The sequence below is a fragment of the Lagenorhynchus albirostris genome, chromosome 4, assembly GCF_949774975.1.
Source record: "Lagenorhynchus albirostris chromosome 4, mLagAlb1.1, whole genome shotgun sequence".
NCBI classification, from domain to species: Eukaryota; Metazoa; Chordata; class Mammalia; order Artiodactyla; family Delphinidae; genus Lagenorhynchus; species Lagenorhynchus albirostris.
Genome location: NC_083098.1, coordinates 95,293,071 through 95,564,445, shown reverse-complemented (window position 1 = coordinate 95,564,445; position 271,375 = coordinate 95,293,071). Strand labels below are relative to the sequence as shown.

Here is a 271,375-nt window from a genome sequence, read left to right as displayed (position 1 = left end):
TGGAGGAAGGGACCATGAGCCAAGGAATGCAGGAATGCGTAAGGCAAGGAAATGGAGTCTCACCTAGGGCTTCTGGGAGGAACTTGGCCCTGCTGACACCTTGATTTTCAGACTTCTGATCTTAGAACTGTAACATAATCAATTTGTGTTATTTAAAGCCACTAAATATGTGGTAATTTATTACAGCAACAGCAGGAAACTAACCTACCTCCTCTCAGATAAATTGTGTTTACCATATCGACTGTAACCTATGACAATAAATACGCATTGCTTCAATTCTCTTACCTAAAAAATAGGTGATTCTGCCTGTCGAGTTCCTCTCATGTGGTTTTTATAATATTCAAATAGGATAAAATTTGTGAAAGTATTTTGAAGACAACCTTCTATTGCTCTGGTGGTGACAGGGAAAAGACCCCAAAAAGCTGGGCTTTTATAAGGCAAGTGTGACGGAGGAAGAGACGTGTTGGGGGAAATGCATTGCCAAGTCGTAATGTTTCTCTCGTCGTAATGTGGAGGGAGTTCACTGGTGTAATGCTTCTCACTCTCTCCTCCCATAGAGAGGAGTGAATTATATTATTGTTGAGGTTGGGATCAATGAGTGGGCATGTAAATAAAGCCAGCCCCTTTCTCTTACCTTTCTTTTAGGGTCTAGCAGCCCAGAGCAAACGTATGTTCTGTAGTGTTCCTCTACGCCCTAGCTTTAGAAGTCTGGATCCCGTGGTATGGGGAGAAAGTGGGGTGAGGAGGTGGCTGCAGTTGTTCAGGTCATCCCTGAGTGCATAAGCCCAAGACACACTTTTGAAAAGCCTGTCCTTGCTGCAAAATTAAGTCACATTCCCGAGATTAACTTTATCAGTAGGAAAGAAGATACATCATCTTCATCTGCTTTTATTTACCTAGATTTTCATTTTACCTCTCAAGTACTCAGAACTCAGGCAGGAAGAAGGGTGCTGTTTATTGGGCCTCCAAACTTCATTCAGTAGGGCAAAGAGGCCACTTCTTTGGCGGTCCAGTGATTAAGACTCCACCCTCCCAATGCAGGGGGGCACTGGTTTGATCCCTGGTCGGAGAAATAAGATCCTGCATGCTGCAAGGCATGTTGCCAAAAAAAGAAGGGCAAGGAAGTTAAGGGTTTGAAGGAAAAAACTATAACAATGGGTCATGGAATATAAACTAGAAAAGAAGAAATGAGGGATAAGGAGGGGTTGGTGATTGAGGGCTTTCATTCTCTTATATGAATAAAGAGAAGTGGTTGGATTAAAGGTCACAACAAAAAAGTGAAAGCACTTTTGAAGAAAGGGTACTTTAGCAAGTAGCTTGGAAGAATAATATTTGTAGCCAGGATGAGATATCTGCATTTGAAATTTTGGAGATTATGCCATTTTTGTTGATGCCGAGATCTAAGGCATGGTGGATACCTATGGTAGGGTAGAAGAAACACATCATCGAAAATATGAGGAAGTCAAGAAACCAGGAGTCTAGTATTGGATGAATCAATCATCAGCCTACATGTTGAAATCAGCAAGAAGGATGACAGGGATAGAGATAAGAAGAAAATTGAATTGCAAGTTAGTTTTACTGAGAATGAGGAAGAAAGACCCAGAGGCTACTAATTAGGGACTATAACATGGAGGAAGAAGAGTGGTACAGTTGGATGCTGTGAGCCTCAAAGGAGCAGAAGGGATTTGTAAGAGGGAAGGGGGGATAAAACTCCAACTGGCATTGAGGAGTAAGGCTGATGCTGAAGCACTTTGGGTCTGAGAGAAAAGAAATAATCCATTTGAGAGGGCTGCATAGAAACCATGTCCCCGGGATACAGCCACTTTTAGTTAAGAGGTGAATACAGTCTTCAGAGAAAGGGTTGAAAAATACAAGGGTTCATTGATTTCACGTTGGGAATTAGGAATTTTAAGAGACAAAGGGGGAGGAATTTACTAGGGAGAGGAATGAAGGATGGGTGGGAATTAGGTCAGAATAAGGGAGGAAAGTTTAGGTAAGTAACTGATGACTGGGAAGCTTAGAATTCTGATGGAGAGAGGAATAAATGGAATCCTCTCAGAGATGATTGCTGTGCTCCAGACCGTTTTCTGTGGTGGAGCAGCTGCTCCCTGAGGGAGCCTGGGGTTGGTATGGTCTAATTATAGTCAGCTGCTTCTTCAGTCAGCAGGAGTTGTGGTTGTCTCTGCGCCAGCACTGCACTAGTTTGGTGACTTAGCTATTTTTTTCCCCATCCAGTGAATTTGGTTCTCCTCTCCCTCTTTGGGCTTTTGCCTATTCATGTTTCAACTTATTCATGGCTTGGGGAGAGATTATTTTAATTACTCAGACAAAAGGATCCTTCCTTTATAAATGGAATCACTGCAAATTTTCATGAAATAGAAAGCAACAAATTGTCTCTAATTACAATTTAATTTGCACCCATTGAACAAGCGATGGATTGACTCATGGAGAGACAATGTGTGTATGTGAGAGAGAGAAAAAATGAATGAATGAATGAACGAATAAAAGGATGAGAATGTCAATGTTAAGACTGTATAGGAAGAAACTCTCTCACCTTTCAAAGGACTGTGTGCCTTACCCTCAAAGAAGGGCATACTATTTTTTGTGTTGATGGGCTTCCTCCCCTTATTGTAGGAGAAAAGTGGCTGAATAATTAAACATCTCATGTGTGAGAACCTAAAGAAAATGGAAAGACCAGAATAAATGTATGGGAAGAAAGATCTAGATCTGCGGACAGGCCTCTAGGACCCCAAGTCTGACAGGGCTCTGACATTGCCAGGCTGGTGGCCAAGTTCACAAATGTTGTAAGGGGACACCGTATGAGGGACAAGAACTCCCCTGGACAGAAGGCCAATCCAGGACTTCAGCCCTAGGACAAGGTCAGTGGCCTCATCCAGAGAGTAGGAACAACACCCTTCCTGACCTTCAGGACTTCTCTTACCAATATAATCAATGACTGTGTGAGGACACCTCCCAGCATTAACCTTAGGACCCTCTTTACTCTAAGGGACCACCAGATACCTATTCTATGTGAGGGAGATTGTTGGAAGGGAGGGGGAGAGTTCCTACTGTGCTTTGTAGGGAACCATGCATATTAGTAACTCCTGTGCTGAAGATAGAGGGAATGGTCACACCTCTTGAAAACAAATATTTTCACAATATCCCTTTCTTTTTTTAATAAATTTATTTATTTATTTATTTATTTATTTATTTATGGCTGCATTGGGTCTTCGTTGCTGTGCTCAGGCTTTCTCTAGTTGTGACGAGCGGGGGCTACTCTTCATTGTGGTACACAGGCTTCTCATTGCGGTGGCTTCTCTTGTTCCGGAGCACAGGCTCTAGGTGCGCAGGCTTCAGTAGTTGTGTCACGTGGGCTCAGCAGTTGTGGCTCATGGGCTCTAGAGCGCAGGCTCAGTGGTTGTGGCGCACGGGCTTAGTTGCTCTGCAGCATGTGGGATCTTCCCGGACCAGGGCTCGAACCCATGTCCCCAGCATTGACAGGTGGATTCTTAACCACTGTGCCACCAGGAAGCCCTCCATATTTTTTATGCTCTATTAGACATAAACTTGAAGCCCAGCTCCACCATTTGCTAGCTGTGTGACCTTGGTAAAATTACCTAAACTTTATAAGCCTTCATTTCTTCATCTATAAAATGTTAATTAGAACCAAATAGGACTGATTACTCTGAAAATTAAATGAGATAATGCATATAAAACATTTCACATGATACTTTACTTACAAAGAAGAAAGGAAACTGTTCTTTTCCTCAAGAGGTATAGAATTAATATGTACATAGTTACACCAAAAATAACAAGTCCTGAATAGTAGGGCCCATCAAAATCTCTGCCATTTTTAGGATTTCATGATCAGTACATTTGGGAAATGTGTAGTACAATATCTTCCTTTTGGAGATTTACACTGCCATTAGAGACTCTCAGAACTCTTGCAATATACAACCTGATTAACTACTTAGCCCTTGGGTTTTCAACCTTGTATGTACACAAACTATTAACATCTTGCAGATTTAGTCTTCCCCAAAACACAGTTTGGGGAAACTTCCACTTCTGTCCTAGGTGGTTGTTATTGACTGAGTGTTTGTGTTGCCCCCAAATTCATATGTTGAAGCCCTAACACAGAATGGGATGGTATTAGGAGGTAGGACCTGTGGGAGGTAATTAGGTTTAGATGAGGTCATGAGGGTGGAGCCTCCTGATGGGATTAGTGTCTTTATAAGAGGAGGAAGAGACCAGACCCCTCTCTCCAGCACAAGGAAGAAAAGGTCCTGTGGGCACACCAAGATATATTAGCCACCACAAGCCAAGGAAAGAGGCCTTAGAATGAAATCTACCTTGCTAGAAACTTGATCTTGGACTTTCCAGACTCTAGAACTGTGAGAAATAAATTTCTGTTGTTTAAGCCTCCCAGTCTATGGTATTTTGTTATAGCAGCCAGTTAATGAAATAATTGCAATCATATTTACTCTCTCCCTAAAGCAACTAAAAAACAAACTAAAACAACAAGTCTCAAGACATGTGGGACATCAAACACTAAGGACGGTGAACCTTACATTGCCCCAACTTACTGCCTATAGAAAGGTCCCATGATGCAACACAGGAAGGGGAAACCCAGCAAGAATTTGATGGTCTCCCTGAGTTGAAGAAATGGAACTAGGAGGCCAAGGAGGCCAAGGCAACAGGAGTTTGCAGGACAGAGTACTGGAGAGGAGAGCGATGCACAGAGAAGTGAAACTAAGGACCTGCAAAAAAATCCTTTTCAACTATCCAGCTGGGAGCTTTCCTCAGAGCATGCATGTGAGGAAACTACCCAAGGCCAAGAAAAAAAAAACTACCCAAAAGTATTAGAACAATCCCTTGAGCTCACACAGGGCCAGGATGGTTCCTGTTCCCACCAGCCAAAGTGGAAAACCTCATAATTCATGGGGCATTAGGCAGAGTATTCAAAAGCGTTTTGCCTCATTAGTGGAGAATATTAATCCTCAAACCAATGGCGCTCTGGTCCCACCTAACAAACCTTAACGGCAAAACTGAAGATCAAATGGTTTCCAAGTAACTTAACCCTAACCCAAAAGAGAGCTCAAGAATATCTATAGGAATACAAATATACCCAGCACTCAACAAGGTAAAATTTACAATATTTGGCATTTAATTTAAAAATTACCAGGCATGCAAAGAAGGAGGAAAATTCACTTCATAAGAGGCAAGAAACCAGTAAATCAAAACTGATTGAAAAGACACAGATGATAGAATGTGTGAAAAAGGACATTAAAACAGTTTTTTATAACTGTCCCATATGTTCAAAAAGCTAAAGGAAAAACTAACCATGTTAAGTAGAGACATGGAAGATATTTAAAAGTTCCAAATCAATCTTCTGGAGAAAAACAAAAATACAGTGAGATGAAAAATAGCTGGATGTTTTAACATAAAATTAGACATTTCAGAAGAAAAGATTAGTGAAACATGAAGAAATTGCAATAGAAAGTATTCAAAATGAAATACAAAGAGAAAAAAAAGACTGGAAAAAAAAAGGAAAAGATAAATGAGACATATGTCAGCTTCAGACAACCTAATATACTTGTAATTAGAATCCCTAAGGTGGGGGGTAGAGAGGGTGATATTTGCAAAAATAAAGATATAAAATTTTCTAAATTTGATGAAAAATAACCTCATGTGCAAGAAGAGCAACAAACCCCAAGCACAAGAAACATAAACAAACTGCAACAAGACAAATCATAAATTTGGTTAAAAGCAGTGATAAAGAGAAAATCTTAAAAGCAGCTGAAGAACTCCCATTCTATGCAGAGAAATGAGGTTAAGGATGACAGCATGTTACTTGCCAGAAACATGCCACCTAGAAGACAGTAGAGTAATGTCTTTAAAGTACTGAAAGAAAAAATATTGTCAATCTAGAATTTTTTACCCAGTAAAATTATCTTTCAAGAATGAATGGGGAGGGACTTCCCTGGTGGCACACTGGTTGAGAATCCACCTGCCAATGCAGGGTACACGGGTTCAATCCTTGGTGCAGGAAGATCCCACATGCCGCAGAGAAACTAAGCTGGTGCACCACAACTACTGAGCCCACACACCAGAACTATTGAAGCCCATGTCCCTAGAGTCCATGCTCCACAACAGGAAAAGTCACCACAATGAGAAGCCCACACACCGTAACAAAGAGTAGCCCCCGCTCACAGCAGCTAGAGAAAACCCTCGCACAGCAACGAAGACCCAATGCAGCCAAAAACAAAATTAAAATTAAAAAAATATCTTAACACTTAAAAAAAAACTGTTAAAAAAAAAGAATGAATGGGAAATAAAGATAATTTTTTCACACATTCAAAAGCTGAAAGAATTTATCACCAGCAGACATGCCTTAAAAGAAATGGTAGGAGGCGGAGTCAAGATGGTGGTGTGGGAAGATGTGGAGTTAGCATCTCCCCACAAGTAGGCCACCTGCTGGCTGCTGGTGGGGAACTCTGACGCCCAAGGAGACAGGAGGAACCCCAAAGTGAACCAGTAGGACATAGGGGGACAGAGGGGGGAGGAAAAGTGAAGCCAGACAGGATCAGCACCCCTGAGGCTGGGGACGTCATGAAAGGCAGGCGGGAGGGACTCTCCGGGAAGAGCGGGAGAGGAGTGGAGGGCAATCACCTGGCCCACTCGGGCCAGGAAGCCTGCTGAGCTCCCAAGCCAGTACCCACCCCCAAAGCCCCATCCAGGCCACGTGGGTACTGGGGGCATAGGAGGGAGGCGGGGGAGGTCAGCACAGGCAGGTGGGAGGGGACCTCCCAGACCAGAGGAGCAGGAGAGGAGAGGAGGGCATGTGCCCTGCCCAGTTGAGCCCAGGAAGCCTGCTGGGCTCCCAGGTGAGGTACCCCTCCCACTGATACAAGTGGTGGGGGGTACCCCTGGGCCCTTTCTGTTCCTTGAGCCTAAGCCCCACCCCTCACAGCCCCCACAGCCTTTTCCAGCCCTGTGGGTCCTAAACATAGGCCCCGCCCACCATCCAAAGCTCACCTTTGCTTAGGCCCTGCCCTCCACAGCCAAGGCCTTCCCCCCACTCTTTCTTTCTTTTCCCTCCTCCACTTTTTTACTAATGTGGTATTGATGTACCTTCCTGTTGTTGATTCATCTGTATTTTTATTTTTATATTCTTTCTAACATATCTGTTAGTTTCCTAGTCTAATTTTATTTTTTACTTTGTTATTGTTCTCTTTTTCTTTTTCTTTTTTGCCACCCCACATGGCTTGCGTGGTCTTGGTTCATGAGCTGGGGGTCGGGCCAAAGCTCCTGTGGTGGGAGCTCCAAGTCCGAACCACTGGACTAACAGACCCCAGGGAATATTCATCGGAGTGAGGTCTCACAAAGTTCCTCATCTCAGCACCAAGACCGAGCTCTACCCAATAGCTTACAAACTCCAGTGAAGGAAGCCTCAGGCCAAACAACCAGTAAGACAGGAACACAATCCTGCTCATTAAAAAAAGAAAAAAATGGGGGGCTTCCCTGGTGGCTCAGTGGTTGAGAGTCCGCCTGCCAATGCAGGGGACATGGGTTTGTGCCCTGGTCCAGGAAGATCCCACGTGCCGTGGAGCGGCTAGGCCTGTGAGCCATGGCCACTGAGCCTGCGTGTCCGGAGCCTGTGCTCTGCAACAGGAGAGGCCACAACAGTGAGAGGCCTGTGTACCACAAAAAATATATATATACATATGAGATGTCAGAAAAATATGTCACAGATGAAGGAGCAAGGTAAAAACCTACAAGACCACATAAATGAAGAGGAAATAGGCAATCTACCTGAAAAAGAATTCAGAGTAATGATAGTATACATGATCCACAATCTCGGAAGTAGAATGGAGGCATGGATTGAGAAAATACAAGAAAAGTTTAACAAAGATCTAGAAGAACTAAAGAACAAACAGAGAGATGAACAACACAATAACTGAAATGAAAAATACACTAGAAGGACTCAATAACAGAATAACTGAGGCAGAGGAATGAATAAGTGAGCTTGAAGACAAAATGGTGGTAATAACTGCTGAGGAGCAGAATAAAGAAAAAAGAATGAAAAGAATTGAAGATAATCTCAGAGACCTCTGGGACAACACTAAACGCATCAACATTCAAATTATAGGGGTCCCCGAAGAAGAAGAGAAAAAGAAAGGGACTGAGAAAATATTTGAAGAGATTATAGGCAAAAACTTCCCTAACGTGGGAAAGGAAATAGTCCAAGTCCAGGAAGCACAGAGAGTCCCATACAGGATAAACCCTAGGAAAAACACAATAAGACACATATTAATCAAACTAACAAAAATTAAATTCAAAGAAAAAATATTAAAAGCAGCAAGGGCAAAACAAAAAATAACATACAAAGGGATCCCCATAAGGTTATCAGCTGATTTTTCAGTGGAAACTCTGCAGACCAGAAGGGAGTGGCAGGATATACTTAAAATGATGAAAGAGAAAAACCTATAACCAAGATTACTCTACCCAGCAAAGATCTCATTCAGATTTGATGGAGAAGTCAAAAGCTTTTCAGACAAACAAAAGGTAAGAGAATTCAGCACCACCAAACTAGCTTTACAACAAATGCTGAAGAAACTTCTCTAGGTGGGAAACAAAAGAGAAGAAAAAGACCCACAGAAACAATCCCAAAACAATTAAGAAAATGGTAATAGGAACATATCAATAATAACCTTGAATGTAAATGGATTAAAGGCCGCAACCAAAAGACACAGACTGGCTGAATGGATACAAAAACAAGACCCATATATATGCTGTCTACAAGACACCCACTTCAGACCTAGGGACACATACAGACTGAAAGTGAAGGGATGGAAAAACATATTCCATGCAAATGGAAACCAAAAGAAAGCTGGAGTAGCAATACTCGTATCAGATAAAATAGACTTTAAAATAAAGACTGATACAAGAGATAAGGAGGAACACTACATAATGATCAAAGGATAAATCCAAGAAGATATAACAATTATAAATGTTTATGTGCCCATCATAGGAGCACCTCAATACATAAGGCAAATGCTAACAACCATGAAAGGAGAAATTGGCAGTAACACAATAATAGCAGGGGACTTTAACACCCTACTTACACCAATGGACAGATCATCCAAACAGAAAATAAATAAGGAAACACAAGCTTTAAATGACACAATAGATTTAATTGATATTTATAGACCATTCCACCCAAAAGTGGCAGAATACACTTTCTTCTCAAGTGCACATGGAACATTCTCCAGAATAGATCATATCTTGGGTCACAAATCAAGCCTCAGAAAATTTAAGAAAATTGAAATCATATCCAGCATCTTTTCTGACTACAATGCCATGAGATTGGAAATCAATTACAGGAAAAAAAAACTGTAAAAAACACAAATACAAGGAGGCTAAACAGTGCACTACTAAATAACCAAGAGATCACTGAAGAAATCAAAGAAGAAATTTAAAAATACATAGAAACAGATGACAATAAAAACATGACAACCCAAAACCTATGGGATGCAGCAATAGCAGTTCTAAGAGGGAAGTTTATAGCAATTCAATCTCACCTTAAGAAACAAGAAAAATCTCAAATAAACAATCTAACCCTACACATAAAACAACCAGAGAAAGAATAACAAAGAAAACCCAAAGTCAGTAGAAGGAAAGAAATCATAAAGATCAGAGCAGAAATAAATGAAATGAAAATGAAGAAAACAATAGCAAAGGTCAGTAAAACTAAAAGCTGTTTTTTGAGAAGATAAACAAAATTGATAAACCCTTAGTCAGACTCATCAAGAAAAGAAGGGAGAGGACACAAACCAATAAAATTAGAAATGGAAAAGGAGAAATCACAACTGACACTGCAGAAATACAAAGGATTATAAGAGACTACTACAAACAACTATATGCCTATAAAATGGACAACCACGAAGAAATGGACAAGTACAATTGGAAAAGTACAATTTTCCAAGACTGAACCAGGAAGAATTAGAAAATATAAACAGACCTATCACAAATAATGAAATTGAAACTGTAATTAAAAATCTTCCAACAAACAAGAGTCCAGGACCAGATGGCTTCAAAGGCGAATTCTATCAAACATTTAGAGAAGAGCTAACACCAATCCTTCTCAAACTCTTCCAAAACATTGCAGAGGGAAAAACACTCCCAAATTCATTCTACGAAGTCACCATCACCCTGATATCAAAACCAGAAAAAGATAACACCAAAAAAGAAAATTATAGACCAATATCACTGATGAAAATAGATGCAAAAATCCTCAACAAAATACTAGCAAACAGAATCCAACAGCGCATTACAAGGATCGTACACCATGATAAGTGGGATTTATCCCAGGGATGCAAGGATTCTTCAATATACACAAATCAATCGATGTGATACACCACATTAACAAGTTAAGGAATAAAGACCATATGATCATCTCAATAGATGCAGAAAAACTTTTGACAAAATTCAACACCCACTTATGATAAAAAGTCTCCAGAAAATGGGCCTAAAGGGAACCTACTTCAACATAATAAAGGCCATATATGACAAACCCACAGCAAATATCATACTCAATGGTGAAAAACTGAAAGCATTTCCACTAAGACCAGGAACAAGACAAGGATGTCCACTCTTGCCACTCTTATTCAACATAGTTTTGGAAGTCTTAACCACAGCAATCAGAGAAGAAAAAGAAATAAAAGGAATACAAATTGTGGAATGGCCATCATCAGAAAATCTACAAACAACAACTGCTGGAGAGAGTGTGGAGAAATGGGAACCCTCTTGCACTGTTGGTGGGAATGTAAATTGATACAGCCACTATGGAGAACAGTTTGGAGGTTTCTTAAAAAACTAAAAATAGAATTACCATATGACCCAGCAATCCCACTGCTGGGCATATACACTGAGAAAACCATAATTCAAAAAGAGGCATGTACCACAACGTTCATTGCAGCACTATTTACAATAGCTAGGACATGGAAGCAACCTAAGTGTCCATTGACAGATGAATGCATAAAGAAGACGTGGCACATGTATGCAATAGAATATTACTCAGCCATAAAAAGAAATGAAATTGAGTTATTTGTAGTGAGGTGGATGGACCTAGAGTCTGTCATACATAGTGAAGTAAGTCAGAAAGAGCAAAACAAATACCGTATGCTAACGCATATATATGGAATCCAAAAAAACAAAAATGGTACTGATGAACCTAGTTACAGGGCAGGAATAAAGACTTAGACATAGAGAATAGACTTGAGGACATGGAGTGGGAGGGGGAAGCTGGGCGAAGTGAGAGTAGCATCAACATATATACAGTACCGAATGTAAAAATAGTTGGCTGGTGGGAAGCAGCAGCATAGCACAGGGAGATCGGCTCAGTGCTTTGCGATGACCTGGAGGGGTAGGATAGGGAGGGTGGGAGGGAGGCTCAAGAGGGAGGGGATATGGGGACATGTGGCTGATTCACTTTGTTGTGCAACAGAAACTAACACAGTACTGTGAAGCAATTATACTCCAATAAAGATCTATTTAAAAAAAACCATAATGAAAAAGAATATTATATATGTATAATTGTGTCACTTTGCTGTACAGCAGAAATTAACACAACATTGTAAGTCAACTATACTTCAATAAAATTAATTTTAAAAAAATGGTAAAGGGAATCCTGCAAGCAGAAGGAAAATGACATTGGAAGGAAATCTGTATCTACACAATGTAATGGAGAGCACTGGAAATAATAATTATGTAGGTAAATATAAAAACTTTTTTCTTATTATTTAACTCTATTTTTAAAATAAACCGTGTCAAGCAAAAATAATACGAAATTATGAGGTTTATATAGAAGTAAAATGCATGGCAATAGCACAACAGCAAGTAGAGTAGAAATGTAGTATACATAGTTTAAGGTTGTCCACATGAGTGGTATGACTATCACTGGAAGGTATACTATGATAAGTTTAAGATGTATATAATAAATCTTAAGGCAACCACTAAAAGAAAACAACAGTTATTATAATAAGCCAAAGGAGATAAAGTGGAATCATAAAAACATGCAGTTCAGAAGAAGGCAGAAAAAGGAGTAAAAAAGATAAAAAATACACATGGAGAAAATAGAAAATAGCAAAATATTCAGCCAAATCAATAATCACATTAAAATGTAAGATTTAAATGTAAACATTTCAATTAAAAGGCAGAGATTGTCAGATTAGATAAAAAACAAGACCTAACTATATATTCCTTTTAATTAACCCACATTATTATGAAGGTATGTTTAGGTTAAAAGGATGAAAAAAGATATAGCATGCTAATGCTAATCAAAAGTAACCTGGAGTGGCTGTATAACTATCAGACAAATTAGATTTCAAAGTAAAGAAAGGAACGTTACCATAATGATAAAATGTGAAATCATCAAGAATATATAACAGCCCTAAATGTTTATACATACAACAGAGTTTCTAAAATTATGAAGCAAAACTGATAGAGGAGAAAGGAAAAAGAAACAAATCTAAAATCATAGAGATTTTAGCACCCCTCTATCAATTATTTACAGAAAAATTAGGCAGACAAATCAGGATGTTGGTGTTGGTAGTTTTGTGCTGATCTTCTGAGGTTCTTTCTGTGCTCTTTCAACACATAATTTCAAATCTTTTTTTTTTTTTAATTTCAAGAAAATTTTCTTGAAATATAGTGTTTAGTATTTGTTCTGTTTTCTTGTTTTTGGTTTTCTTCTACAGGAAACCCTGGGATAGTAGGTCCCCTGATATCTTTACATAGCTCTATTAGATAAGCCTTCTTCACTTTTCAGTGAATGAAACCGATGATCAGAAAGATTACGCAATTTGTTCAAGCTTCCACAGCTTGTAGGAAGAGAAGTACTCTGGCCTGCTCAACTCTGAATCCTGAGGTCTTTCTCCCACACTACCCTGCTGCCTGAATCCAGAAATCGACCTTTCACTGCATTTATTTCACTGCCTTTCTGTCCCATGGTCACTCTCATATGTCTTAAAACCTTGCTTCTCAAAGTAAGGTCCTTGGACCAGCAGCACTGGCATCACCTGGGAACTCATTAGAACTGCAGAATCTCCCTTGCTTTAGGACTTCTGAATGAGAATCCGAATTTTTACAAGGTGCCCTGGTGATTCCTGTGCCGTTAAAACTTGAGAAGCGCTGCTCTAGGAGAAATATCTGAAGGTGCTTCATGCGGCGGTTCTCAAACTTTTACTGCCCGTTAAACGAATCACCTTGGAATCATTTAAAAATCCTGATACCCAGGCCACAATTCCTACCAAGTAAGTCAGAATCTCTTGGGATGGAGCCCATGCATCAGTATATTTTAAAACTCCCCAAAAGTACAGCCAAGTTTTGACACCAGTGCTTAAGGAAGAGCTTTTCAGTCCTTAATGTTCCTAGGAATCACCCGGGAGCATCTTAAAGGACAGATACTGATTTAGTGGATCTGGGGCGGGTCCTGAGATTCTGCATTTCTAACAAGTTCCCAGATGACAGATGCTACTGGTCCGAGGAGTTTCTGGAGCAAAATGAAACTCCCTGGGGTTTCTTTCAACAATACCAATAAATGCAAATAGCCCAGAATCAAGGTAAGCTTATCTAAGGCACAGTCCTGGCCCGCTCATCTCTGAGTGAGATACAGTAAGGACCTCTGGGAGAAGGGATCGGGTGCTTCAGGCTCTTCCGTGGCCTTCCCGCTTGCTTCACACCTGGTGCTGGGCTGGGCAACCACACCAAGCCTGGGCTGGTGGGCCAGCCAGCATCGGGCTGCAGCACTGGGGCCCCAGGGCAGAGCTCTTGCAAGTACGCGCTTCTCCTTTCCGGCTGCCTGTGCCTTCATGGGCCGTCTACCTTTTCTTCCCCTAGTTATCCTCTCACATCTCCCTGGGGTCCTGCGTCTAGGCTTACCAGCAGGCCCTGGGGCACTTGCTCAGCCCCGCGTGTGCTTACTCGGGCTAAGTCAAAACTGCCAAAGTTCAGGCCATAACACTGAGGAACTCAAGCCAGGAGAATAAGGGCCACAGGATGAGCGACCAAGAGACCCGGCGTGACAGAACTCGATTTGTTGTTCATCCCGGCTCCATGCATGGCAGGCAAGATTCAGTCTGACGACTGGAGCTTGGCAGGACTTAACACACACTGTGCTCACTCCAGCTTCTAATTTACATATTTTTCTCCCTTGGCAAGACCCAAGCAACTGTCATCAGCAAGTTGCGTGGGACCTGCCGAGTGCGAGGTGGGCCTGTGTTGGGTCCAGAGTTTTGACTCAGATCCCCTGGCCTCCAGCAGGCAGGGCTGGGTTGGTTGTTTGTGACGTGAAGGCTGAGTAAGGGGTCCCTCTGGACACACTGAGGCTGAGGAAGCCCCCTGGCCCTGTTTCTAAGAAGGCAGGACACTTACCCAAAATTCCAGTGGGCCCAAAATTAACCTATACAACAGAGCAAACTAATTCACTTTTCTCTAGGGTTGGCAGAAAAAAAAAAGAAAAATGGGAAGGGAGGGGAAAACTGAGAACTTAAGACGTCTAGTGCACAGGCCACCAAGTAGGGGATTCTTTCTAACTGGGATTATCCCATGTTTTTTATTTGGGGCTTGTTCACTGATGTTTCTAAGCCCTACTTACAAGGCATTTTACCACGTGCCACATAAAACTGGCCATCAGAGCACAAACTGTTTACCCTCTGCAATAACACCTGCCCATCCCCCGCCCCTCCCGCCCTCCAGATTCTTGAGACTCTCTTTAATTTCCTGCCAAGGATTTAGAGAAAGCCACTCTGGGAGCTAAAAGAGTTAATGTAGTTCAAAGGCTGAGCAAGTTTCTCCTCTCTACTGATAGCATAATTAATCCTTATTGTTCCCCAAAGGATAGTCAAGGGAATGCTTCATTTCCCAGATGCGGGTGTTCAACAACCTCCCAGAGGCTCTGGTCCCAGCTACTAAGTGGCCACGTACCCGCAGCACAATCAGTGGGTTGGACCCAGCCTCTCAGAAGGGCCTCTGGTCTCCCATGACAGGTCTAAGTAGATTTAGTTTCCTGTCTTCACTTCCCCAAGCCTAATAACACCCCTTGGGGGCACTATTTAAATGTAGGCGTTTGAGGGTGGAAACAAAAGAAGAGATTACTTCCTGGCGAGTGAGTAATTGGCCTAGTGAAACTTCACCTGGCGGTAGCTAGTTAACCAGTAGAGAGCAGAGGTGGAAGCAAGTCTGGAGGGAAGTACCCGACAAGTGGAGAAACAGCCCAGTGTGTGGAGATTGTCTGTTTATGGGACTGGAAGTTTCAGCCTGGCCACTGGGGCCCTCTGACAGCCCTAAGCATCCAATAAATTAGAGGAACTTCTTAAGGGCTCTAAGACCCAGGCCTTGAACTGTCTGCCTTGGAAAGCCCCAGAGTTAAGGTCCTGCTCTCACCCACGTGTTCTCAGTGCGGTTGCTAAGAAGCAGCATCCCCATCACCTGGGAATTTGTTGGAAATGCACATTTTCAGGCACCGTACCAGACCCGCTGAGTTCAACTCTCCGGTGGGGGGATCCAGCAATCTGTGACTTAACAAGCCCTCCAGGTGATTCTGGCACAGGCTCAAGCGCGAGCACTACTGCTCGTCGTTTTTTCAGCCCCTTGAAATCAGGCTGCCTTGGGAGCATCCAGAGGTAATGGATGTGACTTTGGGTCACAAAGTGGGGCTTGCAAGTTAGATTGTCAGGTTCTGAATATTAGCTCTGCAACTTCCTAGTCATGTGACCTTGCAAATTGGTTCCCTCGGCTCTAAGATGGGGGAAATAACACCTCTTCCACAGGAGGTCATGAGCATATAATAGTTTCTGTCTCTTTCCCACTCCACTGTTTCTGATAGGAAATTTACAGAACAAGACCTACTGTCCTTAGAGTGAAAATCTGCAAGACAGGAAATGGCCACACATGTATAGGATGCTAATGTTAATATGTTTTAATTAACATTTTTTAATGGTTCTAGGTTTAAGAGTTCAGTTCAGCCTTTGAATCCTGACGATAAGGATTTTTTTCTTTTAGCAGAAATATATTTCCTCATGCTGACTTTCATCCAAATAGTTTCAAATATTAAATTAAAACTTTTCTAAAAAGTGGAACTTAACTTCATGCAATGATGCTTCCCTTTTTTTTTTAATTTTAAAGATATATTTATTGGAATGTAATCTTGGGCCAAAGAATATGAACTCTCTCAAGGATTTTCATATACATGTATCACCAAAGTACTTTCCATAATCTCTGTAACGCTGCAGTCATGCACCTCTCATTTAATAACTTTTCAGAATGATGGAGTTGATCAACTCTCAACTTCACTTCCTGATTGAATAGAACACAGGAGAGTGAAAGGTAAAAACACATAATAAATGTCCCATTTGGGGCTGAGATGTCAAGGAGCACAGGTGGGCAATGATGTCCCTGAAGCAAGACTGTGCCCATAACCGTGATACCTAGTCATTCACTGTATTGGTTTGCTAGGACTGCCATAACAAAATACCAGGTTGGGCGGCTTAGACAACAGAAGTTAATCTCACAGTTCTGGAGGCCAGAAGTCCAAGATCATGGTGTTGGCAGGCTCCTTCTGAAGTCTCTCTCCTTGGCTTGCAAACGGCTGCCCACTTGCTGCCTCGTTACATGGTCTTCCTTCTGTGTGTGCATCCCAGGTTTCTCTTTGTGTGTCCAAATATCCACTTCCTTTTTTTCCTCTTCTTCTTTTTTTCTTTATTTTTTTATACAGCAGGTTCTTATTAGTTATCCATTTTATACATATTAGTGTATACATGTCAATCCCAATCTCCCAATTCATCACACCACCAACCCCGCCACTTTCCCCGCTTGGTGTCCATACATTAGTCCTCTACATCTGTTTTTTTTTTTTTTCCTTTTTAAGAGAGAGAGGAAGCTTAATTTGGGCTTTTCGTATATATAATTCAGGATCAGGCAAGGTTAACACACTAATCAAAACAATGTGAGCGTTTTCCTTCTTAAGGCAAAACACTTTTGATTCTATATTGCATGCTACATTGTTTTTTGCTTATATATTAAAAAGTATATCTTTATAGCAAGAATTTTAGAAAATACAGAGAACTATGAAGAGAAAAGAAAACACCCATATCCTACTGCTTAGAGATTGTCACTCAGGTACTGTTAAGGTTTCAGTATATTTCTCTGTGGTTTGGTTTTCTGCTCACAGGTGTAACTATTAATATGTGTACATATAGAAAAGCTTTTTCATAGGAGCTCACTGTATTGTTGTGATCACCTCAACTCAAAATTTGGTTCAATGTCAAAACTGATGATGCCACACATGCACCAGCAGGATATGAAAAGGTTTATTACTCACATTATGAGGTATTCTGGGGAATGCAGGGCAGACTTCAAAGAAGGTCCAAAAATGGCTTGAAAGAGCAGAGAAAGGAGACTGGCTTGGGGGTTTTAGTGTGGTTAGAAGCGGGGGCTGGGTGAGGGCTCCTGCACGGGGACTGGAGCCTTGCATGGTTTGAACTTCTTGCTGGTGCCAAAGCAGGTTGCACCTGGGCGGGCTCCTCAGCTTGCCCAGCCGTGGGCCAGACAGGGAAAGGGAGAGGGGCTTGAAGGTTGTCGGCAGACAAACCTCAAAACTGGAGTTAGACTCCATTACTTGCACAGTTTTGCATCTTTGTCTTAAATTTAGCATTGCGTGCTGTACTACGGTTCATGGTGACCAAAAGCTTTATTGTCAAATTTAATTTCTTTTGACATTGGTGTCTTGTGGCAATGCCTGTTTTCCCTGTAACTGATCATTTATTTATTCATAGTATGGAAGGATGTGTAGGTTAAAAAACAACATTGATTTTTTTTCTTATAAAACAAATTTTTAAAAATCATGGAGCATACACACACTACTATATATAAAATAGATACACAACAAGGACCTACTGTATAGCACAGGGAACTATACTCAATATTGTGTAATAACCTATATGGGAAAAGAATCTGAAAAAGAATATATATACATATATGTATAACTGACTCACTTTGCTGTACACCTGAAACTAACACAAGATTGTAAATCAACTATACTTCAATTAAAAAATAAACTAATTAAAAATAAATAAAATAAAATGCAAATTGAAACAACAGCAAATCATGGCAGAATAAAACATAGCATATATTCTGAGAACAAGGCATTAATAAGTTTTCCTTGAAAATAAATACAGATTGCTCAGGGAAGAGAATACAAATAGTTTTCCTGTCTGTGAGTATATTTGCATTTTTTATGATCACACATTCTACATTCTACAGAATGTGTGAGTCACATATCTAATCTGCTTCTAAATATTGGTCCTAAAGAATGTAAGTATTTACAATCCTACAGTTGGAGTCCACACCTTGTGACAACAAAAGACAACTCAAGTCAGCTTCAAACAGGAATTATAACTAACCTCAGGGCTATTTTTTCCAACTGTAATAAAGAATGTTCCAACATCTTAAATGACTGAAGATAATCCTCTGTCATGTTGTGCATCTAGGTTATAAAAATATATGCACTGCTTTGAAGAAAGGTTCTGGTCCACTGATGTCAATTGAAGATCAGATTATGGAAAACTGGCATTGTTTCAACAAGAAATGAAGCCTGCTTATGTTTCTCTCGGTATTTTTGAATAAAGAATCTTACTACGTAGGTTCCAACTTGAAGATTTAATTAAGGGCATGAGGAGTGATTGATTCTAGATGTTGATCAGAGAAGATGACTCGCCGTGTGTTAGAGAAGCACCTTCCATTGAAATGTATGAGGGAAACAAAATCTGGTTTCTGATTGAAGGTCTACTGAAAGACATTTTGAATAGACCAGAAGAGCAGAACAAATTGGAATATCTTATTCCAAGATTAAAAATCACTTTTTAAAAAAAGAAGCTATTTGGGCTTCCCTGGTGGCGCAGTGGTTGAGAGTCCGCCTGCCGATGCAGGGGACGCGGGTTCGTGCCCCAGTCCGGGAGGATTCCATATGCCGCGGAGTGGCTGGGCCCGTGAGCCATGGCTGCTGAGCCTGCGTGTCCGGAGCCTGTACCCCGCAACGGGAGAGGCCACAACAGTGAGAGGCCCGCGTACCACAAAAAAAAAAAAAAAAAGAAGAAGCTATTTGGTAGAAACCTTAGCCAATCCTATTTTTTTCCCTTTAATGCAAAAGAACTTGTCATCCCGAGAAATAAGGTATGCCTTTTGAGCTAAAGTGTAAAGATTGACAATACAATGTCAAAATGATAGCTAGATGGGGGAGATATAAGATAGGAGGATGGAGGCGGGGTGAACAATTGAGAAGGAATGCTCTTCACGGTTTTTAATTTAGAGAAATGGGCGGTCCTCATAGTTCCCCTAATAGGTATGGTTCAGCCGTGGCAGAAATGTTCCTGGAGCACAACGTCTTCTGGTGATTGCCATCTCCAGGAAGCTTCCCCCCAGCTTCTATGCTGATCATCAATAACTCCAATAATGTATGCAGAGTGGTTAACACATGTCTGTCACACAGTTTGCACTGAAAGATGTTAATGTGATGATGATGGTGATGACGACATGGCTATTGCCCTCCAGGAGTTCACAGCCTAGGGGAGGGAGCATTCAAGTAAACAGGTGATCATAATACAGTGCTGTGAGAATATTGCATGACGTGTGATCAGGACTTTAGATAGGAGAACTCTACCGAGACTGGGGGCGGGGGAGAGGGTGGGGACCACATCATTCAGTCAACACACAGAAGTGCTGCGTGGATGTGCATGGGTGGCTGACAACCGCTTGTTTGTCCATCTGCTGTGTAAACAGGAACAGAGTTGGGTTCAGACAACTGCTGCTTTATTCATTTCCTTTTCCTTGTGCTACATAGGACCAGGATCTCCAGGAGCTTTTTAAAATACCACTTTGGTTGCTGTTGAAGAGTAGATTGGATTTGTATTCCAGTCAGCAGAGCTTTCATTGTAATATAAAGGGGCATGCAGGATGGAAAGAGAAAGAATTATGGTTGTTTAGGAAACGGAGCACTGTTTCCTGTGATTACAATCTCAAGGCTAAAGTTCAATGCTCACTGCAGAAGTTTCTTGACAGCATTGTATACCTGTCAAAAGGTTTTGAAAGAATATAAAACTCAGGTTCTTTGGGGCTCCAGGAGACGCTGGCTCAGGACTCTGGCAAGAGACCCTTTGTCTGTTGACCTGTCTTGAATGGCCTTCCCTGGCCCTGGTCGCCTAAAGACTTGGCCTCCTGCTTCCTGGTCATCTGGGACCATGGTTTTTATTGTCTCAGCCTGCCCATAAAAAGCAGGGTAAATATTCAGTCATTAACCAGTTGTCAATAAGTATCCAAAATGCCCAAAGTGCCGTGGTAGGCTTCATGAGGGACACCTGATCCCTGTCCTTGGTGATTCCGATCTGGCTAGAACGGTAATGTCTACACTAGGAAAGAATTAGTACCACACTGGGCTACCATAGGAGGCTTACAGATACTGAGTGTCACAGGACATTGGAAGTGGGAGAGAACTGCTTTGCTGTATGTAGGTATTTGGGGAAGGAACAAGAGGGTGGTAGATGGTCAGCTGAATGGATAGATGAGAGGGTAGAGGGGTGGGCTGCAGATGGGTGCCTGCACACATGCATGGGCGCTGTGGCGTAACTCAGTGGCTTTTTCTGTTTTTGGTTTTCGTTTTCGTGTTTTGGCTGCGCTGGGTCTTCGTTGCAGCGTGCGGGCTCTTCGTTGTGGGCTTTTCTCCAGTTGTGTCGTGCAGGTTTAGTTGCCCCGTGGCATGTGGGATCTTTGTTTCCACGTCCCCTGCATTGGAAGGCAATTCTTAACCACTGGACCACCAGGGAAGTCCCACAGTGGTTTTCAAGCCAACTGGGCAAGAGCTGCCGGTCTGTCATTTACTAGTGACATGACCTCAGGAGATTTACATAACTCCTTCAAACCCAGTTTCTTCACCTATAAAATAAGATGATAACACTTGCCTTGCAAGATTGCTGAGAGAATCAAGTGTGATAAGGTTTGTAAAACACCTCTTATATGGTAGGCACTCAATAAAGAGTGACTTATTTATATTCGTAATGGTCTAGAAAAGTTTCCAGGTGGACGTGAATTAAAGTCAGGCCTGGAGAAAGGATGGGATTGAGATGAATGGAAAGCAGGGAGAGGGTCCTCTGGCAGAAGAACAGCATGATGAGAGCGTGTGCCTAGAAAAGCTGGAAGCACATTCGGTGTCACTAAGGGGGGCTACCTGGAACCACAGTTTCCTGAGGTGGCAAAGGCGAATTGAGGCCTGAGCTTAGAGGACTTGAAATGCTAAGGAGTTCCGTCCGGCTTTTCCCTAGAGGTCAGCAGGGAATACCGAAGGTTCAGAGGAAGCAGAAAGGTTCCCTCTGGGCCCCCTTTCTTCCTCAGCCCGACCTTGACAACATCCGGACTTCCTTTGAACTTGGAGGCTCTCATTTTTTACAGTATTTCTAGTTCCCCTTACCTTTTACAAGTAGCCCCTGGACTTCCTGTGCCCAGGACAGCTGCAGGACTGTGGCAGCCAGCCTTTCCTCCATTACAGAAACCCTCCTCTGACGGTGAAGCAGCAAATGCTTTTTAAAGGTTAGCTGTCACGGGGCTTCCCTGGTAGCGCAGCGGTTGAGAGTCCGCCTGCCGATGCAGGGGACACGGGTTCGTGCCCCGGTCCGGGAGGATCCCACATGCCGCGGAACGGTTGGGCCCATGAGCCATGGCCGCTGAGCCTGCACGTCCGGAGCCTGTGCTCCGTCCGCAACGGGAGAGGCCACAACAGTGAGAGGCCCACATACAGCAAAAAAAAAAAAAAGATTAGCTGCCACAAAGGGAAACAAGGCCCCTTAAACCTCCTTTGTCAAACATATGCTCCCTGTGAATCAGAAGAGCTTCTGCCATGACTCACACTTTCACAAGGCTGGTGGAGAAGGCTGTCTGCCAGCAGATCTGGGGGCGCGGTGCCAAGCAACCAGAGGCCGTGGCTTGTGGGGTGCGGCTGTGCTTAGCACAGCCAAGCGGACCTCCTGGAGGCTGACCCCGGAACCCAGAAGGTGCCGGGAGGTTTCCTTCCATAGGAGGCAGCAAAAGCAGGGGGAGCGGCTCTTCACTGCTTTTGGAAAGCAAGAGCATTCAAGCTAAAAAGTAACCAGAGTCAGCTGATCTGAACGAGAGCTTCAGGGATAGCCTTCAGGAAGTCAGACAGTCCTGCAAAGTCAGCGGGCTATGTGCATTTTGTGGGGAGAGGACCCCTAGTTTTAGATACTTTTGGTTTTAAAACCCCCCTGGATGTCTTGATCACATCTCCTCACTTTGCCCAGAGAACATGAGTGAGTGACTTCCCAAAGCTACTCCACCAGTGGGCAGCAGAGAAGAGAGAGAAAGTGAGGTCTCTAGGGCCCTTTCCACTGCCCTGGCCCCATGAGAGAGCCTAAAATAAGACGACAGCCCATGATGTTCTGAACAGGGCCCCCTAGACAGAAATTAGACCTGTCAGATGGACTACTGTGGAAGTCTCGATCCCTCAGCCCCTCTATGCCTTCCGGTGAAGCCCTCCCCCACAGCCCGCCCACCTGCCAGGCTGGCTTCCTGTTAAGAGAATGACAGGCATTTGTGATGGGAGGATTGCTCAGGCTGGCTCCCTGATTATCAAGCACCTGGGGGCGGGGGATGGGCATGGGATTGTTGCTGAGTTTATGGCCCTCTCGGCTGTACCCTCAGGGGAAACAGCAGATTGAGAGTAAGCAAAAACATGGGAGCATTCTGGGGGTCTACGAGTCATTGTTGCTTTTTTTTTTTCATTTATTGGGGTGGCTGGTCATCACTTTGCCCTAACCTCCATGGGACATCATCACAGTTGTAGTGATAAAGAACCTGTACTCTGGGCACTGACAGCTTGGGTTTGCATCCTGGCTCCATCGCTTTTTACTGATAAAACCTTGGGAAATTTCTTAACCTTCTAGCCCTTGGTCTTCTCATATGTAAAACAATATACTAGTGCCCGCCTTTGGCAAAGACAGATATGTGCCCACTGTTCACACACAGCCAGACTGTTCTTCCCAGCCCAGCCTCCCTTGCTGGTAGGTCTGCTATGGGATTGAATTCTCCAGCGAATGGAATCCAGCGAATGGAATGAGAGGGGAGTGATGTGCACTGATTCCAGGCCTGGCTCATGGAAGCTCTCTGAGTGATCCTCACATTCTCACTTAACCCATCTGCTAGCCTAGGGTGCCTAAGAGAACTCTGAGGCCTTGCGGGTGAGGGAGCCACCAGATGGAAGGAGTCTGGGCCCCTGAGTCACCATGTAGAAGGCTGCCTGCCAAACACCTGCATGAACTATTACTTGAGTGAAAAACAAACTTTTTAAAAATTTTTATTATTTTTGGCTGCATTGGGTCTTCGTTGCTGCATGCGGCCTTTTTCTAGTTGCAGCGAGCGGGGGCTACTCTTCATTGCAGTGCACGAGCTTCTCACAGCAGTGGCTTCTCTTGTTGTAGAGCATGGGCTCTAGGCACACGGGCTTCAGTAGTTGTGGCTTGCGGGCTCTAGAGCTCAGGCTCAGTAGTTGCGGCACATGGGCTTAGTTGCTACGCGGCATACGGGATCTTCCCGGACAGGGCTCAAACCCATGTCCCCTGCATTGGCAGGCAGATTCTTAACCACTGCACCACCAGGGAAGCCCAAAACAAACTTTTATTGTGCTAAGAAGCTGAGAATCTAGAGTGGGTTTCTACAGCAGTTAGCCTACTTCATAAGGCAGTTGTAATAATTAAATGAAGTAACATATGCAAAGCTCAAAACAGTGCCTGGAATATATATATAAATGAACTACATACATGATTGCTATTATCATGATAGGAGGATGGATGGATGGATAACTAGGTACTGAGAGAGAGAAAGTGAGAGACCGAGAGAATTACCTTTAAGGATTGCAAAGGTATTGGCCCCAGAGTCTTTTCCCAGTTTTATGAGATATAATTGACACACAGCACTGTATAAGTTTAAGGTCTACAGCATAATGGTTTGACTTACATATATTGTGAAATGATTACTATGATAAGTTTAGTTAACATCCATCACCTCATCTCGATATAAAAAAAAGAAAAAGAAAAAAATTGTTTTTCCTTTTTAGGAGAACTCTTGGGACCTACTGTTAACAGTTTTAAAATATGCCATACATCAGTACTAAATATAGTCGTCATGTTGTACATTACATCCCTAGGGCTTATCTACCTTATAACTGGAAGTTTGTACCTTCTGACCACCTTCATCCAATTCCCCCTCCCCCTCCTTCCCCTCTGGTAACCACAAATCTGATTCTTTTTCTATAAGTTTGGTTCATTTTTGTTTTTTGTTTTGTTTTGTGGTAGATGCTACGTATAGGTGAGATCGTACAGTATTTGTCTTTCTCTATCTACCTTATCTCACTTAGGCCAGAGTCTTATTTCTTAGATTGTTGCCAAGATAATATTAAAAATATATTTTTACTGTACAGCTGTAGAGTTTGCATTTTGGGGGCAAAAGATGGCATTGCAGAAAAATACATTGAAGCATTTATTAGTACATTCCTATGTTTCTTGAATAAAAACAAAAGTCTGCCACTTTCCTCAGAGAGATATAGTATGGATGAGACAATTAAATTTTTTTCCAATCAAATATGGTGTTTATGAAAAAAAAATATTTCCACTCAAATAATCATTATAATCATTTGCTTATTGGGAAATAAGAAAAAGAAGGAAGGTCATAACTGAACGTGCCTCAGAGGAATCTCCCTCTCCAGATGTTGAGTTTTCCCTTGCAGTGCTGTCTTTCTGCCCCAGTCACAAAGGCTTGAACCCCAAAGTCATCATTAGTTCTTTTCTTGACTATAAAAATGGCCTCCTGCTGGCCAACCTGCCCCCAGTTTCCTCCCCATGCCCCCCCGCCCAACCCCACAGCCATCTATCACACTCTCCCCAAGACAGTTGCCCCCAGATTCTCCTTTGTCCCTTCTCTCTCTCCTGCTCTAAACCCTACATGGCTCTTGGCTGCTTCCCACAGAGAAGCTCAAACTGTTCTAGAGGAGAGCCGTAATGGAATAAGAGAACAAACTCTGTCACCGATTCTTTAATCATTGATTCAGTTCATTCCAATAACATTTTTGAGCACCTGTTATGAACCAGGGGTAGTGAAAAAACAGGCCAAAAAATCTCTGCCCTCGTGGAGCTTACACTAGAGTGCAGAAAGATAGAGGATAAATGAATAAATAAGTTAAATCACAGTACATTAAATGGTGATAAGCAGAAGGAAAATAGTTAATTAGGGGTGAGTAATAGTAGGTACCAGGTGTGGGTGTAGGAGGATGCTATTTTAAATAGCACCTATTTTAAATAGGTGATCAAGGAAGGACTCACTGAAAAGTGATATTGAAGTCAAGCCCTGAGAACATGAGGGAGCAAGGAATGTGCAGAGCTGAGGAAGAGCATTCCAGAAGAAAGAAATTTGAGCCAAGAGCAGTCCTGGTGTGTTTGAGGAGCAGCAAGGAATCCAGCAGGACTGGCATGGAATGAGTCAGGAGAAAAGGCGCTAGATCAAGTGAAGACTTGAAAACCATCAGGAGTTTGGCTTTTCCCCTGAGTGAACTGGGAAGCCATCGGAGGGTTCAACAGGAATGAATGGCATGGTCTGACTTCTGTACTAAAATGATAGCTCTGGTTGCTAGGTGAAAAATACCCTAACGTGGGCAAAGGCGGAAGCCAGGAGATGAGTAAGGAGCTGAAGAGAACATGAGCAAGAGACGATTGATCATTGCAGCTTAGACCAGGGTGGCACCGGTAGAACTTCTGGATATAGTTTGAACATAGAGCCAAGACAATTTTCTGATAGATTGGAAGTGGGGTATAAGAGAGGAATCAATCATGACTCCATTGTTTGAAGCCTAAAAGTATCAAAGATGGAGTTGTCATTTAATGAGATGTGAGAAGAACAGGTTTACTGTGGGAAGACCAAAAGTTTCCTTTTTGGGTGTGTTAAGTATGAGATGTATATTAGACACAAGTAGGGATGTCAACTATGCAGTTGGAATTCAGGGGAAAGGTCCAGGCTGGAGACAGCAGTTTGGAAGTTGTCAGCATGTAGACGGTATTTAAAGCTGTGAGACTGGCCGAGATCGCCACACCAGACATGTGAATAGAACAGGCAGCAAAGGGCTGAGACCCAGAATGCTCCACCCCCTTGCCTCCCCCCACCTCCATGCAAAGTGGTCTGGGAAATAAGAGCCAGCAAAGGAGATGGAAAAGGAGTAGCCACTGTGAGAAAAGAGACCCTAGGGGAATGTGGGGTCCTGGGAGCCAACTGCAGAGAGTGCTTCCGGGAAGAGAGGCTGGTAAACTACATCAGATTCTGCAGGGGTCACAGAAGCTGAGGGCAGATAATTGACCACTGGATTTAGCAACATGGAAGCTACTAGGGACTTGAAATATCAAAGTGGGAGCAAAGCACTGGTAGGGTAGGTTCAAGAGAGACCAAGATGAGGAGAAGGACAGACAGTAAATTTAGACATAGCCCTTTGAATGAGTTTTGCTATTAAGGAAGCCAATTAAAGGGGCTAGAGCTGGAGGAGAATATGGGGTCAGGAGAGGGCTTTCCTGAAGCTGGGAGAAATTGCATCATAATTGTATGTCACCAGAAAACTGGGGGTTCATTGGCTGAAGCAGCCTGTCATAAGCATAAAACTTCTTTGACATCTTAAAGATTCAGATCAATTTTCCCTTTTATTCTGAAGAATATGTATTAATTTACAAGCAACTTATCCTCCCAAAATCTTTGAGTAAAACTGACCCTCCCAAAAAAAAAAAAAAAAAAAAGCTATATTTGTCCTCTTTCCCTGCAAGTACTCAAAATATATACATGCCCCATTCTGAGAAGCTGAGTTCAGATCAAGGTCTGTCTGTTTAGCCTGGATTTCCACGCCCTCTATACCCTGAACACAGCTCCTTTCCTGGCCTCCCTATCTCTCTGCACCAACACACACACCCTGTCTGCAGCCTTCCTGCCTTTCCAGGCAAATGGGTCCCTTAAGGAGGTAGTTCTGTGACCAAAAAGTTAAACAATTCTGCCTTTCTCCCAAGTCAAAACATTCAAACTCCTAGCCAGCTTTGAAATAAAGGGTTTTTCTTTCCTGTTACCCTTAAAAAAACACCAACATTTAACAGACAACCATAAGACTTGGGGAACCAAATAATGTAGAAGTTGCATGCTGAAGAGACCTACGAAGTGGGCCAAGAGGGATGTGATGAAGAAAGCCTAAAGTATAGGGGGTGACTCTGTCAGTGGTGACTTGACCCCTCTCTACCAAGAGATGTGCAGTGACCACGCAATCTGTGTCTATTAGGATTCCTCGTATGGTGTGTGTCAGAAGTCCAATTCAAACTCACTAGACAAAAGTGATAATTTACTTGCTTTTATTACTAGAATGTTCAAAGGAGGTGAATCAGCTCAGGCATGACATGATGTCATTAAGAATCCATTGCTTTGTTTCTGTGTTGACTTCGGTCTCAGGCTCTTGCTAGTGGCAACAAAGACAGCCACCAGCAGCTCCAGACTGTTGCTTCATAGCATCTGAAATCTCAGAAGGACAGTCTCTCTCTTTCCCAACAGTTCTAGCAAGCCCTGGGAAGAGATCTGATTGGCTCTTCTTGGGTCCTGAGCACATTCCTGGACCAATCATGTGGCCAGGTAGATGCAGAGCTCTGAATAGCTAGGTCTGAGTCATTTGCCTCCATCCTCGAGCTTGGCAGTGAGATCTCATTGCCTAAGGATAAAGGAGACATTGTCCCTAAAGGAAAATTGATGTTCTGTTGCCAAAAAGAAGGGGGAAGCATATTACAGGAGCAAAAAGAAATATTGATGTTAATTCTACACTACTAATTTCAATTTATTTTTGAAGGAAAAAAATCCTAATTTAGTCAAGAATTATTGTCACTTAACTATTCACATTTTCCAGCCTACTTTGTTAATGCCTTGGAGCTTAAAAATTTTTCTAAATAAGAAAATAAGCCAAATGAACTAGGAAGATGAAATTAATGAGACAAAAATCTAACATTATTGAAACAGAAATCAACAAAATAATTAAAGGATAAATAAATCCAAAGCTGAATTACTTGCAAAGACTAATAAACAGATTTTATGAGCTTTATTAAGGATAAAAGAGAGAAAAATGTACATTTATAAGTAAAAAGGAAACACAACCACATATACAGAAGAGATTAAAAGTCACAAATGGATGTACAATGGAAAACATCAAGGAAATGTACGATTTTTAAAACAAAATACAAAGTATCAAAATTAATCATAAAAGAACTAGAAAAGTCAAATATTAATTACCACAGAGGAGATGGAAAATGTGACTTTAAAACCACCATTGAAACAGACATTAGTATCAGATGGCATCACAGTTGAATTTCAACTTTGAAAAATGGATAATTAAATGTTACTTAAATAATTCTAAGCCATAGAAAACTGTAAAAAGTTCTGTAATTCATTTAAAAGATAAAATAAACTAATCAATTAAACATAAATGTAAAACTTGAAAACAAATCAGTTAATACAATCCAGCAATGAATCAGAAGAATAATAGCTTCATGATTGAGTTTTTATTCCAATAATTCAAGGTTAGTTTAGTTTCAGAAAATCTGTCAACATAATTCATTACTACAACATTTTCCCAATTATCTATTAATACTTAACAAATGACCTCAAAACCTGTGGCTTCAATAAATGATCATGTAGTATTGCCTGTGATTCTGTAGTTTGGCTGGGCTCAGCAGGGCAGCTGTGTTCCACATGATGTTGTTGGGTCCCTCATGTGATTGTCTTTGACTGGGAGTTCAGCTGGGCCCGGAGCATCCAAGATGGACTCTCATCACTCAGTAGTTTAGCCTAAGCTTTGTTACAGCATAGCGCCTGGCTTCTAAGGGGGAGTGTTCCAAGAGGACCACTTCCATTGTGCAAGTGCTTATCAAGCTCTGATTGCAGCAATTGGCTGAAGTCACACAGGGGTGGGAATACTGGGAAGGGTATTCATCGGGGTCACCAATGTAACAGTCGACCACAATATTAAAAGAGAAAAATCATAGGACCCTACCAACGAGTACCAAAACAAATATGATAAAATTAGCAGCCATTTCTAATAAAAAACTAGGTAAAAGAGGTATGGAAACCAAGAACAAACATTTCTATTGAATCATGTGAAATCACCAATGTTCATCTCTTTCAGACCTATAAAACAATCGCATATGGTTCAACCTAATATTGACCTAAATGCAAAGTGCTGAAACTATTTCCATTAAAAAAAGGAACTTGGAAGGAAAACTATAATCATCATTATTTAACAATGTCTTGGGTTCTAAACAATGCATTCAGACAAGAATATGAAATAACTGGTATAAATGTTGAAAGAGTCTAAAAGATCTCTGCTTGCTGATGATATGGTTATATATCTAGAAAACCCAAGATGATCTTATAAAATGCTACAAGAATTAATAAAAAAGAAAACTACAATGAGGTATCACCTCACACCAGTTAGAATGGGCATCATCAGAAAATCTACAAACAACAAATGCTGCAGAGGGTGTGGAGAAAAGGGAACCCTCTTGCACTGCTGGTGGGAATGTAAATTGATACATCCACTATGGAGAACAGTGTGGAGGTTCCTTAAAAAACTAAAAATAGAATTACCATATGATCCAGCAATCCCACTACTAGGCATGTACCCAGAGAAAACCATAATTCAAAAAGACACATGCACCCCAATGTTCATTGCAGCACTATTTGCAATAGCCAGGTCATGGAAGCAACCTAAATGCCCATCGACAGACGAATGGATAAAGAAGATGTGGTACAGGGCTTCCCTGGTGGTGCAGCGGTTGAGATTCCACCTGCTGATGCAGGGGATGCGGGTTCGTGCCCCGGTCTGGGAAGATCCCACATGTCGCGGAGTGGCTGGGCCTGTGAGCCATGGCTGCTGAGCCTGCGCATCTGGAGCCTGTGCTCTGCAACGAGAGAGGCCACAACAGTGAGAGGCCCACGTACCGAAAAAAAAAAAGAAGATGTGGTACATATATTCAATGGAATATTACTGAGCCATAAAAAGGAACGAAATTGGGTCATTTGTTGAGACGTGGATGGATCTAGAGACTCTCAGTAAGAGAAGTAAGAAGTAAGTCAGAAAGAGAAAAACAAATATCATATATTAACGCATATATGTGGAACCTAGAAAAATGGTACAGATGAACCGGTTTGCAGGGCAGAAATTGAGACACAGATGTAGAGAACAAACGTATGGACACCAACAGGGGAAAACCATGGTGGGGGTGTGTGGGTGTGTGATGAATTGGGAGATTGGGATTGACATGTATACACAGATGTGTATAAAATTGATGACTGGGCTTCCCTGGTGGCGCAGTGGTTGAGAGTCCGCCTGCCGATGCAGGGGATGTGGGTTCGTGCCCCAGTCCGGGAAGATCCCACATGCCACGGAGTGGCTGGGCCCGTGAGCCATGGCCGATGAGCCTGCGCGTCCGGAGCCTGTACTCCGCAGTGGGAGAGGCCACAGCAGTGAGAGGCCCGTGTACTGAAAAAACAAAACAAAACAAAACAAAACAAAACAAAACAAAAATTGATGACTAACAGGAACCTGCTGTATAAAAAAACAAATAAAATTAAATTTAAACATTAAAAAAAAACTAATGTGTTCTTTCTTTGGGCAATAAGCACTTGAAAAACAAAATGGGGAAAACTGTTTCACTCACAATAAAGTCAAAACTTTTCTAGAAATAAATTTAATAACAAGGACACAACCGTAAATCAAAGTATCTAAGCCAAAACCTTAACAAATAGAAAAATATTTCATAGTCTTAGTTGAGAGGACAATGTAACTTAAAAATTCACTCTCCCACAGGAATAAAGATGCAGACGTAGAGAGTGGACTTGAGGACACGGGGAGGGGGAAGGATAAGCTGGGATGAAGTGAGAGAGTGGCATGGACATATACACACTACCAAATGTAAAACAGATAGCTAGTGGGAAGCAGCTGCATAGCACAGAGAGATCAGCTTGGCGCTTTGTGACCACCTAGAGGAGTGGGATAGGGAGGATGGGAGGGAGACGTAAGACGGAAGAGATATGGGAATATATGTATATGTATAGCTGATTCACTTTGTTATACAGCAGAAACTAACACACCATTGTAATGCAATTATACTCCAATAAAGATGTAAAATAAATAAATAAAATTCTTAAAAAAAAAAAAAAGAAGAAAGAAACATCTATATAAACCCAGCCCAGCCAGGCCCACAGCCATCAATCAGCAATGCAGGAATCAGCCTTAATCTAAGAGCACACATTTTTATCGCCCTAAATTTCTATTAGTAAAAATAGAAAAATCAGCCCTCCTTTTCTTCTAAAGGACTGATAAATTTGGAGGAAGGAATTATATGTCTGGTGAAACACTGTATTAAACATAAAAATCCAGTCTCCCAAAATTAAGATATAAGTCTAATGTGATTACAGTTGGAATGCCAGCAGTGTTAGGAAGGTGAGGAATGGCTAAAATTATCTTAAAATTTGTACGGAAGGATAAGTGGCTGAGAATAGCTAACAGAAAATTTTGAATAGGCAAAAATATTAATTAAAGTTAAGGGAAAAATTATACAGTGAAAATTTTTTTCCCATCCTTGTCCCACATCTGCCCAGGTCCCCCCCACCCCCCCATATCCTTCCAGAATTTCTTTGTATAGGTAAAAGCAGATACAAATACAGAATCTTGTTTTTTCCACACTTTTTACATAAAGCGTTGCATATTATTCATTCTGAATCTTGTTTTTCTGTTTACTAAGTCTCCAAGGTATTTGTAGTATAAAAAGAGCTTTTCTGTCCTTTACTATATAGCTCTTCATGTTCTGTTGCATAAATATACCTTAATTATGTAACTATCCTCTGCTATTGAAAGTTGATGTTGTTTCTAATATTTTGTTACTACAAACAATGTTGCAACTGTGTGTGTCACACCTTTTCGCCTTAATGAAAATGTATCTGTAGAATAATTTCCCAAAAGCACAGTTGCCGGGAAGATGCATTTGACATATCGCCCGATTGCCTTACCTAGGGGTTATGCTCTTATCAGAAATGAATAAGAATATGTTTGCCCATAGCCTCACCAACACAGCAAACTTTTGGATTATTGCCAATTTAAGGGGTAAAAATGGTATCTTGGCACAGTACATTAGGAGTGAGATTGAGCAACTTTTAAAAGATATTTGTATTTTCTTTACAAAAACTCTTCGTATCCTTTGCTCATATTTCTACTGGGTTGAATGAGAGACAAATAAATCAGTGGAAAAAAGCAGTGTCCTGAATGGATCTAACCACATACTTATAGTTTCTGGTAGGACCAAAGTGAGTTTTCACCTATAGGAAAGGCAAATTTATAAACACGGAAAGCAGATCTGTGGTTGCCTAGGCTGGAGGGTAAACAGGCATTAAGAAAACTTGTTGGGGTGATGGAAATATTCTGAAACTAGATTGTGATGATGGTTGCCAAACTCTCTAAACTTACTAAAAATCACTTAATGACGGGTTTGTTTTATATGGTGTGTAAATTATACCTCAGTAAAGCTGTTTTTAAAAGTCATTTTTCAATCCAGTAGGGAAGGATTAGATATTAAATAAGGTTGCTAAAACAACTGACTCTCCAGCCAGAAGAAAATAAAAATGAACCCCTCTGTTATCCCATATGCAAAAATAAATTCTGGGTGGATTAAAGCCCTAAATGTAAAAAATTAAATAGGATAAATAATACTAGAACATCACACATAAAATCAAGGATGGGTGAAAGCTTTTTAATCAAGACTGGAAACTCGGAAGCTATCAAAGGACATATATGCATATTTGATAAAATGAAAATCAGAAATATTTGGAAAAGATACCATGAACTAAGTCAACAGATGAACACTAGATTGGGGAGCAGGGGAGGACTGGCAACCCAGAGATCAGACAGAGGGTAAATGGCTATAATATACAAAGAACTCTTACAAAACAAATAAATAAGACAGGGATAAACATCACAACAGAAAATTGAGCCAAGAATATGAACAGGCAATTCACAAAAAAGCAATTCCAGGTAGCCAACAAATACGTGAAAAGAGGCTCAAACTCACATGCACTCAAGGAGATGTGAATAAAGCCACAATGAGACATCAGTTTGCATGGGTCAGATGGAAAAATTAGACAGAAACAATCCTTATTGCCAAAGGGGATATGGGGACTTTCGTAGTACATTTCTGGTTGGAAATATGTATTAATGCAGTCTTTTTGGAAAGCAATATGGCAACATCTGTTATGATTAAAAATACATTCATCTTTGACCAGAAATCCCACTCCCGGGAATCTGTCTCAGGAATGAAAGCTTCCAAACTGAAGGACATATTTACATGGAAGTGGACTGCATATGATAAAAACAAACAAACAAAAACCGAAAACTGGAAACAAAGTGAGTATCGTCCATATGGGAATGGTTGAATAAATTATAGTTCTGTCACCCCATAAAGTTATATGTGGTCATTAAAAAGAATAAGTTGGGGCTTCCCTGGTGGCGCAGTGGTTGAGAGTCTGCCTGCTGATGAAGGGGACGCGGGTTCGTGCCCCGGTCCGGGAAGATCCCGCATGCTGTGGAGTGGCTGGGCCCGTGGGCCGTGGCCGCTGGGCTTGAGCGTCCAGAGCCTGTGCTCTGTGACAGGAGAGGCCATAGCAGTGAGAGGCCCAATTACCGCAAAAAAAAAAAGAAGAAGTTGGAGCTAAACTGAGTGAATTAAGAGAGATTCCATGAGGTGTTAGAGATTTTTTTTAAAAAAGCAATGATTATGTGAACATGGAGAAAAAATAATGGAAGGATAAGGTCTTATTCAGCTAGGGCTGCTGTAACAAAATACCATAGCTTAATTATCAGACATTTACTTCTTAGAGTCCTAAAGGCTAAAGTCCAAGATCAAGGTATCAAGAAATTCAGTTCTTGGTAAGTGCCCTCATCTCACCCTAATTACCTCCCAAAGACTCCACCTCGTAATACCATCGCATTCGGAGTTAGGACTTCAACATATGGATTTGGAAGGACAGACACATCCAGTCCATAACAGATATGTCCTAAGTGGTCTATACAGGTTGCCTGGGGTACCAACAATGCACTGGGGGTGCTACAGTACAACTAAAAAAGAGAAGAATGGAAAAAGAAGAAAATAAATCACAAGGTTTATCTGTTAAAATAAAGATTTAAAAAAAATAAAATAAAAATAAAGATTTATCTTGTTCCAACAGATTTCAGGGCACCTGACTAATAGTTGCAGCCCATAAGGTTTCTCCCTGTTTTCAACATGGAGAAAGGCTGGCTCAGAGAGGATTATTTCCTGAGCCAGGGCCTCACAGCAAGGCGATTACTGAACCATAAATACCACCCAAGCCTCCTGACTTTCCCATGGCTTGAATCGGAACTATTCCCAGATAAATATAACCAAGTCATTAGCATGAAATCGATGAACACAAGCATATAAATGACAAAGGCTTGGCTTCACAGCCTGGGAGTTTGGAATTGGCCCCGCGACTTCAGAGAGTATCCAGTGTCGCTTCGCGGGGTGGAGGTGAAAGTGGCTTGCCTCTGTGTGTTTCCGAAAGAAACAGAACAAATGTGGTTGTGGCTGGAGCCGCACGAGTCAGCTCTGTGGCCCCGCTGCCAGTTGTCTCCAGCCCATTTGTGGCAAACGGTGCATCTGGAGGGATTAACAGGGAGTAGGAGTGGGTGAACAGATGCAACAGATCAGAGAGGAAATCTGTTCCTGGGTGGCTCTTGGCAAGCTGGAAGGGGTTCTGGCAGAACAGCGGGGAGTGAGAGAGGCTGGGGAAAGGAGGAGATGGAAATGTTTCTTTCATTTTTGATTTTGCAGGGCCCTCTGAACAAGAATTTTTACTGCTTGCATGCCCTCAATAAACTGCAGCTACATTATAAATAAAGGGGAAGAGGGGAATTGATTTAGGAAGGGTGAATTTTCCAGAATTCAATGGATTCAAATGAATTCAGATGGAATTCAATGGGCAGCCTCAATTTCTCTTTCAGTGGACTTGTCTCAGAGGGCCCAGGGATCTAACTCCCACAAAAAAACAAAACAAAAACAAGTAGCTAGCTGCCTTTTTCTGGGTTATTAAAAAGTTGACAACTGGTTATCTCTGCCAGCAGATCATGGGCATTTACCCTGGCATCTGAAAGTGTACCTGGGACGTGACTCCCTCCCCAGCCTTTCACCTGGGGCGGGGGACAGTTGGCGGACCTCAGCTAAACAAGAGCACCCTGAAAGAGCAGGGAAGCAACCTCATCCCAGTAAAAGGGGGGCTGGCTCTGATGGGCCAAGACGACCAGGCACGGCCGCAGGACTGAACCGGCTTTGCCTGAGCAGCTGCAGGAGAGGCCAGCCCAGGCTTGAGGGCCCCTCTCCCTTTCCGTGCGCGCAGCCATCCACTTCACTAGCACTTGCGCCATGTGCAATAAATGGAGCTCTTAAACGGGAAGCAGCAGACACAGTCCAGAGGGCAAGGTTTATTTTTATTTAGAAACGTTGAAGAGGAAAAATTTAAACCTGATTTATATATTTACTCAGGGAGGCGGACAGCTGAAACATTCTAACCTAGCCTCAGGAGGAGAAGCTGAAGACTGCCTTTCTGCAGTCAGCCACCGGCCACAGAGAAACCCCCTGGTTGAAAGAAAGAGGGTGTGAAGATTCAGGAGAGTCAGGAAATCAGTTTACAGTTTGAGGTCACGTGGCCCAGCCCCTCATCGCACAGATGCTTCATTGGACTTGCCATGAGACTCTGGGCGAATTACTTAGCTGCTCTCAGCCCTGGTGTTTGCGTCTGTTATAGTTGGAGGGGAAAATACCTAGCTCATAGAGCTCTTATGAGATGAAAAAAAAAGGGAATGTAAAGTGCTGGCATATAGGAAGTGCTTAATAAAAGTGAGCTATTATTCCCTAACTCTACGTTAGGCCTAGGAAACTACAGTTTCCTGGACCCTCTTATATGAAGACTCATGGGTCTGAGGAAAGGCCCAGGGATCTGTATTTTGAATATGCTCTCCAAGGGTTTCTACTGGGCAACCAGGTTTGGAGACCAGGGTCTCACGACCTCATGCAGAAGTGTCCCCAGCCCCTACAGTGGACGCCAGTAATATTCTCAACCCAGAGGTCCTCATTAGGAATCGGATGAGATGCCTAACAGACCAATGGATGCCTAACAGAAGTACAGAGCTGCGTACTTCCCCTCGAACTGCTCCTACCTCGCCCACACCTCCCAGATCGCAGCCTTAGCCACACAGTCGCTCAGGCCTCGAGCTTGTGCTCTCTCTCCCCTTCCCCGCCTCCTACCCCAACAAGTCCCATCACAGCCTCTCCTCCTGACCTCCCCCTTACCTGATCTGTCTCCCGTCTTCCCCTCGTGCTCCACTGCTGACGCCCATGCACAGGCAGAGAGAGCTCTATAAAGATTAACTCAGGCCCCCGGGCCCCCTGCTCCCAAGGCCTGCCTCTCTCCTCTCTCCTTGCTGCCCTGCTCTAGACTTCAGCCACAGCCACCCCTCTCTCCTGGGCACATGCTAAACTTGTGCCTCACTCCCGGCCTTGGCACTGGCTCTTGCCTGTGCCTGGAACCTGTGCTCCCCGCCACTCACCCCCCGGCCTTCCCGCAGCTGCTTTCTCCTCATCCAAGTCTCTGCTTGCAGGCCATCTCTTCAGAGAGGTTTGCTCTGACCGTCACAGCCAAAGGGACTAACTCTGTGAGGTTTGGCAGGTCACTCAGCTTTTCTGGAACTCAGTTTCCTCATCTGTAAAATGGGGATAATATTAGCACCTGCCCCTTAGGGTTGCTATGAAGATTCTATGAATTTAAATGTAAAATTAATTAATTTTTTTCCTGTTTTATTAAGATATAGTTGACATATAACATGGTATTGGTTTAAGGTGTACAACATAATGATTTGATATATGTATCTATTACAAAGCGTTTACCACAGTAAGTTTAGTTCACATCCGTCACCTCACATTGTTACAATTTTTTTCTTGTGATAAGAACTTTTACTCTCTCAGCAACTTTCAAATGTACAATACAGTGTGTTAACTATAGTCACCTTGCTGTATATTCCATCCCCAGAACTTATTTATCTTATAACTGGAATTTTGACCACCTTTACCCATTCCCTCCACTCCCGCACACCCCACTGCTGGCAACCACCAATCTGTTCTCTGTAGTTATTTATTTATTTATTTATATTGATGTATAGTTGATTTACAATATTGTGTTAGTTTCAGGTGTACAGCGGAATGATCCAGTTATACATATACATGTACATATCTATACTGTACATATCTATATTCTTTTAAAAAATTCTTTTCCATTATACTTTATTACAAGATATTGAATACAGTTCCCTGTGCTATACATAGTAGAGAAATCCTTGTTTATTTTATATATAGTGGTGTGCATCTGTTAATCCCATACTCCCAATTTATCCCTCCCCTACCCCTCCCCTGCTTCCCTTTTGGTAACCATAATTATTTTCTATGTCTGTGAACCTCTTTCTGTCTTGTAAATAAGTTCATTTGTACTATTTTTTAGATTCCGCATATAAGTGAGATCATACAGTATTTGTCTGTCACTGTCTGACATTTCATTCAGCATAATGCCTTCAAGTTCCATCCATGTTGTCACAAATGACAGGATTCTCCTCTTTTTTATGGCTCAATAATATTATATATAATAACATAATATTTTATAGAAATAAATAAAATAATATATAATATTTTATAGAAATATGTTATATAAATAAATAAATATTATATATCTTACATTTTCTTTATCTATTCATCCATCTAGGGAAAATGTACATTGTTTAAAACAGTGCCAGGCACTTAGTGCTCAAGGTGTTAGATCATATTTGTCTCATTGAATTACAATAATTTACTTATGTGCCTATTTCATCTGCAGATTGTGAGAATATGGGGGATCTTACTCATCTTAATATTCAGGCCAACTGGCAGGGTGTCTGGCATAAAGAAGACATCTCTACTGGGTTGAATAATAGACCCCAAAATTCATGTCCACACAGAACCTCAGAACATGACCTTATTTGGAAACAGTCTTTGCAGGTGCAATTAGGTGAGGTCATACTGGATTAGGGCAGGCCCTAAAGCCAATGACGTATAAGTTCACATGGTCCTTATAAGAGGCCATGTGAAGATACATACAGGCACAGACACAGACACAGAGGGAAGAAAGCCATGTGATGACAGAGTGAGAGGTTGGACTGATGCAACTTGAAGCCAAGGAACACCAGAGATTGCCAGCAAGTTCCGGAAACCAGGAAGAGGCAAGGAAGGATCGTCCCCCAGAGCCGTTGGAGAGAGCGTGGCCCTGCTGACACCTGGATTTCGGACTTCTATCTTCCGGAATTGTGAGAGAAATTTCTGTTGTTTTAAACCACCCAATTTGTACTTTGTTATGGCAAAGTACAAACGAATACAACAGCCAGTAGCTGCTGTCAGAGAGAGAGAATAATTCAAAGACACACTGTTCAGATTCTCCCAGCACACTGACTCCCAAGAGAAGGCAAACACTACTCTTCTCCTTTTCCCGCTAACATTACCAGGGAGCTCTTCGGGGTGCTGGCAGACAGGGTCCCCTCGGGATATACAGTTGGGGACCCAGAGTCCTTCCCACCTTCGATTTGGAGGTGGGGAGACCAGTAAGGTCAGCCCAACATAAACCAAGCCGCCATCTGTCATCAAGACAATGGCCTCTGTTCAAGGTGGGAGGAAGGTCTTCCACAGCAAAAGCAGCTAAAACCCATCCATTGGTTCGGTGACACCGAGTGAGTACCCACCCACCAACGCGTGCCAGGTACTGAGCCTGACTCTGGGCTCCCACAACCACTGCTCTGCCCTCTCTTGGGAAACCTCTCACTTCCTCTCTGAATCTTGACTATTTATATACACTGAGCTGCCTCATTTTCCCAAGGGGGTCATTTGGCAAAGATAAAAATGGCTCGGCAAAACCACAGACCAAAATACGTTTCTGATGAGAACCGCCCACCCATCAATGTGCCACTTGTGGGTTGAGTTCATTCTCTCCCATCCACGGGGGACATTATCAGTTTGCCCAGGACACAGCACGTAGCCCCGGTCGGTTTCTCTCTCTCTGGATCTTTGGCCTTTTAAGGTCAATCCCTATATTCTCTAGGCCAGGTCATAGGTTGAGACATAATTACAGACTATATCAGGCTGATAGGACAATGGAGACTAATTAAAATAATGACAGCTGGTCCTACTGAGGGCTTACTCTGTACCAGGCACCGTGAACTCTATTTAATGTTCATCACACCCCACAGGGGTAAGGACTACTATTAACCCTGCTTTGGTGATGGGGAAATTGAGGCATGAGGAGGTTGAATAACTTATCCAGAGTTACACAGTGAATAAGGGACAAGTGACAAGCCAGAGTGTGATGATGGTGGTCTGGCCCCAGAGCCCAGGCTCCCAGCCACTGCTGATAGCAGAGCTGAAGGACCCATTTTTGCACGAAGCATATTATGCTATCATTGAGGACCCAAAAATGATTTCTCTGAGGACGTACCTTGTTTGTGTTTCTAAAAATAACCAGTATCGACTTTCTTAGCAATAATCCACTAGAAACCTTTATTGAAGCATAGAAGAATATCGAATTTGGAGTCAGTGAGACATAGACTTCATTCCTGCCTCTGGCCTCACTAGATATGTAACCTTGAGCAAGTTACTCAGTCTCTCTGGATCCTGGTTTCTCCACCTGTAAAGTGATGGCATTTACAAGTTGCCTGGCACATGGTAGGTATTCAGCATTTTAGTTCTGTCAGCTCCCTCTGCCTAAATAGATTTTACATGAAATTCCACAGTTAAGGAGGTACGATATACCCACTGTCTTAGTCCTTTCCAGCCTCTATAACAGAATACCATAGACTGAGTGGCTTAATAACAGCAGAAAGATATTTCTCACAGGAGGCTGGGAAGTTCATGATCAAGGTGCCGGCAGACTGGGTGTCTAGTGTGAGGCTGCTTCCTGGCCCTGTATCCTCACACGGCAGAAGGGAGAACCCCAGTCTCTTCAGACCCTTATAAGGGCACTATTCCCATTCTTGAGGGCTCTGCCCTCATGACCTAATCACCTCCCAGAAGCCCCACCTCCTAACACCATCTCCTTAAGGGTTAGAATTTCAGCACATGAATTTTGTGGGGGGATGCAAACATCCCATCTATAGAACTACCTTAGGTCACATCTAATCTAAGCGAGATCATTATTAAACTAAGATATTTGAAGCTAAAAGGGACCTCCAGGAATCAAGAAGTTTGGTTACTGATTCTAAGCACCAACTAAACAATTATAGAAGTGTTTAGTAAACACTCAGAATATGGCCATTGCTGAGCACCAATAACCTTATTTTCTGGGAGGACATAGTGTACTGGGGTGAATGCTGGACTTTGAAGCAAAAGAGAAGATTTAGATTCCTGGCTCAATAGGGAATGAGTGTTGATACCTGCTCTGCCTCGCTGACCCAGTTATTTTGAGGCAAAAGGAATCTGGGGTCAATGTAAAGTAGCTGTAACTATAAAGAGCTCACAAATATAAGGCATTGTTGGGTAAAGCTGTGTTTGTCATGAAATGGTGAGTTTTCCAGCAGCATGGACGCTATTCTGAACAGTGCAGGTTACGTGCTACATCCTGGTGGGATACAGGTGTGCTGGATGTTCTCTATTTGCCCCGCACGCGGACTGTGCTCTCCACTCTTCTCCTTGCTCTGTGCCCCTGGAGACCCTTCCTCTGGGACCTACCACATCACTGGGGCTTCCTTGTCCTCTGGCTGGGGGACTGGGCGAGAGAGGGGACACGGAGCTTCGGTCTTCAGCTCCCTGCCTAGCAAGCAGGTCAGGGCTGCAATTCTCTACAGAAGACCACACTTCCCTTGGACAACCACCTTCCCTGGGCTCTAGCTCTCCATATCTCCCACCAAGAAGATTCTTGGGTTAAGAAGGACTGTTTAGGGGAGTAGGGAGATGCACCAGGAAAGGGAAGGCAGCGATACAGGGAGCACTGCTGAGCTGCTCGGCTCAGACCTCGGCGAAACAGTGTCTAGGCACCTCCACGTTGTCCCGCCTGAAGGGTGGGGAGGCAGGGTCCCCCTTCCGGTCCCGGAGCGCTAAGTGGCCGCGCACGGACGCCGGCCTCGCCTGCCCACACCTCCGCCCCCATCGTCCTTCCACGCAGTTCTCTTCGCTCACCCCCTGGGCGTGCCTTCTCTTCCCTGCCTGACTCCAAAACTCGCCATGTTTTTCCAACTCGTTCTATCTGCATAACCAGAGGGCGCGGATGCTCGGGTCCCGCCCCTAACCTATCCCTCAGGTTCCGAGGACAGCTTCTTCGCACGCCTGCGGCTCTGCCTGCGGGCTTCTCGGGCTGCAGGCTCCGCTGGCGCTCGCACCGGGAGCCACAGTGTCGGGAGCCAAAGCCCCTGGGAGCTGCCCTCCAGCAACGACGCGGGAGCCGATGGACAGTGCCCACCCCCCACCCCCGCCCCGGCGTCCTCGCCCCTCGAGTGGAATAACTCCGAAGCACGCTCTGCAGTTTTGCAGGGGTCTGAGCCGGGCTGATCAGGGCAGTAACTGCTCATCGGGGCCGCCTTCCCTTTCCCGGCCCACTTTCCCAACCTTTAACAGTCTTTCTTGGGATCGTCGCCCAGCGAAGCTGCTGGCACTTGAACCTTTGCCTCGGAGTCTGCTTCTGTGAGAACTCAACCTAGGACCCCAGGTAGTCAGGGGTCCTGATTAATCCTGACCTCTGGCATCCTCGAGAGCCTTCTCTACCCAGGTCACTTACCAGCCACTATGGACGGAACTGTCTAAATTCCATAGCGAGGTTGCTAAGATCCTCTCGATCAGACCCCAGCTTCACCTTTCCCCAATCCTTTCTCCACCCCACCCTCCTGCGTGACTCCCACATACCAGCTACCTGTCAGTTATGTGGGGCTCTTGGAATATATTCCAATCCTCAAGCCTCTGGCCCGGTGCCATGCTGGTCTCTCTGCCAGGCACGTCCTTTGCTACCGTTCATTTGTCTCCCTCCCACTTGGCTGCGAGGTTGCCGGCTTCCTTGGCCACCCCGACAAGCAAGCACCCAAGCTGGGTGACCTGTCCCTCTTCTGTGCTCCCAGACCACTCCGTCCTCATATTGCCTGTTTTCTTTCACTAGACTGTAAGCTCCAGCACGCAGGAACTCTATCTTATGTATCTCCAACTTCTCAAGCCTAGCACCATACCTAGGCAGAATAGGTTTTGAAAAACTGCTTGATGACTTAATGGGGGGGAAAAGTACTAAATGAACAAAGCTTTTAATTTTGAAAAGGGAATAAGACAATTCTTCCAATACAAGGTGGGATATGGTGAGAGTCATGAGGAAAGTCTAAACCACTTTGTGGGCAGCCAGTGTAGAGACAAGGCAGCCATGACTTCCTTGTAAAAGAGATGCACTTTGGCTTTGAAAGTCATCAAGGATGGTGATAGTTGGGCGCTGGAATTGAAGAGGAGGTGTTCTAGAGAGAGAGAACGGTGAGCACAAATGTCCTGAGGAATGATCCAGGCCAGCAGAGTGCAGAGCGCCCAGGAGAGCTTTTGGGGGGAGGCGGTGAGGAAGGGGCCGATGGCGGTGCTTCCTCTGACCATGTAGACACCATCACAAAACGTGTGATTTTACTTATTGTTTCACATACTGACCCTCCCCCGGCACTGCCATCTTTCCTTCCTTCCTTAGCTTCCTCTGTTAGTGGGTGAGGCTTCCTGTTAAGTTGTTCTGAGAACTGTGGTTTTCAGAGCTTCAGAGACCAGGAATGCCTGCCAGCAACATTACCACTGAAGATCCCCACTGAATTCCAAGAAATGATGCCTCACCCTGCTAACCTGGGCACTTCAGGGAGTGCCAGCCATCGAGGGGGATAAGCTGTTCTCCTCGCTGTGGGGTCCCCTCCTTGACAGAGTATTCAAGGGCACTCAGGAAGAGTCCTGCACCACTCCGCTTCTTGCCACAAAGCCAATTTGTAATGACCAGGATTCTTGCTATTTAAAGGAATCCTGCTGTGAATCATTTCCAGGACAGAGACTCTCTTGTGAAGTGGATCACCATTCTCTTCTATTTTTTAATTAATAATTTGAAAAACCTATATCAGGTAAATTTCCATTTTTCTAGAGTCCAGACGATATATGTATATATAAATAACTACACAGTAACAGAAAGACTATAAAGGACAGTCAATCAGCATTCATAATAATGACAAAATGCTACCAACTCCTAGGATGACTTCTGAAAATTTAACTACTGGTTAATAATTTCTTACCGACAGTTCCAAAAATCATTGGATAGCAAAAATTGACCCGAACTAATGAGAAGTTATTTATATTCATTTATCTCACTTAAAGTAAATATTCATGCCTTTTGCTTCAGATACGCGAATATATTTTATTACAGGGTGCTGCCCTAGACCCCGCTGGGGGCATTATATAATATATAGTTCATGAGAGTAAAAATATTCTCAATTCCGGAACACCTCTGGCCCAAAGGGTTCCAGATAAGGGATTATGAGCCTGAGCTCATGTAAATTGTATTCATCTTTATTTTAGTGTTAGTGAGAAATGGAATATTTCCTGCCATATCAGTAAACAAAGGATGTCACAGTCATCAGCAATTGCAGCCGGTGGTGAGCTGGTGAGCCCTGAGGGAACTCAGGAAGGAAAGAATACCTGCCATCTAGCAGCCATCAGATTGCAGCCACTCCCTACAGTGAGCCCTGAGGAAACTCAGGATGTGAAAACACAGGATACTGGCCCCAGATAGGTGAGGTGCATATCAAAGGACCGATTTCAGTGAGCCCAGACTCTTTCATCTTCCCATACATAGAAAAGCACTAAATTCCTTAACTTGGGATATCTGGTTTTCTTTAATTAACAATACTCCTTTGACATTCAGAATACCTGCCCTTTGTTGCAAAACTTCTATATAACCTGGCTTCCTCCCTCACCTCCTCCTAGCAGATGTCCTAGGGTTACTTGAGATGCTGCCTCCCGGGCTTGAAGTCCTAAAAACTCCTGCCAAATAAAACATAATTCTCAACTGTTAGGTTGTGAATATGTTTTTAGTTGACATTAGACATTTTTTAGGGTATTTCAACGTGGTGACGTTGAAGTGCTTGCTATTCCCTTTTCATTGCCTGCCGCGCTCCTGTCGCCTCCTGGATCCATACTTCACGCCCGGCTCTCTGTCCCAGGTGGTCACCCACATGGACGGCCTCATTCTGGCTGACCCTCTGGGTGGCCAGTGTCAGGCGCTGGCTGGAGAACCAGATGAGAGGGAAGTTGGGGTGTCTCCTCCCCACTGCACCCCGCTTCAGTGCCTGTTGCTGGCACTACCTGCCTCCCTCCCCATGTCAGCTCCTGCCAGGCAGCCCAATTCCCATTCACAGCTCCAACCACTAAATTCCTCCCTCCTTCAACTCTTAAGTTGTATCTGCTCCCCAATCTTGCAGGAGGTGGATGTACCCACCTCTGTGTTTGTTCTCTGTATCCTGCCCACACCTCGTAAGCGGCTCGTTTGTTAGAGTTTCTCCATTTGAACCATCTGGAGTGAACGCTGTTTCCTGCTGTACCCCAACCAATACGCTGACAAATCAGAGAGTCCCTGTAATGCCCTGTAAAATGCACTGAGCTTGAATCAAGAGGCTTGAGTTTCAGGATTGGCTGATTTGGGGCAAGTCACTTCACTCTTCTCCTCCTTAGTTTTCCTACCTTAAAAGGAGGCTGATATACCTATTTCAGAGTGTGCCTTGATAATAAAACAAATCAATGTATGTAGAAATGTCCAGAAAACTACAGAAATACTAAGAATTCGAGAACGCTTAGAAAACTAGAATATTCAATTATTCCGAATAGCCTATTCTCCCAAATCTTCTGGAGAAGAATGTTTGATTTGTGTCTTAGTCAGTTCAGGCTGCTATAACAAAAACGACATGGGTGGCTTAACCAGCAAACATCTTGGGACGTCCAATATCAAGTCTCAGGCAGACTTAGTGTCTGGTGAGGAGGCCCTTCCTGGTTTGCAGATGGAGATAGCCGTCTTCTCCTTGTATCCCCACCTGGTGGAAGAGAGATCCCATGTCTCCTCCTCTTTCCATAAAGGCATTAATCCCATCATGAGGGCCCCTCCCTCATGATCTCATCTTACTCCAACTATCCTCCAAGGCCCCACCACCTACTATCACCCCATTGGGGTTAGGGCTTCAAAATATAAATTTTGGGGGGACTCAAACATTTAGTTCATGACACTTTGTTAAAGCAAAGTATACCTATGCTGAGACCAGAGGTGACTAGAAAAAGGAAAGCCCCCAGCCTTCCCTCTCTCTTTCCTAGGTGTCCACCTTCTTTGCTGCCTGAACTTAATTTTTGTCATCCAACTTCAGTGAGTGTCTTAGCCAGAAGCTTGTGTGTTTTAACCTGACAGGGCTCAATCTACATTTTCTTTTCCATCTTCTGCCATTTTGTAATCGTTTGGGCTCCATTTTTATGATCTTCAATATTCTGTCCTGTTTTGAGGGCTTCTCTATCTGCTTTAAAGTCACATATTTCCGTAGAGTGTAAAGTAATAATTTTTAGTAAGGACTCTATCATTCACTGAAATTCTCTTCACTGCCTCAAGCCAACACTATCTCAGACAAGAATCTCCTGTGGATGGTTTTTATCAATAAGAAATTGTTGCTTTGGCTTTAGAAAAATCTAGATCAGTTTTCTTGTGTGGCCAAAATTCAACAGAAAGTTATTCTACTCTCTATTTTACTTTACTCATATAGACGTGGCCTAAAAATTTGATCTTTTCCAGTAGCTGGTCATTCCAACACTACATGGGTGTTCCCCATAAAAGGGAACAATCAACAAGATTAAGTTACTCTGAGTTCTTAATTGGTTTGCCAGAACTTCCTCTTCCTATCACGAAATGTAGCCTGAGCAGCACATTAAATTTTGCCTAATTCTGCCTGGAGCTTTAGCAAACAAGATGCGTTCTGGAAATAAAAGAGACTTCACATGTAAATGACCAGTTAATACTTTTAACCTCCCAATAACCCTTATTATTTATCTTTACCAAATCTACTGCCAAAACAGCTTTGAGAATTGTTCAAATTCGTTTGATCCCTGGAGTTTTGTTGTACCAAATATTTGCTAGAAATAAAGAGGACGTTCTTACAGGACTTGGCAATACTTTGAGATGCAAAGATTTTGATCATGCTAATTATGATAATTGTATTTAATTGCTGTGACTTGGTATAATTTTCCTTCTTGATAATTTATAATTATACTCAAAAAACAAACAAAAAACCAGAATTACTCTCTTTTAGGTAAGACATTGCATGACACCTCTGTAGTGTGTGTGGTAGCCCAAGTGGGGAAGCCCTACACATTCCTAGGTTCTGGGGCAGGAATGCATGTGACTTGCTGTACCCTGATCCCCCCATACCTGCTGTACCCCTCAGGGCCTACAGAGTAGATGAATGTTGCTATGTATGACTTAAACAGAAGTCCAGTTCAGCAGAGCTCTCCCCACGGGCCTTTTTTATCAAGGGTCAGCAAACTTTTTCTATAACGGCCAGGTAGTAAATATGGTAGGCTTTGAGGGCTATGCGGTCTCTGCTGCATCTTCTCAATTCTGCCGTTATAGTGTGAAAATAGTCAGAAATAATAGGCAAGCAAATGGGTATAGCTGTTTTCCAATAAAACTTTATTTACAAAAATAGATGTTCGGCTAGATTTGACCCAGGGGCTTGTAGCTTGCCATCCCCTGCTTTACTTTACCTCAGAGCATTTGCTATATTGTACTGTAATTTCCTGAAACTTGTCTGTCTCCTCCATAAACCCATGCACTTCTAATGCAGATTCTCCCCTGTTAAACATTTTCAAAAATAAAGACCAATTATTGGGCAACCCATCATAAAAATAATTGATTCAGGCAAGAGTTATCAGTGGATACTAAAACGAGTGAGAGAGTCTAATGAGAAACGATATTTACATAGTCTCTAAGTATCTCTCCACAACATAATTATTAATTACAAAGGAGAAAATAGTAGTTTTACAGCAGAGAAAGTGAGCAAAAACCCCCTCAATCAAGTGATCAAAGTTAAGATACCTTGTCATGGGGTAAATCAACACCATACGTCTCACTTCTGTGGGATTCCTGCCAAAAATAAATAATCCAAGTCCAGTTGTGAGAAAACATCAAAGAAACCCATACTGAGGGACATTCTGTACAATATTTGGACTATACTCTTCTAAATATCAGTGCCACGAAAGACAAAGACTGAGGACTGGTCCAGATTGAAGACTCGAAAAGAAACATGACAAGTGAAGGCAACATATGATCCAGGATTTTCTTTTTATAAAGAAAAATCGGGCATTATTGGGAAGAGTGACAAAATCTGAAAAAGGTCTGCAGATTGAATAGTACTTTGCATCAAAATTGATTTCCAGATTTTGATAATTGTACAGTGGTTATGTCTTTGATTTTTGTAACTACACACTGAAGTATTTACAGGTAAAAGGGCATCACAGCTGCATCTAGAGTGACCAGTTGTCCCAGTTTGCCTGGTACTGAAGGAGCTCTCAGATGTAGGACTTTTAATATTAAAATCAGCAAAGGCCCAGGCAAGCTGGGAGGATTTGGTCACCCCAGCTGCAATTGACCCTCAGAAGGTTCAGAACAAAAATGTGTATGTGTGTGTGTCTTGGTGTCTGGTTGTGTCTATGTGTATGTGTTTGTGTGTATGTACATATGTAAGACAAATGTGGTAAATGTTAACATTTGGGGGATGTGAGTGAAGAACCTTTGTACTATTCTTGCCACTTTTCTATGTCTGAAATTATAGCAAAATAAAAAAGTTGAAAGGAAATAAAGTCCAACTCAGTTTGAAGAAATGTCCTCCTCGGTAGATTCAAATGTGTCTTTCGTGTCATAGTAATAAGTACAGTGGCCCAACATAGAAACCACAGTGATCTGAGTCTCTGGGTTGTGGGGTGTTACTCAAAGAGTGGCCCCCTTGATTTCAGGGGAGGGGAAGCCCTGCAGCATCCCAGCTGGATCACTGGAAGCCCGTGTTAGATACCATGATTTTAGACCCAAGGGTTAGAGGTGAGTCGGAAAATAACTGAAAGTCAGTTATTGTTTCATCATCGATTCTATGCTGAGCACAATGTTACGGACTTTCTTTCAGGTACACTCTCTCAGTCTGCAGAACAGCCTTGGGGGAGACTGTTAGAAACCTCGTTCTACAGATGAAGGGAACTTGATTAATGGAACACAGCTACAAGTGGCCAAGGAGGGATCCAAAATCAGGTCCAAATAATGGAAGACAACACAAATGCCTAACAGTGGGGGTGGGAGAAGGGGGGTGGCAGTTAAACACTGTATGCTGATCCCTACTGGGGAATAGGAAGTGGCTGTTTAAAAATATGGGTTATTGCTGCATATACTGATACAGTGTTATTGAGTCAAACTAGCCCGGCCACATTCACTTTGTGTTACATGAATCCCTTTGTGCAGGCAGGTATGTGTTTAATCTGCATGTGTGTGTGTGTGTGTGTGTTTGTGTAAAACTATATGTACACACGCACATTTTGTGTTAATAGAAAGGTCAAGGACAATCGACTTCTCAAATTTTAGAGTCGGTAAGAACCGCCTGATGAACTTGTTAAAATGTATGTAGCAGCACGCTCTGCTTCTACTAAAGAGGTGGGGACCCACGAATCTGCATTTCCAACAAGCTCCTAGAATCTGGAAGGCCTCCAATCTAGCAGTTTCCAATGGTTTCACCTAGAGAGTAAGAATTTTTATTGTTTACTTTTAAAAATATTGTATTGTGTGACTATCTTTAAACAGGCATATACCACTTTTATACTTTTAAAATTTATTTTTCACCCCTGCCGGGATGCCAGTCCTCTTATCAAACCCCACGGCCACCTGACAGCTACTGGACTCAAGACCAGCCCGTTACTGGCAGCTGAGACCCAGGCCCCAGGAGAAGCAGAGAGCTGTGAGGCCATCCTGTAAAAGTGAGTCTTTCCAGATGCCACGCTTAAGGTAAGCCCAGAGGCTAGCTCATATGTAGAAAACTCATCTGAGCTTCTGGAAACAGCAGCTGTGGCATCTCCGAAGAAATGGATGCCAGGGAGGCCAACGCCCAACAAAGGCAGGCTGTGACCTCCCAGGGCAGCTGCTGGGAACGAGGATAAAAGAAATTCCCAGCGACTAACTGGTTCCTAGAAGAAAAGAGTAACTAGATTTTTTTTCTTTAGTGTTTGTGAGCAACTTGTTCTAAACTTGGGCATCTGTATTCTCTCCCAGTGTAGCCGCCCGCGAGGTTCTAGGAACCAGAGATGGTGCATGGAGATCGAGGTGCCTGGGATGGAATCTCTGTCACTGAGAATGACTGGGATGGAAGAGGTGTTGGGTCTTCTGGGTCACCTATTCCTGCTCTGTTTTGCTTCTATTTACCCTGAACAGAGTAGGGAATACTGGAGAGAGGAGGGAAGCACCCACACAGAGAAAAAGGACAAATATAAAGTCTAAATGGATCCAACGTCTTATCATTTCTCATAATTTCCATCACACACACACTGGTCCAAGCCGCCCACGTCTCTCATCTAGATGACTGTGAGAGCCATAGACTTGGCCATAGCAACAGCAAAACTCATGATCGCCCTGCTTCTGCTTTAGTCACTTTCAGTCTGTGCTCAACACTGCAGCCATGGTCATCTTGTCAATACTATGTAAATCAGATTGTGGCACACTGTTGCCTCCAGTGGCTTCCCATCTCACTCAGAATAAAGTCTAAACTCCTTACGATGACTCATGAGGCCCTTCCCAGTCTGGTACTCAGATGCCTCTCTGACCCTATCAACTACTAGTCCCTGCCTTAATTACTTCTCTGTAACTGTGCTGACCTTCTGCTCTTCCTCAAGCTACCCAAACATTTCATGCCTCTGGGCACCTGTGCTTGCCCCTCCCTCAGCCTGGAATGCTTTTCCTTCCTGCCTGACTTTCTTCTTCACCCATTTCAGCTCTTTGCTCAGATAACCCCTTCCCAATGAGGTCTTCTCTTGCCACTATGTCTATCTAGAACTGCAACCTTCAGTGCACTTCCTCTGCTTTACTTTCTCCTTAGCACTTACTGCCACCGAACATATTATACCTTTAACTTATGTGGTGATAGTCTTTGGCCCCATTAGACTGAAAGTTCCATCAGTACAGGGACTTGTTTTCATGGCTGTATTCTGAGAGCCCAGAACATCTCCTGGAATATAGTAGAATATAGCACATAAACGTCTGTTGACTGGTTACTGAACGGACAGGAATCACTCTACTCAGGCTTTCGTATGCCCTGACCCTCGGCTGAATTTGGTGTAGGGATGCATGGGTCCTAACGTGATGCATGGAAAGAGGACCTTTGGACTTAAGCATGCATGTGACTAAATACTCAGCAGCTTCAGACTGTCCGAAAGGTCTTCAAGTCCTAGCCACCCTTACTCTTGAAGATCCCACATCTTGGAAAATCCTTACATCTTAGAAAATCTATTTAAACACACCTACCTTTCACATTAAACATAATTTTAGCTTAACTTTTTTTAAAGGACTGTTATAATTTTGCTTTTGAAATCATTTGGCAATGAGTGACAAAGTTAATTTACAACCGGCTCTGACTTTCAGCAGTCATGCTCTTGGGATTTCTTTTGAAGTGAAACCAAATCTAACTTCCAAATAGTCTCCAAATGTAATGAAATTTTTCTGAATAATCAATTCAACAGTTAATAAAATGGGGATAATGCTGTGCTTTGTGGGCATTTATGTAAGCACCTGTGAATTCGGGTTTTGCAATGCTCCTTGTGTGTATGAGAACCGATCATTGTTTTCTTACTCAGGGACTCAGCCATGTTTATGGGCCCCTGGAATCTCATTGCACCAGATCTTGGACCTAGAAAATCCAATGGATAAAATAGTCATGGCAGAAGTCAGAGATTAGAAAATGGAAGTGTCCCTTTACTGCCTGATAATGTAAGTCCTTGGCAATGAGAGATGTTCCATGAGTGTGGTGCGGAGCCCGGAACTGTGGCGGGACTCGCTGTGGTTGGGCTATGAGTTTCTGTCCTAGGCTGCCGGCATGAATGAGCTGGGTACCCATTCTTGATGTGTGGTAGACCTCTGGTGGTCAGGCATACCACTCCCCTTCGTGACCTTCATCATCTCATAGGCCCTAGTGAAGGAAATGTTTTCACTGACATTTTATGACACTTTTGCAGAATTCCATTGACTCATGTGAGACAAGATGGGGGATTTTCCTGCAGCAGTTGCCACCTGGGAAAACAGATCCGTTAGTCATATCATACGCCAAGCCCCGCTGCTGTCTATGCAGAGCATTTTTAATCATGTAACTTTCAAAGCTGTCCCTCAGCTACAATGACATTAGCCTGGGTGAATTTCTTCCCCAACTTAAGCTGTCAGTGGCTGAGCTTTTCTTGCTGCTCTCTCTGGCAGAGGCACATATATTTATCACAGAAGAGCCTCGCTCTGAAAGGACCCATGCAAGCTTCCTTCTGGAGCTGAAAAGAAAACATCTCATTCCTAGCCTGTGCCATCCACTGAAAACCTTTCCAAACCCAAAGCTAGTGACTGTCCTAGGGGACAGATGTCATCCAAAGCAGGCATGGATCATTTTGCTTGTTTTTCTTGCTAACCCTGCACGACTTTGAACCCACTCTGTAAATAGAAGAGACAGGAGCACAAAACTCCTTACACTTCCTGCTTTCCTCCCAGTGTGCTGACATTTCAAAGCCCCATATGTTTCCCTAAACAAAGTTTCATGAAAATATGTATTCAATAATAATACAATGTTTTTTAGGTTATTACAACCCAAGAGGAGTGACACTGCCTGCCTGTGGCTGTGTAGGGCAGTTTACAGGGTGCTCTGATGGCCTCTACCTCTCTTGGTAAACAGGAGGCATGTTGGAAAGGCTTAAAATGGAGATATGGTTGAAGACCAGTGATATGCGTATGCTTCTTCATTTAGCCATGTAAGGTAGCAATATTCTGCAACTAAGCCGCAGGCAAGATATAGTTTTAATAAATATTTCCTGTTTAGAAATGGACATCTAGACAGTGTTTAAACACATCAGACTTCTCAAGAGTTGTTATAGACATTTGCTAGTCACCCCTCCAGCATGAATTCTTCCCTTTCCCATGTTGACATTCCTTGGGAATACACACCTCTTCCACCCTCACTGGTGGTCCAGATGGGATTGACCTTGGCCCCAGCTTCAGGAATGAACTATAATTGGCTCAAGCCAATCAATGTATCCCATTCCTCAGGCCATATGGATTGGTCGGGGATGAGTTCATGATTCAATTTAGGCCAATGATTCATAGCGATAAACACCTACATTAAGAAAAAAGAAAGAGCGCAAATAAACAACCAAACTTTACAACTCAAGGTACTAGAAAAAGGAGAACAAACTAAGTCCAAGTTAGTAGGAAAAGGGAAATAACAAAGATCAGAGCAGAAATTTTCAATGAAAAAGAGACTAAAAAGGCAATAGAAAAAAAGACAATAGAAAACATCAATGAAACTGAGCTGTTTTTTTGAAAAGATAAACAAAATAGACAAACCTTTAACTAGACTTACAAGAAAAAAAGAGGGAGGACTCAAATAAAATTCGACGTGAAGGAGGATTCCAATAAAAATTAAAAATTTTTAAATTAAAAAAAATGTGAAAGAGGATACATTACAAGTAATACCACAGAAATACAAAGGATTATAACAGACTACTGTGAATAATCATATGCCAACAAATTGGACAACCTAGAAGAAATGGATAAATTCCTTAAGCATAAAACCCACCAAAGGTGAATCATGAAGTAATAGAAAATCTGAACAGACTGATTACTAGTAAGGAGCTTGAATCAGTAATCAAAGACTCCACAACAAAAAAAGTCCAGGACCAAATGACTTCATTGGTGAATTCTACCAAACATTTAGAGAAGAATGAATACTAATCCTTCTCAAACTCTTTCCATTTGGGCCAGTGAGAGAGGTGACAATCACAGGACTTGCTTGAAAAATACTAAAAGAGATTCTTTGTCCCTAGATCACACCTGGTGGGTGGTGAGGATGAGCAATTTGCTACCCTGGAGAGAGAGCCCAGAGTTGCCAGGAGCCTTTGTGTAGAATCTGGAGCTGAAACTGTCACCACTGGAGACACTGGAAGAGCCAGATCCTTGGGTAGCTTAGCCTTACTGAAGCCAGCCCAGATTTTTCAGTTATGTAAACCAATAAATTCTCTTTGTTGTTTAATCCAAATCTAAGTGAATTCTCTGTCACTTGCAACCACAAGAAATCTAAATGATTCAAGGCTGCTAATGCTACTCCTAGCCATGTCTAGCCAACCTCTAAAGAAACTGCAATCTTGTGGTGAATGTGTCTTTGTTTTTGTGGCTTTTACCTCACCACGTATTCCACTCTTCTTTTTTCACATGGAACCAACCCCACTGTCTCTTAGGGAAAACACCTTCCCCAACTCTCACTCCAGCCATCCTAGCTAACCACACCTCCTGGCTCCAGCACTGGGCATGTGACCCAGGCATAACCAATCACGGCATTCCATTCACAGAGCTGATAGGATCACAGATGGGTACACTATCCTCAGACGGCCAATGAAAATAAGATTCAGGACTTTTAAGTCTTATTGAAAAGGCAATTGGTGGATTTGCTGAGAGAGGAGGATATAAATAGATTTGTGAACACGTGTACCACCACATGGAGAGAACATTCCTAAAAACGAAGCAATAGAAAGAAAAGAAAGACAAGAGATAAAGAGATGATGAGAGGTCTGAGACCTGGTCCAACCATGCCTGGGGCATGTTCAGGAATAACTTCCTTCTTGTTAAGACAATTTGAACTGGGTTTTCTGTCACTCAAAGTTTAGCATCTTGATTAATATAGACCTGAAATTTTTTCCACATTAAAATAAATATTTTTATTTATTATAATATGCTTATTTTCCCCTAGTACAAAAGTAATACATGATTAATGAAGAAAATCTGGAAAACACAAAGAAAATATAGCAAAATTTACTTTTAGTACTACAACTCTGATGTTATGACTGCTAACCTCTTAGTGTATGTTCTTTGAGTCTTTTTCATGTGCATATTTATGGACGTCTACAATATAATTTCCAAATTATGCAGGCGCATTGTAATTTCTTTAATTTCTCCTTTTTAACAAATGAAGTCATTTTCTTTCCTTCTTTCTTTTCTTTTTCTTTCTTTTTCCTATTATTTACTATTTACTAGCATGAACATCTGTTTTGGTAAATCTTTGCTCACATCCATGTCCATTTCCTTAGAAAAAAATTGAATTGCCATATGCATAATAAATTTCTCATGAGGTTGCTCCCAAGTTTTTATTATAAATAATGTTTAAATAAACACATTTATGCATTCTTTTGTATAGAATTAATTCCTAAAAGTGGAATGGCCAGGTAGAGGGCATGCTTGTTGAAGGTTTTTAAAAATTTTTTTTAATTTATTTTATTTATTTCTTTTTGGCTATGTTGGGTGTTTGTTACTGTGCGGGCTTTCTCTAGTTGTGGAGAGCTGGGGCTAATCTTTGTTGCAGTGTGTGTGCTTCTCATTGCAGTGGCTTCTCTTTCTGCAGAGCATGGGCTATAGGAGTGCGGGCTTCAGTAGTTGTGGCATGCGGGCTCAGTAGTTGTGGTGCATGGGCTTAGTTGCTCCGTAGCATGTGGGATCTTCCTGGACCAGGGATCAAACCCGTGTTCCCTGCATTGGCAGGCAGATTCTTAACGACTGCACCACCAGGGAAGTCACCTTGTTGAAGGTTTTTGATACTCTGTCAAACTGCCCTGTGGAAGGTCATTTGACCCTGAACCTCTGCTGCTCCTCCCCATGATCACACACACTGCGTGTTACTATTACCACATTACTATCAAGATGAACATTTTCTTCATACGTCGTTTGGCTATTTGTATTGATTTTTTTTAACTTTTTATTTTATATTGGAGTATAGTTGATTAACAATGTTGTGTTAGTTTTGGGTGTACAGCAAAGTGATTCATGTATAACTGAGCAGAGTTTCCTGTGCTATACAGTAGGTTCTTGTTGGTTATCCATTTTAAATATAGCAGTGTGTACATGTCAGTCCCAAACTCCTAATCTATTCCTCGCCACCAACCCTTCCCACCCTGGTAATTATAAGTTCGCTCTCTAAGTCTGAGAGTATGTTTGTTTTGTAAATAAGTTCATGTATTGATGTTCATGTATTGACTTGCCTCTTCAAAACCCAAAATTTGGAATTCTTTTACTTTTCTTTCAGGAGTGATGGGTAGATAAGGCAACACCTCATTTTCAGTTATTTTAGTTATTTTTCCAATGACATTTTCTGTAGGTGAGAGAAACAAAAACAAAAAAACAAAAAACAAAAAACCCTTTAGGCTCTAATGGATGTATTTTGGTTAGACACACTCATTGCCCATGGCTTCAAATTTTTGCTGACAATTTTCAGTATCACTGACCTGCCATGAGTTAAGTACAATGACTTGAGAATTACTATTTTCTAGTCACACTACTTACGTAAAAGAGATTTAGAGCCAGACTTTCTGGGTTCAAATCCTAGCCCTCTTACTTAGTGATTTTGTGACATTGCTCAAAATCTTTGTGCCACATTTTCCTTATCTATAAAACCAGGATAAAACTACCTACTTCATAAGATTGTTATATCATTAAGGTAAGATGAGTAAAGTACTTGTAACAAAGCTTCCTGGTACAAGTTCAGCCATCAATAGCATTAACTATTAGTAATGGAATATAAAATAGCTAAACCATATTGAATGTTCACTGAGATACAAAAGACAAAAACATCCCACTTGATCTTCATCAACTCTCTGAATCAACTTCTTTTGTTATGTTCATTTTATAAATGAACTAAGATACAGAGGGGTTAACTAACTTAGCCAAAATCTCCTTGTTAATATGTGGAACTGGGACTAAAGTCCATCTATATTGCCTCTGGAAGAATATAGAGGAGAGATTGTTCACATTTAAAAATTGTTTTTTTTTTATTTTAACATCTTTTTTGGACTATAACTGCTTTATGTTGTATTAGTTTCTGCTGTATAACAAATATCCCCTCCCTCTTGCATCTCCCTCCCACCCTCCCTATCCCACCCCTCTAGGTGGTCACAAAGCACTGAGCTGATCTCCCTGTGCTATGCAGCTGCTTCCCACTAGCTATCTATTTTACATTTGTTAGTGTATATATGTCAGTGCTACTCTCTCACTTTGTCCCAGCTTACCCTTCCCCCTTCCCATGTCCTCAAGTCCATTCTCTACGTCTGTGTCTTTATTCCTGTCCTGCCTCTAGGTTCATGAGAACCATTTTTGTTTTAGAATCCATATATATGTGTTAGCATACGGTATTTGTTTTCTCTTTCTAACTTACTTTATCTGCATGACAGACTCTAGGTCCATCCACCTCACTACAAATAACTCAGTTTCGTTTCTTTTTATGGCTGAGTAATATTCCATTGTACATATGTGCCACATCTTCTTTATCCATTCATCTGTCGATGGACACTTAGGTTGCTTCCATCTCCTGGCTATTGTAAATAGAGCTGTAATGAACATTGTGGTACATGACTCTTTTTGAATTATAGTTTTCTCTGGGTATATGCCCAGTAGTGGGATTGCTGGGTCATATGGTAGTTCTATTTTTAGTTTTTTAAGGAACCTCCATACTGTTCTCCATAGTGGCTATATTAATTTATATTCCCACCAACAGTGCAAGAGGGTTCCCTTTTCTCCACACCCTCTCCAGCATTTATTGTTTGTAGATCTTTTGATGATGGCCATTCTGACCAGCGTGAGGTGATACCTCATTGTGGTTTTGATTTGCATTTCTCTAGTGATTAGTGATGTTGAGCATCTTTTCATGTATTTGAAGGCCATAATTTTGTTTAAAAAGTTTAATTGAATTCCCACTGTAGGTAGAACTTCACATTCTGTCTCCTACCACAAATCTAGCATTAGAGCATTTTTACCCAGCAACCTAATACATATTTAATGATGACAAGTATCACAAAAGGCAGGATATGTATATATATTTTTTCGGTACGGGGGCCTCTCACTGTTGTGGCCTCTCCCGTTGCGGAGCACAGGCTCCGGATGCGCAGGCTCAGCGGCCATGGCTCACGGGCCCAGCCTCTCCGCGGCATGTGGGATCCTCCCGGACCGGCCGGCAGGAGGACTCTCAACCACTGCGCCACCAGGTAAGCCCAAGGCAAGATATATTTACTTATTTATTTATTTGCGGTATGCAGGCCTCTCACCATTGTGGCCTCTCCCGTTGCGGAGCACAGGCTCCGGACGCGCAGGCCCAGCAGCCACGGCTCACGGGCCCAGCCGCTCCCGGCATGTGGGATCCTCCCGGACTGGGGCACGAACCTGTGTCCCCTGCATCGGCAGGCGGACTCTAAACCACTGCGCCACCAGGGAAGCCCTCAAGGCAGGATATTTTTAAACAATTTAAAGTTGATATATATATCAGTTCCCTTACTGTCTGGTTATAGTAGATGAACATTTTTTAGAAAAAAATATATGAATGACATTACTACTAACCATGTATAAATGCTTAACAGACTCTCCTTATTAAGGTAGCAGGGCTGTTACAATCCTAAACACTTCTTGTGGCTCTTCAATATACCTTTGGGTGTCATTGTTTTAATTGATGTCCACATGTATTTTGTTAGTTTGGATTTAAATAGATATTCAAGCACCCTAACCACAAGTCCAATAAAGCTTGGCCCAATGACAGTTCAAGGATTATAACCCTGTTGGTAGGCAGAAAAGACGGTGCTGCTTTTCCTTAATAAAGATTAGTGCTCCGATGTTGGGTAGATGTTTATATTGGTTCAGGGTGTGGGTGGTGACGTAGATTGAGAGGACAGAGCAAAGAAAGTGGAGAGTAAAGTGTTATTAGCAATAAAAGATAAACACTTCCGGAGAAATAATAATACTTTTGAAATAGGAATGAACCTCCCAGTCAGGCAGTTCAACCCCCTACTGCGAGGTGGAATCAGGCAAGTCTCTCCCCTAAACTGGTTACATAATATTTCTTTTTCCCCTTAGGAGGTTTCACAACCTCTTTTATAAACTGTTAATGTGCTTATTCAATCGTATCATGGGGAAAGGTAACTAATTTTTAACTTTAACCAGGAATGGCTTGACCTTCCCATGCTAAGTCTGGTGAACAAATGCAGGCTGCTGTTCCATAACCTTTCTTTGACTCATCACAAATTCCATCACAATAAATGATAAATACAAAGATTGAAAACGCTTTGTTTTCCCTTTCACTTGATTGAAATACTCAGCTTTAAATGTATTGCTATTTAAATGATCTCTCATCTTAGTCACCAAATCCATCATTTGGATCAAAAACATTAGGCTGGCACCCACCTACCCAGCCCTAAATCCAAGCAAATGCTTTCGAGGAAGGGACCATTTCACTGGGCTTTGAGATGGATAGAGGCCATTCAACAAATCCATATCGAAGATTCTTAAAACAAAGAACTTTGAAATGGTTCATCCAAGAACGAGTTTGGCAGATGTTTTGATTCCTATATGTTTAAAGGGTGGGATGGAAATTGCCCAGCGCTGCAAGTCCGAATACCTCAGCTCTGGCTCTCATTGTGTGCTGTCCCAGGAGAAATGTCAAGTACTCTGAGCCTCAGTCTCCTCTTCTCTAAAATAAGCTTGTCAGAGGATCCATGGGCTACATGTGTGAACACAAGGGATGCCCGTTATGATTATTACTTCTGGGTAGACCTAATGTACGTCACCTGGGGAAATTAACGTCAGCCTCCAAGGCTGTAGCTTCAACTGCCTTAAATGGAAGGACCTGACCTGTGAACCCTAACTTGGTTTATTTCTTCTAATTAAAAATTTTTTTTTGTTTTTTATACCACTGTATCCCAACCTGAGTACCTCAATATAAAACTAAACCCTGGTGAAATGTTTTCCTTACTAATTTTGAATTTCTGTGAATGTACAAGTTCTGCTAGCAGTTCAACACTTAAATAGATTAAATCATCTCTGACACATGGTAGATTTCATATAATGAAAATACCTAAAACAATTAGTGCAAATATACTGACCTGATCAAAATAAAATGAACTTTGGAAAACAAGGCTGCAAGATTGTTACTAACATATCCAATACTTATGTTACAAATTACTGGTACATTGTTTATTATGGTTCTAGCCAGGTAGGAACAATTGAAGTCCCTTCCTTTCAAAGGAGGAGAGAAGGAAAAAAGTAGCTGTTTTAGTAACTGTACATTTGGTATACTTTTAAGCAACTCTTAAATATTATAGAAAAGTAATAAACATATATGGAGACTGCAATGCAGTACCCTATTTACAGTACAGCTGAAGATCGAATTTAAAATAATCAAGTTTGAATGTACATAATTGTTAGTGCGTTGACTATGTTTATGTCCAAAGGGCACAAAAGCCCCCTCCCTACTCCCAAACAACAAAAGCTATGTAATGGCCAGCAGTGATTAAACAGAAATCACAGACACCTGGTTTGTTTCACTTTTGTTGAAGAACTTACATGTTTGAAGGGAACACTATCCTTTAAGATGCATTTTATTAGTTTTCATGCTCCTAAAATAAGACGGGGTTACATTTGATTTTTTTTTTTACCCCATTTAAAAAATAACAGGACTAGCTATAATTTAGATGCCACTAATGTTCATTTTTTCCCCCTTGAGGATGTGGGACTGTTTCCTGGTGGCTAATTTGTTAAAATGTGGAATGTATACTTTAAATAAGGATACTAAGAGAAATTACAGGTTGCCTGAATATGGTAGCTAAGCATAAATATCTTTAGAACCTCCTTCCAAAGAAAGAATTTTTTTGGAAAAGTCCAAATGAGTAAGTTCCAAATCTTTTTCACAGAACTGGCTGGTTAACTGTGGGTTCAGAATCATTTGTTTATATCACTGGTGAAGAGAAATGAGTCCCGCTAACCTTCCAAGGAAACAAGGGTACACCCAGCTCTCATTTCCCCCTTCCACTGCTAAAACATTAGTCAGAGGGTCACATGTATGTTATTAAAAATTAAGTTCAAAACACTTAAAATAATTCTGTATTAGAAACTTGCCTATTGTAAGTCTCTTCTTTTTGGAAGTCATACTGGGCTGGTTAAATGCTCCAATTCCACTGTTATTAACAATTAGGAAGCAGAAGAACATTCCAGTTAGTTTAAACTGGAGGTTTAGTTACTACAGCACTGACTCCTGGTTGGCTGCGTGGGTTCAGTAAGGTCTACTCCTCTTCCTCTGGCAGAATGTGCTCCTGGATTCTGTGGTTCATTCTTTGGCAACTTTTTAGCTATTGCCATGAATATTTCATTTACAATCATTGATGTTTTAGCTGATTTCTCCAGAAATAATAAACTGTTGTCATCTGCATAGGACTGTGCTTCCTGGAAATTGACAGCTGTTTTATTGGCGAGGTCAGCCTTGTTTCCTGATAAAGCTATTACAATGTTAGGACTGGCTTGCCTCTGAAGTTCTGTAACCCAGTTTTTGGCTCTGACAAAGGACTCCTCGTTGGTGACATCATATACAAATATGGCTGCTTGCGCTCGTCTGTAGTACATGGGTGCTAGGCTATGGTATTTTTCTTCACCAGCTGTATCCCACCTTTCAAACTTTACTGTTGTGTCATCAAGACACACAGTGTGGGCTAGAAAAGCAGCCCCCGTGGTACTCTCTTGAAATTCATGAAAGTGGCCCTTCACAAAACAAAGCACTAGGCTCGATTTGACAAAAGCAGACTCTCCCAGAAGTACTAGTTTGAACTGACATGTTTTATTTCCAGTATTTGGCCTGTTAGGTCTTGTTGCTCCTCGATTAGCCATGTCCAAATTTGAAAGAAGTCTCTAATTTCAGTCTCTTAAATGAACTTCCAGGATGCAAGGTGTCAGTTGTTTTCTTTCCGGAGGTAAAGAAACCTGAGACCGCAGCGCCTGGGGCCGCGGCTCCGCAGCTTCGGGCTGCAGGTCCCGGGCGGAGCCTGAGAGGCTAAGGCTGAGGCTCCCTAACTTGGTTTAAAATAGACTCCTTCTGGCAGTTTTTTCAGAAATTCACTATGGGAGCAGAGATAAAAAGAAAGTACTGAAACATCTCTGGCTGGTCCATAAAATCTTGGAGCTGTTGCTTTTATGCTGATTATTATCAGCATAAAAGATTACTAGGGCTTACCTGGTGGCGCAGTGGTTGAGAGTCGGCCTGCCGATGCAGGGGACACGGGTTTGTGCCCCGGTCTGGGAAGATCCCAGATGCCGCGGAGCGGCTGGGCCCGTGAGCCATGGCTGCTGGGCCTGCGCGTCCGGAGCCTGTGCTCCGCAACGGGAGAGGCCACAACAGTGAGAGGCCCGCATACCGCAAATAAATAAATAAATAAATAAATAAAAAGATTACTAAATGGAAAGATTATTAGAGGGAAATCATTTTGTCATTCCAAATCATCTCTAGATTAGCCTTTGCTTGGATGATAAAATACTAGATGAAATGACATTTTAAAAACTTCTGTTATAAAACATTGCTTCCTGAATTCATGCATGCCGAGTATAATGCCCTATGGTAAAATGGTTGCGAGTCTGAGCTCTGGAGCCCTACCACCTTCAAATTTTGCTTTTGCCACTTTTTAGCTGTGTGACCTTGGACAAGTTACTTAAGCTGTCTGTGCTTTAGTTTCCTCGTTGTTAAATAGAGATAATAAAAGTACCTACCTTATAGGACTGCAGGGAGAACTTGCTAAATTAACAAATGTAAGACTTGGAATATTGTGAGCGCTATGCTTAGTGTTAGCCCTTAGAACAGTGTTTGGCAATTAGGCACTGGTAAATGTTACCTTTTATATTACTGTTTTAAATGATAGAGGCTGTAATGCAGGAGAGTGGGAAGAACTCAGAAAGGGAGATTAGGACAAATCCATTTGGTTTATATGCTTTAGTCATTGTATCAACAGTGTTTATCAAACCAATTATCTTTCTTGAGAGCTACAATTTCCTGGGCATCTGCAGATGCCCAGAACTCAAGATTGGAAGGAAACATGAAGCTCTAATAGTGTGTAATTAGAAGGAGCTCACTCTAAAAAATGTTTGTTTTTTAATAAATTTATTTATGTATTTATTTATTTTTGTATTTATTTATGGCTATGTTGGGTCTTCCTTGCTGCACGCAGGCTTTCTCTAGTTGCGGTGAGTGGAGGGCTACCCTTCCTTGCAGTGCGTGGGCTTCTCATTGTGGTGGTTTCTTGCGGAGCACGGGCTCTAGGCGCGCAGGCTTCAGTAGTTGTGGCACGCAGGCTCAGTAGTTGTGGCTCGCAGGCTCAGTAGTTGTGGCACGCAGGCTCAGTAGTTGTGGCTCACAGGCTTCAGTAGTTGTGGCTCGCAGGCTTCAGTAGTTGTGGCACGCAGGCTCAGTAGTTGTGGCGCACGGGCTTAGTTGCTCCGTGGCACGTGGGATCTTCCTGGACCAGGGCTCAAACCCACGTCCCCTGCATTGGCAGGTGGATTCTCAACCACTGGGCCACCAGGGAAGTCCCAAAATATGTTTGTTTTTTAATGGCGCTTTAAATGAGCTCATGGGAAGTTTATTATAAAATGCTTGCCTGCCTCAAATGCCTTAATGGGAGAAGCCTTATTGAAATTCCATTGTTTAAATAATATACAGGCCATGTCCCTCCTGGAACTCTGTTCCCTCTGTGGGAGTCAAAGATTCTTTGAATGTCCCAAGGTATTCCAAAGCAATCACAAAATCACATTTCAGAGCTAGAAGGGGATTTAGAAACCATCTGCTCCTAAGCTTTCTTTTTACAGCTGAAGAAACAAACCCAATAGGGTTAAAGGATTTGCCTGAGGCAACTCAGCAACCTTGAAGCTAAAGTTGACCCCCAGTTTCTTTAACTCTTAGTCCAGCCCCTTGCTACTAACCTGTCCCCAATCTTAGAGAGAGAGGGAGAGGGAAGGAAAGAGGGAGGGCCAGAGGGGAAAGGACACTGCTACTTGCAGATGGGGAGTGCCGCAGTTTTTTCCCTTTCACACTGAAAAAAGAATAAACTGATCACATACCTGTAGAAACAATTATAATTTAGCAGAGAAAATATCAAGGCTAAGCAATGAATCACCAAACATTCAAGGCGAAAGTTTATTACCTTTCTTGTTTAGTTTTACTTCATCAGGACTAAAACCTGTTGCTATGTTGGATCTGGGCAGCATTTTGTGATGCCTGCAGACAAACAGCGTGGCTAACTACCCAGGTGGTGAGGCTTTGCTCTCCCGGAATATTCTAGCAAACAATGTAACCTGACACGGGTGTGACAGGGCTCTCCGGGTGGTTATAGTTTATCTTTGGCAATTCCTTCTGCACCCCTTCCACACCCATAAAACCATACAGGAACCATCCAGGAGCTGGGCTTGGGGAACAGGTACTCTGTGATGTGGGCCACTCCATCCCAAGGAAGTTATGGCTCCCCAGTCTAGGGTGCCCACCGTCCACAAAATAGATTTCTGTAAGAAGTGGACCCTACCAGAGGAGCACCCAATCGCACATATTGAATTTGGAGGGAAGAACATATAACTGTTTACTCAACTTAGAAGGTACTTGCAAATCACCCGCTCTCTTCCGTTGGTGAATAAACAAAGCTTATATGCAAATGATGAACACCAGTGTTGGCGAGGACTCCTGAGCAGTGTGGGTTGGCATGCCAGTGGAGACTTCATCAGAGGGTTCCTGTCTCCCATCTTTAACTTGGTGGGTTATCATTTAGTTATTCCAGTTACTTTTTTTTAAATTTTTAACTTTTTTATTTTTGGCCGTGTTGGATCTTTGTTGCTGTGCGTGGGCTTTCTCTAGTTGCGGCGAGCGGGGGCTACTCTTGGTTGCGGTGCGTGGGCTTCTCATCGCGGTGGCTTCTCTCGTTGTGGAGCATGGGCTCTAGGCGCGTGGGCTTCAGTAGTTGCGGCACGAGGGCTCAGTAGTCGTGGCTCGAGGGCTCTAGAGCACAGGCTCCGTAGTTGTGGTGCACGGGCGTAGTTGCTCCGCTGCATGTGGGATCTTCCTGGACCAGGGCTCGAACCTGTGTCCCCTGAATTGGCAGGCGGATTCTTAACCAGTGCACCACCAGGGAAGCCCCTATTCCAGTTGCTTTAAATGTATGTGACATCCTACCTCTGCAGAGATATTTCTGCAAACCTGACTTGCACTGCACACTAATGGGTAGAAAAAACTGAAAGACTTAAGAGATAAGTCCTTGCAATTAAGTGTGGGGCCCATACGGAACTCTCAGAGCTGTGCAGTGTTTGCATATTTCTGGGACGTTTATCACCTGACCTCTGCAGTTGCCTTCTATTACTGGAGATTCCCTAACCACCAGATTGCAGCTTCTGCAATTCAGAGGCTCACAAAGGTTTTTTTTTTGGTACGCGGGCCTCTCCCTGTCGCGGCCTCTCCCGTTGCGGAGCACAGGCTCCGGACGCGCAGGCTCAGCGGCCATGGCTCACGGGTCCAGCCGCTCCGCGGCATGATGGGATCTTCCCGGACCGGGGCACGAACCCGCGTCCCCTGCATCGGCAGGCGGACTCTCAACCACTGCGCCACCAGGGAAGCCCTCACAAAGGTTTTTGTTTGTACCTCAGATCATGTAGAGCCAGCATCCAAACACTAGTGTCTGCAGCCTAAATACCGTTTAAGGCTTTACTTTTATAAAACAAAGAGGCTGCTTCTGAGGTGTGATTTTCTGTGCATGCTGGGACCCTCCGCATCCCCCTCCTCGGACCAGCTCGTGCCTGGAGTCCTGCCTGTAGAGACTCATCAGTCAGTAAAAGAGTAATTTACCTGGACTGTACAGGTAGGCTTCAGACCTCTGTGAACGCTTGAGGTTATGCACAGAGTTTGAGTGCATTTGCCCATTTTTAGCCCTAAGGGAGGCTCTTTAGGCCTTTGCTGGTAACCAAAAGAGTCGGTAACCACCAAAAGTTTAAGAATGATTGCTTTTTCTCATAAGATGTTTTAAGTTATTTACTATTGAATGTGCCTGAAAACACATAAACACATGACCATAAATTTTATGTCACAAAGAGGGCCAGCTGGAAACTTTGCCTAAGATATTTTCTAGGAAAACAAACAATAATTTTATTAGCTTTCTTCCTATTCTTTATTCAAAACAAAATATCTGTACTTTTTAATCTTTTTTCTTTTTTTTTTTTTTTTAAATATCTGTACTCTTGAGAGAGATATTCACAACACAGATGCTACCTTTTCATTCTTCACTTCAAAAGTAAGGCCCGAGTGCAGGACTAATGGGGATTCTGAAACTGACTATGGAAGATGTTACCTCTTAGAGGAGAGATGGTCAAACTTCTGTAAACAGTCGGTAGTAAATATTTTCAGCTTTTTGGGCCATGTGGTCTCTGCTGCAACTTCACAGTTCTGCTGTTGTGTGGAAAGCAGCCATAGACAATATGTAAACAAATGGAAGTGGTGATGTTTCAATAAAACTTTATTTACAAAAACAAGTGGCAGGCCAGATTGTCCCATAACAGCAGTTTGCACCCATCTTAAAGGTTTAAAGATGCTACTGAATGAAAATAACAAGGCTCACATATTTGCCAGGTTTATGATGCATACCAACTTCAACCTACCTTGCAAAATACGAAATGCCGGATTATATTATTCTATTGATTGTTGTGTTGGAATGAAAGCATTTAATAATTTCAGCAAGTTATTCTACAGGCTGGGCAAGCCATGGGTGACATTAAACACCTGACAATTAAAATCAATAACTCCACGTGCCACCATCAACAAAACGAAAAGAAAACCTACTGAATGGGAGAAAATATTTGCAAATGATATGACAAATAATGGGTTAATATCCAAAATATATAAACAATTCATACAGCTCAATATAAAAAAAAAACGATTAAAAAATGGGCAAAATGGGCTTCCCTGGTAGTACAGTGGTTAAGAATCCACTTGCCAGTGCAGGGGACACGGTTTCGAGCCCTGGTCCAGGAAGATCCCACATGCCATGGAGCAACTAAGCCTGTGTGCCACAACCACTGAGCCTGCGAACCACAGCTACTGAGCCCACATGCCACAACTACTGAAGCCCATGTGCCTAGAGCCCATACTCCGCAACAGAAGCCACTGCACCACAACCAAGAGTAGCCTCTGCTTGCCGCAACTAGAGAAAGCCCGCACGCAGCAATGAAGACCCAACACAGCCAAAAATTTAAATTAAAAAAATCAATAAATTTTTTAAAAAAGATCAAAAGACCTGAATAGACATTTTTCCAAAGAAGAAATGCAGATGGCACAGGCACATGAAAAGTTGCTCAACATCATTAATCATCAGAGAAATGCAAATCAAAACCACAGTGAGATATCACCTCACACCTGCCAGAATGGCTATCATCAAAAAAACCACGAATAACAAATGTTGGTGAGGATGTAGAGAAAAGAGAACCCTCATACACTGTTGGTGGGAATGTAAACTGGTGCAGCCACTGTGGAAAACAGTATGGAACTTCCTCAAAAAACTAAAAATAGAACTAGAATATGACCCAACAATCCCACTCCTAGGTATATATCCAAAGAAAACAAAAACACTGATTCAAAAAGATACATGCACCCCAATGTTCATAGCATTATTTACAATTGCCAAGATATGGAAGCAACCTAAGTGTCCATCAACAGGTGAAGGGATAAAGAGGATATACATACATACACACACAATGGAATATTACTCAGACAGAAAAAAGAATGAAATTTTGCCATTTGCAACAACACAGATGGACCTGGAGGGTACTATGCTAAGTGAAATAAGTCAGACAGAGAAAGACAAATACTGTATGATATCACCTATGTGTGGAATCTAACAAATAAAAGAAATGAATGAATATAACAAAACAGAAACAGACTTCCAGATATAGAAAACAAACTAATGGTTACCAGTGAGTGGGTAGTGGGAAGGGGGAAGGGGCAAGATAGGAGTAGGGGATTAAAAGGTACAAACTACTGTGTGTAAAATAAATAAGCTACAAGGATATATGTGTGGTACAGGGAATAGAGCCAATATTTTATTAAAACTTTAAATGGGACTTCCCTGGTGACGCAGTGGTTAAGAATCCACCTGCCAGCACAGGGCACACGAGTTCAAGCCCTGGTCTGGGAAGATCCCACGTGCCATGGATCAACTAAGCCCGTGTGCCACAGCTACTGAGCCTGCACTCTAGAGCCCACGTGCCACAACTACTGAGCCCATGTGCCTAGAGCCCGTGCTCCACATCAAAGACAAGGCACCAAAATGCCTTGACAAGGCCCGCACACCGCAACGAAGATCCAAAGCAGCCAAAAATAAATAAATACATTTATATTAAAAAAAAAACTTTAAATGGAGTAGAATCTATAAAACTATTGAATTACCATGTTGGACACCTGAAACTAATATAATATTGTACCTCAACTCTACTTCAGTAAAAAAATTAAATAAAATAAGTAAAAGACATAGCTTTAAAAAAGAACTCCACATGTCAGATTTTTCCAGGGCATAAGACAAAAACAAAACCAGATTCTTTAAACCGATTTGTCTCCATGCAACTCAAGGAAATCATATTTTTGGCAAATGACAATGATAAAATAATCCTTTTACCCTCAGGCCTCACTCCGGGTGGGAAATCCCTCCTGATCCTCCACAGGTAGACTTCTGTTTTTTCTAGAAACCTGATATGCTTTTGAATCACAGGCTTTTGGCAGTGCAAACACAAGCAGGCAGTACCTGCCAGGCTTCAGGCTGCTGCTTGTCCAACTGGGGAGAAAAAGTCATCTTTGTGATGCTTCCAAAGTCTGCAGTTTCCTTCATTTCCAAGGAAGAATAGAGAAACTCTGGTCTTCTTTTTACTTTCCGCATTCAGAATAAGAGTCATTTTATCTTCCTGTTTAATATTTAGCTTTGCATGCTGTCTGGTTAGAACCTTCATATCCGCACAGCATCAGATCGCAAGGTTTGAACAAATGAACTAAGAGGAAAAGGGAAAGGGCTGGAATCGGCACCCTATGAACCAGAGGCAAGTCAGTCGAAAGATGATCAAAGAGCCCATCAAAATTGAAATCACTCCTCTGGAAAACAGACACCCTCAGAATAAGTGAGTGCTAGGTGCTGACTTACCTAAAGGAAAAACAATCAAAATGTATGTAAGCTCTGCCCACTGTCCACAGGAGCAAACAGCAGTTGCAAAAACACAGAGAGACAAACCAGGAAAGATTTTACACTGCCGGTAACAGATTTAAGTCGACACGAGTAGCCAGACTTCATACGTGCCAAGGTAGGAGGTGGTACAAGAGAGAAATCAGGGGTGCAATGCAGGTGCAAGAGTCAGTAGGAAGGAAAGATTTTTTTTTTTTAAGTTATGCTTATTGAAGCATAATTTACAAGCAGTTAAATCACCCTCTTGAGTGTATAGTTCTATGAGTTTTGACAAACACATACAATCATGAAAAAATATTTCCATCACCACAAAAAAATTCCCTTGTCCCCCTTTGTAGTCAACCCCTCTGGCAAATCCCAGCCCCTCCCAACCACTGATTTGATTTGTGTCCCCACATGTATATTTCTGTCTTTGCCTTTTCCAGAATATCAGATAAATGAAATTATACAGTGGGTAGCAGAAAAAATGGGATTTTAATCTCAAGCAAAGAGGAGTGTTTTAGAGATCAAATGTCTCTAGAACATCTTAAGACAGATGAGGCAGTTGGTAAAGGTGGCCTGTGCTATAAAAACTGCCATGGAGAGTGGAACTTCTGCAGGTATGTTATTTCCACACAAACTTTCTAAAATGAATACCTGAGCATGCCACATCCTTACTGGAAACCTTCAATGGGTTCCCATTGTCTTTAGGATAAAATCCAAACTGTTTCATGTTGGCTCGCCAGGCCTTTCTTTTTTGTTTTTAAAGAAGATGTCGGGGGTAGGAGTTTATTAATTTATTTTTGGCTGTGTTGGGTCTTCATTTCTGTGCGAGGGCTTTCTCTAGTTGTGGCGAGCGGGGGCCACTCTTCATCGTGGTGCGCGGGCCTCTCACTATCGCGGCCTCTCTTGTTGCGGAGCACAAGCTCCAGACGAGCAGGCTCAGTAGTTGTGGCTCACGGGCCCAGTCGCTCCGCGGCATGTAGGATCCCCCCAGACCAGGGCTCGAACCCGTGTCCCCTGCCTTAGCAGGCAGACTCCCAACCACTGCACCACCAGGGAAGACCAGGCCTTTCTTGATATGATGTCTTTTGCCTCCTCCAGCCCCATCTCTCCTCATTCTCCTCTTCTCCATTCTCCACTTCAGAATTTCTGTGCCTGCCACTCCGCCCACACCTGGTTTATCTTCCTGAAGTGCATTCTCTTTCACCTCTGGGCCTTTGTACGTGGGTTTCTTTCTATCAAGTGCATTTTCCCATGACCCCTACCTCTTTGGTTTCAGACTTTGGCTTCCTCTAGAGGCACTTCCTGACCCTCCCAGTTTGCTTTAAACACCATTCTTGTGTGGGCTCCCACACATGTACTTCCCCTACCTTAGTGCTCGTCAAGCTACATTGTAATTGCAGGTTTAACGGTGTGTTTCCCCAATGAGACCTTGAATTCCATGAAGCTCCAGGGGAACAGAAGCCTAGCCTGTCGTACTCATAGTTGTATTTTCAGCACCTAGCACAGTGCCTGGTACCAAGTGGATTCTCAATAAATACATTTTAAATTGAGTCAAACGGACAAACAAAATTTAGACAAAATTCAGAAGAGGGAGCGTTTCTTTTAGCTAGGGGTGGTGGAGGGGCCGGGAGGTAAGGAATCAAGAACTCCTTTAGGAAATGCATGCTATTTGAATGGGGCTCTTGTCCAGTTAATGCCTGTTGTCTCACAGCCCCACCTGCCATTCTGTGCTATGTCTCGAAGAGGTAACGCTGAGTGTCTGAAAACTACATTACTAGACCCTCTTATGTGCTGGGCCCAGAAGGGAATCCAAAGGCAGCAGAGAGAGGAGTCTTGCTCTGGCTCCGAGAGTGAGGTGGCTGCTGGAGCTGCAGCAGGGGTGGGGATCCAGACTGTAGCAGCCCAGGCCATGGCAGCATCATTTCAGCAGTTCCAGCCTGGTCCAGGCAGCACCCCTTTGGCACATCCAGAACTGACAAGCAGCACAGTAGTAGGTGTGGACTGAGAGGCTTTAGACCGAGGGTGCTTAGCTGTGCCTTCTCTTTTACTCCTTCAGCTCCCCCCGCCTCACCTTTTGCTATTCCAACACTTCCAGCATCTTTGCAACCACTTCCCTGTATTAAATTCCCTGTGTTTGAAACGCCTAGAGTGGTTTCCATTCTCCTGCCTGGACCCAGACCAATACTGCCTTGAAATCAGGATGGGGGTAAAGAGAGAAAGGGAGAGACCGCCATGAGCAAAAGTCCAGAGTTGGAAGAGTTTGGAGGGACTTTTGGAGAGCAGAAAACAGTCCAGTTTGGCTGGGATGTAGTGATTGAATAGGAGAGTGGCAGAAAGAAAAGCCACAGAGGCATAATAGGCTAGCTTTCCCACTATACTGCTTGTGGACCTTGGTCTACAACTTGACAAAGATGTTGGGTTTATGTGACATGATTTGGTAGTCATCGGCACAGAAGTGAGAATCAAAAACATAATGCTGGATGACATCACTAAGGGCGAGAGTAGAGAAGCCAGTCCCACAAGGATGCACGTGGGAGGTGGGTGGGAGGATGAAGTGTTGGAGGTGAGAGAAAGGACATGGAGTAGTGGGAATGTAGGTGGCAGGAGGACCAAGACAGTTCTGTGCCACAGAAGTCAAGGAAGAAGAAGACTTGATGAAAAATGGGACTTGCCAAGACTGTCACTTCCTGCAAAGCGTTAAAAAGAATAAAAGTTGAAGAAAAATCCATGGGGTTTGCACATGTCAGTCTTAGTGATGTAGCAGGCACAGAATTGAGATTTCTAATGGCTAGAGTGGTTGGATAATGAGGAAGTAAGACAGTGAGAATGGCCTCTTGGCCCCTTCTGCACCCATTTTCTCTGCCTACCACAAAGCCCTTCCCTCCCCACACCCTTAGCCCCTTACCCACAGCTCCCCACACCGCCTTCATCCAAGTCTAGGATGGGTCAACTGTTGAAATTATGTATACAAAGCCAGCTCGCTGACTTGCAGCTTTGGACTTCAGGTAGAGAGTATCAGCTTATTGTAGAGGCCAAAGCTATTCAATAGCATCAAAGAATGGTGCTCAAAGTTGCAGACTAAATGCCCTTAACATTATGCTTTCAGTTTTCCTTAAAGATGTCTAGCAATTTATTAAATAAAGGCTGGTTGCTATCTACGACTTCATTAAAAACAAACATATAAAAATTATACAGTTCTCCCCCCCCTCCTTTTTTTAAATAAAGTGTAGCTTGTCTCATGTACTTGACATCCACTCAAAGTCACAAAATCTCATCGACACACATCATTGTGTTGAAAGCTGCATATCTTACAAGACCCTGGTGAACTCTGCAGACCACACTCTAAACAGTTGGTGAGGGGAGGCCACAGAGGGAGTGAGCAGGCTTCCTGTATTTTGATAGACTAGCGGAAGCCAAGGTTAAAATCTGATTACTTTGCAAGGATTCCAAAACTTGACCTAAATCACCTCGCAGAAGTCTGTTAATAAATCAGAGCATCTCCAGTAGCACCGAGCAAGAGGCATTCAATCCTCACAATTCTGGTAAGTTCCACTTTGGGGGTAGGGTATACTTGCCCAAGTCAGACCTTTCATAAAATGTAGAACCTACTAAATCCAGAGCTAACTAGTTCATGATCAACTATCAGCCTCTAAATCACATTCTGTGTGGAAAAACAAGCCTGCGAAACATCCAAACAATGGTGCAGTAGGTGGAAACAGATGTCACCATTTATTTTAAGATTAGTTTATTCAACAATTGAAAGGGAGAATGTTGCTTAGTCTACACAACAGCTTCGGATCTGAGTAGTTTACCTGTTATTTTTTAAAAATACAGGGCTATCAGATAGTTTTTGAGATTTTCAAAGCAGAGCCTAAATGTTTAACTCTGTGTTGTGCTGCTATATTAAAAGAAAAAAACAAAAAATAAACAGGTTAAATATTTTAAAGTAACTGTAAAAAAAACCAACTCTGAATTAGTCTCAAATGAATTAGTCTCTAATTTTATTTTTTCTAACTGCCAATAAGAAGCAATAAATACTCATGATTGGTATCTTTGAGGATGACACTTTAACACGGAGCAGGAAAATCTCAGTTAATTTCCACTTCTGGTCTTGAACTAATTTTTTTTTTCCCAAAGTGTAAAAATTTCAAGCAGAGATGTTGCTTTATGTCATCTTGCTTGCTTTCTTTATTTAGTTATAGAGAGTGTGTGGGAAGGAGAAAGAGGGAGGAATAGGGATAGCTGGGTGGGTTCAAACTACTTTTCCATCACCCTCCTTTATGACAAAAAAAAGAAAAATGCGTGAAAAATGAGTCTTTACCTTTGCTGCCTCAATTTCATCACCTCCCATTCACTTCACAGCCCACTGCCATCTGGCTCCCATCCCATTTGCTCCATTCAGACTGTTCTAACGAAGATGTCAACAGTGTTTTCCTACTTGCCGAATCCAATGACCTATTTTTAGGCCCCCTTCTACTTGACCTTCCTGCAGCCTTGGACAGGCTGTGGGACCCAAGTTTCTGATCTCGGCGCCCACGGTAATCGGCTTGGGGGAAGCGGGGCCCGGGTGGCTGCACAGGCAGAGCCCAGTGAGTCCTGGGAGGCTGGTCCAGCAGCAGCGATGCAGCCCTTGCAGGGGAGCAGCGGCTGCTCAACTTTGGTTGATTTTCGCCATGGCAGAGTGTAGACACGGTGTTGTTAAATCTCTTAATTTTTTAAAGAAAAGCTTTTTTTTTATGAGAATCCTTCTCATTTCTAAATATTGGCTCAAATTTTTAAAATGCTTGTGGAACAAGTAACCATATCTGTAGAGCTCCCAGGAGAAGCCTCGGCTGGAGGTGGTCCTCCCCTTCTCTTGGCTTCTGCACTTACCTCTCTCTCCCTGTTCATCTCTGCCTTATTTATTTTTAAATATCTTTATTGGAGTATAATTGCTTTACAATGGTGTGTTAGTTTCTGCTGTATAACAAAGTGAATCAGTTATACATATACATATGTTCCCATTTCTCCTCCCTCTTGCGTCTCCCTCCCTCCCACCCTCCCTATCCCACCCCTCTAGGTGGTCACAAAGCACCAAGCTGATCTCCCTGCGCTATGCAGCTGCTTCCCACTAGCTATCTATTTTATATTTGGTAGTATATATAAGTCCATGCCACTCTCTGACTTTGTCCCAGCTTACACTTCCCCCTCCCTGTGTCCTCAAATCTGCCTTATTATTTTTTTTTAAATTTATTAATTTATTATAGTTATTTTTGGCTGCACTGGGTCTTCATTGCTGCTCGCGGGCTTTCTCTAGTTGCAGTGAGCTGGGGGCTACTCTTTGTTGTGGAGCACGGGCTCTAGGCGCACGGGCTTCAGTAGTTGCGACACGTGGGCTCAGTAGTTGTGGCTCGAGGGCTCTAGAGCACAGGCTCAGTAGTTGCGGCGCACGGGCTTTCTTGCTCCATGGCATGTGGGATCTTCCTGGACCAGGGCTTGAACCCGTGTCCCCTGCATTGGCAGGCAGATTCTTAACCACTGCGCCACCAGGGAAGTCCCAAGTCTGCCTTATTTTTGTTCTTGCTTTTTTTTTTTCTTCCATCTACCTCTCTCATGTTGGAGCTCCCCAGTCTTCCTTCTTGGCCCTCATCTATTTTCTTATCCTCTTGGGCAATGTCACAGGCCTAGGGCTGGTTGCATGTGTTTGCGATTAGTACAGTCGCAAAGAGTCCCACGCTTGGGGTTTCATGCTGCTGTCCTGAGATTCTTATGCTGTCCTTGAATTTGTGTTCGGGAGTGAAGCTTGATGGCCAGCGGGAGCATGTGCTGAGGGCTTGGCATCTCAGTGTACGTGCTATCTTTCCTCCTGTGCCTCCCTGGGAAGTGCTCTTGGCCACCAGCTCTCTGACCCTTGCGCCCTGGGTCCTGCCTGCTCTCCCTTACTCCCCCTCTCCCCAAACGCTGCCACCCTCTGCCCTGGCAAGGATCTGAGTGCGGTGTGAGGAGGTTTGGGGTCACAACCAGTGGCATCTCAAGGGCAAGGCCTGGCAGTGGTGGCTGTCCCCACCCCAGGCTGGCAACACTGCAGCTCCTTCAGTGGGCGATTGGCTGGGGCCAGCCTCTCCTTGATCCAAATACCCGGCACATCCTGGCACAGAGGTTGTGGTACCCTTGGGGTCGCCTATCTGCTGTAGGTTGGGACAGATGGAAATGGGAGATGCCTGACTTGACTTCCCAGCTCCCTCTTGAGGCACGGCACATTGGTCTGGGGGCTGGTGGGAGGGGAACACAGCATCTGTCAGGTCCAAGTGCATGCAGATCTTGCCAGTCCCAAGGCGGAATCCCCAGCACCTTCAAGGCTCTGAACTTACCCTGCAAGTATCCCCAGATCCTTTGGGCCCATACCGTGCCTGGGGAAACCTTTTCTTCCTCCTAACTTCTCTGAATCTGGCTAGTATTCTTTTCGTCTGAGCAGCTTTGAGGCACCTTCCAGAGTCCATCCAGAAATATGAATTGCATAATTTGAGTGATTCCATGTACACAGAACAGTTGAACGTTCTGATATCTACATTTAGAACTGGCATTGCACAATATAAAGATGAATGGTAAAATTCATGCCAATAATTTAATATTTTTATTTACTTAGAAGAACATTAAATAGCAAATAAAAACCACCATGACACGCTGAGAGACTGTGGAAGGAAGGAAAATGCTTTGTATTTTAGTACAAGTTTATTTAATAACTTTAATGGCACCCTCTTCCTGCTTTGTGAACAAGGGGGACCACATTTTCTTCTTCGTCAGGCCCCACAAATTGTGTGTCTGGTCCTGTCCAGGCCATCATTTGCTGATGGCCCCCACCCTTTTTCTTCAGTCGGGACCTCCCTCCTCCTCTCAGACTCACATTTCTGCGGGCACACTGGACCAGTGCACCTGGAGGCTTTGCAGGCAGCTCAAATTCAACATCTGATCTCACCCCCCTAAACTGCTTCTGCCCTTATATTTCCTTTTTCTGTCATTGGAATGTCATCCACTCACTCTCTTGTAGCAGAGTAGGTAATAAAATTGTTAAATGAATGAGTAAAATCTTAGAAGCGTTTTCAATTCTCTCCTTTCTCTCAATTTCCAACATCCAATTGGTCATCAGGTTCTGTCAGTTCTACCAAATATTTCATACCCTCTCCTATCTCTATGCCTATATATGATGCATGCTGTCTACAATACCCCTTTAATGCCCACTCAAAACCCAGATCAGGGCTTCCCTGGTGGCGCAGTGGTTGGGAGTCCACCTGCTGATGTGGGGGACGCGGGTTCGTGCCCCGGTCCGGGAGGATCCCACATGCCTCGGAGCGGCTGGGCCCGTGGGGCGTGGCCACTGGGCCTGCGCGTCCGGAGCCTGTGCTCCGCAGCGGGAGAGGCCACGGCAGTGAGAGGCCTGCATACCACAGGAAAAAAAAACAAAAAAAAAACCCCAGATCACATACTACCTTGTCTAAGAAGCCTTTTCATAATTGCCCAGGAAGAATTAGTCATTCCTTTTTCTGTGATCCTATAGCCTGCTTTTACATTTATTATGCTTTACTGTGATTATTCGTTTATATGTCTGTCTCCCTTACTAGCCTGGGAGCAAATCAAAGGCAGGGTATATTTATTTATCTCTATATTTTTTATGTCTGGCATAGTATACTGGAGACTCTCAGTAAATGATTAGATGGTGCAGGGAAAATAAGACAGAATTTACGGGCACCAGAAAAAGCAGAATCTTATACAGAATAAACCTATTTTCTAGGAATACCTGGGCCCAGGGGGACCGAAAATGGAGGCAGACCCCACATCTGTGTAGCTAAAGGTTCATTTCAAGCACAGACATATCATGAAGAAGAAACATAGAAAGAGAAGCAGGAAAAAAATTTTTTTGCCACTTGCAAAAACATTATATAATGGAAATTAATGAGTAATGAAATAATTCCTCTATTATTTTTTTGGAAAGCTATTAACATGACACTTTTTATTTAAAGAAATGTTTTGACATACAAAAAGCTATACATAATTAATGTATACAACTTGATGGATTTGTAGATAAGTATATATCTGTGAAACCATCACTGTGACCTGTGCCATAAACTTGTCCATTACCTCCGAAAGTTTTCTCCCAACCTCGTATTTATTATTATTGTCGTTGTTATTATTGCTACTATTATGTGATAAGAACACTTCACATAAGATCTATCTCCTCAGCAAAGTTTTAAGTATTCAATATAGTACTGTTAACCACAGGCACTGTGCTGTACAGCAGATCTCTAGGACTTATTCATCTTGTATGACTAAACTTCATACCCTTTGGCTAATACCTCCCTGTTTCTCTGGCAACCTTCATTCTACTCTTTCTTTCCAAGAGTCTGACTATTTTATAATCATCTTGTAACTGGTGTCATGACACTTAAAGCTTCACACTTATTTAAAGTCCACCCAAGGAAAAACTATCAAGGCCATGTCCAAGTAAATTCTTGTCTCCCCAGACTTTTTAGTCATAACGTACATTTGATCAAGAATTCTCTATGTTCATTACATGTTTTCCCCCAGTGTCTTACAAATCCAGATACCAGATGTTAGGATTAAACATCTTAAGGAATCAGAGAAAGTTGATATGGTGCCAAAGCACTCTGGTGAAAACACTATGATAAAATGCTCTACTGACCCCAAAGACCATTAATAACATATATTACGTTTTTATCAACATTAACTAAGAACTTCAGGACAAGGTCTATTGTAACCCAAACTTTAAACTTTAGTAATAGCAGAGAGAGAGTTCTTTAAAGTTAAAAAGAGGGCTTCCCTCGTGGCGCAGTGGTTAAGAATCGCCTGCTAATGCAGGGGACACGGGTTCGAGCCCTGGTCTGGGAAGATCCCACATGCCGCGGAGCAACTAAGCCCGTGCACCACAACCGCTGAGCCTGCACTCTAGAGCCCGTGAGCCCCAACTACTGAGCCCGTGTGCCACAACCACTGAAGCCTGTGCACCTATAGCCCGTGCTCCACGAGAGAAGCCACCGCAATGAGAAGCCTGCACACTGCAACGAAGAGTAGCCCCTGCTCGCTGCAACTAGAGAAAGCCTGCGCATGGCAACAAAGACCCAATGATGCCAAAAATAAATAAATAAAATAAATAAGTTTATTTTAAAAATAAATAAATAAAGTTAAAAAGAAAATCATACGCTCAACATCCCTAATCATCAGGGAAATGCAAATCAAAACCACAATGAGATATTACCTCACACCTGTCAGAATGGCTATCACCAAAAAGAACACAAATAACGAATTTTGGCGAGGGTGTGGAGAAAAGGGAACCCTCTCACACTGTTGGTGGGAATGTAAATTGGTGCAGCCACCGTGGAAAGCAGTATGGAGGTTTCTCAAAAAACAAAAATAGAACTACCGTTTGACCCAGGAATTCCATTCCTGGGTATATATTTGAAAAAAAAAAACACTAATTCAAAAAGATACATGTACATTAATGTTCACAGCAGCATTATTTACAATGGTCAAGATAGGAAGCAACCTTAGTGTCCATCAATTGATGAATGGCTAAAGAAGATGTGGTATATATATATATATATATATATATATATATATATATATATATATAATGGAATACTACTTAGCCATAAAAAAGAAGGAAATTTGCAGCAACATGCATGAACTTGGAAGGTGTTATCCTAAGTGAAATAAGTCAGAGAAAGACAAATACTGTATGACATCACTTATATGTAGAATCTAAAAAATACAACAAACTAGAGAATAAAACAAAAAAAGAAGACTCACAGATATAGAGAACAAATTAGTAGTTCCCAGTGGGGAGAGGGGAGGGGGGAAGGGCAATATAGGGGTAGGGCAATATAGAGTAGGGGATTAAGAAGTACAAACTATCATGTATAAAATAAGCTACAAGAATATTTTGTACAACACAGGGAGTATAATTCCTAAATTACGTCTTCATAGCTTGCTCCCACTGTTTCAGAATGTCCAGAACACATCATCTGGGGTGTTTGTTAAAAATGCCAGTACTTAAGCGCCATCCCAGACCTACTAAATTAGGATCTTTTGAGGAAGGACTGAGGACACTGCATTTTTTTTTTTTTTTTGCGGTACGCGGGCCTCTCACTGTTGTGGCCTCCCCCGTTGCGGAGCACAGGCTCCGGAGGCACAGGCTCAGCGGCCATGGCTCACGGGCCCAGCCGCTCCATGGCATGTGGGATCTTCCCGGACCGGGGCACGAACACGTGCCCCTTGAATCGGCAGGCGGACTCTCAACCACTGCGCCACCAGGGAAGCCCGACACTGCATTTTTAATAAGCCCTCCACCCCATCCCAAGTGATCATTAGGCACTCCAGATTTTAGGAAAACCCAATTTCCAATATAAACACAAGAATTTTAGATTGTCAAATAAAATAACTTTTAATTTCTCTTTAACAATATTGGGAAAATGAGGAGTTCCAGCTAAGTGAGTTTCCCAGAAGAATTTAATTTCAGTTTACCCCTGGAAGTCCTGGAACTTCTCAGTGTTTTAAACATTTTAATGAAAATCCTTCTAAAGTGTGTTATATAATGCACCACCTTCTCAAACAGAATATATTACACTCATTGGGCATCGTTATGGGTGACTCAGGATCATTATTACAAATATCCATTATTATAGGAACAGCTTAAAAAGTTATGAAGTCTATAAAACTGTCTGATCCTACCCTAAATTCTACTGCCAGCTGTGTTTTTATGGTACTATAGCTGCTTTTTTGTGTTTTGTTTAGATTATTTTCCTTTCTCCCTTGCTGGTAGGTAACTTTTATTAATGTCACCATTACTTTTTCTACTTTCCACATTTCTCTTTAATAAGCTCTGGGAAAGCATGAGGAATTCTAGATGAGAAAGTTCTTGTGTGGGTGTAAGGATCTGTTGGAATGCTTTCAGGTGTCATAAAGAGCCCCAAGTCAGACTGGCTTAAATAATAAAGGATTTCATTATCTCACATAACAAGAATCCTTGTTTTTGCATAGGAGTCGAAATCAAATTGTATATACAAGTTTTATTCTGCTTTTTTCACTTATTATATCAAACCATTTTCTATTTCATTAAAATCCTTAATAAATATTCTTATACATAACATTTCATCATACTAATTAATTCAGTGGAACTGTGTTGGGTAGCTTCTAGGTGCCAAGCACAGGAAGGAGGGTGGAGATGAAGATCAATAACAGACATGGTTCCCACTGTTCTGCACTTCCACTTTACTAGGAATGTGCCATTATTTACTTTACCATTATTTTGTTTCCAAAGAATTGTTTTACAATTATAAATAACATTCTGATAAACATTTTGCTTAAATTTGAGCTTATTTCCACATGAATAATTTCTAAAAGTGAAATCACTGGGTCATTTTAAGGCTCTTAACATATATACACACATATATATATATATACATATAAATGTATATATATATATTTTAAGTTTGTGGTAAAATACATATAAGTAAAACTTACCATTTTAACTATTTTTTTAAATAAATAAATTTATTTATTTAATTTTGCCTGAGTTGGGTCTTCATTGCTGTGCACGGGCTTTCTCAAGTTGTGGCAAGCGGGGGCTACTCTTTGCTGCAGTGCGCAGGCTTCTCATTGTGGTGGCTTCTCTCATTGCGGAGCCCGGGCTCTAGGTACGCAGGCTTTAGTAGTTGTGGCTCACGGGCTCAGTAGTTGTGGCTCACGGGCTCAGCTGCTCCGTGGCATGTGGCATCTTCCTGGACCAGGGCTCGAACCCATGTTTCCTGCATTGACAGGCGGATTCTTAACCACTGTGCCACCAGGGAAGCCCCCATTTTAACTTTTTTTTTTTTTTTTTTGTGGTATGCGGGCCTGTCACTGTTATGGCCTCTCCCGTTGCGGAGCACAGGCTCCGGACGCGCAGGCTCAGCGGCCATGGCCCACGGGCCCAGCCGCTCCGCGGCACGTGGGATCCTCCCGGACCAGGGCACGAACCTGCATCCCCTGCACCGGCAGGCGGACTCCGAACCACTGTGCCACCAGGGAAGCCCTTAACTATTTTTATATGTGCAATTCAGTGGCATTAGATATACTCACAATGTTGTACAACCATCATCAATAACCATCTCCAGAGCTTTTCAACATCCCAAATTGAAACTCCACCCATGAAACGATAACCTTCCACTCCTCCCTCTCCAGACCCTGGTAACCTCCATTCTGCTTTCTTTTTCTATGGATCTGAGTATTCTAGGTACCTCATACAAGTGGAATCACACAATATTTACCCTTTCGTGTCTAGCTTATTTCACTTCGCATAATGTTTTCAAAGTTCATTCACAATGTAGCATGTATCAAATTTCATTCCTTTCTAAGGCTAAATAATATTTTATTGTGTGTATATACCATATTTTGTTTATTCCTCCATCTGTTGATGGACATTTGGATTGTTTCCACCTTTTGGCTATTGTGAATATCTCATTCTATTTTTAAATTTCTTTCTGAAATAAATTGTACCCGCTTAGGTCTCCTGACAGTATATAAGTACTTTTTTTCATAGTTTATTTCCCATAAAATTTTTAAACTTTGTTAATTAATAGGAGAAAAAATCTTAGCATTGTTTTAATTGATATTTCTCCACTTTTTAGTCAAGTAGATCATTTTTAACTTTATATTTCCACTTTTGTGAAATGTCTGTTCATGTTTCTCATCCCTATATATATTAGTCTTAAGATTTTTCTTATTGTAAGAGTTTTTTCAATTTAAAAATATTTCCCCATTGTCAAATTTACTGCACATGTATTCCCAGTTTATTTTAGCCTTTAGTTTTGATTAGGCTTCTTTTTGATGCAGAGAATATTTTTCATTTTAATGGAGTCAAATTTATCATTTAGTGCATTTGTAAATTATATAATTTATTTTAAGCTTAGAAAAGTCTTTCCCATCAAGAGCATATTTCTTCACTGATTCTTTTCACTCAACACTTTATCCATCTGGAATTGGATATGTTGGTGCAAGATGATCTAAGCAATTTTTAGGGACACTTTTTATTGCCAGTCTTAATCTTTCTGCTGCATTGGCTCCTAACCACTCTTTCTGGAAGTATGTCTACAATTTTGTTGCTCACTCTTTCCTGGTTCTTCCATATTCTTGCTATTGGTTTTCAGTCTCTTTTCTTGCCCCTATTTTTCTACTTGTTCCTAAAATTGATTTCAATCATTTATTCTTCTCATGTTGTACATACTCTCTGACTAATCAGCCCCTTGGACCTATATGTGACTGACACCCTCCCCCCTTCTTTTAATCTTTGGCAGAAAATCCTACCTGGATCTATATGTTCAGTCATTAATTCATTTAATATTCACCAAATATTACTTGAACATTTACTCTACCAGGCATTTTTTTAGGCTCAGGATATAAAATGCCTACTCTCATGGAACTTACATGAGGGAGACTGACAATATTCTAAGTACATACAATATATAGTATTTAAGGGCTATAGAGAAGTAATGCAGGCAAGGAAGTTAAAAAGTATCTATGGATGGATAAGAGGGTGCAATTTTAAATTGAGTGGTCCAGGAAGGCCTGCTGAGAAGGGGACATTTATGCAAAGAGCTGAAGGAGATAGATAGATGAGGGAACAACCATTGTGGACATCTGTTAGAAGAACATACCAGGAGAAGGAAAACCAAAAGCAAAAGCCTGAGGCAATGTTGTACCCAGTTTCTTCCAGAAGGAGTGAGGGAACTGAAAGGCTTATGCAGATTGAATCAGGAGGAGAGCAATAGGAAATGTGGTCAGAGATGCAACTGGGGCCAGATCAGCCATTTATTACTTTTACCTCAAGCAAAATGGGCTGTTCGAGAGTTTTAAGGAGGGAAATAAAATGATCTCTGGCAGATGTGCCGAGAATAGCCTTTGGGAGAGCATGGGCAAAACAGGGAAACCAGTTAAGAGGTGCTTGCAATAATCCAGGCAAGAGGTGATTGTTGCTTGGACCAAAGTGCTAGCTGTAGAGGCTATGAGAAATGGGTAGAGTCAACAGGATTTGCTGAGCGATTACATGCGGGAGTGTGAGGAAGGATCTCAGTCACTGACTGAGCTGGGGAGTAGAGAGAAGCAGGTTTGGGGAGAATATCAGGAATATGGGTTTTGAACATGTGAACTGGAGATGCTAATTAGATATCCAAGTGGAGATGTCAGTGTGAGTCTGGAGTTCACAAGACAGCTCAGAGCTGGAGAAGTTAATTTGGGGGTCATTAAACTATGATGGCATTTAAAGCTATGAGATTGGCTGAAATTATCAGAGAATGAGTGTAGCTAGAGAAGAGTTCTACACACTGAGTTCTGGGCACTCTGTATATGTATAAAACCACCATTTTGATAGAACAGAGGAATAAAAACTGAGAGGAAAGAGTAAGCTCTTATATAGGTTTAAGCTCTTATATGATTATTGAAATCTCAGAGCAAATTTAGCTTTGAGCTTTCTGGAAGCTAAAGAATGAATATTGCTCATCAAATTCTCAGAAGGCTTATTACCATTATTACATCTTTCTTTTACTTTGCAATGATAAACCACTAGCTTTTCTAAAGATCTTCTCCCACCCATTTCTGCTCCAGTGGGTGTACATGACTGTGGTTTTCTTCCATCTGTCCCACCATATTGTTTATTAGGTAGAAATAAGCTTTTAGGTTTAGATCTTTCAACTCATAATGTAGTATTCTAAGAACTTCCCAAATAGTTCAATGTTGAAATGTGCATGCACACACACACACAAACACACACACACCATCATGAATTTGAGGCCTCATGATGTCAAGGTCTATTATTCAATTATCTACATGCTAATGTTTAGTGAAATATGGTTCTCCAAAGAGTGCATATTTACATTTTTATAAGAAAGTTGGTTTTTAAAAAAAAAAATTTATTTATTTACTTTTGGCTTCTTTGGTTCTTCGTTGGTGTGCATGGGCTTTCTCTAGTTGCAGCAAGAGGGGGCTACTTTCGTTGTGGTGTGCGGGCTTCTCATTGCAGTGGCTTCTCTTGTTATGGAGCACGGGCTCTAGGCGCATGGGCTTCAGTAGTTGTGGCACACGTGCTCAGCAGTTGTGGTGCACGGGCTTAGTTGCTCCACAACATGTGCAATCTTCCCGGACCAGGGCTTGAATCCGTGTCCCCTGCATTGGCAGGTGGATTCTTAACCACTGTGCCACCAGGGAAGCCCTATAAGACAGTTTCTACTTTCTTTTTTCAGCTGCTAGTACTTCCGACTAGACTATCTTCCCCTTTCTCTTTGTCTTGTTACCATTTAACTGGTAACAGCTTCCTAACCTTCAAAGCCATCTTAATTGTTGTCTTCTCTAAGACAATTGTCTCCTCTATCGTCCTCCCTAGCGCCCCAGTAGGACTGTGGTTATACTGCATTCTCTTTTTACCCTTATTGCTATATTTTTACCCCATTATGACATTTTTACTGTAAATCCTCATTCATATGTCTCCATCACTAGGTAGAGTTTCTTGGGAGCAGGCAATCTATCTTTTTAACTTCTGATGCTCAGTAAGTAGCACAGTGACTGGCATTAGTAATCAATTGATACATATATGGTGAAAAAATTAATGCCCTTTGCAAATGAAAGAGCTTTAATGAACACAGAAAATCAAGGTTCTCTTGTTGTTGGGTGAGCTTCTAATCCACATCCCATTAACTTTAATTTCTAAATTATTTTCCAAGTTTTAGAATAACCCAATACACTATTATATGCAACTTTTGGTTGGCTCTGAGGGAGAGTGACATTTTCATTATTTTTACAGCCAGCTCATGTCTGGTACCATGTTAACAGAAGGTTTTTTTAAGGGATTATACTTAGATCCCTATTGTTTGCCAAACCGTATTTTCTGTTACCCTACAAAATCTGATTGCCTACTATATGCCAGGTACTGTATTAGATACTGGACTTATTTAAGCTTCAGGATAGTCTTGAAACCTAGGTTTATTATTTTCATAGGCACTGCATTGGGTTGAATTGTGTCCTCTTCCTAATTCATATGTTGAAGTCCTAACCCCTAGTACCTGAGAATGTGACCTAATTTGGAGATAAAGTCTTTGCAGAGGTCATCAAGTTAAAGTGAGGTCATTAGGGTGGGCTCTAATCCAATATGATTAGTCCTCATAAAATGAGAAAATTTAGAGACAGACGTGCATAGACAGACGGGAATGTGAAGAGACACAGGGAGAAGATGGCCATCTACAAGCCAAGGAGAGAAGCCTAGTCAGATCTTTCTCTCACAGCCCTCAGAATGAACCAGCCCTGCTGACACCTTGGTTTTGGACTTCTAGTATCCAGAACTGTGAGAAAATACATTTCTGTTGTTTAAGCCGGTTTGTGGTACTTTGTCATGGTAGCCCAAGCAAATGAATACAGACATGTATTAATTTTCTCAATGACAAACAGAGTAGGCTGATCCCAGGGTTGATTGGTGTCACAGACTTTTTTGTTGTATTGTGAAATACACTCCTTGACATTTCAAACTTTGGGTGAAGGGTACAAGAATATAAACCTAAGCTACTGAATTTTCTTTAATAAACTCACTTTGGATCATTTGGCCATTAATTTAACAAAGGCTTTGCAGTTATTTAAATACTTATTTTTTTTACTACTTCTAAGGTTAGTACAGTCTATAAATGAGTTCCTTGCTGTAATAAGTACTTTTTCTTTTATTTGCACCTGTTTAGTGCACAAAGGGCAAGATAGGATGGGTACATTTTGGTAAAGTGTGGATAATCTCATGGTTTTATAGTCAATCTATATGCTGATGACTTCTACATGTATACCTCCAGCCTGGGCTTTTCCTCTGAACTCTAGACCTGTATATCCAACTGCTCATTGATGTTTCCACTCAGATGGCTAATAGTATCTCAGATTGAACCTATCCAAAACAGGCTTTTTTTTTTTTTTGGTGGTACGCGGGCCTCTCACTGTTGTGGCCTCTCCTGTTGCGGAGCACAGCCTCCGGACGCGCAGTCTCAGAGGCCATGGCTCACGGGCCCAGCCGCTCCGCGGCATGTGGGATCTTCCCGGACCGAGGCACGAACCCGTATCCCCTGCATCAGCAGGCGGACTCTCAACCACTGGGCCACCAGGGAAGCCCCCAAAACAGGCTTTTAATCTTCTCCACCACCCACCCCTACCCCTGCCCTGCTCTTCTCATAGTCTTCGCTGTCTTAGTTGATGACAACTTCACTCTTACAGTTGCTTAAGGCAAAAATGTCAGTGCTATCCTTGACTTTGTTCTCACACATTGTTTTCAGTTGGCTCAATAAAGCCAGTTGATTCTACTTTCAAAATTCACCACGAATTTTACTATTTTTACCATCACTTCTGCCTCTATTCTGGTCCAAACTGCCATCACCTCTTGTCTTGGTTGTTACAGGAGACTCCAAACTATTGTCCCTGCTCCTGCCCTGAAGCAACTGGAGTGATCCTATAAAAACGTACGTCAGATCTCATCGTGCTATTCAAAACCTTCCACTGCTTTTTTTTTTCTTTTTTTTAAGATTTTTTTTTTATGTGGCCCATTTTTAAAGTCTTTATTGAATTTGTTACAACACTGATCCTGTTCTATGTTTTGGGTTTTTGGCCGCGAGGCATGTGGGATCTTAGCTCCCTGACCAGGGATTGAACCTGCACCTGCTGCATCGGAAGGCAAAGTTGTAACCACTGGACTTCCAGGGAAGTCTCCTTCCACTAGTTTCTGACCTCATTCAGAAGAAAAAGCTAAAATTCTTACTATGACCTGGGAGACCCTGCACTTTCTGGCTCCTATTTCTAGGCTCTTATTACATCTACTATTCTCTCCCTATGTCGACTCTAGCCATACTTACCTCCTTGTTATTCCTGGAACAGGCCATACTTTTGTTTCCCCCAAATCTTCCTGCTTCTGGGATCCTCTCTCCCCAGATAGCTGCGTGATCATCTCACCCTGTTCAAGTCTTTACTCAAAAATCACCTTCCTTCACCTTGCTTCTTTTCCTCCTTTATTACTTATCAGCATCTGACACTTGACACATATTTATCTTACATATTGTCAGCTTCCCCAGCTAGAACGTAATTCCCATGAGGTGTGTTTTTCTTTTCTTTTTATGTTTCCCCATAGTCAAGGGCCCAATAAATTTTGGACAAATAGCACTAATTTGTCCTGCTTAGAGAGAGAACACTGAACTGTCATCTTCTTCCTTCTGGATTTGCAGTAATGCTACAAGAATGTGCTCCTCCATAATCTGAACCTCCACGTCTCCAGGCTGTTTTCCTTCTTTTCCATGTCAGAAAGCTTGTTCCCAAACAAGCCTTTAATCATTCCACTCCTCCAAACATATTCTGGAACACCTTTGTGTAAATATTAAAACATTCAGACAAATGCCTAATTTTCCAGTTCCTGGCAGCTGCATTATGTGAAGTATGAGATCATTCATAAACTCACCTGATATTAATTTTTTGAGGGAAGAACTTGAAAAATGAACTGTTTTCTTGGAAGTTTTATCCACACCAGAGATTGTAAAACAATCATTTAATGATGGCAGATATCATTAAACAAAGCACGAATAAATGAATGAAATATCTATTTTTTTTAATTGCTGTTATGTGACTGTGAGCTCCTTAAGTCCTGAACGTAAGGATTGTTTTTTTCATCTTTGATCCTAGCACCTAATGTATTACCTGACACTTAAATTCAACGTTTGATGCATGAATCATGAAGGGCTTCTCTTAGTTCATAATGCCCTTTATGCCTTGGTCCTCCTATGTCTCTGCCATTACTGTTATGTCGAATCCAAGTTATGTATCTCCCTGAGTTTGCTTGGTCATAGTCTTCTGTTTGATGCTACATTTGCCATCCTGGAGCATTACTGCACTGCAACAGCACCCTTCTAGGTTGCAGAAAGGATGCTTCAATCTTCCTTGGAAGGAGGCTTGTTGAAATCTGTGGTGATATCTTGGTGATAGTGGCCAAGACATTGTGATGCTCTGCTTGCTCAGGTCCCTCATGCTGCTTTGGGGCATGACTTAGTAATGTTTTGCTTAATGCCTTGAATCCCCAGCCTTTTTTTCCTGGAGGCTTTCTGTTGCTGCAGAGGTGGTAGGCACTGCTGGAAGCTGCAGGCTGCGGGTGGACAGTTGGGGAGTGCTGTTGGCTCCCATTCACTTGCCGCCTCAGCTCATGCATGGATAATGCCACTGCTGCTGAGAGTGTGGCTTCCCTGGCAGCTGCCTGAGGAGGCAGGAGCCTTGATTCAGAAGTACGGGGGGCTCACAGCTCCTGCAGGAACCTTTGCCTGAAGGGAGCCTGGAGCTCCATTGTTCTACCTTCCTCTGTTCCAAAACACTGTGGTCTCCCAAGTCTGCTACGGAGAAATCACACAAGACCCAGCAGCCAGTTCAGGAGTTCATCCCCTTGATTTTTTTCTACTTCCTTCCCTGCCTCATTTCTCCTTTCCCCTCACTCTTGCTTCCCTGGCATTGCACTCCCCAAGGAATTGTTGTTATATAAGCCTTTACCTCAGATTCTGTTTTCTAGAGAACTGGGATTCAAATACCATCATTGATCATCCCCTCAGGCATAGGCCCTGTAAAGATTTTTATGCGCTTACTTTTGTGGTATGTGCTCTTATCTTTTTCTTGTGTTCTTTCTTTCCATGTTCCTCTTTTGAACAATTTAAGTGAAAACAAGCTCTTGTTCTTAACACCCTTATGAGCTTAGATACTAACAGCTATTTATGCACCAGGTACCTTTACAACCACTTTTACCTCACAACAACCCTGTCTAGGTACTATTATTATGAACTTTTTACAGAAGAAACTGAAGTTAAAATGTTTAGTGACTTGGCCAAAGTCACACAGTTAGTAAATGGCTATGTGAACTCCAGAATCCATATTCTTCTCTTTTTTTAAATTTATTTATTTTATTTTTATTTATTTTGGGCTGCGTTTGGTCTTCGTTGCTACGCGCGGGCTTTCTCTAGTTGCGGTGAGCGGGGGCTACTCTTCGTTGCGGTGCGCGGGCTTCTCACTGCGGTGGCTTCTCTTGTTGCGGAGCACGGGCTCTAGGTGCGCCGCCTTCAGTAGTTGTGGCTCGTGGGCTCTAGAGCGCAGGCTCAGCAGTTGGGGCGCACGGGATTAGTTGCTCCGTGGCATGTGGGATCTTTCCCGGACCAGGGCTCGAATCCGTGTCCCCTGCGCTGGCAGACGGATTCTTAACCACTGTGCTACCAGGGAAGCCTTTTTTTTTTTTAAAATAAATTTATTTATTTATTTATTTTTGGCTGCGTTGGGTCTTCGTTGCTGTGTGCGGGCTTTCCTAGTTGCGGCGAGCGTAGACTACTCTTTATTGCAGTGCACAGGCTTCTTATTGCAGTGGCTTCTCTTGTTGCAGAGCATAGGCTCTAGACGGGTGGGTTTCAGTAGTTGTGGCAGGCAGGCTCAGTAGCTGTGGCTCGTGGGCTCTAGAGTGCAGGCTCAGTAGTGTGGCACACGTGCTTAGTTGCTCTGCAGCATGTGGGATCTTCCCAGACCAGGGTGCAAACCCATGTCTCCTGCACTGGCAGGCAGATTCTCAACCACTGTGCCACCAGGGAAGCCCCAGAATCCATATTCTTAAAGACATCATAGCTCAAATAAGCCTCCAGCAAGGACCTGGCTTTCCTGGAACCAAGATACAGGAGTGTCTCTCCTTACAAAGCGTTTAGATTCCAAATGGCTGTACTTATGGCCATGTTTTTATTCATTCAAACTTAATGAGAAGGGGTTTAAATTTGCAGTCTCCAGATGAATTTTCCACAAAAGGAAAGGGAGATGGGAAACCCTTTGAAACTTTAAAACTTTAAAACTCTTTGAAATGTCCTTGCTCATATATGTTGTATGGCATCTTTTCCTAAAATAGATATGTTTTGTATATAGTAAGTCCCCTTCATATGAACGAGTTCCATTCTGAGAGCGCGTTCATAAGCCCAATTTGTTTGTTAAGTCCAACAGAATTAGCCTAGGTACCCAATTAACACAATCAACTATATAGTACTGTACTGTAATAGGTTTATAATACTTTTCACACAAATAATACATAAACAAACACAAAAATAAAGAAAACATTTAAAATCCTACAGTACCTTGAAAAGTACGGTAGTACAGTACAACCAATGGCATACAGGGGCTGGCATTGAGTGAACAGGAAAGAAGAGTTACTGACTGGCAGAAGGAGAGGAAGTGGGAGATGGTAGAGCTGAAAGATCATCAGCAATAGGAGATGGAGGGCAAGCTGCAATTTCACTCACGCTTGACATTGATGGAACGTGCGTTCGCATCATCGAAAGTTCGCAACTTGAAGGCTCGTATGTAGGGGACTTACTGTACTTTGAAATTGAGTGTAGGTAATTTCCTCGTAGATAATCTCTTCAAGTATTGAAAGGAACACTTTAGCAGCTTTGTGCCCTGTAACTCACAGGTGTTATGAACATTTGATTAGTGCTTTGAGCCCATGGAACCACACTTTGCCGTAAAACAAAAAATTTACCATCCTAAGCTTTAGTTCTAGAACAAATACTTGGTCTTAACTGACTTCAGATTAGGTTAGTAGGCATCTGACTTAGAAGCTTATCTCTTGCATCATACTCCAAGGTTTTTCCATTCTATCAATCACTTTTCCAGTCTCTTGCTGTCAAGAGCATAGGTGTATCATGTTTTACCTGTTGCATAATTTGCCTTTTTATCTTCAGAATCGTCAGTACTATCCAAGGAAGTCATCTGTGTACAAATGAAGCAATTCTCATTCTCTCATCATTTTCAATTATGAATATCTCTTCTTTTATCTTCATCACAATTCCACTCTTTTTTACAGGAACTGTCAACTCCTACTGCTTTTGCACTTATCAGATACTACATGATCATTATTATTCATGTAACACCTCAGATTAAGCAGTACCAGAGGCAACATCTTTAATAATAGAAATGACCCCAGAGCCTGCTGACTCCCATAGCTTTGGTGGGCAGAGTTGACTTGCTTTTGCTCTGATGGGTGGTTTTTAAAAAAAGTTATGTTAATACATTAAAAATTCTTAGTTTTTTATTTCCTACTCTGGATGCACGACACCTTTTAGGAGACTTCCTTTCTCCACTCAAGCAGAAAGATGGTATGAGGTTTACCACCTTCCCTGGATTAGGTAATATTCCATGCCTTATTGGCTTTAGGGAGAAGAAATCTTGCTAATGAGTTACTCCCAATGTGTCTCTTTTTTTTTAGTGCTTTAATTTATTCAACAATTTGAGGGCCATATTTATATGCGGAGGCTTCACTGATCAGATACTGGAACCATCATATAAGCAGTATCACTTTGGACGTGTTTCCAAAGTTCTCGGGGCCTTGATTCCCTTGCAAACTAGTGTGGGGAGTCAGTGGGAACACATAGAAGGGTTGGTACGCAACGGTGCTTCCACCAAAGGGAGCTCTTTGCATTTCTCCAAGGGGCTTAACCAGGATGAGCAAATGAAGCGGGCTCTCGGATGATGTTCAGTCAGCCCCCAACATTCCAGGAACACGAAGTCGAAGGTGAGAAATCCTACTTGCAACCGCCCTCCAGGTCACAGGCGGACCGGAGAAATTCCGTGGGCGGTGCGAGTAGCAAGACAAAGCCCCTCTCGGTTAACCACAGGCTGGAGCTCCCCACTTCTCCACCCCCATCCCTGCTCTCGCTCCACGCCCACCCACGGCCCGCCCGCGTCACAACGTCATCGCCTGGCTGCCGGGTGCAAGGACGCGCCGCCCACGGAGGGGGAGCCGGAAGCCGGGAGGGCAACCGCGCTCGGCGTCCCGGAACCGCGGGAGTCTGAGAGCTCGCGCACCTGGGGAAAAGCGGCAGGAGACAGCGGGCATGCGCGAGGCTGCCGGGCGGCGCAGGCGCGCTGCTGGCCTCAGTCGAGGGACCAGATCCGGTTCTCCGGGTTGGAGCGGGTGGGATGTCGTGGGTTGTCCTGGCTGCCTGGGAGAAGAGGGGAAAAAGGTGATGCAGAAGGAGGCAGACTCTTCAGAAGGGCGGATTTGCTTCTGGGATGGAGAGGGCCCGGGTGGACGGATCCTAGTGTGCGTCTGTGCTGGGCGCCCCACAGAGTTAGGGATTTGTCGGAAGATGAAGTTAATCCACCGCGCAAAGTGCGATGCAATTTTCCTAAGCCAGGAACACGCTTAGAATACACGCCCAGAGCCTGGGGCCAGTTCTCCCCTGGGATGACTACGTATCTGTGTGCCGGGCACCAAGCAATGGCTGACCTGTTATTTCAGTCTCCCGCCGCCACCAACAACCCTGTGAGGCGGGTTTATTACGTGGTCCCCAGTTTCCCCTTTGGAAACCCAGGACAGATTATCTTGTCTACAGGTCGCGCAGCTGAAATACCGTGGAGTTGCTCTTGCCACCAGGTTTGTCTGATTCCAAAGCTCACTGCTGCCTGTCAGAAGCTTGAAGTCATGAATGGGTGAAAATTAGACACAGACATTCTGTAAATAAATGGTAAATCGTGAGGTTCGGACGTTAAAAGGTATAAATCAGGCTATAGGAGTAGGTAGGTGTCAGGGAAAAGGGGTCAAAGTGGATTTTGAATAGGATTTGGCTGGAGGTAAGAAAAGGGAAAGGAAAGGCTTGGAGGTGGAACAGGAAACCTGAGAAGAAAAGGAAGCGATTGCTTCAACTGGAGCCTTGTCTTTACGTTTGGCTTGCAAATTGTAGCATCTGTAATTCTAGAGATAGGCTTGTCTTCCAAAGCAATGGACTTTCTCTTTTCTGCACCTAGGTTTCTGCTCGATGCACAGTGATAACTATTCCTCTGTTCAGCAAGAAGATGCATTCTGGCCACCCGTTTAACAGCCGGAAACTTTGGTACCCGTGACAAAGATGATACGAGATGGAGGATGTTTTGCTGAACCCTGGCCTGCCTGAGAGAGGTCTCTTTAGTGCTTGCAGGTTCTTCTACCTGTGTTAACTCCTTTGTGGCTCCAGTAGTGAGAAGAATAAACAATCATAAGCCCCAATCCAGTACCATCTCAGTGCCAACATCTATCTTTAAAAGAAAGAAAGAAAAAAAGCCCATATCATCTTTGTTTAAAGAAGCTTGGACCCAGTGATTTGTTAATTTCGTGGTTTCATACTGCTATTGAAACAGCAGTAACAGCTTGCTCTGCCCAATTTAACAACTGATTAACTACTACCTTGTATTAGCCTCTAATTGTTTAATGGGTGTAAATTTTATCTGCTAAGCAAGATTGTAAGATTCTCCACGCAGGGACGGTGTTCTCCGTCTTATATCTCTGAACTGACTTGACTTTTCCAAGTGTCTCTCTTATACCCCCTTGAATCCCCACTACTAAGTACTCTGCCTGGCACATGCTAGGCACTCAGTTAATGTTGAATGAAATGTTGCCTTCTGGAGAGCAGAAAACAAGCCTGCTATTTCTTTATATTTTTCTGGCCCTCTAGTACAATTATCTCCTTTTGGAGGACATTCAGCAAATATGTGACTTGATTGCTGTGCCTTTCAGCAGGGGAAATATAATCTCCCTGATGCCTTATAAAGAATTGCCACCTAAACACCGTGTCCCCAAGAAGTCTGTCAAGAATTCATTGTTGATAGATTGATTAGCCTCAAAGAAATTCTTAGTTCTTTTCTGAAGTGTGCATCTGTCTTTCCACAGTCAGTGACATTCATGGTTATGTTGGTCAGACTGCCTAAGAAATTATTTGGGAGATTGTGTAATTTGAGTATCTTCTTGACTTGAGAAGACAAACCAATAAAAAACCAAATCAAAACCCTAACCCAACAACAGAAACCCAATAACAAACAGGACCTTTGTGCTTAAGAACTCTATCTGCAAAACAACTTTGTGCCTCTGGAGAGAGAATGTGTGTGTGTGTGTGTGTGTGTGTGTGTGTGTGTGTGTGTGTGTGTGTGTGTGTGTGTGGCGTGCTTCTTTTGAGGTACGTGAAGCCAAATGAAATCTGAAACACCGTTTTTCTGTCAACCTATTCAGCTGACGGCAAAGACTCCTTAGGGTGGGGTGCGGTTAGGGAGGTGATGAGTTCAGGTAATGTCTGAACATAGGAGAGTAAAGGCTAGACCAAATCCTTTTCAATATTTACATTCAGTGGCGCTAAATCTGGCACGGTCTCCCATTTTTTAGCTGTGGAAACTGGGGGCAAATAACAACGTTTCTCAGCCTTAGTTTCCTCTTTTGTAAAATGGGGATGAAAACGATATCACCACCTAACTTTTAGAGTTACAATGTGTAAATCTGTAAAACACTTAGGACATTGCCTGGCACACTAGCACTTAGCAAGAGCTTTAAGTCTTTGGTAAGTAAGTAAAACGCTATGACCTCCACTTCCATACTGCTAGCCTCTTGTAAGCCCCACCTATACCGAAATTCTGGAGACGCCGCTGTTTCCGATTACAAGGTTTTCTGACCCATGCAATTATTTTGGCTGCCATCTGCACGGTTAAAAGTCGCCCAAACGATTTCGGATGTCCGTACTCTTCTCCCCGTCCCCTTGGTTCCGCTTCCCGCTCCCCCGCCCCCGCCGCCTCAATCGCGGTGGGGGCGTGAATGGGGGAGGGGGACGTGAATGGGGGAAGGGGTCATGTCCGCCTTCCTCCCCACCCCCTATCTTCGCCGCTCAGCGAAAGCCTTGGAAACCACCCCACAGCTCTCGTCCTACCCGGAACGCCCCCGGGGGCGGGGCTCGGGTGCCGCGCAGGCCCAATGCAGCCCCGTCGCGCCTGCGCAGTGGAGGGGCTGAAGGAGGCGGGGGATTGGTATGCGAGCGAATGTGTGAGGGGAGGAGGCGTCCGGGCCGAGCGTGGTACTACGACGGGCGCGGGCCGGAGGGGGCGGGGGGATGCGCCGCGGCGGCGGCGGCGGCAGCGGCGGCGGCGGCGCGGACGCTGGGACTGGTGTTTGGAGGCGCCAGAGCAGCGGATCCCAGTCTTGCTGCCGCAGCAGTGCGAGTGTTGCGCGGGGCCTGAAGACGACGTACCTTTTTGCTCCTCACCTTTTTTTAAAATAACCGAAACCAATGAACGCAGCCGGGACCCGAGCTCCAGAGGCCGCCGGTGCCGACAAGACCAGGCTGGAGCCCGACAGGAGCTCGCGTCTGAGGCGGCGGGGGCGGCCCGAGGAGTCGCAGGAGGCGGCGGCGCCTCGCGAAGCGGGCGAGTGGCTGGCGGCCGGGGCGCCGCCGCGCTTTCCCCCCGCTCCTTCTCCGCGTCCTCATCCCGCCACGACGCCCAGCCCGGCCTTGGGCTGGCTGCGGCGGCGGCGCTGGGCTGCGCTGCTGGTCCTCGGGCTGCTGGTGGCAGGCGCGGCGGACGGATGCGAGCTGGTGCCCAGGCACCTCCGCGGACGGCGGACGGCGGGCTCTGCCGCCTCTTCTCCCGCCGCGGCGGGGGGCGACAGCCCGGCGCTCATGACAGGTGAGGGCCGGGAGGGCGGCGGGCGGGGCTCGGCCGGGCACTGCGGGACCCCCATCCCTGGGAGGGGTCCGCGCCCCCTGCCCGGCGCCTGCTATTCGACGGCCCTCGTCAGTGCGCGATGCCCAGCCGGGTGCCCAGACGCCAGCGCCGTGGCAGCTGCTTGGGCGCTGCACTCCGGACGCCTTCCTTCTCCCCCTTGATACCCCGCCCTCGTCAAAGCTTCTCGACGGCAGTCGCTTCCCCGCCCTTAAGTCTGCTCTCCGGTGTTCCACGCTGAGCAATGCGGTGGTTTCTCTTCCGTGCTGTAGAAGAGACAGCAGGGTCTGCAGGGTACTGGACTGATGTTTTTTTTTTTTTTTTGAAGCTGCTAGAAGAAGTCAGCAGCAGCAATGCGGTATTGAGTCCGCCTTTGGTGCTGCTGTTGCAAACGCAGCTGGCCCCGAGTCTCACAGGTTCAGAGACCCGCTGAGCACAATGTCCCAGGGGAGGCTGCTGGAGAGGATTCTTTGAGAGTCATAATACCTAGTGGTATTTAGTGGTTCCTTATTAGTTTGCGGAAACCTCTAAGTCTAATATGGACTTTCTGAGGAGTGGGGAGAAGACCGTTATAAAGGATGGATAGATAGTATTTGCTGGTGGGAGCATCACTGTGTGCAAAGGTGCAGAAAGCTGAGCAGGTTACCAGGAATATACCGAAAATTTACCAAGTGCAGGATATTCGGTGCTCGTATTTGAGCAGCACAGTTCTGATAGACTGCAACAGCACTTTTTAAAAATATGGAACGTTCTTGAAATTATTGAAAACTGGCGAACATATGTGGTAAGGTGAGGTAGAAAATTGAATCCTTTTAAAGCTTTCCATTGTCATGTACTACTGATAGGTTGTGGTTTAAGTAATGATGTAAGGATCTTGAAATGATTTCTTTTGGAAAAGTAGTGGAGTTTAAAGTAAGCTTTTTTTTTGTACTTTATTTTTAAAAGTACTTTGTAGGTTTTCTGCATAATTGCAAGACTAAAAAGGAAAAAGTAAAGTAGAACAAGATGACCCATCATTAATTTAACCAAAGTGATAGTCCAACAGGCGTTTGAAAGTTACTAACAGCTGCTGTGAGTGGAGCTCAGGCGGTCTATTCTTTAGAGCAAAGCAGCTATTCACTGGGTTCAATGACAGGATGTTTACTATTCTAGAGAGGAGGGTGTTGGTAAACTTTCCAAGCTCTTTGGAAGTTGTAGTATATGGAACATAATGATAGGAATATTTAGCTTGCTTTACCCTGAAGTATATTAAGCCCTTTAAGTGGAAATTGAAACATCAGACTTATAGCTGGGTAATTTTGATGAAACGATTACAGAATGATCAGTATTAGGAGTGTAATAGAGTTTGAGTGAGAGATTAGATTGGATAGTTTTATGCTTCAGTAGTCTTATAGTGATTATTGGGAAAGTAGCAAGATAAAACTATAATGTGAAGGTTTAATGCCTCATGCACGAAGGGAAGCAGAATTACTTGGGTTTCTAGAAGCTATAGGAGTGTGGCTCTTGGTTTCTTGAGCAGAAAAGTTTGGTTAATAAATAATTGGCTAGTGTTTTATCAATATGTAGTTGCTAAAAGGGCACATGATTCGGAAAATGTAGTATTAACCACTAACAGTATGTTGTATATCGTGTAGATTAGGTCAAGAAAATTACTTAAGATCGAATTTTATTTTAATAAGCTGTTTATAATCCTTCCTTTTGAAGATTTAAATTCCTCTGAGTTATTTATGGTATTGTGAAAAAGGAAAGGTGATTCTTATTGGATGAAAAGTCTGATATATCACACAAAATTAGTTTGTGCTGTAGTGCTTTAAAATAAGTTTATTAAAATAATATTGACCCTGGAATTTATTTTTAATATTCTTAATATTCTTTCCCTTTGTTAGAATATTGATTTTTAAAAATAAATTTATTTATTTTTATTTTTGGCTGCGTTGGGTCTTCTTCGTGCTCACGGGCCTTTCTCTAGTTGCGGTGAGTTGCGGTGTGTGGGCTTCTCATTGTGGTGGCTTCACTTGTTGTGGAGCACGGGCTCTAGGTGCACGGGCTTCAGTAGTTGTGGCTCGTGGGCTCTAGAGCACAGGCTCAGTAGTTGTGGTGCACGGGCTTAGTTGCTCCGTGGCATGTGGGATCTTCCTGGACCAGGGCTCGAACCCGTGTCCCTTGCATTGGCAGGCGGATTCTTAACCACTGCGCCACCAGGGCAGCCTGAATATTGATTTTTTGAATCATGTAAATCACTTGAAATTTAAGATAATCAAATTACACAGTATACAAATTAAATTGGGTCATTTTAATAAGTTTATGTAAATACAGTTCACAAAGTTAGAGCATACTGAAAATTTCTTTGAATTATATGGTCAGTATGGGGCTCCTTCCTATTCTGATTGTATGAATAGTGCTTTTTTTTGTGGTTTCCATTTGTAAATGTTGTGCTAAACCCAGAACATAATTAATTATTGCTGTTGTACACTTCAGGAAGTAGAACCATAGACTGAATTTAAAAAATACTGTGTTATCATAATCTAGGCAGTGTTAATGGATAGAAATGGAATAGAGAGTTTTAGTAATGAAACTGAGCTTCATGTAAATGTTGAAAATTCTTGTAAGAATTTTGAGAGAATTGCTATCTCTGGCTCTATATTAAAGATGTCATTTAACTGTGAATTCTTAATAGCTCTGAAAATGACAACCAAAGTCACTTTATCTTCTCTTTTTCTCTTCAGATTAGTATTTTAAATACTTATCTTGAGGAACTTCATAAGAGTTTGCCTCTTACTAATAAAATCTAGAAAACAGTCTTTTCCACTGAAGTTTGCCTCTCAAGGGTTTTACTTTAGAGGGTTAGTGTATTTTAAGAATAAATTGCCTTTAAATCATCTACTGCATGCTTAGTTGTGAGCAAGCAGGTGTTCTTTTAAAGAGAGAGACTATGTCACATCAAAATAAACAGGCCCGTTGTCATAAGAATATTGGTTTATATCTCCTTTTCTTTTTTTATATTACCTTTTCAGGATTCAGTGTGTGCAAATGTTTTGATAAGGTGAAACCATTAACTATTTACAGTGCTGTGTAGTAAGGGCTTAAGTTATATATATATATGTGTGTATATATTGATATATAAAATTTTAATAATAATTTAATAATAACAATACATTTATATTTAGGGTTCTTACTTTCAAAGTGATTGAAATTTAAAGCAAGTTAGGGATTGGTGATTGAGTGCTTGTTGATTATAATCTAAAGCAGTGTTTGAATAATTCAAAACATCACTTTTTTTTTTCTTTTTTGCCTAACAGATTCAGAGTCAATGAATTGATCCCAGTAGGCAGTGATTGATCTCATCCAGATATGGTCCCTGAGAAATAGCTTATGAAAGGGCACACATGTATACAATATACATACACACATACATAAATATATCGCATGTTTATAGAACACAATTATTTATTCTGACAAAATATGTATATTTTGTCATATATGTTATATATATACATATACATGTTACTTTGAGTAATATTTTGTGAATTTGCACGTGTTAATGTTTTCATTGTGACAATAGTTAAATTCATAGTGTACTTCACATAGTGTTAGAAAATGTTTTTCCTCCTTTTGTGAAGTTACTCTTTTTGAATTTAGCTTAGGATTTCCTGAAGCTGCCTTTTGATGGCTAGGTCTTCTGCTGTATCCTTTTTTTTCCCTTTCCCACAGTTATCATTTACCAGTCCCTTTCATTTTTTAAAAAAAAAAAAATTTTGTTTTTTTGATGTGGACCATTTTGAAAGTCTTTATTGAATTTGTTACAACATTGCTTCTGTTTTTTTTTTTTTTTGCGGTACGCGGGCCTCTCACTGCTGTGGCCTCTCCCGCCGCGGAGCACAGGCTCCGGACGCGCAGGCTCAGCGGCCATGGCTCACGGGCCCAGCCGCTCCGCGGCATGTGGGATCCTCCCAGACCAGGGCACGAACCCATGTCCCCTGCATCGGCAGGCGGACTCCCAACCACTGCACCACCAGGGAAGCCCTTGCTTCTGTTTTATGTTTTGGTTTTTGGCCACGAGGCATGTGGGATTTCAGCTCCCTGACCAGGGATCGAATCTGTACCCCCTGTATTGGAAAGCAAAGTCTTAACCACTGGACCGACTGGGAAGTCCCATACCAGTCCCTTTTTTTACTAGTCTTTGGTCATTGCTCTAGGTTGTTTTTTTCTTTTTCCTGTTGCTGACTACAGAATTAAAGAACATACTCGTATCCCTTTTGATCTAGTCTATTCTGACCATTTAAGAATTGGTAGTAATCCTATTGGTCTGGAAACATTGCATCCCTTGGTACTCTTTTTGAGAATGCTATGGCAGAACTGAGTGGTCTCTGTTGGGAATCCCCTGACACAGGAAAAACTCAGAGGGCCAGCTGGAAAAGTGGGTTCAGGATTTAGTTTAATTTTAACAATAGGATCCACACAGGAATTCTTTAATTTGCTAAAGGCTTGCTTTGTGATTGGATACATGCTAATGTTTTTAGATTAATTTAGACTTTTGAGTAACTGTATCAAGTATTTTGGATATTGCCCTACTCATTGATAATAATGCAGTGTGGAACATTTTCGGAATGATGCATGGAGACCTATATTTGTGTATAGGGTAGCTAAAGTTTGAACTCATTAAGCTAATGTTAAAATTAACACCTAATAATATGATTAGCAAGCCATTTTTGATATTCACCAGAATTTGGACCTTACCTTATTAAGACCTACCTAGGAGATTACTTCTGAATTTATCAGATTTCATCAACCAAGCAATTATTAAGCATATGTCTATGCCTAAGACCATGTAGTACGAATGGGAAAAAATACAAAAGAGACTAAGACATGGGTCTGCCTATTGGGAATAATAGGTATATTTATTAAACTATTACTGGCAGTCAGTATTGTGCTAAGTGCTTTATATACATCACTGTTTTTGATTGTGAGATTAATTCTGTTAGATAGTTGCTTTTTTCATGTAAGAGACGAGGAAACTGATGCAGGATGATCTTAAGTAACTTGTCCAAGGTTACATTTAGTAAGTAGCAGAGTCAGATGTTGACCTCTGTTTCTCTGATTCCAAAGCTTTGATTCTTAGCTGGTATGTTGTATGCTTCCTTATACACACAACTAGACATAATAATGAGATAGACTGTGATTAACAATAACAGACCTAAAAATGTTGGAGAAAGAAAGGCTACTAGAGACTATTACTTGGAGGAGGGTTGGTTTTGAGCTGGACCTTGATGTATAGATAGGACTTGTTGTGGAGATGAGTGAAAAGGCTTTCAAGGAGGAAGCGTATGCAAGAATAAGGAATAAGTTAATAGCTTTCTTTAGAGTTAAGCATAGGTTGTATGTAGAGTGGCAGAAATGCAAGGAGAAAGGTTTGGCCAAATTATCAAGAGCTTTAATATTCCTTAGTTTATTCCCTGTGTATCAAAATGTCAGCACATCTAAAACTGGGGTACTCAGCCATGTGCTGGGGAGTATGGAAAGCCACAGGAAAGTTGTGATACATTTTCTTGGCATATTCATTTTACTAGATTATTTTGAAAGCAAACATTAAATATTTAATAGATAGTAATTTAAAACATTTAACAATACTAAACATGCACAAGTTATGGAAAATGTAAGTTTACTTTAAATTTTAAGGTCAAATGAAAGGCTTAAAAAGGTATTTTGACCTTTCAGAATGTTTTTTTCATGAACTTAGAGTTCTAAATCTATTATCCTGTCAGGGGTTGAGAAGCCCTGTGGTTTTTAAACATGGGAGTGACATGACTTCAGTGTTTGAAAAGCTAAGTCTAGGTGGATGGAAGTGAGGAGATAAGAGATAAATAAAGAGGCCAATTAGTAAGCTATATAGAAGTGGAGGTCTTGAAAGTTTAAAAGATACAGTGGCTATGAAAATGTTTAGAGGAAATTTTATAAAATTTCCTTTATGGTTAGATTAGAAAGGAATCTATTTATATAAAGTCTAAGAAATAAAAATTGCCTTTAAACTTTTAAACTCCTAGAGCTTGTAAAATGACTTAAATTGGTGCAAGTCCTTGAAAATAGGCAAGAAGGAACACTTTGTTGTAGAGCGTCTTTATTTCAAATGTGCCTATTTAATTAAAAAATTACTGTGTTTTTATATGATTGGACTTATGTGATGATTTACAAACTGTTTATATGAAACTTTTTAGTATTCCATATTTAAAAATGCATGTTTATTCCTTAACAAAGGATAACTGTTTCCAGATTGAACTAACATTACAATGCGTCAGGATTGAACTCCCCCCCAGCTGCCATTTGAATAACAGTGTCTCAGAGTACTGATATATTATTTGTTTCAAAATTAACTTTTGAATTTCATTGTGTGAATTTCACACTTGATCTGTAGATGATTTCAAATGCCAAATCTACATGATTTGTTCCTTTCCTTATCATTCTAGATCTTTATATTAGTAGGTATTAGATATTCAATCCGTCTTGACACTTTCTAATCCTACCTTCAGTAACGATTCTCCTTGACTGGTTTCATTGTTGCAGATTTGACGTTGGTTCTCCCCTAAGCCTGTGTCCTCAGTCTGTGTTCCTCTAGTCTACCTGAACATTTCCTCCTCAGAGAACTTCATTACTAGGAAAGTTCTAAATTGGGGGTGGGGAACCCCAAGCCAATGATTGATTTGACTTTTGGCTTTATTTCATTTGGCCCTTGAGGTGATACTGCACAACCATCATGGCTGCAGTCCTGAGAGTAATTTCCTTTCTGTTAGGCTTTATCAGCCATCTCGTCTAAAGTGAAACAACTTTAGGATTAAGGCTAAGATTAGTTTTAGAATGTTTAATAGTGACTTTTCAGTGTTTTCTTAAGATAGTGGTAACCGCCCCCCCCCCACCCCAGGACCAGGAAACCAGAGTATGACAAACACAGTTTACTTGGACTAGTTCATTTCAGAACTCAAGTGCCTGTATCTGTCCCAGTGTTCTTGCAAATGAATTTATCTTTTTGTGTGCCTGCATCTTGGCATCTGTAACTTACTCTTTTTCCTCTAGTCATTTTCACTTTCTCTGCCTCTCTCTTTGATTTTCCTAAACTTGACATTATATGGAACTGAAAATGTCAAAGAAGATTTTAGTGAATTAAGTAAAAACTGGTTTTTAAATTTTGAAAATATTTGAAGTATCTTATTTAGGTAATTAAAAAATAGTAAGAAACCTCATCACAAACCCCCAGAGTAATGAAAGTGATTCATAATTGTTTCTTAAGTGAGTCTCAATAAGTGAAAAAGGTTTTAAAATCCTTACTTGAAATTTTTTCCTGCTATTCAGCACAGTGTACGGGTCGATGTTATTGCACTCATGTTTTCTTTGCACTATTGTTTTTCTTTCCTTTCAAAAATATGTGATGTTGAGTAATAGATAATCTTAGTTCCCCTTCTTCTTTACTCCTAGTCTCCAGCAATAAATCTTTTAATTTTTCCATTAATGACAAGTATGTAATTTTTCCTCTTTTCCTGCTCTGTCATCTTCATCTGTTCTTTCTACTTTGTCACAAACATTCAGACTATGTTAATCCTTGATATTTCTTTCTTCTGTATTGCTGTGTACCAGATTAAAAAAAAAGCTTCTCCAGATCTTTGTCCAGCTGTGGTACAGGTATCCTTTGCTGTTTCTTGAATTTGCTTTTTTAACTATACCTTGCAGTGTGCATCCAGTATTTGGTTCTAGGTTGGTCGAAATGGATCCTAAAAGACCCAGAGGCTAAAAGTGAGAAAGTCAGACTTCAGTGAATGTGTGTGTACGCATATAGTTTTGAACATTTTTTAGTGACTGTTTTGTGTCAGAATGATGCAAAGAACTGGGAATATAAAAATTGAACATTTTTATTGTTGCAAGAACAATATAAACTTGAAAATTGCTATAGAGTGGATTATATAATTTTAAAAATGTATAAATATCATTTAAAAAATTGAGGTATAGATGATATACAATATTATATATGTTTCAGGTGTACAACAGTGATTCACAATTTTCAAAGGTTATACTCCATTTATAGTTGTTATAAAATAGTGGCTGTATTCCCTGTGTATCCTTATAGCTTATTTTATACATAATAGTTTGTACCTCTTAATTCCCCACCCCTATCTTGCCCCTTCCCTGTTCCGTCTCCCCACTGGTAACCACTAGTGCTATATATCTGTGAGTCTTTCTTGTTTTGTTATATTCACTAATTTTGTTTTTTATAATTCCACATATAAGTGATATCATACAGTATTTGTCTTTCTCTGGCTTATCTCACTTAGCATAATACCTTCCAAGTCCATTCATGTTGTTACAAATGGGAAAATTTCATTCTTTTTTTATGGCTGAGTGGTATTCCATTGTGTGTGTGTTTGTGTGTGTGTATGTGTACACACGCATACATACACACCACATCTTCTTTATCCATTCATCTGTTGATGGACACTTAGATTCCTTCCATATCTTGGCAATTGTAAATAATGCTGCTGTGAACATTGGGGCGCATGTACCTTTTCAAACTAGTGTTCTTTTTTTTGGATATATACCCAGGAGTGGAATTTCTGGGTCATACGGTAGTTCTGTTTTTAGTTCTTTGAGAAATCTCCATACTGTTGTCCACAGTGGCTGCATCAGTTTGCATTCCTACCAACACTGTGCGAGTGTTCCCTTTTCTCTATGTCCTCACCAACATTTGTTATTTGTGTTCTTTTTGATGATAGCCATTCTTTTTTTTTTATCTTTATTGGAGTATAATTGCTTTACAATGGTGTGTTAGTTTCTGCATTATAACACAGTGAATCAGTTATACATATACATATGTTCCCATATCTCTTCCCTCTTGCGTCTCCCTCCTTCCCACCCTCCCTATCCCACCCCTCTAGGTGTTCACAAAGCACTGAGCTGATCTCCCTGTGCTATGCGGCTGCTTCCCACTAGCTATCTATTTTACGTTTGGTAGTGTATATATGTTGATGCCACTCTCTCACTTTGTCCCACCTTACCCTTTCCCCTCTCCATATCCTCAAGTCCATTCTCTAGTAGGTCTGTGTCTTTATTCCTGTCTTACCCCTAGGTTCGTCATGACATTTTTTTTCTTAGATTCCAGATATATGTGTTAGCATACGATATTTGTTTTTCTCTTTCTGACTTACTTCACTCTATATGACAGACTCTAGGTCCATCCACCTCACTACAAATAACTCAATTTCGTTTCTTTTTATGGCTGAGTAATATTCCATTGCATATATGTGCCACATCTTCTTTATCCATTCATTCGATGATGGACACTTAGGTTGTCCCCATCTCCTGCTATTGTAAATAGAGCTGCAATGAACATTTTGGTACATGACTCTTTTTGAATTATGGTTTTCTCAGGGTATATGCCCAGTAGTGGGATTGCTGGGTCATATGGTAGTTCTATTTGTAGTTTTTTAAGGAACCTCCATACTGTTCTCCATAGTGGCTGTACCAATTCACATTCCCACCAGCAGTGCAAGAGTGTTCCCTTTTCTCCACACCCTCTCCAGCATTTATTGTTTCTAGATTTTTTTTTTTTTTTTTTTGCGGTACGCGGGCTTCTCACTGTTGTGGCCTCTCCCGTTGTGGAGCACAGCCTCCGAACGTGCAGGCTCAGCGGCCATGGCTCACGGGCCTAGCCGCTTCGCGGCCTGTGGGATCTTCCCAGACCGGGGCACGAACCCGTGTCCCCTGCATCGGCAGGCGGACTGTCAACCACTGCGCCACCAGGGAAGACCCATATTTCTAGACTTTTTAATGATGGCCATTCTGACTGGTGTGAGATGATATCTCATTGTAGTTTTGATTTGCATTTCTCTAATGATTAATGATGTTGAGCATTCTTTCTTGTGTTTGCTGGCAGTCTGTATATCTTCTTTGGAGAAATGTCTATTTAGGTCTTCTGCCCATTTTTGGATTGGGTTGTTTGTTTTTTTGTTATTGAGCTGCATGAGCTGCTTGTAAATTTTGGAGATCAATCCTTTGTCAGTTGCATCATTTGCAAATATTTTCTCCCATTCTGAGGGTTGTCTTTTGGTCTTCTTTATGGTTTCCTTTGCTGTGCCAAAGCTTTGAAGTTTCATTAGGTCCCATTTGTTTATTTTTGTTTTTATTTCCATTTCTGTAGGTGGGACAAAAAGGATCTTGCTGTGATTTATGTCATAGAATGTTCTGCCTATGTTTTCCTCTAAGAGTTTGATAGTTTCTGGCCTTACATTTAGGTCTTTAATCCATTTTGAGCTTATTTTTGTGTATGGTGTTAGGGAGTGTTCTAATTTCATACTTTTACACGTACCTGTCCAGTTTTCTCAGCACCACTTATTGAAGAGGCTGTCCTTTCTCCACTGTACGTTCCTGCCTCCTTTATCAAACATAAGGTGACCATATGTGCGTGGGTTTATCTCTGGGCTTTCTATCCTGTTCCATTGATTTATATTTCTGTTTTTGTGCCAGTACCATACTGTCTTGATTACTGTAGCTTTGTAGTATAGTCTGAAGTCCGGGAGCCTGATTCCTCCAGCTCCGTTTTTCGTTCTCAAGATTGCTTTGGCTATTCGGGGTCTTTTGTGTTTCCATACAAATTGTGAAATTTTTTGTTCTAGTTCTGTGAAAAATGCCAGTGGTAGTTTGATAGGGATTGCATTGAATCTGTAGATTGCTTTGGTTAGTAGAGTCATTTTCACAATGTTGATTCTTGCAATCCAAGAACATGGTATATCTCTCCATCTATTTGTATCAACTTTTTTTTTTTTTGCAGTACGCGGATCTCTCACTGTTGTGGCTTCTCCCGTTGCGGAGCACAGGCTCCGGACGCACAGGCCGAGCATCCATGGCTCACTGGCCCAGCTGCTCCGTGGCATGTGGGATATTCCCGGACCGGGGCACGAACCTGTGTCCCCTGCATCGGCAGGCAGACTCTTAACCACTGCGCCACCAGGGAAGCCCTATTTGTATCATCTCTAATTTCTTTCATCAGTGTCTTATAAAATTCTGCATACAGGTCTTTTGTCTCCTTAGGTAGGTTTATTCCTAGATATTTTATTCTTTTTGTTGCAGTGGTAAATGGGAGTGTTTTCTTGATTTCACTTTCAGATTTTTCATCATTAGCGTATAGGAATGCTAGAGATTTCTGTGCATTAATTTTGTATCCTGCTACTTTACCAAATTCATTGATTAGCTCTAGTAGTTTTCTGGTAGCATCTTTAGGATTCTCTGTGTATAGTATCATGTCATCTGGAAACAGTGACAGCTTTACTTCTTCTTTTCCGATTTGGATTCCTTTTATTTCCTTTTCTTTTCTGATTGCTGTGGCTAAAACTTCCAAAACTGTGTTGAATAAGAATGGTGAGAGTGGGCAACCTTGTCTTGTTCCTGATCTTAGTGGAAATGCTTTCAGTTTTTCACCACTGAGGACGATGTTGGCTGTGGGTTTGTCGTATGTGGCCTTTATTATGTCAGGAAAGTTCCCTCTGTGCCTACTTTCTGGAGGGTTTTTATCATAAATGGGTGCTGAATTTTGTCGAAAGCTTTCTCTGAATCTATTGAGATGACTATATGGTTTTTCTCCTTCAATTTGTTAATATGGTTTATCACATTGATTGATTTGTGTATATTGAAGAATCCTTGCAGTCCTGGAATAAACCCCACTTGATCATGGTTTATGATCCTTTTAATGTGCTGTTGGATTCTGCTTGCTAGTATTTTGTTGAGGATTTTTGCATCTATGTTTATCAGTGATATTGGCCTGTAGTTTTCTTTCTTTATGACATCCTTGTCTGGTTTTGGTGTCAGGGTGATGGTGGCCTCGTAGAATTAGTTTGGGAGTGTTCCTCCCTCTGCTATATTTTGGAAGAGTTTGAGAAGGATAGGTGTTAGCTCTTCTCTAAATGTTTGCTTGTGAATTCGCCTGTGAAGCCATCTGGTCCTGGGCTTTTGTTTGTTGGAAGATTTTTAATCACAGTTTCAATTTCAGTGCTTGTGATTGGTCTCTTCATATTTTCTGTTTCTTCCTGATTCAGTCTTGGCAGGTTGTGCATTTCTAAGAATTTGTCCATTTCTTCCAGGTTGTCCATTTTATTGGCATAGAGTTGCTTGTAGTAATCTCTCATGATCTTTTGTATTTCTGCAGTGTCAGTTGTTACTTCTCCTTTTTCATTTCTAATTCTGTTGATTTGAGTCTTCTCCCTTTTTTTCTTGTTGAGTCTGGCTAATGGTTTATCAATTTTGTTTATCTTCTCAAAGAACCAGGTTTTAGTTTTATTGATCTTTGTTATCCTTTTCTTCATTTCTTTTTCATTTATTTTTGATCTGATCTTTATGATTTCTTTTCTTCTGCTAACTTTGGGGTTTTTTTGTTCTTCTTTCTCTAATTGGTTTAGGTGCAAGTTAGGTTGTTTATTTGAGATGTTTCCTGTTTCTTAAGGTAGGATTGTATTGCTATAAAATTCCCTCTTAGAACTGCTTTTGCTGCATCCCATAGGTTTTGGGTCATCGTGTCTCCATTGTCATTTGTTTCTAGGTATGTTTTGATTTCCTCTTTGATTTCTTCACTGATTACTTCGTTATTAAGTAGTGTATTGTTTAGCCTCCATGTGTTTGTATTTTTTACAGATATTTTCCTGTAATTGATATCTAGTCTCATAGCGTTGTGGTTGGAAAAGATACTTGCTACAATTTCAATTTTCTTAAATTTACCAGGGCTTGATTTGTAACCCAAGATATGATCTATCCCAGAGAATGTTCCATGAGCACTTGAGAAAAATGTGTATTCTGTTGTTTTTGGATGGAATGTCCTATAAATATCAATTAAGTCCATCTTGTTTAATGTATCATTTAAAGCTTGTGTTTCCTTATTTATTTTCATTTTGGATGATCTGTCCATTGGTGAAAGTGGGGTGTTAAAGTCCCCTACTATGAATGTGTTACTGTCGATTTCCCTTTTATGGTTGTTAGTATTTGCCTTATGTATTGAGGTGCTCCTATGTTGGGTGCATAAATACTTACAATTGTTATATCTTCTTCCTGGATGGATCCCTTGATCATCATGTAGTGTTCTCCTTTGTCTCTTCTAATAGTGTTTAGTTTAAAGTCTATTTTGTCTTATATGAGAATTGCTACTCCAGCTTTCTTTTGGGTTCGTTTGCATGAAATACCTTTTTCCATCCCCTCACTTTCAGTCTGTACGTGTCTCTAGGTCTGATGTAGGTCTCTTGTAGACAGCATATATATGGGTCTTGTTTTTGTATCCGTTCAGCCAATCTGTGTCTTTTGGTCGGAGCATTTAGTCCATTTACATTTAAGGTAATTATCGATATGTATGTTCCTATTCCCATTTTCTTAATTGTTTTGTGTTCGTTATTGTTGGTCTTTTCCTTCTCTTGTGTTTCTTTCCTAGAGAAGTTCCTTTAGCATTTGTTGTAAAGCTGGTTTGGTGGTGCTGAACTCTCTCAGCTTTTGCTTGTCTATAAAGGTTTTAAAGTCTCCATCAAATCTGAATGAGATCCTTGCTGGATAGAGTAATCTTGGTTGTAGGTTTCTCTCCTTCATCACTTTAAATATGTCCTGCCCGTCCCTTCTGGCTTGCAGAGTTTCTGCTGAAAGATAAGCTGTTAACCTTATGGGTATTCCTTGTATGTTATTTGGTGTTTTTCCCTTGCTGCTTTTAATATGTTTTCTTTGTATTTAATTTTTGACAGTTTGATTAATATGTGTCTTGGCGTGTTTCTCCTTGGATTTATCCTGTATGGGACTCTCTGTGCTTCCTGGACTTGATGAACTATTTCCTTTTCCATATTAGGGAAGTTTTCAACTATAATCTCTTCAAATATTTTCTCAGTCCCTTTCTTTTTCTGTTCTTCTTCTGGAATCCCTATAATTCAAATGTTGGTGCGTTTAATATTGTCCCAGGGGTCTCTGAGACTGTCCTCAGTTCTTTTCTTTCATTTTTCTTTATTCTGCTCTGCAGTAGTTACTTCCACTATTTTATCTTCCAGGTCACTTATCCATTCTTCTGCATCAGTTATTCTGCTGTTGATCCCTTCTAGAGTTTTTTTAATTTAATTTATTGTGTTGTTCATTGTTGCTTGTTTCATCTTTAGTTCTTCTAGGTCCTTGTTAAATGTTTCTCGCATTTTGTCTATTCTATTTCCAAGATTTTTGGATCATCTTTACTATCATTATTCTGAATTCTTTTTCAGGTAGATTGCCTATTTCCTCTTCATTTGTTAGGTCTGGTGGGTTTTTATCTTGCTCCTTCATCTGCTGTGTGTTTTTCTGTCTTCTCATTTTACTTATCTTACTGTGTTTGGGGTCTCCTTTTTGCAGGCTGTAGGTTCGTAGTTCCCGTTGTTTTTGGTGTCTGTCCCCAGTGGCTAAAGTTGGTTCAGTGGGTTGTGTAGGCTTCCTGGTGGAGGGGACTAGTGCCTGTGTTCTGATGGATGAGGCTGGATCTTTCTGGTAGGCAGGTCTACGTCTGGTGGTGTGTTTTGGGGTGTCTGTGGACTTATTATGATTTTGGGCAGCCTCTCTGCTAATGGGTGAGGTTGTGTTCCTCTCTTGCTAGTTGTTTGTCATAGAGTGTCCAGCACTGTAGCTTGTTGGTCGTTGAGTGAAGCTGGGTGTTGGTGTTGAGATGGAGATCTCTGAGAGATTTTCGCCATTTGGTATTACATGGAGCTGGGATGTCTCTTGTGGACCAGTGTCCTGAAGTTGGCTCTCCCACCTCAGAGGCACAGCACTGACTCCTGGCTGCAGCACCAAGATCCTTTCATTCAGATGTCTCAGAATAAAAGGGAGAAAAAGTAGAAAGAAAGAGGATAAAAGAAAAGAAAATAAAGATAAAATAAAATAACGTTATTAAAATAAAAAATAATTATTAAGAAAAAAATTTTTTTAAAATGTAAAACAAAAACAAAACCAAAAACGGACGGATAGAACCCTAGGACAGATGGTGAAAGCAAAGCTATACAGACAAAATCTCACACAGAAGCATACACATACACACTCACAAAAAGAGGAAAAGGGGAAAAAATAATAAATCTTGCTAAGTCTATCTCCTGAATTTGGGATGATTCGTTCTCTATTCAGGTAATTCCACAGATGCAGGTACATCACGTTGATTGTGGAGATTTAATCAGATGCTCCTGAGGCTTCTGGGAGAGATTTCCCTTTCTCTTCTTTGTTCACACAGCTCCGGGGGCTCAGCTCTGGCCCTGCCTTTGCGTGTAGGTTGCCGGAGGGCGTCTGTTCTTCGCTCAGACAGGACGGGCTTAAAGGAGCCGCTGATTCGGGGGCTCTGGCTCACTCAGGCCGGTGGGAGGGAGGGGTACGGAGTGCGGGATGAGCCTGCAGCGGCAGAGGCCGGCGTGGTGTTGCTCCAGCCTGAGGCGTGCCCTGCGTTCTCCCGGGGAAGTTGTCCCTGGATCCCGGGACCCTGGCAGTGGCAGGCTGCACAGGCTCCCGGGAGGGGCGGTGTAGATAGTGACCTGTGCTCGCACAGGCTTCTTGATGGCAGCAGCAGCAGCCTTAGCGTCTCATGCTCGTCTCTGTAGTCCGCTCTGTTTGCCGCGGATGATAGCCATTCTTAATAGATACTCATTTATAATAAGGTGATATCTCATTATAGTTTTTTTGTTTCTGTCCTTAATCTTATATCTCTCTAAGTGTAATAGGTATGAACAGTTCATAAATTGAAGAATTTTTTAAATTCCCTTTCACAATATCATAAGATGTAGAAAATACCTGGAGATGTTTCAGTTACCTGGAGATGTTTAAGACCTACAAACAGAAAACTAAAAAAGACTGCTAACAAAAATTAAGCAAGATCTAAATAAAAGGAGGTCTGTCGAGTTTATAGATTGGGACACTCAGTATTTCTTTCTAAATTGAAGATTAAGTGCAATCCCAGTCAGAATTCTAGTAGGATGTTTTTGTGATGCACAAATTGAAAAGTGGATTCTCAACTTCATATTGAGGAATTCCCTGGAGATCCAGCGGTTAGGACTCTGTGCTTCCACTGCAGGGGGCACGGGTTCAGTCCCTGGTCGGGGAAGTAAGATCCTGCATGCCACAGCATGGCCAAAAAAACCCACCACAAAAAATAAATAAAGTCTTTCTCTGGAAAAGTGACTAAAATGAGTAGAACAAGTCTGGAAGAATATTGGTAAATATTTCCATTAGAGGACCTTAATCAGTAATCCATGAAGAAACATCAAAACTCAGTAATTAAGATGACAAAATTATATGAACAGAAATTTCAAAAAAGAAATATGGCTGTCTGATTCACTTTGCTGTACACCTGAAACACAACATTGTAAATTGACTATACTCCAATAAAAATTAAAAAAAAAAGAAATATTGTTGGAAATTAACACATGGAAAACCACTCACATTGTGTCAACAGGGAAATGTTAGTTAAAATCACTAGATACACCTATGACATCACAAATTAGAAAGCCTGAACATACCAAGTGTTGGCAAAAATGTAAAAAACAGGAACTCATGTTCTGCTGCTTCTCGTGAGACTATAAAAAGATACTACCATTTTAGAAAAGTTTGACTGGCCACATATAAGGTATACATTCACCTGCTCTACTACATAGGAATTGTGCTGCTAGATATTGAGTGAAGGAAAGCATAAGTGCAGAAGGCATTGCCCCAGTGTGAACTTTGTTTTTTATGAGCTTGGAGCTGCCTACAAAGAACTACATTCTTAAGGCTTTTCTCTAGTGTGGATTCTCTGATGGACAAAGAAACGACTTCTGTAGACAAAGACTTCCCCACATTCACTGCACATATAAGGCCTTTCTCCAGTGTGGATTCTCTGGTGGACAGCAAGACTTGTTTTGTAAGTGGAGGGCTTCCCACATTTGCTGCATTTAAAAGGCTTTACTCCAGTGTGGACTTTTTGGTGCTGAACAAGTGTATACTTGCGCATGAAGGCTTTCTCACATTCATTATGCTTATAGGGTCTTTCTCCAGTATGGATTCTCTGGTGCTCAGCAAGTTTAACTTCGCCATTGAGAGCTTCCCCACATTTGCTGAACTCATAACGCCTTCGTGCAGTGTGAACATTCTCATGTCTATTGAGGGCAAAACTGCTTGTAAAGAATTTCCCACATTTGTTACACCCATAAGCCTTTTCTAAAGTGTGAATTCTCTTATGCACAGTAAGACTTCCTTTGTAGACACGGGCTTTCCCACATTCACTGCACATGTAAGGCCTTTCTCCAGTGTGGATTCGCTGGTGATAAAGAAGCCTTTTTTTGAAGACAAAGGACTTTCCACATTTGCTACACCCATAAGGCCTTTCTCCACTGTGGATCCTCTGGTGTACAAGAAGGTTATTTTTGTACAGGAAGCACTTTCCGCATTCACCGCACTTATGAGGATTTTCTCCAGTGTGGATTTTTTGGTGCTGAACAAGTGAATCCTTGGGAAGGAAGGCCTTCCCACATTCATTACACTCATATGGTCTTTTTCCAGTGTGGATTCTCTGGTGCTCCAAAAGTTTATATTTGTGGGCAAAGACTTTCCCACAGTTACAGCGCTCATAAGGCCTTTCTCCTGTGTGAACTTTCTGATGATGAATAAGACTGGAGATGTGTCTAAAGAACTTCCCGCAGTCACTGCACTCATAAGGTTTTTTTCCAGTGTGAACTCTCAGGTGCTCTGTGAATTTAAACTTTTTACGGAAGGCTTTGCCACATTTGCTGCACTTGTGATGCCCTTGCCCAGGATGAGAGACCTCCCTGCTCTGCCTGCTTCTACGTGGATGCTCTCCATCGTGGGAGGGCTGGTGCTGGGGAAAGCCCAAGCTGCCTAGGAAAGCCTTCTCAACCTCTTCGCACGTGAACATATTGTCAGCCAAGTACAAAACATCTTTCTGCGCCAGGACACTCGTATTGGAAGTCAGAGGCTTCAGGATAGATGGCTCCAGCTTTGGATTCCAGTCTTCTGTCACTTATTCTACAGAAACACATTGTTCAGAAACGGCCGTCTCAGCTTCTACTCCATGCCAACAGCCCAGGGAGGCTATAAGTGACAGGTTCTCCAGCATCACATCACAGTACAGGAGTCTCTGAGCATCGTTAAGGAGACCCCACTCCTCCTGGGAGAAGGACACAGCCACATCCTCAAAGATCACATGGCCCTGTTCAGGGACCATAAATGCTGCTGCTACCATGGGAACCTGAAACAATAACGGAATCCAAAAGGATGAAGACTCCTTTCCTGGAAAGGACTCAGCCAATGAAAAGCCATGGACTCAGGGCCGGCTCCTGCACCACGTTGGTTGACATAGGACACTGTGGGCGCGGTGGTGCCAGGAGATGTGCAGGATAATGGTGGAGACCTAGGCTGAAAATTCTGGAAGTGGGTTCCGCAACCCGCTCACTCCTGGGCAGTGTGGATGGCGCCCCTCGGGCTCTTTCCAGTTTCTCTAAGCTCAGCTTCACCGAGTGATCCTGAGCCTCGGGTCCTGCAGCTCATTATAGTTTTAATTTGCATTTCTCTGATGGTTCATGATGTTGAGCATCTTTTCATATGCCTGTTGCCCATTTGCATGTCTTCTCTGGAAAAATGTCTGTTCAGGTCTTCTGCCCATTTTTTAATTGGGCTGTTTGCTTTTTTGATGTTGAATTGTATGAGCTGTTAATATATGTTGGGTATTAACCGCTTATTGGTCATACCATTTGCAAATATTTTCTCCCATTCAGTAGGTTATCTTTTTGTTTTGTCAGTGCTTTCCTTTGCTGGGCAAAAGCTTTTAAGTTTGATTTGGTCCCATTTGATTATTTTTGGTTTTATTTCCTTTGCTTTAGGAGACAGAGCCAAAAATTATTGCTACGATTTATGTCAAAGAGTTTCCTACCTATGTTTTCTTCTAGAATTTTTGTGGTTTCTGGTCTTACACTTAGGTCTTTAATCCATTTTGAACTTATTTTTGTATGTGGTGTTAGAGAATGTTCTAATTTCATTCTTTTACATGTAGCTGTCTAGTTTAACCAGCACCACTTATTGGAGAGACTGTCTTTTCTCCATTGCATGTTCTTGCCTCCTTTGTTGTAGATTAATTGACCATAAGTGCGTGGATTTATTTCCAGGCTCTCTGTTCTGTTCCATTGATCTATGTGTCTGTTCTTATGCCAGTACCATACTGTTTTAATTACTGTAGCTTTGTAGTAGAGTCTGAAGTCAGGGAGCATGATTCCTCCAGCTCTGTTCTTTCTCAAGATTGTTTTGGCTTTGTGTGTTTCCATACACATTTTAAAAGATATATATATTTTTAAAATTTATTTTGCTGCGTTGGGTCTTAGTTGTGGCACATGGGATCTTTCGTTGTGGCGCATGGGCTCTTAGTTGTGGTGCATGGGCTCTCTAGTTGTGGCGTGCAGGCTCTAGAGCGCGTGGGCTCAGTAGTTGTGGTGCATGGGCTTAGTTGCCTCGTGGCACGTGGGATCATAGTTCCCTCACCAGGCATCAAACCTGTGTCCCCTGCCTTGGAGGGCGGATTTCCAGCCACTGGACCACCAGGGAAGTCCCTCCATACACATATTAAAACTATTTGTTTTAATTCTGTGAAAAATGCCGTTGGTTTTGATAGAGATTGCAATGAATCTGTAGATTGCCTTGGGTAGTATGGTCATTTTAACAATATTAATTCTTCCAGTCCATGAACACAGTATACCTTTCCATCTGTTTCTATTGTCTTCAGTTTCTTTCATCAGTGTCTTACAGTTTTTCGAGTACAAGTCTTTTACCTTCTTAGGTAGATTTATTCCTAGGTATTTTATTCTTTTTGATGCAATTGTAAATGGGAATGCTTCCTTAATTTCTCTTTCTGATAGTTTGTTGTTAGTCTATAGAAATGCAACAAATTTCTGTGTATTTGTTTTTTAAAAGGAAATGACTATGGTAACTTATCTAGGAGTGTTCCTGCATTTACTAAAAATATCTTTTAGGATTTTTATTACAAGTGCTTGTTATACGTTTGCAGTATTGAAAATAAGTCTTCTCCTTTTCTTTGGAAAAAGGTATAATGTAAACATTCTTTTTTGTTCACCCCTTTGTATTACTTTTATTCTTCATTTACAAAGAAACCAAAAACTACAAGCAAACAAACAAAAATCTTCAGTGACTTTTATATGCCAGTCACCGAATCAGATGTTTGGGATTCCAGGATTAATAAGCTATTGACTGTGCTTTGTTTTCCAGAAGGAGATATAACCACTTAAAAGATGATGATACATTGTGATGAGGGTATATGGACATTAGGGCATGTGCTGTATTTAGTACAATTGAATACAAAGTTGGAAGTCCCTAACTTTGATGTGAGGGGGTGGGTTATTAATGAAGATGTCCCCCCTTCCTCACAGTAGGGGTATTCACTGAGACTATATAAGAGTTTGTCAGATAGGGGAAATTATAATGGTATCAGAGAAGTAAGCTGAGTGAGGAATGACATTGATCATACACATTGGCATTTGAGAATGCTGGATGGTGATTGTGAATTACCAAATACCCAGGATGGCAGAGTCAGTGGTCAGCCTGCTTGTAGTTTACGAACATTTGTGTGTGGGATTCAAATTTATGCCTGGAATTTGTATGTTTTATCTCATTTAATCCTTATAGAAGCCTTGTGAAATTGTCATCTCCATGATAAATTATTCCGTATAATGGAGATTTAGGATTGCTTTCAAATAGTTTATGCCTTAAAAATCCTCCAGTGCCAAGGAGTGTTACGACAAAGCCCAGGGTGTGATTAGAAGTGAATTAGGAAATGAGGCTGGAGAAGTAGCAGAATTAAACTTTTTGATTAATGTTAAATTCTAGATCTTTATTGTCCAGGGAACTTTATGAGTTCTTTCTTCATTTATCTTTGGTAAATAACCAGTTTTTCATTTTTTAAAATTTTGCTATTAAATATTCTGAACTCTTAAAAAATACACATTTAAAATGTATGATTTCTGGGGCTTAAGACAAAGGATTTTTTAATAAAAATTGGTATTCTCAATAAGTGGGTAATTCCTACTTGTGCTTTGTTTTCATGAATATTCCTTAAGGATGGAATGTAATTTTTTTTTTTTTTGCGGTACACGGGCCTCTCACTGTTGTGGCCTCTCCTGTTGCGGAGCACAGTCTCCGGACGCGCAGGCTCAGCGGCCATGGCTCACGGGCCTAGCTGCTCCGCAGCATGTGGGATCTTCCTGGACCAGGGCACGAACCCGTGTACCCTGCATCGGCAGGTGGACTCTCAACCACTGTGCCACCAGGGAAGCCCTGGAATATAATTTTTAAGAAACATAGCATTTTATATCTTGAATTTTTATTTGGGCCATAAGTCTGTTCCAACTAGTGTGGTTAAGAGCATAGCCTCTCAACTAGAGCACGATTTCCTGGGCTTGAGGCCCAGTCTGGCAGTGCTTTTGTAATTTAGGGTTGGTAATTTAACCTATTAGTACCTAAATTTCCTTCTCTCTAAAATGGGTTTAAAGTAAAAATGAGTTAATCTATGTAAAGTGCTTAGAGTATGGCAAGGGTAAGTGTTCAATTACCGTTGACTTTTTTTTAAATCTGTAGATATAGATGTAGGAAAGTTGTAGAAATGTGCTGTGATATATTGAGTATTATTAAAATGTTTTATATGCATTTAGAAAGGTAAGTAGGCATAGTTTGAGTCACTTCTGTGATCTAAACAACCATTAATGGTCTGATATTAGTTAAAACTTTGTAGAAATACAAAAGTTAAGTATGGGCAGAGATTGAGGAGTACTGTGGTGTTTTTAAAAAGTTGGTTGTATCACTATCTTGTTTTGTACCTTTATTATTTTATATAATTAAAAGATCTGAAGCATTTATAAGTTGAAATATCAGTCTTAAAAATCTTTAATTTCTGAGTATAAAGATTTATTATAGGAAAGTTAGAGCATATCGAAAAGTATAAAGTCAACATGTCTACCTCAATAACTAGAAATAATAGTTGTCACATCAGTTAGTCTTTTAAAGATCTGTATGTATATTTATATATATTTAATAACAGGCTTATAGAATGATTTTTTCTTAATGTGAAATTACTCAATAAATATTTGAATGTTAAGTATATAACAAGCATATGATAAGTATTCGGGACACAATGATGAACAGGATTGGTGAGGTCCTTGTCCCTGTGGAGCTTGCATTTTGTTTGGGAAGATAGGGGAAAAGAATAGTATTTTAATTTGTGAGAAATGCTACCAAGGAACAGAAGAGACATAAGATAGAAAAGAATGTGGATGGTGTGGGGACACCTATTAGTTTAGGTAGCCTGGTTAGGGAAGACTTCTGAGAAGGTCACATTTAAGGTGACATCTGAAGGATAATAAAGAGCCAAGTCTGTGAAGAATGAGGGATGAGCATTCCACACAGGGGTGATAGAATGGACAAAGACCTTGAGGCAAGAAGTAATTTGAATTGTTTGAGGAAGTGAGAGAGTATCATTTTGACTGAGCATCTTGAAGGAGGAGAGTAGCATGTGATCTGGCTGTACAGGCAGGAAGGACCAGATGGTTCAGAGCCTCATGGACCTTGTTTGGAGTTTATCAGTGGGTGATAGGAAGCAGCTGAAGCATCTTCAGGAGGGGAATGAAGTGATATGATTTACTTTTTTTTTTTTTCCTTTGGCCTGCTGTGTATGTATGTTATGAAAAAAAATAACATAAAATTTACCATCTTAACCATTTTTAAGTGTACAGTTCAGTAGTGTTAAGTATATTCACTACTATCTACTTTCTGTTTCTATGAATTTGACTATTTTAGATACTTCATATAAGTGGAATTATTCAGTATTTGTCTTACTGTGACTAGCTTATGTCACTTAGCATAAGGTCCTCAAAGTTCATCCTTGTATATGACAGGATTTCCTTCTATCTTAAGACTGAATAATATTCCATTTTATGTTTATACCGCATTTTTTTATATCCATCTGTAGAAGGACACTTGAGTTGCTTTTTTTACCTCTAGGCTGTAGCGAATAGTGCTGCTGTGAACGTGAGTGTGCAAATATCTCTTTGAGACTCTGCTTTCAATTTTCTGGTATATATATATATACTCAGTGGTGGGGTTGCTGGAGCATATGGTAGCCTTTTTTTTTTTTTTTAAATTTTTTAAGAAAACTCTGTACTGTTTTCCATGGTGGTCATACCATTTTACAGTCCCACCAACAGAACACAAGGGTTCTAATTGCTCCATGATATATATTTTAAAGATTTCTTTGGCTGCTGTTTGGGGAATGAATTGTTGGGAGCAAGAGTGACCACAGGGAGATTGCCTAGGAGAGTAATTGTTAAGAGTCCAGTTGAGAGTTAATAATGGCTTCGATTAGGATGATATGAGAAGAGGAAGGGTTAACAAGGTGTTTTGGAATTATTTAATAGAATCAATTTGACTTGCTGATGGATTGGGAAACAAGAGTGAAGGAAAGGGAGGAATCAAGGGTAATTCTTAGATTGGTGGTTTCAAGGTTCCTAATGACATCCATGATGCTAATGCAGGTAAGAAAGTTTCCTGGAGCCCTCAACATATTTCTTCTCATGTCTCATAGGTCAGGCCTGGGTTATTGGATAATGGAAATAGGATTCCCCTTGTTTAGAACAATCAAGTTTCATTGTCCCAGGCCTAGGGGAGTGGCCCACCTTCCTGAGCACATTGCTGGCCCATATTTGAACAAAATGGAGGTTCCCTTAGGAAGGAAGAATAGAGAGAGTGACACATAACTAATTAACTTTGTGAGCTTTGGGGAAGCATCTTGACTTCTTTGCTTCATTTGTAAAATGGGAGTATAACTATCTCACAGAGTTGTTGTGAAGACTAAATAAAATAGTGTATTTGAAATGCTTAGGAAGGAATAAACGCTCAACAAATGTCATTTTCTTTACGTCATTCTCCCTCCACCCCATCTTTTTTTGACTTTGTATTTCTTTTAATTATGCCACTGTTTTCTGATCAACCAAACTCACAGTCTTGGAATTGTATTTCACCTTTTCCCCACTCTTTTCATTCTTATTGCTGCCATATTTGTTCTGAACTAAATCACAAATAACTAAATTTGTGTTAGAGGAGGCAATAATCTTATAACTCATCTTGCATTCTATTCTAGTTTCATTAATAAAGCTTTTATTATTTTCCACTTATACCAAATTAAATTTAAACGTGTTATGAAGTTCATAGTGGACACAAACTCCTGCTGATCTTCTGCATGTTATAAATATACTCCAGCAAAATTAGGCTACTCCGTGTTCTTTGAACACACCTTATTTCCTCCTTCATTCTTTTCCTTATGTGTTTCCCTCATGCTAGAGTGTCCTCTCAATCTCTCAGGGTCCATTCTAAATGTTTGTTTATTCAGTCAGTAAATATTGATAATATTCTGTGTTCAGTGCACTGTTGTAAGAGTTGGAGATGTCATAGTTGGCAAAAATTGAGATGGCTCCTGCTCTTCCGTGTTTCTGTTGTCATAAAGTCTTTCCAGAGTCATCTTTAATTTGAGGGCATGACTTCTTCCACCTTGGAACTTTCTTAATGGACTTTTTATACCCTTCTTACTGCAATTCTGGCAGGCAATATCTGTCTACTTATGTTGTATTATAGTGGTTCTTCTTTATTTTTTACTCAATTGGGGTATCTTTCTCTTAAAAGTTGTACCATAGTCTTGTAGATACTTTTTGACTTGAAGCTTTGTCTTTGATTGTAATCTGTTATAGTTGATGATACCTTACATTTATATAGTGATTAATCATTTACAAATATCACTTTGATACAGTGTGTCCAGCACTTTAAAGTAAGTTACTCTGGAATATTGCATGATTTAATCATTGGCATCTGTTCTGATCTAATATGTCTTTGTTGGTATTGAAAAATTTTGTGTATTAGGTATTTTTGGGAAAAACTGTAGCACATCTTCGTCTGTGACTGCTAACTTCTAATGGAAAAATGTTACAGGATTAACTTTGTTTTTCACTTTTATAGACTGAGCAGTTATAATTAATATATTACTCAGTTGGCTTAAGTCATGAACTCTAATTGATAATTTCACATCTTTTTCACATCTTTTTGAAAGAGTTTAGGGAAATTTAAAATGATGTGATTATTAAAAAGGATGGAATTTTATTCAACCTGTAATCTTACAGACTTTAAAAACATTTAAAAAGTGCTGATTAATGTGAAATTAAGAGTAGTAGAATCAGTAAGTATTAGGCAGGGACTGTGAGATTACAGTGTGTTATTTAGTTGGGGAGTATATTCAACAGATGTTTGAATGCCTACTTCAAACTACTAGGCACTTTTTAGGTGCTGGAGAAATATAGAGAACTAAACAAATGAAGTCTCTGCTCTCATTTCACTTTTAATGCTCTGGTTACTTGTCATGCAGTTGTACTTTTGCTATATACAGTATCTGATCTTTGAACAAATTGACAACTTCCTCATTTTATGGTTGCTAATGATCCCAGTATCTGATCTTTGAACAAATTGACAACTTCCTCGTTTTATGGTTGCTACTGATCCCAGTGTTCACTAGTTCCCAGACTCCTTTGTAGTTGAAGCTAAGTGGCACATTGATTTTATTTATCAATGTTTTTACTCATTTATAATATATAAATGAGTAAAAAGATTTATACAAGTCACGATAAATCTCTGAGATTTATACAAAGCACATACAAATACATGTTTTCTGAACCCAACTTTAGTACAATATGGTAGACCTCGAACTAGAATCCAGAATCTATTAACTCCTGGTCCTGTGTTGTTTTTGCCATATGCTATATAATATTTCTTTATGGGACCTATTTTTTTCTCACTGTCCCTCCCCCCATCCCTCCATCCCTCCCCTGCCCCCCACTGCTTCCTCCTCCCACAGTCCACCCATAGCTTGATGCAGCTGCCTCTGCCTGACATGCCCCCATCTGCTCTCCTCCTAATGTGTGCTTCTGCCCTCAGCTCATGCTTCTGCCTTGTTAAAGGTGTGTGGTTAGCTTCACATTTGATGTCTCCTTGGAAGCGTCTTTCTGGGTAGTGCGGGTGTGTGCAAGCATTAGGGTATCCATTTTTCTGAGCCTGTATCTTTGTCAATTTTTATACTTTTATTTGCAGCTCTTGGAGTTTACTTATGTATCTTTTTTTAGCCTTTATTCAAAAAATTTTTCTATAGTCATATGTTTGTTACCATTTGTAGAATCTTAAAAAGAAACCAAAGTTCATATTTTGTGTCTTAACATATATTTAAAAAATTTTACTGTTTTTACCTTTTGACTTTTTGGGGGTTTATTTTAAAATGTCATAGAAACATGCAGATATGTTAGCCCTCTGAATTTAGTCAAAACACATATGAAAATATCTGATAAATTGTTTAAACTTGTTTATAAAATTATCAACTAGTTTTTATGGTGTACTGAAAATTTAGGTTTACATTCTGAAGTCTTTAAAAATTTGTTTTCAGGTACATGGTGATAGTCATGACATATTCATTATAAGCCTTGAATACTGAACTGTTAATAATTAGGACTGTTGTTTTTCATATTCTAGGTTAGTAAAGGAGTAAAAAATTGCTATGATATTCTAGGATCTCTAATTTATAATGAAACAGCATGGAATAGACTCTGCTTAGGAAATAAACGATAATAAGTCTTTTTTTGTATTCAGTCATTTTTTCCACATTTCTAGATAAACAGCAGCTGTACTTGTTAAATACAAATTCCAAAGCAAGACATGGTATGTTTATAGATAATTCCTTTCTAATCATGCTGAAGATGTTCCTGAAAAACTTAACCCTACCACAATTTGGAATTGAAGAACTAAGATCCTGTGGGAAAAATGGGCTTTGAAGTGAGGATCAACAGACACATGAAAGTCTATTTTTTAAAAATAAATTTATTTATTTATTTATGGCTGCATTGGGTCTTTGCGGCTGCGCGTGGGCTTTCTCTAGTTGCAGAGAGTGGGGGCTGCTCTTTGTTGCGGTGCACGGGCTTCTCATTGCGGTGGCTTCTCTTGTTGCGGAGCACGGGTTTTAGGCACACGGGCTTCAGTAGTTGTGGCACGTGGGCTTAGTAGTTGTGGCTCACAGGCTGTAGAGAGCAGGCTCAGTAGTTGTGGTGCACGGGCTTAGTTGCTCCACGGCATGTGGGATCTTCCCTGGCCAGAGCTTGAACCTGTGTCCCCTGCATTGGCAGGAGGATTCTTAACCACTGTGCCACCAGGGAAGTCCTCTAGTTCATTTTTATGTGGAGATAGTAAATAATATGTCGTATTTTTATGGGTAATAGAAAATAATTTTACAATATCTGCTAAATACATACTCCTCAGTAGCTAATTTTTTCAAGCTATATCTTTATTGAAACCTTTTATTTTAAACTTGCTTGATATAAAATAATGATAACTTCACGATTTTAAGAGTTTACTGACCTCCTTGGGTCTGTGATTTGTTGTCTTTATTTAATTTTGGAAAATGTCAACTGTTATCTTTTGAGATAATTCTGTTCTGTTTTTCTTCATTGGAACTGCAATTAAGTGTATGTTAGAACATTTGATATTGTCCCACAATCATTGGGTGCTTCCTTCTGGTTTCTTTTTATTTTTTTAAACACCCTTGTTTTCTCTCTCTGTTTCACCTATAGTTTCCATGTCTCTGTTGAAATCCCCCATCTGTTCATACATATTATCCAGATCCTTTTACATACTAATCTTTTCCTCTAGGTCTTTTAACATGTTAATCATAGTTATTCTGGCATCCCTGTCTGACAGTTCTAACATCAGGGTCATCTCTGTGTTTGGTTCTGTTGTTTGCTTTATCTCTTGACAATGAATTTGTTTTTCCTTTTTTATGTGTCTCATAATTTTTGATTGGATGACAGAACAGTTGAGACTGAGGACATAAATGTTGCATATGTCCAGAAAGGGGTATGTTTCTTCTATTAGACAATTAGTATGGTAGTTTGAGTTAGTTTTGTCACTTAGTTGAGCTGGGTATGGCTCTGTTGTTACTATTGTCGTAGTATTGTGGTTCAGTGCACCACAGACCTGAAATTTCCCCAGTGGAGTATTGCTTTTACTTGGTGTTTTGTGTGGCCTGAGTATTGTTCCTGCTCCACTGGCAGCTATCCACAGCATGGCTGTGCTACAGAGGGGCCCTCTTTGTGTGTGCTACTGTGGGAGTGGAGGAGTTCTTGGTTCTCCTGATTTGCCTTCAGCTTTAGGTAGAGCTTTTGAGCTTGGACCTTGGCAGTTGGGCAGCTAGACTCTGCCTTGTATCTGATGGAGGACTTAGACTTGAGAGAGTTTCCAGTCTTTTGCCCAGGGGTAGCTAACTGCTTAGCTGTGGTATGGGATCCTGGGCCAAGTGGGTTTCTTGTCTTTCTCCTGAGGCAGTGGGATTTTACTTCTGCCTCTCCTTTAGGAGCAGTGGATCTTTGCCTGGGCCCTGGGGATAGGAGAATTTCTTAACTCTATCCCAGAGGTAAATACCTGCTTCTCCTGGTCTGTGCTTCTCTCTCAGACTCTAATACTGGTTTTTGGTATACGTCTCTTTGCTAATGCTTTCCTTCCAGGTTTTGGATTCTGTTCTCTTATCCTGGTACTCACTTGTATTCCCTGTCTAGGTCTTGACTTCCTGTTGATAATTCTCTGCTGCCCAGACCCCCATGGTCTAACTAAATTCTAGTCTTGTGCTGCCTCTGCATTCTGTTCAGGTTGAGTCCTCAACATTACTGAAGTAGGGTACTTACTGAAAAGACAATAAGGTTTTCAGTTAATTCTGTGATTCAGAAATTGCCAATTATTCTAGTTAATCTACTTGACTGTGTATTATACTTAACCCTCTGGACTTTGGATTGTTGTGTAATTTGTACCAAAAAGTTTCTAATGAGGATTCCGTCTTCTCCTTGGTTGATTTCACAGTCTAACAGTTGTTACAGTTTTTATTCTTCATTGTTTACCTGTGGTGTAGAATGTATGGTTTTGTAGAGATTGAGTCAGATGACCTGGGTTTAAACTCCTGTTTCACCATTTCTTTTATCTGCCTATTTATCCATAAAATATTTATTGACTAACTTTTCTATTCTGGTTGCAGAGTCATTACTATGACTTCTGGCAGATTTAATTTATTGAGCACAGTCATTATGTTAAATAAGTGTTTTTCATAGGTTCACATTTAATTCTTCCAACAGCTCTGTAAGAGCAGTAGGTGTTTTTGTTTTTGTTTTGTTTTGTAGTAATTATATGAGGAAATATTGAGTAATTATTTTAGGAAACTGAAGGCCTGAATAGTTAAGAATCATGTCCGCTGCCTCTAGATAGTAAGAGAAGCAAACCTGCCACAAACATTAGTAATGTTTATCTGATGGATAGTTCATAATACACTTAACTCCTCCTCTGTTAGAAACACACTTTAAGTTTTGTAAGTAATGATTCAGCCAGACTCCTAGGAGCTGTACTTGATTGTTCTGAGTTCTCATTTCCCACATTCTGACCATCTGTCAGTAAATACTATGGGTTCTAACTACCCACATATGTTTTGAGTTTCTCTACTTTTCTCTATTCCCATTGCCATCACTCTAGTCCAGGCCACCATTACCCCCAACTGAGATTCCTGCAGTAGCTTCCTAACTTCTTGTTATTGCTCTTGACATTTGACAGTCTGTCCTCTCAGAAGCCTCTAAAAATGCACATAAGATCATTTTCTTCCCCATTCAGTGGCTTTACTTTGTAAGTATAATAAAATAGCAACTTTTTACCCTGGTCTGCAAATCCCTGCTTGTTCTGGCCCCTACCTACCTCTCCACATCTCCTTTTGCCGTTTTATCCCGCACTGAGTTCCTTTCTGCTGCTAGAATATGCCAAACTCTTTCCCTGTTTCTAAGTCGTAGCACTTGAGGTTTTCTTTGTTTACTGTTCCTCTGTTCCTCATCAACTTTTTTGCATGACTGACTTTAGTGTTTGGTTTTGCATCTTTTTCAGAAAGATGTTTTTTGGTGATCACCTATAGGGGCAGTCTCCTTCCTATCTTCAATAAATTCATAAGTCACTTTTAATACTTAGAAACACTTATAACTAGGAATTATATTTTGATATATTTATTAACTTGCTATCTGTACTTGCCCATAGAAATGTAAGCTCCTGAAAATTGGACCCCTGTCTGTCTTGTTTGTATATTACCTAAATAGTGTCTAATATGTCATAGGTAATCCGTGAAACTTTTTGGATGATGAATGTCTTGATTCATGCCTTTTGTGCATAAGCCTTTTTCTGTATTTTGATCTTTTCTCCCCTGAAGCTAGAAAGCCAAAGTAGAATTAAGCTAAGGGAAATGTTTACTCTATTTTTAACCATATGTGGTAATTTAAACATTTCAGAAATGATTTCTTCTCTTTTTATTTAAATCTTATCATATTTAAAATGAGTGCTGGGCCATCTCAATTTTCATTCTTCTTTTATTATGAACTTGGAAAATACAGACAATTGTAGCAAAGAGAATAAAACAAACTTCACCCTCAGAACCACTTTGGTATTGTTCTTTTTTATATACAGTATTACTGTATGTATATAGTTGCAGTCCTCTTAGATGCAGTTTTGCATCTTGCTTTTAAAAATCTAACATTCTGAGCTTTCTCCTAACTGTTAAATGGAATAAAAGACATATTTACTTGTTCTTATTGTTGGATAGATTCCCACTGTTAAATAGATCATCTTCAGTTTTTCCACTAAAAATATTGTTGTAAACATTTATGCACAGAAACCTTTTTGGCATTTTGGATTTTAAGGGTACGTTCCCAAAAACATACTATTAGATTAAAGGGTATGAATATTTTTGTTTGTTTGTTTGTTTTTTGTTTTGTTTAGTTTTGTTTTTTTTTGCGGTACGCGGGCCTCTCACTGCTGTGGCCTCTCCCGTTGCGGAGCACAGGCTCCGGACGCGCAGGCTCAGCGGCCACGGCTCACGGGACCAGCCGCTCCGCGGCATGTGGGATCCTCCTGGACCGGGGCATGAACCTGTGTTCCCTGCATCAGCAGGCGGACTCTCAGCCACTGCGCCACCAGGGAAGCCCCAAGGGTATGAATATTTTAAGGTTTAAAAAATATGTATTACTGGCAGTATATGTATATTTTTGCCTAATTCATATATTACTGCCAAATTGCTTTCTGGAAGGATTGTGTTTTTGAGTGCCCATTGGTGTTTTCATTGAAAAAGAATCTTTGCTATTTTGGGTGAAATATCATGTTTCATTTCTTTAATTATTATAGTTGGAATGTTTTCCCCTTTGTGTATTGTTAAATACATCATCCCGTGTGATCAGTGGTCCTGACAACAGATCTCTTAAACTAATGAGAGGATGAAGCCTGATTCTTTCCTGACATTCCATTATTGTGACTCTTGTAGAAGTGTGATATTAAAAGGTTTGCACTTTCTGATAGATTATTTATGCTTCCATTTTTTCCAATTTTGTTAAAGTTTTAGCTATTGATAGTTTCCCCCCCTCCTTTTAATTCTGATTTAATCCGGAACCTAGTTTCTTGAATTTAGCAACTCAAATTTCTGACCAGTAAGTTACCGTGAATATTACAAATGTTGGTTGCCTTTATTTTCTGTTGTAAGTTCCTCTTGACTATTCACTACTTTCTAAATGGTGATGTCCGTGATACCTAATTGCATAGTTAGTCTGAAGTTTGTGTTATTCATCTCTTTTTATGACTTGAACTATAATATGTAAGTCTAGGAACTAACTGTGTGTCTCTTCCACCATGGGGACTGGTGATCAGAGAAAACTGCAGAGTGAGAAAAAAGAAGGGTAGGGAGTAAAGATAGGCTTGGAATAAAGGAAAAACTAGGCTTTAGAGTTGAAAAACTAGGATTTAGAGTAATGTAAACCTGCTTTAATTGTGTATCATTTACTAACTTAAAGTTTCTGTGCCTCAGTTTCTTTCCTGGGGAAAAAAGGAGATGATAATTCCTATCTTTCAAGGTCACAGTAAGGATCAAATTATACACACACATAGTATGTATATACCTGTGCTGTGTAATATATTATATGGTGTTCAGTAAACAGCTGTTTTTTCCCTTTAGAAATAGAGGGATTGTCACGATGTCTGGGAGGACCATATTGTATAAACACAGGTGTGAGTTGTACGAGCATATGTTAGGACATTGTCTGAGATGCCGAACATATACAGTAAGTTACGTTGTGGTGAGCAAAACACTTCAACAGATTCGTTCTCTGTAACCAAGCTGTAGTGGAAATAGAATTGTATAATTAAAGTATGAAAAAACTCTTTGAAGTTTAATTAAAAATGAAAACTTCCTGCTACATTTATTAATTTTTTGGAAGGAGACTTAATGCTGTATCAAATAATGCTTCTTTGGTAATTGAAGGAAAAAAAGCAGCATGTAGGATACTGGAGTACTGTTTCTGTACTGTGAGGCATGTAAATCTGCAAGATTGTGTCTTTTGATAGGATGTTGATAACTTAATTTCATATTAGATGCACATCCAGTGGATCCTCAGCATTTATCTTATTCTCTGCAAAGTATTGATGAAATATGATTATCAAAATATCCCCTGGATTAACACCTGGCAAATGGATAACCGTCTCAGCAAACCAAGCAAGTTACCTCAAATGGGACTGGAATAATGGGATTAGATGCTTGAGTTCTTTACATTCCTCTTCTGGAAGTTAGAAGATGCTTGCTCTAGAATTCACTCAAACGCAGCTGGGCTTAAGAGTTACAACTTTTTTTTTTTTCCTAATATTTATTTATTTGGCTGTGCTGGGTTTTAGTTGCAGCACGCAGGATCTTCGTTGCGGCAGCGTGCAGGATCTTTTAGTTGCGGCATGTGGGATCTAGTTCCCTGACCAGGGGTGGAACTCAGGCCCCCTGCATTGGGAGCGCAGAGTCTTAACCACTGGACCACCAGGGAAGTCCCAAGAGTTACAACTTTTTAATGAGCCAGTTCCTGGAGAACATTCCTGAGTCCCTTCTTTGTGCTGTACTCTCTGCCAGTTCTGGGAAAGAGGAGTTGAGGTATTTATAACCTAGGGAGGAAGAGCAGGTATAACTACAGAACACTGTGATAACTGAGGTGTACATAAAGACTGAGAGAAAAAAGTTGTGAGAGAATAAGGTGAAGGAGATAAATGTAAGAAAGTGGGCTCTGAAGTAAAATGGACTTATGCCATTTTAGTTAGGGTGAACACTATATAATACCTATTTAATAGGGTTGTTGTGAATAAATAAGATCAGTATAGGAAAAATGTTTGGCACAATATTTGCCACATAGTAACTCTTAACAAAGTGTTAAGTACTAGTATTACTTTAAATTCTTACAGTTTCTTTCTGTGATGATGCAGTGCTCTAAGCGGTTATTTAATTCTTAAAGCTACTTGGAGTAAAGGATTAAAAAAGACCCAGAATGGGACTGCAGTATGATTTGTTGCTACTATCCCAACTTCTTTGGGTAATTCAAATATGAGGAAAGCTAATAGTTAATGATCCTGTTTTATAGAAAGAGTGTGGTACATGTTATTTTAAGAAGGGGCTTTTTGTTGCATTCTGGTGCCCATCTGTCAGTTGGCTATGGTGGAAACACCCCACCCTGTTTATTTAGCATCATTGGGAGATAAAGTATGTCACATGAGTGAAAAGCCAGCACTTACCTGAATACTTACTTTGTGTCAGATGCAGTTCTAAATGCTGTACACAGAGTAATTCATTTGGTCCTCACCACAGGCTTATGAGGTAGATCTCCATTTCACAGGTGAGGTAATGGTGGCCCAGAGAAGTTAAGAATACATTAACAGAGCTGGCAAGTGGTAGAGGCGGGATTCTACCAACAGCTCTCGTATCCTTAACCAGTACTCTTTTAATTCTTGAATAATTGCAGCTTAACTCTTTTGAATTATAAACTTCTTTTATTTTAAACATTTTGGAATCAAATTATTTCTAAAATTTGTTACTTACTTCCCTGCCTGGTACTGAGTGCAAGTTAACAGGCACATTGTTACTGCTGGTGCTCATGCAAAAGCACAGGTATTTTTCAGGACTGTTGATTCTTGTAGAGTTGTTCAACCTTATCTCTCATGGCCCTGAACAGCTGTAGTATTTATTTCTTCATAAACTTTTTACTTAAGTAGAACAGTACAGAAAATGGCATGAAATCTTTAGACAGCTCAGCTGTTTTTCACAAAGTGAATGCTCCCATATTACCAGCACCCAGCTCAAGAAACATATTATTGCCCTCACCCCTGATGTCCCTCATGCCCCCTTATAATCACTGCCTGCGTCTGCCCAGGGTTAACCGCTACTGTCCATACTTCAAATACTGTAGGATCGCTTTCCTGTTTTTGAATGTAATATAAATGTAGAATCATCAACATATGATTACATCACAGTTTATTCATCAGACAGCTGTATTTTAAAAAAATTTTTTGGTATCTGCTAAGGCTGGAAGATGGGTGTCAAGGCTTGAGTTGTCATACCTATTGGTAGTGTAAGGGGTCCTCCTTTGAGTAAAGCATGTAGAGTCTTTATGTGTGATATTTGTGATATCTTTTTCATTTCTGAGGATGTATTTGTGGTTTTTCAGGTTTATCTGTGTTCTGCCTAGGTGAAGTCAGAAGGAGCTTTCAGATAAATGAAGTTTATCTGAGTTTAACTCTGATTATCAGACTAAGGAGTTTAGGAGCAGAGAAACTCAAAATGTGAGGTTCAGTGTTGCTTGCATTTTAATTAATTATTTTAAATTTAAATATTAAAAAATAACTATAGGGGCTTCCCTGGTGGCGCAGTGGTTGAGAGTCCGCCTGCCGATGCAGGGGACACTGGTTCATGCCCCGGTCTGGGAAGATCCCACGTGCCACGGAGCGGCTGGGCCCGTGAGCCATGGCCGCTGAGCCTGTGCGTCCGGAGCCTGTGCTCCGCAACGGGAGAGGCCACAACAGTGAGAGGCCCGTGTACTGCAAAAGAAAAAAAAAAAACCACAAAACTATATACATATTGAAATAGATTAATTTCAGGGAACTACTTGTAACAATTCCAGTTTTTCTGTAACTGGTCATGTGGTCGTAGTTGGTATTTCTGCTACCTTCTTCTACTACCCATTCCATATTCTGTTTGTTCTCAGCACCTTAGCTGGTTGTGGTTCTTTGCTTGGTGAGGTGACCCAAAACTTTATTCCTGAAGGATCTGGGCCATTAGTAGTCCTGCCTGGATTGGGTTGTTGTAGTTTTCTATTGACTTTAATCACAGGGCATGGTAGTACTATGAGTTACCTTAAGGGATTGCCTATATTTCAGACTTATTCTTTTTTACCATCCTTGTTTAATACCAATCCAGTCTCCTCTTGGTAATCAGGATTCCTCACACCAGTCAGTAAAGCAGCTCTCTTCTTTGCCTGTTGATGTACAGGGAGGAAGCACCTAAAGTGGCCGGTGGCAGTTTTAACTTCCAGTTCAATGTAATCGTTGTGTCTCCCAGTGGCAGCATCTTCCCTTTGGAACTAAGACCTCTAGACAATCAGAACATAAAGTTATGGGGACAGGAAGCAAAAATTTTGCTAGTGGATCTCTAGGGGCAGCAGTGAGTGGTGCCACTCTCATTTCTGCTCTTAGATTCTAGGATCTGTGAATCCTAGCCTTGGGAGAAAGGGCACTATATATTGGATGCTGATTTAGAACATAAACAACCTCGTGGAGGACATTGCCCCAACCCTGCAAGATATTGCTGCCTAAGTAGCACCGTAACTGAGTCTTCAAAAGGCCATTCTGTTGTTCTATCAGCCAGCTGCTTAGGATGATGGGGAACATGGTAAGACAAGTGCTCTTACCAAGTGAATTCCATGAGCATGAGCCCGTTGCTGCACTTCTTCTGCTGTGAAGTGAGTTCCTTGATCAGAGGTAATTTTGTGTCTAGTATCGTGATGGTGGATAAGCCTTCTGTAAGTCCATGGATGGTAGGTTTAGCAGAAGCATTAGATGCATTGAAGGCAAATCTGTATCCAGAATGTCTGGTTCAGTAAGGACAAAACTTCCCCTTCTGTGATGGAAGCAGTCCAGTGTAATCAACCTGCCACCAGCTAGCTGGCTGATCACCCTGGGGCATGGTGCCATATTGGGGACTCAGTGTTGATCTCTGCTGTTGGCATATTGGGCATTCAGCAGTGACTATAGCCAGGTCAGTCATCATGGGTTGAAGCTCATGTTGCTGAGCCCACGCGTAACCTTCCTTCCTCCCATGACTACTTGGTTCATGAGTCCGTTGGGCAATGATAATAGTGGCTGGGAAGAGAGGCTGACTTGTATATACAGAACAGGTCATCTTATCCACTTGATTATTAAAATCATCCTCTGCTGAAGTGACCCTTTTGGTGAATATTCACATGGACACAGACATTTTCATGTTTTTTGTCCATTCAGAGAGGTTTATCCTTATGTCTCCTCTCCAGACCACCTTGTCACCAGTTTCCCAATCATGTCCTTCCAGGTCCCTGATCATCTAGATAAATCATTTGCTACATCCTATGAACTGGTATGCAGTGGCACCTCTGGCCATTTCTGCTAAGCAAAATGATCAACCACATGCACTGCTCTAAGTTCTGTCCACTGGGAGGATTTCCTTTACCACTATCCTTTAGGGATGTCCTGGAAAGGGGCTGCAGTGCTGCAGCCATCCGCTTTTGGGTGGTGCCTGCATATTTTACAGAATCATTTGTAAATGAGGCCCAAGTTTTCTCTTCTTCATTCAACTGATGGTAGGAAATGTCGCATGATGTCATCAATGTAGGTTGGGAGAGAGAAAATAATGTAGCAGGAATGGAGACCATGGGCATTTGGGTCACCTCTTCATATCTTACTTGTGTATGTGTAATCTCCATCTTGTATCTACTGTTTACTTCCATTTGATGCTGGAGTACCGATGTGCATGCCTAATCTTATGGCTTGATGGGTCAGATAATACCCAGTTCATGATGGGCAGCTCAGTTCGCATGATAACTTGGTGGCCCATTGTTAAGCATCAGTCTCTGCTGAAGGCCCAGTAGCATGCCAGAATCTGTTTATTATAAGGAGAGTAGTTATTTGCAGAGGGTGGCAGGGCTTTGCTCCAAAACCCTAAGGGTCTGTACTGTGTTTAACCTATATAGGCCTGTTAGAGTCTCTAAACAGCATCTGTCTGCTCTGACACTTCAGGCATCATTAGATGTGTTAGATCACATCGTGCAGAAGCTTGCAGGGCAGGCTGAATTGTCCCAGAGCCGCCTTTTCTTCTGGGCAATACTCAAAACTAGTAGCTTTTTAGGTTACTTGGTATGTTAGATAAGTTTTATGTGTCAGCTTGGCTAGGCTGTGGTGCCCAGTTGTTTCATCAAACACTGCCTGTAGATGTTGCTGTGAAGGTAATGTGTAGATGTGATTAACATTTACAATCAGTTGACTCCCTAAGTAAAGGAGATTCTTTGATAATGCGGGTGGGCCTCATTCAATCAGCTGAAGGCCTTAAGAGCAAAAACTGAGATTTCCCAGAAAAGAAGAAATTGCACCTCTAGATTGTATCTAGAAATCTTGCCTGAGCTTCTGGTCTGCTGGCCTGCTCTACAGAGTTTGGACTCAAGACTGTAACATCGACTCCTGTCTGAGTTTCTTGCCGAATGGTCCATACTACAGACTTCAAGTTTGCCAGACCCCACAATCGTTTGAGCCCGTTCCTTAAAATAAGTGTGTCTTCTCTCTCTTTCTCGCTCTGTGTGTGTGTGCGTGTGTGTGTGTGTGTGTGTGTGTGTGTGTGCGTGCATGAGTATATACATGTTTATATCTCCCATTGCTTCTGTATATTTGGAAAACCCTGACTGATGCACTTGGTTAATGGGCTGGAGTAATACACCCAAATGAGGAGTATGTTGCCTCTCAAATCCAAAGAGGCCCACTAGGTGTTCTTTTTTTTTGTGTTTGTAGGAGGGACCAGATGCAACTTATCCTTTACCTTAGAAGGGATATCTTGACATGCCCCATACCACTGGACTTCTAGAAATTTTACTTAGGTGGAAGGCCCCTGAATATTTGTCCAATTTATTTCCCACCCTCTGACATGCAGTTGTCTTTACCAGTAAGTCTAGAGTAGTTGCAACTTCTTGCTCACTAGGTCCAATTTGTAGACTATCATGAATGTAATAGATGTGATATCTTGTCTAAGAGGAAGGCCGTCAAGATCCCTGAGAACTAAGTTATGACCCCCATCAAAGGGCTGGAGAGTCAATATACCCCTGAGTGAAGATGTAGTGTTGGACTTGCCAGCTGAAAACAAACTGCTTCTGGTAGTCTTTTTAATTTTTTTTGCATTTCTATATTTTATTTTAGTTTTTATCTTATTTTATTTTTTAACATCTTTATTGGAGTATAATTGCTTTACATTGTTGTGTTAGTTTCTACTGTATAACAAAGTGAATCAGCTATACATATACTTATACCCCCATATACCCTCCCTCTTGCGTCTCCCTCCCACCCTCCCTATCCCACCCTTCTACGTGGACACAGAGCACTGAGCTGATCTCCCTGTGCTATGCGGCTGCTTCCCACTAGCTATCGATTTTACATTTGGTAGTGTGTATATGTCAATGCCACTCTCTCACTTCATCTCAGCTTACCCTTCCCCCTTCCCATGTCCTCAAGTCCATTCTTTATGTCTGTGTCTTTATTCCTGTCCTGCCCCTAGGTTCTTCAGAACCATTTTTTTTTTAGATTCCATATATATGTGTTAGCATACAGTATTTGTTTTTCTCTTTCTGACTTACTTCACTCTGTATGATAGACTCTAGGTCCATCTGCCTCACTACAGATAACTCAGTTTCATTTCTTTTTATGGCTGAGTAATACTCCATTGTATATATGTGCCACATCTTTATCCATTCATCCGCTGATGGACACTTAGGTTGCTTCCATGTCCTGGCTATTGTAAATAGTGCTGCAATGAATATTGTGGTACATTATTCTTGTTGAGTTATGGTTTTCTCAGGGTATGTGCCCAGTAGTGGGATTGCTGGGTCATATGGTAGTTCTAATTTTAATTTTTTAAGAAACCTCCATACTGTTCTCCATAGTGGCTGTATCAATTTACATTCCCACCAATAGTGATAAAAGAAACTGAAGAAGACATAAACAGATGATCTGTATTTCTGTTTTTGTGCCAGTGTCTGGTAGTCTTTATTAATAAGTATTGCAAAGAAAGCATTTGCCGATCTATATCTGTATACTAGGTACCAAGAGATATGTTAATTTCCTCTCACAGTGAAACCACATCTGGAATAGCAGCTACTGTTGGAGTCACCACCTGGTTAAGTTTATGATAATCCACTGTCATTCTCCATCTGTTTTCTGCATAGGCCAAATAGGTGAGTTGAATGGTGATGTGTTGAGAATCACCAGCCCTGCCTTTAAGTCCTTGGTGGTGGCACAAATCTGTGTAGTCCCTCCATGAATGCTGTATTGCTTTTGGCTTAATATTTTCCTAGATAGAGGCAGTTCTAGTGGCTTCCACATGCCCTTTCCTATCCTAATAGCCCTTACTCCGCAAGTCTGGGAACCAGTGTGGGGATTCTGCTAGTTGCTGAGTATGTCTTTTCTAGTTATGAATTTTGGAACTGGGGAAATAACCACAGGAGGATTCAGGGGACCTAATGGATCTATTGTAATATGGACCTGAGCTAAAACTCCATCAATTACCTGGCCTCCATAGTCGCCTACTGTGACACATGGACACAGTGACATTTTGGGTCTCTTGGAATTAGTGTCAGTTCAGATCTAGTGTCCAATTGTCCCTGAAAAGTCTAATTATTTATTTTTCCCAGTGCATAGTCACCTTGGTAAAAGGCTGTAGATCCTCTTGGGAAAGGCTGGGACAAAGATTAACAAAATGAAATTTTTGCTGTGTAGGAGGGTCTTTCCTCAAGGGGGCCTATTCCCTCCTTCACCCAAGGAGTTCTGAGTCTGTAAACTGGCTTAAGTTTGGGAGGACCTTGACTGTGTTTTGGTTTTTCAAGTTAGTCTTGTGTTCACTTGACCTAGAACTCTTTTGCCCATATAGATCAAATAAGAATTTAGTAGACAGCCGATCTGTTTCTTTTAGAGGTACCATGATCAACTATAGAAAGCCACACACAGGTCTCTGAGTCAGACTTTTCTGATATCCATTTTTACCCTGCTGTCCATTGTGGTAACAAAGTCCACTTAGTATTTGATGATTAAATACTGGCACTTGGCCCTTACCTCCCAGGATGCAGTTTTCCCCATTGCATTTAAGTATCCCAGTTCACTGGTATCATTTCCCACTGTAATTTCTGATCTGCAGAGAAGAGCAACCATGGAGTTCTTCAGCGATGCTGACTCACCACACACGTTTATTTCTGGCAGTTGTGGTGACAGGTAGGTCTTCTGGACCATTCTGGTGTGGGTGAGCAGGTTTTACATGATAAAACCATTTTTGACGTTTCATTTTCTCAAAGCATTTGGATACCACCTTCTACATTATACCAAGGCAGTCCTGGTATTTCAAGTTCATTTAATGTAGGCCACCTTTTAGGGCATGTTTTATGCAACTCACCAAACTGCTAGAGCCTTTTCTAACCCCTTGAGCTGCAACATTGACTCTAGAATATCTGTTTAATTAGTCTCATAAAAATAAATTTGGCCTCATCCAACTTTATGTTTTGTCCATATTATCCCACGTCCATAATATTAAATCCCACACATATTCCTCAGGTTTGTATCTATATAAATTGGAAAAATCGTGCTGCTCTTTTGAGTTGTAGTACATCTCCTAGAGGTCACACTTTGTATCACACATTTCGGGGCCAGTGGGACTTGAGTCTAGTTGTAGCTCTAGAAGCAAAGGGTCGGTGTGGGTCCTGAGGATAATCAGCTGTGTCTGGCAAGGCAACTACCTAAGGGGAGGTCATTATAGATTCTTCATGCATAGCATAGTTCACCTCTGTCAAGGGTAGAAGGTCTGCTTCTCCTAGCAAAGAAGACCCAGCAAAATGTAAGGCTTCAGTGTCCCCAGCTTCATTGAGATCTGCCCACATGTGCCCATTCCAGTTTGCAGGATCCCATTTCTTCCTAATCAGTACCCTTACTTTAACAGACAGTATCTTGTGAGGTCGGGAATTCAGTGTGTGTTGGAATTCAGCCACTCACAGGATGACACTCTGTGTTTGGTTTTCAGAAATCTCAGCTCTGAGGCTTCAGGAGATAAGGGTTTCTCTCAGGCAAGACAAAAGTTTTCAGGTCATTTGCATAGCATTTGAGCTAGGCGTATGAAGGTGCTGAGCTTATACTTTTACTTCCCCACTTTACCCAGCACAGTTAGGAGTCACCAGCTAATCTTATTGTAATTAATAATTTGACAGATGTTTGACAGATGTCAAACATCTAAGGTGTCAATTACACGTTCACCTAGAGCCTTGGTTTTTGTAAGTATTTGATTAGGAGTATCCAGTGGTTATAGTTTGTATATCTCTTTTGCTGTATCATGCCATGGATCACCAGTGCCTACTTTGCCTCTTTAGTGGAAATGGAGTCACCAGTGCCTTTAAATGTACTCACAGTAGAGAACCAATTTCATAAACCCCAGAACCAATTCAGAAAACTCATCCATACGTTTCTTTTCCTCTAGAACTACTCTTAATATCCAAGTCAATATCAGTCAGGGTTCTTCAGAGAAACAGAACAAGTATATATGTGCACACAGATGTACACATTACTTCTGTGGTAATAATTTTCTTCCTTTTGTTTTTACTTTTACCATTTGTATATGTATACCTAAACAATATTGCTTAGTTTTGTCTTGAAGTGTATATTAATAGAATCCTTGTATGTACTTTTCTCTCTCACTTATGCTCAAGAAAAGCATGAGTTTTGTTCATTTTATTGTATGTAACTTCATTTTATTGCTGTATTATATTCCAGTTTTGAATACTCCACAGTTTAATACATTTTTTAAAATTGTTTCTAGTTTTGGCCTTTTGTGAATAATGCTTCTGTGAATATCCTCTTCTTGTACATTTATGTGAGTTTATCAAGGGGATGTAATCAAGGAGGTTGCTGGGTCAGATGATATCATCTTTACTTAGTAATGCCTAATTATTTGCCAAAAGAGGTGTATCAGTTTATTTTCCAGTATCACCAATATTGGTATTATACATTCAAAAAAATTTCTGTGGTGGATGTGAAAATGGTTTTTTTTTGTGCGTTTAATTTGCTCTTTACTATTGAAATTGAGCATTATTTCATATTATTGGTTATCTGGGTTTCTTCTTTTGGAGATTGTCTTTCAGGTCTTCTGTCCATTTTTCTATTGGGTTAGTTGTTTTTTTTTTTCCTTATAGTGTTTTTGGAATTCTTTATATTTCTATTCTTCGTTACAAAGTATTTTTGGAATTCTTTATATTTCTATCCTTTGGTTACAGTTGCCATATCTTTTTTCAATTTATGGCTTGTCTCTTTATTTACTTTATGGTGTGTTAATGTTAGTATTATCAAATTAACTGGGCTTTTTATCGTTAAATGCTTTTGGTGTCTTAGTTAAGAAATTCTTTCATACCCTGATGATATTGTCGTACATTATCTTAAAGCGGTGAAATTTGTATTTCAAATTTAAGTTTTTAACTTGCTAGTAATTGATTTTTGTGTGTTTTGTGAGAATCGGGTCTGATTTCCATTTTTTTTTTCTATATGTGGATGCTCAGCCAGTTCCAGAACCATTTATTTTATAAGTGAATTTTCCTCACCAATTTGCATTGCTCATTCTGTCATATATCAAGTGTCTGTATATGTGTGGATCTGTTTTTGAGTTCTTTATTTCTTCCACTGATTTGTCTGTTACTTTGACAATACTCAGAATTTTTAAAGTTACTGTTGTCTTATAAGACTTAATATTTGGTATAGAAGGATTTCTCGTTTTTTTCAAAACTGTCTGGCTGTTCTTTGCCCTTTGCATATTCATGTACATTTTATAATCAGTTTGTCCAGCTCTAGGGGAAAAGAAACCTATTGGGTTTTGACTGAAATTGCATTGATTCTTTCAAATTGATTTGGAGACAGTTGACATCTTTATAACATTGAATCTTTCAGTCTAAAAATTTGGTGTATATCTCTATTGGTTTAAATTTATTTATTTTTTCTTTTTTGCGGTACGCGGGCCTCTCACTGTTGTGGCCTCTCCCATTGCGGAGCACAGGCTACGGACGCGCAGGCTCAGCGGCCATGGCTCATGGGCCTAGCCGCTCCGCTGCATGTGGGATCTTCCTGGACCGGGGCACAACCCGTGTCCCCAGCATCAGCAGGCAGACTCTCAACCACTGCGCCACCAGGGAAGCCCGGTTTAAATTTATTTTAATGACTCTCATAAAGTTTTATAATTTCTTTCCTTAGAGGTCTTACACATTGTTGTATTTATTCCTAGGTACTTTATGTTTCGATCTCCCCTTCTGTCTGAAAAAATAGTATCTTTATTTTAAAAATGGGATTATCAGTTCTTACGCTTTAGGATAACAAGTATTATAGATTCATGATTGTCTTGATTGTCTTTGTACTTCAAGAAACATGAACTTGTAAATATTCTCTTTTCCTGAAATTTTTTAGCATGGGTAGGGAAAGGCAGGAGTTGGGGCTTAAGTTGGGTTTTGGAAACCCTCTATGGATGAGAAATGTGAAAAACAGGAATTTGGGTCTAACCAAATTTCATCAGTTTTAAGTCTCCGTCTTGCTCCGTTGTTTATGAGTTGTAATCACAACCATGGAACTCTTTGGATAGTTTGTTCATATGAAACTTTCAGCCAGAACATGAGGGCCTAAGGTTCAGACAAATTTTGAATTAGTTTGAAAAAGTAAATGAATCTATTTTTGGCTTTATCCAGTCCTCAAAGTCATAGTCTTTGCATGTTTGAGGAATAATTGTCAGACTCAGTGTATTAGTTATCTGTATTGCTGCATAATACATTACCACAAACTCAGCTGCTTAAAACAACGTGAATGTATTTTATCTTGGAGTTTCTGTTGATCAGGCGTCTTGGCGTGGCTCTCTGCTCGAAGTCTCTCAAGGCTGAAGTCAAGGTGTTGGTTGGGCCACATTCTCATCTGGAGCGTAGAGTCCTCTTCCAAGCTCGTTCAGAGTGTTGGCAGAATTCAGTTCCTTGTGGTTATAGTACCAAGGACCTTGATCTCTTGAAGTCTTTTGGCCAGTTGCTTTCTTCACAGCATGATGGTTTGCTACTTCTAGGCCAGCAGGTGAATCTCTCTTACATGTTGTGTCTCTTTGACCTTTTTTATTGGCCTTTTTAATGGATGAGGTATTCCCACCCAGGATAAATTCTCTTTTGAAGTGAAGTCAGAGTCAACTGATTGACGTAACCTTAATGACATCTACAAAGTCTTTTCTGCCATGTAATATAACATAATCACAATAGTGATATCCTATTATATTCACAACTCCTCACATTCAAGAGAAGTGGATTGTACAGGATGTATACACCAGGGAGCAGGAATCTTGGGAGACATCTTAGAATTCTGCCTATCACACTCTGATCCATACGTGAAAATTCCAGTTTCTCATATCAAATGATACCTTGATTCTTCTTCACACCTGGATGGCTTTTATTTTGAACTAATTGTAGACTCAAGAAGTTGCAAAACTTTTACAGAGAGATTCTATATATCCACCCTGATACTGAATTTCCAATCTAAAAATTGGAAGTTTTCCCTAATGGTGACATCGTACATAAATATAGTACATTATCAAAACCAGGAAATTGATATCAGCATACCATGATTAAGTAGACTACACACTTTACTCCAGTTTCACCAGTTTTGTATCATTAATTTTTAAATTTTGGTATGTCTCTGTGTATAATTCTATGTATAGATTCATATAACCTCCACATTCAAGACACAGAACTGCTCTGTCATCACAAAGAAATTTCCTTGTGCTCCCCCCATATAGTAACACCCTACTTCTGAATCCTTGGCAACCACTGTTCTATTCTCCACTTCTATACTTTTGTCATTACAAGAATGTTATATAAATGGAATTTTAGATTATGTAACGTTCTGAGATTGACCCTTTTCACTCAGCATAATGTCCTTAAAATTCATTCAAATTACTGAATGTGTCAGTAGTTGGTTTCTTTTTATTGCTGAGTAGTATTCCATTGTATGGATGTACCACAGTTTGTTTAGCCATTCACCCACTGAAGGAAATTTGGGTTGTCTCCAGTTTGGGCCTGTTAACAAAGTTCCTGCAAGTATTTCTGTTCAGGATTTTGTGTGAATGTGTTTCTCTTTTTCTAGAGAAAGTGTCCAGGAATGTAATTGACGGGCCATATGGCAAGTGTGTGTTTAACTTTTTAAGAAACAGCCAGACTGATTTCCAGAGTGGGTGTACAATTTTACATTCTCATCAGCAAAGGATGAGTGATACAGTTTCTCTGCATCCTTGCCAGAATTTGGTTCTATTGGTACTTTTTATTTTGACCATCCTACTAGATGGTGTGGTAGTATCTCATTATGATTTTAATTTGAATTTTTCTAACTGCTAGCGGTATTCAGCATCTTTTTATGTGTTTATCTGCCATCTCTATATCTTCTGTTCATGCCTTTGCCCATTTTCTAATTGGATTTTGATTAGTTTTTACTGTGGCCATTTTCAAATAAATATTAAAGTTGAGACTGTGGTATAATGAACCCCTATTATCAAGTTTCAGCAGTTACATTTTACCCTTTTGTTTATTTTGAATATTTCAAAGCAAATCAGATACATAGACTTCATGACATTTCACTTGTAAGTACTTAATTTAATGATAATTCCTTAATATCTAATACTAATACCTAATGGTATTAGTATATACTTAGTATATATTAGTACTAGTATATGTTAGTAGCTAGTATATCCTTAGGATATGTCACTAATAGATAATAGACATCTAATAGCTAATACTTGGTCCATGTTTATATTTTTCTGTTTTAAACATGTATTTTTAAAAGCGGTTGGTCTGAATCAGAATTCAAATAAGACCACTTACTTATGTATTCTTTTTTCATAGCGCTCCCTCCTTTATTTTTCTGCTCAGGCAGTTGATTTCATTGGAGAAATTGGGTCATTGGTCTTCTAGACAAATTTGGATTTGGCTGATTCCTTTCTCTTTGTGTCAGTTAACTTGTTCTATGCCCTCTTTCCTCTAAACTAATAGAAAGATTTAGTGGCTCAGTTAGAGCCACTCAGTTCAAATTTTTAGACAAGAGTACTTCACAGGGGTACTCTATACTCCCTGTTGCATCACATCATGAGGCACATGATGTTTGATTTGTTCTGCTTTTTGGACTACTAAGTTCAATCAGTTTGTTCAGGTATTGTCAGCCCCATCTCTACATTTAAGCGTTTTTCATTCATCTTTCACCTAATGGTTATGGCTTCTATTGATGATTGTTGCCTAGGTCCAGTATTTCATTTGGGGTTGCAGAGTGATGATTTTCCAATTTAGTTATTTCTGCATTTATTTGCTGGACTGTTGAGAACTTTCATCAACTTTTTGGTTTTCATTAAATACACTCATACAGGAAAGGTAGGAAAAAATGCTCAATTCCCCCCACTCCCCTTTAATTATCAGTTCTCAGAGTAATGACTTGCTGCCCAGGTCATCTACAGAAGACACCAATGAGGTGTTTTTCCCCCACCATTTTCTCTGTGTATTATTTTGAATTTGTAGATTTTTTAAAAAGGTATTTGATGCTTTTCAATGACAAAATTTTTAAAAAAGGTATTGGATGCTTTTAAAATTTCACTTTCTAACCATAGGTGTTTAGAAGTATAATTGATTTGTACATTGATCTTTTTAATCCATCAACCGTTAAATTCTTGTTCATTTAAATTTATTTTTAGATTTTTATCATTGCAGATGGCAGTTTTTTATTCTGCTTTTCAAGTCTTTATACCTTTCATTCTTTCTTTGTTCCTTACTGTGGTAGTACAGTACTCGAATATTATTCGAATAGAAATGGATAATGCAATCCTTTTGTTATTCCTTACCTCACGGGCAACACTGTCAATATTTCATTATTAATAATGTGTTTTACTCTAGGTTCTTTATCTGATTAAGGATGTTCCCTTATATACCTATACATTTTATCATGTATGGATGTCTAATTTTATGAAATGCTTTCCTGTATCTGTTTCTATGATTATATGAGTTCTCTGCCTTTAATCTGTTAATGTGAATTATGTTAATTGATTTTCTAATGTTAAACCAATCTTTCATCCCTGGGATAAACTCAGCTTTATCATGACGTATTATTATCCTTTTTGTAGTTTGTTAAATTTAATTTGCTAATATTTTCAGATTTTTACATTTATGTTCACAAGTGAGGCTGGATTTGTAATTTTCATTTTTAGTACTTCTTTCTTGGTTTGGTACTGCTGTTAAGCTATCCTCATAAAATGAGTTAAGGAAGTTTCTATTCTCTTTGTGTCAAAGGTAGAATTCCCTTTTCCTTGATTATTGTTAGAGCTCACAGATGAAAACATCTGGGCTTGGAATTTTCTTTGTGGGAAAAATTTCCAGGTGGTTTAGTTTTTAGTTCTTTGAAGAATATAAGGTAAAAGTAGTATCTTCCTGTGGTGACAAACTAGGAGTTATAAGTGAAAAATTCATTTTTTTATTTTTTTAGGATCCTGTAAACCTTTAAAAAAATTTAAAAAAAAGTTCACAGGAGTTCTTAGTTTTCAATTTATGTATGTATGTATTTATTTAAATTGAAGTATAGTTGATTTACAGTGTTTGTTAGTTTCAGGTGTAGAGCAAAGTGATTGTTTCATATATATATATATATATATATATATAGTTATATATATATGTACTTTTCCAGATTCTTTGCCCTTATAGGTTATTACAGAATATTGATTATAGTTCCCTGTGCTATACAGTAGGTCCTTGATGGTTATCTATTTTATGTATAGTAATGTGTATATGTTAATCTCAGACTCCTAATTTATTCCTCCCTGCTTTCCCCTTTGATACCTATAAGTTTGTTTTCTATATATGTGGGTCTATTTGTTTTGTAAATAAGTTCATTTGTTTCTTTTTTTTTAAGATTTTTTGAAGATTTTTTTTTTAGATTCCACATTCTTTGATTAATATTTTTTACTGAATGGTTTGAGTTGAGCAATTTTGTCTCCGTTTGTTGAGGTATTGCCTACATGCTTTTTGTCTGTAAGTAACTCTTATATTAAATACAATTACATTAAAAAATAGGTTATCTACTATATTGCTTTACTACAGTTTAGATTTGTGTTTTAAGCTTCTTAAGTTTGTAAGGTTTCTAAATAACGAATCTTTAAGGAATCTTTAGAGGACTTTGATCTAGATACCTAAGTTCAGCTTCTTGCTCTGCCAGTTACTATCACGAGTATATCTCTTACTTTTTGGGCTTCATATTCCTCATTTGTAAAACACATATCTACTTCACATAGTTTTCATGAGGATAAACTGTGAAGTGCTTTATAACCATAAACTATATATAAATGAAAGGTTTTAAAGGTAGTGAATATAGATAAAATGTTCCAAGAAAGAAAGAGGTTAGAAGGAAACAATATTACATAAGTTATAGGTATGTAACATAGTGATTCACAATTTTTAAAGGTTATAGTCCATTTATAGTTATTATAAAATATTATCTATATTCCCTGTGTTGTACAGTAGATCCTTATAGCTTATTTATTTTATACATAATAGTTTGTACTTCTTAATCCCCTACCCCTATTGTGCCCTTACCCCCTTCCTCTCCCCACTGGTAACCACTAGTTTGTTGTTTATATCTGTGAGTTTGTTTCTTTTTTGTTGTATTTACTAGTTTGTTGTATTTTTTAGATTCCACATATAAGTGATATCATACAGTATTTGTCTTTCTCTGTCCAACTTAAGTTCACTCAGCTTAATACTCTCCAAGTCCATCCATGTTGTTGCAAATGGCAAAATTTCATTCTTTTAAAAATATAGCTGAGTAGTATTCCATTGAATATATATACCATAATCTTCATCCGTTGATGGACACTTAGGTTACTTCCATATCTTGGCAATTGTAAATAATGCTGCTACGAACATTGGGGTGCATGTATCTTTTTGAATTAGTGTTCTCAGTTTTTTGTTTGTTTCTGGATATATACACAGGAGTGGAATTGCTGGGTCAAATGGTAGTTCTATTTTTAGTTTTTTGAGAAACCTCCATAGTGTTTTCCACAGTGGCTGCTCCAGTTTACATTCCCACCAACAACGTAGGAGGGTTCCCTTTTCTCCACATCCTCATCAATGTTTGTTATTTTGTTTGTTCTTTTTAATGATAGCTTTCTGACAGGTGCGAGATGGTAACTCATTATCATTTTAATTTGCATTTCTCTGATGATTAATGATGGTGAACATCTTATCATGTGCTTGTTGGCCATCTTCATTTCCTCTTTGGAAGAATGTCTATTCAGTTCTTCTGCCATTTTTCAATTGGGTTGTTTGTTTTTTTGATGTTGAGTTGTATGAGCTGTTCATACATTTTGACTATTAACCACTTACTGGTAATATCATTTGCAAATATTTTCTCCCGTTCAGTAGGTTGTCTTTTTGTTTTGTCAATGCTTTCCCTTGCTGGGCAAAAGCTTTTAAGTTTAATTAGGTCCCATTTGATTATTTTTGGTTCTATTTCTTTTGCTTTAGGTGACAGAGCCAAAAATTATTGCTTTGATTTATGTCAAGAGTGTTTCTCCTGTGTTTTCTTCTAGGAGTTTTATGGTTTCTGGTCTTACACGTAGGTCTTTAATCCATTTTGAACTTATTTTTGTAAATGGTGTTAGAGAATGTTCTAATTTCATTCTTTTACATGTAGCTGTCTAGTTTTCCTAGCACCACTTACTGGAGAAACTGTCTTTTCTCCATTGTATATTCTTGCCTCCTTTGTTGTAGATTAATTGACCATAAGTGTGTGGGTTCTGGGCTCTCTATTCTGTTCCACTGATCGGCTATGTGTCTGTTTTTCTGCCATTACCATACTGTTTTGATTATTGTAGCTTTGTAGTATAGTCTGAGTAAGGGAGCGTGATTTCTCCAGGTCTCTTCTTCTTTCTCAAGATTGTTTTGGCTATTTGGGGTCTTTTGTGTGTCCACCTAGATTTTAAAGTTATTTGTTCTAGTTCTGTGAAAAATGCCCTTGTAATTTTAAAATTTTTATTTATTTTAAAAATTTAATTAATTTACTTTTGGCTGTGTTGGGTCTTTGTTGCTGCACGTGGGCTTTCTCTAGTTGAGGCGAGCAGGGGCTACTCTTTGTTGTGGTGCACGGGCTTCTCATTGTGGTGGCTTCTCTTGTTGTGGAGCACAGGCTCTAGGCGTGCGGGCTTTAGTAGTTATGGCTCGCGGTCTCTAGAGTGCAGGCTCAGTAGTGCTGGCACACAGTCTTAGTGACTCCGTGGCATGTGGGATCTTCCCGGACCAGGACTTGAACCTGTGTCCCCTGCATTGGCAGGCAGATTCTTAACCACTGTGCCACCAGGGAAGTCCACCCTTGTTATTTTGATAGGGATTACATTGAATCTGTAGATTATCTTGGATAGTATTGTCATTTCAACAACATTAATTCTTTCAGTCCATGAACACGATATGTTTTTCCTTCTGTTTGTGTTGTTTTCAATTTCTTTCATCAGTGTCTTACAGTTTTCTGAGTACAAGTCTTTTACAAATTCCTTAGGTAGGTTTATTCGTAGATTTTTTTTTGATGTGATGGTAAATGGAATTGTTTCCTTAATTTCTCTTATACTGTTTTGTGAGGGTTTTGAAATGTAACAGATTTCTGTGTATTAATTTTGTACCCTGCCACTTTACTAAATTCATTGAAGAGCTCTGGTAGTTTCTGGTGGCATCTTTAGGATTTTCTCTTTGTAGTATCGTGTCATCTGCACACAGTGACAATTTTACTTCTTTCTAATTTGGATTCCTTTTATTTCTTTTTCTTGTCTGACTGCTGTGGCTAGGACTTCCAGTATTATGTTGAATAAAAGTGATGAGAGTGGGCATCCTTGTCTTGTTCCCAGTCTTAGAGGAAATGTTTTCAGCTTTTCACCATTGAGTATGATGTTAGCTGTGAGTTTGTCATATATGGCTTTGATTATGGTGAAGTATGTTCCTTCTGTGCCTACTTCCTGGACAGTTTCTGTGTAAATGAATGTTGAATTTTGTCAAAAGCCTTTTCTGTGTCTATTGAGATGATCATGTGGTTTTTATTCAGTTTGTTAATGTGGTGTATCACATTGATTATTTGCAGATATTGAAAAATCCTTGCATCTCTGGGATAAATCCCACTTGATAACAGTGTATGATCCTTTTAATGTATTGTTGGGTTCGGTTTGCTAGTATTTTGTTGAGGATTTTTGCATCTATGGTCATCAGTGATATTGGCCTGTAATTTTCTTTTTTTGTGGTATCTTTGTGTGATTTTGCTTAGAAGTAACCTTTGAGATCTGTTTGAGTCCCTCTGGTTTATAGGAAATAGAAGCTACTAGTGTATGTATAGAGCTGTCTGCACAACCTAGGCTTCCTGTTTTCCAAATCGTTTGTTTTTCCTAGTTTGTCTTCCTTCAAATTAAACACTGGATGCTTGAGAGAAACTTTGACTTCTTTAGGCACATAGTTGAGTACGTCATTCCCAAGAGGTTAGGTAGAAAAGTACATGTGATATTAGGGAGAAAAAGGAATTTTAAGACTTTAGTTTCTTAAGTTACCAGTAATTAAAAGTGCTGTCAAAGTAGTTATTGGTTTTTTTTTTTCCACCAGAGTTTAAACAAAGAGAACCTTGTTATACTTTTCAGGGATTAAAATTCATGTAATGCAGTAAGAAGTAAGGCTCTGTGTAGTTGCTGCATAACTTTGTACTTGAAATTCAGTTGAAATTTTACTTAAAAAAATTACTTCAGTATAATTTTAGTAAAATTTTACCTTATATTTAACATGAAAACTTTCAAACCAATTGTATTTGTAAGAGTTAGTTCCTTGAAATCTAATTTGTCTGCTTAATTCCTTATTGTCACTAAATATAGTCTTGAAGAAAATTGTTTCCTTCAGATTTAAGTTCATACTCATAGTGGGAAGGGTTGTTTTTATTTGAGCTTTGAAGATTCAGTATACAGTAAGTCCCCTACATATGAATGAGTTCTGTCTGAGAGTTCTGTTCGGAAGTCCAACAAAGTTAACCTAGGTACCCAACTAACACAATCGGCTATATAGTACTGTACTGTACTGTAATAGGTTTAAATATATTGTCTTGTATTTGTGGTGTCTTATCCCCGGGACGGGCTTTTTCCTCCCTCTCTCTCACTGATGCAGTAACTGGAGACCCCAGACTGCTGCTCTCTCCTTCGCTCCAGCTTAGCCTTCTCTGCCCCTTCTTCTTCGTTAGAACAGCACATATTTCAGTTGCTAATCCCTATCTCTAGTTCCTGTTGTCTGCTCTCATTTAAGAATTTCCTCTTTCCTTCCTTTCTTACCCTTCCTTTCCCAGGAAGTTTATTCTTTATGAAATGATGAGACACACAGGGACATATTAAAAGGACATACTAAAAGGGAGGAGGCCAGGTTTGCTGAGGCAACTTTAAAATACCAAATGTCTTTGTAGAAAATATGTGTCCCATATTTTAAGTGAATTTTAAAAAATTTTACTTAAGTCATTTTCATCACGCTTGCATATTTTTTAAAGGTAATGCTGTTACATGCTAGATTTGTCGGTAGTTATTTTGAATAAAGTTTCTAGGAACTGAGGCTGTGTTGTTTTTGTTTGAATACTAATTTCTCTGCAGATTTAATAAGCATTTATATAAAATTAATTGTAATTTTGTTGATTTAAAGTTGAAGGTCACATTTAACATGGCTTGTTACTTCTTTGCTCTGAAAAGCAGGACATTTTACTTAAATAAAACTCATTACATATATCCTCGTCACAAAAGTAGGGCATATACCTTCCATAGAGAAGGTTTAGTTCCTTTGTATAATACATGTTAGTTTCTTTTTAGGTTTTATGGGTGTTGTTAGCTGCACTATAGTTCTCCAGGTTTACCAAAACCATGTATTATTTTTTACTTATATTTTTCAATGCTACTCATAAGAAGTTATGAGGGTGAATATTTTATGCTAATTTTGCAGGTGAGGACGTTAAGAACCAAAGATGTTAAGAGGTTTGCTGAAGGTTACATGGTTACTGCAGTGAAATTGAGATTAGAGCTCATGTCTGTTGCCAGAGTTGATGGTATTATGATTATTTAGGGAATATATGAGCTGATAGGTAGACAGTTACATGTGATTATAATAGTTATGCATAAAAATGCTGTGAAAGTGGAGAATAGGAAATATCTGTTAAGCAGTCAGGAAGGCTTTATAGAGGGGGTTAATCACTAGTGAAGTGATTCTTCAGGGATCAGAATGTGCTTTGTATTTCTTGCTGGGTTGAATGGGCTTTATTCTTTGGGGGATTGGGAGGTACTGAAGGATTTCAGCAGGAGGGGTGATGTGACCATCTTCATATTCTAAAGATATGGTGGCCGTAAAAGGGGATACATTTGTAGCATGGTAGTACTAGAGATGGGGAGACCATTACAGGAAAGCTGTGGGGGAAGTGATGAGGTTATCTCTGATGGCAGTGGTGGAGAGGAGGAGAGGAGGGAACTGGATTTGAGCTTTTAATAGTCAGACAACATACAAATGTTGTTCTCACTTCTTCCATCCCCCACCCACCCCACCCCATCAGAAAAAGAGCTAAAAGTTTGCGTTTATAAAACTGACCCAGTTCTGATCATCTTCAGGTTGCTGATCTGCAAAGAGCTTTGCTCTTAATTGTTAAGGGTATAGCTACATTTAGGATAGAAATCATGTCTTTTAGTGACAAAGCTCTTTCTTTGGATGGAAGCTAAATTTATGCCTGGATTATGGTAATAGTGTAAATAAGACTTTTCAATATAGGATCTACACAGTCACATCATTTCAGGAAGCAAAGCTAACATTACTTAAAATGATCAGTACTATTTTATGAATGACTTCTTTCATTCCATTTTAGATCATTATAAATCATTTCTTAGAAATTTCTGATTGAGTTCTGTAGGCAGGAAGAATGCTGTAATTGTCAGTCTCTTTGATATCATGTCCTTCTAGGCCAGATTCTACCTATTTGCTGCCACCCTGTATCTTGTCCTTTCCTCATATCCTGAAACGGAAGAGACCTGTTGCAATGTTCCCATCCGTCATGTGGTAGGTGGAGTTTTCTTGGATTGTCTGTAAGAACAGTCTTCCTATTGCTAATTGGGCCAAACTCATAATAATATGAATTTAGTTTTTAGTATCTAATCTTTCAGAGATTTAGTTTATATATCTTTCTCTAAAATTATGAAACACAAAGGAAAATGATGCATAGTTATATTTATGCTTGATAACCAATGAGGTCTTTTTCTGATTGATAGCATATCTATTTGATGGAGGCTGCATACCATAGTGGAATGAATGAGAGTTCTAGAAATTAGTAAAACTTACCTTGTAAATATTTTTGTAATCTGCCCCATTCTATATCACCTTATTAGCACAATCTTAGTTCGGACCTTGTGGCTTGGCATAATAAAATAACTTGTCTCTCTGCCTTCAGTCTGTTGTCCTCGAATCCACACTCTGCAGCTACCTGAATATTCTATAGGAAACACAAATCTCACACCATCCCACCCATGTATCCATGAGTCTGTTGTTGCTAGTGAGTTCTGCTAAATGCTTGAATTTGTGGCATAACCAGAGTGGCTCCTTGAATATTTAATTTCCATGAAGTCTTGCTAGCTCCGACAATTTGACACACACACACCCGCACACATACTTGACTTCTGTAAAATATTTCAATGCATTCATTTCTTTTTATGCTTTAAGTACTGTTTACTTATTTACTTAATAACTTGTTGATAGTATTTATTAAAATACTTGATATAGATTGATGTTAATTGAGATGGGTATAAAATTATGAAAAGATAAAAAATAGGACACATAACTGATAGTAAATAAGAAAGCGGCACAGATCTCTGTCAACCATCTTCATAATTCCTTTTTCAAAAAAAATTATTTATTTTATTTTTGGCTGCATTGGGTCTTCGTTGCTGCTCGTGGGCTTTCTCTAGTTGTGGCGAGCAGGGGATACTCTTCATTGCGGTGCACGGGCTTCTCATTGCGGTGGCTTCTCTTGTTGCAGAGCATGGGCTCTAGATGCACAGGCTTCAGTAGTTGTAGCACGTGGGCTTCAGTAGTTGTGGCTCGCGGGCTCTAGAGTGCAGGCTCAGTAGTTGTGGTGCATGGCCTTAGTTGCTCCACGGCATGTGGGATCTTCCTGGACCAGGGATTGAACCCGTGTCCCCTGCATTGGCAGGCGGATTCTTAACCACAGTGCCACCAGGGAAGTCCCTTTTATACAATTTTTAAAGGTTACTTTCCATTTACCATTATTACAAAATATTAGCTGTGTTTCCTGTGTTGCACAGTACATCCTTGAACCTATCTTACACCCAGTAGTTTGTAGTTCTCACTTCCCCACCCATATATTGCCCCCACCCCGCCCAGGCACTATAGAGCAGACTTTATATCTGAGTCTGTCTGTCTTGTTATATTCACTAGCTTGTTTTATTTTTTAGATTCCACAAATAAGTGATAGCATACAGTATTTGTCATTCTCTGTCTCACTGATTTCACTCAGCATAATACCTTCCAAATCTATTCATGTTGCTGCAAATGGCAAAATTTCATTCTTTTTTATAGCTGAGTAGTATTCCTTTTTATTTATATACCACATTTTCTTTATCCATTCATCTGTTGGTGGACACTTTGGTTGCTTCCATATCTTGGCGATTGTAAATAATACTGCTATGAACATTGGGGTGCATGCATCTTTTTGAATTAGTGTTCTGATTTTTTTTTTTTTTTTTTTTGGATATATACCCAGGAGTGGAATTGCTGGGCCAAATGATAGTTCTGTTTTTAGTGTTTTGAGAAACCTCTGTACTGTTTTCCACAGTGGCTGCACCAATTTACATTCCCGCCAACGGTGTACAAGGGTTCCCTTTTCTCCATATCCTCGCCAACATTTTTTATTTGTGTTCTTTTTGATGATAGCCATTCTCACAAGTGTGAGGTGATAATCTCGTTGTGGATTTGATTTGCATTTCTCTGATGATTACTGATGGTGAGAATTTTTTTCATGTGCCCTTTGGCTATCTGCATTTCCTCTTTGGAAAAATGTCTATTCAGTCATTCTGCACATTTTTTAATTGAGTTTTTTTTTAAATCACCTTTTTAAAAAAAATTTTATTGATTTTTGGCTGCTTTGGGTTTTCGTTGCTGTGTGCGGGCTTTCTCTAGTTGCAGTGAGCAAGGGCTGCTCTTCGTTGTGGTATGTGGGCTTCCCATTGCAGTGGCTTCTTTTGTTGTGGAGCATGGGCTCTAGGTGCGCAGACTTCAGTAACTGTGGCACGCATGCTCAGTAGTTGTGGCTCACGGGCTCTAGAGTGCAGGCTCAGCAGTTGTGGCACATGGGCTTAGTTGCTTCATGGCATGTGGGGTATTCCTTGACCAGGGCTCGAACCCGTATCCCCTGCATTGGCAGGTGGATTCTTAACCACTGCGCCACCAGGGAAGCCCAAGTGGTTTGTTTTTTGATGTTGAGTTATATGAGCTATTTATATATGTTGGATATTAATCCCTTATCGGTCATATCATTTGCAAATATTTCCTCCCATTCATCAGGTTGTCTTTCTGTTGATGGTTTCCCTTGCTGTGCAAAAGCTTTTAAGTTTAGGTAGGTCCCATTTGATTATTTTTGCTTTTATTTCCTTTACTTTAGGAGGCAGAGCCAAAAAAATATTGCTGTGATATATGTAAAAGAGTGTTCCACCTATGTTTTCCTCTAGGAGTTTTATAGTATCTGGTCTTACATTTGGGTGTTTAGTCCATTTTGAGTTTATTTTTGTATATGGCTTAGAGAATGTTCTAATTTCATTCCTTTACATGTAGCTGTCCAGTTTTCCCAGAACCACTTATTGGAGAGACTGTCTTCTGCATTGTATATTCTTACTTTGTTTCTTATAGATCAATTGACCATAAGTGTATGGGTTTATTTCTGGGATCTCTATTATGTTCCATTGATCTTTGTCTGTTTTTGTGCCATTACCCCATTGTTTTGATTCCTGTAGCTTTGTAGTATAGTCTGAAGTCAGGAAGCATGATTCCTCCAGCTCTGTTCTTTCTCAAGATTGTTTTGGCTGGAGTGTATTTTTTTTAAAATTAATTTATTTTTTATTTATTTATTTTTGGCTGTGTTGGGTCTTTGTTGCTGTGCACGGGCTTTCTCCAGTTGCAGCGAGCGGGGGCTACTCTTTGTTGTGGTGCGCGGGCTTCTCATTGCAGTGGCTTCTCTTGCTGCGGAGCACGGGCTCTAGGCACGTGGGCTTCAGTAGTTGTGGCACGTGGTCTCAGTAGTTGTGGCTTGCGTGCTCTAGAGCGCAGGCTCAGTAGTTGTGGCGCACGGGCTTGCTTACTCCGCAGCATGTGGGATCTTCCCGGAGTAGGGATCGAACCTGTGTCCCTGCATTGGCAGGTAGATTCTTTTTTTTTTTTTTTTTTTTTTTTGCAGTACACGGGCCTCACTGTTGTGGCCTCTTCCGTTGCGGAGCACAGGCTCCGGACGCGCAGGCTCAGCGGCCATGGCTCATGGGCCTAGCTGCTCTGCGGCACGTGGGATCTTCCCGGATCGGGGCACAAACCCATGTCCCCTGCATCAGCAGGCAGACTCTCAACCACTGCGCCACCAGGGAAGCCCACAAATTTACTATTATTCCCGTTTTACAGATGAAGAAGTTAAGGCAAATAAGTTAAATAACTTTCCTGAGGTTATATAATAAGAGGCAGAATGAGAATGAATTAAAAGTTCTTTTTCCTCCTACAGAGTGCTCAACATTTCTCATCTGAAAAATTGGGATAGTGATTTTATTTTTGACTGTTGTTAAGTTCTCGCACTGAGAGAGAAGTGAAACAGAGAAGTGAAACAGTTGGATCAATACCTGTCAGTAACAGCAACGTTCTCTTTATTTCCTGAGGTGTTGATATAGGTAGAATGGTTTTAATGGTCTTTGTTCTCCATAGCTTATAGCTTTTTAAAAAATTGTGGTAAAATATATATAACATAAAATTTACCATTTAAACCATTTTAAGTATATAATTCAGTGCCATTAAGTACATGCACAGTGTTCTGGTTGTAACTTTGAATTATCATTTTCTTCCCTCCAAAACAAATAAAAATAAGCAAAGCTATTTCACTACTCTGTGCACATAATGTTGCTAATCAAAATGTTAGAGTTTAGGGCTTCCCTGGTGGCGCAGTGGTTAAGAATCCGCCTGCCAATGAGGGGACATGGGTTCGAGCCCTGGGCTGGGAGGATCCCACATGCCATGGAGCAACTAAGGCTGCATGCCACAACTATTGAGCCTGTGCTCTAGAGCTTGCAAGCCACAACTACTGAGCCCACGTGCCACAATTACTGAAGCCCACGTGCCTAGAGCCTGTGCTCTGCAACAAGAGAAACCACCGCAATGAGAAGCCCACGTACCGCAGCAAAGAGTAGCCCCCACTCGCTGCTACTAGAGAAAGCCCGTTCACAGCAATGAAGACCCAATGCAGCCATAAATAAATAAATAAATAGATAGATAAATAAATAAAGTTAGTGTTTATAGCATCCTGGGAAATTAGGAGTCAGTAAATAAGTGTATGCATGCATCTGTTTACTTTTGTTTTTTGCACCTAGTCAACAATATTTTCCTGCATATGACAGATACAGCAAAGTTATACTCAGATATAGTATTGCTTTCTAGGAGGTTATAGTATAAAACACAGTGGGAAAAATTAGGCAGCTGTCAATGAAATCTAGAGATAAATACAGCTGCATAAATATTTCTCATTTATTTACATACATTAAATGAACATATTGGTTAACCACAAATGTAAGTGTAGATATTTTTGGGTTGAGGAATGTGTTGGTAAATGAATTGCATATTAAGATAGTTTTGAGGCAGAGGCATCACCTTGTCTCCTACCTTTAGAGAGACTCTTTGAGAAGATTAGCGGTAACTTTTTGAGGTGGCAAGGACAAGATGCTTTGTGAGGGTGGGGGAATAAGTGGGAGTGAAATAATCAGAAGATGGTAAGTTGAAAAATATCCCTGGAAAGTGGGAAAGGACCTAAGTAACTGAGTTTGTATCAGATAGTCTGTTTAAAACATTTGGAAGGTATAATTGAACTTAGCAATTTTTAAGGGAAATTTTTAGCTAACAGATGAGGGGAAAGTTCTTTCTTTTTACAAGAGTCAGACTAATTAATGAGGACTTTGTAAACAAAGTCAGTGATTCAGAGCTCCAAGAGGCAGTCATTAATCAGAAAGGGTTTCAAAATAAAGGCTCTTTATTTTCTTTTCAGTATAATACTTAAGCCATAATTTGATATATCAGCAGTGGTGTCTCAGCCCTGTTGTTGGTGAGGTCTGTCTCCTTTGTTGAACTTTTCAAAAATCTGAGTTAAACATTTGAGATTCAGAATCCACCTGCATTTTTATAGCCTCCTGGTATAGCGTTGTGTATACGAGTTACAATTTTCCTTTTCTCATTTGTTGTTCTGGCATGTAATATACTTTCAGTAAATATTAGCATAGTTTGAATATCTATGAAATTATATTTCCTGGTACCATATACCGGGAAATATAATAGATTATGGGTTAAAACTTCTCTTTAAAAAAGTATGTGGCAGCCTTTATTATTTATTTATTAGACTTTTTGAGAAACATCCATTAATCCTCCTGTATGCCAGGTGTTGGTGATATGCTAGACATTGGGATAATAAGAGAAATAAGGCAGACTCTGCCTTAAAGAGGATATCAAAAAAGAAAGAAGACATTATTCACTTTCTTTTTGAGTTTGAATCAGATTGTTGGTTTATTGAAAAATGACACCAAACGGTTATCTCTGAAGATTTTAGAGAAGATTTGCTCTCAAAATATGCAGATTGAAGTGTTTGATTTGATAAATGCTTGAACTATTAGTGGAAGCACCAAGTATGAACAATATTTGTTTAAAATTTTTCTCTCAGTGGTAGTAATTAAGAAAATCCTAATCATGAGACTCATAAAAGTTGCCAGCGTGGTAAGCCATGTTCTTGGCAGTATATGATGTTGCACATTGTTAATGGGCTACAGTCATTGGTTTGTGATGAAAAGTCGGCTGGCTCTCCTTCTTAGTTCTCTTCTGCATGAAATTTGCTGACCTCAAAGGTATTATAGGAGGGAAACTAGCTTTAAAGACTGGATTTACTTTTTCAGTTTCATTTATTTCTTAAGCTCTTATTTTCTTACATTTCTGAACTATATTCCTTGCCTATATCAATTGACTGGGACAACAAAATATAGAATATGGCATAAATATTTGTGCCTCTAGTAAAGGCTTAATGGAATCACATTTGGCGCAGTTTGTAACTCTGTGTTGTTTGGTTTCACTCAGCCAAATAGAAGTTACCTTTGTTTTACCTAGACTTTTATTAGTTCATTCTAAAAATGTCAGTCATATTTGTCTCCTTTCTCTCAGTACACTCAGTTGTCACTTCAGTCTGACCTCTTCCATCTATCCTCACTGCTGTGGTTGTAGTTTATGTTGTTACTTCCTGCCTGTACTGTTGGAATAGGCATTCACTGGTAACAAGCATGTAAACTGAGACTATAGTTTTTTCTCTAGATTAAAATAAAACTGACTATATGGGAAAACATTTTTTGAACTTGAAAGCACTACACAAAATATAAGTTGTGATTTCTGTTATATTTGCCATCAAGTCACAGTTCACTTAAAAATGATCAGTGGCTTCTTTTAGTCTCTTCTTTCTTGGTTCATTGCCGTTCACTGACGGATAACCCCAAGCCATCTTTCCAGATTCACATCCTACTGCTCCTCCACCCATGCTTGCTAGTGTTTTCTTCCTCCCTCTGGGCAGTACTGTTAGCTGGCAGAGGACAGTTCCTTGTTATGTGGGACTGGCCTCCCCAGCCCTCCGCTGAAGGCCTACAGCAGCAGATGGAGGAGAGGTGAGCAGCGAGGAGCCCTGAGTAGCACTCTCAGTAGAGAGCCAGTCTGCTAGCCAGACTGCTCTTTGTGGGTCCCAGATATCGTCTTATTTCCTCTTTGGGTTTGTTCTTGTTTTCTCTTTTTCTAACCCCACTTATTAAAATCCAATTTCTCTTTCCTAATACCACCAAAAATGCAATTGCTTGCATGTAAAAGCCAGTCAGCCATAATTATTTATTAGGAGTAGTACTGTATAATAATAATGTACATATATTATAACATATATAATAATAGTAATAATATATAGTCATGAATAAAACAAGCTTAGTCCTTGCCTTCATGAAATTTTATCTTTGCTGCTAAAGTATAAGGGCCTTGAATCTTAAATATTTTAAAGTTCCCCTCCATTATTTTTTTATAATGTGTTGTATATTTTGTTCATTAAGTATTTAAACAGCAGTATTTGACAGTGGAAAAATAGACTTTATACTTTAGGCTCTTGAGGGCCACTGAATACTTTTAATTGGAGCAGGAGTAATATTAGTAGATTTCTACTAACACTTAGAGTTAACTTTAGTACTATAAAGAGGTGAGGGGTTTTACTGTCACTTTCTACATCGTAGTTTTCTAATCAGCCAAGTAATTTTGTGAAAAGTTTTTCTCTTCCAAACATTTATATTGGAAACCAGTTAGGTAAGTAATGCAGTAAACATATTTTTTGAGCGCTTACTATGTGCCAGACACTTCTAGGCACTCAGAAAAGAGCAACAATCAGAACAAAGCCTTTCATCTCATGATTGCATTACAGTGGAGGATTGGACAGTAAGAAAGTAAATACATAATATATGCACTGTGATTAAGTGCTGTGAAGAAAAATATAACAAATAGAAAAGGAGAAGGCTATTTTAGATAGGGAAATAAGATGACCTCTGAGGAGAAACATTTGTGCTGGAATGAACCAACAGTGGGTGTACTTGGGAGAAAGAGCTTTGCAGGCCAAGGAAACTGCAAGTAGAGGGTTTCAGTGAGTAATTTATTAACACTTTTTCCCTTTTATTGTCACTTTAGAATAATCTGTAGATCCCTCTATAGTCTGACCCTCAATGATATTGTCAGTCTTTTCTCTTAATTACCTAGTCAAATGGTAATAATAATGCCTATTTTATAAACAAAGTGAAATATATAATTTATATATAAATTTATGTAATACGTTATAGACACTCTGTAATTGATAGTTATTGTCATCATTATTTTGTTAGTATAACTATTAGCAGCTTATGTTCTTGCCCATTCATGTCTTCCTAGAGAACACTTGCTCATCTTTTAAGAATCAATGTGTAAATATCACTTTCTCCTCAAATCTTCTTGCTATACAGGACTACTCCCTTAGTTTTATTGCCATTATATATTTATTACATGTCTGTCATTGTACTTGCCATATTTAACTTTCCTTTTACCCTTTGTATACCTGGCTTCTAACCTGAAGTCTGGCATTTATGTATTTTGCTAGATAAGTAACAAATTAAGAAGTTTATTTAGTTGGCTTCTAATATTTATATTTGTTTAAACTTTCAACATATGTCTGTTACTGTGGTAGTATACTTATCGTAAAGGTTTTTTCAAGGGGAGTGTGAATTAAAGGTACGTTATTCTCAAAAGGAGAAGTAATCTAAGAAGTATAGGTCTGTATTTCAGATTATGTCTGTCATTTATGAGGTATCTAGTGATCCCCTTCCTTGGGACACATTTATGCTTCTTGGTTCTCTCTGCTTCTCAGCCAGGTTCTGGCAGTATCTATGATAGCAATCCTTTATTCTTCTCTGACACTGGTGACACTGATGCATTTATGTTCATTATACTGACACTCGAACATGAATTGGAGTCTTGAAGACTGGTGTGAATCCCAGGTCTGTCATTTCTAGGGGTGTGATCTTAAGAAAGTAACTCATTAGTCTCATTTCCTCATCTGAAAAATGGAGATAATATGTTCCTCACACAGGGTTGTAGGGATTACATTATGTACATGAAAGAGCATTGGCTTCTAGAATATATCAGATGTTTCTTATTAGGTGAAATCATTTTAATTCAGTAACTCTGTTTCTGCAGAATCAGATTGAGCGTTTGTTTGGCTTTGGGTAGAGGAAAACAAGGTGGAATTTAACAATGGTGTTGATTGCTGACTTTGGTTAAGTCTTACTCTGTTTCAGCTGATTCCTTTTTTTCTCAGTGGAATGTGCTGGTCTTGATCCAGAGGAAAGAAAGGAATGCTCAGCATAATAATGCTAGAAAGATATATCACACCACATTGCATTTAACACAAGGTGAGGGCACCAAGGGGAGGAAATTTGCCTTAGTTGGGTGTCCAGCACCAAGTACAGGGCCTGGCACATGACAGGCACTCCATATCATGTTTAAATGAACAAGTGATTCTGTTTAGATGAGAAACCTGTTCTGGCTATGGAGTACATAGTGCATTTTGGGTAGCTAAGGTAGATGTCTGTAAGATGTTGGCAAAGGAGACTGATTTTGGTATTTTAGCAGTTGTCTTTGAAACCATTATACCTGATTCATTATATGTACAGTTCTTTTATATCATATTGTATAAAATGCATAAATGTATAAATGTATAAAATTGTATAAAATCATATTGTATAAAAAGCTTAAGCTTTTTAATGTTTCTGCCGTCCTCACTGTTGACTTCGCTTAGAGAGTTTGACAACAAAGCCTATTTAATCAGAGTGAGTGATGCTGAGACTTTCCTTATTGTACTAGTTGTAATAACTTTCACTTCATATGTTTGTTAGCAAAATAAATACGTGTTAAAAATATGTCTGCTGGAGGCAGTAGCATGTTGTATACACATCATCTTCACACCATGTGTTGTTGTGATACCTGAGAGCTTATATTTTATTTTGCATCCATTCAGAATAACTTGTGGGCATATGAGGGTTCTGGATGTCTTGTGAATTAGGGATCGTAATTGACCATTATGCCTGTAAGTTCTTAGATTTTAGCAAATCTTAATCAGAGTTTTGAATATTTATACACATATTTATGTCACATAACTTACAATTTCATTTTTAGAGAGTTTCCTTTTCTGTTTCCTTCCCTTCTAAGATTAAAGGAATCAAAATTAAGTTTCAGATTAAAAACTTAAAACTATTAAATGTTAAATTGCCAAAATGTTCTATAAGTAGAACTTGCAGGTAATATAGGCTTAAATTGTTTTTTTTTTTAGAAAATTATTAGTTTGTCTCCAGGACTGGCTTCTTTTCTTGTAATTTTTTTTCCTAAATGCAGAATTAGATATTCTTAGGCCGTTATGGCTGCAATAGAGCTTAGTAAACATCTAGTCTACTTGCTTTATTTTAGAGAGGTAACTAAGATACAAGGACAAGTGATTTGTCCACAGTCAGTTAATTCATAACAGGACCAGATGATAAACTAGATTTTTAACTATTGTTGAGGAGATGGCCATACTGTGGCTAACCCTTCTGTTATGCTAATAACCACTTTAAACTTTAAGACCATACTGTTCCTAGAAATACATGTGGATCTGATGATGTTTTAAAAGGATATTATTTTAGTGACCTGGTAGAAGTCAGTTCCTGGAATTTGTCAATCCAGCAGTCAGCCAGATTGGGTGTGAGTGAAGTTTTGGCAGTACTTTTCCATTTTGGTATGTAGACTGTTTACTAATTGAGTCAACAGGAGGTAATTTTTACTAATCTCATTTTAAGCCATGAAAAGCCCCACATTCTCTTTAAATTGTTAGTTTTGACAACCTAGATGTGAGGATTCACTCATTTTCCATAGGAAAAGGTTTAGCCAATAAACATATGTTAAGAAAAACATGAAGAACAAGATTTTTAAAAATTCAGTTTTTCCTTGTTGAATCTAAGAAGTTATACATTTTATTTTAAAAAGTCATATGGTGGACTCTTGGATTCTGTTAGATAGAAAAATGATTAAAAAATGTCTAAGGATCATGTGAATAGTCTTCATTTCTTTTTCTTGTATTCTTTGTGATGTTTCCCTAGGACTTACATTTTAAACTGGACTATATAAAAATAGCACCTTGTACTCTGTGATGTTTAGTTTTTTTTTCCTTTTTTTAAAGGAGAGAGTTTATCTGTTTTGGGGGAGGAAAAATTTATAAATATAATGATATGGATAAGAAGAATGTAGACAACCTGAATTTAGTACTGGTTTTAGTTGACTAATATCAATTAAATTGAATTATTTATTTTTAGTCAGTGTGTTCATATATTATACTTTTGATGTGAAGAATACCCTACTAGACTTCTTAAAGCCTCTTAGTTTGACTTAGTCTGAAATTTAATTTGTTGGTTTTGTTTTAAATTACATTCTCTTGACTATAGCTTGTGTTTGGGGATTGCAAGTTAGTAATTGCCCTTTGTTCTATTTCAGATCCCTGCATGTCACTGAGTCCACCATGCTTCACAGAAGAAGATAGATTTAGTCTGGAAGCTCTTCAAACAATACATAAACAAATGGATGATGACAAAGATGGTGGAATTGAAGTAGATGAAAGTGATGAAGTAGGTGGAAACCCTTTTTCCCTGGTATTCTCTTAAAACAGAATGACCAAGTTTTTAGTCTTAAATTTTCCCATTATTCCTTGTATGACTCAACTCCTTCATCTTCATCATCTTTAGTTTTTCTCTTTACATTTTAATTTTACCCTTTGTATTTACATGGTTTTTCTTTTTTCTTTTTTTTCACATCTATACAGGTCTTCTCAGTTTTATAAGAATTCCCACTCTGTGTACTTGGGTTTCTCAAACATATATCCTATTCTGACTATGTCAGTTATCTATTGCTGCTTTACAAACCACCACAAAATTTAGTGGCCTAAAACAACATTTTGTTATTTCTCCTGATCCTCTGGGTTGACTGGGCTTTGCTGAGCACTTTTTCTGTTCCCGTAGTTATGGCCTGAGAGTCACTGTGGCAGTTGCATTCAGTTGCCAGCTCTGCTGGGCTGGAATATCTCAGATGACCTCTTTTCCATCAGAGTCTCTCTCCATCCAGTCTCTCATCATTCAGGAGTCTAGCTCAAGCTTCCTTACAGCATGGCAGCCAGCTTCCAGGTGGCAGTGTTCCAGGAGAACAAGTTTCCATGTGAAAGTGCTTATCATGCCCCTGCTTGCCAATGCCTGTTAATATCAAATTGGCTTAACGCAAGTTATTTAGCTGAACTCAGAGTCTGTGTTGGAAAGGATTATACAAGGATATGAATACCAGGAGATGTGGTTTACTGGGGGTCACCAATGTCCTAATCTACTGTACTCACCGTACAAATAAATAGTACTTTATTTCTTAAGCATTCTCATCTTACCCCTGTCTATTGTCCGTTTTAGTTTTCTTCTTAGAGGTTGTTTTCTTTTTTTGACTATGGTCTCATTCTAACCAAATTCCCCAGTCAGTTTTTAGTTCTTTTCACTCTTTTTGTTGTATTTGTCTCTGTTGAGATGCTTCTCTTTTAGTTTACATGATACTAAATTACACTATTTTCTACATTATTATCTAATGTTGTATAACAGTGACATCCTCTCATCACATTTTTATCTAATCACATTGTTATGTAACAGAAACATTCTCTAAAGATCGATTTTTGACCTGCTGTATAAAACATTTACCTTGAGAATGCTCATCCACTTTTAGGTTACTCCTGATGCCTCCATCTCTAAGCCAGTCCAGATTCTGACGTACATATATTGCTTTCTGCCTGACATCTTTTGAGGGCTCTTGTTTTCAGCTTAGTTTATCTAAAGCAAAATCCCAGATCTCTCTTTGAAATCCCTCACTGTTCAATGGCAATTGTGGACCTACTTCTCCTCAGTTTTTACTCTTTTATTTAATTTTTTTAAAGTTTATTTTATTTATTTTAAATATTTGGCTGCTTTGGGTCTTTGTTGTTATGTGCAGGCTTTCTCTAGTTGTGGCGAGTGGGGGCTACTCTTCATTGCAGTGCACGGGCTTCTCATTGCGGTGGCTTCTGTTGTTGCAGAGCACGGGCTCTAGGTGCGCGGGCTTCAGTAGTTGTGGCACATGGGCTCAGTAGTTGTGGCTCGCGGCTCACGGGCTCTAGAGCGCAGGCTTAGTGGTTGTGGTGCATGGACTTCGTTGCTCTGTGGCATGTGGTATCTTCCTGGACCAGGGCTTGAACTGTGTCCCTTGCGTTGGCAGGTGGATTCTTAACTGCTGTGCCACTAAGGAAGTACCAGTTTTTACTCTTTTAAATTAGGAGTTGGCAGACTTTTTCTGTAAAGGGCCAAATTATGCGTTGAAATATGTCCCCCCCCCAAAAAATATTTTGAAGTCCTAACCCCCAGTACCTCATAATGTGACCTTATTTGGAAATAGATTCATTTCAGATGTAGTTATTTAAGAGGAGTGTATATTGGAGTAACATGGGCTCTTAATCCAATATGACTGGTGTCCTTGTAAGAGAGGAGAACACCATGTGGACAGACAGACACAGGGGAGAAGATGATCATGTGACAGTGGATGCAGAGATTGGAGTTATGCAGCTACAAGTCAAGGAATGACAAGGATTGCTGGTGACACCAAAAGCCAAGAGAAAGGCATGAAACAGATTCTCCCTTAGAGCCTTTCAGAGAGCATGGCCCTGCTGACACTTTATTTAGATTTATAGCCTCCAGACCGTGAAAGAATAAATTTCTGTTATTTTAAGCCACTCAGTTTATGGTACTTTGTTACAGCAGCCATAGGAAACGAATATAGGCCAGCTAGCAAATAGTTTAGATTTGTGTGAGCTGCATGATCTCTGTTGGATCTACTTAACTCTCCCATTGTAGTGCCCAGCAGCCATAGACAGTATATGAACTAATGGTCATGGCTGTGTTCCAATAAAACTTTGTTTGCAAAGACAGCCATCAGTCTGTAGTGTGCCAACCCCTGCTATAAATAAAATCTTGTGTTCTTAGAATTTAGTCCTTTTTCATTTACCTGTTTTAGTTATTTACTTATTCCATTTTAATCTAGGTATTTATTATCTTATGCCTAGATTATTACCTCTAATTTTTTCCTCTCTAATCATCATGCATATCACTTTTGAGAGTGTCTTTCTCTAGCTAAGAAATTTAACAGTGATTTCTTAGTACTTATTAGATCAGATATTAACTCTTTAGTCTTTTTTTTTTTTTACTATCTCTGCATCAGCTGATTCATGCTTACTGAGAGATAATCTCTTCTCATTGTGGTTAAATCATTTTAATTAGAGTTCAGTTCTATTAATACCAAAATCATGGCTTTCAGTTCAAAGTAGTCAAATTTATTTCTTTCATTTTTGGAACTGCAGATGACAGGATAGTCCTATTTTACATTGTTTCCAACTTAAAAAGTATTTGAAGTATGTAAATATATTCTGTTGGTCGTAAAGTAGAGTAAATGAAATGAAGTTGATGATTATTAGGAATTTTACTTGCTGGAATATAACAAAGTAGTTGTCATTTATTGAGGGTCACTTTATTATACTGAGTAATTCATTCTCTCAACATCATCACCATTCCTTCTCTTTCTTCCAGTACAAACACACACATACACACAATAAAATCAAGCTATAAAACTACTTTTTAGAAGTAATACTCTGAATTATTAGTGATGAATTGTTCTTTCTAATCCTCCCAAGATTGTCTAAATTGTTTACTTAGTTGCTAATATAGTTGCTTAAGATTTTGATTATCAAATATTCTAACATAAATTCCATTTATTCCATAAATTATTACTATCTATATGAATTATGGAGTCAATAGAATTTTATGTTCATATATTTGATGCTCTTTGTAGAGGAAATTATTCTCTAGACTAAACAGATTTCCTGAAATTATTGTTGTATATTTTCTTAGTCATTTACAGTATTAGTTTGATCAAATTCCATGTCAACTCAGAGAGAGTGTAGTCTTTAGTAGATGAGTACTCTGTGCAGTTTCATAATTCTGTCCATCAATTAGATTGGAGATAATTTACAACACTAATTCTTGTACTGTGTTGAAAGGTTATAATTTTAAGTTATTACACTGATGGTGCTAAGGTTTCCTTTGATTTTGGTATTTCTGAGGAACTAATCATTGCTTATATTGTTTTAGGTTAAGAAATATATTAATTCAGAGGGATTATTATTTTTTTTTTATAATTTATTTTTTTTGGCTGTGGTGGGTCTTTGTTGCTGCACGCAGGCTTTCTCTAGTTGCGGCGAGTGGGAGCTACTCTTTGTTGCAGCGCAGGGGCTTCTCATTGCTGTGACTTCTCTTGTTGTGGAGCACGGGCTCTAGGCACACAGGCTTCAGCAGTTGTAGCTTGTGGGCTCTAGAGCGCAGGCTCAGTAGTTGTGGTGCACGGGTTTAGTTGCTCCGCGGCATGTGGGATCTTCCTGGACCAGGGCTCGAACGCGTGTCCCCTGCATTGGCAGGCGAATATGGTTAATTTGAAGAGTTTTAGTATTATAAAATGTTTGAAAAGAGTGGTGTGCACTTTCACTTTTTAAAGCTGGAATAGTTTTAGGTAGCCACATTTCAGAAGTTACAAATTAACTTATTAAGATTGGTTAATTCTGAGCCTAGAATAAGGCTAGATTCTTTATATTAAAAATCTACTTAATAAAATTACTTTTGTTATTAATTGATATATCAAGTTATAAATATTACTACTCTGGGGTGTTTTCTGACACCAACCAGTTCTTCAGTTTTCCAACACCAACTGCATTTCCAACAATTCAATTCAATTCTGACGCTCTCTCCCTGATCCCACAAGTTAAAGGGCTCAGTCTCATAATACTGCCCTTACCTCAGATCCCAGTCACAAGTCTCTGGTTATGTTTTTGAACTTCTGACTGACTGGCGATAAATCTGGGGTTCCCATGGCTCCTTCCTCAGGTTTGAACATTTGCTGGGTATGTATCTGAAAAAAACAAAAAAACACGAATTCAAAAAGATACATGCACCCCAGTGTTCATAGCAGCATTGTTTACAATTGCCAAGATATGGAAGCAACCTAAGCATCCATCAGCAGATGAGTGGGTAAAGAAGATGTGGTACATAAATACAGTGGAATACTACTCAGCCATAAAAAGAATGAAATTTTGCCATTTGTAGCAACATGGATAGACTTGGAGGAGTGTTAGGCTAAGTGAAATAAGCCAGACAGAGAAAGAAAAATACTGTTTGATAGCACTTATATGTGGAATCTAAAAAATAAACTAGTGAATAATACAAAAAAGAAGCAGACTCACAGATATAGAGAACAAACTAGTGGTTACCAGTGGGGAGAGGGAAGAGGGGAGGGGCAATACAGGGGTAGGAGATTAAGAGGTACAAGCTATTATATATAAAATAAATAAGCTACTGTACAACACAGGGAATATAGCCAATATTTCATACTAATTATAGAGTATAACCTTTACAAATCACCATATTGTACACCTGTAACTTATATAATATTGTACATCAACTGTACTTCAGTTAAAAAAAGGAAAATTTGCTGGAATGGCTCACAGAACTCAGGAGAACACTTTACTTATGTTTACTGGTTTATTAAAAAGGATATAACTCTGGAACAGCCAAGTGCTGTATATGTATAGGACAAGGTATGGTAGAAGGCGCATGGAGCTTCCATGCCCTCTCTGGGCATGCCGCCCTCCCAGCACCTCCCACACCTTGATATATTCACCAACCTGGAAGCTTTCTGAATCTCTAAGTTCAAGAGTTTTTACAGAGCTCAGTTTTCCCAGAGGTCAGGTAGCTGGGACTGAAATTTCCGGTTCTCTGATCACTTGGTCTTTCTCATGATCAGCCCCATCCTGAGGCTATTTAGGGGCCCCTCCCTTAGTCATCTCATTAGCATGAACTCAGGGGTGATTAAAGGAGGAAGGGACACTATCACTGAGGAAATTCTAAGACTTTTAAGAGCTCTGTTCTAGGAACCAGGGATAAAGACCAAATATATTACTTATTATATCACAATTTAAAAAATATTTAAATATGGAAAAATAGCAAAAATTCATATTTTTTAATTATTAAAAATACCTTCAAGAGAAGGATCTGTTGCAATTGTGTATAATATATAGACAGAGAGGTATTAAGTAAGCTTATGCAGATATTTGACAGCCGATTTGATGTATTTGATTGCATAATAATTCCTAGAATTACAAGTTATTTTAATCTTTTTATCTCATCATCAGATAGTAAATGCTCAAATGTGTGAAATATTATCATTATCACTGTGCCAAACAAAGTAATCACGCATGGCTGTATAATTTATACTTCAATGGAATTCTTATTGAGTCTTAAATTTTAGTGGAATTCCAAATATTTTGTAATAAAAAAATAATAACTTTGTTAAAAAGTAAAACTTATGTTAAAAGAACTTAGAATTCTATCAGTATAATAGGTGAACTTGAATGTTTAAAAACAGAAGATATCTTTCTCTCTGTATTTCTTTTAATATGAATATTTAAAAGCAAATATAGTATGCTTCTGTGTTTTATTAGTACCCCCAAAAATCTAGAAATCCATTGTACAGTATGGTAGCTACTAGCTATATTTGTCTATTGAGCACTTAAAATTGAGGTGTGTTATATGTGTAAAATGCACTTCAAATTTTGAAGATTTACATAAATATTGAAATATTGATTACATGTTGGAAATGATTATATTATGGGCATACTGGGTTACATGAAATATAATATAAAATTAATTTCACTTGTTTTTACTTTTTAATGTGACTCCTAGGAAATTTTTAATCACATATGTAGATCACTATTTATATTGGACAGGACTGATCTTAGAGACTATAGTGTGTTGCAGGCTTTAAGAGAATGGGTTTTTTCTTTTTTTTTTTTTTTGTGGTATGCGGGCCTCTCACTGTTGTGGCCTCTCCCGTTGCGGAGCACAGGCTCCGGACGCGCAGGCTCATTGGCCATGGCTCACGGGCCCAGCCGCTCCGCGGCATGTGGGATCTTCCTGGACCGGGGCACGAACCTGCGTCCCCTGCATCGGCAGGCAGACTCCCAACCACTGCGCCACCAGGGAAGCCCAAGAGAATGGGTTTTTAATTCTGTAGTTTTTGGACCAGTTTGGTGCCTTCAGTTCATTATTGCTACATCTTGATTTGTATTTCTTGTTAAAGTGTCTTTTTTTTAAAGAAGTGAATATTAATACTGTTATAGGTCTCTAGTAGCCATCATTAGGAAACTTCATGAATTTAATAGGAAACCTTAGAAATTTAAAAATACTTAATTTCTTGTGATTTTTGAATGGAAATATTGCTTTTTAAAAATTTTAGCAAAATATTTAGCATTTGAAAATGCTGGTTGGAAGCTTAATTTTTTTCTCTTTAGTACCTATTGTTTTTGGTCATATGAGAAAGCATTTACTTTTCTAGTTTATTCATTCATTTGATATTGAGCTAATATTTGAGGATCTATTCCATGCCAGATACTCAAATAGATCTTGAAATATATCAGGAAAAAAACAGACAAAATCGCATATAAATCTTGAAGCCCTTACGCTAACATTCTGATGGGGCTTGTGACTAAACAAAACAAAACTAAACAAGACTAAACAAAACAAGACTAAACAAAGCAAGACTAAACAAAAAACTAAATAAGCAGGGGAAGGGGGATCAGGACATGTAGATAATGGATGGCTGTAATTTTAAATAGGATGGTCATGGCAGGCCTCATTAAGAAGGTAACAAAGTGTGTACTGTTTGCAGTGCTTGGACAAGTAAGAGAATAAATATCTGGCAATTTTCCAGAGCTATTTTACAATTGAAATTGGAGGCCTAGGGGTGTTTCAGATTAGGAACAGGATATGCAGCTTTTGCTCTCTAGGTCATTGTCTTCTGACGCAAGATCTAGAAGATTAGATGTCAGTGTATGCTGAATTTGTGACCTGCTTAGATTGAGTTATTGATTACAGTTAAGTTTGCCTGTTCTGTCAATATTGAAGATATTTTGGACAGTGTAGGTACTTGATTAGCCAATAATTTAAATGAGAGTATTGAATGGTTTTGTGGCCCTGAGCACAGCAGTAGGAGGCAGTGAGAACTGACATTGTTATTGCCTACTTCATGACTGGAAGTTTTATTATAGTTCCTAGTGTGTATGAACCTTGTTTTCTGTTTTTATTTTTCCCCCTTTTTCTTTTATATTTTAAAAGGTTTCTTCCCCTTTTTCTACTTTTTCCCCCTTTTTATCCATTCTTCCCGTTCATTTATGTGATTCCAAATAGTTTGAGTGTTTGTTATCAGTTGGTTTTGTATACATATGTATATAAAACCAACTTTAAGGCCAACTTATGTGAAAAATCTGGTTGTACCTGGTATTTGTTTTTCTTATATTAGCTATTCTGCCTGAAAAACACCTTTGTCATCATTTCTCGGTACATTTCTCAGAAAACTTAGTTTTAACCACACAGATGAATCTGTCAAACAAGGAGAGTTACTTAAGAAAATAGGCAAAAGTAGGGTTAGAAAAAAATAGGAGAAAATACATTTTAAAAAAGGATCGCTGAGTTTTGAATTACGTGGAGTATTGTTTCTAAAGGAATAACTGCGTCTGTTCTTTACTGAAGTTTTCTAAGTTAAAATTTCAACTTAGATATTAGTTATCAATTATTGTGTAACAAATTCTTCCCAACTTAGTGGTTTACTAAGCCACTCACGGTTTTATCATCTCATGGTTTCCGTGGGTTCGAAATCCAGGAGCAGCTTAGCTGACTCGTGCGACTCTGGGCCTCTCACTAGCTGCGGTTAAGATGTCAACTGGTATTGCAGTCATCTCAAGGCCTGATTTGGGGAGGATTCACTTCAAGGCCTACTCATGTGGCTGTTGGCTCCACAGGTCCTCACTGGTTGCTGGTTGCAGATGTCGGTCCCCTGCCACATGCCCCTGTCCATAGGGCAGTGGTCTTCCCTGAATGAGAGGGGCTGAAGGGGGTGGGGGGAGCACGGGGGTGGGAGAGAGAAAGTCGGGGGAGGGAGGGAGGGAGGGAGGGAGAGAGGGAGGGAGGGAGAGAGGGAGAGAGAGAGAGAGGGGGGGAAAGGACAACATGGAAGTCAAAGTCTTTTTGTAACCTCATCTTGGGAGTCCTGTTTCATCACTTTTTGCCATATTCTGTTTGTTGGAAGTGAGTTGCTAGGTCCAGCTGATACTCAAGGGGAGGCAGTTAACACAGAAGCACAAATAAGAGGATGTGGGGATCATTATGAGCCATTTTATTTTATTTGTTTATTTTTGTCTTGTTATCTCATTTTATTTACCTTTTAGAACTCTTCCTATGAGCCATTTTAGAGGCTGCTTATCGTGGTTTGTTTTTGTACTCTGCTAGAGAGATTTGATGGGAAATTCTCAAGCCATGGAATTATAAAGTATAAAAGCAGTAAAGTTATATGACTTCCTTCAAAAGGCTTTGCTTTGGAAGTGACCCACAATAAGACTTTTCATGTTTATCTTTGTATTAGGATATGTCTAACATTTTAAAGCATGTTAAATTTGATTAAAGTTATCTACTGAGTAGTACTTTACATGTACAAATGTACCGGTACAACTTATTTGACTGAAGGATCACTTGGCGTTCACCTGAAAGGACAGGCAGGGCAAAGGTAAGGTGAAGAGAGTAGGTGCTAAAGAATTCTTGCTGTTAAATTATAATTATTGAGGTATTTTCCTGTATACTGAAATTTTCATAGTTTAATTAGTTAAAAACTTGATGCCGTAAAAGCAGGCTTTAATTCTTTCTGGAAAATAATAGCAATAAGCATACAACTAGAATAGCAGAGAATGTTGATAGTTATTCCATAGAAAAAAGGGTTAGATGGCCAAAACTGGGAAATGATGAATTAATTTAGTTTTGTTACTGGAGGACTTCTCAAACTTTTATTTATGGATTTATATACTAAAATAACAGAAAACATTTATTTAGCATTTACTGTTTGTTCCACACTGTAAGCACTTTGCATACACTATGGAATGGACTCCTCATAGCAACCCTGTGAACTAAGAATATACCATAATTATCTATTTGCAGATAAGGAATAGGCTTAGAGAGATGAGGCAAATGCCCAGGGTCACCAGCTTATAAATGATAGAACAGACTGAACCCATGTTCTTGATTTCTAGTCTGTGTTGCTTTTCTATGTTAATATATATCATTAATCTCCATCATTATGCCCTCCCTGATACAATTTATAAATAAATAGTTGTATATAAGTAGTATGTGTATATAAAAATATTTTTATTATATATACATTCTGTTATACCAGTGTTATGTCTTTTTTAAATGTTCATGAAAATATAAATTAAAAATGAGATAAAATTAAATATAAATGGAAGTTCTAATGTTTTCTCCCTCTAAGGTGGATTAGACTGTACATCCCTATGGGGTCTGGGCAACCGAATTTGGAGACCACTGCTGTAATGAATTGTAAAGCAAGGTCTGTTATTAGACACATAGGCTTCATTCCATTTTTATAAGAACAGGCAACTGTGAGAATTTTTCAAAAAAGCAATTTCCAGAAACACTGATAATGTTAATATTCTTCTCTAATTTCTACATTTATTGTATACAGGTCTCTACTATACAGCACATCAATTACTGATATTCTTATGATGACCACTCTGCCTTTCATGACTGACATTAGCTCTGATACTGTGATATCTAGAAGAAATGATATTGTAAGAATAGAGGAAAAGTCACACTCATTTATACTAATTTAGAAAAAAAGGTAGGGAATGACTGAGGCAGAAAATTTAGATATCATTTTGATGAGAGAAGAAATGATTAAAATCTACACTTTACTTCCTTTGTTTGAAAAATACCTTTTTCTGTACATTTGCCTATGATTTTTTATTTTCGCTGCAAATTCTAAATTAAAAAATTTAATTTTTAAATTTAATTTTTATTTGGAATGTGTCTAATTATTGATCTGTAGAGCTCATAAAAGAAGTAATGATTTTGAACACCTTTAAATAGGAGTCTGTGCAAGAAACATCCTCTTGGGCTTCCCTGGTGGCACAGTGGTTAAGAATCCGCCTGCCAATGCGCAGGGGACACGGGTTTGAGCCCTGGTCCGGGAAGATCCCACATGCCGCGGAGCAACTAAGCCCGTGCGCCACAACTACTGAGCCTGCGCTCTAGAGCCCATGAGCCACAACTACTGAAACGCGCATGCCTAGAGCCCGTGCTCTGTAACAAGAGAAGCCACTGCAATGAGAAAGCTGCGCACGAAGAGTAGCCCCCGCTCAGCGCAGCTAGAGAAAGCCCGCGTGCAGCAACGAAGACCCAACGCAGCCAAAATTAAAAAAAAGAAAAGAAAAGAAAAGAAAAGAAACATCCTTCTTTTACCTAGGAGGAAGTCATCTCCTGGGGTTTGTGTACAGTATTTTGATCAAAATCTGTTAATATCTGTTTGTCACTTCGCTTATATCTGTTTGTCACTTTGCTTATTACCTCTTCTCTGTTTGCATGTTCTTAACTATGGCTGGAGCTATTCAAAATAATGTGGAGGCTGTATACATGTTTTGGAAGTAAGGCAGAAATAAGGTTGGGGCACTCTTCCATTCAATACTTTGTTTGCATTTAGCCTACAGAATGAGGAAAGAAAGGCAGTGAACCCGTAAGACAAAGTGGATTACTGCAGCCAAATCTTTGGGCCTCAAGGGAGAGAAGTGGAAGAAAAAGAAGTTGGTATAGTTTTGAAAGATTGCTCTAAAGAATAAATCAAAGTGTGCTTCTGGGACAAGCAGCAACTTGTTAGAATCGTTAGGCCCCCTCTCAGCCCTACTGAATCAGAAACTTGGGGGTGGGGCCCAGAAATCTGTTTTAACAAGTCCTTCCATGATTCTGATGCCTGCTTTGTACTTTAATAAATTTTAACAGCTGTTTTTGCGCTATACTTTTGTAACAGTTTTTATAATCTCAGGCATTATATTTGGCTATTGTGATGGTCTTGCAAAAGACATTTTTTCCTGCCCCTGTACTTTGTGATTTCACATTGGCCAAGTTCCACCTTAAAGAGGTCATGGACTTGCAGTTACTATAAAGCAGGGCTATATGTGTATTTTTCTGGGTAGAAAATTCTTTGCTTTTGTTAAAGTAAGATGGTTCTGTAGCCTAGAATGGTTAAGAACCACTGTATGAATTAATGGGATGTATCTTAAGAAAATATCTCATTTTATAGTTATATAAGCATAACTAGAATATTTCTTAAGTTCTAGATTTTCTATCCTGCCTCAGCATTTATTTACTTGAGTACCTGGGCTCTTATGTCTTCCCTTGACAATTATAGTACCTATTTACTAGACTTCCTCCTCTATGTCTTTCTTTTCCAATTCGTTTACCACCTGCTGTTGTTATCTTTCTCTTTATAGATATTTGATAAGAACTAATTCTAGAGTATTTCAATTCATATACCTCTGTCTCCTTCAAAGCAACCACCGTAGAAACCAGAAGACTTTCTCTTTTCTTACCATCCAGACTGTCTCACCTCTACCTCTTCAATCTCTTCTTGATGATTCCTTAGTCACAGGTCATTCGAGAGCACCGTTGGTACTATATAGTTCAGTTATATATAGATTAAATATTAGGCTTTTGTTGTAGGAACTTAAATACCACAACAGTTTCTGTAGAAAGATGTGTTTCAAATAGCAAATAATGCTCTTAAACGCAACTGGCTTAACTGGGAATGAATAGTCTATGGTTATCAGTTCTGTCTATAAAGAGCCAAAAACTTCTGAGTTATTTTATGGCCATGAAACATTCAACCCAGGACCTTTTGCCTCTTTCTGGGAATTACCACAACCCCTGCTTCAACTGGTACATATTTTAGCCCCTTCCTCCAAATTATATCTGCTTTTCTTAGTCATACCAAATAATAATCATTAAAAAATACCATTTCCCATTCCTGTTCCATTAATTTTTAATTTACCTTACAAAGAGTTTCGTATTAAATACCGTTATAGGCTGGAGGGGAGCAGAAGCATGCGAGTGTGCATCAGGACCTGCATGTGTACTCCTTCGGTTCCAGCCCGACCGGACTGCCAGTCCTGCCCTTTCCTCCCCCTCCTTTCCTGGGCATTTTTAGGATCACAGCATGGCATTGCATTTATGTAATTCTTTTTTTTTTTTTTGAGAGTTTAGCACACTTAACATATTGTTTCATATTGTAAAAGGTCTCTGAGTTTGGTTGGGTACAGAACGTATTTATTCCCATTTCACAAATGAAAATAAAATTGTACCTTCACTATAACATTAACTCCATCTGCCTTATATTGTTATTATAGATAGGATGACCATATAATTCATCATCCAAACAGGAATACTTTTGAGAGTGAAAGAGGGTGCTGTTAGTAATTATACCAGGACAACAGGTGTAAATGAGGAGTAACCCTGGCAAATGGGGCTGTATAATTACCTTACTATGTGTCTTATCTCAGTCTGCTTTCTATTGTACTGCTTATCTTTATCTTTGTTTTGCTCCTTTACTAAGTTGTTATTAAATTGATCTAAGTTTATGCCAAGGTTTGTTCTGTTAGTAAAGCTCGGCTGGATCTATTTCAGTTTAGTTTATCGTCTTAGTCTTTTTACATGGTATAGTTTGTTTTCTAGTAACATGACAGAGATTCGGGCATTTTTCTCTTCCTTTTTCTTAGAGTTAAGTGATTTTGTCCTGTCTCTCTTTTCTTTAGAAATACTATAACTTATTCGGGCATTTTTCTCTTCCTTTTTCTTAGAGTTAAGTGATTTTGTCCTGTCTCTCTTTTCTTTAGAAATACTATAACTTAACAGTATTTCTTTATTAACTTAAAATAATACTCATTGACCCTTTCATTGATCTTTACAATTACTTTTTTTTAGAAGTAAGTTTTCTGGCTTTCCCTAATTTTCATATCTGAAGAATTTAGTCTGACTTTTCCTATGGACCTGTTCAGTGTTCAGCCTGCTAGGCAGAAGGGAGCAGAAGAAAGAAGCGGATTGGTTGTGTCAAGGTAACCTTCCTTTAGGGGACAGTTGTGGGTCTGTCAGGCAGCTTACCTCAGTAGTGCTGACCAAGTGATTTCTGATTGACTGGTTTAAGGTTCCATTCTTGGGAGAGGCCAAAACTGTAATTAAATTAAGTATTGTCTTGGTTTGGTGACATGGGGCTTACCGTAAGTGACTCCATTATGGGCCTGTTGTCCTGTTTTTAACAGTTCCCCCCTTTTGATCATGACTCTCAGCCTGAGAGGTATGATCAAAATTTAAGGCATTAGTGCCACTGCCAGCTACTGCTCTGAAGTTCTTGCAGTTTTTACTGATCCTCTGTGTGGTATTCACAGGTCATGACTTCAGGTTCACGTTTTTTAAGCTGGTCATTCTCTTCATTCCTTTCTGATATTCCAGTCTTAGGGAGATCATTTGTTTGGTGGTTAGGGGCTGCAAACATGCACTTAAAGCTTTTGAGAGAATACAGCATACCAGGGAGACTATTGTGGTTATTATAAGCAGGAAAATTCTTAATACCTGGAGTGCATTTTGGAGCCATGGTCCCCAAGACCAAAACCACTCAAAGTCAAAGAAAGACCCTGTTGAAGGAGTCACTTTCTTAAGCCAAGTGGCTTGTTCAGTGATCTTACATAACTGAGTTTCAGCTTCCTCAGAAGTGTTAATCCAGGTGCAGCAGGTGGTGTTGGCCACAGCACAGGCACCTTCTTGCTCAGCTAAAGGATAATCAAGGGCTATCCCATTACCAAGAACAACTTTGGCCAGAGAGTTGAGGATTTTTGTTGGACAACTATTGCTTTTGCAGCAGATTCTGTAATATCTTCAAGAATTAAGGAGGGGTTCCTGATCATAACCTCATTTGTTTACTTGAGTACCTGGGCTTATGGGCTCTACTCCTAACCAGGGAAGTAGGGACCTGCCAAAGGAAGCAAATCCTGAATCATGAATGCCTCCTGTTAGGCCCCTTCTAACTTGCTGATATAAATTCAGAGGAGTTGACCAATGAGGTGTCTCACTTTGTGGGCAGTTAGGAATACAGTTAGATCACCTAAGAGGCATTGCTCAGTTATGTGCCATCCATCTAGGCATAAATAGGTCCAAGGAGAATGATAACCACCATAGACAAAGATAAATCCTGTCAGGGCACAAACTATTCCCGCTAAGCTGGTACTGTTAGTGGGTTCATTCACAGGGATGGTTGGATTTGCCTCTTCCAAGCCATGGGTCAGTTAGGTTTTCAGTGCATTTGGAAAGTAAATCTCCTAGCCTGAAATTAAAAAAAAAAAAAAGTTATAAATTCCTTGCAAAGATGGGTGCTGCTGGTGAGATCTTTTCGTGATTGGGGGCAGATCCAATTTAGATATAATCATAAGAATGTGAGGTACAAATGTACCATGATTTATGTAGGCATTTGTGTCTAATTGGGAAAGTACAGTTATAATTGGAGAAAGGTTAAAACAAGGCAATGGATGTTCTTGCTATAAAAGTCGGGACTCTGTAAGTGACTTCCAACGGAGTTTGACTGTAGTTCATTTGTTTGTTCGTTCTTCCCTCCCTCCCTTCCTTCCTTTTTTATAGTTTATGGTGACATTGGGAATAGAAGAAAAATTGGTCACAGGGAGGACCAGGGGGTCTCTAGCATCATGGATAAATTGGAGTATTTGATAAGAAATCTAGCAGTTTGAAAGGTTACCTCTCTTAGCAGTGGCTTGGGAGATACAGATGAGACATTATCTTCCCAGGCCAATGCCAGAGTAAAGGAAAGAAAGAGAAGAAGAAAGTGTTTCATGTTTAGCTAAAGCATGAAGTCTTGACCCAGAATCTTGGGTGGAAGCAGTCTACTTCGATGTTGGCTACTTCTCTTCCTAGTCAGTTTGATTTGGAGGTTTCTAGTCTTTGTACAGGACCAGATGTCCAGTGGAGCCTTCTTCAGCTGTGAAATGTGTACCCAAGTTTTAATGCCTTCTAGTTTCATAGTAATGTTAGTGGTCAGAAGCACTTGGTAAGATCCATTCCAATGGGGCTCAAGGGTTGATGACATTTCCAGAATACCCGATCACCAGGCTTCAGACTGTGACCAACAGGATCCTTTGAATTGGGATCTGGGAAAGCTTTTTTAACCTGTTGATAACAGGCTTTAGCATAAGACATTAAAGACTTACATTAGGTAGTCATATTAGCATGTGATAACAAGGGATCAAAAAGTTGTATACCAGTAGCTCATGTGGAGTGAGGTTGTTTCCTAAAAGGAGTACTGCAAACAGTCAGCAAGACCACGAGGCAGTACCTTAGGCCAAGGGAGACCAGTAGTTTCAGCAAGTTTTGCAATGTTTTTATTAAGGCTTGTATGATTTGCCCAGTGAAGTGGGTTCCCTAATTACTGGAGGTTGTGGAAGGTATACCCAAATGCGAGACACGTTTTCTAACAGTTTCTTCGCCACTGTGAGGGCATTAGCCGTGTGGCAAAGGAAGACTTCAAGCCAGCCAGAAAACATACATAAAATAACAAGAACATATTGATAACTCATTCGAGGTGCAGTTGAATGAAGTCCAGTTGCAGGTGCTCCAAGGGTCCAGAGGGATGAGGTTTGAAGCCTCTGGAAACAAAAATAGTTTTCCCAGGATGCAGATCTGACAGGTCAGACCTTTGTGGTAAACTGTTTTCATAGTTTTACAGAATTGTCCTCACTCATGTTTATTCATAATTTGAGTCATCTTAATTGCACCGTGGTGGGTAAAGGAATGTAAAAACTGAAAGATGGGGTTTGCCAGGGAGCCGGAAGAACCAAGCGGCCATCTTGGGTTTCCATAGCCCCAACTAGTCATTTAATTTGCAGCCATTATTTGCCCATTGTGGTTTCTCTGATTCAGGAGCAGATTGTTGCCATGTTGCAATGACATCAGGATGGCAGAAGTATGGCAGCAAGGGGTCAGCTTTTGCAGAAGCAGAATGGACTTTATCCACATGTGCTGCAGTCTATAGATTCCGTTGCTGCTGTCTGTGCAGGAAGGTCAGCCAGGGCATTTCCCTGATAGCCAGGTTCAGTCGTTTTGGTGTGAGCCTCAGTTCTGATACAGTTTCAGAAAGTAAGAGAATGGTAGTAAGAAGGACATTTACGTGTTGTCCTTTTTTAAAAAAAGTAAATTTATTTATTTATTTATTTTTGGCTGAGTTGGGTCTTCACTGCTGCGCGCGGGCTTTCTCTAGTTGCCGTGAGCGGGGGGTTACACTTCGTTGTGGTGCGCGGGCTTCTCATTGCAGTCGGTGGCTTCTCTTGTTGCGGAGCACGGGCTCTAGGTGCACGGGCTTCAGTAGTTGTGGCACAGGGGCTTAGTTGCTCCGCGGCAGGTGGGATCTTCCCGGAGCAGGGCTCGAACCCGTGTCCCCTGCATTGGCAGGCGGATTCTTAACCACTGCGCCACCAGGGAAGTCCATGTGTTGTCCATTTTTGATTGGAGTCTCAGTGGATGTAAGAAAGCCCCTTTATTTCCATGACATCCCCAAATCATAGATGACCCCAAGCACATCAGCTGTCAGTATAAATATTAACAATTTGTCCTTCTGATAATTGACATTCTCTGGTAAGGGCATGGAGCTCTGCTTATTGGGCTGATTTAGCTTGTGGGAGGTTTCGCCTCTCAAGTAGCTCATGTCAAGTAGTAACAGCAGAGCCAGCTGGGAAATTCCCATTTTCTTTTCTACAGTATGACCTATCAACAAACAAAATTAGATGAGGATTAGTCAAAGGGGCATCTCATAAATTGGTGTCATGAGATGGGATGTTATTATCTCACAGTCATGGGATTCACTCTGATCAGGTGGGGTAGTAATGAAGCAGAATTAAGGAACATTGCAACGTTTAAGAAACACATTAGGTGATGAAAGCAGAAGACTCTCATAAGAGGTTAGACTGCTTGCAGAGAAATGCTTAGTCAATTCAGAATTAAGAAGACTTTGGACAGCATGTGGAGTTTGTAAGTAAATATCATTTCCTAGGCTTCTGAGGCTTCTACTAACTTTGCAGCTGCAGCTGTAGCCTGTAGCCTTAAGGCAGCTGGGATAGGCACAAACAGCTGAATCGAGTTCTATGCTATAATAGGCAATAGGCCTGTGTTTATTGCTGTGGTCTCCCATGAGCATCCCAGGGCTTGGTTATATTGTTCATGCACAAATAAGTTGAAAGGCTTTGAACTTATAAGTCTGATAGCCTTAGGGCAGGTAGCTCTTGCAGCCCTTGTTTAAGTCTTAGGAAGGCCTGTTCTTGTTATCTTCCCAAAGAAGGGGTTCAGGAGCTGAATTTTTAGTAAGTTCATAGAGTGGAGAAGCTGATAGAGAAGAATTAGGAACCCATAGTCTACATTAGCTGGACAGACCTTGGAATCCATGAAGCTGTCGCTTAGCTGTGGGCCTAGGAAATTCTTGGATTAATTTAATTCTTTTTGGAGATAGCTAGATTCCTTTAGTGCTTAGATTATGACCTAGGTGATGAACAGTGTCTAAAGATAATTGTAATTTTTCCTCAGAGACTTTCTGTTTTCAGCTGTTGCAGCAAATTCATGGAATCCTTTATGGATGCCTCTTTGGTGACTGAACATAAAAAGAGGTCATCTACATACTGTAGAAGGGTTGATTTCCTGGTGAACTGGAGGGTACTTAAATTTTGGTGGGGCACTTGGGAGAAATGAGAAGGGACCTTAGTGAATCCTTGAGGTATGACTGTCCAGGTATATTGTTGATTGTTCCAAGTGAAGGCAAATAGTTATTGACTGTTAGAGTGGAGTCTACAGGGGTGCTGAAGAAGGGTGAACGTAGGTTCTCAACAGTCAACCATTTTGAGTCCGGTGGAACTTGTGACAAAAAGGTGTTTGAGTTTGGAACAACTGGGAAATGGGGAATAGCTTTCTTATTAATAGCTGTCAAGTCATGGGCTTATAACCATCCCTGCCTGTTAGTTTTACAGACTGGCAAGATCTGTGTGTTACAGGGGCTGGTTCAGGGAATGATTAGCCCTGGAGTGATTGGGTCTTCTATTATTGGTGTGAGGCCTTGTATGGCCTTGGGCTTTAATGGATATTGAGGCAATTTGGAAAGAGATTTAGATATATGTGTATCTGAATTTTTATAGGTTCTACACTTTTATTCTTCTAGTGTCAGTATTGGAGGTAGCCCACAGATTTTTTTGTTAACCTTGATTAACTTAGGGCTTTTTGCTGGAATTCTTTCTCTTCCGTATCAAGGACAGATAGTAAGGAACATAAAAGATCAGGTGCAGATTGGTCAGGAAATTCTAAGGTGAGGTCTCCATTGGAGGCAAAACGTATTAGCCCTTTTAATTTAGAAAGGGAGTTTTTACTGAATAGATTAATTGGAGCTGTATCACATAGCAAAAAAGGAATGTTTTTCAGGGAAAGGTCCCAGAGGCGTCTGTACTGATTGAGATAGTAACTCTCTTTGGGTTTTATTAGATACACCCACTGTAGAAACTTCTTTTTCACTCTGAGTTATTTGTTGTTCTATGAGACTAGGGTTTAAAGTAGAGAGTGTAGCTCCAGTATCTACCAGAATTTGGCAAGGTTTTCCATCTATTGTAATTTTAGTTTTTTCTCAGCTGTCTACAGGAATTACTGGTAGCAGTTTACTGGAGAATTCCAGAGTCTTGTCAGTTCTAGGAGGGGTCCATAGGGGGGGCCTTCCTTCTGGAGTACGCATGGGGGCATTGAAGCTGGTGATGAAGAATTTGCATAAAACCTTTGAGGACAATCTTTTTTCTGGTGTACCGGTTGGTTACAAATGAAACACTGATTCCTGGGCCTGCATTTTGATGATGAACCCCTAGGAGGGTACAGTGGGGGAGGCCCAGGTATTGTTTCTGGTTTCTGGCCTCGGAACTGTTGTAGCTGTAAGGCTCATAGCTTGGCGGACTTTTGTTTACAGTCTTATCCCAAAGTTCTTTTCAAGTGCTCGGCTGTGGTCATGAGTTCAGTCAGATCAGACCTGTGGCTTCCCATCCTATTTTCTGCCTTTTAATCCACTAATCTCAGGAGATAATCCATTTACAAATAGCGCAGCTAGAGCAGGTCAGGTGACATCATTTTTTGTATGGAACCTAGAATGCTGTAAGAAGAGAGGTTCCAGATGGGCTTTAAGTCTGCCACAGATTCATCTTTCTTTTATAAATGACCATTCAGTGCAGGCAGGGAAGACTAGGAATAGCTTTGAAAAGATCGGTTGCTATTTTTTGAGCTTTTCCTGTTCCCTAAGGGAGAAGACCAAGTTGAAGATTGAGGATCTCAAGTGTCACGCTCGGGGTTATGACATTCTCCTTCTTTTTTTTTTTTTTTTTTTTTTGTGCGGTATGCGGGCCTCTCACTGTTGTGGTCTCTCCCGTTGCGGAGCACAGGCTCTGGACGCGCAGGCTCAGCGGCCATGGCTCACGGGCCCAGCCACTCTGCGGCATGTGGGATCTTCCCGGACTGGGGCACGAACCCGTGTCCCCTGCGTCGGCACGTGCTGCGGAACAACTAAGCCCGTGCGCCACAACTACTGAGCCTGTACTCTAGAGCCCGCGAGCCACAACTACTGAAGGTGGCGCACCTAGAGCCCGTGCTCCGCAACAAGAGAAGCCACCTCAGTGAGAAGCTTGTGCACCGCAATGAAGAGTAGCTCCCGCTGGGCACAACTAGAGAAGAGCCCGTGTGCAGCAACAAAGACCCAACACAGCAATCAATCAATCAATCAATCGATCAATCAATAAAAAAAATAAATAGATAAATAAATAAATAAAAATAAAAATAAAAAGATAAAAAAATTAAAATAAAAAAATAAATAAATATGTGTATATGATTTCGTCCATATAAGTCTTCCCTGGTTTTGTTGGTATTTTTTTCTATCCTTTTAAGCCAGAGTAATCCCTTACATTGCACTGTGTTTTTCCCTTCTGGTATTTGTTGGCTTATAGTTTAGCTTGACCCTTATTTCATTTTATTTCCTTCTTTCAACCAACTCTTTATGTTTTCCCTATCCCACATTAGCATATGTGTGTTGATTGAAGGAAATTAAGCTCCTTCTGTAGGCTATAACAAGGAGGCCTAACAAGCCAATATTCCTTGAGCACCAGTATAGGATTATCTTATTCAAAGAAATGGATTACAGTTACTACCCTGAGTCTCACTGATGGAAGTATTTTAAGCTCCTCTTCTATTCTCTTTTCAACAATTAAAAATCAACAAATGATAGAAAAGGACATTTAAAAATTACAGTATATGACAAATTAATGGAATCTCTTAAAGGTTGGCTTTCTTAATGATCCTGAGATATGAGCAGTACGTTTAAAGTAAGTACATTTTTAGTGAATAAAATTGTGCCTATAAAAGACAATGAGTTTTCTAACATTCTTGTTGGTTTAAATATTTGAGGTATGTTTTACATTCATTTTAATGCAGAGATTTTAGCTATCAGTTTGATGGATTTTGACAAATGTGTACACCCATGTATTTACCACCCCATTTGAGATACAGAACATTTTGCTTCTCAGATTTTGAAACTCCCACTTTCTTTTGTAGAAGACAATGAAGAGAAATCTTTGTGCTGCTTTAAATCTACTAAGTGTAATTGGTCAGTAATTTTCCTTTAACTTCCCATTGCTAGTTTATTTCCCATACTTTGTGGTATGTTTAAAATCTTATTCCAGTGATTGAATAACTAACCAAAGATACTAGGATTGGGGTAGGGAAGTATTTTCCTCTCTCATTGTCAGAGCCACATTACATCTGGGGGCTCATCCACCTCTATTCGTGTCCATAAGCTCTATATCTTTCCTATTACTGTGCGTTGACTGTTTGTGCTCTTTGCAGAAATTGAATTCCTCCACCTGTGCACTCAATCTCATCTCCTCTTGGCCACTCTTTAGCAATTTTCCTCTCTTCTTCAACAACCATATTTTCCACTTTTCTACTGGATTTTTCTCATCTGACTCAAACCTGCAGTTACTTTCCCACCTTATAAACACAAGAGAATAAAAACTTCTCTTGATTCTACTTTTCCCTTTGGTTATTGCCCAATTCCGTTCTCCTTCCTTTACAACAAGATCCCACAAAAGGACTTGTGTACTATTTCTCTCATCTTGTTCTTTCTTTAACTCACTTAAGCTTTTACCTCTTACCCACCAGAGATGTTCATGTTGCTATGCAGTGGTCAGTTATCAAGCTTTATATCACTTATCAGTATCATGATAAAGTTAAACATGCTTTATTTTTATTTTATTTTTTTTGTGGTACGCGGGCCTCTCACTGCTGTGGCCTCTCCCATTGTGGAGCACAGGCTCCGGATGCTCAGGCTCAGCGGCCATGGCTCATGGGCCCAGCCGCTCCGTGGCATGTGGGATCTTCCCGGACCGGGGCACGAACCTGCGTCCCCTGCATCAGCAGGCGGACTCTCAACCACTGCGCCACCAGGGAAGCCCTAAACATGCTTTATTTTTAAACATGATGTTTTTCAGTTGCTTCCAGGAAACCACACTTTCTTTCTTTCTTTTTTTTCTCCCCACGCTTTCTTTATTTCCTTCTGTATTAGTTGCTTCTTTTCACTTTCTTTGCTGATTTCCTCTTCATCTCCCTGCCCTCCTAATGTTGAAGTGCTCCTGAACTTAGTCTTTACACCTTTTGCCTATTTATACTGCCTTAGTGATCTCATCTAATCTCAAGGCTTTCTAATATCTTTTTCTGATTGGAGTCCTGAGCTCTGGTTTTATATATCCAACTGCATCAGCATCTTTATTTGGATGTTTAATAGTAAACTTAGATTTAAGTTGTTCAAAATTTAGCCCTAATTTTCTGCTTGACTCAAATCTCTTCTCAGTTATCTTCATTTCTAGCAATGAAATTACTGTTTAAACAGTATATATAACAAACCTTGAGTGGCCCCCCCCCCAAAATTTGCATCATCTCTAATGTTTTGTGATTTTATCCACTGTTGCTAATCATATCTGAGATCCGTTAATCTATTAGAGCTGCAAAATGTCGATATTTTAATGCCATTCTTCTTTCTTACTAGTTGGAATACTTCTTTAGTGAAAAATTTCAGTATATCTGTTATTGGGTTTCCTGTTTCTATGGGAAAGGCAGGATAAATCCTTGATTCTTTCCCCTTATTTATAGGTTTTCAAAATAACTAGGTGGTTTCCAAGGATTTACCAAAGGAGATAGAAGAATATATGTATGTGTGTGTGTGTGTGTGTGTGTGTGTGTGTGTGGGTGTCTGTGTGTGTGTAGTATCATGAACTTATGGATCTAAATGAATTTCAGGCTATTATTGTTGTTTTTAATCTATTTTGTTGTTTAAATTGTCCCATATTTGGCCAGTGGAAGCTTATTTAAGCTTTCATTGGATCCTTTTGACCCAACTTGAGTAGTCTTTGATAGGTTTCTTGCTTTCTACTGTAATAAGATGTACCAGGCTCTGTTTGTACATAGCTGGCCCCAGAGTTCCATTTTCTTTAGCCATTTCTTTTAGAAGACTTGATTGCTTTTATTGGAAAACAGTATCTGACAGACCATAATCAAGATGCTAGCAGTGCTGAGTTAGTCATTGTTTCTATGTCTTTTCAGTGGACAGAGCCAAGAAACATTTTATTGTTACTGTTGTTTTTTTTTTTCCTAAAGATGATACCCACTATGAATTCAGCTTGATACTTAAGATTCAAATTTAGTACTACAGGGTTTTTAACTTTATTGATCTCACCCCTACAGTCACAGGATACTCTTGGTGCTTAACAATACCAGCATAATTACTCATTAGAATTATCCCACAGTATGTACCCAACAGTCTCAGGATAACAATACTAATATTAAGTCCAAGGTATGGTCACTAAAAATAGTTTAAGCCTTTTTTCTTTTAGTTCTTGTTTTTGTTCACAGGGTATATCCTACTAGGGATATATGATTAAAATCATTGGAAGATGGTTCCCAATTATGTTGTTATACTACTAACTGGATATACAGTTAGGTTCATTTGTTTTATTTTACTTGTGATTCTTAGGGGTTACATTTAAAAATTCATTTTTTCAATAATTATAAAAGACATTTATATGATTCCACAATTCTATCTGTAAAACAAAGTATATGCAAAAAGTATAGCTTCTGTCTCTGTGTCATAGATCATATTTCTTCCATTTCCTTTAAAGGAAACCTTCCCCCCCCGCGTCCCACCCCCGACTTTATGGTTTACCTGTCCTTTAATTTTTTTTAAATAATAAGCAAATATTTACATATTTCTATTATCTTCTTAAAAAATCAACCTTGTTTCAAGTAACAATATACTTTTAATTTTACTTATTAATTTCTGGGTTCCCCATGCTAGGAAGTATATTCTTTGAGGGTAGGAATTTTTTTTTTTAAATAAATAAATTTCTTTATTTATGTTTGGCTACGTTGGGTGTTCGTTGCTGCATGAGGGCTTTCTCTAGTTTCGGCGAGTGGCGGCTATGTTTGTTGCAGTGCGTTGGCTTCTCATTGTGGTGGCTTCTCTTTCTGCAGAGCACAGGCTCTAGGCGTGGGCTTCAGTAGTTGTGGCATGTGGGCTCAGTAGTTGTGGCGCACAGGCTTAGCTGCTCCGCGGCATGTGGGATCTTCCCGGACCAGGGCTCGAACTTGTGTCCCCTGCATTGGCAGGTGAATTCTTAACCACTGCGCCACCAGGGAAGTCCCTTGTTTGTTTCATACTGTATATTCTCACAACTCAGAACAAAGTCTAGTTCATAATAGATACTCATTAAATATTTATATGAATAATTGGTGCATTGTGCTTTCATTGTGTTTTATCTTAATGCAATTTAAAATTTCTGTGTTTATTAAAATATAATGCATTAGGATTCTTCAGTATATGCAAATCAATCAATGTGATACACCATATTAACAAATTGAAGGATAAAAACCATACGATAATCTCAATAGATGCAGAAAAAGCTTTTGACAAAATTCAACACCCATTTATGATAAAAACACTCCAGAAAGTAGGGATACAAGGAACTTACCTCAATATAATATCTTAAGGCCATATATGACAAACCCACAGCCAACATCGTCCTCAGTGGTGAAAAACTGAAACCATTTCCTCTAAGATCAGGAACAAGACAAGGATGTCCATTCTTACCACTATTATTCAACATAGTTTTGGAAGTTTAGCCATGGCAATCAGAGAAGAAAAAGAAATAAAGGAATCCAAGTTGGAAAAGAAGAAGTAAAACTGTCACTGTTTGCAGATGACATGATACTATACATAGAGAATCCTAAAGATGCTACCAGTAAACTACTAGAGCCAATCAATGAATTTGGTAAAGTAGCAGGATACAAAATGAATGCACAGAAATCTCTTGCATTCCTATAGACTAATGATGAAACATCTGAAGGAGAAATTAAGGAAACAGTCCCATTTACCATTGCAACAAAAAGAATAAAATACCTAGGAATAAACCTACCTAAGGAGACAAAAGACCTGTATGCAGAAAACTATAAGACACTGATGAAAGAAATTAAAGATTATACAAACAGATGGAGAGATGTACCATGTTCTTAGATTGGAAGAATCAACATTGTGAAAATGACTATACTACCCAAAGCAATCTACAGATTCAGTGCAATCCCGGTCAAACTACCAATGGCATTTTTCACTGAACTAGAACAAAAAAGTTCACAATTTGTGTGGAAACACAAAAGACCGTGAATAGCCAAAGCAATCTTGAGAAAGAAAAACGGAACTGGAGGAATCAGGACCCCTGACTTCAGACTGTTTTACAAAGCTACAGTTATCAAACCAGTATGGTACTTGCACAAAAACAGAAATATAGATCAATGGAACAGGATAGAAAGCCCAGAGATAAACCCATGCACATATGGTCACCTTATCTTTGATAAAGAAGGCAAGAATATACAACAGAGAAAAGACAGCCTCTTCAATAAGTGGTGCTGGGAAAACTGGACAGCTCCATGTAAAAGAATGAAATTAGAACACTTCCTAACACCATATACAAAAATAAAGTCAAAGTGGATTAAAGACCTAAATGTAAGGCCAGACACTATAAAACTCTTAGAGGAAAACATGGGCAGAACATTCTATGACATAAATCACAGCAATATCCTTTTTATTTTTCTTTTAATTTTTTTTTTTTTGCGGTACGCGGGCCTCTCACTGCTGTGACCTCTCCCGTTGTTGGAGCACAGGCTCCGGACGCACAGGCTCAGAGGCCATGGCTCACGGGCCTAGCCGCTCTGCGGCATGTGGGATCTTCCCAGACCGGGGCACAAACCCGTGTCCCCTTCATTGGCAGGCGGACTCTCAACCACTGCGCCACCAGGGAAGCCCCGCAAGATCCTTTTTGATCCACTTCCTAGAGAAATGGAAATAAAAACAAAAATAAATGGGACCTAATGATACTTAAAAGCTTTTGCACAGCAAAGGAAACCATAAATAAGACGAAAAGACAACCCTCAGAATGGGAGAAAATATTTGCAAACAAAGCAACCGACACAGGGTTAGTCTCCAAAGTACACAAGCAGGTCATGCAGCTCAATATCTAAAAAGCAAACAGCCCAATCCAAAAATGGGCAGAAGACCTAAATAGACATTTCTCCAAAGAAGATATACAGATTGCCAACAAACACATGAAGGGATGGTCAACATCACTAATCATTAGAGAAATGCAAATCAAAACTACAGTGAGGTATCACCTCACACCAGTCAGAATGGCCATCATCAAAAAATCTACAAACAGTAAATGCTGGAGAGGGTGTGGAGAAAAGGGAACCCTCTTGCACTATTGGTGGGAATGTAAATTGATACAGCCACTATGGAGAACAGTATGGAGGTTCCTTCAAAAACTAAAAATAGAACTACTGCATGATCCAGCAATCCCACTACTGGGCATATACCCCAAGAAAACCATAATTCAAAAAGAGTCATGTACCACACTGTCCATTACACCACTTTACAATAGCCAGGACATTGAAGCAACCTAAGTGTCCATTGACAGATGAATGGATAAAGAAGATGTGGCACGTATATACAAATGGAATATTAATCAGCCATAAAAAAAAACGAAATTGAATTATTTGTAGTGAGGTGGATGGACCTAGAGTCTGTCATGCAGAGTGAAGTAAGTCAGAAAGAGAGAAACAAATACTGTATGCTAACACATATATATGGAATCTAAAAAAAAAAAAAAAAAGGTTCTGACGAACCTATGGGCAGGACAGGAATAAAGACGCAGATGTAGAGAATGGACTTGAGGACACGGGGAGGGGGAAGGGTAATCTGGGATGAAGTGAGAGAATAGCATTTACATATATACACTACCCAATGTAAAATAGATAGCTAGTGGGAAGCAGCTGCATCACACAGGGAGATCAGCTCAGTGCTTTGTGACCACCCAGAGGGGCGGGATAGGGAGGGTTGGAGGGAGATGGGAGAGGGAGGGAATATGGGGATATATATATATATACACACATATAGCTGATTCACTTTGTTATACAGCAGAAACTAACACAACATTGTAAAGCAATTATACTCCAATAAAGATGTTAAAAAAATAGAATGCATTACTTTATACTTCATTTAAGAGTGATAATATTCTGAAGAGCTCAAATTAGTATTCTAAAGTTTATTTTTACTGTTGTGTAATAATCTTTCCCAGTAACTAGTGAAAACAGTTTCTTAATGAAAGTAACAGAACATTCTTTGTAAGTTAACAATCACTGAATGTGTTTTTCTCATTGATTACCCAAATAATATTTCCCCAAACTCTGTGTCTGTTAAGTCTGTGCATATGTGTACATATGAACTGGTTTGTGAATATGGCTCAGTATAGATTTTAAATCTAACAGTGTATGGAGAATGTTTAAATGAAAAAAAGCATGTACTGTGGGGGCAGAGGATATATGGGAACTCTACTTTTCTGCTAAATTTGCCTGTGAACATAAAACTGTTCCAAAAAATAAAGTCTAAAAAAAATCATGTACTATTTTAGTACTATTAGTACTACTAATACTATTTGAATTGGAATCCATGGCAGATTTACAAAGTTACAGTGATATCATTTAGTTTTGTGCCAGGAGCCATGTATAAAATTGTTGTATTTGTCTGTGATGTCATTATTTTAAGTTGCACATGCAAAAATCATTTTTCTAATATTAGTATTAAAGTGAAACAAGTAAATGCATTTAATAGAACAAGTATCCCGTAAATAGAACTGTCTATGTGTATGATTAGGTTGAACAGTGTAAAAATACTGATATTTGACCATGTTTAATTATATAAAGGTATATTGTAGGTCATTGGAGATTTTAAAGTTATTTCAATAAATAATACTTGGATAACTAAGATTTGGAGAAAAATAAAATTAGATTCTAACCTTTCACCTTACATCAAAAATAAATCAGATTAAAAAATTTAATAAAAGTGAAACCATTCAGGAGTTAAAAGAAAATATAGGTGAATACTTATTAAAAATTACTAGAACTTATGACTAAGAACCTGTCAGTTCCCTTAATTAGTCTGATTAAAACTTGGTTCTTAATATTGGCAAGGCAAAAAGAATATCAGATGGAAGGAACTGTTCAATCATAGCTCTGGCTTTTATCTCTAGATATTTTTTGTCTCCTTAGGAAGGTCTCTCACTGTTTACTGCTGTGATTGCCTGGCAGACTTGTGTGTGTGTGTGTGTGTGTGTGTTTGTGTGTGTATGCACACTTCTGTGTATTTGCACTTCTCTGCACTCTTCTTTTTCCTTTATCTAACTCTAATATGGAAGTATGCCTTTCCTTGAGTTCCCCCAAAGCTGAAACAAATTTTGGATGGCTTCATATCCTTTAGTTTTGATTAAAAGAATATATAGACAATAATATGCAGTTGGATAATTAGTTTATAAAGTCAATTTACCAGTTTGATTTTGTGGTTCCTTATATTTCTAATTCCCTATTTTTCTCTTGCTTTATTTCCCTATGTCAAAAGTCATCTTTGCTTATTACTGGTCATTAAATGAGTATAGACTTTGGGTAATGAGTGCCGGATGGGGACTGGCAAGCTACAGAAGTTTTGTTACTTGAGGATTGTATATTTTAGGATGATTTTGGCTGCAAGTTATATAATATCTGAATTAAAGTAGCTTTACAAGTAGGAGTTTAGCATTTGAAAAGAAATTACCATAAGTCTGTGACCAAATGGTTTCAAGGTTAGTTCAGAAGCTCAGTGATGTGTAGACTCTGTGTTAGCTTTTTTTCATTTTCTTGGCTTTCTGCTCATGCTACAAAACTCCAAGTTTTGTATATCCTCGCATGATAACATCAAGAGTGAGGAGATTGGAGGGCTGTTGTTTTGCCTTTATCTCAGTCTCTTTCTTTATCAGAGAGGAGTCCAACACATATTCCCAGATGTAAATTAAGTATGTAATATTTCATAAAAGAAATACAGATGGTTAGTAAACATATATGAGAATTTTAATCTCACTAAGGCTCTGGGAATGCCTGATTTAATTCTGTGTTGTTCTTGGAAATTATCAGACAGTGCCTTGATGAATCTAGCTAACGCCTTCCTGCATTAGGATAGGAGTTAACAGATAGTATGAAAATGTACATCAGAAGCTCTGATTGATTTGTTATAATTTTGTTTTTTAATGTATTAGGCATGTAACAGAGCTTCTAGTCAGCATGAAAAAATATACAAGGTAATCATACTCAGTGAACATAATTTTATTAAGTATCAGATTTATTAAATGTAAGCTCTTTTTTTAAGGATAAATAGACCTTATTTTAAATTTTACCATGGTAGTCCCATAATTTGTTTAATAATTCTCCTAATTATTGGCAGTTTGGGTGTTCTCAAATTTTTATTGTTGGTTAAACGATATTGAAATGGAAGTTCTTGACCTTTTTTATAGTTTTGGGAGTGTTGCTGTAGGATAAATTCTGAAAAGTGGAAATTCTGAGGTAAAAGCAATGAGCATTTAACATTTTAATTGATTTGCTAAAATTATCCTCCAAAAGTGTTGTGCTAGTTTGTACTCCCACAGAGGTATGAATGTGCCATTTCCTACACATCCTGTACAGGCTTTGTGTTTTTTTCCACCAGCTTGAGGTATAATTGACTTACAATAAATTGCATATATTTTTCCCATGTAGTTACATTTCCAGCAATCTTTCTTCTGCTTATAGGGCTTGTTTTTTTTTTTGCGATACACGGGCCTCTCACTGTTGTGGCCTCTCCCGTCGCGGAGCACAGGCTCCGGACGCGCAGGCCCAGCGGCCATGGCCCACGGGCCCAGCCTCTCCGCGGCATGTGGGATCCTCCCGGACCAGGGCATGAACCCGCGTCCCCTGCGTCGGCAGGCGGACTCTCAACCACTGCGCCACCAGGGAAGCCCTGCTTATAGGGCTTTAAAAACATTTCTAGTGGTACAGGACTTCTTGTCTGAACAAACTCTAACGGTGTTTGTATATATGAAAAAGTTTTTATTTTGCCTTCATTTTTGAAAGGTGCTTTTGCTAGGTAAGAATTGTAGGTTAACAAGTTGTTTGTTTTTTTTCCATACTTTAAATATGCTGCTGAAGTATTCCTTGGGTTGTATTGTATATGATGAAAAGTCTGCTGTCCTCTTCTTTCCCCTATACTTAATATGCCTTTTTTCCCCTCTTCTAGATGCTTTTAAGATACTCTGTTTATCCCTCATTTAAAGCTGTTTGACTGTCATGTGGATTGGTGTAGTTTGTGTCTCTTGTTTTGAGGTTTATTGATCTTATGGAATCTATAGGGTTCATAGTTTTAATAAAATTTGGAAAAATTATAGCCATCATTTGTTCCAATAAGATTTTTTGTCAGTCTTTCTTGGTTCCTCAGGGACTTCAATTACACCTGTGTTAGGCTGCTTGAAATAGACCCACGGCTCATTATCCAATTTGGATAGTTTTTTTTTTTTTTAAAAATAGAGTGTTTTGGCTGCGTTGGGTCTTCGTTGCTGCGCGCAGGCTTTCTCTCATTGTGGCGAGCAGGGGCTACTCTTTGTTATGGTGTGGGGGCTTCTCATCGTGGTGGCTTCTCTTGTTGCAGAGGACAGGCTCTAGACGTGCGGGCTTCAGTACTTGTGGTATGTGGGCTCAGTAGTTGTGTCTCACTGGCTCTAGAGCGCAGGCTCAGTAGTTGTGGCGCACGGGCTTTGTTGCTCTGTGGTGTGTGGGATCTTCCTGGACCAGGGCTTGAACCCGTGTCCCCTGCATTGGCAGGCTGATTCTTAACCACTGTGCCACCAGGAAAGTCCCTGGATAGTTTCTAATGCTTATTGTATTTAAGTTTGCTAATATTAGTCTGCCATGTTTAATCTGTCATTAATCTCATTTAGTGTATTTTTCATCTCATTCATTGTAGTTTTCATGTTTAGAATTTTGATTTGGGTCTTTAGAAAAGAACTTTAAACATGTCTCAATTAACATGCTTAATATTTACCCTAACTTAAATATCTAGAATATAATTGCAATAGTTATTTTAATATGTTTATTTACTAATTCTCTCATCTGTGCCATTTTTGGACTGGTTTTAATTGATTTTTATCCTAATTTGAGGTTGTATTTTTCTGTATCTTTGCATGTCTGGTAATTTTTCAGTGGGTGCCAGACATTGTAGATTTTACCTTGTTGGGTGTGAGTATTCCTAGTTATTCCTATAAATGTTCTTAAGCTTTGTTCTAGGACAGGTTTAAGTTACTTGGGAACAGTTTAATCCCTTTGACTGGTACTTATAAGCTTTTTAGGCAAGACCAATGTGGAGCTTAGTCTAAAGTTAATATTCCCTAGTACTGAGGCAAAACCCTTTTTAGTGTTCTACCGGGTGACACACAAATTATGGTTTTCTACTCTCTCGTAGGAATAAGCACCATTCCCTGCCCTGTGAAATCTTCAGGGATTGTTTTCACTAATTCTTTTGCATGTCTTTTTTCTTTGGCTTGCTGTAGCTTCCTTGCATGCATGAGCTGATCGGTAGTCAGCTAAAGACTCAAGGCACTCTTTCTAGATATCCAGGCTTCTCCCTCTGTGCAGCTTACTCTTCTCTGGTACTTAGTCCTGTATTCTCTACCCTCCCTTAGTCTCCTCAGCCTTTCAGTTCCATCTCTTCAACTCAGGACTGCCAGTCTCTGCCTGGGTTCTCTCTTCCTGTACCTTGTTCTGGAAGTTCTCTCCAGGAACTAATTTAGGGCAGCCATAGGGCATACTTTGTTTGTTTCTTGTCTCTCAGAGATCACTGTAATTTGTTGCCTAGTGTTCAATGTCTTGAAAGCTGGTGTTCCTTACATTTTGTATGGGTTTTCAGTTGTTTTCGGGGAGGATGGTACATCTGGTCTCTATAATTTCATCTGTGGCTGGAAATGTAAGTTCTGACTTACTAAATTTTCGCCAAAAAAAAACAGAAGGAGATTTTTTGTTTGTTATGTCTTGAATGCTTATCACTACTTAAAGTGAAATTCACATATTTGTGTTAAATTTGAGTGACTTACTTTATATATATTACTGATGTTATGCTGATTGGATATAAGTTTAATTTATGTGATCTTACGAGTATTGATCACACACAAATTCATGGATAGCAGAAAGACATGTATGTAGGTATTTGGGTGTTCAGAGTTCTGGAATCTGAGACCAAATCCTAATGGTAGGTTTTGGCAGAGGAAACTAAGGCCAAAACTTGACTTTGGTCTATCTCTAGTTGGCACAGTACCTACCTGTTTTAACTCTAGTGTATATTTTCACCATATATTTGTAAAGCTATGCTCTCTTTTTTATCATTATAACTTTGTGAGATATCTTTTACCTTTTATTTTCCAAATGAGAACACAGAAGGTAAGTCATTTTGACTCTTTTGTGTTCTTTTTAATGACAGTACAGTGCTATTTTTCTTTTTTAAACTAGTGGGCAGACTGATGGAATCATGGGTAATTTTGTTAGAGATTTTTGGATTATGATCAATAATAATTTTGAAGAATAACCATGATATAGGTCATGCATTAGTTTCTGTAAAACAAATGGCAGGCCTACTTCAGTTGATAAAAACATTGTGTTTTACAAGTTTCTTTGTAAATTAGTTGTTTGACTCTGACCATGGGTCATCTCTCTGTCTATTAACTGATCCATCAATTACACCAGTGTCATAAATAATGGTTAAGTTCTACAATTAGCTTAAAAAAGGCTATGGTTTAGCTTAAATGGTGTTGACAGTAATTGTGGAACCAGTTGAACCCTGAGCTATTCAGAGAACAGGATCCTAAGGAGGTCATCATTGGATTTATTATTGCAGGTAAACTGGGGATTGACTGGTGGTTTTTTGATGTTGGAAGCTCAGGGAATGGGATTAAGGGCTGAAATGGTACTATGGTAACACTGCAAGGAGTTACCCTGGTGGAAGGTGGAGCAGAAATGTAAAGTTATGCTTGTATTAAAATGGAGAAACTATCCAAATCAGCCTGAATTTTTCATTAGCGTATAATTTAGATGTTTGAATTTAGGATCTGAAGAAAATTTTTTCAGATGTTAAATAATTATACTGTTTTTTTTCGTTCTTAACTTTCATGAAAACATATACCAGTTTGCCTGTGTTCTCTTGTGTTTTTGTCATCATCCATCTTAGATGATAAGATCAAAGTTATTAAAACAAGGAATGTGTTAGTATACTAGAAGTAGCTCACACTTTTGAGTGTTTACTATATACTGGGCACTGTTCTTTACACATCATATGAAATAATTTTCACAACCCTTTGACGTATGACTTTTATTACCATTTTGCTGATGAGAAAACAGGAGCACAGAGCATAAAGTAACTTACTTAAGGTCATTTGACAAATAGTAGATTTGGGATATCTGTGTGGTCTGGAGACTGAGTCTGTGCTCTCAGTCACTGTGCTGTTTGTTTTAACAATTTTGGGATGAAGAGAGAAACATAGGCAGCTCATGCTTAATTGTTAATGTTATCATTTCTGAGAGTTTGGGAATCAATTTTTACAGAATATCCAGGTTAGGATGATGGTGAAGAACTTACGTTTTAGAATTATTTAGAATTTACTTTCACTATTAGGTCTTCTAAATAGCTATATACGAAACAGAATAAATTGTTAACCCTCTCATTGCCTTAGCTTTTTCATTTTTAAAAGTTGAGATTAACAGTAGTTACCTTTCTTGTTATGCATTCTTTCCCCTCTGAAGCATTATGCTAAGCTATTTTAGTATTATTTTCAAGACAGGAAGACCCTGGAATTGTTTTCAAGGAACGCATCTGCTTTGACTGACTCACATATCAGACCTTGGATGATAGGTGGTGTTTTGATGACAGGTGTCCTTTGGGAAAGTCTCTGCTTACATTGCCGGTGAAAAGACTGTGGTTTTCCTCTCCATCTCTGTGTTACGTATTTTGTTTCAGAATATGTGAAATGGTACTTTAAGAGTACCATTTGGGCAATCTTTTCTTCATAAATGTCTAAGTTCCCCAAAATGTGTATTAAACCTACCAATATAGTTGGGGTGAAACTCATTTATTTAGGCTTTAAACTTCAGCAGTAATAACATTGATATATAAAAACCAATTATTTTGGTTCGAAACATTTTTATTGTCTAATACTTCTGTGCACTATGAATGCATTTTTAATTTAAACTTTTTCATAACCATATGTAATGGGCAATTTTATTTTCCTCACTGTACAGAGGAGAAATATGAAGCTAGAGAGAACGTAAGTAGTGAAGTCAGATTTTGAATACAGTCTGTCGCTTCCAGAGTCTGAGTGCTTAACTGTGATGATAAATCACCTCTCCTGGGTTTTGAGGTCTTAAAATTGTGTATTTAAAAATAAAAGAGGAAAGACAGATTTATCATTGTTGCATCATGGCAATCAGGACAAGAATTGTATAGCCCAGGCCTCCGGAGTAACTGAGACTGGAAAGTCATTGGGAACCGAGGCAGTTCTGTTGCTGTATCTTTCTGTGTGCTCACTCCTATCTCTTTTATTATTTTCTCTTTCTGCATATTGGCTTCCTCCATTCTCCTCACCACCTGGCCCACCTTGACTGCTCATAAAATGGTACCTTCAACACAAGTGTCTTTACTACCTTAAAAATCCAGAACCTTGGCCAAGTGACGCAGCTTTTCATGATCTGATTTGTAGTTTCCTGTGAGATAGAATTTTGTCATCCTGGTCAGGCTCTGGATTATTTTCTTCTGGGTTGAGTGTCTGTCCTTTGGTCACATAGCTGTGGCGGGGGTGATAGGTTGAGGGAGGGGACACATTCAGGGATCTACACTAATGTTGGTAGGTAGTTCTCAGGGAAAGAGGTAGAGGCTGAATAGAGTCCCAAAATATGTCTATATTAATATGTATCAGATTTTATTAAGCAGTATCATAAAAATACACAATACAAATATCAATACAAATGCAATAAATAGCATAAAAATAAAACAATAAAAGTAAATACAACAAAATAATGCACAAATACAAAATATAAATACAAATATAAAATGCAAAATTATATATATGTTACAGGTACAAGGAACTGAAATCAGTCTTTCAAAAGGTGACTTCCTGTAAGGTTGTGACAGTCAAGGAAAGACTGATGAACTGTTCTCAATTGAAGGAGACTAAAGGGACATGTGGACTAAATTTAACACATGGTCCTAGATTGAATCCTTTTGCTACAAAGAATATCATTGGGGCAACTGCACATATGGAATGTGTTCTGTGGATTAAATAGTAGGGAATATAGAGTATCAGTGTTAATTTCCTAATTTTTGTGGTCATACCATCACTATATAGGATGACATCATGTTTATAGGAAAACATGCTGAATTATTCAGTGATAATGGGACAACATGCCTGCAACTTATTCCCAAGTGATTCAGCTGGGGGGAAAAAGCTTTTTGTTTATTCTGCAACCTTTGAAAATATTTCAAAATAAAAAGTAAAAAAGAAAAAAAACTAACTTCTTTAAACTGGATATGTAATTTCTTTAATGGTACCAGAAGAATTTATATAAAAGAATCCTCTGGGTAAATGTTTTTGAAAAGAATATTCAATAGTCATTCATTTATTGAGCATTCCTTTATTTGTATTGTCAGTGCAGACTTTCCTGCAGTAGGTTTGCATAATTGGATATGTTTACTAAGGAACTCTACATTGTTTGCTGTACGTTATTTGAAGATTTACTTCATGGGATTTCAGATGCTATTTTCAGATTTCTTAATTCACAGATTTTAATGAATAAGAAGTATTTATAATTTGCTCATGCATTTTCAGTTATTGGTGACTCTTTTTAAAATTTCTCTACTAGCCTCCCCCATTTCTAAAATCTGCAGTTTCCTGTGAAGTTATAAAGTGTGAGCAGTCAGAATTGTCTGCTCCTTTGTAGGATATTGGGAAAATGGTTTAATGGAAGCTAATGGTTTGTATTGTATTTGGTTTAAGTATTTTCCAACTCAGTGTCAACATAAAGTAATTCTAATTATGGTGCTTTCTAGTCATATTTTATGATCAAAATGTTGAAGATATATTAGATATAGAGTATACTTTTGTTATATGAATATACTTTTGTTTTATTTTGAGGGTTATATTTTATTTTATTTATTTATTTTTTTTGTGCTATGCGGGCCTCTCACTGTTGGGGCCTCTCCCGTTGCGGAGCACAGGCTCCGGACGCGCAGGCTCAGCGGCCATGGCTCATGGGCCTAGCCACTCCGCGGCATGTGGGATCTTCCCAGACCAGGGCACGAACCCGTGTCCCCTGCATCGGCAGGCGGACTCTCAACCACTGTGCCACCAGGGAAGCCCTCGAGGGTCATATTTTAAAACAGAAGTATGTATTAATTTTTGAATGATAATTCCAGAGAAAACATAATTCAGTGTATTTATTAAGTTTACGCTCAACTTTCTTAGGAGTCAGTTCTTTTATAGCAGATGTACTATAGATATCTTTATAAGCTTTTTAAATTGTCTTTTTTATATCTTAATTATTTTGTTAAGCACATATTTTGATAGATATCTATACACTCATTCTAGGCTTTCTAGAGTAATTCAGTAGCTAGAAAGCCACACCTAGTTTATATATGGTAATTAGCTTTATTTTCTGAAATATGTTGATCCTAAAGCCACAGAACTCTACTTCTGGGCTCTTTGTGTTCACGTGGTAAAAAGAATTTCCTAGGACATTGTTTTTTTAATGTGTCACATAAATGAAACAGTTGCCATTTGTTCCAACTGACTGGACCATTTCCAAGACAGGCTTCCTCTCTGCTCTGTCAATCATCATGTTTTTCATTCTAGAATTTCTCTCTAACTCTTGGATCTCTTCCAAGATAGGGGCAGTTTCTGAGCATCTCAGTGGCAGATATTTTCCAGGTATATCTACAGGTTTCAAAAAATGTCAGTCAGAAGAGGAAGAGGGATGGGCAGAAATAGGGAAATAGAAAATGGGAAATAGAAATAGGAGGAGTGGAGGCAGTGAGGCAGGTCCCTTTAAAAATAACTTTAAAAAAGGACATTTAGGGGCTTCCCTGGTGGCGCAGTGGTTGAGAATCTGCCTGCCAGTGCAGGGGACACGGGTTCGAGCGCTGGTCCAGGAAGATCCCACATGCTGCAGAGCAACGAAGCCCGTGCGCCACAACTGCTGAGCCTGCGCTCTAGAGCCCACGAGCAACAACTACTGAAGCCCGCGCGCCTAGAGCCAGTGCTTCACAACAAGAGAAGCCACCGAAATGAGAAGCCTGTGCACCGCAGTGAAGAGTAACCCCCGCTCGCCGCAACTAGAGAAAGCCAGCGCACAGTAGCGAAGACCCAACACAGCCAAAAATAAATAAATTAAAAAAAGGGGGGGCATTTAGGAAATAAAAGAGTAAGGCATTGTTTAGAACAATATAATATACAAGTGCTAAAGTGGGCCTTCTAGATTAGTGCTTTCCAGATTACCTCTATGGTGAAGAACCAGATATTTTGTTACCAGTTCATTATGGATAGGACCTACATGGCAAGTAAATTTACCTCATGCTTGGGGTCAAATTCCTTGAAAGCATTGTCTAATTGCTATAAAGGTTTCTAAATTCTGAAATTTCTTCATTTCTGTGTATATTCTACACCAGTGTCAGTTTGCTGATTGACACTAGTCTGCTGACCACATGCAGAGTAGTGGTTTTTCCTAAAACTTTGTTTCTTCATTTGTACCCAAGGTTATTTAGCTTAGAAAAGTGAAATGATTTTCTCTATATTTCTCTACAGCTATTAAAGTTTTCTTTTTTAGTTTCAGTAGAGAACAGCTCTACTCAAAAGTAAAATTTGGTCTTTTGTTTGAGGGTGATGTTCATTGTCAGTATATAAAAGTCAGAAAAATATGCCTCTAGGGTTTGGAGCTCTAAGAGATTTCTACTTTCTGCATTATGGATTTCTGAAATAAGCTTTTGTATGATCTTATAATTTTGGAATCAGAAAAAACAATTAATAAAGATACCAAATAAAACAATACCAAAGCAAGAAAGATCAGAAATATTGAGGTAGAAAAAGCATAATAATTTATAAAAACTATTAGTTTTATATAATTAGAGTATTGGGTTGATTTGGGGAAAGTGTCAAGAGTTAAAGCCTAAAAGATTGTCAGGGACAAGATTGGGAAATGGTATGTAATTCTTAAAAAGTTAGCTTTTTATTTGCTAGACAGTGAAGGGCAGTTGGAGAATTTTATATAATGAAGCAATACGGAGTAGGTTGGTTTTTAGCAAAGAAAATTTTTAGTGTTTTCTCTCTGTATATACTTTAAAGTAAGATTAATAGAGGATCTACTTCAGTTTTGTAAAATACTTTAGTTCTAAACACTGTAATCATGTCTTTCAACTGTAAGTAATGACTTAAAAGATAGAAGAACAGAAATACGATGCAGTAATTGAGGTTAGTATTTAGTGTGTTCTGAAATACCCCTGTCACTAAGTATTTGGTAAAAATGTATAATAATTGAGGCAGTACATTATGCTGTTGAGTGTAACCAAACTGCTTGGGTTGGAATCTCAGCTCTGACATTCATTATTTTTTCAACCTTAGGCAAATTACTTAACCTCTTTGGACCTTGGTTTTCTTATCTATAAAATGGCAATACATAATACTTTCCTTATAGAACTGTCATGAAGTTAAATGACTGTGTGTGTGTGTAGATATGACATATTTATTATATAATGTGCAATAGGACCTGATAAATAATGAGTTAAATAAGTACTTTTACTGCTGCTGTTGTTGTTATGATTAGAAGACATCTCATTAAATAAATTTTATAAACATTTAAGAATGTGAGTATAAAATACCAAACATGCACCAGTTATGATCAGAAAATTACCAGCTGCTGTATTTCACATTTTACTTTCTTCTGTTTGTAGAGAATAAAATAATGAATTTAAGTATACTTAACTTAGTGTTTTCTCTTTTATAGTTTATCAGAGAAGATATGAAATATAAAGATGCTACTAATAAACACAGCCATCTGCACAGAGAAGACAAGCATATAACTGTTGAGGATTTATGGAAACGATGGAAAACATCAGAAGGTAAGACTGTTTTAGTGATCTGAATCCCTGAGCTGCTTTTCTCAGCTCACTAATTGCATATGATTTACAAACAAATCAAAATAACATTTCTGTGAGGATATTTATATTTTAGTAAATAATTGTTCCATTTTTTATTTTGAAATATGATTTTAATTTTTCTTAGGATTTATTAAAGGTCAGCCTGTTTTCAGATAATTTGATACCTTATACTAGAATAAATAAGGTAACGCATGTCTGAGAGCTTAAAGTTGTAGAGTATTGTTTCATCTGTTAAATGGCATTATTATAAAAGGTTTGTCAAATAAACATGTGGATCCCAAAGTTTAATTTTTTTAAAAATTTATTTAATTAATTTATTTTTGGCTGTGTTGGGTCTTCGTTGCTGTGCGTGGGCTTTTTCTAGTTGCGGCAAGCAGGGGCTACTCTTCGTTGTGGTGTGCGGGCTTCTCACTGCGGTGGTTTCTCTTGTTGTGGAGCACGGGCTCTAGGTGCACGGGCTTCAGTAGTTGTGGCACGTGGGCTCAGTAGTTGTGGTGCACGGCTTAGTTGCTCTGTGGCATGTGGGATCTTCCCAGACCAGGGCTCAAACCCGTGTCCTCTGCACTGGCAGGCGGATTCTTAACCATTGTGCCACCAAGAAGGCCCCACCGAAGTTTTTTTTTAATTACGGAGAACAGTTCCTAAAGTCTTTAGAAGGCAAAGTCTGCTGATGATAAAGACTGCATGATACAGTTGTGTAATTTATATTTTATTCCTTTTTCTACCCTTAAGTCCTCAAGCTGTCTTACGGATAGTAATTTTTTAGGGCAGGAAAAGTGTATGGCCTAAAACCTCAACTTGATCCCCAATTGTAGAAAGCTACATAGAAAAAAAGTCTGTTAAGTTTTTTTTCTTTTTCTTTTTTTAGTGACAGTGTCAAACAAAATGTCTTTTTTCCTAATGTTTCTATTCTTTTGTCAAAATCAAGCAATTATATTGTAGCATATATTTTTCTCTGCCAGTTTGAATAGCGAAATGAAATTAAAAAGAATGTGGGACAGATTACCAAGTAGGAGTTATGAAAAAATAACAAAGTTTACTAGACTGTCAGTGGTAACATTTGGAAATGAGAAAATACAGGAAACTATTCCATCAACTCAGTATTATTATTAATATAGAAGAAGGTTTGCTTGGGAGGGGAGGGATAAATTGGGAAATTGGGATTGACATATACACACTACTATGTATAAATTAGATAACTAATAAGGACCTACTGTATAGCACAGGGAACTCTACTCAGTACTCTGTAATGACCTATATGGGAGAAGAATCCAAAAAAAGAGTGGATATATGTATATGAAAACTGATTCACTTTGCTCTACACGTGAAACTAACGCAACATTGTAAATCAACTATACTTCAATAAACATTTTTTTTAAAAAAGGTGTTCTTACGGTTTTGTTTTCACTTTCTAAAAGAGGCATCTGATGAAATACTCCGGGAAGAAGAAAATGAAAGAAGGAAAAAAATACCACTGACTTTAATGAAAGATACATAGACTTAAAAAAAACCTCTCCATTTCCTTTCCTCATATTATTTTAAAGTAATATGAACTTGGGTAGGAATAGAAATAAATAATGAGTATACTTATTTATTTAATAAGTATAATATACTTATTTATTTAATAAATAAATGAGTATAAGTTTCATGGGGGAAAGTGCTAGAATGGTCAAAAACTCAGTAAGACTATTTATATGAGATATCTCAGCAATATGTAGATATTAGTAAAGGACTTGGAGATCCAATGGAGTCTGTTGCCACTAGTATATTCTAGATTTGGAGTTTGTGGTAAGCTGAATGGAGCCCACAAAACTAACTACGTTTGAATGAAGGAAAAAAAAAGATTTGACCACTTCTCACCATCTGTTGTGCTACCACCCTGGTTCAGCCCTCATCCCTTTCCTGGATAATTGTGGTAGCTGCCTGAGGGTCTCCTTCTGTATACTTGTGCTCTTTTGAAATTTGTTCTTCACTTAGCAGAGTAATCTATTTAAGATATAAATCAAATTTGCTCAATACCCTGTAATGGCTCAGAGTAAAAGTTAAAATCTTTACGAAGGTCTGTAAGGCTCTACATGATCTGTCCTCTCCTGCACCCTCCTCTCTTCCGTTTTCTGTCTTTTCCATTTCTCTCACTCAATGTGCTCTGCCCAGATGGAATCCTTGCTGCAGGAATGCAGATGTCCTCCTGGCTAATTCGTTATCTCTTTTTCGGGCTCTTCTCTCCTTGAGACCTACCCTGACCACTCTATTTAAAATTGCAAATTGCAAACCATGTCCCCCTGCCCCCCTCTTGGTCATTTGGCACCCTTGTTGATCCCTCTTACTTAGCTTCACACTTTCTTTACCCCATGTCAGGAATCAGCTTCTAAGTTATAATATAATTGACTTATTTGTTATGTTTGTCTCCCTTCTGTCCCCTACCCCTGAAAATGTTAGCCTCAGAAAGCGGGGTGGGGGGAGGTCTTTGTCTATTTTGTTTATTACTGTGTCCCAAATTCAAGGGGATTCTGTACTTAAACCCCATTTTGATTTCCCACCCTGGTGAGTTTTGTGGGATCTTTTGTGATTTATGAAAATGTATGTTTGTTATCAGCTTAAGGTCTTTTCAAGTTAAATAGCTTCTTAAGTCTCTTTTTTCCTAGGCTTTCACCTTAATTTCCACCCCCTAAGATTTTACCATTATGGTGATGAGATGATTTCCCCCTAAGCCTTCAAAGAGTTGGCCTAAATTATCTGCTTTATGCTTCCTTTTCTCCAAACCCCAGTCTCTCACATAGCCTTCTTAGGGGATTAGGGCTTGGGAGGAAGTATCTTAGGGCTCCTACTAAAACAGCTGCATGGGAGGGAAGAGAGAGGAGTTGAGTGAAATAAACCTCTACTAGAAGCTTTATGGTGACCTGATTGATTTTCTCAGTGTCATTTTTCTCAATTGATTTTACCATGTCATAGTCTTTTAATTTATTACAGGCTTCATGTAAAAAGGCAGAACATTGTTGTTAGATCAGTGGTTTTTAAATCATAGCCTGACAAGCCCCGGGTTTCCTGGAGGTATCTCAGGAACAGGGATAAATGGGTAGAGTTCTGCTTTTATCTGGTATATTCTGTTTCTGTTTAAGATTTCTCTTGAGAAACAAAAAAGTAATTCTTCTGAAAAGGTTTGGAAATTGTTGATAAAGAGATTAGAATGCAATAACATGTAATTTAAGGTTGTTTAGTTGAATATGAATATAGGTACATACATATATGCACACACATGCATACTCACACAAACATACAGTCATACTTTGCCCGTCATTGTTGTGTCTTCAGTGCCTGGAACAGTGCCTTATTTACTTTGATTTTCAGTAAAGATTTGTCTAATGAATTGAATGAAAGAGTGTATAGTGCCCCATGAGCATTGCATTCTCAGTAATTCAGTTCATACTTTGAGTACAGGCATTTCTGCCATAATGAAATATATGCACTCCTGGAAAACTTATGCTTTGCAAAATTATGAACTTAAAAATTAGAAATTAGAATTTCTAATTAGAATTTCTAATTAGAAATTTTAATTAGAAATTTTAATCTAATTAAAAATTTCTAATTAGAAAATTAGAAAAATCGGGGTTGGAGCAGACTACTGAAAACCTGTGCAATGTTGTAATCAGAGCACTAACAGTACTAATAAAACTACAGGTAAAAAAGGCGTGTTAAATCCCTAATCAGTAAATACTGTAGTAGATATAGGACTTTACCTTAAAAAATAATTAAAGATAACTTATTAAAAGGAGGTGTTAGGTAGGGTTGAAGTTGCTAAATTATGGAGACAAGGGCAATGTGCACAAAGATGAGAACTGAGCAACAAGTATTTCTAAGAGCCTGTGGCCAGATTGAGCTAAAAGGAAGAAGGAATGGTGAGCAGACATCATGTTCATAGCTTTGTTGTTCTGGTATGGAAGGACTAATGAACTCTCTGATAGGATTATACACAGAAGGTGTTGTTTGTGGTAGGCTGTGAGGTTTGACCAGGAGTTCTGGAAGGGGATAATGAGGTAGACCATAAATGGTAGCCCCCATATAGCTCCTCCTCCAGTTACCTGAAAATTTGCTAGAAATGGAAGTGTAGGTAGCATACTAAAGGAGACGTGTGGACTTTCAAGCTGTACAAATTTAAATCCTGGCCCTTCTGTTTATGAACATTAAGACATTTGGCACATTTAAAAATTCACTTGTAAAATGCAATTCTTGTGTGATTTAAATGAGTAGTGTAGTAAAAGTGCCTGGCATAATTCCTGGCAACACTCGATAGGCACTAAGTAAGTGTTGACTTACTTACCTTTGTAATAATGCTGAACGAACGAAAATGTTCAGCTCTATTTAAAGTTTTATAAGGTTTTTGATTCAGTCTCTTAATATTCATCAATAAAATGAATAGATATATTAGACTACATACTCACCATTGTAGTGTGCAATTCTCTGGTTGGTAAAATGTACCTGAGATCTTTATGGAATATTGTCAGTGGGGAAAAAGTAAAGTTGTGTTCCTCAAAAATTGATACTGATCTCATATAGAAAAATTTCAGCATGACCTGAATGTACTTTTTGTGTGTGTGTGTAGAGAATGCTTGGTTAATTTGCACATGGCAACAGTCCAATACAAATGAAAGCTATTTAAAAAACTAGTATTAGATTTCAGACAGATTTTGATAAACTGGATCAGTTGTTAAAATTAATGAGCAGTTAAATAGTAGCCAGCTACCTCATGAAGGAAAATATAGATAGAAAATTATTGGTTATGTATAAGATCTAGGGACCATAGTAGATTAAAAAACTGATTAAGTAATGTACTGTTTTTAAAAATGATAACTCATTAGGTTAAATAGTTATTTTAACATGTGACACTCATGAGGTAATCTTTCCATCCTGTTCAGCACAGGTCTTATCTTACCTAAGGTCATTGTGTAATTTTGGGCTTTACAGATTGAATAGACATCTGGAAAATTTGCTGAAGGATTATTATTATTATTGTTTATTGATTAGAAATTTAAACGAACTGAAATTGTGTGAGAGAATGAAAGATGTCGGCCTTTAATGATGGATGTTTTGAAGTGTATATAAAGCCTAGCTAGAGATAAATGACTAAGAGTGTTTTCTTTCTGTTTAGGAAAGCAAAAATGTAAATGTTACATAAAGGAATATAAACGAAAAGAATTCCTGACTATGGGTGTTAAATTTCTAAAAGTAAGGAAGATTATAACTATCTCCTTTGTATAGATCCTTGATATTCATAAGGATTTTCTTCTGGGTGTGAAAGTATAAATGGATCTCTAAATGTTGATAAAATCTATCTGCTTTTTCATGTGTATGTTGTTGGTTACAATGAGACTAGAATGAAAAAAAATGTAAAAGGATCAGTGCACATTGCTTGACATTATCAGCAGAGTAACTCAAAATGTAGACCATTATAGATAATAAGGTAGCCATTATCTTTGTGGCGTCCATCAACACAATATTGTATGTTTACAGTAGTAGACATAGCAGTCACTATGGTGACTGATATTCACTTATACAAGTAAGTATAAGATAAGGCCTTGTTTTTCCAGGAGTTTACGATATTGTTACATGTGCACAGATGAAATGTTAAATAACAGTACAGGAAGGTTTGATTAAATACTAGGTCAGTGGTTCTATTGTGGGAGTTTAAGAGAATGAATAGATTTATTATGAGGAAGTCTTCATTAGGGAGGTGAATCTTCAGCAAGATTTTGAAAGAGAGAAAATTTTCTTAGAAGTGAGAAAGAGAGAGGGATATACATACAGGTTAGCACATTAAAATGAGTAAATGAATAGGTGTAATTCCAGACTTTAGTCCTAAATTCCTCAAATAAGCACAGTTTATAAGTCAGAAATGTAATTTTTTTTGTTTTTTTGTTTTTGGCCGTACGCGGGCCTCTCACTGTTGTGGCCTCTCCCGTTGCGGAGCACAGGCTCCGGATGTGCAGGCTCAGCGGCCATGGCTCACGGGCCCAGCTGCTCCGTGGCATGTGGGATCTTCCCGAACCGGGGCACGAACCCGTGTCCCCTGCATCGGCAGGCGGACTCTCAACCACTGCACCACCAGGGAAGCCCAGAAATGTAATTTTTTAGTGTACGACACAAGAATAAATCATTGTTTTAATATTTGTCTTTTGCTATTAACATGTAGTGCTTAACCTTTCTGTGTCTTGGTTTTGTCATCTGTTAGGGGTAAAGGTTATCTATTACATCAGAGTGTTGAGGATGACATGAATTTGTACATGTAAAGTGCTTAGACTAGTGCCTACTACATAGCAAGTGCTCAATGACTGTCCGTTGTTACTATTTTTGTAAGGCAGGTGTGAAGGTGGCACATGGTGGGGTTGTTGGAGACTAATATTTCTGAGTTGGGGAATAGTAGAAAATAGGGTTAGTTAGACAGGGAGTCCAGACTAGTGAGCCTTGATGTTTAAGTCTGATGAACTGCTTTAAGAATGACAAGTAAGATTCCACTGATACACCAGTGCTTACCAAATGATAGTGATTGCCTGGAGGACTGTATTAAGGATGCTTGATCTGTGCTTCTCAATAGCAAAGAAGGATATTACTGTAGAAATTACTGGTTGGCAATATTTACTACGTATGTGGGAGGTGGTGTAGTGTATTTTAACATTTTTATCATCCTTGCGCTAAATATTAGGAGCTATTACAGCTTCTTGTTTTAGAAAGTCATATAATATGGAAGAGTTATAGGATGATGAATTCACTATAGGCAGGAAAATCGGCTGTGAGTTTAATGTAATGTGGATTTGAGTGGGAAGAATGAAAATACACAGATACTGAAGATACACAGCTGAAGAATATGTTTTCTGTCCTCCACCTGACTGTAGTCTATCATTGGAGAAAGTTCTGTTGACAAGTAATTAAAGGATGTGATACTATCTGTAATCAAGATAGGTAGTAGGCACTGTGGGTTAATAGAAAAAGAAGTATGTTAGTCTGCCTGCAGAAGTCAGGTAAGGCCAGAGGAGTTAGTTGTGTATAAAGGGACATTTACTTTTTTCACCTTTTGTCACCCTTCCCTGGGAAGGACTCTACTGGATTAATAGCTTTCAGGATATTTGTAATTAATATAGCACATTTTAAAAACACAAGGCACTTAATATGCTTCAAATGCTTATGCTGTTTTATTAGCCCAGATGTTTAACACTTTTCAACTTTTATACAATACTTTTAGTTCTAGGAGAAGCAGTTGTTAGCCATCTATAGAGGTGCTGGGTTTTCATTGTCCACAGAAAGTGGTTTATACAAGGGAAGGCCTGTCCTTGAGGTAGAGTCTGGTTTCAGAATGACAGATGTCATTATTTGCACCACTAACAAAAGTCTTTTGTTGTCAAAGTTCCTTTTATGTAGAGAGTAGTCGACATGAACGTATTGTTCATTTATTCTATCAACCAACATTTAAGTGTATTAACATGGGTTTTTTTCTATAACAGTAGCATAAATATTACTTGATCAGTTGGTAAATTGATCATTTTGCAAACACTGCTTTATATTAATCAGGATTGATTTTTGTACTTTGTATAAGGTATGTTTTTATTCCTTTTAATCAGATAGCTTTCTTTGTATTATATAATTATCCAAATGAATTCAGAGCACTTGCAATAAATTGCTAATCTTTCTTAATCTTATTCTATGTTAGTATTTCAGTCTTTCTGTACCCTTAATTTCAGATCTCTTCATCAGGACTGTTTTGGTTTTTATTAGTTTAGTTGTCTTCTTTTCTCTCTCTTTCTCCTTCTCTTTTATTGTTGGCACTCTTCGTGTTTTACTTCAGGATACTTGACTTTTGGAGACTTAGGGTCATTGCATGTACTGATTTTCTGGGATTAATTATGACTTTTTAATCTATAGAAGATACTTGACTTTGAGATAGCTCTGTCTTCCTTTATAGTTCTTTCTTGGTTTTGTTCTGAAATAGAGACCACCTCTCAGAATAGGATGCAGCGACCGACTGCCTATTACAACTCTCTGTACTTTGAGCTTTAGAAAACTTGACAATTTCTATTCTGTGTGGACACATGAATTAGATACATTGTGAGCCTTCATTTTTTTCTCAAATAACAAAAACCCAACTTTTATATATTCATCATATGATGACACTTTTCTTATAATTTAAGGAAGTACTATTCTAAAATTGTGAATTTGCCTTATGGTTTTCTGTATACCTGAATTATTCTACATTTCTCCTCTGCTGTGTTCACAGACTCAAGGGATACCTCAAGTTTGGAGTACAGTAACAGAACCTTCTGCAGAAGGTAAAAATGAGGGCTGTCCACTTTTCACTGTGATGGACTATCTAGAAAACAATAGGCTTTCTTGAACATCTTATTGTTCTTTCCTCCCTTACCCCACCAACTGGGAACCAGTTCCACATGGATGTGTGTTAAATTTTGCTTTACTAATCCTTGGTTTGGCAAGGGGGTGGGTAGGAGAACTCTGGTTCAAGTTCTGGTTGTTAAAATATATGTTATTGCGGGAGATTCACTATATCAAATTCTGCTTTAGGTGGAACAAATATTTTGTTCCTGCTCTTTTGGATGAAGAACTTGTTCATTGGTAATAATATTTTCCTCTTCAAAGATGGTCAGTTTTACAAAAATCTTTTCTCAAACAAATTTTATGCTTACTTGGGTCTTTTTTTCAGTTCCACCGAATATTACTTAGCAATTTAGAAGCAACTGTAATAGAAATAATGCAAATTACAATGAAAATAAAGATTTCACAGATACTAGATAACCATTTCGATTTGAATATGACGTATTTCTAAAAATTCATTTCTATAATTCTGAAACATGTATGTATACACATAATCTGTTATATTACATATATAAATATGTCTCAGAGGGAATGTATGATTAAAACATAGGATAAATCACATAGCGTTTATATTATGTCTTAAAAATCTTTTCACTCTGTGGATGGTTATGTATTCAGATAGGGTACAAAGTACAAATAATGTTTATTGTCTAACTTTCTCATCTGGTTAAGGTGCTCTTAAATAAGAGGTCCTTAATAAGCATTCCTCTAACATTTGGCCAGTCTTCTGTTTCTCTTTCGCTTTGCATCAGTGTGAGTTCTTCCGAGGTGTTGAAAATGGTGGACATTTAGATAGTTTTGATTCAAAGTGTTTAAAATCAGCTGCTTACTTAAGTTATTAGTTTAAAACTAAGAGTCTAGATCAGTCTAACAAAATGAAACAGTAAATGTCAGTTGCATTGAAGGAAATTAAGTTTCTGTTTCCATCATCAATTTTCTTTCCTTACCAGGTAATAGCTAAAAAAAAAAAAAAAAGTATAAAACAGGTGTTTATCACTAGGAACTTATGGCTACTTAAAGGCTATGTTCTAAAACAGAAATAACAATATAGAGTTGTGATTCCCTCATATAAAGGTAACATAGTTAGAGTTATATGAATTAAGAGTTCACTAAGAAAGGAAAAGGAAAGAGAATAGCCCCTTGGGAATACTGCTAATAAGACAAAAGCGAAGGATTAGCTAATGAAATAAATAATGGCCATCAGAGACATGGGAGGTGAATCAGGGAGGTGCACTTTCTTGAAAGTCTGTAGAGGAGAGTTTTCAGGAAGTGACGGATGGTTGTATAGTTGAGGGCGTAGTCCACCATATTGCAAAGTATCTGCTGAGAGCCCTCATGAAGAATCTTTTTTTAGTTCTCTGTAATAAGAATAGTTGTATTCCTGAGGGGATGATTTGTGACTGATTTTATTTCCTTCTTTGTCTACTTTTTGTAGCTTTTATTAAGGACCTCATTTATATTTTGTGCGTGCTTTTAGTTTGATTTTATTTCTCTGGTCCATTGACATCCTTCATGTTTAATTCTCTTTATATTATGTGAATCTTTGTAAGTCATTTCTTCTCTCTCTGTGTCTCTCTCACTGGCGGATAGAGAGAGGAGAGATGAAAAGTGGCCAGTAGTGCTAAATAGAGAAATACAGTGTATTGGAAAAAAGCCGTTAGATATGACAAGAAGAAAATCATTGACCTACAGGATATCACTTTAAACATTGGTATGGGGAATTGACTCACATATACACACGGAATAAATCTTTAAAAAGATTTAAGTGGAAGCAACCCACATGTCCATCAACAGATAAATGGATAGACAAAACGTGGTATACAATGGAGTATTATTCAGTCTTAAAAAGTAAGGAAATTCTTCCATATGTTACAACATGGATGAACCTTGAAGACATTATGCTAAGTGAAATAAGTCAGTCACAAAAAGGCAAATACAGTATGATTCTGCTTATATGAGATACCTAGAATAGTCAAAATCATAGAGACAGTAGAGTAGTGGTTGCTGGGGGCTAGGGGGAGGGGAATGGGGAGTTATTGGTTAATTGGTACAGAGTGTCCATTTTGCAAGATGAAGAGAGTTGTAGAGTTGGATGGTGGTGATGGTTACACAACAATATGAATACTTAATATCATTGAACTATACACTTAAAAATGGTTAAGATGGTAAATTTTATGTTATGCGTATTTTGCCACAATAAAAAATGATTTAAGAGAATGAGTAGATAGGAAGTAGATATATGGGTAACCCCCTATTTAAGGGGTAGGCAAGAAAATGGAGGAAATTGAATGGTTACAAATAGGTAGTATGATCAAGTAAAGGGTTTTCTTAAGAACTGGTAGATCTGATTATGCTTAAAGAAAAAGGAAAGTACTCTACTGACATTTTAAAAAGTTGAACATTTAAAAAAATTTTCATTTCAGCAAGGATTTTGTTCAAAAAGTACTACCACTATGTATAAGAGTTGGAAGTTGGGATTACATCTTATTACATCTTAATGTAATAAATGTCAGTATTTATTTTCTTTATGGATAATTATGTTGGTTATGGATTGAAAAGATATTGTTAGGTTAATAAAAAATGAATTTAAGCTAAGACAGGCAAGAAACTAGTTGACAGAATAATTCTTCATTGCTAGATGGCACTATCACTAGCCATTTTCAAATCCTTCGCAGAATTTACTTCTCGTGAAGAACTTGAGTGACAGTTCTTTGCCTTGAACTTTTTGGAAGGGGATAGAGGTGGCCTAGGAAAAGGGGAAATGGGAGGGTGAGTAATTAGAAAGGGGAGGCCCAATAAATTCTTTACCTTTTACATATGCTTATTTGGTTTCTGAATTATATATTGTAAGAATATAGAATTCTAACATCCTTATTTTCCATGTTTTGACCAGTACCAAATATTTTGTGGCAGAATTTTAACGATAGTGCTACAGCTCTACTACAATGAATAATAATAGGTTTCTGTGTGCTAGCTGCATACCCACTGATCCAGAGCCTGTGACCTTAGCAAAGGTAAGCATATCCCAGATTGCAGTGTGAGATAGTTGAAGATTGATCTGCTTTGGTAGTTGTTTAAATTTCTCTCATCTGTTTTTAATGAGCATGCTCAATTGCATGAATCTGACCATGACTTTACACTGCATTCTCTTTTAGATGTGTTATTGGAAGCTTTTGATAAAAAAGGGAAGCTTAAGTTTTAAGTTAGTGGATATGTTTTAGGACTGTGTCTAGATTCTTTGAGTGTTTTTCAGTAATGCCCCAAAAGTAATCACTCTAGTTTCTAATGGAACCTGCACTATATTAAGTACTGGAGGCTGAATTTATCACAAAACTAAACACTTAATAAGTTACTGTGCATAACTGATTGTTCAACATGCTTTGTTGATTGGCTTGAAATTACAGTATACTATGTCTTCTTTTTTTTTTTTTACTACAGAGCTTTATTTTAAAGTTTGAGCAGTTTGTATGTCTTAATAAGTCTTTTTTTAGTGGCAGAAGATAAAGAGAGAGACTCAAATTACTTCAAGTAATGGGAAATTTGTTGCAAGGATACTCTGTCATCAATGATTTTATTAATTGCAAGTGACTCACTGGCATTATTCTGGGTTTTGGGGTTAGAGCCTTGAGCAAAATAGATATCCTACCTTCATGAAGTTAGAACTCTTTTAGGAAGACAGATAATGAACAAGTCTGCGTGTGTGTGTGTGTGTGTGTGTGTGTGTGTGTGTGTGTGTGTGTAGATATATACACACTCACAGGACTGCTGGAACAGATTAGTGATATGATACAAGTAAAGCAGGGTAATACATGGTCGGTGACTAGGTAGGGTGGGGGCTATTTAAGTAACGTAGTCAATGAGGAACTTCCCAAAGAAGTGATATTTGATTATAGACCTGAGTGATGAGAGAGAGTGAGTCACAGGAAGGTCTGGATGAAGTATATTCCAGGTTTAGAGATCAACCAGGCTAAGGCTCTGAGGCTGAAATGACCTCAAAGTATTTAGGGGACTATAGAAGGCTGGTGTAGCTAGATGGTCATTAGGAATGGGGAGAGTGGTAGGAGACAAGCAAGGTCACTGGGATAAACAGGGGCCAGATCTCATAAGGCCTTGAAGGGCCTAATAAAGAATGTGGGATTTATTTTAAGTATAATGTCAGTATACTTACTGAAAGTCTAGCTCCATTTAGGAGTTTCGAGCTAAGTAAGGATGTGTGGTCTATCTTTTGAAAAGATTATGTAGTTACTGCGTGGATATTAGACTCTGCAGAAAAGAGGCAGGAGTAGAAGTAAAAGGCCTGTTGAGGGTCTTGTGGTGAGCTGGTAGAGGGAGGTAGCAGAGAGGTCTGATTTGAGATATAGTTTGAACGAATAGCTGGCAGGATTTGCTGTTGGATTAGATTTAGGAAGTTGATCAGGGTGGGGACAGGAATTAAGGACGGTGCCTAGGTTTTATGTATTATCTGTGGTATTAAAATTTCTTGGAGATGGAGGCAATTAGGGGAAAAAGAAGTTGAAACAGGCTCAGTTGGGCCTGATCAATAATGGGGAAAAAAAAAAAAAAACGTTGAGAAACATGGAGATCACGATGCAAAGAAGTGAAGGACTGAATGCTGAGAGGAGAAGGATCCTGGAAAGAAGAAAGAGAAGACGTGACCAGTGAGGTATGAGGGGAACCAGGAGAATCTAGAGTGCTGAAGTATATGAAGGAAATATTTTAAGAAAGAAGGCATAGTCAGTGTCAGATGCTCCAGAAGTCTGAGTAAGCTCACGACAGAGACCCACCATTGGATCGGCAAAGTAGAGGCTGAGGTTGCTGGTGATCTGGACAAAGCAGTTGCACTGTAGTGGTGGAAGTGAACGTCGGATCGGAGTGGATAAAAGAGGAAGTGCAGACAGTAAATATTGTTGACTTTTCAAAAGGAGAGGAGAAGTGGGGCTGTGATAACCTGAAGATAAATATGATATGAAGGCAGTTTTTTTTATTTTTTAAAAGGTGGAAATATATAAAAGTGTGTTTTTTAATGGAATGACCCAGTTGAGAAAAAATTGATGTAGGAGAAAATCAATCTATATTAATTAAAAACTATATTTAACTTAAGGAAAGTGTAGGTATGTAGTCAGGGGCTTGATCCACCCTGGTTATCTGCATTTCTCTGTTTCTTTCTGGATTTTGCTTTTATTTTCTCCTACTGCATTTCCTAGGGGCTAAACTCTGTGGCTGTGGGCAGTTGTAAACTTACCTTTTCCCAGGATCTTGACCAAAGAGAAAGGAGTCTTTCCTGCCTGCTCTAGTTCGAAAAAGTTAAGGAAGTAACTGGCTTAGGTAACGTGGCAATATTCTCTGATTACTTCCTTTTCTGACCCCCTTTCCCTGGTGATCATGAGTCTTGCCTCAGAAGACGACAGAGAGAAAAGGGGTACCTAGTTGACAAACAGCTATAACAGATTGATGAGCAAGAGAAACTAGACTTTGAGAAGAGTAGGTAGAAGAAAAGCTTAAAAGGTTATTCTGGATCCAGAGGTAGGTGTGTGGGGTCTGGCAGCATGGGTCCCAAGATGTAAAATATAGCCACTCCTTCAGAAAATCTGATATGTTCTTGACATTTTCAGGCCAAAATTTTTGGATTATAAATGGATTTTCTCATATACCTCTTTTTTTCCCCACTCTGAATTTTATGATGAGTATATTATTTCCCAAATATACATGCTTTATTAAATCCCATTTTGGTATTTTAATTAAATGAGCTAATATAACTCTCATCACTGGACACTATATCAGTAAATTTTGCTCTACTTCTACCCTTTCCAAAATCTTCCTCGTGGGCTGGCATCCCTGGTGGCACAGTGGTTGGGAGTCCACCTGCCGATGCAGGGGACACGGGTTCGTGCCCCGGTCCGGGAGGGTCCCACATGCCGCGGAGCGGCTGGGCCTGTGAGCCATGGCCACTGGGCCTGCGCGTCTGGAGCCTGTGCTCTGCAACGGGAGAGACCACAACACGGAGAGGCCCGCTTACCGAAAAAAAAAAAAAATCTTCCTCGCTGTTACAAATTTTCACCTCTGCACAGCTCTTTTTACTTTGACAAGGTGAAACCAGACTTTGTTCACCTAGATCACCAGACATGTCTGTACTGTGCAAGAGGAAACATAGGTGTTTTTAAAAGCATCATTGGAGGATCAAAGAAGTGAATTCGAGGAGGCAAAAACTAGGTGCTGTCATTCTGAGTTAGTTTGGAAATCTTGAGAAAGTGATGCCCTCCAGATACATGTTAAGTTTAGGGAATATATGATTCTTGGCACATGACCTAAACACCCCCAAAAGGCAAATAGTATTCATCACACTTAAGTAATATCTAAGAATACCAACTACTGTTCGCAACTACTGGTAACTTTACTATAAAGAGCCTAAGAATGTAGAAGGTTTTTGCAGTGCTGTGTGTTCATGATGTCCTAGAGTTCTTATCTTTTGAGTTACTCATGAATTTTTGCCAAGTGAGGTCTTCTCAGTAGGGAAAATAACAAATATAACATTAGAGAGTCAATGAATATAAAGTTTCTAAAGGCGTCCAGAGAATTGTCTAGGAAGATATGCTTTTATGAAATTATAAAAAGAGTTATTAAATTATAAGTAGCTATAGGCAGTACTTTGCTGTTATCAATTCTAGGAAAAGCAATACTTTTATGAGATTTAGACTACTATAAGAAATGGAGGTTTTATTTAGTTTACGGTGCTGTCTTCATTTTCTATATATATATATTTAAATATTATTTATTTATTTGGCTACCCTGGGTCTTAGTTGCGGCTCATAGGACCTTTTAGTTGCAGCATGCATGCGGGATCCAGTTCCCTGACCAGGGATCGAACCCGGGGCCCCCTGCACTGGGAGCACGGAGTCTTAACCACTGGACCACCAGGGAAGTACCTTCTATATTTTTTAATGAAAAATTTGGATAATATTTTTTCAGAAATTAATTTGATATTGTGATTGTCTTTCATTTTTCTTAGTAGGAAGCAAGGAGCAGAATTCTCTGAAATACCAAATTGGTGTAATATTTTTATCAGTAGCATTTGTGTAAACTGAAGACATGGATAAATTACGAATAGATATGGTATTTGTCTTCTGGAATGTAAGAATTTGTTTATTTTGCAAGTAAATTGGCTAGGCAGCACTTAGAGGTCACTTCTATGGTTTTTGGTTTGTCAACACTTCCATTAAAAGAGATAATCAGGGCTTCCCTGGTGGCGCAGTGGTTGAGAGTTCGCCTGCTGATGCAGGGGACACGGGTTCGTGCCCTGGTCTGGGAAGATCCCACATGCCGTGGAGCGGCTGGGCCCGTGAGCCATGGCCGCTGAGCCTGTGCGTCCGGAGCCTGTGCTCCGCAACGGGAGAGGCCACAACAGTGAGAGGCCTGCGTACCGCAAAAAAACCCAAAAAACAAAAAAACAATAAAATAGATAATCATTACTCACTAGAAATAAGAGGGCAATTTATAATTTAAGAAGAACTCTGAATTTAATTATTTGGAAATAACTTCTTGTTTTGTCTCCAACACTGTTTCACCAAAGTAAGCAGAATTACTTTCTTCCCCATTGACACAGCTGGGGCCTGAAAAAAAAAGAAAAAAGTTAAAGCAGGAAAGCGCTTCTGGATCTGGGAAATAAGTCAATTCAAGAGAACAAAGAAATATAACTGGGAATTATTGAATAGACAATTAGAAAAGGCAAAAAAAAAAAAGGTTATTTCAACTCCAGCTCTACTTTTACAGTAGCGAAATAGTAAAGTTTAAATGTTTTAGTGTTTTAAACCAATGTAGTCACAATGTTCCTAAAAAAAAAAAAACTACTTAAATTTCAGGTTATTCCTGAATGCAACCAAAGTTAAGAGAAGAATTGGTCTTCTTTAAAGTCTAGTTTTCAAAAGTATCATAAATATTTTTTTTTTAATTTTTAAAAATTAAAAATTTTTTTTGCTATACGCGGGCCTCTCACTGTTGTGGCCCCTCTTGTTGCGGAGCACAGGCTCCAGACGCACAGGCCCAGCGGCCATGGCTCACGGGCCCAGCCGCTCCGCAGCATGTGGGATCTTCCCGGACCGGGGCATGAACCCGTGTCCCCTGCATCGGCAGGCGGACTCTCAACTACTGCGCCACCAGGAAAGCCCATAAGTATCATAAATATTTTTGTAGTAGTTTATTATTAGTTTTTTGCTAAATAAACATCATAAATCTGTACTAGAAATTTCCAATATTATGAACTTAGGATCTTACATCTTTTCAACCTGCTACTAAATGAATGTTGAACAACAAGTAAACGTTTTATGGATTCTGAGGCTTTATAATCACTGAGATCGCTCATCTTTTAGTTACTGGTATCTTGAGAAACTCCAAGGTACAGCTGTCCTTTCCTAGAGAGACAGTATTCCATAGAAAGTGTGGAGCTTGACTTCTTAGATTCAATTATTTGTGTAACACTTAGTATATATTTTTTCCCCTTGCGCAAGTACCTTAATCTTTGTCTTTAACTTTCCCCATCTGTAAAATGTAGGTAGTAATAGTATCCACCTTAGAGGATTGTGTTGAGGATTAAATGAGTTAATCAATATATAGAGCTTAGAACAATACTTGACAGCTAATAAAGGCCTAATATTTGTTATTATCATTGTTAGTGTTAAAAGATTACCATACTTTCTTGAAGAAAACCATAAAATACAAAAGTAATGAAGAAGTTAGCAATTATTAGAACTTTCTGCCTGCATAATTGAAAAAGAAAGTTTATTAATACAGTTTTTTTAATTGAAAGCAATTTCAAATTTAGTGAAAAGTTGCAGGACCAGAACAAAGAACTCATATACACTTTGTCCAGAGACCCTCATTTCAATTTTGCCTTTTATCCTCATAATGACCTTTATAGCCAAAGGATCCAAGAGTGTTCATTATACCCAGTTGTCCTGAATTTGTAGTCTTTTTTAATCTGGAACAATTCCATAGTATTTCCTTGCCTTGCATGTCTTTGGCCAGTAATTGTCAAAAGTGTCATTTTGTAGATTGTATCTAAATTAGGATTTGTTTGATGTTTTCATGTGATTAGATCCCTGTTAGGCATTTTGGGCTGGACTGTCACAGAAATGATTCTTTTCATTAAATCCTTTTGAGTGGCACATGGTGTCAGTTTGTCTTATGTAGTGTTACCTTTGATCACTTGATTAAGATAGTGTCTACTCCGTTTCTGTAACTGTAAAGTTACTTTTTCCCCCCTTTGTAATGAATACCTTTTGTGTGTGTGTGTGTGGAGACTTTGTAACATCACATTCCTCATAGCACTTTCACCCACTAGTTTCAGCATCTGTGAATGTTTCTTGCCTGAATTATTTATTACTCTGATGGTTGCCAAATTGTAATTTTTCAAATTCCATCATTCCTTCTATTTATTAGTTGTGTTTTACTCTAAGGAAGAAATTTAAACAGCGTATTGTCAACATCTTGGCCTGTGAAAATGGTGGGAGATAACAGACATATCTTGAAAATAGAAATTGGGGAAATAGTGAATCTCAAAATCTTATGACTGTTCTGAAGATTGATCTTCTGCATTTATTCATTTATATCAGCATGGACTCCTGGATTTGTTGCTCTCATTATTTTAATGCTTAAATTGTCCCAACTATGGCTAGTGGGAAGCCTTTCAGGCTGGCTTTTCTATTCTTTCACATGTATGTCTCTATCATTTTTTGAGCTTTCCTTGTATTCTGGCACAAAAAGATGTTCCAGGCTTATTTTGTTATTTCTCAGCCCTACCCCTGGAAACAACCATTTCTCCAAGGAGTTCTGGTTACTTTTAGTTGAGGTGGTATTTAGAAACCAAGATTTGCACACTAGGTGTTCTCATTGCTACTGAGGTATTATTCCCAGGCCTTCTCAGTGGACAGAGTTAAGAAACACACACACACACATCTCTATTTACTTCTCTCTCTATATTAAAAGTCACGAGTTCTCACTGATACCTGATACCAGTTCACATTGATACCAGTCTAACACTACTGGATTAATTCTAGCTGGTTAATTGTAGTTAACTTCTTTCCCTATTTGTATCTCATTTCACTGACTATGAAACACCTAGCTCTGTTATCTTCAATATATTTTCTAATTTGCTGAGTCCCCCTGTACATATTCAGTCTCTTGACACCTTTGGGCTGCTCCCTCACTCAGAAGCCTGCCTTGTAGGGACCTAGTGTTCCCCTTGTCCTCATTATGCAGACTCTGCCCACTACTACCTATCTTCCCATCCTCACATGGAACCCAGCTACTGCTAGGCAATTTGAGAATTAAAAAAGACTTTGGAGAGAAGTCGAGTGAGCACTATACAGTGACATTGTGTTAAGGAGTTCATCTTTATGAATTTATTTTTATCACTGAAGCACATTATGCACATTTTTCCTTCATCACATAACTCTAGCTATTGACAAAGTTCCCCTGTGAATGGGAAGGCTATTTAGTATTTTAATGTTTCAATCATTGTGTCAGTAGTACTCAGAAAACAAGTGAACTTTTCCTAAATTGTTTTGGCATTAATAGTAATGAGTTAAACCACTACTCTATATAGTAGTTGAAACCTAAGTTGGAAAATGCTATATACCAAGTAAATGCAGCTAATAGCATTTGTGAACTGTTAGAATTCTAAATGCTACATGTACTAGAAAAAGTCATATCAAAGTTCCTAGGTAATATTATCTTGAAAATGCTTTTACCGTTGGAATTGGTGAATTTTTCTATTCTAGGAGAAATAAGGATTAACACATTTAGCATGTGATGTCTCTTCTTATCTGGAGATGTGTGACAAGAAGCTGTGAAAGCTCCACTTTTAGCTGGCCTTTGATTTAATACCCTTTAGAAATAAGGTATTTATTAACTGGGCTTTGTGTTCATTTTTGTTGAACTTCCTCTTAAAGTCAATACATTTTCTTACATTGAGCTTTATGTTAGTCTTGGTAATAATTTCTTGACTCTGATGTTTTACGTTTATTTTATTTAGTGCCCAGGAGTAATTACTGTGCACTCAGTAAATATTTGTTGAATATAAGAATCCCAGGTCACCTGTGCAGATAGTCTTTTGAAGAAACTCCCAAATTCCAAGAGAAAAAAAATTGAGCATTTTTGAAATCTTAATAGAAAATTAATGCAGACATTTGTAAATATAATAATTATAATTATAGAATTGTTGTTCAACATATTCTTTGAAAAGTAGCATCCTTTCTTTTTTATGAAGCTTAGTCGGACTTTTGAAAAAGTTGGTTGCTTTATCTAGAAATGCCACTCTTTTTAAAAGTGAATGCAAAGGTGACATTTTCCTGGCAGCCTTGGTTAATAAATCATTTTGTAATTCATTCACTCATCTAGCAAGTATTAATTGAGTTCCTAAGAAACATCTGCCATTCCACATTTGTTTAGTGCTTGCTGTATTTTTGGCATTGTATATAACATGTTGGGAATATACAGATGAATAAGAAATATTGTCTGCCCTTAACTTATTTTCATTTGATGTGAACTACTCTTTGTAGTCTCAGTTCAGTGTTTTAAAAAAAAAAAGAAGGTTGAGGGCTGAGTGTAAAGTGGAAGATGCATAACCAGAGATTCAGCCACTCAGTCCCTAATGTCTTCGATGACATTGTAATGAGATGTTTAGGAAAACTTAATTAAACATTTAATTCCCTTATAGCTGTTGAGTCCACTGATTTTGTGGACGTACTTTTAAAGAAAGCAAATTCCTTGAATTTACTTATTTATTATAAGTAACAATATTTATTATATTATAATAATTGACATTTGTGGAACAGTTTTACCATTCCTAAGAGTTATTTCCACATACATTTTGTTCGTTAATCTTCAGAACAGTCATACAACTTTGAGACTCAATGTTTCTCCAGTTTCTATTTTTTAGATATGTCTTTGTTATCTTTCATCATCTTCACGAAACTAGGTGTTGATGGTATACTCCATTTAAATGATAAGAGTGCAATTTACAACAGGAAAAATATTAAAGCCTTCCCTTAGTGTCCATTATACCACTGTTGGAGAGAGAACAGCTGGTAATTTTTGAGTTCTGAACATTCAGACATTTACCAATATTTATGTAGAGTGTCTAAAAATTACATGTAATTCTTGCATGGTAAAAGGTAAGGAGCTCATGAGAGGAAGTGTGTACTTATTTCTCTTTGATACACCTACTAATATCTGCTAATATCTAGACTTCCCAAGTTCAGGGTGTGGCTTTTAGGTGTCCAAATATAGCATGGTGCAGGAATTTAGTCCTGTTAACAGAGACATGCCCCACTGACCACTGTGCAGATGAGGCGCTCACGTGCTGGTTCTGTTCTAAAGATAAGCCTCTCTTGACTATGCTGAGCAGCTGATCATCTGAAGTCCCACTCAGAACGGATACCACAAAGTCTATAAACCGCCTGAGTTGAGATTAAGTGTGGAAAGCTTTAAACATTTTCATTTTTTATATTTTAAAAAGTTACTTTTTTTAATGTTTATATTACATTTAGTTAAAATTGCTTTTCATCAAAGTCCTGCTATGTTGAACCTTTGGTTAGTTGCAGTTTCCCCAGATAAATTGTCTGTCACTGTAAGAACTTCTGAGGCTTTTGTAACTTAAAATTCTTAGTTGAAATTGAATTTAGAGAAGCTGTGAATACTGGTCTGCACCTATATTTTAGAAATTATAACGTCACATAAACATGCCAGTAATTCAAATATTTTTCAAACAACAAATAATTTTTAGCTTGTGTATCAGAGTAGCTTCAAAATATAGAACTTGTTTTACTAACCATTTCATATGGCCAACTTTAAGTATAGTTACTTTTGTTAACAATGTTTCTTCTTTCTCCTTCCTGACCCCCTTACCACACCTTTTGTTACTTATAAAGAAGTTCTCATACTTTAATAGAAAGTAGTAAGTGTGTAGTAACTGTACTGTATGTAGCTATATGGTACTGTATTAAAATATCACAAGTTGATTTCTTTGAAATACATTAGTTTCCCAAAAGAAACTGTTAAAGCAATGTTAGTTGCTTTCCTAACATTAAGAACATTACAGGGCTTCCCTGGTGGCACAGTGCTTGGGAGTCCGCCTGCCGATGCAGGGGACGCGGGTTTGTGCCCCGGTCCAGGAGGATCCCACATGCTGCGGAGCGGCTGGGCCTGTGCTCCGTGGTGGGGGCGGGGGCACAACAGGGAGAGGCCCGCGTACCGCAAAAAAAAAAAAAAAAAGAACATTACAAATGTTTTTATCATAAATTTAGAAGATAGCAGTTTTTAAAAAGTAGTAGGAGATATTAAGAAATGAAATGCAGAGTAAATGTAAATGGTGTGTCTGTTATATGCAAGGTGTGACACAGCTGATGGTGGCTTTGAAATTTTCTCAGTATGCAGAGGAGGGGAGGAGGAAGTGCATAATGGTTAAGAGTTGGGGCTTTGAAGTCGATGTAGCTTTGAATCCTATCTCCACTGCTTACTTGGTGTGTGAATTTAGACAAGTTACTCATACTCTCTGAGACTCAGCTTCCTGATCTGTAAACCAAGATTATAATATTACTCCTAAAACCTAGTTCATAGGGTTGTTGAAAGGATTTCATGAGATAATTCATGTAAAGCATTTAGCACAGTTCCTGGAACTTGCCAAGTGCTCACAAAATGTTAGGTACTGTTTTATTAACATGTCTGTACATGCACACTAATGCTTTATAATTAGAAATTAGTTTTCTCCCTCACAGTATTTAGGTGATTTCACAAATCATCTTTGAAGGCTTTTAGGACAGCATGTACTTAATATTAAATACAACAGATGAAAACTCACATCGTGGTACTTCACTAAGCTGTTTTGTATTTTTAGGCCTGTAACTTAATACAAGTATATGACTAAGTGCACTGGGTGCATTGGTTTTATAAGATTGCCTTCTGCAGATGAAATGAGCAAGTAAATACATATATTTAAATCTTCTGAAGTTTCTCTTTTACACTGTTCATGTCTGTCACATTTGTTTAAGGCAGAGATGGACTGGAAACACACAAATTCTCATCTCATCCAGCTGTCAAACACATGGCAATAAAACTAGCACCTTAACCTCCATTGTAAGTCTCTGTGATCCTCTTTTGGAGTCAGGGATTCTCTCTTTGAAATGGGATATCATGAAAACAGTATTGTTTGTGTTTCATTCCACTATGGGATAGCAAGTAGACACAAAAACAAAACAGGTTCTTTAAGGAAGAAGAAAGTCAGTTATATTCAGCTAATACTTAAATGGCAACTTTATGCTGGGCTGCTGGAAGCTTACAGTATGGTAGGAACATAAGATGTAATTAAGCAAACTGTTACAAAATAAGGCAGCACATATGATATGCCATTTGGTAGAAATAGTAAGTACTATAGAAATTCAGGGGAGGGAGAGATCACTTTCAGTTGGAGTGTTTCTTCTACTTATAACCTAGTTTGTACAACTGAGCATGTACCTATGCATGACTCATGAGTCTCTTTTAGAAGGCTGCTTTTGCTGGGTGGCCACAGGAATGCTTGATTCTTTACCTCTCTGTTGCTGGGTATTTCTAGCCCTTACTAGCTCTTTTTTTTTTTTTTTTTCGATACGTGGGCCTCTCAGTGTTGTGGCCTCTCCCGTTGCGGAGCACAGGCTCCAGATGCGCAGGCTCAGCGGCCATGGCTCACGGGCCCAGCTGCTCCGCGGCATGTGGGATCTTCCTGGACCGGGGCACGAACCTGTGTCCCATGCATCGGCAGGCGGACTCTCAACCACTGCGCCATCAGGGAAGCCCCCTTACTATCTCTTCATTCTCCCCATTACTATAGCTTCTACTGCTGTCTCCTCTGAGGCCCAGTTACTGTTTTTCATCTTTTCAAAGTGTTGGTCCAAACTAATTATATGGAGGTGGCAGTAGGAAGGGCAAGAAAGAGGAACTGTTTTGGTGTAGAATCAGGATTCTCATTCCCTATTACAGAAAGAGCCCTTTAGATAGCAGCAAAGGGAGCATGGAAAGGAGAGTCCTCATAGTCCCTTTGTTCCTGTGAAAAATCCATAAATGTGTTCTCCCACACCCCCTCATCTCCTGGAGATTTGGTTCTAGTCACCATCCTGTCCCCACTCTCCCCTGTCCCACACTACTTCTTTGGCTCCAGAGCCCTGCTCCAGCTCTCAATCCCCTGACTCTTTGAAATCTTACCCTTCAGGCTATTAGAGCCCCCTTTTCAAGTTCTAGGAGTCAGTCCCATGATGAAGAACTGGTGTAGCTCCATCGGGCTATTGTGTTACTACTCCAGGCCTTCAGTAGGCCATGATGCTTACTTAATGCCTTTAGTGGAATCCTGAATCCATTAACGCAATTACCCACAGCAGATTGCTCATATGTAATGTTTAACTCTTGAATTACTATTAGTACTGTACGTCTGGAAGCTTTTTTTCTATGAGAAAATGTATTTTGAATTTTAATGTTAAATAGTGAGCTCTTCTTTTAAATCAGGAGCCACCTATATTGGCAGTGAACTTGGAGTCAGAAGATTTGAGTTCAGATGCTAGCTGTGTAACTACATTGTAATTACATGGCCTCTCTTGGCTACGGTTCTCTCTATAGACTGTAGAGGTAACGGCTGTCTCTCAGATGTGGTTTGGAGGTGTTAAATGAGAATGTATGTGAAAGTGTGTAGTAAAATGTAAAATCCTATATCAAAGGAATGTGGCATTATGGTGTTAATAATCACTGTGTTAGGTAAAAGAACAAGTTCCTGCCCACACAGGCACGGACAATTACATTAGAGTATGTGATAAATCCTTTGGCAGATATAGGTACATGTGATCAGGGGCGCAAGGAAGAGCAACTATAATCTGGAAATGGATAGATGGGGAAAGCTTCGTGGGGGAGTGACTTCCTGATCTGAAGGCTAAGGAAGAGCAAGCCTGGCAAAGAAGGAAGAAGGGAAAGCCATTCCAGGTTGAAGGAGTGGCATGGGGGAATATGGCAGATTTAGAAAGCTGCATATATGGTTTCAAGTATGGAGCATAAACCGTCTACTTGTAGTGCCTAATTTGATTATGAGGACCACTTACCTAACTCTAAAGAGGTAATGTTATTGTACAGTGGTAGACAGTTCTAGAAATGGACTTGGTCTGAAACCTGGTTTGACCATTTAGTAATCTGTTTTATCTAATTAGAAACTTCACCTTCATGAACTTATAGGTTCAGTATGATGATGAAAATACCTACTTCAAAACGGTTGTTGCAATGGTGGTTTGAAATAAGTTTTGCGAATCTCCTGGTGTTTAATAAACATGTAGTAAATGTTAGGAACGGTTTTGTTGCTGTCCTAAAAGTTCTTAGAGTTACTTTTTCCCTCTCAGTATTCTATAATCTACTGTTCTAGGTTAACAGTTTAGCAATATTTTAAACGTTATCTCTTGTTCATTATAACGAAATCATAAAAACAGAATTTGAATGAATTTTAAAGATGGTCTAGCTCAATTTCATTATTTTGTGTGTGTGTTGAGAAACTGAGTCACAGTTAAATAATCTGGCTATGATATCACAATGAGTTAGTGACACAGCTGGGACTAGGATCAGGTCTGTTTGAATTCCAGAGTTCTTTCTATTGGTCTTGGAATAAATTGCCAAAAATCACTCAAAGACACCAACCTATGGCACTGGCCACAATTTCTAGCAGAAACAATATAAGTTAACAATGTAGAAACTGACATTTCTGTAGCTTTAGATAGATTTTAAAAATCTGTATTTTTAAAGGAGTATCATATCCTTCTCTGCCTGCCCTCTGGTGGGAATGGTATTTAGCAACAGCACATGTGAAAGAGCAGTGGGAGGCAGATAATAAGGAGCTGGATAATTCTGTTTTTTAAATTTAGTTCTTTTAATTGAAGTATAGTTGATTTATGGATGATTCTTAATAATTCCTTTGCCATCAAAAATTTATCATACAGATTCTTATTTCTGTTTGAATCTCCTTTCTAAAATATGAAAATAGATTTTCATAATACTTCTCAATTAAACACCCTCTACTTTGTTTATTCAAGAGGATCCAATAGATAATTTGTTTAGTGCCTTTTGTGTACCAAGTGCTAGGGCTAGAATGGTGAGCAAGAAACTTATGCTTTAGTGGTATAAACAGATGTTGAAACAATAATCATACAAATAAATAATTATAATTAGTTAAATGCTATGCCTAAAAGTACAGAGTGATATATGATCATATAGTAATGTTTGAGGAGGCTCCCCTGAGGAATTAAAGTTTTAACTGAGATATGAAGGCTTCATAAAGTAAGTAGGCAAAGATGAGTCAGAAGAATAGAGAAAGGGAAAGAGGAAACAGCATGTGCAAAGGCCCTGAGGAAGGACATAGTATTATCTGTCCTAAGAATTGAAAGACAATTTACTGTAATTGGAGCATAGAAAGCTAATATAAAATACAGCTCCTGCTCATGAGAAGTGAAGGTATTTCCTAGGCATCACCGAAGAAACCAAATAGCACAAGAAGAAGAAATAAACCTCCCCCCCACCAAAATAAAATGTGTGCTCTGTGTTAGAATTTTGGAGTTTTACAGATTCATTGAAAAGAAAATTACTTTAGAACCACTATAATATTCTATTTATTAGATGGAGTAATACTAGGATTTGTGTACTTTAAACATGTATTATTTTTCATTTGATTTTTCTTATTTTCTATCTTGGTTCATTGGGAATTGATGTACTGGAGTGTTTAGATCAGGGACTTTTGCTTTTGATCAGCTGAACAGCCATAGAAATGACAGAGAGAATCTTATCCTGTTCTCTTGGCTGAGGTTTTTGTGTGGGTGTGTGAGGTGCAGCTGCACCGTCGGTTTCTTGGCAGTCAAGGCAAGGCAATTCTCAGTGCAGTTCATCTTGGATGGGAAGAAACTTAAGATAAAAAGGCTACTTTGCATGTATTAAATTCAGTGGAAAGCACCCAGGGCCTGAACCTTTGGCTGATATTTATTCTAAGTTATTTGGCTAAATGGATACAGCAGCCTCAGGCACATGCCCAAGCTTATGGCAGGAACACATGAAAGAGAGATCATTAAAAAAATAGTCAAAGCTTTGTCTCAGTATAAAATTATCAAATACCATATGTAATTTAAAAATTAATTTTTGTTAATTTTTTGTTTATGATTTAGTTAATTAAGCTTTTCCTCTAAAGAACACTTAATGAAAAAGGCAGATTGCTAACACCCAGCTTTGCTTGCAAAAGTTAATTCATAATCAGGAAGATCTTATCTCAGATTTATCACAGATGGATTCCCATCTCTGCTTTTATTGCTCATTTGTTTTCTTCACTCTCCTTTGGCCTATTCTGTGATCTATAAGCATTTTGTTTCTCCACACCCTCAGATGAAATGCAGACGAATATGGAGCTCTTTTTTTAAGCACATTTGCATCCTTTCCTTTGGATAAACTTATCATTGTTCTTCCTACTCTTCAAGTATCAACAGAAATGTCTGAGTTGCTTCCAGTGTTTAACTGCTTGCTTATATCTCTACTATTATTTAATATTATTGCTCTTAGAGTAGTGTAGAATCAGGTCCTGAGGTCAGTTGGCCTGGGTTCAGATCCAGTTCAGCTACTGCTATCTTGGTCCCGTTAACTTCTCAATTTCTCATCTCCAAAATGGAGATAATCATGTTAGTGCCTCATAAGTTTTTTTTTTTAAGGTTTAAAGGGAAAAATGCATATAAAGGGCTTAACTCAAAATAAGTGTCTAGGGCTTCCCTGGTGGCACAGTGGTTGAGAATCTGCCTGTTAATGCAGGGGACACAGATTCGAGCCCTGGTCTGGGAGGATCCCACATGCCGTGGAACAACTAGGCCCGTGAGCCACAACTACTGAGCTTGCGCGTCTGGAGCCTGTGGTCCGCAACAAGAGAGGCCGCAATAGTGAGAGGCCTGTGCACCGCGACGAAGAGTGGCCCCCGCTTGCCACAGCTAGAGAAAGCCCTCGCACAGAAACGAAGACCCAACACAGCAAAAATAAATAAATCAATTAATAAACTCCTACCCCCAACATCTTCTTTAAAAAAAAAAAAAGTGTCTAGGAGAAGAGACATTAGCTATTCTTTTCTTCATGATTTAGAACCAATCTCCTAGAATCCATTAACAGCTATCTTCAACTCTTCTGGGTGATTTCATTTAGTCTGAAGACCATCTGTATGCTCATGACTTCTAATTTATATCTCTGTTCCTTACTTCACTCTTCCCCAAGCTTGAGATTTGTATATCTGACTGCTACGTATATCTGCACTTAAATATCTAATACATACTTCAAACATAACATGTCTAAAAATAGAACTTTCGACCTCTATCACCTGCCCCTACTTGCCTCCCCAGTTTGTTCCTCCTCATTCTTTCCTATCTCAGTTAGTGGCAGCACTCTCCGTACTTTTTTTGACTTTCCTCTAGCTATCAGACCCCATCCATTTCATCAAAACATCTGAAAGCATTTTCCCCAGAATATGTCCTGAATCTGACCACTTGTCACCATATCCTCTACTAGCACCTTAGTCCAAGGGAATATAACCCCTTTTGCTTGGACAGTTATGGAAGGAATGGTCTCCTTATTCCTCTCTGTTTTCAGTCTTGTCTCTCACAATTCATTCTCCACATTGGATAGTGATATTTTAAAAACATAGATTATTTACGTCTCCTTCTTCTTATTGAAATTAGAAAAATATCCAGAATTTTTGAAAGTATTTTTTGACCTGTCCCCTCTGACTACTTTCTTTCTCTCAAACACAGCTAGTTCATTCCTTATCTTAAGGTTTTTACACCAGCTTTCTCCTGTGTTTGGATTATGTTTTCTCCTAGATCATCACAATGTTGACTCCTTGCTATTTTTAGGTCTTAATTCAGGTAACAGCTCCTCAGAGAGACTTTACCCTGACATCTTTTCTTTCTTAATAGCTGATCACTATCTGAAATTTCCTCCTCTTTTCTTCCTTCTTTTGTTAATTGCCCCTCCCCACTCCCAAAAGAATTTGTTTTATGAGAGCAAGGACTTTATCCATCTTCTTTATTGCCATATTCCCAGTGCTTAGAATGGAACCTGATACTCAGGTTTACAATATTATATGGATGGATGGCTAAATGAAAGAATAAATATATATATGGTAAGTTTACAACCAGGGAAATAGTGGATTATTTCGTCCTGTTCAAACTTTGCATAGGTGCTTGTTTTAGAATTAACCATGCTAATATTTTATCTTTTCCTTTATGTGTCTTCTCTGTTCTAGATTATAAGCCCTTAAGGGTAGGAGGTATGTCTCCATTGCTTTTAGCTTTCCATAGAATGCTACATATTATTGTAGTACTTACTATTGATTGAATTGAATTGAAAATTCAGTCTAACATCTTTATTTCCTCTGAAGTTATAGTATTGTTATACATATGTGTATGTATATAAATTTATATATATAATTTATATAAATTCTGAAAGCAGATGTGCTTAAAATATTCCTTCTCTTTTCATCTTTTGCAGTTCATAATTGGACCCTTGAGGACACGCTTCAGTGGTTGATAGAATTTGTTGAACTACCCCAATATGAGAAGAATTTTAGAGACAATAACGTCAAAGGAACAACGCTTCCCAGGTGGGTCTTTATTACTCAAATGTATTTTTTGTACTCCTGGAGAATAATGTTACTTTTCAAAGCAAAATCTACAAGTTACTTCTGTGGCTAAGTGCTCAAAGAAAATATTATAAATATATCCATTCTTTGATATCTGTACAGTGTGAATTTGCGAACTTTAACCAATTTTTCTTGCCTAAATAATCTGGCCTTTTAAAAAAATTATTCCTAAGGAAAGTAATTTTGAAAATTAGAAGGTAGGTCAACTACATCTTTTTTAGATAACATCAAAGGGCCAACCTCTGTGGAGCAGCTAAGCCTGCGATCTGCAACTACTGAGCCAGCGTGCTGCAACTACTGAAGCCAACACACCTAGAGCCCGTGTTCCACAACAAGAGAAGCCACCGCGATGAGAAGCCCGTGCACTGCAACGAAGAGTAGCCCCCAGTCACTGCAACTAGAGAAAGCCTGTGCACAGCAACGAAGACCCAATGCAGCCAAAAAAACAAAAAAACCCCAAAAAACAAAGGGCCAACCTCTGACCCCGTTGTAAATGTAACAAAAGCTTATTCATTTGATATGGATCCACCTTTATGAAAAGACCTATTTGAATGGATTAATGTACAGATCCTTAGTCTTAATTGGTATTCTTTTAATAACAATTCTTTAATTTTAGTGACCATATGTTAAACCTCAAAAAAATGAAGTTTAATAAATAAATTGTAAGTAATAACAACGATTTTTGAATGTATATTACATAGAGGTACTGTATATTATCTCATATAAACTTCATGGTTAAAATGAAGTACAGTGTATTATTACCCCATTTTACAGATTGAAAAAACCAAGTCAGAGAGAAGTTAAATATTTTGCCCAAGGTAGCATTTGAACACAGATAGATCTGATACCAAAGTATAGGATGCCAATTTATTCCTTAGATGTCTGGAATTAATTGTCACTACTTTTCTAAATTATGTTTTAAAAATTCCATTAGGTAACCTAATAATCGTTAAAGATTTAAATGTTAAAATTTGCATAATTCCACTGGAACTTGACCCTTACGAGATTCTTATGTTCCATTCCAACCTAGATTGTTTCTTGTACCAAAAAAGTCTCTCATAGTGCTATCTAATTATTATATGCATATCATATTTCTAATCAATTTACTTATACATCCTATTTAAATAAGAGGCATTTGTTGCTTTGAAGTTTGTATTTTGGATCAAGTTGAAAGTTTTCATATCTTCTTAAATGTATTCTGAATATCAACATCAGTATTTCTGATTTTACTGTGCACATGACTATAATGATGAAATTATGGAGTTAAGAGTCAAATCAGCAAGTGCATATTGAGTGTCTTTTATGTTCATGGTGCAACTAGATGCTGAAAAGAAGGAAAAAAAATAAAATAAAGTTCTTGCTTTTAAATAAGACAAGTTTCTAAGTTAAAACAGGATAGTAGAGCATTGATGGGATTAGGATTTTTCCAGTTGTTTGTGTTAGCCTGGAACGTATAGAATTTTTCTTATCCTGTCTTTTGGGAAGTTTCTTTATATTACAACAATATGAAATAAAATAGGCTGCTTGATTTTGTTTTTTTGAGCTGCATTGGGTCTTCGTTGCTGCACACGGGCTTTCTCTAGTTGTGATGAGCGGGGGCTACTTTTCGTTGAGGTGTGCGGGCTTCTCATTGTGGTGGCTTCTCTTGTTACGGAGCACAGGCTCTAGGTGCGCGGGCTTTAGCAGTTGTGGCTCGCGAGCTCTAGAGTGCAGGCTCAGTAGTTGTGGCGCACAGGCTTAGTTGCTCCGTGGCATGTGGGAGCTTCCCGGACCAGGGATAGAACCCATGCCCCCTGCATTAGCAGGCAGATTCTTAACCACTGCGCCACCAGGGAAGTCCCAGGCTGCTTGATGTTTTGACCATAAATGTTATAGCCACCTTTTTCTTTTGTTTAAGTAAAGGTTATCAGAGATTACCTCAAATTCTGGTAGAATTGTTGAGATAACATCACACACTTAATCAAAAGATCAGTTTTTTAAAAATAGTGAACATGTTACTACAGAAGAAAAGCTTATAAATGTGGAAGTTCAGCTTTCAGGTCAGCCCACTGGAGGCTGTTTGAATGGAGGGGAAAGGAAAACTGGAATAGCCTTCATCAAGCCCCTTTCATATGGTAATAGAAATTAGATGAGTCCATTTAAAAGCTTAAAACTTTTATATGGTAATAGAAATTAACTTCACAACTTTTAAACTTAAACTTTTTTGTAGGGTAACTGTAGATATAAGAGCTATTTATAAGAATGTATAAGAAAATGTATTACATATTCCAGATGTACACATACCTACAATAATTCATTATTTTGTTTCCTTTCTGTGGCATTAAAATATATTGTTACATCTGCAGTAGGTAGGTAAAATTATGTTAGTTTTATGTCATGGTTATCTTTAAGCCTTTTATTGTATTTTCTATATTCTATAATTCTTGTTACCAGAGCTTATATTAAGGCTCTCTTCACCTGACACATGCCTCCTCATTCCTTTCAGACCTGTGTGAACTTTCCTGACATCCTCACCCACTCAGGTAGAATTGCTTCCACCTCTGGGCTCATATAGAACTTTGCATAAAATTCTGTTTTATAGTTTCCTTTTTACTACATCTCATTGTCTGTTTTAAATTTAGTCTACCGATAGTATTGCTATTCATTCATGCATCCATCCATGCATTCATTCATCTGTTATATAAACATTTATCAAGCATCTACTTTTGCCAAGCACTATGCTAGGTTTGGGGATAAAGAGATGAGGCATAGTTTGCCTTCAAGCACTTTGATAAGTGTCATATTGAAGATGTAACAGGAGCATACACAAAAGTTTACCTGCAGAGATGATGAGGGAAGGCATTTTCTATAGGGCAAGTTAGAGTTCTTTACTCTCTAAAGTTTTGTAGAAACCTCATAGGATTTCTGTAACCTGAAATCTTCCTAAATAAAACGTAGTGGTTCAGAGTACAGTCATTGGGATCATACACATTTGGGTTTGAATCCCTGCCTTACTTCTTACTAATTAGTAACCTTGGGCAAGTTACTCAGCCTCGCAGTACCTTAGTTTCCTCATCTATAAAATGGCAATTTTACACATGTTATAGGTTCTTTGAATTCTAAAAACCCTTGGCACAGTACCCAGCGCGTAGTACATGCTTGTTTTTGTTTTTGTTTTTGTTTTTGCTGTAATCGGGCCTCTCACTGTTGTGGCCTCTCCCATTGCGGAACACAAGCTCCGGACGCGCAGGCTCAGCGGCCATGGCTCACGGGCCCAGCCGCTCCGCGGCATGTGGGATCTTCCCGGACCAGGCACGAACCCATGTCCCCTGCATCTGCAGGCGGACTCTTAACCACTGCGCCACCAGGGAAGCCCGTACATGCTTGTTTTAATCGTCATTGTTATTAACAATTTTATTATTATTATTACGCTTTGTAACCTAAGATTCTTCTTGGCATCATAGTTGGTTGATAAGAAATCTTAACTACTGGGATACTTGGATTTGAAGTCCAAAACAGAGTGATTTTATTTCCTTATTTCACCTGTGCCTTTCGGCACCCTGCATACTTTCTTCATTGCTAATGAAATGGTTCAGTACTTCTTACTGCATCAGTCCCTCAGTTTACTCCCCCAGCCAGCGATGACTTTTTACTTTCCATTTATGACTTCAGTGGACTTTAACATTTAAATAGTTTTAATATTAGAATGTAAAGGTATAGGTGTTTTAAAAGATATTTATAAAGAAAAGCAATATGATCTAAATTGAGGATGATTTTTGAAAAGTCTGCTATGTTCAGTAAATTACTTACAATTTTCTTGTTGTTTATGAAATGATAGTAAAATGCCAGAGGTAATTAATGCTTATAAAATATTTTGAATTTGATAAATTTCTAAATCATATTGTTATAGCATAAAGTAACCATAGAAAACAAAAACATCAATATAGCAACTAAATTATTAACATGCAGGAGTGTTTGCACTGCTGAGTTTTCACTGAAAAGGTTTTCGATACATGTAATAAAGTGTTAAATTGCACAGGATGAGCTCTTAATCATCACTAATATGTAAAGTGTTAAGTATGTTGCTGAAATATTTAAATTTACATACTAGTAATATTTTTAATATATATGTATTTTTTAACTGAACAGGATAGCAGTGCATGAACCTTCATTTATGATCTCTCAGTTGAAAATCAGTGATCGGAGTCACAGACAGAAACTTCAGCTCAAGGCGCTGGATGTGGTTTTGTTCGGACCTCTAACGCGTTAGTATTCTCTCACAAAATATGGTGTGAAAGAATAATCAGATCATCCATTGTTGTTTAAAGAAGGAAAAAGTAAGAAATGTGGTAGGCCAAGAAGAATCCCCTGTTAGCTATGAAAGAAATGTAATACTATTTTAAAAGATTTATAGGGTGAGATTTTCTGTCATTGAAATACGGAGTGTGGAATTTTCAAAGCTGGTTACTGATGTAGAAAGTTGTAAAAACTATATGTTAGTTGATGATTTAGAATTAAATTTCTAGATTTAAAGCTCTTTACAGCAGTTTTAATGTTGATGTTATTATAGCTGGATATTCACTGAAGAGTCCTTAAAAAAAAGTTGCAATCTAACCATCTTGATAACAAGAAGTAATAAATCCTAACCTGACTTTATTAATTACCAGGAAAAGGATTTTTAAGATACAGATCAAAAACAGAGGCCCTAGAGGCCTGCTTGAAACTGTACAAAGTAACAGACTATTCTGGCAGAAGTACAAGGTGGAGAATGTTATTTGATTGTTCTAAAGAAGAACATTTAAGAAATCGCTTTGTCATATTTGTAAGGAAAGTGAGCCTTGTTCTTCTTTACCTTGAGAGGAATACTTTCTTCCCAGAAGGGAAGTTTAATATGTTTACTTCATTTAATTTCAAATTTCAGAAAGCTTTGGGGGAGAAATGTTTGAAGAGTACACATTTTAGAGGAATTATATTTTATTTTTCAGAAGCTAAAAAGGGATAACAAAATTAATCCAAGAAAAATGGCTTTCACAAATTATAAATTAAGAAACGAATGTTAATTTTACCTCAGTTCTTGAAGTTAAGAGACTTGCAGTTTTCTATAATACCATGTTGGGGGTGCCCCTGCTAGTAAAGGGTTACTGGAGTGATTGGATGGATTCCATGACTTTACGGGTGGTTCTTTTTTGGCTCAGGCTAAAAGGGCAGCTGGTGAAACAGCTGGAACTCTCCTTTGTGAGAGTTGGTGGAAATTACAAACCCTATGAAATAGAACACTGTTGAAATGCCAAGCATTCCATAAAGATGATACCCTTTCTAACCTTTTCCTTATCCTAAGTTTTCAACTGAATCTATTGGGGGTTGTCTTCTGTGAGATTCGATCTAGTTTTTTCATGTGAATGATTGGTGAAAATAGGAATTAGACTATAGAATTTGTCTCTATATACAAACTGGTCAGGAATATTTATATTTTATTAATCCAAGAACAAACCACTCTCTAAGCCAAACAGTATTATCATTTGAAAAGAAACCAAACTAGTCTCAAAGAATGTTGAAAACAAATGTTTTAATAACAAACCAGTTTAGAAGTTAATGATGCGTTACCTTTTTAATGTGTTTGTCTTAGAATTATTATTTGAGTGAATGAGCCCTACAGTTGGAACACCCACATTAGATTTATAAAAAATTAGCAGTGTCAGGTGAACAGAAATACATTTTAAAGGAGTTTTCACTGAAATCTTTTCCAGTTTGTGGTACTTACTGTACAGTTTGAGACTTGTCCATCTGTTTATTGTTATTCCTGGTGATTATAGTTCAGCCTAAACAAGGCTTATATTTGGACTAGAGCCTGAGCTGAACCTCTCAGTCTGAGGCAGAATAAAAATAAATCCTTTTGAGACTTTAGCCTTCTGCCAAAGAGTGAATAGTGAATCTCTTTCACTATAGGTGAGGGCGTGCACTCTTGAAATATGAAACACTGAGAGTCTCTGGCGTAGAACATGCTGTTTATCACACAATGTAAATGTATACGAACGCTAGACTTGCAAGCATGAAAACTTTTCATTTCTGTAGAGCTCTTCATCTCATCAAACATGCAGAATATCTCCTTACTTCGGGAGGTGTGGGCAGTTAGGCAGTTTTTCACTGAAAAACTGTATCTCTTTTCAACAAATAACACATTATATTGTATTAGTTATCATGTCTTCCCCCACTGAGCCTCCACACTCAGATCAACTAGGAAATTATTTTCCTAGCGGTTGCTGTGGTTTGTACTACTGAGGACAGTAGGCCTGGCTCCTGGCTTCTGACTTTAGAAAAAATGTCAGGGGTTACTGTCACGCTTGGTGTGCCACAGGGGAAGGCGATCCCGATGTTTCCCTCTAGTAACCCAGATCTCTCTGGCAGATAACCACCTAAAACGTTACTAGTTATGATCATTTAACCCATGGTTTCTCAACCTTGCCACTATTGACATTCCGGGCTGGATAATTCCTAGATCATTCTTTGTTACCGCCAGACTGGGGGCAGGAAAAGAGACTGTGTTATGCATTATTGGATGTTTGGGAACATCCCTGGCCTCCACCTACTAGATACCCATAACAGACACCCTTACTTCCACCTTCCAAATTATGACAAGCAAAAATTGTCAGATGTCTGCTGGAGGGAATATCACTCTTGGTTGAGAATCACTAATTAATCTCGTTACATGGCTGTGTGCTTGGGAAATTGCTTTTTGGTGAATGATTAGGATTTCAGTTTGTGTATCAAAGCATGACCACTGCCTAACTTGTCTGAAGGAGGGGAGCTGGTAATGGTGTTACTCTTCATGACTCCTTTCACCCCACAGAGGACCATCCTCTCTATGTGATTGGAGATACTGTTGCTTCTTCAGAGCTCCCCAGGAATTCTGTCATTAGCTCCTGTAGCAGCAGGGGGCATGGTGTATCCATGTGGGTTTATCACTGCCCTCCTGTAGGTCTGGTATATCAGGTAGTTATAATAAGCACATTGATTATTTGAGGAGAACTTGTATATGGGAGGGACATCTTCATATTTTGTTTTGTTTTTAGATACCTACTATTTTTTAAAATAAGTGGCTCTGTGTACTGAGATTCTGTGATACTCAAAGATTAACTTAACAACATCTGTAATTGTCTTCGTAGGCCCTCCTCATAACTGGATGAAGGATTTTATCCTCACAGTTTCTATAGTAATTGGTGTTGGCGGGTGCTGGTTTGCTTACACGCAGAATAGGACATCAAAAGAACATGTTGCAAAAATGATGAAAGACTTAGAGAGTTTACAAACCGCAGAGCAAAGTCTCATGGACTTACAAGAGAGGTGAGTAGGTAAAAAAGACTATAAAACTTTGGGAAGATACAGTTTGTGAATATGTAATATGGGCATGTGCTTACCATTTATATTTAGGTTACATACATCAGGAGTTCATTTCATGTTTTTAGAAAAGTATCCTATTGTCATAATTACAAATTTATTATAAAGGTATACACTAGGGAATAAATGGGCAGAAGACCAGTGGAAATAAATCAAATATAGGTAGAATTATAAGTGAAGTTAAATTTTATTTTTAACATGATTTAGATAATTATGAATTTCTTAAAAGCTTCTTCCTGAAGAGTGTTTCCCTTCTATATCTTGTATTTTTAGCTCAATATAAATCAAAATAGCTATATAGTAGGTTACCTGATGTTTTTGTTGTCCAAATTTAAGATTAATAGAAAATGCTGTGAATTCTGATTGAAACATGTATCTTATTGCTTGATACGTATTTATTGTTCATTAAGATAATGAAATTTTGGAAACTTTTGTGAGGAATTTTCATTTTTATTGTTCTGTAAGGCTTGAAAAGGCACAGGAAGAAAACAGAAATGTTGCTGTAGAAAAGCAAAATCTAGAGCGCAAAATGATGGATGAAATCAATTACGCAAAGGAAGAGGCTTGTCGGCTGAGAGAGCTAAGGGAGGGAGCTGAATGTGAATTGAGTAGACGTCAGTATGCAGAGCAGGAATTGGAACAGGTATTTATGTTTTAAAAAAGTATTTGTGAGGATATTTGTATTGCTACCCTGAGGAGTTTTTTGGGTTTCATTCAATCTCCTACATTTAGTTCCATCATATACTCTTCCTTAGTTAATAAAAGAGTCATCTGTCTATATTGTTAGCATTGGTCAAAGTTCATTAGCAAAAAACAAAGTACCAACTAAAAGAAAAAGTTACCCTCATGTTCACTCATTCATGAAGTCCTATCCCATGCCATGTTAATTGACTTGAGTGAATCTAAGATGTTTATTTAACAACTGTAGTATATTTCAGTTTCTGACTGTAACCTAGTAAAGTATATCTACTGTTAAAGTTCTCTGCAAATGTTAAGAATCTCTATTAAACATCCATTTGAATCCTGTTAAATGGTTTTAGAACATAATCTGCTACAAATTCTGAAGTTGTTCAAAAGGTGTCCTTTTCAATATCTGCTTCTACTATGCATTTACTCAGGATGGAGTTCAGGCATTGCACAGTCCTTCAGAAAAGGTGGGGAGGTCCTGGGAGAATTTAATTATAGGCAGATGTATTAGTTTTATAATTCTGCTGTTAAAAATTACCACAAACTTAGGGGCTTAAAACAACACACATTTATTACCTTAGAGTTACTGAAGTCAGAGTCTAAAATAGGTCTGCAGGGCTGCATTCCTTCCGGAGGCTCTAGGGGAGGATCTGTTTCCTCGCCTTGTCCAACTTCTAGAGGCTGCCTACATTTCTTGGCTCATGGCCCCTTCCTTCATCTTCAAAGCATGTCACTCCAGCCTCTGCTTCCATGGTCTTATCTCCTTCTTCTGACTCTTACCCTTTCTTTACTGATAAAGAAGTTGAGGAACAAAATGAGGACGAGAAAACTTGTTCAAGTTTAGAGAGTGACTCGGTTGTAAAGCAGGGCCAGGAACCTAGGTATTCTGCCTCCCACTTTGCTTTATGCACTGTTGTCTTCTCAATCAAGTGCTAAGTAAGAATTATGTAATGGATGAGTTTCAGTTTCAACTCATGAGGAAATGTTCAGGGTACATTACTAATTCCTTCAAGATTGTCATTTTGTCTGACTGAATGCAGCTATCTCTTTTGTTAACAGTTAACTGTTCTTTCTCTCATACCCCAGATACCTGTCTTTTGGGTCTTTTCCCTGTAAGGGGTTTGTTCTCTTAAGTTGACTCCTAGACCTATTTTGCAGTCTGGTCCTATTTACCTGACAGACCTTGTCTATGTAGAATGTAGTAAAGAACCAGGGAGTTAACAAAAAAGGTGTACCCAATTACCAAAAAAGGCATAGCCAAATTATACTGTGTCCAAGAATTAGATACTATGTCCTTTTCTCCTGTGAGAAGTCTGTGCCTGTTCCCACCCAGACTTCAACTCTTGGTTGTTCCCAGTACTAAATAAACTAAAAAGCTTGTTAGCTGTTTTCCTGAACTTTGCAGATGAGAAAGAACAAATCAGAAAGCAATAGTGGGGATTCTTCTATAGAGACATAAACTGGTAGCAGTATTTTACAGGAAACTGCCTCACAGTGTGGGAAAAAGACACAATATAAAGAAGGACCCCTAAATCAGAAATATTCTAGTCTGGGGTTTGGGACATAGAGACGTTGCATCCCTTAATAGACCCTAAGATTACTATGATACTACATCCCAGCACAAACGTAATAATCCTAATGAGATCCTGAGTAAGAGGTGGTTTAAAGGAGAGAACTGGGTATTTAAAAAAACTCTGTCCAACATGATTACAGTAACAAGAAACACAATTTTATGAGTGCTTACTCTGTGCCAGAACTTGATGCTGTGCACATCACTGCAAAATTTTAATCCTCACTATACACAGACATTATTCTCATTTACAGATGAGATGTGTACAGGTTAAATAACTTGCCTTAGGTCACACAGCTATTATGTGGCAAAGGCAAGATTATGTGTGTTTTATTCCAAAGTCCATGTTTTCCCATACTGCTATTAAAAGCTTTGTTTATAAAAGTAAGTTTAACTGGGAAATTAATTTACATATGTCACATAATCCACAGTTGCACATAGTTTGAAGTATTATATGAAGTATTATTGTCGAGTGGGTAATCAACTTCTCAAAGTTAGAAGGCAGGAAGATCTGGTACATATTTTGTATAATGTTATTTTCTGTTAAACAAAAGCTTTTGGGTGAATAATAGTACTGCTTTATATCTTGTGTGGTTTAAATACTTTTCACATAAATTATTTTGTTCTTAAAGTCTCAAGAAGCCTAAAGTTAGGGCAAGTCATAGTACCTCTGTTGTACATGCAACAGTAAGTCTCCGAAAGTAAAGAACTTGCTGAAGGAAACAGAGGTAATAAATCGTAAAGTTGGTCCAGAAACCAGGTTTTCAGATATTTAGACTTTCTTCTGTGATGTCATGTTTTTACTTGTTGCTGTTTTATTCCTAGAACACAAAAATTATATAAATAATTATTGTATTTTTAAACAACTTAATAATTCATCATTTGTAAAACCTATTAATTACTCAATTTTCACTGCATCTATTTCCCTGTAAATAACAATGTTAATTTAGACTGAGGGTTGGAATTCAGATCAAGTGATAAACTTAAGAATAATGGCAGAGAAAATAGTTGCTGTTATTGGAAGGTCAGAATTTCCAAAATTTTGAGATATTATTTGACAGTCAATCAAAACATTGGTCAGCCTCAGTTTATACTAGAACTATATCAATTCTATGTTAAATGTGTTTTGGGGAAACAAATTTATGGATATAACATTAAGGAAAATCTTTATGGTTAAAGAGAAAAACACGAGTGAATTTGTTCAGATTCTCTGTATACATCTTTGTCAATGAAAACTGTATAGAAATTTTAGCTTTAAAATCTTGTGAGGGCTTCCCTGGTGGCGCAGTGGTTGAGAATCCGCCTGCTGATGCAGGGGACATGGGTTCATGCCCCGGTCCTGGAAGATCCCACGTGCCGCGGAGTGGCTGGCCCCGTGAACCATGGCCGCTGAGCCTGCGCGTCTGGAGCCTGTGCTCCGTAATGGGAGAGGCCACAACAGTGAGAGGCCCGCGTACTGCAAAAAAAAAAAAAAAAAAAAAAAATCTTGTGAGAAGAAGGGGCTGTGACCTACACTTTGTAGTGTTATATACAACTCCATGTCACAGGACCTGAGTTCAAATTCTCTCTTGAGAGATTAGCAGGGACGCCACACACGCTGCCAACTGTCTTATTAAGTGCAGTATTGTCCCAAGCACATTGCACAGGGAGTCGCGTCAGGCAAGTGTTGCTTACGATTTGTCTCAAGTGAGTAAGTCCTGTTTTACCCTTCCTGTTAATATTTTGAATTGTTTACTTCCTGTCTGACGGTTTTAGAGTTTTAAAAAAAGTTTTTAGAAAACTTTTTAGAAGTTTTAGAGTTTTAAAAAATACCTTTCTACATTTTTTTTCTGTAGTATCTGGCAGCTGTTCTCTTTATCAGAAATTTGTGTCTAGTACTCTAGTTTATTCTGGCACATGATAAAGTTTATTTAAATAAATGGGGTTTGATCAGATCCAACGTTCTTCTGCACATTAGTTTAGGAATGAAGTTTTAGTTACTTTACTTAACTGTGGGGAAAATTAATTTGTGGTTATGGTGCTCCAGAAGCAGGATGCCCCATGGTTCATTTGTCACTTTGTCTGAAGGTCTTGAGTGTGTGTATGTAATTTCATAAATTCCATCATGTATCTTTTTTTTTTTAAGAAGATGTTGGGGGTAGGAGTTTATTAATTAATTAATTTATTTTTGCTGTGTTGCGTCTTCATTTCTGTGCGAGTGCTTTCTCTAGTTGTGGCAAGCGGGGGCCACTCTTCATTGCGGTGCGCGGGCCTCTCACTATCACGGCCTCTCTTATTGCGGAGCACAGGCTCCAGACACGCAGGCTCAGTAGTTGTGGCTCACGGGCCTAGTTGCTCCGTGGCATGTGGGATCCTCCCAGACCAGGGCTCGAACCCGTGTCCCCTGCATTAGCAGGCAGATTCTCAACCACTGCGCCACCAGGGAAGCCCCATCATGTATCTTTATACATCCTTAGCTTGAGCTCTTGCTAGTTTTTAAGTGAATCATTCCTACAATGGATTGTCTCTTTATTCTGTGTCATTTTCTTAGTGAGACTTTCCTTAAGAGTTTTTTCCTTAGCATGTAATACCACCTCATACACTAAGCATTTTAGTTTTCTGTTTATTGTCTGGCTCCCCTAAAGGGAGGCTAGAAGAAAAACTTCCACATTCTGACACTGAAGCTATTCATAGTTTCCCATGGAAAAATCAAGAAGACTCTCACTCAGAATCTGTTTTCTCGAAATTTACACTTGGTCTGCATATGCTAATTTATCAACTTTTTGGTATGTGAGAAGCAGGAAAAAATTAAATAGAGGTGATAAAACAGACTATAATAGGCAGATATGCTCATAACAATGAGAAATAACTAGCCATAAAGATGTCTGAAAAACTTTTTAAAAATGGTATAATTACTGTAAAAAAATGGGTGTATAGTTAGGTAGCTACAGCAAGGTCTTTGGGGAACACTAGAAGGGGTAGTAGAACAGGTATTCACCCTATTTTGGATACTTCTTCATATCCTGTCCATAAACAAAGAAATACAAGAAGTGTAATCCATTTCAGTTTGTACATGCCCTGGGTTTTTGTCTGTCAGTGAGTCTGGCTATTATAAAATATAAAAATGCAGTATTGCAACCTAAGATATATGTAAGCTCCCTTTCACCCTCTGGCTTTACAAACTTGCTTAGTGAGTTTAAGAGGTACTTAAAAACTTCAGCTTTAGTTTTTAATGTTAGAAATATTGTTTTAGACTGTGATTTAAAAAGATGTTTACAAAGAGTATAATTCAGATTGCCTTTTCTCTTAATTTTGGTACTAAAAAATCTTAGTTTAAATATCTTTTAAAAAGAGAAATTTCTCTTTCTCTCTCTAACCTCTACCACCTTCCTCTACCCCTCTTTCTCCCTCCCTCCCTCCCTCCCTCCCTCTCTCTCCTTCTCTCCCACTCCTCCTTTTCTTTCCTACCTCCCTCCCAGGTTCGAATGGCTCTAAAAAAGGCTGAAAAAGAATTTGAACTCAGAAGCAGCTGGTCTGTTCCAGATGCACTTCAAAAATGGCTTCAGCTGACGCATGAAGTAGAAGTACAGTACTACAATATTAAAAGACAGAATGCTGAAATGCAGTTAGCTATTGCTAAGGATGAGGTACTCTATTATATTGCAAAACGTACTACGCTTCTAAAGGGATTAACCAGTTGGTATACAAAGATCTGAATAAAATTTTTAGTATTGCAGATTATTTTTATGAATTGGAACTTATTGCATAGATTGACTCTCATAAAAGTGAAATCACTTTATTTAAGAGAAGTACATACCTTTCAGAATGACCTTAGTGTCATTTAAAAATCATCCCTACTATCATTATCCTAAATGTTTTATACGGAGCTTTTCTCCTCTGGGTTGCTGCTTCATATCTGATTCAGGTTAGTAGTTACTAGAAATTAATGTCTGACTCTTAATAATTGTGTGAAATTACTGAGTCTTAATCTGATTTCTAGTGAAACAACAACAACAAAAAACTCGGTGCACTCACTAACACCTCCATTGCAGTAGGATATATAGTTTATGTTATTCTCCTAGTTTTAAATAGAAGATTCAGGTCTTTCTTATCCATAGAAATAAGGGAAAAAATTCTCCAGAACAAAGTTTGGCTTAGGAAAGCATGCTTTCTCCCTCATTTGTTTTCTTTTTTGGAAAATAGGGCTATATCTTGGCTAATAACTCCCCATTGATTTTATAATTATTAATATATTCAAAATAAAATAAACCTTATTCGTATATGTGTATTTTATCCCAAACCTAGCCTTATTTTTCTCTCTTTGGGTTTCTAGGCAGAGAAAATTAAAAAGAAGAGAAGCACAGTCTTTGGGACTCTGCATGTTGCACATAGCTCCTCCCTAGATGAGGTAGACCACAAAATTCTGGAAGCAAAGTAAGAATGTTACTGTCACTGTCTGTCTATTTTTATTGTGTTGAAATGTGTAATTTATAGGCAATTTATGTTTTAACTTGTCATTTAATTATGTACTATTATATCATTTATACTAATTCTGAAAAGGGGTAATTTCTTCTTGAAATTGGTTAATTGCCTTGGTCTGTTCATGTAGTTGACTTTTTTCAGTGCTGTATTAAAGACTTTTTGATGCAACAAGTAATTGCTATATTGGCTTTTCCAGGAAAGCTCTCTCTGAGTTGACAACTTGTTTACGAGAACGACTTTTTCGCTGGCAACAGATAGAGAAGATCTGTGGCTTTCAGATAGCCCATAACTCGGGACTCCCCAGCCTCACCTCTTCCCTTTATTCTGATCACAGCTGGGTGGTGATGCCCAGAGTCTCCATTCCACCCTATCCCATTGCTGGAGGAGTTGATGATTTAGATGAAGATACACCCCCAATAGTGTCACAGTTTCCCGGTAAGTGGTGAGTTCAAAAAAGAGAGTTGGTACAGTTTTAAAGGTAACTGTCTGCCATGCCTTTTATGAATCATTTGCTTTGAAATCTATGATAAAATTTGTGTTAATTCTTCATTTTCTCTTTTTTCTTTTTCTTGATCATTGTGTTTACTGTTTGACATACTATATGAGCTATGTGTGTTACACACATATATATATGTACACATATATAATAACACATACATGCTAAGTCACTGTATGAATGAAGTGCTGAGCTTTGAGGGAAAACATCCTTTCATATGGAAGCTTAATCTATAGTAGAAATTAAAAATTAGAGGAAGACCTTGGAAACCTGAGTTGCAATCCTAGCTCTGCCACTAACTAACCAACTGTGTGACTTTGAGCCAGTCGATTTATTTTAAATTGAGTTGCCTTCCCAGTAGGCATGTTTCATAGTATTTTGTTTTGCTTTTCCAATTCTATCCTTTTATTGAAAGAGTATTAATTAATATTTAACTCATAAAGCATTAAATCCACTCACCTTTACACAAAATTAAATTGCGTTTATATTTAGAAAACATACATTTTTTTGTTGCTAAAAAGTGGAGCTTCTCCCAAAGGTGGTTTTTTGTTGTTGTTGTTGTTGTTGTTGTTTTTGCGGCACCCGGGCCTCTCACCGTTGTAGCCTCTCCCACTGTGCTCCCGGAGCACAGTCTCCGGACCTGCAGGCTCAGCGGCCATGGCTCACGGGCCCAGCCGCTCCGCGGCATGTGGGATCTTCTTGGACCGGGGCACGAACCCGTGTCCCCTGCATCGGCAGGCGGACTCTCAACCACTGCGCCACCAGGGAAGCCCCCAAAGTTGGTTTTAACATGTACAGTTTTCATTATAATTGCTTTGTTATGCTGTATTCTTTGAAGATGTTTACAGTGTAAAGAATACATTTTGGTAGGAAGGTGAAATTTTACTATTTTAGATTTTATTAATAAATTGTAGAATTTATTAATAAATATTTGGAATTTTTGCAAAGTTATAGAGAGTGTAAATTTAAAGCGGTGTATTTCTTGTATTAGAAGTCATTTGAAAAACTGTTTATCCTTATTACTGCTTGCCTGATTCATTTTCCCAATTTTTGTAACCTTTTTGAAACAGTATAGCTAGAACAAGATTCCAAAGAATAGAGAGGAAAATTTAATCATTAATCAGTTGAAAACTCACACAGAAATTTGAGTCTTTGAGACACAAATCATCATATATGAGCATTTTGCAGTTTGAAATTTTCTGTCCAATTGTTACAACTTTCCTAAAGTTATGATTTAGAAAGGGTTCTAATGTTAAAACAATTTTATGAAATAAAGCCCTAAGTTTGCAAATAATTAATCAGTGACTGTGTGCTTGTGCTCATTTCTGTGATTTTAATTATCTGGTTTAACGGCAGACAGATAATGCAAGCAGATTGGGGAGACACTAAACTCTTACAAGAGGAAGGGGGAGAGGACAGATTGTAAATGCAGTGAATACTGGGAAGTATGTGACCTCAATCATTTCACTTGCCCCATGCTGCAAGATAGTGATGGTTGAAAAGTTTTATCTAGATATGGGCTAGCTCTGCTGTTTGGATACTGTCAACTTGAGTTTATTTGAATTATGTGCCCTTAAGCTTACCATATATGCAGCACTGATTCATAAGTGTATGATTTTGTTTGAAAATGATAGCTTTTTAAAGTTGCAGTTCCTCCTTAGAAACCATAATTATTCGATATCAGAAGTGTGCATATATGTATTCCCTAAAATTAACTAGTTTTTTCTTTACTTTTTTTTTAAAGTACTTTTTGATGGGGCAAGATATCCACATGTGCATTAAAACACTTATAACTAAATGTGAATAATTTTTTAGTGATTGTGATACACAGAGAAATTTGAACTTTTTAAAATTCAGTATGATGCTTTAGAAATGCTTAAGTTTATTATCTCTGAAAAATAGCTTATGCCAAAGATTACACTTTGAGAGCTCTGTCTCCACCCAGTGGCACAAAAGTAATACTCCACTCTGTTTAGTTATAAAAGCGTAATTTCTGGACCTGACAAATAAACTCTTGGCAGTAGTACTAGGGTCTAGGGTAGGATGAAGGCTCTTCATTATATACTCTTTTAAGCAGTTTTAAATCTGCACCATGGATATGTGTAAATTGTCTGAGAGTGAAGGAATGACAAGGAAGCCTGCCTGTGGTATGTTAAGAGCGAAGTAAAAGATTATAAAACCATATACAGAATAATATTGTCTATGTTTAATTATGTGTAAATAAAAAAGAGAAGATATTATCAAAGGTTAGCTCTGTATGGGTTTTCCCAGTACCTTTATAGTATCTACTAAATATTCATAGTGGGATTGTGGTAGCAATTTATTTAAAATTTCTTATCATAAAGCTCTTCAGATATGCTTAAAAATACTGAAAATAAATTGCTCATTTACTACAAAGATAAACAGATTTTAACATTTTGCTTTATTCATCTTTCTTTTTCTCTGAAAAAGAAAACACATCTCCTCCCCTTCCTACTAAAGTTGTATATCTTCTAAAGCCTGTTTTACTTGTATTACATGCAGCTATATCTATAAACAATAGATACAATTGTTGTTTGTTTAAAAATGTACATAAATGGTATCAAACTGTGGGTATCATTTTGCAGCTCTTTTTGGTCAAAAGTATGTTTTATAAAATTTCCATGTTTATATACAGATAAATTCACTAAAACTGTTTAATATGAGTCAACCACAGTATATCTATTTATCTTTTGTAATAATAAACCACAGTTTATCCAATTTTCTACTGAGATAGGTTCTTTCTACTTTTTTGCCCTTGCAAAAATGAGCATCCTTATCTCTATCTCCGTATTTCTAACTTTGAGAGTTTCTCTGGGTGGACACCTAGAAATGGATTGCTAAGTCATTGGGAAGGCACCTCTTATTAGTCGTTGCCAAGTTGCTTTCAAAGTGGTTCTATCTGTTTACATACCGACTGTTTATAAGAATGCCTGTCTGCCTGTATCCTCACCATACTAGGAATGATCTGGTTTGTTTTGTAACTTGAATGCGTGTGATACGATACCTTAGTGTTATTAAAATTGTAATTTCTTTAAAGACTACTGAGGTTGTCTTTAAAGACTAAAAAGACTACTACTACCATTTCATATTTATTGGTGTTTGTCATTCAGATTTTTTCCTCTCTGAGTTGCTTGTTCCTGCTGTGGAATCTCCCTCCGAGATTCCATACTTATCTGGAAGAATTTTTATTATTATTTTCTGGTTATTTGAGGGTTGCAGATATCTTTTCCTAGGTCTTGGCTTTTCTTTTTTACTGTGCTTTGTTACTTATTTTCTTTTTTTAATCAAATGGTTTTTTTTCAAAAAACATTTTTAATGACAAATTTACAAATCTGGTTTGTGTTTTTATGTCTTTTTCATAAGGTGATAGATTGTTGTTTGCTCTACTAAAAGTTTTTAACTTTCACTTTAATCCTTTAGTCTTTTCATCTACCTGGAAGTTATTTTTGTTCCTTTTGTGAGTGGAATCTAAAGATATCTCTTGATGTATGGATAAACAGTTGTCCTAGTCTCATTCCTGCTCTATCCTTGCTGGTTTGTAATACAACTTCTCTCCATAGATACATAAATGCTTCCAGGCTCTTTATTTTTTTTCCATTGATCCCATTTTGCTTTAGTTGCTATATGTAGCTTTATAGTAAGTATTAATGTTTGATGGGTTTAATCTTCCTCTATTAAATTCAGAATTGCTACTCTTGGCAAGTTATTCTTATGAATTTTAGGATCAGCTTACGAAACGCCATGAAAACTTCCATGGGGCTTTTATTGGAATTTCTTTGAATTTAAAGATTAATTTTTAGCTTGTTTTTTTTACTAGTTACATGTGTTACCTTTCTTTAAAAAGTTATACTTCAAATTGCTTGTTGCTGATATGTAGGGAAAAGCTGTTGATTTTGGTATGCTGATTTTGTATATAGAAACATTGAATTTTTCTCTAAGAGTGTTTTGGATTTTGTTTTGTGGACAATAATAATGACTTTCCCCCCGCTTTCCATTCCTTGTGCTTTTTTCCCAAGGCAGTCTAAGACCTCCAGTAAAATGTTGAATAAAAGTGCGAAAGTGATCGCAGACAAATAGTGATCTCCATTTCTAACTTTAAAGAGAATGCTTATTTCATCATGAAGTGTGTTTTTTGGTTTATTTGTTTTGTTTTTTGCTCTGTGTTCGATGGGTTACATTTTTTTTTTGGCTGAGCCACGAGACACGTAGGATCTTAGTTCTCTGACCAGGCATTGAACCCATGCCCCCCTGCATTGGGAGCACGGAGTCTTAACCGCTGGGCCGCCAGGGAAGTCCCTGATGGATTATTTTTAAATTAAGGAAATTAATCTCTATTTCTGTTTTGCTAAGAATGATTTTTCTTTTAAATCAATGGATGTTAAATTTTACCAAATTATTTTTCTGCATAATTTGAGGTAATTGCTTGTTTTATTTTTCTTTATTCTGTTGAATTTTAATCTGTTTAAATAAATTCCTTTAAATGTCAGTGAAACTTTTAGTCACAATGTTCTGTTTTGATAATAATTAGATTTGGTTTGCTATATTATTTTATTTAGGGTTTTTACGTTTTTAATCATAGATTAGTCAATAATTTTCCTTCTCGACACTCTGATTTTGGTATCAAGGTTATATTAGCATCATAAAATAAGGCAAAGAATACCCCCTTTTCCTTTCATTTCATTTTTTTTTTTACTCTTATAGTAGTAGTTAAGAATTTGGTCTCTAGAACAAGATTGCTAGAGTTTGAATCCTTACTCCTCCATTTAACTTATATGTATGTAATGTTGTCTAGTATTTTGTTTTGTTTTGAATGTCCCGCAAAACATTATTATTATTATTATTATTTTTGCGGTACGCAGGCCTCTCACTGTTGTGGCCTCTCCCGTTGCGGAGCACAGGCACAGGCTTAGTGGCCATGGCTCACGGGCCCAGCCGCTCCACGGCATGTGGGATCTTCCTGGACCAGGGCACGAACCCGTGTCCCCTGCATCGGCAGGCGGACTCTCAACCACTGTGCCACCAGAGAAGCCCAAGACATTATTTTTTATTTGTGTAACTTTGTGGGAGGTACTCTCTCTAAGCTTCCTTGTCTGTAAAATGTAACCTACCCTATGAGATTATTTTGTAATTTAAACTAAATAATATTTGTAAAACAATTAGAACATACCCTGGCCCATAATAATCCTCAATAAATGTTTTGAATTTTATTCTGTATTCTGAAATATAAGATACAGATGATTCTATGAAGATTTTGAAGAAATTGCCTATAGGCAGTTTGAGTTTGGTGTGTGTGTATGTTGGCAGAAGGGAAGGAGACAGATTTTTAAATTATTGATTCAGTTTCTTATAATGGTCATAAGTCTAGATTTGTTAAATTATATATTTCTAAAATATTGTTTGTTTTATCTGAGTTACAAAATTTGTGGCTTAAAGTTGTCCATAGTATTTTATATGATTTTGAAAATCTCACATCTTTAAATTTTCTTTTCATTTCTCCTCCTTGATTAATCTGGCATGATTTGTCTATTTTATTTCACTCCGTCATTCTTCAGAGAGCTAACTGTTGGTTTTGTTGATATTCTCCATTTAGTTCTGCTCTTATCTTTTATTTCCTTTATTGGAATTTGCTTCATTTGTTTGTTTTTAATATTTAGACAGCTAGCTCATGAATTTTCAGTCCTCCTGTTTCCTTAATGTATGATTTTTATGGCTGCGAATTTCCCTCTAAGAACGACTTTAACTGAATCTACCTGAAGTTTGGATACATATAGTTTGATTATCATCTAGTTTTAAAATGTTTCCAACTTTTAATATGTCTCTTCCTTGAAATATGAATTATCTGGAAGTATATGTTTAAGTTTCCAAATGTAGTATGTTTGTTTTGTTGTTTATTTGGTCATTAGTTTTTAAAGAATATCTTTACTTATCAATTTCTAGTTGTATTATGCTTAGAGAATAGCATCTATATAACATTTATTCTTTGGTATCTTCTGAGACTTGCTTCATGACCTAGTATTTATTTGATCGAATATTTAAAAATTTCCACACATATCTGAAAAGTACATTTTCTTAATTGTTAGTTATAGGATACTATATTGTTGGTTAAATCATGTATTAGTTATGAAAAATCTCTATATACCTACATTTTGGTCTACTTTTCTGTCAGTTGCAGAAAGAAGTTTGTTCAGATCTCTCTGAATTTCTTCTTGCAATTCTGCTCATTTCTATTTTATATAGTTTAAACCAAGTTATTCGGTGAATATAAGTCCAGATGTATCTTTTTAAAAGATTAACTATTCTTCTATGATTATGCGGAGACTGCTTTACAGCTAGCCGTACTTTCTGCCTTTAAGTTTGTATTATCTGATATTAAAATAGCTATAGGAGCTTTCTTTTGATTAATATTTGCCAGCGTAACTTTTTCTTTACTTAAAATTTTTTCCATCATTAGGCTCTAGATATGTCTGTATAAGAAATAGTAATAACTTACTATTTTGCTTTCTATTTGAGGATCTCTGTTGCCAGCGAAGTCCAATTTAATCCAATTACATTTAATCTGCTTGCTGATCCGTTTGGATTTCTCTCTGGCATATTATTTTGTGGTTTCTCTTTTCTATACCTCTTTTCAGCTTCTCTGTCATTCTCCTAAAGGATCTTCAGATGCTTTAATTTTAGACACTACCCTCCGCATCTTATATATTAATGTTGTCTAGTATTTTGTTTTGAATACCCTGCAAAAGTCATTTTTTATTGTTTTATTCAGTCGTTTTTCAGAAAGACTTATGTGTTTCTCTCTTCATCATTGTATTTTGTTTTTTACTCTTTCCTTTTTTTTTGCTTCCTTGAAAATATGTTCTTTGGTAAAAATTCTTTCAGTTAGCAACTGAGAGTAGTAAATTCTCTGTCTTTGCCTGAAAATGTCTTTATTTTCACTCTCACTTGAGAATAATAGTTTAACTGGATATCAGATTCTAGATGAACAATTACTTTTCCCATAGTATTTTGAAAACATTTGTTGTTATTTTCAGGCCTCTTATTGTTACTGTTGAGAAGTTTTAGTAAGGCAGATTGTTCCAGTTTCCTTTTAGGTAATTTCTCATTTCTCTCATCACTTAGAAAATGTTATCATTTTCTTTTGTTACACGTTTTTACTATAATATAATTAGGTGTACAATTTTTTCCCTGATACTTGGTGTGCTTTTGAATCTGAAGGTGATTATCTTTTTTCAATTACAGAAAAATTATTAGTTGTTTTCTCTTTTAATATTGTTTTTCTTTTCTCTCTTCACTCCTACTGGAATATTAGTTGTATAGAAATATAAGACTAATATTAGCCTATAATTATATGTTTGATCTTATTTTATCTTCCACATCTCTTAACCTTTCTTTTTATCTAATTGTGCTGCATTCAGAAGAATTTCCTTAGATCCATCTTTGAGATTACTTACTCTTTCTTCAGCTCCAATTTTGTTTAACCCATTCTTTGAATTTTTAATTTCAGTGACTGTTTTCATTTCTATTAGTTCTCCTTGATTCTTCATAAAATCTACTTGTTTTTTAATGCCTTGTCCTTTTTTCATTTTTATTTTATAATTTAATGCCCTTAAACATCTTATATTTTAGTTTTATTTGATAATTGTATTATTTGATGTTCTTGATTGATTATTGCAGCTGTTTCTTGAGTTTGCAGAGCAGATTGCCTTCTCCTGTTTTATAGTGTTTTACTGAACTATCTTAAAGGAACTTCCTTTTTTTTCTTCCCTCCAGGGAAACACTTTGTGAGGAGTAGGAGTGCTCCTCAATATGATTTCTCTTGCTTCTGGCAGTAGTTTCAAGGGCTTCACCTACTCAGGACCATCTTTTTTTTTTTGTTAACCTTTCGGATTTGGGTTTCACAGACCCTTCTGGTAGTATAAACTTGAACTCCAGGGTAATATGAGTTAGTTTGTATTGAGTTTGAGTATTGAGCACCCAGCATATTGAGTTTTTCATAAGAACCTTTTTAAATTCCAGTATCCAGAGAACATTCATTGAAGGAAGTCCCCTTGTTCATTGGTCAGATTTCTTTTCAGTACACCCTCCCACTGAGGAATGCAGCCATCTAGGCCCAGGCTTTTATCCAGAACACTCACAATTCCTATTCCTCACCTTCTGTGGGCTTAAGATGTCATTTATGTCCCCAAATTAAAGCGCAAACCCTTAAATTACTGAGACCGAGAACCTCCCACAGCAGTTCCAACATCACTCACAGGCCTACTAACTCTGACTTTTAGTCTTTGTGTTTTGGCATCCAAGAATTTTCTCTTCTTCCTTGCAAACTCAGCTATGCATTTAAAACTGTTGTTATATTTTATTCAGCATATTGAAGTACTTGAGGCTATTTAAAGTGTGTGGTTGGGGGTTGGAAATGGTGGTCAGGTTATCTTTGACTGCCATATTGCTAGAACCAGAAGTCCCTATATTACTTATTATTTTTGGTTGTTGGTGGTGGGGGGGGGACCCCCTTATTCAAAACCAAATTTTATCTTCTTTGCCATAAGAAAATACAGTTTGCAAAATAGTGTCTTATTAAATTGTTATGCTCCTGTATATAATTATTGATATTAGAATGAAAAATCACCTCAAATAAATTTCTGTACAGTGAACTTCAGTGTTTCATTTAGCTACTCTTATAAATCACAGGTAGGGATGGCTGTCGGCTTTCATTGAGAATTAATAATAGCCTGGAGGTACTATTAAACATGTTCACCTTTTGTATAGGAGAGCTTGTTACAAGGTCAAAGTGAACTGCTTTTTAATCCTACGTGAGTTTTGTGGTGTTGGCAATATGTAAGAAGAAAATTTTTTCAAATTTTTTGAAAAATCACCTCAAATAAATTTCTGTACAGTGAACTTCAGTGTTTCATTTAGCTACTCTTATAAATCACAGGTAGGGATGGCTGTCGGCTTTCATTGAGAATTAATAATAGCCTGGAGGTACTATTAAACATGTTCACCTTTTGTATAGGAGAGCTTGTTACAAGGTCAAAGTGAACTGCTTTTTAATCCTACGTGAGTTTTGTGGTGTTGGCAATATGTAAGAAGAAAATTTTTTGAAAGGATTGTAGAGTTGTAAACATTTTCTAGATGTGACCCATTTATGAGTCTCATCTTTATGTTATATTCTTTATTGGATTACTTAGAATTTTCCTCATATAAACTATTTGCTTTGTATTTAAACCTTCTTCATGCGGTATCTTTCCATCTTTGTGAGTAATACAAAAAAAATTTTTCCAAGCGGGGAATCCTGATTCTTCTCAGCCCTTCGCATCACACCTAGTCATGGCTGAATGTGGCTGTGTTTTACTGTGTATACCAAGTAACCAGTGACTGATGAGAATGGCTGTATTATATGCTAAGAGTTGTAGAACTTAATCATCTGTGTCAGTCTGGACACATTCTTTTAGTATTTGTAGGATATTGTTTCTTCTTTGACAAAGTGAGAACATCGGACTAAAGATTTCCAGGGTTTCCTCCAGTTCTGTAATCTATGAATCATTATAAATAAGTAAGGGAAAATTCTAATGTTTGTCTACTAAATTATAAATAGTTTCATATTATATAATTTGTGTTTGGAAAAAGCCTTGTATGGTATTTATGGAGGTAGTCAAATATTCTGAAAATATTCCCTTTAATTTTACCCATTTTCTTTTTTTTTTTCCCAGTCAAGTTATTTCAGTGGCTGTTTCTGTTTGAATTGTTTGTTAATTCACTCAGTAAATACTTACTGTACATCTACTTTTTTTAAAAAATAAATTTATGTATTTTATTTTTGGCTGCGTTGGGTCTTAGATGCTGCGTGTGGGATTTCTCGAGTTGTGGTGAGCGGGGACTACTTTTTGTTGCGGTGCATAGGATTCTCATTGCAGTGGCTTCTCTTATTGCGGAGCACGGGCTCTAGGTGCGCAGGCTTCAGTAGTTGTGGCTTGCGGGCTCTAGAGCGCAGGCTCAGTAGTTGTGGTGCACGGGCTTAGTTGTTCTGCAGCTTGTGGGATCTTCCTGGGCCAGGGCTCGAACCTGTATCCCCTGCATTGGCAGGCGGACTCTCAACCACTGCGCCACCAGGGAAGCCCTGTACATCTACTTTTTGTCTGGCATTCTGCTAGTTGTGATTCAGTGTTGAACATGGTACACAGTTATTTCCTTCATGAAACATGCAGTCTAATGGAGGACAGACAAGAGCAATGCACTAAGTTATGTCATGGGGAAATACACTTTGGTGTTGCCATGTGAGCACAAGAGGGCAAACACTGACCTTAAATTTGGAGGGGTTGGGAAACTTCCTGGAGGAACTGCTCTTTAAGTGAAATGGGAGGTCAAGGGAGAGATGAGATGAGGAAAGAAGGTATGGAGATACTCTGATACTTCTGGGAGCTGAGTGAGGTATATTGTTCCTAGTATTCCTATAACAGAGAAGAGGGACACTAGTTCCAAATTAGAGGCTAGATAAATAGGGCATTCTAAGCCATGTTAAGGAGTTTGACTTTATCCTAATCCTAGAAGTAATGGGAGCAACTTAAGGGTTTTAACCAATAAAATGTCATATTCCTTTTCCATTTTAAAATGATCATGCAGGTTGCAGTATGGAGAATAAGTTGGAGGAGAAAGATCAGTTATTATTCTGGTGCAGTAGTCCAGCATAATACAGCAGTGATTTGTTGAGGGGGAAGTGGAGAGATGTGAGAGATACCCAGGAGGTAGAACTGGAAACACTTTATGATTAACTAGATGTGGTTTATGATGGAGGAGGAAGAGTCAAGAACGTCTGCGTTTCCAATTCAGATAACTAAGTGAGTGGTGGTGTTTTTTTTGTTTTTTTTTTGTTTTTTTTTACACCAAGGTGTAAGGAACATAGAAGAAGGAGTGGGTTTGGGAGGAAAATGTTGAATTCAGTGTGGGTATCTGTGGAACACCCAAATGTCAAGTAGGCAGTTGATTGTGAAGTCCTAAAGTTTAGGAAAAAGATTAAAAGCTAGAGTCACAGATTTGGACTTCTATAGACTGCAAAGGGTAATTGGAGTAATGGGAGTGGATGAAATTTCTTGAGAAGAATAAGTGGAACAAGAATAACAAGGCCTAGAACAGAACTTCGGAGACAAACAATTAAGGGACAGTAAAGGAAGAGGTGAGAATGTTGTTGGAGAGGTCAAGGAAAGGATAAACTAATAATGTCACGTGCTGGTCCAGTGTCAAGGAAGGATGGAGATACTCACTGAATTTAGCAATGAGGAAGTTTATCATAACTTTGTTAATGATAGTTGCAGGGAAATTGTATGGAAGCACTTTACCATTTCTTTGATGAATGAGTGAAGATAAAGTAGTATAGAAAGCAACATAGATCATTTACATAAAAGGGAAGAGAGATGTCAGCTGAAAACAGTCTGAGGGTAGAGGAGGTTTTCTTATTGCTGTTGTTGTTTATCTGTTTGTTTCTCAGGTTTGTTTTTTCAACTTTTTTAAAAAATAAATTTATTTTATTTTTATTTTTGGCTGTGTTGGGTCTTCGTTGCTGCACGCGGACTTTCTCTAGTTGCTGCGAGCGGGGGCTACTCTTCCTTGCAGTGCGTGGGCTTCTCATTGCAGTGGCTTCTCGTTGCAGAGCACAGGCTCTAGGTGTACGGGCTTCAGTAGTTGCGGCACGCAGCCTCAGTAGTTGTGGCGCATGGACTTAGTTGCTACGCAGCATGTGGGATCTTCCCGGACCAGGGCTCGAACCCATGTCCCCTGCATTGGCAGGCGGATTCTTAACCACTGCGCCACCAGGGAAGCCCCCTGTTTTTTTAACTTTTATTTTTAAGTGCCAATGGGAAATAGAAGAGGAGAAGATGAAGATAAAGGCAGCAAAAGGGATAAACAGTAGATAAGGTCCTTGAGTTTAGGGTAGAGAATGGGACAGATAGTGGAAGGAACAGAATGTGTGAACTAGAAAGGTAGGAATGTTAGAATCTAAATTATCTGATGTCTTAAGCTTATTATTTCAAAAATGAAGCAATTCTGAATGATGGCAAGACCAAGGCATGAGAGTGGGTGGTGGAGTAGAGTAGAGGTGAATGTCTTGTGAGAAGAGATGAAAAACATGATTGGTTAAGGTGTTCATCTTACAGATGAGATGGCTCAAGCTGGTGAGAGGTTGGATGGACTGGTAAGAGAGAGACTAAGCAGGAAGTGACTAGTGAAGTGGAGATGAGAGATTCACGTGGCTTAATAGCGTGTGTCAAAGGAACATGTTTTTATAAAGGGAGTGAGGGTTTACAACAATATTGGGGAGTGAGAAGGCCGTCAATCTGTTGTTCTGATGCTGCAGCATGTGAGGTATGAAGAATGAACGGCTTCAGCTTGAGATCAGTATTCTTAGGAGAGCTATGTTTCCATTAAGGCAAAGAAATGAAGTGCCCATTCAATGAAGATTTAAGCACATAGGGGAAGTTTGTCTACTGTCTGCGTGGGTCTAGACTGAGACTGGGAGCAGAAACAAGGTAATCTAAGACTTCTGGTTAGTTCCACAATAGTCAGTGTTCAAAAAACAAGTTTTTATCTGACCTTTGCCTAAAAAATAGTGAGACTATATATACAGTATTTAAATGATCCTTGATTTAAAATTTCTCAAAGTTCAAACAAGTTGTGCTGTCTCAAAAGATATTTGTTGAAAAATCCAACCTGTTTTACTGAATAGTTTTCTCGTCTTTCAATGTTAAAATTCATTAAAATATTTGCAATAAAGTACAGATTCCTTTTAAATATGCTTTATTGATTTTTAAATATAAGAATTTGTTATCTTGGGTAAATGTTTAAGCCTTTATGGTTAGTAATGTCAGATTTTGTATTTAAAACCACATGTGTTTATATGTTCACTTCTGTTTATTTTTTAGACCTGTTTTTATTTTTGTTACATTTTTTTTTTACTTCTTAACTTTCCTGAGAAGCAGCTTTACAGGTGATAGAGGATGGTAATATTTGTACAGTTACTTCAACAAAGGTAGATTCAATGGTGACAAAGGTAGATTAATCACATCAGTTCTCTTTGGTGTGTCTCTGTAGTGTGCATGAAAGGAGCATTGGATTTTATGAATGTTTTCATTTATTTCCGCTTGGCTTTCAGGGACCATGGCTAAACCTGCCGGATCACTGGCCAGAAGCAGCAGCTTGTGTCGCTCCCGCCGCAGCATCGTTCCGTCCTCGCCGCAGTCTCAGCGAGCTCAGCTTCCTGCACATGCTCACCCGGCACACCCCCGGCATCCCCACCACCCCCAGCACACACAGCACTCCTTGCCTTCCCCTGATCCAGATATCCTCTCGGTGTCAAGTTGCCCTGCTCTTTATCGAAATGAAGAGGAGGAGGAGGCCATTTACTTCTCTGCTGAAAAGCAATGGTATTGGCAATGAATGATATACAGTATGTGTTGGGCTGGGTGGGTAGGAGTGGTATGTTGTGTTAATTTTCTACTGCTGCGTAACAGGTTACAACAAACTTTAGTGGCTTCTAACAACACCCATTTATTAGCTCTCAGTTCTGTATGCCAAAGTCCAAGCTTGGTGTGGCTAGGTTTTCTGCTCAGGGTCTCACAAATCTAAAATCAAAGTGTTGGCTGGGCTTTATTCTTATCTGGGGCTAGGGGGCCTCATCAAAGCTCACTTGGTTGTGGCAGAATTCAGTTCCTCATGGTTACAGTACCATGGTCCTGGTTTCTGTGCTTGCTCTCAGCTGGGGGCTGCTCTCAGATTCTAGAGGCTGCCTGCTCTTCCTTGCCATGTGTGGCCTCTATCTTCAAAGCCAGCAACAGAGAATTTCCCTTCTTTCAAATCCCTCCTTTGCTTTGAATCTCTGCTTTCCTTTATCTCTGATCTCTATACACAAATTTAAAAGGCTTACCTGGATAATAATCTCTCTATATATTAAGATCTACTAGTTTGGGCCTTAATTACACCTGCAGAATCCCTTCATAGCAGCACCTATGTTAGTGTTTGATTAAATAACTAACTGGGAGAAGATGTGTGCACACCAGAGCTGGGAATTGGGGGACCATCTTAGAATTCTGACCACCACACACATAGGATATTTTGAGATATAACTGCTTAGAGGCTATTGCACACAATTGACTCAAGTCTCAGAATATAAACTTGTCTAACGAACAGTTTCATATGTAAAATATAAAGGCATGAGCTTAAATATACTTGAGCACAAGGAAACATTAAATATGACTGACTGAGGTTTAAAAATATTTGTTGCCAATTAATGATTTGTTCTGTTATGTGCTAATACTTGCGAGCAAGCAGTATCAGATGCAAAAGATTTAAGAAAATGTCAGGAACTTAAAGGAGGAAATTATATTCATAACACTTCTTTTTTTTTTTTTCTATAAAGTAGATATAGCAGCAGTGTATTCTAGTCCAATGAGACCGGTTGCTGTTGGGGATCTCTCTAAACCGTATTCCTCTTTTGGAGCAGTACGGTATTAAGTGACAGAAAAACTGGTATTGGTTTCTGAGTTTGCCATTTAGTAGCCATGTGGCCATGAAGTCTTTACTGTTCTTGTTAGAAAAACAAAACCAGAAGGAATGGGCTGGACACTCGCCATAAGCCCTGGTGGCTCTCTGTCATGTGATTCTTCACACATAATTGTTTCGTCTGCTAGTGAAAGTAAATTTTATGATTAGAAAGTGATTATTATAGCATATTCCTAAGGAGATAGTACAAGTTTTGTGTTGTCATTGCAACTGGAGAATCTGAGGCACCTTTGCTTGGTTAGCACTTTATGACCAGCTTTTTTGTCTAACCTTTGCAGTATAACTGTAGTCACCAGTAAGATGGCTTTACTGACAAAACTAATTTTGTGTGGCTTATGGAAATTAGTAGGAAAACTCTAGAGCTCTGCTGTCCAGTAGAATTTTTTGCACTGATGGAAATGTTCAGCCCTCATTTCAAAGAGCACTGTCAGAAATTCACAGCTAGCTCATAAATTTGAGAAGAATTTGGATTCAGACAACTTCCTCCTCTCCATTTTAGTCTTTTAAGTATTGAACCACCAGAATCCTTACAAAATAATAATAATACAAACATTTACTATTTACCAGTCTTTTATGTTCTATGCATTATTGCACGTATACGCTCGTTTAAACCTTATCTTGAGTTAAGTCTTGTTATACGTGCATTAAACTTACATAAATTCAACTACACGTCACTGTGGGAAAAAAGTAAAAGTAGAAAAATGACATAAATGGTACATACAGTTAAATTCAATATTCTGAAGAATATATGCTCTGGGAAAAATGGGAGATTTTAAGGTGTACTAGACCTGTATTCCAAGTCTGACTAGTTATGCAGAAGAAGCAACACTTCAGATTATTATTTGTTTTGGAATTAGGATATTAGAACTAAAAGTAGTATTAGAGATTGATCAAATACTCTTACCTAGACAAGAAAATTGAGATCTGGTTAAATTAATTGATTTGCCCAAGATTGTACAGCTAATTAATGGCAGGACCAGGACAGGAATCTAGGTCTCCTAAATTAGGTCAGTATTCTTTTCACACATTATTTAGATTTTAGAAGCTAGTTTTTAAAATATTTTTAACCTAGTTTAGAATTTCACACACAAAGCAGCCAAACCACATAACAGAATAGAAAGTAAATTCATAAAATTTTGACTAGATCAGCTTCTGGCTCTGGAAGCTGAAGGAACAGTGAACAGCTTCAGGGAACAGTGATATATGCTGTTTGATTAATGGACATCTACTCCAAAAAGAAGCCTTGCAGAAAACTCCCTACCAGTGATTGATTTCTGAGTCATTTCTTCCTATCTGAACTGCCCCTTGCCCTCTGTTAGCACTATCCATTATCAATTGTAAGAGCATTTGAAAAATTATGCAGTACATGTAACTGTATAAAATGAAAGCATTATTTAAGTCTTTATTTGCCCAGGAGATTTTATACCTTCTGAAAGCTTGTAGTGTAATAAAGACAGTCTTCACATGTATGTGTGAGTAAAGTTCATAGAAAAGACTAAATACATTTAGCAGTCTAATATATAACTGAAGTGTGGTATTAACAAAATACATGTCAAAATCAATAAACATGCATATCATAACATGGATAATGGTAGTAATCATAGGTCATCCAAGGTGAGAGAGCATTCAATTCATTTACTCTATAAATATGAATTTAGTCCTTGCTGTGTGCCGTGTACTTGCTAATAACTTGAGCTGCCAAGACAGGTGAGACAAGGTCCTGGCCTAGTTCCAGCTGGTAGATGATGATCATATGTGTTCCTGCCTTTCTGTCTTCAGCTCTCTTCCTTCTCTCACCTTATTTCTTTTGCCAGTTACTTTTTACCTTGACTCTGCTTTTCATTTCGTAATCATTCTGTTCATAGAGTGAACGCTATTCATCTCAGGTATGGTACATTCAAAAATGAATAAATTGTTATCCCTATTCTTCAGAATTTTCCTCCCTCCCTCCCTTCCTTCTCTTCTTATCTTTTCTTCTCTTTTTCCTTCCTCCCTCCCTTCCTTTCTTTTCCCTCCCTCCCTCCCTCCTTCCTTTCTTCCTTCCCTCCCTCTTTCCCTTCCTCCTTCCCTCCCTCCCTTCCATACTTACTAAATATCCACTATGAGCTTGTCACTATTCCAGAGAATACAAAAGTTAATAAGACTTCCTGCCCTCATTGTCTCCTTTCTTCTGGGGAAACTGACTATAAATAAGTTAATATAAAATATTTTAGGTAGTGATAAGTTCTGGGATGCTAAACAAAGACAGGTAAAAGGAAAGAGAATGCTGCTTTGGATAGGGTAGTTAGGAGAAGCATCTCTGGAGAGAGAGCATTTGAGTCATGTGGAGATGGAGGGGAAAAAAGATGAGGCAGAGGGAACAGCAAGTGCAACAGCCCTGAGGGAGTCGCAAGATTGGCATGTGGCAGGAACAAGGAAGAGGCAGAAGATGGTACACCGTGCAGCTGGAGGGATAGCCGTGGACCTGACCATGCAGGGCTTTGCGGCCTTTGGCAAGGACTTTGCGGTTTAGCCTAAGTGTGTGAGGAAGCATTGGAAAGTTTTGAGCAAGAGATTATTGTGCTCTGATTGAATTTTTAAAAACCACTTTAAGGGCTGTGCAGAGAAGTAACTCAGAGGGAAGAACAAGAACGGAAGCAGGGAGACGAATTAGGAAGCTATTGCTATCATTGAGGTAACTGGTGGGGCAGGAAGAAGGATGGTAGCAGTGGGACAGGAAGAAAAGGGTGGGTTTGAGGTATAATTTGAAGGAATAGCTGATAGCATTTACTGTACGTTGGCTTTGGGGTTGTAAACTTTATTTTTTCCAGTCTTCTTTATTTCTCTTGCCACTGTGGAAAAGAGGGAAAAATCACAAAGGAATAAACTTGTGATAATTTATTGAATGTCTACTTTAAAAAAATAGCTCAATATCATTACCTTTCACCTGCCATCCACTCCCCACCCCAGTGTATCTCACCTCTCTTCCCTTCAGTTTTAAACTTGGGAGAGCTTATATTTTAGCTTAGTATATTCGTTTCTTCCTTCCTTAGGAAGCTATATTTAATCAATTTAATGACTAAACAGTAAAGGGAGAAGGTGGTGACTAAAATTCATCTTTTCAACTATATGTCAACTATGTGATTTAGAAAGAAAAATTTTCAGTGTTGAAACAAAACACAGAAGTAGCTGAAATGATAAAAACCTGTAAAATTTAAACATTTTCATTTCTCTGACAATTGAAGAAGGTGTAACTTTAAGTTATAATATTTTCTAGATTGGAAGGTATCATTATCATAGTGTATGTTAAAAATTAAACATTTTGATAAGTCATATTATTTAAAGTAGTAATTTTCTAAATTTTGTTGAAATGTGTATAGAATTTTAACATCTCTCCCTTTAATATTTTGATAGCTTAAACAGTGGAAGATGTTTTGGTTAGAATTAGTTAGAAGGTCTACCAGTACCCTTAAGAAACATACTGATTTAAAATTTTACCTTTGCCTCTATCTCATCCAGGGAAGTACCAGACACAGCTTCAGAATGTGACTCCTTAAATTCTTCCATTGGAAGGAAACAGTCTCCTCCTTCAAGCCTTGAGATATACCAAACATTGTCTCCACGAAAAATATCAAGAGATGAGCTCTCTCTAGAGGATTCATCCAGAGGAGATTCGCCCATAGCTGCAGATATCTCCCGGGGTTCTCCTGATTGTGTAGGTCTGACAGAAACTAAGAGCATGATCTTCAGTCCTGCAAGCAAAGTGTACAATGGCATCTTGGAGAAATCCTGTAGCATGAACCAGCTTTCCAGTGGCATCCCGGTACCTAAACCTCGCCACACATCATGTTCCTCAGCTGGCAATGACAGCAAACCAGTTCAGGAAGCCCCAGGTGTTGCCAGGATAAGCAGCATCCCACATGACCTTTGCCATAATGGAGAGAAAAGCAAAAAGCCATCAAAAATTAAAAGCCTTTTTAAGAAGAAATCTAAGTGAACTGGCTGACTTGGTGGAATTCCATTCAAGTGGCATCTTTAAACTTTTATCTCCCATCCTTCACTCCTCTTTTTTTGTTTTAATTTTAGGAATGTAACTCCATTGGGGCTTTCCAGAGTGGATGCCATAGTGGAATGTCCTTAAGAGCAACTGTCTACTGTCTGCTTATTTAAATGACTATATAATCAATTTGTCAAGCCAGTTATTACTGAAAAATCATTAAGAGATGAGACAGTTTACAGTCATTTTTGCCTATTTATTTCTGCTTTGTTATTAGTGATATATATACAACATTTTGTTGAGAGCCACTATGGACTTAACAAGCTTTAATGGACTAGTAAGCCAGCATGGGCTTGCAAAAATTTCTTGTTTACCAGAGCATCTTCTTATCTTTCCACAGAGCTATTTACATCCTGGACTAAAATAACTTAAAAGGAGTAAAACTAATTGCACTACTGTTTCTCAGACTGGAAAAATATCTCTGCAAGTGAAACTGTATAGAGTTTATAAAATGACTATGGATAGGGGACTGTTTTCACTTTTAGATCAAAATGGGTTTTTAAGTAGAACATAGGGTTTCTAATTAACTTGATTTCTGGAAATGAAAACCCACGCTTTTATTATGGGAAGCTTCTTTAAATGCATTTAACATTATAAAGTTTCAAGTCCTGCTGTAAAGACCATGTTGTTTTGTTTTTCCCAGGGCTTTCACTGTGATTTTCTGCATTGCAGGCTGTATGATAAAATATAAATAATTTAAAGAGAGAGGCTCTTGATTCCTTACACAAAGTGGAAGAGTTAAAACTTGATTGAAGGACTTAAAACATTCACAAGCATATACTAAACTAGGGGGATGTGGGGATTCAGGCACTTGTTTACAGACTCAATAACTGCAAAGATTTATGGTTTGTGAAAAACTTGTACTGTGGAAAAGATAATAAATCGAAGACATTATTTTGTGGGACTGTGCTGATTTTTGTTGATAACACTCCACTAAGAACACTATATATTTTTTGGAGAGCTGTGTAAGCTGTCTTCTTGCTTAACTGCAATATAAGAAATAGTGATGTTTTGGAAGTAAGTTGTCAACAAATTTCTTTCTATTTTATATTGTTTGTCATATTTTTATGTAGTTTGAAATGTTTAAATGTTCTAATATCAAGATTAACAAATATAAATTTATGGTGCATTTAGATTGTATTGTATTTATAAAGTTTGGGGTTTGTTAAACTGATAGCTTATTATAAAGGTAACTTTTACTGTGAAGATTGTCCCATGAGTAACAAAGTACATTAACATCTGGGGAGTTTCTGCTTAAACTGCTTCTTTTAAAAATTCAGTCAGAATGATCTGGTTAATGCAATGTGGATGGACATTTAGGTGAACAACTGATGCATATTAGCTAGAATGGTTTTTCAGCTTTGTGGCTGAAATATATAATGTCCAACTCAGTCCTGTTTAGATGAAAATGCTGATTGATAAACAATCATCATTCAAGATTTGCTCCAAAGAAATACTTTACTAAGAATATGAACAGTTTCCCAAAGTTTCCTGTAAATTTTATGTACTTCAGTGCCATCGTTAAAAACTGTTAAGGTCTTGAATGATATTTATATATGCAGATATTTATATATTTAATAGACAGTGCTTTGAGGGCAAAAATTGTTTGACTGAAATGAACATAGTGTTTTAGACTAATTATAAGGTAAGTTAACCTGAAAGGTCAAGAGTTGAGGAACACAGACTCTAAAGCTGTTTAGGAAGGGGAAAAATTGTGCATGAAGAATTGAAAAGCGCCCTGGAAAGTTTCTTCAGAGTGAAGGGAATACCTAATCTTCTTTCTCCTTCTCACAACCAGGCAGGAGTTCTTCCCTTTGAGAATTGCAAAAGGGATGAGAACCTTTTAGTTTGATGAATAGAGAAGGTAAAAGCCACAGAGCATGAAGTGGGACTGGGAGAAGGAGGATCTCTAGGAGTGCCCAGCAAGGCTTCCACTTGTTCAGGGTAAGAAGGGATCTTGGATCAGAACCACCTAGATGCTAGAACTTGTGCCTGGGAGTGGGAGAGGCTGGCCTGAGTAAAATGTGGGCCATCTTAAGTCAGGGGATGCATTGTTTGTTCTAAATTTCACACGGTTATAAACAAATTCAACCAAGGGATGCTTGCTGCCTTTTGTTGCTTGTAATATTTACATGCATTAGTATAATGCTCTGTGTTTGTAAATTCAACAGAAAATAATTGAGTTTTGGAAAGCCACAATAATTTCTGTATCACATCGTTTATACACGAGAGTTGGACGTTAATATAAATTTTTAAAATTACCCATTTCTTACCTTATTTTAACCTTATAAAACGATGGTATTTTCCTGATGTTAAAAGTAATACCTTCCTTATTGTAAAAAACGATTCATGATAGAAAAGTATGAAGAAGAGAAACAACAGCAATCAAATTCTACTGCCCACAGTAATCACTTTTAATATTTTGGTATGTTTTCTGCTAGATCATTTTCTATATACTGATATATATTTTACATAATTGAAATCATACTATATAGCTTTATATTATGCTTTTTCACTTAATATAGTATAAGCATTTCTCCAACATTATTAAAAACTCTTCACGAACAACATTTTAATGTTTCTATGATATACCATTGTATTGATTAACCATAATCTTTTTAATCATTCTTTTATTATTAAACATTAGGCTGTTTACAAATTTCTAATATGAGGAATAATAGCATTTAGCATTTATTGAGCACCCTATATACCAGGCACTGTTCTAAACTTTTTATATATTGTCATTGAACCTTGTAAGGTAGGTGTATTTTTTTCTTTTTTTAAAATCACCATTTTACTGATGAGGAAACTGAGCCCAGAAAATTAATAATTTGCTAAAGATCACATAGCTAATAAGTGGTAGAACCATGCTAACTTTTAAGTCATACTGCATAAATTGTAGTGAACATTCTCATTCCTTAGAATATATATTTTTAGAAAAGCATCAAGATTTTTATGTATATGCACATATGTTTGTATGTATACACACAAAGTCTCACATATATACCTTGTTTTTAAAGTTCTTTCTCCACGTAGCTATGTTTGTATTCCCCTCAATACCTGAGGGTACAATTGACTTTCTGCCTCAGACCATCATTTCTGAATTACCATTTGGTTAAAACTTTGCTATTTTAGTATTTTTTAATTGGTAAATAATGTCTGGTATGGTTGGAAAGTTTCTTTTTTATGCCATGTATTTTTCATTTCTGTGAATTGTCTTTTCATGTCCTTTGCCTGTTAAGTTCTTAAGGTCCTAGTGTTATTTTTCAATCTTTCATACAGTCTTTCAAATGTAGCTATTCTTGTATTCTTCATTTACTAACTAAAACTGATTTTTTATCAAATAGTATTTTTCATGTTTATTTTTAAAAGTAAGCCGAAGAAAACCTACATTTAAATTTTAGTCTTACTGCTCTCCTGTTTTTAGGTCTTCAGTGAGAGAGTAGATTCCCCCCCCCGGCCCCCAATTACAGGTTAGAGACAATCAGAATCTGCTTAATTCATTCAACAAATATTAAATAGCTTACCACGTACCAAGCATCACGATAAGCTCTGGAGGTATAGAGACTAATGTGACAGGTACCTGCCCTAAAGGAACTTGGTATCTAATAGGGCAGACAGGTCATAAACCCTTCAAATAAGTGCAGTAATAGAAATGTAAACCAAATGTTGGAGAGAGAGATTATGTAACTCAAAGGTATCTATTAAATCAAGGATAATTTAATGATGCTAATTTCCTGAGGATGTGCAGAGCACTTGGTGTGGCTGAAACATACAGGTCCAAGGGCAAGTTGCACCTAACTAGTAGTCTAGTTCCAGCAGGTGAGCTTGCAGTTACTGAGTTCCAGTAAAACACTTTGTAACAGCTGTGAGGGTGCTCATTCGGGGGTAAATTGTTTACCAGAGAGAAACAGTGTTTGAGCAACCCCACATAAGCCCTGATAGTACTGATAAAAGACTCCCTCCCCACGTCTCCAGCCCTGAAACAGGATGGTCTGTTTCAGGATGAAAGGATGAAAGACACTCTCCTTCAGATTTACTCAGGTAAGCCTGATCTGATCTTGTGGCAACTCTATTTTTAGGTTTTTGAGGAACCTCCATACTGTTCTCTGTAGCAGCTGCACCAATTTACCTTCCCACCAACAGTATACGAGGGCTCCCTTTTCTCCACACCCTCTCCAGCATTTGTTATTTGTAGACTTTTTGATGATGGCCATTCTGGCTGGTGTGATTGTAGTTTTGATTTGCATTTCTCAACTGGTGTCAAGTGGGCTTCAGGCCAATTTTCAGATATTGCCTCAGTCCCATGATTGGGCTTTTCTGAGGTTTATCTACAGGTCTCTGGAGTGGCCTGAAAGGGTCCTCTCCATGGCGATGTTTGTTGTAGGCCCAGATAGGACATTGTGGGGAGGCCTCAGTCCAGATCTTGATTTCCTATCAGCAAGAAAGGATTGAGGCAGTGCCCAGGATCCCTTCATGAGCTAGAGTTATGACTGCCAGGGTCTCCATTATCCTGATGATCTAGTGTTTACTGCTTATGTTGCAGTGTCTTCATCAGCCTCCAGAAGTGAGAGAGCAAGCGGGAGCTCCAGGTAAGGCTGGCAGTTGGCCTCCACTGGGTGAGAGCGGTTCTGCAGTGTGTGGAGTGGGGGCAATGGGGGGAGTGGGGGTCATAGTGGCTCAGCCACTCCAAATCCCCAGTCCTTAAAGCAGAGGCAGAGCTGCTGCTTCCCCTTCCCACATCTTGCCTAGTTGGCCCTGGCAGGTTCTAGTTCCCTGTAAGGCAGACCTCTAAGAAGTCTTACCTGGGTCAAACTTGTTCTTCATCTCTTGCTTCAGACTGCCACATTTTAGTTTCAAATAGTTGTGTAATATAGCAGCCATCCCAGTATTGTGGTTCTGTTAAGAATACCTTGTGTCTATTCCTTAAGTACTGCCTCTTTAATTGCAGCATCTTAGTTCTAAAATATCCACGTGGGCTGATTTCCCACATGTGAGAATGTTAACTTCTGAGATACTCTCACAGACCTCTGGTCCCTGGGATATGATGGCGTCAGATCAGAGGGAGATTGAAGGGCAACACCACTTAGGAACTGGAAAAGGTTTCTAGAAGAAGAATGTGGCTTTTTTCTTTTGTTTTTGAAATTCCGGCTATTCAAGTTCGGTGCTTCTCCTTTAAAAAGCTTTCTATTAACACTTGAGGTTGCATCTGCAGTCAAAAAGTACAATGACAAGAAATTAAAAGAAAGGGGGGCTGGATGGTGGTGGGGGTGATGAAGCCTGGGTGTAACAGTGAACCAGAGGTTGCCTTTGATGTGTAATGGAGGGAAAAGGGGAGGGGAGGGTAAAGGCGCATTTGTTGTCACATCACCAAATCTTATCCATTTAATCCCTGAACATCTCAGCTAATGCCTCTACTGCCTTTGGGCCTTGCCTTCTCCATTTCTCATTAACTTTAAAGAGCTAACTGAACCCAGCCTTACCATCTTTCATCTACTTGTAGGTGAGCTTTCTAAGCCATAGGATGGATTTTCTCTGATTAAAATCTTTCTATGCCTTTCCATTGCCTGTAGGATAAAATATAAACATAAACTAGCAAAAGACCTTGGTGTTCTGGGCCTGCTTACTTCTCTAGCCTCATGGCTTCACATTATGGACATAACCTAACCAGTTGCACAGAACTTCATACTGGTTTCTGAAGAAGCCACGCTGCTCCTTTTGCCTGGAATATCTTCTCAAGTCTTGGGCCACAAACTCTAAACCTTTAACTCAGCTCAGGTATCTCCAGGAAGCCTTCCATATAGGCCCCCGATCTGAGTGAGAAACCACTTCTGTGAATGTCCAGAACTTGGTGTTTATTACAGCACTTGTCACATCATATTACAAGGACCTGTTTACTTGTTGGCCCAATAAACTGAACTGCTTAAGAGCAGGGACTCTGCCTTATCTCGCTTTGAGGTCCCGAGGACTGGAACTTCAGGCACTGAATACATTACATGCCTGATGAATGAATAAATGAATAACATGTTATTGCTGCCTTCAAGTTTCAGACTGTTAAAGGCATTTACAAGTTTAATGATTAGAAGACAGTTCAAGACTATTACCCAATACAAATGAGCATTGTATGGCTGTGTTTCTGTTGTCTTATAATATAGATTCCAAGGAAGGAAGAGATCAAGATGGCATGGAGTAACTAGTCCGTTTTCTTTGTGAAACGTATTTTTAGAGCTGGACTCTGAATGGTGAGTGCTGTCTGAATAGGCCTAACAGAAATGGCGTCAGATTGATTGGATTCTTTCCTTTCAGACTCTGTTGAGGTGTTTGCTCTGTGCAGTGGCTTAGCCTATCCACTCTGCTGCTCTACACCCTCTCCTGACCTGAGCTTTTAATGACTATTCTACATATCTGGTAATTAATGAGATTTCTTGTCTTATTAGATCTTACTCTTTTAATAAGGATATGCTATAATATGCTGAGTGCTGGGCACAGAACCATAACTAAGATAAACATTGTCCTTACCTCACTTGTTGAACAAGTCCGTAAATAACTGTTTAAATCACCATGCCTGTTATTAGTGCTATGAAGAAAAAGGTCACGGGGCGGCTCTGCGAGTGCTTAATGGAGATCTAACTCGAAGGGCAGGAAGGGCCTTGCCGAGGAAGTGACATCTGTGCTTAACCCTGCAGAGTTGGTAGGAAACAGACGAGGAGGAGAGCAGGTTTCTGAGTGGCCCAGGCAGTGGTAACAGCATGTGTAGAAAGAGTCCAGGAGGAAAAGGATCCGGTGGGTTCAGGAAACTGAAAGAAGGCTGGATTGTAGGGAGGGAGTGAGAAAAGGGGGCCCAGTGGTGTAGGGCCTTGCAGGCCATCTCGGTCCTGAGATCAGTGGGAAACCACTGAAAGGGTTAAGCGTGAGGAAAATTATTCTTTTTTTTAATTTATTGAAGTATAGTTGATTTACAATGTGTGTGAATCTCTGCTGTACAGCCAAGTTACTCAGTTACACATATAGATACGTTCTTTTTTTTAATATTCTTTTCCATTATGGTTTTTCCCAGGAGAATGGACATAGTTCCCTGTGCTGTGCAGTAGGACCTCGTTGTTCATCCAGTCTAAATGTAATAGTTTGCATCTACCAACCCCAAACTCCCAGTCCATCCTTCTCCCTCCGCTCCCCAACCCCGTGGCAACCACAAGTCTGATCTCTATGTCTGTGAGTCTGTTTCTGTTTTGTAGATGGGAAAATGATTCTTCTTAAATTTATTTTACAGTTCTGTTGCTTCCAGATAGCTCGAGGGGTAAACACGTTTGTTTATATAACCTTACGTTCCCTCTTAGCACCTGCCACTAAATCAGAGACTCAGTAAATATTTAGCAACTTGTTTTCCAAATGGAGGGAGACAAGTATAAGGGTGAGAATGAGTAGGGTACTTTGGGAGACTAGTAAGGACCCTAGAGAGAACATGGGGAAGTAGGGTGGTCACCTCCTTTGGTTACAGGCTTGTATTAGCTGTGGCTGCTGTGGCAGAATACCGTAGACTGGGGGGCTTCAACTCAGAAGCTTATTTTCTCACAGTTCTGGAGGCTGGAAGTTCGAAATCAAGGTGGCAGCATGGTCAGATTCTAGTGAGAGCCCTCTTCCTGGCTTGCAGACAGCTAGCCGTCTTCTTGCTGTGTCGTCACATGGCAGAGAGACAGAGGGGAAGACGGGGAACGCTCAGGTCCTATCGGATGAGGAACCCACTGTGTGATTTCATTGAACCTTAATTACCTCCTTGTAGGCTCTGTCTCCAAATGCAGTCACATTGGGGGTTAGACCTTCAACATATGAATTTCAAGGGGACACAGTTCAATCCATAACAGGTTTGATAGTGTGAAACCACTGAAGCAGTGGTTCTCAACCAGCATGTAAATCAGTAGCACTAGGGGAGCTCTCTCAAAATTGATGTTTAGGAGACCTGTCTTGGGTGTTTCTATTTCATTTAATTCTAGGCTAGGGACTCAATCTACATTTTAAAAATATCTGCCGGGGATGATCCTGATTGTATCAGGGAATATTGACTATATCTCTGCATTTTATTCTTAGCCTGTAAACGAAGGGACTTCTCCATGTTTAGGAAGCATTTCATCCTCTCTTCTACTTTCTCTAGATTTTTTTTCCTGATTAGAGAAATTTGAGAGAACCCAACATTTGCTATGTCTGCACAGGAAAAGCAGCCAGCCTTTCACTCTCTTGTGCTCAGTGTTATTTGTCCTGCCACGATGGATTGGACTGTTAAACAAGCCATAATCTCCATATAGCTGGCTGAGTGGGTTCCAGTCACACCTAGCTTTCCCACACATGGATGGCAAGGACTAGATTTGAAGGAGGGGAAAGTGGGAAGCACAATTCTGACCCTGGGGTTTACACAGGATTGCATTCAGCTGCAAGTCACAGAAAACACAGCCAAGCAATGGCTCAAAAAATTAGGGCTTTATTTTCTCTCATAGGACTGGATGTCCAGAGGAAGGTGGTCCAGGGTAGGGTAGTGGCTCCTCCCCTCTTTCCACTTTATCCATCCTGAGCTGCCTGATGGCCCAGGATAACTGCGCTGCCTCTGGCATCACATGCCAGACAAGAAGGGCAAAAGCAAAATGGTGTGTGCAGGCTGATGCCACTGCCTTGTAAAGAGCTTTTCCGGAAGCCTCGCCCAGGAACCTCCTTTTCCAGCTCATTAGCCAGGACGATGGCTCACAGCCATCATCAACTAGAGAAGCTGGGAAATAGAATGGTTTAGCATTTATTTATTTATTTTTGGTATGCTGCTGCTGCCCTCAAACACAATTCTACTGATAAGAAAGAAGGGGGATTTTGAGTAAAGAATTAGGAAGGTCTGCCACAGGTCATCGGGCACTTGCCTGACCTTGAGATAAATTTTAAAATATTTGAGCTTCTACCATGTGCCAGGAACCATTCTAGATGCTGGGAATGCAATAGTAAAAAAAAAAAAAAAAGAAAAAAGCAAAAAGACAAAGTCCCCCTCTCATGGTGTTTACGTTCTAGTGGAGGATACAATAAACAAATGAAATATGTGATATCTTAGATGAACAGAGTGTCCAAGTAGTGAG

The 271,375-nt window shown here is 39.2% G+C and overlaps 2 protein-coding genes across 2 annotated transcripts; one reads left to right on the top strand and one right to left on the bottom strand.

The window, feature by feature from the left end:
- Positions 1-60,256: 60,256 nt before the first annotated feature.
- LOC132519399 (ras-related protein Rab-5A-like) lies at positions 60,257-61,215 on the bottom strand. The gene has a single exon (XM_060147327.1). The coding sequence runs from the start codon at positions 61,213-61,215 to the stop codon at positions 60,568-60,570; it is 648 nt and encodes a 215-aa protein (XP_060003310.1). The 3' UTR covers positions 60,257-60,567.
- Positions 61,216-94,523: 33,308 nt separating this feature from the next.
- On the top strand, positions 94,524-263,162 carry STIM2 (stromal interaction molecule 2). The gene is made up of 12 exons (XM_060148403.1): positions 94,524-95,063; positions 160,772-160,902; positions 199,843-199,957; positions 228,929-229,040; positions 233,208-233,323; positions 236,222-236,399; positions 236,919-237,096; positions 242,169-242,336; positions 243,023-243,123; positions 243,368-243,606; positions 256,827-257,097; positions 261,731-263,162. The coding sequence occupies exons 1-12, from the start codon at positions 94,667-94,669 to the stop codon at positions 262,206-262,208; spliced, it is 2,484 nt and encodes an 827-aa protein (XP_060004386.1). The 5' UTR covers positions 94,524-94,666; the 3' UTR covers positions 262,209-263,162.
- The last annotated feature ends 8,213 nt before the right edge of the window (positions 263,163-271,375 follow it).

Excerpts from the sequence above, each read along its gene's own strand:
- STIM2 (XM_060148403.1), top strand. The coding sequence starts at position 94,667 with ATGAACGCAGCCGGGACCCGAGCTCCAGAGGCCGCCGGTGCCGACAAG. Across the intron at positions 95,064-160,771 it reads CAGCCCGGCGCTCATGACAG|ATCCCTGCATGTCACTGAGT; the intron begins GTGAGGGCCGGG and ends GTTCTATTTCAG. Across the intron at positions 229,041-233,207 it reads AAAGGAACAACGCTTCCCAG|GATAGCAGTGCATGAACCTT; the intron begins GTGGGTCTTTAT and ends TTAACTGAACAG.
- LOC132519399 (XM_060147327.1), bottom strand. The coding sequence starts at position 61,215 with ATGGCTAATCGAGGAGCAACAAGACCTAACAGGCCAAATACTGGAAAT.